General features: G+C 46.3%; 13 protein-coding genes across 19 annotated transcripts; 7 read left to right on the top strand and 6 right to left on the bottom strand.

Annotated features, from left to right (window-relative positions):
* The first annotated feature begins 1,962 nt into the window (after positions 1-1,962).
* Positions 1,963-3,527, top strand: ISCA2 (iron-sulfur cluster assembly 2). The gene is made up of 4 exons (XM_032187972.1): positions 1,963-2,021; positions 2,123-2,237; positions 2,354-2,469; positions 2,654-3,527. The coding sequence occupies exons 1-4, from the start codon at positions 1,963-1,965 to the stop codon at positions 2,826-2,828; spliced, it is 465 nt and encodes a 154-aa protein (XP_032043863.1). The 3' UTR covers positions 2,829-3,527.
* Positions 3,528-33,353: 29,826 nt separating this feature from the next.
* Positions 33,354-45,168, top strand: SYNDIG1L (synapse differentiation inducing 1 like). 5 transcript variants are annotated; one of them, XM_032189498.1, is made up of 4 exons: positions 33,354-33,399; positions 41,793-42,247; positions 43,314-43,451; positions 44,851-45,168. In XM_032189498.1, exons 2-4 carry the CDS (start codon positions 41,819-41,821, stop codon positions 45,007-45,009), a joined length of 726 nt encoding a protein of 241 aa, XP_032045389.1. In that variant the 5' UTR covers positions 33,354-33,399; positions 41,793-41,818; the 3' UTR covers positions 45,010-45,168. The 5 variants fall into 5 exon arrangements, with proteins under 5 accessions (XP_032045389.1, XP_032045388.1, XP_032045390.1 ...); XM_032189497.1 differs by having other exon boundaries at positions 33,360-33,399; positions 41,694-42,247; XM_032189499.1 differs by lacking the exon at positions 33,354-33,399 and adding an exon at positions 34,141-34,464.
* A 6,572-nt stretch (positions 45,169-51,740) lies between these two features.
* VRTN (vertebrae development associated) lies at positions 51,741-53,765 on the bottom strand. The gene has a single exon (XM_032189467.1). The coding sequence runs from the start codon at positions 53,763-53,765 to the stop codon at positions 51,741-51,743; it is 2,025 nt and encodes a 674-aa protein (XP_032045358.1).
* Positions 53,766-63,349: 9,584 nt separating this feature from the next.
* Positions 63,350-76,355, top strand: ABCD4 (ATP binding cassette subfamily D member 4). Of its 2 annotated transcripts, XM_032188578.1 has the most exons (18): positions 63,350-63,427; positions 63,545-63,672; positions 63,882-64,021; positions 67,139-67,255; positions 67,516-67,641; positions 68,269-68,319; positions 70,620-70,714; positions 71,030-71,151; positions 71,758-71,849; positions 72,012-72,101; positions 72,334-72,539; positions 72,820-72,911; positions 73,114-73,150; positions 73,903-73,952; positions 74,228-74,280; positions 74,614-74,690; positions 75,825-75,940; positions 76,106-76,355. In XM_032188578.1, exons 1-18 carry the CDS (start codon positions 63,394-63,396, stop codon positions 76,199-76,201), a joined length of 1,722 nt encoding a protein of 573 aa, XP_032044469.1. In that variant the 5' UTR covers positions 63,350-63,393; the 3' UTR covers positions 76,202-76,355. The 2 variants fall into 2 exon arrangements, with proteins under 2 accessions (XP_032044469.1, XP_032044470.1); XM_032188579.1 differs by lacking the exons at positions 63,350-63,427; positions 63,545-63,672 and having other exon boundaries at positions 63,984-64,107; positions 72,331-72,539.
* A 3,895-nt stretch (positions 76,356-80,250) lies between these two features.
* Positions 80,251-100,134, bottom strand: VSX2 (visual system homeobox 2). The gene is made up of 5 exons (XM_032187552.1): positions 99,693-100,134; positions 98,559-98,643; positions 95,718-95,841; positions 81,402-81,582; positions 80,251-80,567 (listed from the first exon to the last, which is right to left on the bottom strand). The coding sequence occupies exons 1-5, from the start codon at positions 100,132-100,134 to the stop codon at positions 80,251-80,253; spliced, it is 1,149 nt and encodes a 382-aa protein (XP_032043443.1).
* Positions 100,135-143,310: 43,176 nt separating this feature from the next.
* On the bottom strand, positions 143,311-183,729 carry LIN52 (lin-52 DREAM MuvB core complex component). The gene is made up of 6 exons (XM_032188245.1): positions 183,674-183,729; positions 183,526-183,600; positions 183,407-183,444; positions 182,993-183,059; positions 181,902-181,985; positions 143,311-143,414 (listed from the first exon to the last, which is right to left on the bottom strand). Exons 1-6 carry the CDS (start codon positions 183,690-183,692, stop codon positions 143,359-143,361), a joined length of 339 nt encoding a protein of 112 aa, XP_032044136.1. The 5' UTR covers positions 183,693-183,729; the 3' UTR covers positions 143,311-143,358.
* Positions 183,730-183,920: 191 nt separating this feature from the next.
* On the top strand, positions 183,921-193,827 carry ALDH6A1 (aldehyde dehydrogenase 6 family member A1). The gene is made up of 12 exons (XM_032187971.1): positions 183,921-183,986; positions 184,126-184,188; positions 185,173-185,247; positions 186,596-186,757; positions 187,345-187,423; positions 187,969-188,271; positions 188,911-189,032; positions 189,277-189,466; positions 190,178-190,359; positions 191,633-191,812; positions 191,943-192,041; positions 192,304-193,827. The coding sequence occupies exons 1-12, from the start codon at positions 183,921-183,923 to the stop codon at positions 192,406-192,408; spliced, it is 1,626 nt and encodes a 541-aa protein (XP_032043862.1). The 3' UTR covers positions 192,409-193,827.
* A 1,100-nt stretch (positions 193,828-194,927) lies between these two features.
* Positions 194,928-202,715, bottom strand: BBOF1 (basal body orientation factor 1). The gene is made up of 10 exons (XM_032187970.1): positions 202,686-202,715; positions 202,372-202,569; positions 201,448-201,513; positions 200,546-200,689; positions 199,533-199,613; positions 199,079-199,149; positions 198,534-198,678; positions 197,605-198,104; positions 196,710-196,814; positions 194,928-195,075 (listed from the first exon to the last, which is right to left on the bottom strand). Exons 1-10 carry the CDS (start codon positions 202,713-202,715, stop codon positions 195,009-195,011), a joined length of 1,407 nt encoding a protein of 468 aa, XP_032043861.1. The 3' UTR covers positions 194,928-195,008.
* Positions 202,716-202,748: 33 nt separating this feature from the next.
* On the top strand, positions 202,749-224,134 carry ENTPD5 (ectonucleoside triphosphate diphosphohydrolase 5 (inactive)). 2 transcript variants are annotated; one of them, XM_032188202.1, is made up of 14 exons: positions 202,749-202,785; positions 206,369-206,646; positions 207,717-207,796; positions 209,766-209,909; positions 210,290-210,365; positions 211,920-211,955; positions 212,860-212,948; positions 215,586-215,665; positions 217,217-217,278; positions 218,711-218,812; positions 219,398-219,538; positions 219,886-219,942; positions 221,000-221,115; positions 221,300-224,134. In XM_032188202.1, the coding sequence occupies exons 2-14, from the start codon at positions 206,385-206,387 to the stop codon at positions 221,384-221,386; spliced, it is 1,332 nt and encodes a 443-aa protein (XP_032044093.1). In that variant the 5' UTR covers positions 202,749-202,785; positions 206,369-206,384; the 3' UTR covers positions 221,387-224,134. The 2 variants fall into 2 exon arrangements, with proteins under 2 accessions (XP_032044093.1, XP_032044094.1); XM_032188203.1 differs by lacking the exon at positions 202,749-202,785 and adding an exon at positions 203,381-203,492.
* Positions 224,135-224,642: 508 nt separating this feature from the next.
* COQ6 (coenzyme Q6, monooxygenase) lies at positions 224,643-232,675 on the bottom strand. The gene is made up of 12 exons (XM_032188201.1): positions 232,481-232,675; positions 231,070-231,204; positions 230,254-230,312; positions 229,739-229,862; positions 229,160-229,290; positions 228,696-228,803; positions 228,532-228,594; positions 228,225-228,332; positions 227,598-227,800; positions 226,492-226,607; positions 225,943-226,109; positions 224,643-224,806 (listed from the first exon to the last, which is right to left on the bottom strand). The coding sequence occupies exons 1-12, from the start codon at positions 232,671-232,673 to the stop codon at positions 224,777-224,779; spliced, it is 1,437 nt and encodes a 478-aa protein (XP_032044092.1). The 5' UTR covers positions 232,674-232,675; the 3' UTR covers positions 224,643-224,776.
* Positions 232,676-233,052: 377 nt separating this feature from the next.
* FAM161B (FAM161 centrosomal protein B) lies at positions 233,053-239,798 on the top strand. The gene is made up of 8 exons (XM_032187969.1): positions 233,053-233,096; positions 233,626-234,188; positions 235,015-235,352; positions 235,746-235,873; positions 236,166-236,333; positions 236,827-236,926; positions 238,356-238,486; positions 238,734-239,798. Exons 1-8 carry the CDS (start codon positions 233,053-233,055, stop codon positions 238,822-238,824), a joined length of 1,563 nt encoding a protein of 520 aa, XP_032043860.1. The 3' UTR covers positions 238,825-239,798.
* A 2,102-nt stretch (positions 239,799-241,900) lies between these two features.
* ZNF410 (zinc finger protein 410) lies at positions 241,901-259,373 on the bottom strand. Its single transcript, XM_032189009.1, has 10 exons — positions 259,305-259,373; positions 258,438-258,634; positions 250,195-250,330; positions 249,666-249,899; positions 249,169-249,360; positions 248,178-248,337; positions 247,137-247,318; positions 244,321-244,410; positions 243,060-243,185; positions 241,901-242,525 (listed from the first exon to the last, which is right to left on the bottom strand). Exons 2-10 carry the CDS (start codon positions 258,468-258,470, stop codon positions 242,341-242,343), a joined length of 1,338 nt encoding a protein of 445 aa, XP_032044900.1. The 5' UTR covers positions 258,471-258,634; positions 259,305-259,373; the 3' UTR covers positions 241,901-242,340.
* A 1,601-nt stretch (positions 259,374-260,974) lies between these two features.
* FBXO33 (F-box protein 33) lies at positions 260,975-278,346 on the top strand. Its single transcript, XM_032189021.1, has 4 exons — positions 260,975-261,579; positions 266,759-266,869; positions 271,947-272,632; positions 276,361-278,346. The coding sequence occupies exons 1-4, from the start codon at positions 260,975-260,977 to the stop codon at positions 276,630-276,632; spliced, it is 1,674 nt and encodes a 557-aa protein (XP_032044912.1). The 3' UTR covers positions 276,633-278,346.
* Positions 278,347-281,849: the final 3,503 nt, after the last annotated feature.

The raw sequence follows: 281,849 nt of genomic DNA, 5'->3' as shown, positions 1-281,849 counted from the left end.
ATTCACTCCTCCACAGGTCATCTGCTTTTGGGACACCACATTGATAATAACTCAGGAAACACCCCCAATGTTTTTAAAAGCATCAAGTGTTCCACTATGCCTGATCTGAGGATTCATCAACTCTTTGCAGATAACTGGATTGATACCAGCTCCTCTGGGCCCCTGCCTGTGATGCTTTCATGGTTTTATGAGAGCATCATTAACCTCAGACTGAGAAAAAGTAAACAGTCCAAACCAGTCTTTATTTACATGTTCAGGGTGGTATAAATAAGCAAAAGCACGTGGTTACTTGAAAGCACGGGCCCCTCTCAGCCTGGCAGACACATTCACCACTAAACTGTGGGAGTGAGGCTTTTAGGATTTATATACATGAGACTTAACTACATGTTTACTACTGCAGTCACTTTACCACGCACTTGATTTCTATGCATGTGCCAAAGAAAATAATTCTACTTCCAGGAGACTGCAAGTCTCTGCGTGGAACTGCCAACTCCACGCTTAATGGACAATAACTTTGTCAAGCAGATCTCATTTTGGATTTAAGCACTTCCTTTGCCGCTGCTGGGCTGCGGGGAGGTCAGGCTGTTCTAGACGTTGCCTTTTTCCGAGCGAGATGTGTGAGAGAGCTAACAGTCACCAAGTCCCGAGGTGCACTGACTTGAAGGGATCCTGCTGGGATGACTGGTTTTCCTCTCATGCCACTGCATGACTCCCTACAAACACCACCAGGGTGGGGGAACGAGATTGCGGGCTGGAATTCCTCCAGCAGAAGCATGTGAGGAAGAACGAGATAAGACTCCTTTAACTACAAGCACATCTTTGAGGAACAGGCCAGACTACTGTCACATGTCAAATGGTTGGGCTTGAGAGAGAAATTAAGTAGGGCTGCTCAGCTTAGGGCTGCCAGGCAAGTTCAGGACTTAGTCAGGTGAGACAAGATGATTCGCAATGTTCTTGGTAGAAGATTTTTAAGAGGAAAAGTGTCTTTAACAAAATTAATGTAGCCTCTTATTAAGCCCGAGTTCCTTGCTCTGACTGCGAAGAGTTAATTGAAGAGCCATTAAACACCTACACAAGTTAAAATAAGAGGCAGCAGATATGAGCAGAGGGGGCCTGGGAGATGAGAAGTGCTGGTACTAACGCAGGCTCCGTGCTCCAAGGAGGAGGTGAAACCATGGAGATTGCATCTGGGAACTGTGCCTTCGACACCAAGACCGAGATGAATGCTCGGATGTGCACAATGCTGCTGGATCCTGCTCTCACAGGAGAGCCGCGAGGAGCAGGAGGGGAGGACGAGGTGGAACTGCAGAGGCACGCAGAAACCTGAGCACGCAGATCTCTGTGTTTGCCCTGCCAGTCATAAGTGCTGATCCAAAGGAAAACAGACGTCTACAGGGACTGCTGAGCTTACTTAGATATTCTCACCTGATAAAGGAAAGCAAAACAGAAAAGGCAATATCAGGAAAAATCCTAAAAAATCCTTGAGCCCAGGCCCTGAGTTTATTCTTGTGTTTGCACAATTCCCCCTACAATGGCATCTGGATCCCTATCAGGGTCTCCGGGTACTACTCAGTGTAAATAACCCTCACAGCTAATCCCACCGCAAACACACTCTGTGGAGAAGCGCTGCATTATTTGCCAACTTATTTTTCTTTCGCGAGCTCTGCCGCTTTCGAAAGCAAAACGCCTTCACTTCAAGGACGGGCACAAGAGGCTCAGCCTCTTCCCAACCCCGAGACCGTGCTGACACAGCCACATCAAAACGTCCCCTACAGGGGAGTTCCCCCTCGCCTGGGGCAGGAGAGCCGTGGCGAAGGGCAAGCGGGGGCTGACAGGGGCAGGGCAGTCCCTCACGGCCGCCATTTCCCCCCCCCCTTCCCTTTTCCGCCCCGCTGGGCGCCATGGCGGCCCGGCGGCGGAAATGGCGGGCGGGGCGCGGGGCGGGCGGGAGGAGGAGGCAAGATGGCGGCGCCGGGGGCGCTGAGGCGCTGCTGGAGGCTGGCGCTGGGCTGCCGGGCCAGGTACCGGCCCCGCGGTGGTGGTGGTGGGGTGTTGGGCTCGGAGCGTCGCCGCCCGGTGCTGGGAGCCGGCGCTGAGGCTTGCCCTTTTCTCCCCGAGGCAGCTGGCGTCCCGCACCGCCGCTCCGAGGACGGGCGCTGCGCTGGGCATCGTCCTCCTCGCAGCCGGGCCCGACGGAGGGCGAGGGGCAGGTGTACCTCAGCCAGAGCTGCGTGAAGGTAGGGCCCCGGCAGGGCTTGCCAAAGCGCCCCGCCTGCTCTAGGCACGGTTGGAGCGCTCATCTGTGTGTTTGGATCCTCCGTCGTGGTTGTGTGCCTGTGTTTGCCTGTTGCAGAGGCTGCTGGAGATCGCGGAGGGCTCCGAGTTCCTCAGGCTGCAGGTGGAAGGAGGCGGCTGCTCCGGGTTCCAGTACAAGTTCTCCCTGGACACAGTTGTCAATCCCGATGACAGGCAAGGACAAACGGGGGTGGTGGGGGTCAGCACCCCTGTGCTTTGCAGGGGTGACAAGAAAGGTGTGTGCGATGTGGTACCCTGACCTGAAGGAAAAACGCCTGTGAATTCAGGAAGGTGCTCAGACTGCTTCTCTGTCAGCTCTGCGGCACAATTAATGCTTGATTACGTTGCTTTTCTGCAGGGTGTTTGAACAAGGTGGCGCCCGTGTGGTTGTGGATGTGGACAGCCTGGCCTTTGTGAAAGGCTCCATGGTGGACTTCAGCCAGGAGCTGATTCGCAGCTCCTTCCAGGTGGTGAGCAACCCCCAGGCAGAGAAGGGGTGCTCCTGTGGGACCTCCTTCTCTGTCAAATTCTGACGGGACTTCTTGTGGATGAACACTGTCTGCAGGCATTTTCTGGCAGTCTCCAGAGGGTTTTTGCTCACTCTTTTCCCAGCTGTTCCTTCTCATCTCCCTTACTCTGTAATACAGCAGTTACAGATGGCTCCAGCTGTGTGTGTGTGTGTCTGAACTGAGCCTGTCTCCAAGACTTGTTGGCCTCCCCTTTAGAAACATGAAGTAGCCGTGAGCACGCACAAAGGAGCATCTTCAGGAGCATCTTCAGCACCTTGTGAACCACCTGCCAGGTGGTGCTGACTCACCTGCCTTGTCCTGAATGTGGAACCACTCGTCTCTGCCAAGAGAAGGCTGTATGCATGTGTGCTTATTGAAAGTTCTTACAAAAAAAAAAAAAATCATTTGAGTTTTTTTGGTATTACTTGTGTATTTCTAGTGGGTAGAATCTGGATTCATTCCAGCATCTGCTGCTTATTCATTGTTTTTCAGCTGAATTGGGCTGTCACCTACCACTGTTGCTGGCTGTCCGCCCTCCAACATTCAGTGGGCTTTTGCAGACCCTTTGCTTTCCTTTTGCCCAGCAGACCTGTCTCAGTCCCAGGAATCTACAGTGGTGCTGTCAGTCCCTAGGACTGAAGTTTTGCCTTGTTCAGAGTAAGTGACACTAAAAGATTGAGGTGGCAAGAATTAATAGCTTATTTCTTTTATTAAAAAAGTAAAGAAAAAAGGTGGTGTGTGTGTGTGTATATAAATGAAATACTTAGCTCTCCATGCCTCAGTGCTATTGTAGGCTGTTCCTACACCTGACTTGGAATTTTAGGTCATAACAAAGTGTCAGGTGTCATAGTATGTTCATTGCCTTCTCAGCAGGAAGGGCAGTCTAGGTGACGCAGGTAGAGGAGGTTCTAAAGTATTGTTTAAGGGTCCTCAAGTCAGTTTGACTAAGTTGTCAGAGAAAAACTTGCTTCACCATTTAATCTGCCTGTCTGCCTGGTCTTACGAAAAGAATGAAATATCTCCTTTCCTTTATGAAACTCCAATAAAAATGGGAAATCTAGAGGTTTCCAGAATAACGTCCTTTTGATTACTTGTTTTCTGTAGCTTTTTATCTGCCACTAGATGTCTTTTAAATCACAGTGATTCATCTGCTTCTGTGTGAAAGGAGAGATAGAGAAACTATTTTTGTTCCCTCTCTTATGTTTTATCTGATCAGAACCAAATTGTCGAAGGCTTGATTCTTTCACGTGAGTCAGGGAGCGCTGCGTGACTTTGGTTTCAAGGAAGCTGTTTGTGGCAAACCATGAACTTTTTGAGGCTCTGTGCCGCAGGTATTTTTGTGGTTGTTGTTGAACTTAACAGATTCCTTCCTAAGCTAGTCAGCAGTGCGTACATATGCTACACGTCTGCCTACTGATTTCTAGTGCTCAGTTTATAGCCAGACAGTGTTAGCTTCGTCTGTAAATGTTACTGGAGTTCATTTGTGATCTGCTGCAGCTTTGTCATTTGAATGCGGTTGGGCTTTGGAGCAGCAGTTCCTTTGGTTTAGCCTTTTCGACTTCTGTTTCTTGAAATCAACAAGACTATGTTCTATGTAGTTGTGTCCCCAGCAGAGAGAGATGGATGTAGCACTGTCCCGGTTTGTAACAGGGAGTAAAAAGATGTGGTTAAAAGATTTGTCTAAACCTCAGCAGGATGTCCGGGCCCTACCCTTAAGCTCCCAAATCTTGAGTGGGATGTTTGCCCGAAATGCCTTTGAAAGGAACTATAAGACCTAAAGGCTTCTGTAGGAAGAATACGTTAAATAAACTTAATTTCTTTGAGGTGGGGTAACCGAGCAATGAAAGATGGCAGGAGGCATTGCTTTCTGAACTAGAGAGTACGTTATCTAGTTCTTGATATGTTTCATACAATTTGACCTTGGTCAAGTATCTTTTGGCATTTTTGTTGTGGGAAATGTAAGTGCAGTAGTACTGAAGGGAAGGAAGCAAACCAGGAACTAGCGAGGCTTTTTTTTTTTTTTTTTTCCTAAATGAAAACCTGTCTTTAGCTCCTGTGTCTTGGGTTACTGTTCTTACAAAATGTGACTGTGCTGTCTCTGCTGAACCTAACCAAGTGCCACTTGCCTTTACTCACTCCCACTGCTGAAGTAAATCAAATAAGTGCTGTCCACATGGAGTGCCACCACTTTAAGGTAACTTGCCACCTCCCCCCTCCTGGGGACTGTACAGAGGATGAGGGTTTTTTTCCCACACCAGTGTCAACCAGCAGCTTGTCACTGGGCTCACTGGAAGCTTGTCTGCCTGCGGTTCTGGCAGTACTGCTCGAACTGCACTAGGTGGACCCCTTACTCCTTGGGATTCACTATACTGGGCATGTACAGATATTTAGACTTGCATCTGGAGTGAGGTGAGGTGTGCTCCTTGCAGGACTGAGGCAAGAGCATAAGCTTCTTTGCCTGGAGGCAGTCTGGAGCTGAGTTCTAGCTCTGCAGCGGTGTCGTCTTTAGATCAGAGAAACTGCTAGGAGCTGGAAAGGTTCCAGCTCTACAGTACGCTGCTCCTTGGCCTCCAGCTTCCTGTAAGTAGCTATAACCTACTGGCCAAAACTACTAGTCTTCCAGTTCCCAATAGGGAATGGATGCAAAGGGCTGTCTGTTGTCTCCAGAACCCCACTGGCTCTAAAAAAAGCATGTCAGTACATCCGAAATTGGAAACTTTGAAACTTCTGTCTACGTGAAGAAAGTCAGCAAAGGGGGGGTGGATGTGCCACTGTTGAATTTTGGCTGTGTAGGCAGAAAAGACTGGATTTTCCCCTGAAAGGGGGAAACAAACTGTTGAGGTTTATACACTGAATAATAGCCTTAGAGGGCAAAGTTGTCACCACACTATAGGCTGTGGGTAAAGACCAGTGACCTTTTTTAAAGAAAAAGATGGAAGCAGAGGTTTATAAGAGGAATTCATTTCTGACTGGGCAGTGACTTGCACTGAAACCCTGAGAACGGGGCAGGAGTGTGGAGCTGGAGATTCTGCCTTTGCTTCACTGCAAATGAGAAACCGCAGTGGAAAATCTTTCTCTGCTCCCACATGAAGGATTCTCTCAGTTCACCCACCTGACAAGGAATGAATGATCAAGAAAGATATTTATGGAAACCTGTGTTAAGATAAAACTTCGAGGGAAAGGGCACAATCATCAGTGTCACTGACAGGTGGGAAGGGGAAAGTGGAATAGAAATACTCGCTTTGGTCAGGGCGTGTTGGAGCTCTGTAGGGACTTGTTGGTAGATGACCAGCACATCCTCAGCCTGTTTAAGAGCAGCATTCCAGCTCTGTTCTTAAAACTAGGTAGCTACTGCCACTTATAAACCATGGGTAACCTGCCCCTCTTCCAGGAAGCAGTACAGAAATAGCTGACCTTTGTCATGCTCCTTTTCTTGTGGGTTAGGGTTATGTGTGAGAAGGCCATGTTCACCTTGGGTGGACTTCTCTGTGGTACTACTTGCTATAAAGAGCATTTGGGGTGGGTGGCTCTGCAGCCCATACCCTACCAATGACACCTGGTTGGGCTTCTGCCTCCCCCACGCAGTAGTATAATTTCCTGCTTTCTTAGGGCTTGCCTGAATCCAGTACCTGGGGGAGGAATCACTAAATGGTGGAGGAGGCAATAATAGGAAAGCAAAAGTGCATGAAAGAAGGCTTCTCTTGTCCGTGTCCCACACTGTGAAGACAACTGCTTTTGCATCACAACTCCCTTCAGCCTTGCAAGCGTTTTGAACATCTGCTAGCAGCGGGAAGTAAAAACCAAAGTGGTAGAAACCCCACTATTAAATCCTACCCTTAGCTGGGGCTGGCCAGAGGAGCTCACCTAATTCAGAGCACGCAATTTGTACTTTTAGGACGAGCTGCTACAACACACGCTCGAGGCCTGACCTGCGTGCGGTTTCCTCCCACAAATGCAGCAGTTGGGTTCGTTAGCAGTGTGGGAGAGGATCTGCACCATTTTGATGCTTCATCCTCTTTGCCTGCTCTTTCATGCATGCCAACGTGAGCTCTCGCCCAGCGTGCACCATCCTCCTCTGGAACAGGCCGTGGCTGCCGGCGAGATTGGCAGCAGAGGAAGGGATAACTTTGCATAATGGTTTGTTTGATACGACTGTCAGCCAGCGTGGAGAGAGAACCATGATTCAAGGAGACAGAGCTTTGGCAAGAATAAAGTGCAGCCACCTGTATCGCATCAAAGTCTTCCATTTGGGTAATCTTTTTTATTGCTTTTTTTTTTTTTTTTTTTCCCTTTTGAAGAGGACGAATCCTCGAATCAAGCACTATTAGGGGCTAGGCACAGGATTAATGGTGCAGTTTAGATCTTGGTAGGTTCTCAGAGGTGAGTTTGCTCTACGTAGCCTCCAGGGTTAGAGTGCAAGTGGCTTTTTTTTTTTTTTTTAATACCCCAAAAGGAAACAACTCATGGGTCGTGGACCTGGGGTGGGCCGTGGACGGACGAGCCGTGATGAGGCAGCTGAAGCTGGGCACGGCGGCGATTCCTGGCTCTGCGGGGAGCAGTTTGTGCGCAGGGCTTCCTGCCGCTGGCCTTCCCAGCGCTCGCGCGGCTCTTAATATTTCCTGCTTGAGCAATAAGAGTTTATGGCCCTAGTCTTTGTGGTTGATTAGAGCCCAAGTTTGTGCCCCTGTTTTAATCAGTGCTCATTTACCTTTGGCATCCTTCGGAGGCACAGAATGGTATGTCTTTCGGTCGCCATGGAAACAGCGAGACTAAATGCACATTTCCATGGCAACCTGCCATTATCTCCAGCTCTATCTGTGGGTCTCATTTTCTGACCATGGGGGTGGGGTGGTGAAAGTGGAGCTTCATCTCTTTTAAAAAAAAAAAAAAAACAATTAAAAATTAAAAACTGTGCAACCACCCCAGGCCCCTCTCCCCCTCTGTCCCGGGCCTGGGGCCTGAGGCACTCGGCTGTGGGGAGAGGCCCGTGGTGGCTGCCGCCATGCCGTGCGCTGGGGCTCCAAGGTGCTGGCTTCAGCTCCCTTCTCCCCTTCACCCTTCTAAAAATAGGGACGTTTAGAAGGATTTGATGACAGCACTCCCGCACTTCTCAGGGCTCTTTGTTTCCTCAGTGAGCGCTCCCAGAACAGGCCCTTGAAGTTAATTGAACTTTCCAGCGGGCTCCAAAGGTCGGCGTGTTCCAGCTCCTCCTGGTCCGAAGGGCTGAGGGTTAATGACAAAGACTTCTCCTCAGAGTCTCAGACCTTATCTTCTCGAACTGGAGGCGCCAGGGAACACGACCTTGACCTCAGGAGCAAGCGACCTTCTTGCAAGGAGGCAGCATGGCCTGCTCCAGGAGGCTGTGACCATCAGAGAGCTGGGCATCAAAGGCAAGGCTGATTGCCTTTGTGTGCGACTCGGAGGGTGCAAGGCAGAGAAAACAGGTGTCTGCTGTCTGATGGGACTTGCCAGCCCCCTGCCAGACAAGCTCTTGGCCCCTGCTAACATCTATGCCCCCCCCCCAAGCTACTGAGTCAAAAAAAAAGAAGAGAATTTGCTGTACTTTGAGAAATTGCACACAGCTGTTCCTTAAGCCTGTGTTCATTATTCTTGTTCTAGCTGGCTTGACCTTTAGCTAATTCCTCTTATTCATGGTCTAATCTTGGTTACTGAGGGAAAAAGCTCGTGTCTTGCCCTGTTCTAGCCTGATGCAATTGAGTCATCCATGGACGGGATGTGTAGAGCTCTCCTTCCGTGTCTGCCCCACTGGTCCTTCACAGATGCTGAAGCAGAGGATAACAGAGTTCTGTCTGCCCAGGAGTTAGCACGGTGGTCCACAGGGCAGGTGAGGCGAGGGCTCCTCAAGCACAGTCCTTTTCCTTGCTACAGTCTGCCAAAGTGCTGTTCTCGTGTGTCAGAGCTCTCACGGTCAGCCAGGTTTGTGGTGGCTCATCAAGGGGAGAGCAGACAGCATTGCTGAACGTGCAGGATTTCACCCCAGAAGAATTACTACCCAACACGCTCCCAGGGTTTGGATGGGAGCTCTTTCTTGGGAGACATGGACAACGGTCCCTGAGCCATGGGCATCTCCCTGAAGCAAGGAGCTGAGGGCAGCGTTCCTGCACTCCAGAGGCTTTTGCAGCTTGCACTGGGAAAGCCTGCATGGTTCACAGGAGGATGTGCTCCCGCTGCCAGGCAGTGCAGGCTGGGCTCTGCGAGGTGCTGCAGTGGAGGGTATGGAGGAAGGCTTTTGCTGCACAAACTCAGAGTTTGTGCACAGCAAGCTCATGAGCAAGGATGGCCATGCCCTGGCCAGCTCTTCCCAGCAGCCCATGTTGCAAGCTTCCCCTGGCTCTCTGCATACCCACGCATGCCTGCTGGAAACTTCAGACCTGGTAGATTCATGTTAAATATAGAAACTTTTCACTCAGGGGCAGGGAAGAGCTAATAGCATGTGGTAAAGGGAATGACTTTGGTGACAGGGGTGGAAATAACGGAAAGATGCTATTGTTAGCAGAGCTTTATCTGCTAGCACTTGCACAAGCTTTGTGGGGAGCAGTGGAACTGTGTGGCAGATCCCTCGGCCCGTTCATAAAGCGCTTCCCCTGCTGCTGCCTCCCTATGTTCCCAGATAACAGGCACAGGCCAGAAATAGGACGGCTGTGGTGAAAGAAGTTACTTAATCCTCTTCGAGCCAAGCAAAAATGTGTCACTGAAAAGCCAATTCACAGGGCAGAGCTGAATTACATGGGAGAAAATTGTGTCTGCAAATCAAAGCGAACTCCAGCACAGTGAGAGAGCGAAGAGAAAATGGACCTGGTATGGGAGAAGGGTGAATAGCCCAGAGAAGAGCAGGGCTGAAAAGATCCAGCCTTGGAGCGGAGCAACAGGGTCAGGAGATCAAGCGGATGAGGGCTGCGAGAAACCATTGGCTTTCTGAAGCAGCAAGGAGGTGGAACAGTGGGGAGGGAAATGGGAAAGGACACAGCTTGGCAGGCATGTGTCCTGTTCTTCTTTCCCCAAAGCAGACAGCCCCATGGGCAGGAGATGATCACTGAGCCTCCCCTAGCTCCAGTGCAGGAGAACAAATTTGTGAACAGTAGTGGCTGTCAGAAGGTGCAAGGCACTTAAAGCTGCCCAAGACCTCTGCTACCAGAGGTCTCCACCTTCTACAGCTCTCCAGGCACTGCAGGACCAGCTGCCCGTGACCCTACAAGCTTCTCTGGCCTGGAGGAAGGTGACAGTATCCTCCCAGGGATGATGATTTGTGTTGCTTCCTTTGGAGTCTGCACTCCCTCTGCTCCCTCCCCTCCCACTCCCACTTCACAGATGCACTTGATTTTTACATCCTTGTTCTTTTCCTCACAGGAATGAGTTTTGGTGTGTATCGGTTGCGTGAGAGCAAATTGATGGAGCCGGCTGCAGAGCGAAGCAGCTGGAATCTTTCTTAGGAGAGCCGCAGTCGTTAATTACAGGAGCCTAACTAAGCCCCGTCTCGAGCAAGGAGCATTTTCTAGGTCTCCCTCCATCCTTCTGTAATTCCCTGTGTGAGTTGTCACAGCCCAGGACTCTGGGAGGACTCAAAGCGACACCCACCTGTTTTATGCCACCACCTGAACAAAACCACTGTCCTGAGTCCTGGTGAGCAGCTCCCTCTCTGCATCCCTCACCTCCTGAGCTGGTAAATGGCACCGCAGCCAGGGCTGCAGGCAGCACACGTCCATCTCCTGGGCTCCTGCACCTTCCCTGCCCCAGCTGGACAGAGCTGATGGCTCTGGAAAAGATTTGTTCTTTATGAATTTACCCCAGAGGAAACAGAGTTGGGGAGAAGCAGGAGGAAGCATTCAGACATCCTTAAAAGCCCAACGCTCCCTATTGTATGCCTCTCTGATGTGTTCCTGGCTGACAACCCCGGTATTTGCCGTGCTGTTGCCCCGTTTCAGAGCGTGCCCACACAGAGAGCCTCGTTTTAGTATCTCCTGCTTGCTCTCAGCCTTCGCTCGCGCCACTTCATGACCTGCAGTAGGGAGATAAGAGCACGTCCTGTGGCAGGAGCCTTCCTCCCTTCACAAGGGAGAGAGACCGCAAGGAGAGAGGGCTGCGGACACAGCTTGGGCAGACAAAACTGATCTGGTCTCTGCAGAAGAAAAGTTGCACGTGTTTTCCTCAAATGTCTGTGGAGCTGCCAGGAGGTGTGCGAGCCTAGCCAAGGGAGGCAGCAGCAGCAGCAGCTGGTTTCAGTGCCCCAGAGGGACGCTCCTGGACTTTTGCTGGGGTTGGATAGGAGGAGGAGGGATGGGGGCACCGGGTCTCTAATTAGGGGACTTTCTCCCTCTGGCTGCCTTTCAATTTGCAGTGCTTGTGGGGGGAAAGCAGAGCCTGTGCCTGGTGAGAGCGGTTCACCTGTGCTGGGACCCCTCTCAAAAGCTGCTAAACATTAAAAAAAAAAAAAAATCTGTGAGCGCTTTGATAGTCCTCACAAGAAAGTGAAACAGAAGAGCCTTTGAGCTGCACGTAGGAAGAAAAAACCTCTGTGCATTGCTGGGGGAAGAAAGGCTGGAGGAGCCGAAATCTGGCAACAGTCCCCAGCTGGTGAGGGAAGTGCTTTTCTGCCTGGAGCTCTTGTCACAGCTGATGCAGAGAGAGAGGAAAAGCACAGGATGGACGGGAGGCAGCAACCAGCACCTCCGAACCACCCGGGATGGGGAGGGTGAGCCAGGAGCCAGCGCTCACCCTCCGCCTCCTCACAGCGGCTCGGCTCTGGGCTCAGCCCCGCAGAGGCACCCCTGTCACCACATCCCTTCCCGCTGCCGGGGAGCAGTGGGTGCCCCTTCCCCGCATCCCCCAGGTTTCCATAGCAATCGGTGTCAGCCGTGCGGGGAAGCCGATGGAGGGAAACGAGGGTTTCTCCCCATCCTGCGCTGCTGTGGGGTGGGAGAAGGGGTGGGAGGATGCTGCAGCTCAGCCTCAGCCAGGCCAGGGCACGAGGGGGGATTTGTATCCCACGTGGAAGGTTTTGGGGACCCACATGCGAGCTGTGCCCTGCTTGGGGCAGAGCTGGTGCTGGCCCTGGTTGTCCTCTCCTGCAGCTCTTTCCCCCGCGGTCTGCTTCATTTTTCCTTCCTTGGTGCTTTTCCAACCAGTGAAGTCAGAAACTAATCTCTGCTTTTAATGGAAAACAAGGTGTGGGGGCAGGAGGAGTGCACGCAGCCTCGAAGGCAGCGTTTGTATTCCCCGGGTGGCGGGCTGGGGCACTGGAGCAAGCTCTCAGGGAGGGAGAGGGCTCAGGCAACCCACAGAAACGTGGGCATCTGAGCCAGTGCCCCAGCACGAAGTGAGGGGGAGGCTTGGGGGGGTTCAGCACTACGGGGAGGCTCAGCACTATGGGGAGAGTGGGTTTCATCGTTTGCTCACCGGCCCTAGCCCTCCACCACAGGGGGAAGGTGCAGAGCTTCTCATTCAAACCAAATGGAAAAGCGATGGAGGTTTTCACGAAATAAAGTAAAGGGGTCAGTGCATACCATAAAACATTCCACATGATTTTGCAGTTAAAAAAAAAAAAAAAAAAAAAAAAGAAGAAGAAGAAAAAAAAAAAAACTTTAGAAACTTAAAAACCAGGTCAGCTTTGAGATGGATCTGTCGTCTTGAAACAAAGCCAGGATGGTTCATTTAGCAAATGTCTAAACAAAATGTTTTGACATTTCTCAGGGACAAATTATCCGGTACATTTTCAGACAAAACTTGTTAGCAAACGTGACTGAGAAGTTTGGAGCCCTAAAAAACCCCGTGTGCTGGGGCAGGTATGCCATTTGCTAAGCATTTCGCACGCTGCTGGGCAGAAGCCAGGTGCCAGGGGCATGAGGGTGCCTGGAGAGGTGCCTGGGGGTGCCCGGGGATGTGGGCTGGGCTCCAGCCTCAGCTCTGCTGCAGGGGAAAGCTGAGCCCCTGATAATTTTCAGCGTACAATGGTAGGGAAAGGAACTATAAATAAGACAGAGCAGCCCTTAAATAGGTTGTGAAAGAGAAACGCGGAGGTTTTTGACACGATCAAGGCCCTGAAAGGGGAGAGAAATGGGAAGGCACGGGCACGGGAAGCTGCCTCCCTGCCTGCCCTGCTGAGAGGTGGATGTGCCTCCAGCAGGGCGATGGATGGCACGGGGAAATTGCCACTGACAGGGGCATCACACCGCAGCCCCCTGCTCTCCTCTGGCAGCTCTGCCTTGGGTGCCAGCTGCAGCACAGTGCCCACCACTCCTACCCGCTCCCAAATCCCCACTTGGGGCATGTTAGAAAGGCTTGGGGAGGTTTCCTAACCCCCGTGCCACTCAGGGCCAGGCTGTCTGGGGTTATTTCAAGTGTGGTAACACAGATTTTCACAAGGTGTGCCCCTCTATCATTTCCTTGCATAAATAGCCTAACGCTTGCCCACCTCAGGGACCTGCACACCTGGGGACCTTACCGTCTCTGCCCACACCCACCGGAGTTCCTTGGCTCTGACCTATTTCCATGCATTCACCATCTTCCCATCTCTGCCACTTTTGCTCCCGCAGCCTGGAGGAGGGGCCTGGCAAAGGGAATGTGAGAAAAACGATGTGGCTGCGAGGTAGGGGATACCAAAGCAGGCAGCAGATGTGATTTGAACCCCCTGCAAATCCCCGAGGGTCCTCCTGAGCACCCCCCAGCACCGCTTGCTGCAGGCGGGACCCCTTCTGGGGGGGACACCTCACACCAGGCAGGTGCCAGGGGCATCTACACAGAGCAGTGAGAGGGAGAGAGCTTTGCCCTGGGCACAGCACTTCTCTCTGCAGCTATTGCAGCTTTAATAGAAATCAGGCAAGAAATAGAGCTCGCTGCTGAGGCCAGGGCTGGGGCGCGATGCTGCTGCCGGGGCAGCTGCCTGACCCGCTGCGGGGCCGAGCAGCTGCCGGCGTGGCCTCCTGCAAAGCCTTTCAGAAGGAAATGCTGTTTGTTCTGACATTTAGAACAGATTAAAAATCGTTACAGGCTCTTCTGGAACATTTTAGAAGGTGAGGCTATTGATCTAAAAACTCAACATCACTTTTGTAGCAGAGGGGAAATCTGCCTGGCTTCACGCGCAGGATGCCCGGCACCATGCCCCCTTCCATCCCCGGCTCATCCCAGCCCCGTGCCTCCTGTGGGGCAGTGTGAGGGGACACAAAGCCCCAGGGGCTCCCAGCATATGGGGCTTCTCCTCCGTTCCATGGCTCTGCTGGTTACAGGGGCGTTTTCAGGCATGCCCTGGCTGCTGTGCAACACTTGTCAGCACGCCTCTCTTCTCCACCTCTCACCAGCCATGCTGAAGTCACTCCCCAATCCCAAAGACCCACCTCATTAGCCAAACCGATACCACTTAATTAATAAGGATTGCCCGCCATGCAGATGAGTATCCCATGGAGCAGGATGCGGCACTGCCCGTGCCCCCATCACGCACCCCAGCTCAGGCTCCTCCAGGCTGGCAGTTATTTGTTACCAACCCTTTATCTGCAGCTCACAGAGACCTGCCTGGGGATGTGGGGCCCCAAGGAGGGCTGCCAAATGCCACCAGCTCAGGGACGAAGCTGTGAGGGCTGAGGACACTCTGCTGCTGAAAATTAGCAGCTTCACTGGCCTCTGCGTGAGCACAGGCACCAGTCCTTCCTGCCTCCCCCCCCGCCTGCTCGCCTGCCCCAGCTGTGCGTGCTGAATGGGAGCCAGCTGAGCTGCTGGTGGATTAAACAGCCCTGCGGACCTTCATAACTTTGGCTCCACACCGATTTTGTGTGCTGCTCTGGGTGTTTCGCACATGTGATGAGGGAGCAGAGGTGCAAGAGCACAGGCAGGACCCCCGGGGCAGGAGGGGGTTATTAACACAGCAATCAGCAGCAGCAGCGCTCGGCCCCCCAGACTTCTTCCTGTGTCAGCAGAAGTGAAATGAAATTGCCTCCATGGCCAGCTCTGGAGAGAGCTCATATCTCTCGGCCCCGAATCAGAGCAGATATGAAATTTATTATCTGTGAAGTAAAAGGGTGCTGCACTTCAAACCATCCAATTATTTCTTGGATGAGTGTAGGTGAAGGCACTGCGAGGGGCCGGTCACAGGCACATCACAGAACTCAGCGGCATGTTAGGGCACGGGCTTGGCCAAAAATATGCTAAAGCACACATGCTGCTGGCCAAAGCCACCCACAGGCTGCCAAGTGGGAAAGGACTCAGGTGGGAACTGATGGGTTCAGGCTGTGAAGCCTGGCAGAAAGGACCTCTGCAGACTGCACAAAGACCACGTCCAGAAGTCCCCCCACCTAACCACAGAGCTGCCCCCATGCTCAGTTTGTGAATTTGCAAGCTTCAGCTTCACCAGGATCCCAGCACTGGGAGCCAGCCCCCAGCACAGAGACCCCAGCTTAATGCCCATCTCCCTTGGAAAGGCAGCGTTGTTCCTGGAATGAGCACAGCTGGGCAAATGCAGACTTTTTGTTCTGAGGTAATGTTGATCCCCACCATTTTCCAAATCATTTTCTCTGTGTAAATGTTAGATGCTTTAGCATCCTCCGACCGAGCAGCCAGGAAATTAATACAATAAAAATGCAGCTATGTAGAGCAATTCTCCAGTGAACTCTCAGCCTTCCTCTGATGGTAGGCTTTGAGTCTGAATGGGATTAATTGGGCTTCCTTCCTCGTTAGGGAGGCAGACTTCTGCTCACCCCCAGCCCACCCACAGCAGAGCTGGGCCTGCGCCGTGCCCTGCACACCGCCACCTGGATGGGAACCACAGGCTGCCAAAAATCTGATTTTTGAGATGAGGAAGGCTTCTGAATTTCGGTGATGAAATTCCAGCCAGGGGGCTTGTTCAGAGCAAGGGTCGTCCATCATCTTTTAGTACCCGTGGGCACTGCAGTGAAGTGTCTCACGAGGATGAAGGATCTTCTGGGAGGAGGGAGCAAGGTACTAAAAGCCACCTTTAATATCTGGCTGTGGCTATTTGTGTCACAAGATGGTCTCAGGCAGTCTTTTCCTCTTTTTTCATTAGTTTGTGACACATTATTAGAGGGAAAATGCCTGTGGAGGAAATGGAGCAATAAAGCCCCCTGGAAATTTAGGAAAGGACTTGAAATGCTGAGGGACGTAATGCCCTGGGCTCAGGCTTTGTGTCCGATGGAAACCCCACAGCCGTTATCAGAAATAACCAAGCAGCTGTGACCTGGCTGGGCCTCCAGAGAACAGACACCGAGCGAGGCAGGCTGCCCACGAACCAGACCAGCCCCCAGAAAGAGATAAAACACGCCAATGTTTCCCAAACATATATTTTTGCACTCAGAACTTCCTGGCAGAGGTGCTCCCGATGTGACATTTAAACAATCGCGTTTTAGGCAGGCTGGCTCGGGGGCACACGGTAAGGGTTGGCCTGGACTCAGCTGTGGATAATGCACGTGGGCTGCTGCTCAGCGCCGCTGTAGTGGCACCGGGGCTTCTGACGGCCTCATCCGAAGTGATAGCGGCCACCCCGCCAAGAAAAGCAGCGTGCTGAGAGTGGCGGTGTTAAATTTTAACAAGGAGGCTTAGTACGGAAGAAGAGGAAAGTGGTTAAGGAGTGGCTTGAGACATCAGGGCAAATGTTAAAATCTGTGAACATCGCATGAGGGTTTCCCATTCCCTCATCGCTGGGGCAAAAGCCTGGGCTGAGCCTTTTGGAGAGCAGATGAGGCGAGCTGTGCTGGAATACTACAGAATAATAAACCAGGACCAGGTCCTGTCCTGGGCAGGGGGACCACATTTCCCCGCAGCCGCTGGAGGGCTGCTTTCCTGAGCAGGAGCTGCTCTTTCGCTGCTGTTTGCAGACAAACAGGGGTTCGGGGAAATGCTCGCCGCCAGCTCGTTGCTTTGACAGCAGTGTTTTCGTGATGGCCTGTCAACCACTGATAACGGGAATGTCCTCACGCTCAGGAGCACAAGTCCCAGCATAATAAATCCTACGCTGTTGTCTCGGGTTGAGTGGCAGAGAGAGATGAAATTGGGTCGAGGCTGTTGCAGATTTGACGGCAAAGTTGGGGAAGCGTTCAGCAGAAAACTGGTGGCTTGTGAAGCCTCTAATCCCAGTGCTTTGACGGGCCTCACAAACATATCATGGCATTGATGAGCTCTCGGGCTTGGGCAGCGAGGTGTGCAAATCTCTGATGGAAAGCAGCAAAGAGGAAACAACAAACGTAAATGCCCTCTAATGGGAGCAACTGGTCAGATACATTGCTACAGCAGCAGGGGCTTCCCAAGGATTCGGAGTGATCCTGTTGGAAAGGGAATGGGTTTCAGCAGAAATGGCTCTCAGAGTATGTTGTATCCTCACTGATGAACCCCTCTGCTTATGAAGACAGCCTCACCAGTGTACAGGGAAAGCAGAGAGTGAGATGATACCCACAGACAGAACTAGATGGCTTCATTTTCTGCCTGGGGATCTGTTTTCAGGGCCAAGATACAATTAGAGCAGCCATCTCTGGAGCTGATCCTCAAGTCACCCACTGCTGCTGCAGAATCCAGATCTCAAAATCTCCGTACCACTCTGCCCCGCTTCTACCTGGCCACAGCTTCAGACCTCTCTCTTTCTACTACACCGGTCCACAACAAACTAGCAAGGGTTAAATAAATCTGTTTCTATGACAGACAGGTCTTTTTCTACTTGCCAAGGCAAGATTCAGAAGAAATGCAGTCTCTGATGGTCTATATGGACTTTGAATCTTACGGACTCTGATCTATAATAAGGGCTCTGAATCGGAGAGCTCTTCCCGCTGTGTATGTGGGCTATTTCTGCTCCTTATAATTGTCTTCTCTGCCCCATGAAGCCCATCACTGAGTTCATATCTGAATTTGTTGTGATAGTCAGAAGACAGCCAGTAATAAACACGGCATGCCAGGAGGAGAAGTGGGTCTGAATAACTGGGGCTTTAGGTGTGCCACCCTTGAAGGAGAAGGATGGATTAGGTTACAGCTTCATACAGTGCATGAACCGTACCCACTGTGCGTGCTTATACAAAAAAAAAAAATATATATATATATATATATAAATGCGATGGTGTCAGAGCTGTAGAGATTTTGGAGAGGCTGTAAATCCAGGGGAATAACCTCTTTCTCATACCTTGGCTCTCCCTGCTTCTCTGCAAGAGGCTGGGATTTCAGCAGCCCAGAGCAGTGGGCTGTGCTGAGCTGGCGTCACCCTTGGTACACAGAGCTGAGAGCAAGAGGCTGGACCAGTGTAAAGTGCTAATTGACTGCTGGAGCCTGCCAGACATAAAATGAGGGTCCTGAGGGTCTGGGTGCAGCCAGGCCCCACATGAAGAGCTGTGTTTTTTGGATGCACAAGTATCAACTTATCAACATTTATAGAGTGTTTGGGCCATTATGGATGAAGCTGCTGAGTCTCCAAACTGCAGTGTCTGCTCTCACTCCAGAAATGCACGCCATTTCGTAATGCAGTGTTCTTACACAGGGATTCCTGCAATACAAAAAAAAATATATTATATATATATAAATACACATATCAGGCCAAGGCTCACCAAAACATGGTAGAGCCCGCACCGAGCTGTCTTTATGACTTCACCATCTGGAGAGGACACTGTGGAGGTGACCCACCACACGTATTTCACACCACATCCCTGCAGAGAGCTGCACTTGCAGTGCTGTACGGGGTACGTACGTGAGGGGTATGCCATCCTGACGGCCTCCTTCAGGTGGATGAAGAAATTGCTGATAACATCGTGATGGAGGTGCTGGGCTTGGTGGGTTCGTGTCTGTGACAATGCCCTGAGAACCCAGAGCAGGATTTCTGTAGGTCCTGGATTTCTGTAGGTCCTGCTTTTCCTCTGGGAACACAAACAAAACTGTCACACACCGCTCTGCTTAGACCAGCCACTCACGTGGGGATCTTTAGTCCTGACTTAATGCTTTATAACACTCCAGAAAATTAATCAGGGAAAGAAAACAGGGGAACCTATGTGCTCCTCAGAGCCAACCTGACAGCAGCCATCAGTTTTGGGGCCTCGCACATGGTGGCTGGATGCCCAGCAGTGCTGCAGGAGGAGTCATTGGGAGGCATCGAAACAAGGAGCCCCACGTTTCCTTCTCACCCCCGAGTGCACTTTTGGCTCAGCTGCCACTTCTGCCAAAGCAGCCCGCCGGCAGCGGCTGACCTCAGCCCGTCGTGCCCAACGTGGAGGCTTGTATGAAGATGAATGGCACGCGTCGCATCAAATCAGTGCCTTAGCAGAAAGATTTGTTCAAACAATGAAGCGAGCCCCGTGTTTTTCAGGAGGAAGAGCATCTGTTCACGAATGCTTGACTAATTTCTCATTATCTTACTGAAACAGCTTATGCCACTGGAAAAGCATCCCCAGCACGGCTAGTGTCAGTCAACAGTTGGCTACCTGTTCTGATTTACTGAGATCACCAAGAATGACATAAGCGATGTAGGAACAGGCATAGGTATTTCAAGAGAAGGGACAAGTAAAAGCCACTCGTTTCAAGTGAGGACAAGCAGAACAAGCAGGAGCTGAGCTGGTGGCTCTGTGGATACCTGTAGCTCAGGTCAAGGTGTGATGCTGGGCTGGGTCTGCCCAGGGGCTGCAGGGATCAACTTCCAGTCAAAGTACATGCTCATGCCTGTCTCCCATGGACTTGTCCATGAAATATTCACACCCATCACCGTGCTGGTCTGCAGGTGTGTGCAGCCGCACTCAGTCAGCGGGCACACTGCAGCAGAGGTCCAGCTCTCTGCAAATTGTCACTGCAAGTCTGTCCCCTGCCACCTGAAGAACAGGCTGGAAGCAGAGGAACATCAAACTTTGGTCTGAATTGTGCATTGCGGACTCCAGATTTGAGGTAGAAAGCTTTGTTACTGTTCCCACCAGGAGACTCAATCACATGTAATGGTTGGTCCTTGGGGCTAGTCCCCTTCGGTGATGTTTTCCTTCAAAGCATTAAGAGTGGGTACACTCTGCTAGTATCCCTCCCGCTCATCAGCGCGGTGATTTGTTTCAGCTCCTCCGTCTGTGTCACAGAGATAAAGTGATTTGCCTATCGCTGCAGAGCACTCAGAGAGGGCTGGGTGAGAAGTACTCCAAGAGCCAGCCCTCACCTTGCTCCGTCTGTAACAAGATGGGTCCCTGAAGGAGATTAGCCGGGGGAGCTGGCCCTCTCTGCCATCCTTCATCACTTCTGCATCTGCTGGCACCATGCTGATGCTCCCCGGGCATGCTGGAGCTCCGGTGCTGTGGCTGCAGGAAAGCAAGAGAAATGAAATATGCCTTGTGTGTACGGGGAGGAGGGAAGGGGCAGGGAGGGAAATGATGCCTGCTATTTCCATGTCTCAGGTATTTCATCATCATTACAGTTGTAAATGACAGCATACAATTTGCCGAGAGATAGGAGTAATGAGGAGGCAGAGGGGAGAGGCTGGAAGAAGAGAGGAGAGGTAGAGAGAAAGAAGTTAGAGAAATGTGGGCACAGTTTAGGGAAATAAAACAACACAGGGAAAAGAAGAAACAGTGATGGACTTTGGGAGCAACAGAGGAAAAAGGGGAGGGATAGAGAGAAATAGGATCTTAGAGGGCATCAGGGGAGAAAGGAGAGAGGTTCTCAGGGAATTGGCTGGCAGAGGCAGGAACTGGCTGCTTCCCTCAAGTTCAGAGTACTGATGGGTTATTGATCTGGGGAACCCAGTGTATTTCATACAGCAATATTTTCTAGTTGGGGAAGGCAGCTGATGTTTGAGAGGAGAGGAAAGCAGGGCTGCTGGCAGCCTGCCTTCTGACTGTGGGCAGCAGCAACTCTCCCAGGGCTAAACCAGAGTTGCGGAATGCCAAATGCACAAAATGGGGACAGGGATTTAGGGGTCACTCAGCCCTGCAGGATGACTTTTGGAAATAAAAAATAAAAATAAAGAAATTAACAGGTGCAGAGGAACACAAGGGACAGACAAAAATAATTCATCTAGCACATGTGGCAGAGCAGGGCTTCTTGCAGGGGTCAAGCCACCACCTAAGGCTGCAGCCCTTGAAAAATGCACTAATACTCATTTAATGAAGAAATATTTGGGTATATTTATAAGCCTTGTGAAACTGCATATAAAATCACAGCACCTGCAAATACAGGCATAGAAACGAACATGCTAGCACTGAAACTAGAGCGACCTACAACACAGTCCCAAGACACCTCGACTCAAATCTGGGGGGGTCACAAAACTCTGCAGCATCCAGGCTGCAGCTCCCTGCTGGAGGTGAGTTGCTGGCATTTTGTCCAAGTGTCTCCAATCTCACCTTGGTCCCAGACTCAGCCCCTGCAGAAGCACCCAGCTCTCCGGTGTGCTCTTTTGCAGGCTCCACCTGGAGATCCTTCCATTTCATTTCTCTCTCCTCCAGCCTCCGAGCCATTTTCTCTCCTCAGCAATCTGCAGCGCTTTTATCCCGACTGCGAACGTCAGAGCTGCGAGCCAGCTGGCTGCATGTTGACAGGAGTGTCTCAAGGCAGGTACCTACAGACCTCTAGGCAACTTTTCAGGGTATTCACTCAATGGCTCACTGAGCACGGCCTCCAGATGGATTTTGAAGCCCACAAGACCTCTGTCATACGCAGCAGTAAGCCACCAGCAGCCTACAGGGCTTTGCACAGGTGTGCAGTGAATGCAAACAGTGGTGGGGATGGAGGCTTTGGTTCAGGTGGAGCACGAGCCCAAGTTGTTTTTCTTCAGGTTTATGTGGGCACCTGGGCAGCTTGGGGCAAGATGCCACATTTGGGTGCTCTCTTGCAGCATGAGCAGAGGCCAAAGTGCCACAAAAGGGAAGGAGCCACCAACCTTTTCTATGCCCAGCCTCCCTTTTCCATGGGGTAAATAGAGGGGTACTAAAAACCATCCCACGCTTCATCGGCGAGCTGCAGGTGCTGGTCCTTCCCCAGGTGAAGGCATGCTCTCTCTCGCCATGCTCTGCTCCCCCCAGGAGCCACTTTTCCTGCCTGTGGTCCTTTGCAGTGGCTTTTTATAAAACTCTTAATGAATTTCAGGGTTTGCCCCTTGCAGAGCCTGGATTAAACAGAATTTTAATGAATATTAAGAGTAATACCTTTAATTGAAAGATAGGCTCCATCTGAGGTGAAATCTTGGCTCCACAGGAGTCAGCAAGCAGCTTGCCAATAACTCACTTGAGCCAGGACTGTACCCATTAGTGTGAGGGCAATTTCAGGCATCTAGCTCTTTCACAGGTTTCAACAGAAAATGCCACAATTTGTTTTAATAACCCGGCTCCCTTTAATGAGCAAATTAAAAGAAGTTGGTACAGAGCAGGAGGGAAAAATGGGATGGTGAGGAGAATACTAAAAATCTGCTGTACTGGTGGGGTGACATTTTTCCAGTGATGTCCTTCTCCCCAAGACCCAAGCTTGATGCCAGTGTGGGCACCTTCATCCAGGCTCCATCTCTTGCTCTGCACATTGAGCCCACGTCCAGGGCTGGCCAATCTCTTGTGCCTGCCTCCGCTGGGGTCTGGCCTTCCCCACTGGATGAAGAGCCCTTGCTCTAACCCTGCTGCTGGTGGGATGCACGTGCAGCCAGCCCCTGCCTTGTAGACACCACCATGGTCCTTACCTCTCCATCTCCTTCAGCCCATTCATGATGGCAGCTGCTGAGGACACCTGCTTGCATCGCCACAACATCACTGAGGGCTTTGTCTCTGTTGGCTTCTTCTTGTATCAGGCCTAAACTTCTTATCCTGAATTCCCTAACTTTGCCTTTCCTTTCTCATCTGCTCAGCTTCTGATTACCCTCCCTGGTCCCCTGATCACCTTAACTCTGAGCTCTCCTTAGGGCATTCCTTCTGTGACTGGCTTTATGCCATTATGTGTGGCTTCTGGGATACGCACCCACCTTTCCCTCTTCCACGTCCATGCAGCACCTGCTGCCAGTGTATGGCCTGTCCCTGGTGTCACCATGAGCTGGAAAACAGTATTTATGGAAGCCCACGTTGCAGCCAGCAGATAGACAAAAATTACACCAACTGTGCACCATCTTTATCTTTCCTTTTTAAGGAAAGGCCCAGACCTCTTACTGTTTTGTGGCACCGCTGCAGGATCAGGCTAGGCTACGGCAAGGAAAGAGATTTGTCAAGACTTGACAGGCAATTCCTGTGCATATAAAGAAGGGAGAACAGGACTTTAAAGCATCCATGAAAACATTGGCAAAGGCTTTAAGGACCGGTGAGGCCAAGTTAGTCAATCCGCTGCTTTAAAGCAGCAGAAGTGACGATAATATGATCGATGCAGCTCAAGCCAGCAAGAAGCATGCTGCTGCTTTCAGAACAACCTGCAAGGCATGGAGGAGAAGCCCTGTAGAGAGGGAATTACAATAATTGAACCAAATGGCCGTGTGGGTGTTTGCTGCTCTTGCAAGGTCATCACGGGATGCAGTCAATAAGGGTGTAAAGCCTCTACAAATTGCACAACCGGGGAAAAAGACAGGATATACATCGGTAGCCCACCCGCTTGGCCTGAAGGGCTGGCAGGACTGCTGCAGGACCCCTCGTGCCTTCAAAGCCCACCCATGGTGGGTACGGGGCCGGGGGCGATACCCAGCTGTGATGAGCCCAGCCAAGGCAATCGTGCAAAGTTGGCAAACGTGGCTGGAGCGGTGGGTTGTTCTTAAAAATACAGGAGCGTCAGGCTGCTGAGAGAGGCTGTGGATGGGAAAGGATTTCTGGCCATGCAGGCCAAGGCTAGGACGTGCTGCTGTGAGGTGACCCTGAGTGGGACAGCGCAACCCAGGAGCTACACAGTCGTGGTGCTCCTTGGGCCTTACCCACTTGGGCCCAAAGCAGTGTTTCTGTGGTCTCCCAGGGATGCTGACAGCATGCTTGGTGACCGTGTGGCTTCAGTGGGCACAGGGCAGGCTGAGCTTCACCACCTACACCCCAAAGGTGGGGTTGCCCAGGCTTCACCAGCAGCCAGGCACCATGCCAGGAGGAGAAACAAGAGGCTTGCCCAGGCCCAGCACTCTCTTCTGGGAGCTGCCCCACGCCAGGGGGTGCCAGGGGGACCTCCCCGACCCCTCTCTTAGCCCAGGCTGCAAACACCATCTGTCTGGGGCTTATATTTTCACCTTTTAGAAATGTACCTATTAGTTTGCATCTTTAAACGTCTCACATATAACAATATCTTGAGCCAACGGATTATGGTGAGGCTGCTGCAAAGTGTTACCATTCATGCCGCAGCCCGGCTTTCTGGAAACCAAAAAAACTTCCCTCTTTATAAATGATCCCTAGTCTGAGGTTGAGCCCATTATTGCTACAGTTAAATCTATAACCCCAAGAACAGACCCAAATGAAAAACAAGCAGCTGCATGGACTTCAAGCACAGTTGGCTGCTATAGCTGAGTCTCCACAAGAAAACAAATATACTGCCTACTTCTTCTTAGATTAAACCTCCCTGCCACTGCCTGCCTGCTTCTGAGAGCACCTGGAGCTCGTCTAAGCCAGCGTGGCTCCAGAATGGCTGCAGATGCCGAGCTTGTCACAGGTGCAGCTCTGGGGGTGTCCTGGGCTTAAGGAGAGAAGACTGAACGGGCAATTAACATGACCACTGCTTCCCCCTGAACCCCACTGCTCTTGTATTTTTGTCTCTGTCTCCAGGCAATCTTGCTTCCCAAGGTCTGTAAAACTTTTCCTCCTGTTAACCTAGCCCCTGTGGGGTATTTCAGCATCTGACATGAATGACTGTTGGCCCACAATGGATTTCAGATGGTGCTTCAGTGCCCTCCGCATTGCTTGGTCTTCAGCAGGGAGAGCACTGCGCTGGTCCTGCTGCAATGACTGGAGAGAGAGCTTCAATTATAAGCACTTATTTTTGGTAGTTCATCATTCAGTACAAATACTACCCTTTGAGATACATTTTTGCTTGCTTCTTTCAGCCCACAGGTGGCATATTTTGTAAAGTTTGACAAAAATCCGCTTGGCTGGTTTATTTTATTCAGATAGGAGGGGGGTAAAGTGATTTTAGCACCATGGGTATCTTCCAGATTTTGTTTTTTTCTCTTCCTGCAGTTTGATGCATTAACTTCAGCACATTCCTTGGCTACTCTGCTCTCACTCAGGGCCAATGCTGTCATTATGCTGGAGGACGATTTGGTTATGAGAAGCAGATTTAACATGATGGCGCGCGCTTGAGCAGGGTCCTGAGCCTGAAGGAGCCATTGCCCTTAGAACGTGAGACTCCAAGGATGCCCAAAGCGAGTTACCCTTGCCACAAGCACATGGTCTGCTGCTCCACACTGAGGGTTTCCCACCCGTCCCATGGACCATGCTCTCCAGAGCCCTGTCTCGAGGCAGGTGTTAGCAGGAGGGCTGTTCCCCAGCCTCGCAGAGGTGCTTGCACAGCCCCCTGCAGCGCAGCTGGCACACAGCCTGTCTCCTTCCTCAGGTCTGCAGCAAGGCAGCCCACCCACCCACCCACCCACATTAACACGTGCTTGTTGCCCTCCCCAGGAGAATCTCCAGCCTCTCTGCTTGCCCTAATACATTGTTAGGGCTACCAGCACCGAAAAAAAGGCAACCACTGCCCACAAGTGATTTCAAAGCCCCCAGAGGTCCTCTGGGAAGGAGCCAAATGCCACAAAACACAGCTGTGGCATTTGAGCCTCCCCTGATGGGACACGCTGCCAGCTCTCAGCCTGAAACCGTGTCCCCATTAGCTCAGCACATCCTTGGCTCCTATCCCAGAGCTGAGTCTCACCCGTTTTTCCCCTTGTTCAGGCTGTTCCTGGGGGTCTCCTCACCTTCACCTCCCATTTCCCAGCAATTTCTCCCTGCCTCTCATCAGTTCTTTATATAATCCAAGCATTTTGTCAGCGGTGCAGAGTCGAAGGTCTGTGAGCACTGCAGTGGGCCGGCTGGCCCACCAGCAGGCTGATAGTGACCCCAAAAACAGCCTGGCCAAGCGGGGCAGGTGCGAGGCTCAGCACCCCGCTGCCCTGGGATGAGGCACAGCTGGGTGAGGCCTAACGCCATGGCTCGAGCCCATGAGTGCTGCAGCTGCTGCCCCCATAAACTGAGGTCATCCCAGCACCATGCCAATAACGTATCCAGCTCCTCCTGCACCTCTCTGTCCTCCGATTTTGGCCCTGCATCTCCCCTCTCCCCTCCGCCTCTTTCACCCCTGCCTCCTCCAGCCCCCAGCCCTCCATTTTGTGAGCTGAAGGCTCGATGCCAGTGCCAGTCCCCTTCATGTCCCGCTGCCCAGGCGTAGATGGGCAAGTGCAGGCAAACCAAGAGTCTTGGTGGGACACGGTGCTTGGGGTGAGGTTCACCGAGAGGCTCGGGCTGCAGGAGCTGGCATCCAGGGCTTGCCAGCAGGGGGTTGCACCATCAGGAAATCTGCTGAGAGAATGCTGAGGGGGGCGGGAGGTTACTGAGAAGGAATCCAAGGTCTTTCTGTGGAGAAACAAAAATGGAAATTTTGACCTTGTCTGAAGATCAGAAAAGGGCTGCAGAGCCAGGGGTTGACATTAATGAGCTGAGAGCAGAAGAAGGGCCTCTCTGGAGGTGCCTGCCCTCAATTTATCCATTTTCTCCCTATTAAAATCACACCACTCCCTGGGGAAGGCAGCTCCAAAGCCCATCTCATTTTGTCATTCGAATGAAGTGTTTGATCTGAGAATTATTATTATTTAATATCTGATGGCCGATAATGCTTCTGGCGCTGACCCAGAACATATGGGAGAGCCGGTCCCTGGCCCCAGGCTTTAGGACCATGGTTCCAGCTCCCAGTTAGTCACAGGACACCAGGATCCTGCTCTTAATGAAAAACGATGTGACGCATATGTGGTATGAGTCATTATAATGTTAACTACTGTTACTTCAAGCCCAGACATTGCCAGGATCGCTTTCCTCCCTGAAGATGATTCATGTGCCTCATGCATGACAGTTCAGCCATTTTTTTTTGCTTATTCAAGTGAATTTCAATATTTTTAAAGTGTTTGGGGGACAAGGCCCTTCTGTTCCTGCTTGCTGAGCTGATTTTCCCTAAAATTTCCACAGCCGGCTTCCTGGAGGCTTGACACCAGGAAGGAGACGATTCACTGCAGAGAGGAAAAAACCCCGGGAGCTGCAGGTCAGGGTGCACAGCGGGAACCTCACCCTGCAAAAGGCTCGCTCTCCACCCAGGGATGTGAGGTGGAAAAGGTCCCTGTGTGCCCAGAAGCTGTACACAAGGCTCGGGGACAGGGCAGTGGGATGCTGGGGGCTCTGCAGGAGGCTCCCAGGCCGTGCAGGCAGGGGTGCGTCCCCTGCCACCCCTCCTCTGTGCCGACAAGGGAGCGAGCAGAAATGGGGAAGGCCCCCGCAGTGCTCACAGGGCTGCCACTTGATGTCTTATTCCTAACCCTGCTGCCTCCCTTTCATCTCGGGCTTCGGCAGCGCTGTAAAGCTTCATTTCCAGAGACTGTGCCTCCTGCCAGTAGCTGAGCTAGGAGCTCCCTGGGGCTCCGTCTGTCAGCCCGTAACGATGCTTTATTCAGCAGTCGGGCAGCGGGGGACCTGCTTTCCAGCAGGTGACCTCCAGCACAGGTGGGCTCTGTCTTTGCAGGGGATGGGGGTAACCCTCTGTGCCCACATCACAACATGGGAGCCACTGCAGAAGGGGGAGCTCTCAGCTGCTGTAGCTCCTGCCCACATCCACCTGTGCTCAGGCTGGGACACGTCCACACTCTTTGGATAGAGGTGTGCAACTCCCAGAAACGAGGGGAGAACAGAAAAAAACAGAAGACAACAAACAGTTGAGGAAGTGAAGCTGCACAGATCAGGCCCCTGTGGGATTTAAAGACTGAACCCCGTTGGTTCAAAGCCAGCTCTGGAATGTGGGATGTTTCCTCGCCGTCATCTCCTCTCCATCCACCGCCCTATCCTGCTCCTTCCCTCTCGCCCTGCCAGCCCCGGGGACCGGGTGCTGCAGGCAGTGCCAGCAGCGCGGCTGTCCCTGGTGCGGGGAGGCTGAATCACGGCCGCCAGCCATTGACCTCACTTCCATCCTCATCGGAGCTGGCACAGCTTTCCAGGCAGGCACGTGTCACTGACTTCTGTTCTGGGGAGGAATTACGGCAAGCCTGCTGTTTGTGCCCTAAATGCAACATAACAGGATGCAGATGTGTACAGACAGCTCTCAAGCACCCGCACCTCTGCCCTGGCCCAAACACATCTAATTTTTTCTGTATGAAGCTCATGGATTTTTTGGTATGGGCTGCACAGCATAGAGGCTTGGGGCTGACTTGAGGGTCAGTGGCTTTTTCCCCTTGATTTTCTAAATGCAGTTCCATCTTCAGCAGAAGTCCCAACTCTGCTACTTGGTGGCCCCATTCAAGCACTATGTGACCACAGAGTCACAGCCCATAAGGCTGGGGAGGATCTTGCCAAAGTCATTGCATCCATCTCTCTCCCCCAGGGTGGGATCAGTTCTGCCCAGAACATTCTGGACAGATATTTCTCTAACCTGGTTTAAATCCTCCAGGAGTGGAGCCTCTGCAGCCTCTGCAGATAACCTGTTCCACTGCTGAGACATCCTGACCATTGGAAAGTTTCCACATGTAACCTCAGCCATAAATAACGCGTGCAGGTGTCAGGGCAGGCTGGAATAACAGATTTCTGGAGGTGCAGCCTTTTCTTTTCATTTTCTCTCAGGAAAACACTGTGGTCTTGAGTGCTGGCTACAGGCATTCATCTGGACACCAAAGGAGAGCCCCAGAGAGTCCCTTCCCAGATGATCTCCCTGTGTGGCAACTACCAGACAGGTAGTCCCAGCCCAGCTTCATTTTTCTGAGAGAAAGTTACCTTTTATGGCCAGATTTACCATAAGGATCTGGCTGCCAGCAAAAGCAGCCAAAGCATATGGACCCTTATTCTGGGTTTAAAGCTGCTTTGCTTTGCCAAAGTGATGCAAAGCAGTGAGCCTGCACACTGGGGTCACTCCCCTATTCCTCTCATCCTCCAGATGTCCTCCTGAGCACATCCCTCTTCCTCCTTGCCCCCATCAAGTCTTTGTATATAGGGCGCTGTCACCCCACTCTTCCAGCCTCCCCCTCAGCTGGCTCCAGGCCAGAAGGACGAGCTTAAGAGGGCATTTGGGATTCACAGAGGTCTCCCACCCTCATAAGAACCTGCTTTTTTCTGCAATGACCTCCTCGCCCTCTTGTCCCAAGCAGGATGGGCATCCACGTGGCTGTCCTGGAGGAAGGGAGTTGCCTGTGCTGAGAGGAGCTGGAGCTGCTGCCACACACTTCAGGCATCTAGAAAGGCTTCCTAGCTGAACCAGGGGAAAGGAAGGTACCACTGAATGGCTATTCATGGTATGTAAATTGAGAGCTTAATTACCGCAAGATTCAGGTGCTCTGAATAGCTTTCTAAAGGCACCCGCCTTCCTCCATCAATCATCTGCCGAAGGAAAGCACCTGGCAGCAGGCAGCAGGAGCACCGCTCCCGCACCGCAGCAGGATGAGCCCCGATTTCCCGAGACCCCTCAAGGTGCTGGTGGGGACCAGGGGGTGTGAAGGGACATCCCTGCGGGCTCCTCTGTGCTCCAGTGCTTTTGGTTTGGCAGCAGCCGACGTTTCTTCTTACCAGGGGGGAGGAAAACGACGCTAATCCCAAAAGGAAGATATTCAAATATATTGCAGATGCAGGCTTTTACTCAGCTTTTTTTTTTTTTTTTTTAAGTTTGAGGCATCCGCATTATCAGGTGCTAATGGTATTAGAGGCATGACAAAATCTGATGCTGGGTGCCACATTTCTTAAGGGACCTGTAGCTTGCGTCTGTCTTACTGCATCCTGCGAAATGGCCAGATCTCCCCGTGCATGCTGAGAAACTTCATTCTACACCCCAAGGTGCTTCGCTTCTACACAAAACTCTTCTTCTTCTTCTTTTTTTTTTTTTTCTTTTTACTGTATTTTTCATCATAAATAATCTGAATTTGTCTTCTAATTGAAAAACTGAACTCGTCCATAACAGCTGAGTCACTATCAACACAGTACTGTAATATTTTTATTATTTTCTGTATCCCCTTATGAAAGCAATCTGACAGCGCGTTTGGTTTTTTTTTCCTCACCACTGTACATTAACCAGATGGTTTTCACTCTATTGTCCACAGATCCACCCACATCTTTCTTCCCTTACTGCTTCCAGTTAATTTAGAAATCACTAGCGATTATGAAAAGCCGAGGTTGTTCCTTCCAATATGCTTCACCCTCTACTTGTCCACACTTAATTTCTTCTCCCATCACGCTGCCCAATTAATTAGGTTTGGCTGATCCCTCCAAAGCTCCTCTCTCGGTTCTAGCTTTCACTAATCTGATCATTTTTAATAGCTGCAAATAGAAGCTAATCTGTTCAGTGCTCCCCCAGTCCCCGCGGACGCATGTGCAGAGCCCCGCCGCTTGCCTTGCTCCCTCAGACCGCGGGCCCTGCCTGACGCCTCCTGGTTGAGCAGGGCTTGCTTTTCACCTCCTCTTCGCTCTCTCCTTCTGCTTTTCTGCAGCTGAGTCCTCACCTTGGCGCAGCCCTCCCAATGATTTGGGGTTTTAGTGGTTTCGGTCCCTGTCTGGCGGTAAATCTTCCGTCTCGCCTCGCCACTCGTGACTGGTTGGCAGGAGTTCAGGCTCTCCGCATAAAGTGATCTGGTTTTTGGCCGTCAATAAAGTAGTGTTACCAAATCTGTCGTGGCGTATTTATCTGTTGCTATGTCTGTATCTAGATGAAGCCTGCGAAGCTCAGGACATATTGGCAGTGAGTTTTGAATGTTTGATAGAACATAATCAAAAACAAAAACCCACCTTCCTGTGCAAGGCAGCTCTGAAACACAAGCACAGCCTTTTACTCGCGTATTCTATGTCTACGGCAATGTTTTCTTAATTATTTTTTGAAGAGAGGCATCATTTAGCTGGTATAACAAGCCCAATGTGATAACACGTCGGCTAATATTTAATGTAATGAGATCTCATTTCCTTCTGCTGGATGGGTTCTTGCCAGAGGTCTCCCTTGCTGCCTGCAGCTGAGAGAGGGGGGCCATTTGTACATCCATTTTGCTTTCATTCACCCCAGTGGATGCATAAATCTAGCTACAACTTTCAGCCGAGCAGGAGACTCCGGGTGTGATTGTCGCCTCTGCCTTGAATTCTGGCCCTTTTATCTCTCCGGGTAGGGAGGTTTCCCTTGGGTGGTTTTTTCCTCGCTGCCCTGGAGGCGGCTCATTCCTGAAGGATTCCTCTGGGTCACACATTCCTTTCAGCCAAGAAGGCACAAGGAGAGCTCGTGTCGCATCCCAGGGATGCTGCCCAGCTCTGACACGGACCGGGTGGCTGCTGTTAAAACAACGACCCCAAAACCCCACTGCCTAAGCTGTTTTTCACCATACCTTCCTAAGCACAAGCAAGTCCTCTGATACAAGCGCATGCATGCATTTCTCCCGGAGCCGCCTGAGGTCGGCGAGGCTTTGATTGGGGATGCTAATGTCACCTTATCGTCACTAAAGCAGGAGAAGCAGAGCTGCAGCTCCGCCGCTAAGTGCTGCCTGTAAAGTTGGAGAGGGCTAATCCCCCGCCCAGCCAGCTAATCGCTGCGCCTGCATTTTAATCCAGCGATTGTGCGCGGCCCGTGTGAAGGACGGAGCTGCCGAAAGCTGCTTGCGGGGGCAGAGCTGCCTGCACACCGGCGGTGACAGCACTGCCACCCATCAGCCATCCTCCCCGCTCTCCTGCTCATCCTCCTGCTGGGCATCTCGGCACCTCGGCATCGCGTGGAGCCACGGCAGCTCCCAGGGCCTTGGCAAGCCGTGGATCAAGACACTTCATCCAGCTACTGAGTTTTTCTCTCAGGCTCCCCCACAGCATGGAGAGACAGGGTTTCAAGCTCACGACTCGCTTCCCACCACCCCGAGCCCCTCAGGCCTCGCCGAAGGGCTGTCCATGCGTGATGAGGCTTTTTCTTCCTGGCCTTCTTTGTCAGCCTTTAATTAGCAGGTGCTGGCTGACCGTGGCTGCGTGGGGGCCAATAACCAAGGCACACCGCAGGGCTGCCTGCGGCAGGCTGGGCTCCAGCGGGGCGCATGCCCGCTGGTACCAGCAGCTCCCGGAGGCACAAGGGGGACCCTGGCTGGGGCTGTCACCCTGGGAAGGTCGCTGCCACCAAACTGTCCCAGCAAACACCAAGTCCCACTGTCTAACTGGCAGTGGCAGACCTCTGATGATGGAGATGCCATAGGGCTGCTTTTTAGCAGCCCACCCCAACCTCTTTGTGGCATCCTGAGCCCTTTCCCATTTGTCCCACTCCCTAGGAACACCTGGATGGACTATGTCCTTCTCGGGGTTTGCAGGCTGTGCAGGAGACCCCCCTGAAGCTATGCCAGCTGGGTCTGGCCAACAGGAGCACTTTTCCCTGGGGATCCCTGTATTAATAATAGCAACTCCGTGCTCCCGCTCTCACCCTGGAAGACAGTCCCCTGGCTGCAGCCACCAGCCTGTGGCTGGCGTTCTGGGCTCGCATCCTTCCCGGAGCTGCTTGGGGATGCAGACAGTGGGACTTGGTTTGCCCCCAGGGAGCTGAAAGCTGCCTGGCGTGGGGCTGTGCCACTTGTTGCTGGTTCTCACTGTGAGGACACAAAGCCCAGGTGCTGTGCTTAGCCTGCACCACCCAGCCAGTCCCTTTGGTTTTGGAAAAGGCTCTCTGCAGCTCCTGGACCCCTCTGGGGGGAGTCCAGGTGCCCCAGCCAGGCCACCCTTCAGCCTCTCACACTTCTGCTGGCAGCCGTCACGCTGCTGGGTACCCCTGAGCCGGGGAGGAGCCGGGATTTGGGGAGTTTGGGAGCAACGGGGGAGACAGCAGGGGGGCTCAGGGAGCTGCCGGAGCGGCGGGGAGCAGCAGAGCTCCCGGGGCACCGCGGGGATGGAGGGGGGCTGCGGGAGGGACGGGCTGCCAGGGCCCGGGTGCCAACTCGCGCTGCGCTGATGCGAATCCGGATTAACTCCGCCAAGCGGGGCGACCCCCGGGCGGGCGGGCGGCAGCTCCCCGCGGGGCAGGGCAGGAAAACCCCGGGCTGAGCCGCAGCAGCAGAGCCCCCCCCGGAGCTCTACCTGCCCGCCGCGCCTCTCCGCCTTGCCGGGGGCTCCCCCCGGGCGCTGGGGTTGGTGGGGGGGGGGGGGAGCGGCGAGCGCTGCGCCCTGGCGAAGGCAGCGAGCAGGAGGCAGCGGAGCCACTTCCAGCCTCGCCGTCTGAACGGGCGGCAGGGGACGGAGCCGCGCCGGGAGGAGGCTCCTGGCACAGGGAACCGGCAACCGGGGAACGGAACCGGCCGCGCTCCGCCGCCGGGCGCACCGGGGCGCGGAGCCGCCGCCGCCACCGGAGGGCTCCGCCGCCTCCCGGCCGGCTCCGTGCCCGCCTCGGCGCCCCCCGGCCGTGCCCGAGGGCCCTGCCCGGGGCCCCCCCGAGCCGCTCCCCGCAGCCCTCGCCCCGCCGCAGCGCGGCCCCCCCCGCCGCGGCCATGCCCGCCGCCGCCCCGCCGCCGCCGCTCCAACTTCGCGGCTGAGCCCCGCAGGTAAGGGAGCGGGCTCCGAGCCGGGGGAGCTGGCGGTGCTTGGGGGGGGGAAGGATGAGGATGGAGAGGGGACGGGGGTCCCGGAGGGAATAGATGAGAAATAGATGGTGGGGGGGGGGGTGTCGGGCCGAGCCGGGGGGCTGCGAGGTGGAGAAAGCGGGCAGCGGGCAGCCGGGGAGGGAGCGCCTGCTGAGGGGGCCGGGGGGCGGGTGGGGGGGGCGAAATGGAAGGATTTCGGGAAAAGTTTTGCAGGCCAGCTATGGCACGGGAGCTGCAATGGCACCTTGCGCTGCTGCGGGCACGGGAGGCAGCCTGCGGGGCTCCCGGCCAGGCGGCTCGGCCGCCCGCCGGGCTTGGGGGCTGCCTGCCCTCCTGCACAGCCGAGGGAGCCCCCCGAGACCCTCCCCCGGCTCCCCCCGGGCACCCCCGGGCAGCGGCAGGGGAAGGGACGGGGCTCGCTCCTGCAGCCGTGGGCAGCGGGGAGCCGTGGCCGCACCGTGCCCCGCCGGAGCTGCACCTCCTCCCGGTGTCCCTGTGCCTGCCCGTGCCCGGGGGCAGAGCCGAGAGCCCAGGAGTTGGGAAGGGAAGAGCTTTCAGTGCCTGAGCAGCGCCTGTTTATGATTCCTTCTCCAAAGCTGCTGCGGGTTTCGCGAAACCTAGGCTCTTCGCCACCAAGCCACTTTGCCGGGTTGCTTGCTTTTTGCCTCTGAAAAACAAATCGCCTTTCCGCCAGCTCAGGATCTGTCACCGGTAGAAACCTTTTTTTTTTTTTTTCCCCCAGGAGGACCCCGAGTGGAAGGTAGCACTACGTAAATGACAGGGCTAACCAGAGGAGCGGGGTCTGAGGCTGCCTGCAACAACACATGGCAAAAAAAGCCCCGGTCCCCTGGGGATAATAGCTGGTTACTTTGTAGGCTGTCAGGAGAAGGAATTACCCAATCAAAGATGTAGTGGCTGCATTTCTCCGGCAAAAGTTTCTCGTTTCATGAAAATGGCTGGCAGACTGAAAGCTTCGGGGAGCTGAATCGGCTTCACTTCAACTCCCTGAACCACCATCAGAGGCAGGTAATAAACACGATTATTAAAGAATGAGTAATTTGCTGCAGCTCCGGCGCGGTGAATTTGTACAGCAAATCCCGGCTTTTGCCTGGTACCAAACCCCTCCCTGCCCTCTGAGGTGGAGGAGGACGAGGTGAAGCCCACAGCTCTGCCCATCCTGCCCCCAACCCCGTTGGCATCAGACCCTCTGGACACTGAAGCACCGTGCCCCTTCCCCAGGTCTCTCACCTCTCCTTGACCACTGCCCTCTCTCCCGTTTAACAGCCATACCCGGAGTTGTTTTCTAGCTCTCTTGCAGGCATTTTCTCTGAATCAGGCTGATTTTTTGCTCTTTTCTGCCTGTTTTCTAAAGCTGGGCCTGATTCTGGCAGGCAGTGCTCGTGGTACAAGTTCGAGGGGGTTATTTTAGGCCAGATCTTGAGCCAGCTTTTCTCTATCTGTAGAATTAGTGATGGGCAAATGATTGACTTTTCCGGCTGAAGAGCCAAGCCACAGCATTGAGACAGGGAGAAAAAAAAAGTCCATTATAGATTTCCTCCAAATAGTCTTACTGCTGCTGCTTCTTAGTGAAGCGCAAAAGGCAGCAAAGCAGTCTGAATGCCTTGGTCAGCCTGGAGGGGAAAGCTGCGCTCGTCTCCAGCGTTTTTCAGGTGCCTCGCTTCCAACAGCTTCCCTTTGGAGCGAAACGTTTCATCTCTCTCTTGAAAAACAAAAGCAAGCACAGGGTTTGTCCCCAGGCGCTGTTTCTGGAGAACCAAATGATTGCGTGACAATTTCCACCCAGCCCCATGGGGCCAGGTCGAGCCTCCCCAGTTGTGGTGGAGCTCCGGGGCTGGGCTCTCCCCGAATGCCCCACAGACCCCACAGACCCTAAGATACCATACAGGGTGAGATGGACGGGGCTGTGGCTTGTCCCCATGTAGCAGGGACATGCCAGGAGCATGCTGACAGCAGCTTTAGGGGTGCAGCCTGAGCACAGTGCCAGGAAGGGCTGGTCTAAATCCAGCCTGGGGAAGAGCAATGAGCCAGAAAGAGAGGGAAAGCATGGATACAGCAAAGGCAAGGGCAAGCTCAGGGGACCGCTCAGCAAGCCGTGGTCAGGACTTGACAGAGACATTAAAAAGAGCACATGACATCGGTTTTCATCAGCTCTTTCCAGCCCCATGGCAGGTAACCTAGCAGTCATGTCCTGCGTGTCTTTGCCCTTGCAGATGCTCCTGGCTGCCCCAGGGGGCTGCAGGGCCAGCAAGAGCTGCACCTGGGTGACAGCCTAACCTTTGAGGTTTGTTTGGAGCAGGAACGGAGGGATCTCTTCCTCTGCTGGAGACCAGCTGGCTGCACCCACGATAAGCACAGGCCGTGTTTGGAAACTTAGGGGTTGGAAAAACAAGCTAGAGATGTGCCGTGCCCAGAGTGTAAGTTCATTTTTTAAAGGGAGAGCAGCTCATTGGCAAATGAATTCAACATCTGAAGTGTGCAGGGGCACAGGGACGCCCCAGGAGAACAGGACCACAGCAAGCACAGTGGAAATAGCCCTGAGCTGAATGAAGGCAGATAAAATAAACAGGACGGTGGGGAAAGGAGGTGATGGCATGCGCCAGCGTTCAGGGTGGTTATGAATCATTTGTACGTATATGTTTTAAACAGAGACAAATGAGCAGCCCCTAACAACTGCTTTACATTGCCAGCCTCGGCTGACAGAGGGGGGACTCGGAGGGAGATCCAGGATGAAGCTGGGGTTCAGGTCTCTCTCCTGGAGGAAAGCAGAGTGATGTTTGCCAGGTCACTCCTGCTCTGGGTGGCAGGCTGTGGCCAGGGGAGCACCTCAGGGTGCCATGGCCTGGGGGACGTGAAGGAAAAGAGCCTTGAAGTGGAGATGGTGGGACTGGAGCACAGGGTGACATGGAAGAAGCCATGAGAGGAGCTTGGAGCCACCTGGGATACCCACCATGTTCAGTTCAGCTCTAGGTATAAATAGTGATGAGGAAAATGTGATGGGAAACCGAAGACTGTAACCACTAGCGTAGGAAAACCAGCCATGAGTAAAATTACAATCCACAGGCACGAGCTTCTGTGTGCCTCCCAGCAGCAGCAAGAACACCCTGGCCATCGGAGAGCCTTGGGGGAGCTGCTCCTGGCAGCGTGGGCTTGGTGTCCATGCGGGCACCCCATGCAGGGAGCCTGGTCTGGGCAAGGAACGGGTCTGCCTCCAGGCTGCGAGCTTCTGCAAGGCACAAGGCCCTGTAATTTTGGTTCTCAGCAGCCCTACACACACGGGTGTTTCCAGGCAGGCTGTTGCACTGAGGGCTGGGAGCCAGTACCCATCTCTCCAGGCAGCTTCGCATGCAGCAGCCACAATATTTCCTGAGGGTGGTCCTAAGCTGGGCAAGGGGAGCTTGCAGCCTGCCCCCAGCCTGGGCTGCTGTTCCTCCATGCCGGTGATTTGGGTGTTGCAGCAGGATGGGAATTTGCTTTCCCCTGGAAATTCTGGGCTGGAATTGTGTGGCCGAGCTCTCCTGGCGGGCTGGTGCCTCCAAGGGCTGGCGATGCTGAGCGACAGCCCCGGCAGCCTCCCCGCGCTGGAGTCATCGTGCTGACCCGTGCTTTCCCCCAGCAATCCCTCTTGGCCATCAAACCAACGTGTGGCAAGGCACAGAGGCCTCCGGTGGGAGCTATCAATCGGTCTTGATGGGCACCGAGTGCTCCTGCTGCTCACCAGGGCTGGCTGCTGAGCGCTCTGCGGGGCCGCAGGTTGGGTGGGCGCAAGTGCACAAGTCCCCAGGGCTGAGCTGATGGTCCCAGCGCGGCTGTCGGCACCTCCAGGGCTCACCCAGCCCCGATCCTGTCCTGGCCACGTCCCCAGCCCAACGCTGCCGGCCAGGTCACCCCTTGGGCAGCCTCCCCACAGCCTGCAGCGCCAGGGCAGCCCCTGCATCGCACCCCGCACCCCGAGCCAGGCTGCGGGAACTCCTGCCAGCAGCTTTGTTTACTTGTTGGTGTCTCTTCAGCTGAAAAAAAAGGACACGGAGAGACTCCGGACGTGCTAATTTTACACCTAGCCGCCCACACAGCCGCGTGTCTCACCACCACCCCTCTCCTCCAGCCCTCCTCCATCCCCACCGCCCTCCAGCTCAGTCAGCCCCCTCCTCGCAGCCGGGGCACGCACTTGGGGACCCCCCCGGTGCCTTTCCACGCCGTGCCTTCCCCCGGCCCCCGCGCTGCGTGGAGCACCTGGGACATCTAGCGGCCACCTCTCCAAACGCCGGGCCCGAGGGGACGCGGTGGCAGCGGCCCCCCGGGGGCAGGACAGCCGGGGCGGGGGGCAGCCCCCCTCTCCTAGCTCGGAGCTCACGGCCGGAGTTGATTTCCAGAGGTTTAGGGGCTGGGGTCGCTGCTGCCGAAGCGCCCCGGGGGCTGGATGTGCTGTTGCTCCCCGTTAGGAGCGGCGCAGGAGCTCTGAGCGCAGCGGGGTGGAAGCGCTGCTGCAGAGAAACGTTTTAACCAGGGAGAGCAAAGGCTCGGCTTCCACCTGGAAATTGCCCAATTTGACTCGCCAGCCTCGAGAAGCAGCCCACCGCGTCCCAGTTCTCGCAGCAATTTAGTCTCTGCTGGAGCCGGGAGCCCGCTGCCGAGGCCCTGGCTCTGTACCCGTTAGGAGATCAGACGAGTGAGAGATCAGCTCACCCCTTCCAGCTCCATCAAACCGGCTGCACTGAAGTTGTGAATCTGCTGCTTCCCATCACGAGCACGCTCAGCTGTCCTCCCTCTAACCCGTGCCTGTTGGCTCCGTGTCAATCCTCTCCCACCGCTGCCCCCACCGTGCCCCTTTGCTCCTCTGGGTGCCCCGGCTGCCACCACGTGTCCTCATTCCTCATTCCTCCTCCGCCAGCCGGAGCACGGCTGCTTTCTGCAGCGATGCCTGCTGGCCTGATAAAAGGGTTTTTCTTCTCCCCTCGAGCTGCACCTGACCCCAAGGCTCACAGCTGGGATGGGAAGGGTGCTGGCCACGTCTCCTCCATGTTCCTGCTCCATCAGGAGTGGGACCGTTGCTGTCCTGGGGCCACAGCAGCTGTACCTCTCCACGATGCTGCTTCCCAGCAGTTTTTGCTGTCCCCTGCCCCCAGACCCATCAGGGACACGGCAGCACAGCGGGCATCACTCCCCGAGCACGCCAGCCTGCGGGGTGCTGGTCCCAAGGGACAGCCTCTGGCCAGGCAGAGCTGACCTTCTCATTCGGGAGCCAGGGGACGTGCAAAGAAATCCCAACCTCCTAATGAGCCCGGGAAGCCAGGCAGAGTGTTTGCTTAACAGGGCAATTAGACGATGATTGATTCCTGGAACAGCTACTTAATTCACCATTAACTGGGCTTATCGCGGCCAGCATCTGCGCTGAGGGTCCCAGCGAGGGCTGCGCCGCCAACCTGTGCCAGCCACGGGGCCGGGGTGCAGGGCTGGGCTGCACGATGAGCAGAGCTGGGGTTGGCACCTTGCTTTGTCAGGCCTTATTTTGGCTCCTTCCATCCAGCATTGGGCTGGAGAACGCTGCAGCTGCCCAGGGGAGCCTGGGGGAGCCCAGTCTCATGGTTTGTGGTGCCAGGGGGATGAAGCAGTTTTCAGGGAGCCAGCATTTGCTCCTGTCCTCTGCAGGGCACAGCCTGCCCGCAGTGATGGCTGAGGCACGGGGCTCTGCCCCCCAGGGGTGTCCTGGCCGGACACGAGGCCAGAGGATGTCTGCTGCTCACCACGTTGGGCTTTTACAGCTTCCGTGCTTTCATCTGCCTGCTCCATTCCTCTTCCCCCAAGCCTGGTTATTACCAAGCTTACTTTATTCAGTCCTAGTGTGGCCGAATTCTCCGTGGGATCCAGATAAAACGAATGGGGTTTGGGGAAGACCGCAGGGTTGCATTGGTTCTTCCCAGCCCTGCACTCTTCCCTCCAATATTATCTCTGGTGTTTTTATGGCCCAGTGCATGGTACAATCCTGCCCTGCAGATGCGTGCCGTCAGCCCAGTGCCAGGACTGGGTGCTACAGCTGCACTTCGTGGTCCCGTTGCATCTGTAGGAGAACGGCAGTGAGATCTTCATTCCTCATTTCCTCCTGGTCCCATCAACCCCGTTATCACCTCGTGCTTCTCCCAGAGAGAGGAGTTGCTCTTCTGGGCTCCCCATGTGGCCACAAGGACCCCTCCTGCAGCCCCTGCTGGAGGTGGCAGCCCCACTTCATCCAGGTCGTGCGCTTCAGAGCACACACCCTGAGCACCCCCTGCCTTCTCCCACGCCACTTTTGGGGTTCCTAATGCCTCTCGGCCCTTCTTTCCTCAGCCCATGTGCTGAGTGCCAGCCAGCTGTGAGCCAGCAGCTTTGTCACACACCTCTCTCCCTCCTCAAAATCGGTGCCGACGACCTGGTGCATGACAGGCAGCAGCCTCCACGCCTGCAGCATCCTCTTGCCGGCAGCCTGCCCACAGCCCGGCTGCGGCTGCTTCCCAGCACATTTGGGCTCAGATCCCAGCAGGCTGCCATCCCTCCCCATCGTGGTTCAGAGCCAGAAACACTTCTGGAGAGGAGGTGTTGGTGCCTCACCACAACCACCAGCTTTCTCTTGCTGGACCTTGGTGTCCTGCTGCATGGTGTCCCTGCTCCGAGTTGGGCTCCTACATTCGAGGGATGCTCAGGGTCTGGTCAGCCCTTATTGTTTCATTAAAAAAGAAACATATTTCATCGGAAATCTAATCTGCATGTTGAGGGAAGCAAAGAAGATGTTCGTGCTTTCCTCACCTGGAAGCAGGGAGGAGGCTTTGTGCTCCGAGCACATTTATCTGGCTCTGTGCAGGAAATAAAATGCTCTGTGGTACCAATAGGCATCGCCTTTAAATATTGGGAAAATACTTCGCAGCCATCTGCCACAGGAGCCACTGAGTGCTTTATTAGCAAGGTGGGAGGGTGAGGAGAGCAGACAATGATTTGGGGGAGGGAGGCGTGGAGGGCACTCGCCAAAATGCACAGTGCTTTAGCGATGCAGGAGTGCTTTTGAATGGCTTCATTTTCCTGAACAGCTTTCCAAAATGCGACGACCGCTGCCAAAACAAAACCCATCAACGAGGACATTTACAACAGGCTACAGCACTCAAACCCGTGCACTGTGGCAGAATTCATCCGAGGGGAACAGGACCGCTTGGGAGGCAATTGGGCTGTTCACTCCCCGGAGCGTTCGGCTCCAACTCCTTCATTTCTGTTTTCCTCCCGAGGGTTGGTTTGAAGCCAAGGTGATGCACCTCCCGTCAGAAAGGCTGGTGCGCCACTGGGAGCCCTGTAGCAGGTGGCAGCGTGCCTCTGCCACGCAGCATCCTGCAGAGGAAGCAGCTGCAGAGGTCTCTGGGGAGGAGAAGCAACCTTTGGGCTTGCAAGGCGAGAGGGTGGCATGCTCCAGGAGCTGGGAACGTGCCGGAGAGCGGCTGTAAAACACAGCGCTCGGGTGCTGAGGAGCACAGAGCGATCGTTTCTCTCTCTCCTGGGGGATTTGGGTATCTCACTACGCAGTGTCTTTGTGCCAAGGTGGGTTGGAGAGCCAAAATAGCAAACGCTCCTCGGAAGAAACTGGGTTGAAACATTTCATCTCAGAAATTTTCATGCCAAAAAGAAAAAAAAAAAAAAAGAGAAGAAGCAGGGTGGTGTTTCAGCGCTCTGAAATGGAGGAACGGAGCAGGGAGGGGAATTTTCCTGAGGCAGGAATTGGTGTTGACATCTGTAGCTGAGGGATCCTGGCTTTCCTTGACTGCTGCCTCCTTGTGTCCCAGCCCTAGCCCAGCTGTGAAACAGCCCCAAAAATCAGCCGGTGCCCGTGAAGGCCATTAGCTGAGCACGTAATGCCCACAGGGCTGTAATTCCCCATGCCAGCCTCCACTTTGGGAATTCAGGAGGGCCCCTCACGTGGATGTCAGCCTCTTAGCTACTTCAGTGCTGTTACGCCTTGCAGCAGCACAAATTAGGAGCCAGCACAAAAGATGCAGAAGGTCCTTTCCTGCCAGGCTGTGCGTGGCCATCTCAAGATGCATTATAGATACAGCAAATCCTCGTCTTAATCCAGCCTGAATCAGAGCTTCTTGTCGCACGGCTGCATCCTTATCTTGCTGGGGAGGAGATGCTCAGTTTGCCAAGATAGCATTCAAGCTGGGGAAAAGGGGGGGAGGGCCCTTGTTTTCCCCAGCCTCGCCAAATCCTTCTGTTCCCGCTAGCCTCGCCGTGACATCGGCTCCGCATGGGCGACAGGCGTTTGGGCTGCCGTGCCTCGCTGAAGTGCCAGCTCTTCCCTCCCACTCTCTCTGCTCCCGCAGGATCGCTCTCCCCTTCCACTGGCAGCATGGAGAGCGTGCGCGAGCTCCAGGACCCGCTGCTGGCCAAGGCCCACGGGCACCTCCGCGGCACCTACTCCTACCACCAGCATCACAGCCAGGACTACCCCAGCCACCGCTGCCAAGGGAAACTCTACTCCTACATCTTCCAGAACACGGGCGGTGCCAGGACTCACCAGCTGCTGGACGCCAGCTCCCTGCAGCTGGCTGTCGAAGCCTTGTACGGCCCCAACTTCATCCTGGTGAAGGATGAGACCGCTCTCAAGGCCAAGGACAGCAAGGCGGAGAGCTGCGAGACCACTTTCACGGAAAGCAAAGAGGCCCCGTCTGAAGGGCCCGACGGGCACGAGGCGCAAGGGTCACGCCTGGTAGAAAGCGACATCCGCATCCAAACGGTGTCCTACGAGGTGGAGGAGGAGGAGCTGCAGGAGTACGAGGTGAGCCCTGCGCGGTGGGACGGCACCAAACGCCTCCTCTGCTACCTCTAGGCCAACTTCTCGGTTGTATATTTCCTCTTCTTTCCCTTTAGCTTCTCTCCCAGACCCCACCACCTCCTGTCTCAGCCCTCACTCTCTGTGCACCAAGGATTTCTTCCTCCTCCTCATAATTTCCAGCCCCTTTCCCTCACAGCAGACCTCAGGAGGAGGCCACCAGCTTCTCAGGTCCCTGAGGCCGGTGGTGCGGGCTGCCCAGCCCATAGCACGGCTCTACCACAGCCCCGTGCCTCTCCCACAGCCGTGTATCACTCAGAGGACAGGCTGCCGGGAAAGCCCTGGCCGAATGCAGGCGGGCTCATGGCAGCCGATCTGAGAAATGGGATTGCTAAGAGGACAGGACACATCGCCGCTCCGCTTCAGCCGCTTTCCCTCAATTTCTAAATTAGTTTAGCGGGGTATCGATCTGCCGGTCCCTAATGGGGATAAGGCACTTTGTTTAAGTTTGTTTGAGCTGACAAACAGCCAGTTCCACCAAAGCTCAGGATATTTCAGTGTGAGAATATCTCCCAGGGAAATCCCAGACCCCCAGCAAGCGAGCTCAGCGTTTGCTCTGGCAGGGAGCCGAGGAGCGGCTCCGCTCCTGAATGTGCTGAGCTACGGGTTTTCTCGTCAAACCAGGCTGAGACGCTGAGATATTTCTGAAACTCACCCTTGAACCTGCAGGTAGGAAACATGTGAGACTATGTGGTGGGGCCGGGGTGGAGCAGGAGGTGGGGGAAAGGGCTGAGATGTAGCCTCGGGGCGCAGCATGGCGAGGAGCCTGGTGGCACGAGGAGATGGGTGCCTGCAGCCCCTGCTCCCCTGCCCTGCCAGGGTGGGGAGAAAACTTCTGGGGGACTTGGGGTGCTGTCAGACACTTCCTCCATCCCTGCGTGCTGCTCTGGCAGGGCTCTGATTCATGCAGGTTCATTAGGAGTGGATGGCAGGGCGTGGGGCAGCTCATGGACGTGCTGCTGGAGCTTCCCACCAACCTTCCTACCAGCCCTGACTTCATCCCTTTTTGCAGAGCGACTCCTCCAGTGACAGCGAAAGCGAGGACCATTTCCTGATGCTTCCTCCCCGGGACCACCTGGGCTTGGCCCTGTTCTCCATGCTGTGCTGCTTCTGGCCCTTGGGGATTGCTGCCTTCTACTTCTCCCAAGGGGTAAGAGATGTCCCGGCCCCCTCTGCTTTCCTGCATGTGCTCAGCCCTGGTGCCAGGGTCCTGCAGGGACCTTTCTGCTCATCTCTGTGTTGTGCCCAGGCCCCCAAGGGTTGGGGCAGAGGGAGCTCTGGATGGCTCCACAACTGCCATGGGGCTGCAAACCCTCCAGCTCCTATGTGGGCTTTTGGGGGCAGGCTTTTCCTCTGGGCCTTCAGGTGCTGTTTAGCAAACCGGGGCTTCTGCAGCGCTTTGCCCAGGGCCTGCTCACAGTCACGTTACTGTCAGCCCAGAATAATTCGTGTCGAGCCAGGAGATTCGCTCCGTGTTTGCACGGATGCTGTTGTACCGAGAATAGAAGGGGGACAGGTGTTAAGAAGTTAAATCAAGAAGATAGAAACAGAAATGGAAAAGTATATAACAGGAGCACCTGGCACAGAGCCGGTGAGAGAAGGGGGAAGCTCCAACTGCCTGGGACCTGAGAAGCGGCTGATTTCACATTTTTGTGTGAGGTACGGGGTAGCACAGTGCCTTCGCCATGTGATGATGTGCTTTGTACAGCTCACACTTGGCTCCCTGTGCTGTAGTTACCCTTTGGGTTCACTGTCTTGGCAAGGAGCATCCCTTCAGGCTGTGTCTGTGTCTGTTTGAGCCCCAGTAGCAAGAGATATTAGGAATAGCTCTGGATGCACCCCGTGCACTCGGGGAAGCTGGAAGTCTCCAGCCCTGAGAGCTAACACCCACGTTTGCCTCCGTCACGGGCTCCATAAGCCCTTCTGTGTCAATAGGTTTCAACCGAAGACTCAAACCTGACAAAATCCATTAAATATCGTTAAATGGCTTCCCGTTCCTTCATTTTGGTGCTCTCCCAGCCTTCCTAGGATAAAGTGGCTGGGGCTGGGCAGCTGATTCATCTGTGCACTGAACACGCACAGAAGCCACAGCTCCAGGATAGTGACAATATTCTTCCCGAGATCTTTTTAAACACAGACTGATCAGCAAAAAATGCAGAGCTTCGGCAGGCTTCCCGCTTAGCCCACTCAAAGCACCAAAATCTGTTTGCAGAGCGCGGCGATGTAACCGATCCACTTCCAAGATAAATTTAGGTATCAGAAAATGCAGCACTTAGCCTGGGGCCCTCCCCAGCTCCACACAGAGAGGACACCTGCAGAGGGGACATCAGGCCTGAGACTCCTCGCTGTGGATAGGAGATCTGGCCCTCTGGGTTTGCCTGTGTTTTTGGTGAGAGGGGCCATTCGGATGCCTGCACACCCCACACGTAGCTTGACTGGGGCACGTTCCAGCTCATCCCTGTGCACATCCATCCCCCTGTGCGCGCTGCATGAACCCATATCGCAGGGAGACGAGAAGGTACAGCTGTGTGTGCTTCTTCTTCCTCCAGACCAGCAAGGCTGTCTCCAAAGGAGATTTCCACCTGGCCAGCTCAGCCTCCCGCCGAGCTCTCTTCCTCGCGGCGCTCTCCATCACCATCGGCACAGGCGTGTACGTCGGGGTGGTGGTGGCACTCATCGCTTACCTCTCCAAAGGGGGCCACGTGTAGCTGCCGCCTGCACACCAGCGCTGTCCCCAGCCGCCAGCCCTCCTGGGATCGAGCTTTCCTGCAGGAAAAGGGCTACTCGCACGGCAGGACCCAGCCCTGGATGCCCTGTGCAGGCTCTTTCCCTTTTCAGACTAACAGCAGATCCTTGGAGATATTCAAAACCACCTGGATATGGTCCTGGGCAACCTGCTCTAGGTGGCACTGGTTGGGCAGGGGTTGGACCAGGTGGCCTTCCGAGGTCCCAGCCATCCTCAGCCATCCTGTGAGCCAGTGACACCCGTTCTGCCTGGTGCTGTGGGGTGACACCATCCCACAGCAGGGAACTGAGCAGCGGGCTGCCTGCAGGGACCAGGAGGAGCACCATGGAAGGAGTACAAGAGCGATGCCGCATCCTGCTGCCAGCTTGGTGCCCCCATCCCTGCTGCAGGGCCGTGGCATCCCTGCAGCCGCCGGGCAATGACCGCTCTTTCTTCTGGGCATCTGGGGGTGGTGTCAGGACGCCCACGATGGGGACAACGCTCTCACGTTGGTGCCATGGGTGGCACCTGGCCCTTCAGCTGCAGCGAAGGAGGAGGGCACAGCATGGACACAACCAAAAGGTCCTGGGGTGCTCTCTGCATCTCCCTCCGGACACATCCATGGTCACCAGCCCATCCCAGACAAAAACAAAGGAGAAATGCAAGCTGCAGACACTGCTCATCAAAGGTGTCTGGCAGAGCCAGCAAGGTTTTCCAGCATTCATAACGACTGCCACGCTAATTGCAAGTCGTGGCCCCAGGAAGGCTGGCATCCCTCGCTGCTTGGCCCTGGGGAGACTTGCAGGGGGAATTTCTGCCCAAGAAGTGACCGGGGGGGGAGGAACCAGGGGGAAAGATCTCAGCTCTCGGCACTAGGTCGGGGGCTTGAGCACCAAGGGGGTGGAGAGGAAGGGCTGGCACAGCTTGCAGAGCCTGGGGTGGGGTGCTGGGAACGAGGGCACAGGGTCCTGAGGGGGGAGTCTTGGAGGCAGCACGAGATGGGGGCATCTCCATCATCCAAAGGCAAGGAAAAACTGCCCATCCAGTTTGATATGAAGGCAATGACTGCCCCAAAGGGCTCCCCCTCCCCAGTATCCTCTTTGCCCCTCTCTGCCCATGGCTCTGCAAGAGGTGCAGCGTGCCCCTCCGGCTGCGTGTCATTCAAATGTACATTTCACCCTAAAGAAGCATGTTAATGTCTGCGATTTCTGTTGTACTCGAGCCATAAAGGAGAGAAGCACATCAGAGACCTGTTCAGAAGCAGTTCTGAGAGTTCCCATTATCTTTTATAATGTGGAAGAGCTAATAAAGGAGCAGGCGAAAAGGATGCTGTTTGTAACAACGCGGAGCTGGAGCGGGAAGAGGTGAGCTCTGCAGGCTGCTGCGGGAGTGCTGAGCTGGCTGGGAGCTGGAGGTGTTTCTGCAGCTCCCTGCGGAGTTTATCATCCAGCTGGTGTCTGGGCAGCTCGGGGGGAGTCGTACTGCGATGTAGATCCCAGCCAGCAGCCCGCACTGGGAGCAGGGTGGTAATGGGGGCTTCTAGCCATGCGGGGATGGATGAGAATTAGGTAGAGGATGGAAGGTTTCTGATCAGGCTGCCTAGAGGAGAAGCTGAAAATAAAACAAGCTCAGAGAGGGGCAGGAAAATGTGAATATTAGGAGTGACTAGCCAGGTCTGGCTTCTGATGGTGGAGAGAAGTGATGGGGTGCCCGGGAGAGGTGAGGGGCATCCCTGCCCGAGGAGCTGGATGCATGCGATGGGCACGGGGACCAGCCTCCCCCTGCCCCCATGGTCCCACTTCTCATCCCCATGGGAGTGCCCCCAAGCCTTGCCAGGGCTCGTTCCCCAAATCTGCTCATCCCTGCACGCCCCTTTGTCTCCTTTAATTGGAGGCACACGAGGCAGGACTGGGCTAATTCTGAAGGACCAACAGAATTAAAGAGAGTTTTCCACTAATAGCCTGGATCTCTGATGATCTTGTAAAAGGGGGGGGAAGAGGCTGAGCAAGCGCATCCCTAAGGGGGGCATTATGCAAATGGAGAAATTAGTTGGAAACAGCCTGAAGGGAAACATGTGGAAATTGAAATCCAAGGACCAGCGTGGAGAATGCTGCTGAATAACTTATCGCAGACTCGCAGCGTCTGCTGCAGCTGCCGGAGCAGAAGGGAAGGAAGCAAAAAGCCTGGAAGCCACGGCAGTCGGGGGACATGCGAGCTCCAGAAATGTGACTGAGCTGAGAAAATTAAAAAAAAAAAAAAAAAAAAAAAAAGGAAAAAAGAAAAAAAGAAGCCCAGCCAGGGCTGTGGAGATGTGATTCCTCACCCTCTCCCTCCCATTCTCCCAGGTGGAAGGGACCCCCCCCAGAACCTGCAGCCCCACAGCAGAGCTTCAGGTGTCCTGGCCCCACAGCGGGTTCTCAGAAATTTTGGGCAAAGGGGGATGAATTCTGGTCTGGCAGCATTTCTAACCCAGAAAATAGGAGACTGGGATGGGCAACCAGAGGTGCCCACCCCAGGGCAGTGATGCATGGCAATGGGTCTCCGGGACTTGGGGTTCCCTGAGCTGGGGATGGGGGCTTGGTTAACTGGTGATGCCCTACAAGGATGTACACAGACACCTGCTCCCCGAGCCAGTGCTGTCAGGGCAAAACCACCTCCACTGCCCCACCAAGACTCCTCTGGGGCTGGTGAGAGAAGAGCCGCAGGGAATGACGACGAGCAGGGTTCGTCCTCCTCGTTTAATGGCACCACCAGTGCTTTCCCTCCACAACAATCTGGTGAGGAAATAGCTAATTAGCTGAGACAGGGCACATCATCTATTCCCGTAAAAAGAAGAAAAAAAAAAAAAAAAAAAAGAAAAGGCAAGCAAGAGCATGTATCGGTGCGTGCCTTGGGCAGCCTCTCCTCTCCTCTCCCCGCTGCTCCCCACAAACAGCCTGCAGCAGGGTGTGCAGGGAGGCACAGCCCATGGCCATGCCCCCCCTGCGGGGGCTGGGGGGAGGATTTTTGGGAGAGAAGCCAAGTAAGGGCCATCACTGCAGCACCAGGCAGGAAACCTGGGTGCTCATTACCTCTCCTCTCCCTCTGCCATCTCAGGCAGCCCCACATGCAAGAGAGCACCATGGGGTTGAGCTGTCTCACCCTGCACGCCCCCCTCCTCTGCGTCCCCCTGATCCCAAGGCATGGGGATGCTTGGGAATGGTTGGGGATCATCCTGCATCACCCCACAGCACCGGGATTTTTCCACCTCCTTCTGTCAGCAAACAAACACCTGCATGCTTCAGCACCGGGCATCATTCCCTCCTCTCCCCAGCACCACCAGCACATCACTGCATCTCCTGAGCAAGGTCCTCTGGTCCCCAAGGTTCCCCAGTGAAGGAGGGCTGGGGACAGGGATGGGGAAGAAGCCAGGGAAGGAGACCTGACATGCAAAGAAATGTAATCTCTGCCAAAATGCCATCCCCAAAGTCATAAATCAAAGTCTGGGCACAGACAGAGAACTCTTGACAGCATTGGACAAGAAAGATGGATTTTTTTTTCCTTCTCAGAGTGTGTTTATATTTGAGTGTTTTCTCCAAAGCTTGTGTGTTTTCCAGATGTTGATTATGCTAAATCAACAGGGCACATTAGCTCACTTGTTTTCTAGAAAAGGGCAGGGAATGCAGCATCTGGATGTCAGCCAAACAGCTGGCATGGCACCGTGTGGACAGCTGTCAGGCAGGGCTGGTCCAGGCCAGCTGAGATGGGTGTAAACGGGGTATTCATATTTTAGAAGAAGTTCTGTTGGGCTGGAGGGTAAAATCCTTGAAGATCAGGATGAGGATTGATGTTTTCCCGTATTCTCATTAGCAAGTCGGCAGAGGAAGGAAGGGTGCGTTGGTGACATTTGCTAATGAGACAAAATCAGGAGGATTTGGAAATACCGAGTACGAATAAAGAAACTGGGCAACCCTGAAGACCAGAGCAGCAGCACTGGGATGGGGCAGTGGGAGATGCAAGGATGTTGCACGGAGGGGCTTACCCAGGAGGTCCCTTTTTTTCCTCACCTTTCTTCCGCCCTTCCCCACATAGATATTCTGGATGATTAATTGTGTTTATGCTTGCTGCTCACGTTTGAATGGTGATGCTGGCTTTTCTGTCCTCCTGCTGTGGATCTATCTCCACCCTGGTGGGCCTTGCAAGGCTCAGAGCTGCTCGTGCCCCTGTGAGCTGTGGGGAGGTAATGGGGACCATGAGGGCTCCCAGGTCCTTTTGTTAAGACATCACTTCCACCACAAAGACTGTATCTGGCAAACCTCTTGTTTGAATGGCCCAGATGCCAAACACATGCTGAATTTCAGGACTGCAGCTTGTTGGTCCCACAGGAAGGACAGCCTCTGGACAGAGACCGCTGCCCACCGTAGGTGCTCCTGCACCACACCGAGGAGCAGCATCCAGACCGGCCCTTCCCGCAGGCCATTATCTCTCATTAAGCCATTTGCAGTCACCTGGTTTATTAGGCAGGCTTATTGCCCTGCTAGTCCCCACGTTTAACATCCCCATTGAAGAGGAACGAGCCATCCCCCACGTAACCACCTGGTTTTATTGCAGGGATGACATTCTGCCTCCACCTTTGCTCTGTGCTGCCACCGGGTGGGACGCTGCTCTTGGCCCACCCGAGGACAGGAGGGACACAGCAGGGTGGCACCACTGTCCCTGTCCCCAGAGCACCCCTGCCACGTTCATGTCCTGCCCCACCACCCCGACCCAGCCAGCACAGCGCGATGGACCTGGATGGATGTGATGGGTGTGTTAGCAGATGAGCAGAGCCCTAAATCACAGGCAGGTGGGGAGCTACTCTGCAGAGCTTTACAGCATTTTAATCTCCTTTTACTGTTTTCATTTCCGTCTTGGTTTGGGGTCAGTGCTTTTGAGCACCCGCCTGTGAGGGATCTGAGTGACGCCTCAACTAAATCTCGCTCCGTGCCTGCAAAGGGAGAGATTCATCAGCAGCACGGGGCAGAGCTGCTGGGACTGCCTCAAATTCTTCTCCTGCCATACAAGCACGGCACAACGGGTGTGAATTGAGCTCCGTGGATTTCCCCCAGACAGGCATTGCCCACCACCCACCACATCAGCAGCACCCCACCCATGCCTGATGGACACCCTGCCCCTGTCCCCAGCCCACCCCAGGCTCAGGGTCCCCTGGGAGGACCTGTGCTAGCAGCAGCAGTCAGACAACCCACAGCTCCTGCTGCCACAGCTCAGCAGAGGGAGGGCCCAGCCCCAGCCCGGAGGTCTCTCTCCTGCCTGCCTTCACAGCCGCTGCTGCCATGGAAAGTGGCTATCTCCAGCCCCCGGCAGTTTGGAGACACGAGTAATCACTCTGGAGTAATTACCAGCTTGCTCCCTTGGAGGAGTTCACTGGTGAGAAGTCACCGGCAGCTAATTACTCCAATTACTTCCTGACACACAGAGCCCAGGCACTCAGAGCTCTGCAGCAGCACCCAGCGCTGCTCCCACTGCAGGCCCCATCCCCTCCCCTCCCCAAGGCACCCCCAGCCCCAGATCCCCTCCCTTGGGACCACACACAGCAACCTGGCATCCCCTCACCCCACAGAGCATTTTCTAGGGGTGGATCAATGGTGACAAGGTCCCACTAGCACCACTGCCAAGGAGCTAACGGGTCACCACCCCCTTCTGAAAAGCAAAGGGAGAGGGAAAAGCCTTGCCCAGAAATCCCTCATGTAGGAGTGAGGAACCACAAAGGACTGGGAGCAGAAGTCTTTATTGCTTTCAATTCTTACAAGTCAGGCCTACACAGCTATGCTTGCTGCGAGGAGGCAGCCACCCTGCCTTGAGTGGCTCAGGGAGAGACTTTGGGCCCACGGGGTTTGGTCCCTGCCTGCGGTGGGGCAGACACCTTCATGCAGGCACCAGGGAAGAGACACAGAAGGCAGCTGCCAGCTCTGAGTGAAGGACTGCGTGAAAGAGGCTATTGCTAAAAGACCAGGAAGGTCAGGGATGGCTTCTCTAGAGCCTAAACAAAAAGAAAAAAAAAAAAAAAAAAAGGACAGCAGCTCCTGGCTTGGCAAGGGAACCTAACACATTCCCAGCACAGGCTACAACAGGGACACAACCCAAAGCTATCCTCTACCAGCCTCTGGTTCCTCCAGGGAAGATCAGGGCAGCTAGGGACAGCTATTAAAAGCTCAAAAGCTAAAGTGGCATCAGTGCTGGCCTGAGATTAAGCCTTCATCCTCCTTAACCGGGAGGAGCACAGATCAGAGATGTACACATATCCCCCCAAAAAACACTCAGCACGCCCCAAAACCCCCCTCACCCACAGCTGAGGGGATGCCGGGCACCTCCATGCTCAGTTCTGCACATCCCCACTCCTTCACACTTGTGCCCAGGGCAGACAGCCCTTCCAGTCCTCCACCCCGAGCACACACAGGGGGGCTACCATGCCCTGTGACCCCTGCGAATCCCCTGAGCACAACTGAGGACAAAACCCCTCTGCCCCTCTCCTTTGGGGCAGCCAGAGCCTGCCTCCCACTCCTCCCATCTCTGGGAGTGGGCACCGTGCAGGCACTTGATACCTGATTGAAACTCCCCAAAACAACAAAAAAATAAAAATCAGAGAATAGGAACAAAACAAAACCAGAACAAAAAGTTAGGCCTGAGCCCCGGCCTGGACACCCCGCCGGAGAGCCGCAGGGCACAGAGCAGCCCTCAGGCATCCACGAGGGTCAGCCCGTCGTGCAGGGCACGCTTCCACATGTAGTAGGTGGAGCGGGCCGTGAGGGGGAAGCGGGCGCTGAACTCCTTGTAGGTGGGGAAGGTCTTCGACTCGAAGCGCTGCTGCAGGAACAGCTTGGCTTGCGCCTTGAACTGGGCGGTGGCAATCACATCCATCACAAACATCCGGCTGTTGGCCCGCTCCGACACGGCGTAGCCCGAGATAGTGGCGTTGTACGGGGTGGCTGGTGCTGGCTTCTCTAGCTGCTTGCTCGCTACCTCCGCGGGGAACTGGGGTTTGACAGCCAGCTCGGCCCTCTGCGGCCCCAGGGCAGCAACCCGCTTCAACAGCTGCCTGGAGCTGGCCCAGTGCAGGCGCTGCCGCCTGAGAGCCCGGCCGATGCCCTTCCAAAACCAGTAGGTCGTGGAGGAGAGCGCTGGGTAGCGCAGGCGAAACTTGCTGAAGGGCAGCTGCCACTGCTGGACCTGCCTCCGGGCCACGTCTCGCAGCTGCTTCCTCCAGCAGAGAGAGGGCTTGAGCTGCAGGAGACTCCTGGGCGCTGGCCGGACTCCGTTCAGCCTCTTCCTAACAGGCAAGCTGCCTGGCTTCAGCTGGAGGAGTGGTTTTCCTATGGCTAGAGGTTTGGGGTTATCCGAGGGAGACTGAGGGGGCTTGAAGTTGGGGTTCTCCTTGATGGCTTTTCTTCGCCAGTTGTAGTACGTGGACCTGGAGATGCCGGGGAAGCTGCGCTTGAAGCACCTGTAAGGCACCAGAGTGTTCATGGAAATGCATTTCTCCAGGTAGGATTTGGCTCCTCGCATGAAGATTCCTGCTTGGACCGGGTCCAGGGAAGGACTTGGGGGCCTAAAGCTCGCCTCTGAATTTGCCGGCTCATCCACAGCCTTTTTTGGGACATCCCTGTGCAGCTCCTGCAACCCATGGGCCTCAGCCAGAGCAGAGGCATCTCCATTGACCACACTCTGCATCTCGTGCTTCCAGGCATAGTACGTGGACCGGGAAATTTCTGGAAACATCTGTCGGAAGTGCTGGAGGGGGACTACGTTGCCCTCTTGGAAGCAGGACTGAAGGAAGTGTTTGGCTGCAAACCTGGCAGCTGCTTTCTGCCGGTGCTCGCGAGACTGGCGCTTCCAGCGGTAGAAGGTGCTCTTGGTGATGCTGTACCTGTCACGGAGGTTGGAGTACGTCAGCTGCGGGTCGCTGTTCAGCAGCTCGAGGGTCTTCATGGGCTGGACGGGAGGCTCTGGCGAGGGCATGGTGGGTTCCAGCTCCTCCAGACCCACCACAGCCACGAAGTACTGCGCTTTGAAGACCTGCCGGGAAAGCTGCTGCCCCGACCACATGATGTGGAGCGTGGAGGTCCGCGGGCCGCACTTTCTGGGCCGGATGAGGCGGTTGAAATACGGCCGGATCTTCAAGTTGCTCATGGGGTAGATGGAGTAGATGTTACACTGCAGCACGGAGGCCAGAGCGTAGACGTGCCACATGTTGGCGAAGGTGCCAGGGAAACAGGTAGCTTTGATATCGGCATCAAAGATCGCCTCCAGGATAGCCATGGGGAGGCTGGTCATCTCCGGGGTCTCCTCGGTGCAGAGGGAGTAGCGGGCAGCCTGCAGCATCACCTTGGAGTCTATCATGCCATTCAAGTAGTACTGCTTGTGCAGCAGCATCTCCACCACCGTCCGCACCTGCAGCTCCAGGCTGAGGCTGGGGTTGCCCCAGAGCAGCACGCTGGCGGCCTCGAAGAGGCGGTTCCCCTCCCCTTTGCAAACCAGGGGCAGCATGTTACTTGGGGCATCCTCGGGGTAGAGGCTCCTGGCTACTCGGTCAACTTCCAGCTCCTCTTGGAATTGCCTCCCATGATAGCCGGGCAGGGAGAAGGACGACAGGGTCCTCTCTGCCTCCAGCGCAGCGCTGGTGAGGCCCTCCAGACCGAAGCATTCAGTGGCCTCCTGCAGCTCCTGCAGCACAGACTGCACCAGCTGGTGCCGCTGGATCATCCTGAAGGGGGGCAAAAAGAAAGGAGTCGCATGAGATCAAGACAGTGCATGCTCCAGGCTGATGGGGGCCTGTTACCTCCTGCTCTTCCCCAAGCGTTAGGAAGGGGGAAGAGGGTGGAGGAAAGGCCTCTCCTTTCCCCCCCACCCGCACAAACACATCCCAAGGACAAAGGAGGAAGCCTGGGACCCCACAGGCAGACTTGGGACAGGGACATGGGCTCAGCTTGCTCTGCAGTGACCTCCTGTGGGCAGCACGCATGGCACACAGCCTCCAGAGATGTCTGGGATGGATGGGTCAAACTAAGGAGCAACTGCATCCATCGGGGTGGGAGACGAGGCCACCCTCAGCCCCTGCACACCGAGCTTTGTGCCCAGCCTCACCCCTACCCCCAGCTCCCCCACAGCGCATTTAATCTCCCCTCTACCAGCACATATAAGGAGCCTCAGGGGTGAAATGTTCATCATCTCAGCAGGAACAGCCAGGTGACACAGCACTGTGCAGGAGCACGGAGGGGCCAGCCTGCAAGGCATCCAGGCCAACAGCAGAAGGGACAGGGAGCTGCTCCCTCCCTCAGAGCAGGGCACCTCAAAACCTGAGACAGGAGGAACAGCCGGAGCCAAGCCACAGTTACGGGTGCCTGAGCTGACACTAGGTGTCACTTGCTGCTCAGCAGAGAAGCAAGGCCAGCCGGGGAGAAGGGGCAAAAAGAATGCAGCCCCCAGAAGCCCTGCCAGGCAGGAGGCAACCCCAAAGCACAGACGCAGAGAGAATGGGGTGGAGTGGTTCAGAGGCTGCATGGAGCCCTTCTTCCCCAAATCAGCCCGTGCCAATCCCCTGCATGCCAGCTCCCACTCAGAGGGCCCAAGGGGCCAAACTCGCATCCCCTCCTTTGCCAGCGTTGGTCCCGACACCCACATGGCTCTGCCCCAACCTCTCCAGGAGCACCCCCGTGATCCAGCTCCACCACCACATCCCCCTCCAGCACAGTTTCACCAGCAGCCAGCTCAGATCCCGCACCCCACGAGCCCCATCCTTCCCTCTCAAACCAATTTGCACACTGGGAGCACAGCATTTCACCCAGAGCAGCCCAATCTGGTCAGTTTTCTCCTTACACAGAGCCCTGCTCGTTCAGTGCCACCCCCTGCATACTGGACATCACTTTGTCGTCTCCTTCATTCCTATCCCAGCTGGAGACCCACCTTCTCACAACACTTTGGAGGTATCATTACACACTCAGCTCTGCAGGGAGATGCCACAGAGAGAGGCGGCAGCCCTGAAGCAAAGCAGCCGTCCTGCCTGACCCTTCCTGACTCTCCATCCCGTGCCCTGCTGCAGATAACATTACTGTTGCTGCAGTACCTACAGCCCCTGGCCGTGACCAAACAGCAAACGGGACAAGGTGCCACATATCACACCGCTGCATCACCACGGGGAGCCCCGCGCTGCTGCCGCTGCCCCTTGCCTTTAATCAGGTCACCAGATCAGCTCCCCTCCCTGAGCTGAGCCCCTCCATGGTCTCCCACATGTTGGAGGCCAGGGCCTTCTCCTACAGCTGCAGGGCATCAGCACTCAGAGACAACACAAGAGAAGGCCACAGCTGCAAAGAAAAGGGATAGATTTGTCCTCAGCCCTTTTGACCAAGCAAGCACAGGGTTGTGTGCTGGGTCTGGCTGGGACGGAGTTAATTCTGTTCACAGCAGCCCCTGCGGGGGTGCATTTTACATTTGTGACCAGAACAATGCTGATAACACACTGATGTTTCACCTAGTGCTAAACAGCACATGCACAGCATCCAGGCCTTCTGTTTCTCACTCTTCCCCCCCCCCCCCCCCAGTGAATAAACTCAGGATGCACAAGAGGCTGGGAAGGGGCACAACCAGGCAGATGACCAAATTAACCAGAGCTATTCCATGCCATATAAGCAATAAACAGGTTGAGGAGGGGGTTTAAGGAGACCTTTAGCCATCTTTTGCTGGAAAACCAGCTGGGCATCAACATAGCCATGGGAGGTGGTAAGTGATTGCTTTGCATCATTTAGTTTTGTTCTTTCTTCTTCCACCTCTCCTTTGCTCACTAAATGATTTTTTATCTCAAACCACAAGTTCCCTCGCTTTTATCCCACCCCTATCAGAGTTAACCCACAACAGATTGTCACTTTGGGTCAGGTCTGTACTTCTGCTGCCCTGAAGGCTCACGGAAGTTTATCCTGCAGAGCAGCATTTTCACAAAGCCAATGGTGAACAGCGCATGGTGAGGAGCTGAAGCAGAGCTGCCCCTCTGTACATCCGGGCAGGGAGAGCCCCAGCACAGCCCAAGCCCTCACTCTCCACGGCCACATCCCCTGCAGCCGCTGGGAGAGCAGGGCAAAGAAGAGGTGAAAAGCTTTTCCCCTGGAGGGGGAGAGGAGCTGGGACAGGCTAGGGAGCACTGGGACCACGCTAGGTCTTTATGGCCTGGTGGGCATTTCCCACCCCCTTATGGCTTGGAGGGGGGAACGGAGAGAGCTGGAGGCACAGATTTAAATCCTCTTCGTAAGGAATAACCCGCAGCCTCAATGTCACTGCCAGCTCCTGCAGCCCAGAGCTGGAGCAACAGGACCCCGCAGGCAAGCCTGAGGCAAAAGCCAGGGCTCCGGCATCACAGATAAACTCCTGGGAGACTGCATGGAGGGGGGCCGGGCAAGCCAGAAGCAAAGGGCATCAGCCCCTGCTGAGCTGCAGGCTTGTGCTCATCAGCAGAGCAAGCCCAGCAGCTCCTGACACATAGGAGTTGCTGCAAAGTGAGGCTTTTTTCCCCCTTGCTCCCCCAGCACAGCCAGCTAAACGCAATGGACAAACGCTCCCCAACCCAACACAGCCCCGAGAAGCAACCGAGGGAGCTTTGCAGCACTGATAACGGAGGTTTTTGCTAACCCGGCCGCTTTTGCATTGTAACAGATAAGCGAGCACTCACAGATCACATTCTCTCACCTAAACTGATGGGCTGGTGGCATCCAGTAGTGCAAGTTCCCCGAGCCTGTCCCAAAAACGCTCCCAGCAGCAGGAATCCGGGAGCCCTCAGCCCCTGAACCTCACAGGGCTGCTGGGTGGGACAGCTCAGCTGGCTCTTGAACCCAGCTGCGGGCACTGAGGGCTTTCAGCTGAACCACGGCAGGGGCACAAGAGCAGCACAAAAACCTCAAGGGGCCGTCTAGGTGAGAAATATCACCCCCTGGGGCTGCCGCAAGCAAAAGAAGCCCGCTCCCACCCGCCAGCACCCCCCCACACACCCCTCCTACCCGGCTTTATTTTAGAGGGGGAAAAAAATAAATCCCCGACGTGCACTAACCCAGCGACACCTGGCTGCGGCTCCCCGGGGATGGGGAACTTACCTGCGGAGCGCAAGCGGCACCTGACTGCGGCCCCGCTCCCCGAGAGGGACCTCCCCGAGCCGAGGAGGAGGAAGAGGAGGAGAGCCCCGAGCCCACGGGGACCGCGCTGTCGCCCGGGGGACAAAGGGCCGGGCGGGGGAAGGAGGGGACGGGGGAAGGAGGGGGAGCAGCAGCCGCCGTCGGGGCGCGCTCACCTGGCCCCGTGGCTGCGCACCTTTAAGGGCGGCGGCAGGAAGCGGCGCGGAGCCGCCGCCGCCGCCGGCCCCGGTGCCAGCCCCGAGGGGACCCTCGGCAGCGTGCGGGGCCGAGCCGGGTCGGGGGTCGGGTCGGGGATCGGGTCGGGCCGCCCCTCCCTCGTTCCCCCTTCCCCTCCCCCGGCAGGAAGCGGGCCATCCCCGCCGCCCCGGCCCAGATGAAAGCGGAGCGGGCCGGGGGTCACTTCCAAAGCTGAAGTGCTAATGGCCATTGTCCCGCCGACAGCGAGCTTAAAGGGCCCGCCGCGCCCGGCCCCACAGCCCCACGGCCCCTGTAGGGCCGCGGATGCCCCCACATCCCGCAGCACGGCGGCCCCGGGACCGAGGGGTCAGCCCGGCCCTTTGCGCCCCGTGGGATGGGGATGGCCCCGTGCTGCTGTCTGGGTGCCGGGGCTGCAGCGGGCATCGCTGTGGTTGTGGGGCTGGCACTGCCGCTGCGTGTGTCTGACCCGGTGCTCCTTGCACCGGGATGAAGGCTTCCAGACCTTCTCATCTGGGCACAAACAGCCGCCTTCTCCCTGCCCTTGCCCTCCAGCCACGCTTGTGCCACCCGCAGGCCCGTGCCCGCTGTCCCTGCCCCGCTGCCTAATCTCGGCCCCATTTCCCCCTCCTTCGCTCCCGCACACACACAATGGGTTCAGCGGGGCTCACGTGAGGCTGTGCAAACAGCACGCGCGCCAGGCACGTCGCTCCGCCACCGCTAAGCCACCAAAACCAGCTCCACCCTGCGTCCTCCTCACAAGCCCAGAGCTTCCTCCGGGCCCTTCCTCTTCCCAAGCTCTCCCCACCCAACCCCATCCCTGTCCCAAAGCCCCTGCTGACCCCAGAGCCTCCTGCCACCCACTAAACCCCACACTCCTGCACCTCTGGATCTCCTGCACAGCTTCTCCTGGCCACCACCTGGGGCTGGCTAGCGGGGGATGATCCTCAGAAAGACTCAGCCGCTGGCTGTAGCCACCAGGGGTTTCCAGTCCCAGCTGGGTGGGTTGGCCATTGGCCTTAAGTTTCGCCACCTATCCAGCCTTAGCACTGCTCCTCTCACCTCCCAGGAGCACAGTTTGATAGGAGTGAGCTCCCTGGAAGCTGCGGACTGGCCCCACTCCCACCCCTCATGAGTCCGGCCTGCCCCAGCTAAGATCCATCACCCAAGCTGACCGAAACCTGGGCCCCAGTGCTCCCTGTCTCATACTACACACAGACAAGTCGCACTGCAAGAAAGAGAGACCTAAACCATCCCCCTGCAAGCTTTTCCCCCCGGCTCAGGCAATCTTTGTATCTCCACCACCAGCTCCACTCTTGCTATCAACCTGGCCAGCCCTGGACGTGCTCCCCGGGCGGCTGGTGCTCGCAGCCACAGCTGCTCCCTCCCCTTCTCATCCTTCATCCTTTTAACTTCTTTGGTTGCAAATGCAAAGCAGTGCTCACAGGGCAGTGAGACACTGGTAAATGCCAGAGTCAGCAGGGTCAGTGATTAACATAGGAGCTGGAAAACACACAAAGAGACAGCCTGGGCAGTTCTGTTATGCAGATCACTGCACACACGGGCTTCCAGCATATAAACAAGTAGTTAGCATTTTTCTGTTCCTTGGAGGAGTTCAGTGGGGGACCAGTGCGCTTCCTGCTTTGGTGCTGGATGCTTCAGCACGGCAGCGGGTTGTGGAGACCTTTGCAGTTCAGCTCAGCTTGCCAGAAGCTTCTCTGCCTGTTGTGCTTTCACCTGCTTGCTGCAGCCCATCCTTTCACAGCAAAGATGCACAGATATCCAGCCACACGTGGGCCTTGGTGCCGGGGGGCATGGACATCCAGCAGCACTGGAAGGCAGGTTTTGCTGCTCCGAGTTTGGGCACAGGCCAAGAGCAACCTCCGTGTTCAGTAGGTACAATTCTCATCGGTTTGAACCCCATGAGGAGGGTGTCCCAAGGACGTGGTGCTGGGTTCCTGCGCAATAGTGCCACACATGGGGATGATATTCGAACACTCAGTTATCCTCCCTGCAAGGAAAGCCCCCCAAACCCACCTCCAATCCCAGTGGATGGAGTCAGAGCTCCCTACCCGCAGTCCATGGCTGGACCAGAGGAGACCATCCAGGTAGGATGGGAGATGTCTGAAATAATGCCACTGGGAGCAGGTCAGACTGTGGACTCATTGCCAAAACCAGCTCTGGAATTGGAACAGATTGACCTAAACAGGCTAGATTGACATGTCCATCCTTCAAAAACATTGCTGGTATTCTGGCTTCTGGTTTTCCCCTCTTTCTCCCCCCAGAGCACTGCAGAGTCAAAATCTGAGTGCTGTCATCCCTCTGGGAAGTCAAGGGAACTGGAACTGATGAGGCACTAACTGGAACTGACAAGGCACTGGCAGGACTGAGAGCATGGAGGGCTCCAAGGAGGGTCCCAAGTGTCTGCTGTTTTGGCTGGGTTTCTCCCCTAGCATTGCTCCATGAAGAAACACCAGTGAGCAGAGTTTGCAGCCTGAGATGGCAACAGACATAGGGCCACTGCAGCTGCAGTCTGCTCACGCATCTTAGGTGGAAGGAACATCAAGTTGCATGAAATACTTCTCTGTGGTCCTGCCGTGACTGTGGCCAGGAGGGCTGGAAAGCATGGTTACTCTCCAGAGTAACTTGTTCAAACTGAATTTCAAAAGTCCTGGTTTTGTGCTCATTTTGTCAGGTACATCTCATTCCCAGCCCTGAAACCAACTATGAGCACACTGCCTCACACTGCTGCTGGAGCTCATAACGGGATGTGCGGGTAGACAGACCGGTGGGCCCAGCGGAGAGGACCTGTGAGGCTCTTTCATTTCTGTGCCTGCCTCCAGGCAATGCCGGTGCCAGCAGAGAGACGGTTGTGTTCAGTTCTGCTAACACTGCACAGAGAGGGAGAGCTGCAAATTACAGGGAGTTTACAGACAGGAGCAAGAGAGCTGCTGTGATTGAATTATAGGAGATGATGTGAGGAACAAGATCTGTTTAGTGGTGCTGAAGTGAGAACTGGTGGGCAGGGACAGCCCAGTGTGTAAATCACAGAGGGTGAGAGGAATTAATGAGGATGACCTCAGCTGTGTGACTGAGGACAGAGGAATGGCACGGAGGACAGAAGAACTTGGCCTGAACATTAGGACAGATTGGTGGCAAGGCCCAGCCAGGAGTTTCCTCTCCCTGAGGGCAGCAGGGAGTTGGCCTGGGCATTAGATCCCATCTTGAACAAGAGACTGGAGGCCCCTAAGGCTCCTCCGCATCCTGCTGCCCGCTGCCTCTGCAGTGACTCAGAGCTCAGTGTCGTTCCCCATCACTCACATCTGCCTCAGTGCCACTTCTTTCCCATCCCATGCAAAGTGCCTGGGTCCCCATTGCTGTTTTCCCACCTCTGCCTTAAGATTCCCCCTTCATTCTCGTGTGGGACCTTAGTGCTGTCCCCTGAGAGGGACACCGAGCACCCTATTAGTGTGGCTGCCTCCCCTTTCACCTTCTGGGTGATGTTCAGGATGTACGAGTCCAATGCCCAGGGGCAGCTTTGAAAGCAGGTCCCATCTCTAATTACCCTCTGCTTCTCTCAGGGCTCTTTTCCCTTTTCCAGCTGGGTTCCCTCTTCCTTCCCAGAGGGGAAGTTTGAACTTGGTGCCGGTGCCATGCCCTTGCCTCCAGAGGCATCGTGCTCCCGCTTGGGCAGGAGGGCAGTCCCTGTGAAACAGCGAGCGCTGCACCTCAGCAGCAGCGACGAGCAGGAGCCGTGGCCGTATCCTGGGGTCCCTGGGAGGGGTGGGGGTGAGCCAGGAACTGCTGAGGATTCAAAGTCAAGATCAAAGCGTTTCCCTCTGAAGCCCTAACACTCTCCTTCCCTCCCACTTGCACATAAAAGCACTCTGCCCTCAGCAGGCTCCCTAGGCGGGAGGGTGGTGGGAGGAGGGGGCTGGCTTCCCCCTTGCTTTTCCTGTGTTACTAATAGCTCTTCCCAGAGGTGAAATGGTGAAAATCCTTCCACCCCTCCTCCCCCATCCCCGCTCCTCTCCCAGAGGGCCTGAAGTCTTTTCAATGACTGTGATTTCATGGCAGACCTGGCCTTTGCTGGGGCGTTGCCGGCCAATGCCAGCCAGGACAGATGCAGTGAGCAAAGCCTTTGAAGTGTACAGTAGAAAGATGCTGTTAGAGGCGAAGCACGGGGAAGAAGGATTTAAAAGAAAGCAGAGCAGTTGGGCCCACAGGAGGGGGAAAGGCTAATTAAGGCACAGAGCATGGAGGGGGAAAAGACAGGATCATTAAGATAGCACAGCGGGAGCCGATGGTGCGGCTCCAGGGTGGCTTCAGCCAGGATGAGCCTGGTGCCATCAGTTCTCCATTCCCACCCTCTGCTTTGTGGTGGCATGGGAGCGTTGGTGACTGCTGATGAGTTCAGGTGGCCAGTCCTGCTGAAAAACAATTGTTTTAGTTCATGCACTGATACAGAGAGAGATAAAGCTCAGAATGCATTATACCTGGCCAAATGCCCTTTACTTACTATTGAATAGAGACAGGGCTAAAGACTGCAAGTGATAGCAAACTGAAGAAGCTGCAAGCTCGTATAGACATGTACAAAGAAGCTGGAGACTGGGAATGGGCAGGAAACGGTGGATTGAATTTTGGAAAAACCAGGAAGATGACATTCTTCTGGCAGTGCCTCATTACAAACTATTGCGCAAAACCAGCAGTGTGAGGAAAGACTTGGGATGGGAAAACTGAGGGGATGAAAGCTGGCAAGTCAAGACTGCCGTTCTGTGTCTGTTCTGGTGGTCATGGCAGCTCCTGCTTGCTTCAGAGCTCAGGAGGCCTCAGGGACATGGGCAGATATGGAGAGCCAGCAATGCAGGGAGGGCAGGCACTGAGAAGGCCACACTGGTTTTGGGGAGGAAAGGTGGAAGGCAGAGGGGAATGCTGTAAAAGATGTAAATGCCTGGGTCCTGCTCCGAGCATGGGGGTGGAGAGGTGTGGGGAGGCACCGCTCCTTTGTGCTCAATCAGGGCTGCCACAGAGAGGGTCCCAGAGCTGACAGGGATGGGCAAAGGGCAGGGAGGAGGAGGAAGAGTTTGGGACAGACCACCCTGGCCATCACATCTCTGTGTCGGATCCCCTGGATGACTTGGTGCTGGGAAACCATTTAATGGGCAGGGGAGGAAGGGGAGCAGTGCCCCCTGCCATGAGGCAAAGCACGGGGGTCATTGTCCCGGTAATGCCCGGCACGGTGACACACCGCATCCAGAGCCACCGTATCACACCGCGATAGGATATGGCTTCCGTCAGCAACCATCACCCAGGGCTGGCGCAACACCTGAGAGAAAAGTGTCCTTTTGAGCATAAAACTGAGTCACCAGGGAGGTCGGCAGGGCTGATAGCACCCTGAGCTGCAGCAGCGAGGGGAGGCAGGGAGGGAGGGACGCTGCTTTGGGACAGCGCTGCTCGCTAGGGCTCCGGCTTGGTTGTGTTTGGAAGCACCTGGAGCAGGGACAGGGGAGATGGGGCTGAGGGGTGGAAGGCAGTGGGGGCGAGAGGGTGAAGTAAAAGGGGGACAGCCCTGAAGGGAAGGGCGGGCAGCAGCCATCCCCTTCCCTTCAGAGCTGTCCCCCCCGCCTCGCAAGGTGGCGCTCCCGGCCGCCATGGAGGCCGGAGCTAGTCGGTAGCGAGCTCCTGCACAGCGAGGAGGGCTCCTGCATATCCGCCGCTTTATTCGCGAGCTTTATGAATATTTAGGCAGGGACAGCCCGGGGGCGGGCCGCGCCATCATGGCGGGAGGCAGCGCCGGCGGTCGGGGCGCCGGGTCCGGCGGCCGGTGAGGCAGAGCGGGTCGGGTGGTTTGGGGGGTTTTGGGTTTTTTTTGGGGTGCCGCCGGGCTCGCAGAGCTCGCGTCCACCCCCGGTGCGGCTCTTCCTCTCGCCAGGCCCCGGCCCCAGCTCGATGTGGTGTTCCTGCGGCGCTTCCTGAGGATCCAGGCTGTCTTGTTTCCCCAGTGGCCCTCCCGCAACGCGCTGATGTTCCTCACGCTGCTCTGCGTCGCCTTGCTGGGTAAGCCGGGGAGCAGGGCAGGTTGGACCGAGAGCTCCTCAATCCCCCCAAAACCCCTTTTTTTTTCACCACACCACCGTCCTTCCTTCCCATCCCGTGCTTCCCTCTTTCCTCCAGAGCAGCTCGTTATTTATCAGGTCGGCGTGATCCCCAGCCAGTACTACGAGGTGCTGGGGAACAAGGACTTCTCCGGATTCAAAGCGCTGACTGCCATCGCCCTCACCCTGATCGTGGTGAACTCCACGGTAAGACAGGGCAGAGGCTCCCTCGTCTTGGGAAGGGAGGGGACAGCTGCCCGTGGCTCTTGGCATGATCCCGTTGAAGGATCTGGGTCTGCCCTAGCCCTGTTGGGTAGCTATGTGACCTCTGATGCCAACTGCTAATTGTTTCATTTTGGGAAATGCTTGTTCTGCTGGCTTATCCCTTCCCATCTGTCTTCTTGCCTCCGTTCCAGCTAAAAAGCTTCGACCAGTTTATCTGCAACCTGATGTACGTGAGCTGGAGGAAATCCCTCACCGAATACCTCCACCGCTGCTACTTCCATGGCCAGGTTTACTACAGCCTGCATGTTCTGCACGAGGACATCGATAACCCGTAGGCTGCCTGCGGCTTCTTTCATCCTCTTGCTTGGCTTCTCCTGAGCTGCTCCTCGCCTTTTCCTGACCTCTCTGTATCTCTGGGTAGGGGTTTAAGCCATAGGAGCTTTTTTCTACCTAGACACAGATACACCCATCTAACCTGGGTGGGTGGTGGTACCTGGTGATGGGAACTGCCGTGACCACTGGCCTTGAAGGTTTTGTAGGCAGGATGTTTCTGTTGCAAGGAAAATGGAGAGCCATCAGAATAGGGATCTAGCACTGCTATCAGCCAATCAGTCTGCAATCTCAGCTCTTGGCACGTGGTGTGATGTTGCAAAGGGCCTGTCTGGAGGCAGAGAGCACTGCCTCTCCCTGTCTTCACGCAGCCAGTGCGCTCAGGACAGTCCCTGGCATTCAGTTTGAACTTCAACCACCAGTCTCCAGCTGAACACGGTTTTGCTTAGTAGGGTTTTTAGTGGTTTTGATAGCCCGTGGAAGCCACATTCAGGAAAGGCTTTGTTTTGTTCTCTGAGGGCTGCATTTCCTCTTCCCTGTTCCTAGGAAGGAAATGTCAGGGTTGTCTTGAAATTTGAGAGAAGGAGGAGCATTCAGTCCCTCCTGGCATGCCAGCCTACACTCAGATCATCTTCTAGTCCGTATGTAGCAGCCGCTGACACAGCTGCAGAGAGGGAGAAGTTCTGCCTCTTGCACTGTCCTGGTTACTGCAGAACTGCTTTTCTCAGCAGAAAAGATCAAACACCTCCCTTCCTCGCAGTGTCACATTGACCCCGGCCTTTCAGACTGTACTCTGCACACAGGGTACTGCTGACACAGTTATGCAGTTTGAAGAGTTAAAGATCCTACATTAGACAGCACTTCAGAGGAGAGATTTTTGTTTTGTTTTGTTTTGTTTTTCCTCTCTGGAATTTAAAGAACTTGTTATTAAACACTTGCTGAAAAACTAGAAACCTGGAGAAAACTTTTTCCAAATTTTGTGGCTTTATACAGTTGTGTCAAGACCACAATCTCTCTTCCCCTGAAGGGGGCACCTGTGGTCTAGTCCCTTTCACTGCTCTGGTGCCGCTTAGCACGGTGATGGCACATGAGGTGACCAAGTGTGGGGTCCACGTGAGAAGTGACTGTCTTGCAGACTCCCAGCTGTTGCTGACAGTTCAAGGGACTGAAGCAGCCTCTGTGCTTCTGCTCCCCAGTGCTCCTGGTGGGCTGTCCTTACTCTTTCATTGCACAGCATGAGAAATGGTACAGGATATGTCATACATTTTGCCTTTTCCTATATAATTTTTCAGCCAGACCTGCTCCCTGGCTGCTTCTGCTAGCCCAGTGCTGAGTGACAGCATGAGTAAGAACAAACAGCTGTGCCTGGGGCAGCAGAAAACAAGGAAAGGGTCAAGCAGCCCTATTGCCAAACAATAAATTACAGCTTCATGATGTGCTTCCCAGCAGCTGGTGAAATTACTCTCATCTTCATTGAAATGGAATTGCAAGGACAGGTTAAGGCTTGTGGTGCCTCCCAGGCTGTGTAGCACATTGGCCGTGGCTGGAAGGTCCCCTACACACCCATCTTTTCCTTGGGCTGGGGGAAGGGGAGCACAGGGGCCCCTCACCACATGACTGTCCTTAAGGTTTATTTTTAACCAGGGAATGTGTTCACATTGTGCAGTGAAATGCATGAGATAACTGGGTCTATCTGCTCCACAGTGATAGAGCCAGCTCTCCTGACCTTAGCACACCCAAAGTGTGGGATTGCTGCTGAGTATTTTTCATCACCCCCTTGCTTCTGCTCAAACATCCAATCTTATTGTTCAGAGCCTTTTTGATGCCACTACAAGAATTCTCTTTATCTTGCAGCTCTGATGAGAATTTTTTTCCATGTAGGAGATATTTAGAGAATGAATTAGGGCAGTGAATTCGCTTACATGCAGTGCAAACCAAGCTAAGTGTTAGATGCGCTGTGTGATCCTTCTTTCCCTTCTAGAGAGAATGAAGAGTGGGCTTAGAGTATCATACAAATACCGTGGCTCCTAGCAGGGCATTTGAGTTGATGTCTGTGTGTTATCAGTACATGTTGCTTAATAGCTCATAAAAAGCAATATCCTGCCATGAGTTTACAGCATGAGTTAAATGATAACATCACGGGAACAATTACAGTCTAAGAAAAGGAAAAATAATGACTGTAATGTCGGTCAGGGTGGGAGCTGCCCCCAGATTGAATCCATTGCTGCTCCAGGACTGCACAAGAGCTGAGAGACAAATGTCCTTGTGGTCATATCTGCATGAATGGCTAAGCAGGACTCCAGCCTTGCTCTTTGTTGCATCCACACTCATTACCTTTCTGCCTGAGCTCAGAGCATCAGAGGCTGACACCCTTACCCATGTGCTCTGGACAGATCAGGCACTGAGGGATTATGTACACTAAAATCCTTTCAAGTTACCCCAAGCTCATCTTTTGCCCAGCAGTGGGGCACGTGGGACCTCGGGGTCTGTCACCCACCTGCCTGCTGCTGCTGAGACAAGGAGGCTTGGTGCGATGCTGGCTGCTGTTGTGGGATGTGGGAGGGTGAGCACACTTTGCTCCTTGCAGCAAAGGGACCTGCTGCTGACTGGAAGGGTGACTTTGCTGGAGGACTTGCCTAATACCTTGCAGCTGGTTAGGGCTTGCCCTGTGCTCTAACCAGCCCCGGTATCTCTGGTGTCTGGGGTTGCAGCACCAATACCAAAGGTCTGGGAGAAAGCCAGTGTTTTTTTAATACAAGGGAGGGACCAGGGAGTAATGAACAAGGATGCAGAGACCTTCAGCACAGAGCAGACAGCGTTGCAGAAGAGGGAACAAGGAGTTAACACAAGGAATGGGGTGACAGTCACAACAGGAGCTGTCCTTCCTGGGTGCCAGGAAAGCCCTTGGGCCATGCTGAGCCATGGCAATTGTCTCCTAGTGGGGCAGCAGGAGGCAGGCTGCAGGTCCCTCCCGTATGGAGTTGTTCCCATTCCCCCTGTCCTAAGTTCAGGCAGTGAAACAGCCCGGCTTGTGCCCTGTTAGGGAGTTACTGCGCCCTGCACCATCTGGTTCTCACTCTGGGCTTTAACAGCATCGATGCCTCTTTGTGTTGGGCAGGGACCAGCGCATCAGCCAGGACGTGGAGAGGTTTTGCAAGCAGCTCAGCTCCATGGCCAGCAAGCTCGTCATCTCTCCCTTCACGCTGGCCTACTACACGTACCAGTGCTTCCACAGGTAAGGGCCCACCCTGACCCCTGAGCACACCTCTTTCCTCTGCTCTGTTTTGGAGCCTGGCACCCACGTTACAACTGCTGCTGTAACTGCAGGGGCACTGTACGTGTGGGTGAGGGGGCTCTGCTCTACCAAGGGACTTCTGCCTTGTGCAGTGCTGATCCCCAAAGTCCTGTGAAGGTGAAGAGAGGTGACAGCTGAGGGCTCTGACAGCCCAGGGGTGTCCTGTCTGGCTTCTTAGCCAACCTCTTTCTTCTCTGCAGCACAGGCTGGCTAGGCCCCGTGAGCATCTTTGGGTATTTCGTCATCGGGACAATCGTTAACAAGGTATTGATGAGCCCAATTGTGTCTAAACTTGTGCAGCAGGAAAAGCTGGAGGGGGATTTCAGGTGAGTCACAGTGGAGCAGCATTTTCACTGCCTATTTTGGCAGCTCCTGCAAGAGCTGCACTTTAGTCCCTGTTCAGTGCTATGTTTGCAGCTACATCTCTTGTCCGTGACATGCAGTCAGCTGCTTCCCAGCTCGGAGAGACCCAACAGCTCAGTGCTGCCCCAAACTCAGTCTGCTGAGCCCCAAGTGCTCCTTTTGGTGCCCTGCATCATGTCAGGTAGTGCCACTGGTTCAGTTCAGGGAAGCTTTGCGGTTTTCCCTGTGCCTCGGGGCACCCAGGGACAGCAGAAGCTGCTGTGGTACAGCCCAGATGTGGGCTGTGATGATTCTGTATGGTGGAGGTTCTGGGGTAGTAAATGCCCAAGGGAAATAGATCCCCTAGGGCTAAGACTCGCAGTGAGCACAATACCAAACAAATGCACCACTGAGCTGTCCCAGAATTATGTCACCTTGCGCTAAGGTTTGGGTTTCAGTGCCTTTATGAGGCTGTTGAATATTTCTGTCGAGAGATGCCTCAGATTGCTGCTCTGACAGATGCAAGATGAGTTACCTTTAGCAAGGGTGCTGGTTGTATAATTCACTAGGCATTTATATATGATCCTGATGATGTTTTTTGGGTTGTTCAGGTTCAAGCACATGCAGATTCGGGTCAATGCAGAACCAGCTGCTTTCTACAGGTAGGTAGAAAAGGGATCCTGCCAGCTCGGAGCATCCTCAGTGTATTCCTGTAACCCAGAGGAGTCCAAGCGCTGTTGCTGCAGCCTGAGCTTTCTGTCCCCTCCACCCTGCTGCAGGTGCAGCATCACAGAGCGTCTGCTCCTTGCCACGGTGTTTGCATTCCATGCACTGCCTGCAGGAATGCTTCACAGCAGCTGGAGACAGCTGGTTGCTCTCTGCCTGCCTTCTAGCATGTCCAGAGGCTTGATACAGATTTGGTGCTGGCTTAGAGACCCTTCCTTTGCCATGGTCCTTACCTGGAAGATTGCTCAAGGTCCCATTGCATCTTGTCAGGATGTTCCCTTGGGGCACTTTTTGCAGGTTGCTTCTGGCCCCATCCTGCTGCTGCAAATCTGTGTGTCTTCTGGGGCTGTGCCAAGCTTTTGCCTTGCTTCGTTATCTCTGCGTGCTCTTCTGGGTCAGCCTGTGCCGTCACCTTCTTAGCGCTGCACTGCAGTTCTCTGGATTTGCTTGAGGCCATTTCTATCTGGCTATTAGCAAGGCTCCCAGAGCTGAGCATAAAGCTGGGAGCCCAGCAGCACCTTCACGCTTAGTGATGCCCTGAGGTCTGCTGAGTTGTTGCTTAGAGCCTTTAAGGTGTTCTACAGAAATAGCTAGCGCCCAACAAAAGGCCCACAGTTTTACTGGGGTGCCTGGTCAGTGGAAGAAGGTCATTGCTCAACTCTTGTCACGTGTCTGCCTTTGTTCTGTGTGTTGTGCAATCACACTTCTTCCAGGAGCTTAAGAAAGCAGGGGCTGCACTATCTCTGGACTTCCCTGACTGTGATCTCTATTTGCCCATTCTCACCATAGTGACAGAGCATTTCAAGTGTTGCAGCGTTATCCCCAAGGTGGCTGGATTCAGAATTGCCAGTTTGGTAAAGATTAATATTGGCAGGCATGAAACCTTGGTATAAGTAATTGAAATCAATCTTGTTTTGCATTGGCAAGTCTAAATTATTTCTTTGTGGACTGGTTGATTCTTATTGGTTTATGCTAATTTTTCTTAATCGAGAAGATACTTTATTACATCCCCTTAGTTAAGTTGCAGTTTTTAAGTTTTTTATATTCTATTACTAAAAATAAATTATCAAACTAGAAAATGGACTGTCTTATTCCAGTACAGTTCATAGGCAGAGAAAGTTAATCTGGCAGGAAACTAGAACGTAATTGAATTGTGTTAAAACTGACGTTTTTGTGGTATGAGTTAACTAAAAGCAAAGGCAATTTTTAAGAGTTACATTCCTAGAATCCTGCAAAAGGAAAAGTGTGTGGTGAGTGGCCCGTTTTGATTGCCAGACTTCCCAGGCTTGTAGAAGCTGTTAAATCTGTCCTCTTGTACCTGCTGAACCATTGATTGTTTTGATAACGGAAAACCAAAACTGGCATTGTCAGCATTTTGTTTATTTGTTTGCTTAACCTTTGGCAAACTTGCTTTGAAAGTAAATGGGAAGAAAACCTGAAACCAATCCAACAACCTCTCCACATCTGCGAAGTAATAGTAGCTACCAACACTGTGCACTTCAGCCAAAACTTCTGCTCCCTGATGCCTGGCCATTATCTCCCTGTGTCCTTGCTGAATATTCAGCTGCCACGGGAATTCATTGTCTGGAGCAAACCATGGAGCTCTGTCTGCATTTTGCCACCTGAGGGCAGCCCAGCCCTTGTGAACGAGCAGAAGGAGCTGCCACACTTTGCTCAGGTGGTGATTTGGAGCAGGATGTGCCTCCCTGCTGCCTGCTCTGGGAACAGCTGGCAGTGCAGACAGCACAGCCCTCAGGTGCTGGGGGACATGCTGATGCTTTTGGGAAGCTCCGAGAAAGGGAGGGCTTTGGGGCTGGGGTCACCTCACCCATTTGCTTGCTGTCACCTCCTTTGCCTCTGTCCTCTCCTTTCTGGCTCCAGATGTGTGGCAGCACTGTCCCTCTCTTCCAAAAAAGGCTTTGTTCAGAAACTGTGTGTTGTAATCTTGGGTGTGTTTTGCTCAAGGCTTGAGCCTCGCTGATAGTGTGTGGCCCCATCTCGCCTCCTGTATGGGACAGAAACACCCATGTGCTCTGAAAGTCGCAGGGCTGTTCATTGCAGCCGGAGTTTCTTGGTGTTTCAAGAAGGATCTCATGGGTGTTCAGTTCCAGCTCAACAAAGAGCTTGGAGGCTGAAGTAAGAGGCCCTCTCTAGGTCTCAGTCCTAAAGCCTAGGCTTTTACCCCGTTGTGTGCTCCCGGGAAGTCTGGGAGTCATGTTGCTATCATATTTTACAGGGCCGGGCGAGTGGAGCACATGCGCACGAACCGCAGGCTGCAGAGTTTGCTGCAGACCCAGAGGGAGCTGATTGGCAAGGAGCTGTGGCTCTACAGTGAGTGGGGAGCTTGGGGGGTGAGCACGGGCATGGAGTAGCTCTGTCCTAGTGGCCCACGGGCTTGGAAGCCTGACTGCTAGAGCAGCAGTGCTGTTTTTTCTTTCTCTGGGGCCTGTTCCAAGGAGCTCTTTGCTTGGCAAACGGGATTTCACCCCAGTGCTTCTGCTGGGCTGTGAGATAGGGTTTTCTGCTCGAGTGCATCATGAGAGGCTGAGACAGGATCTGGGTCTTCCTTTTGAGTGGGCTTGGTACTGGCTGGGAGAGAGGTTCCCACCCCAACTTACTGCTTTGTCTCCATGTGCTTCCGCCCAGTTGGGATCAACACCTTTGACTACCTGGGCAGCATCCTGAGCTATGTGGTCATTGCCATTCCTATCTTTTCTGGGGTCTACGGTGACCTGAGTCCGACAGAGCTCAGCGCCCTGGTCAGCAAGGTGAGCTAAGGGTTGTGACCCACACCGGGCTGGGGGCAAAATGTGCTCTGTGAGCTTGTGTCAACTGCATGAGCCAGCCCGAAGACTTAGGGCTGTAAATTCACATGGCTGGGCCCTGTTGTGGAGCACTGAGGTTGGAGGTTTGGGCTTTGGGCTGGTGGCAGGGGGGCTGAATAACCCTCAGTGAGTGACATTCGGGATACACTGACCCTGCCCGTGGGGACATGGAAATGGGAGCTGTGAGCCAGCCTGGTGTAAGATTAACTTGGGGGTGAAAGCTGCCAAGGACACAACTGCCAAAGTGTTTCCGAGCTCAGACCCCTGTCTGTAAAAACTGGGAGGTCAGAAGGCTCTGGCTTTTAGTGCTGGCCCACGCAGTGCTGTGGGTGTGGGTTCTGCCCGTGGCTGCTGCCCATGGCTGGTTGTGAGGCTGTGCTCGCCTGTGGTTGCCACCAGGCTGCTGGAGAGGAGCCTTCCCAGCCCAAGTTGTTTCCAGGTGCTCAAAGCTGGCTTGTGATGGAGAATACAGAAGTAAAAATAGTAAAAAGTGGGTGCTGCAGGCTGACACCCTGCTCTGAGGTGCTTTGGGATGTGATTTCTCCCCAGAATGCCTTCGTTTCCATCTACCTCATCAGCTGCTTCAGCCAGCTCATCGATCTCTCCAGCACTGTGACCGATGTAGCTGGCTACACACACAGGTGAGCTTCTGTGGGGGCAGGGCTCTGCAGGAGAGGTCATGGGACATGGCTGTGCCCAAGTCTGTGCTAAATACATAAGAAACCATTGTTTGTGAGTGAGTATGGACAAGGTTAGAAGTGAGGAGCTGCCCCTGGCATTTTTGCACCCTTTTATTTGCCCAGGATTGGTGAACTGCAGGAGACTTTGCTGAGTCTTGGCAGAAGAAAAAATGAAAACTACTCAGAAGCCAAAGCCGGCTGGGACCTGGACAGGTGAGTCTCTGAGTCTCTCCTCAGCAGCACATTGGCTTGCAGCTTTCCTGCCAGTGTGCAGGGCTGTCACTGGGTGGAGGTGGCCCCTGGTGTCACAGCCTGCTGCATGCAGTTGGTTGGACCAAGCAATGCAGTGCTCGCTGTAACCTGGGGTGTGTGGGGCTGGATTCATGTCACGGAAGCACAGGAGGTCTAAGGTCTCTTCTCCTTTGTCTCGGTGGTGGCCCAGCAGCTTTTCTGAGGAGGACGCAGTGCCAAAGGACACGGCTTTCCTTCTGGAGCGAGTGACACTCTCAGTGCCATCCTCTGGCAAGCTGCTCATTAAAGACCTGAGCCTCAGGATCTCACAAGGAGACAGCGTGATGATCGTGGGGAACACTGGCACAGGGAAAACATCTCTCCTGAGGGTCCTTGGGGGACTCTGGGAAAGCACACGGGGTAAGGACTGCAGGTCTCCGTATCCTTCTCTTCAATGAGGGCTATCCTAGCTGAGTTTAGAAGGTAGCAACAAGAATTTGCAAGACGAGTGCCATTTGTGATGTTAAACGTGTCACCATTTGAACTGTCCCTTCTCTGGATCACAAACTTCTCTGTGGCTCTCATGGCTTTGCTCCGTGCTGCCCATCTGCCTTTTCTGGGATGTGAAGGCGAATCCATGGCGGCAGCGAGGAGTTCCTAGCAGGCGCTGCAGGCTTGGCATGCGTGTGTCTCTGTGCAGGGAGTATCCAGATGCTGACCTGCTTTGGCCCCCACGGAGTGCTGTTCCTGCCGCAGCGGCCGTTCTTCACCGATGGCAGCCTGCGCGAGCAGGTGAGCCCTGGGCCAGCTGGCCCCAGCCCTGCAGGGCTCTTACCGTGCCTCTGCAAACCCGCGTGCAGCAGGAAGGCCTGCAGGAGGGAGGATGCGTGCGGCTGCTCCTTCCCTTTTGGCTGACTTTGTGCCGCCACCGCTGTGTTTCGGATGGGCCGTGTGCAGCTCCCTCTGACATGGCTTCTGTTGGTCTGTTCGACAGGTGATCTACCCCCTGAAGGAGATCTACCCAGTGTCAGGTACGTGGAAATTCATCGCAGCAATTAGCCAACCCTGTGGTTTCAGCTCTCTGTTCTGTACCCAGTGCAGCTTCTCCTCTCCCATGCCCCATCAGGAATGCTGTTTCACTTCTGTTGCACTCTGCTTTTCCCTGCAAGGTTTGCCTTTCTGTAGCTTTGGATCAGCTCAGCATTCCCTTGCCTTCAGGAAGAATGCTTTCTCCTGATACAGTGAGGACAGGCTGGCTGTGCTCTGCATGTTGTACTATGATCCGTGCTGAGACACCCTGCTGCTTTCTAAATATGTTGGGATTCATCTGATCCATCTGGTGCAACCTGCGTATGGGAAGCCTTGTTTGCCTTTATCTCAGTTTCCACATACCTCCATCTTTCACCGTCCCTCTTTTTCAAACGATGTCCTGGGTCCTTGCATGCTGTTGAGGTCAGTGTGCATTCTTACTCTCCCCTGCCCTCCTCATGAGCCAGATCACACATCTAAGTATAAGCTGCTGCATCATGCAGATGTCCAAGTTTAAGTTTCTGTCTGAGTGAAGCCTGGATCCTTGTGTTCAGGCTGTGTCCATCTGTGCCCTTGGACTAAGCCAAGCCTCAGGTGTGTCTGTGACACACCAGGACCCAGTATAGATAAGTGGTTGAGTCAGCTTCAGCGGACCTCAGGAGCTTCTCCAAATCTTCCCTCCTGCCCCACGGACTCCCCCTTGCAGTTGTGGTCTCAGCAGACACGTCCTGTACTTAAATACTTTCTCCCCCAGGGCCTGCAGATGATGAGAGGATCGTGCGATTCCTGGAGCTGGCTGGGCTGGTGAGTCCCTGGTGGCGCTGCTGCTGGAGAGGGACGAATTGATGAGGTGCTGTGGCAGCACGGCACAACCACGGGCTGGACACACGCAGGGGACTGGGCTGTAGCTGGGACAGGACTGTCCATGGGAACAGGCAGAGGAGGAGGGGTATGGAGCAGCTTTGGACCAAGCAGGAGAGATCTGGGTAGCAGGGAGGGGATGGTTGTACTCAGGGCTGTGTCCCTGGGGGGCTGGCAGGGCTGGGGTGGTGTTCACACATCTGCTCTGCTCTCTGCAGGCTGATCTGCTGGCAAGGGCTGGAGGATTGGATGAGCAGGTGGACTGGAACTGGTAAGGCAGCTCACTGGGGGAATTTGGATGATTCCTCTGGTTGGGGAACACTTCTAAGCAGCTGCACATTGCTGCTGGACTGAGGAGCATCTGTGTCCACCTGTGTCTTGTGGGAGGTGGGCTGTGCAGGGCTGAAAGGTTCCTGCCCCAAGCATCAATACAACATCAGCAGCCATGCTGCTCTGTGGGAAACTGATTGCACAGTGGAGGGGGAGCACTGGGTGCACACAAGGACAGTCGTTTGCTGGGGTCTCTGGTATCAGCAACCACAAGCTCTTTGGCAAACAAGCTCTCTTTGTTAAGGGAGATTTTTGAATCTCGACCCTGCTGCAGGTATGACATCCTGTCCCCAGGGGAGATGCAGAGGCTCTCATTTGCACGTCTCTTCTACCTCCAGCCAAGATACGCAGGTGAGTGAGCAACTACAGAAGAAGAAAGGCAGTGCCTTCGGCACAAACAGAAGCTGGTACAGAGGCAGCTCAGGAGCATGCTCGGTCTTAGTGATAATTTTAGGCAGCACATGCAGGATTCAGAGGTGAAAATATTTCACTATCTTTGTGGCAGGGGGTAAATGAAGAGGTTTTGTGTAAAACCTCGTGTTCTTAGGGAAATATTAATGAGTGTTCTTGGTCCAGGTGTAATTACACCTGAGAGAGCACCCTCTCAGCCTGCTCAACAGCTGCCGTGTAAAGAAGCGGGTGTGCTACTGAGCACAAGCACAGTGTCAGCTGCCGTGAGTGTGGCTCACCAGCCTCCGTGGGGCTGTGGAAATGATGTGCCCTTGGGAACAGCTATAACATGGCAAAAAAGGACAAGGAGTGGTGGAAGAAACACTGCTGAGAGATCACAGAGGCAGCTCACATTTGCAGTTTGGTCTAATTGCTTTGCACATTTAGATGGCTGGGGGGCTACTGGAGGAGTTATCAGAGGGGCCAGGGTAGATGTGTGTGCACAGAGCCAGTGTCAGTAGCAGGGAGCCACATTTAAGTACCTCTCATCTCCTGAAGCCTGCAGCACTGCTCTGTGCTATCTGGTCAGAAGGAACCTGAGGATTGTCAACTAAGAGCTGTAGAGATGATGTAAAACAAATCGCATTCATTTGCTCCAGGCCAGTAGTATTTGCTTTTAGCTGTCAGGAAGCCACGCCAGGCCGTCCTGGCTGCTGCACCTGGGCTCTTGGCCAGGGAGGTGGCGAGGCTGCTGTTCAGCCAGGCGCTCTGGCACGCAGCCCGTCTTGGGAAGGTCACGGCTTAGATTTCACACTGGTGAGAACAGGGCAGTGGCTGGCAGCTTTTGAGGGAAAGGAATGAGGTGAACAGGGCTGTTTGAGTGGATTTAAGGGCTTGTGGGGAAGGGCAGCCTTCCCACTTGGCTGGCAGCACCTGTGCCAGAGAAAAGTCAAGGTCCTTAGGCTTCTCCTCACTTGCTCTTGGTGAGCAACACTTGATGTGTGAAATATCCAGAGCAGTCACTGCTCTTTTGCCCAGGGGGAGGGGACAAGTTGGGAGAGGAGGGATGTGTGGGGTTTACGGCTTGTCTCTCAGTGCTAGATGAAGCCACCAGCGCCCTGACAGAAGAGGTGGAGCATGAGCTGTACCGTGTGTGCCTTCAGCTGGGCATGACGCTGGTCAGCGTGGGACACAGGCCCAGCCTGGAGAAGGTGAGGAGGGGAGGTGGCGTTATATGACTCTCCGCTGGTGGCAAGGGGGGAGGCTGGGAGGGTGCCTGGTGAGCAGAGGGGAATGGCTGAGGCTGCAGAGCCCCGCTGTGGGAGAACACACCCTCAACAGGGACATCCCTCAGTTGTTGTGTCGTTGAATTGCAGTTCCACAGCTGGATTTTGAAGCTTCATGGTGAGGGAAGATGGGAACTCATGCGATGTGAGAGGATGAAGCGGCTCCCATCTGAGGAAGGGTGCTGATAAACATGCCTGAGTCTGCACAGCTGCACACCCCTGGGAGAGCTCTGAAGAGCAGACTGGGAGTGCAGAGCCAGCAGCTGCCAACAAGGGATTCGTTTGGTGCAAAACCAGTTACAGATTTTGCTGATGGATGCCCAGAAAAGTCTGAACTTACGCCAGGACTGGACATGTCTACCCTATCCCTCTCAGTCCCACTCTTTGTCCTCCCTACCACTCATGGGGGAAGGGGCTGAGCTGCTGGGCTGCTGCAAAAGACAACACTGCCTCGTGGGGTTCGTATAAGCCATGGGCAGAGGAACCTCCCCTCATCCAGGATGCAGCAGTGCAAGGATGGGATGCAACCTGACGTTGTGCTGTCTGTGCCTCGCTGGGACCTCTGCATCTGGTGCACAGCTCTGCAGAACGGGCTTCTGTAGCTCTGGTTTCTAACAAAAGGGATTCTGAGCTGCTGGCTCCCCAAGCAGTTAAGGGATGCATGGTAATGGGAGGAGGAGGCTGGCACAGAAAAGGACATGGCTCTCCTCTCCTTAAGATACAGGGTTAAGGCTCAAATAAACATTTTTGTATTAAATCTAGGGTCTGTTATCCATGTTTCTGGAGAAGAATCAGTTTGTGTTATCCAGGCTTCTGCCTCTTCTGCTTTTTTGCTTTCTGCTTTAGGAGAGAGAACTGTGTGTTGGCAGTGCTCTTGGACTAGACCAGTGGTGAAGAGCAGAGCAGGGGTAGGAGTAATACAGCTATCTTGGCTGGTCACTTCCTTTCTCCACAGCTCCTGCAAGGCACAAGGAACCTCAAGGATAGCTTTTGGCCTTCTGCTTTTAAGGGAGCAAACAGAGCTCCTCCTTACAGTTCTCTGTGATGCATCCTGTTCTTTCCCTTGCCTCCTATCTGTGTGCAGAGGCAGAGCTTTTGAGGATCTCAGAGTTCCCTCAGACTACCCTGCAGGTACGGTCTGAGCACTTACTGGGCACAGTAAGTTGCTCAGTGATGTTTCTGGCCCTGGTCCCAGTGCTGCAGCAAAGGAGGTGGCTGCTGGGAGGGCCATGCTAGCAGCTCTTCTGCCCTTCCACAAGGTGCTTGTGTCCCTCTGTGATCTGCTACACAGCTTCATGGTCACCTAGGGTGGTTGGGTCCCTGAGCTCACAGGCTTTGTCCTCAACAATCTTCCTCAGCACCTGACACATAATCTTCCCTAATGTGTGATGTGGGACGGGGAGGAGCAGAGCTGATGGCCAAGAGAAAGTGGATGGCTACATGCAGATGCACTCTGCTGGGGTGATGGCCTTCAGCAGCTCCCAGAGCCTTTGTTCTGGCTAACGAGGAGCTCTTGCTGCAACAAGGCAGTGCATCTATCCCCTGCACTGCCTACAGCTAGCTCATGAGAGCCGTGTGTCAGGGACTCGTTACCTTGTGTGTGAGAGCAGCAAACAGCAAGCAACCAGCCTGGGGATGGACCAGACCCTTCAGCTTGCCGTGTAGAGAAGGGACAACATGTCTTTGCTGTCCATGGTGGCAGGCTCACAGTACACATCCTCCTCCTTCCCCTGCCTCTGCACCTCCTCTCCCCTCACTCCCGAGTCCCAACTCCCTCACTTTGCTGAGCTGGCAACTGCTCTCCTCTGTCAGAGCAGGCCCGCTGAGTAAGAGGTGGCTATTTCTACACAGCCACTTTTCTGACCAGCACAGGAGCCTTCCAGGAAGCCTTCCAAGCATGAATTGCTTTCAGATCTGGTCAGCAAAGGCTGTGCGCTGCCTGGAGGAGCCACCAGTTACTGACCAGCAGATGCTCCTGGGTTTGTCTGCAGCTCCAGCCACTGCTGCTGCAGGACAACGTCCCCTCATCATGCACCATCCCTGCACTCAACAGGTTTGGGAAATGTCCCATGCCTCCCCGTGGTGCATGGTCTGGCATTCAGCACCTGGAAGCTTCATGGGGAGTTGTCTTTGATCAGAGTACTACTGCCTCCCCTACGGAGCTATGGAGGCCCCATAGCCGCAGGATGGACCAACAGCACTAAGAGGTCTCATGTTCTCTTTGCTCTTTGTGGCGTGATACCCCTTGTGGTCTACAGATCCGATACATCTGGTGAATAAGCTGGACACCAACATGGTACAAAATCATTATTTGACAGCAGGTCCTTTCATCCCAAACATACCTGATTTTGTATCAAAGCTGCCCCCAGAGCTAGATGAGGACCTATGAAGCCACTGTCTCTTGGAGACATCCAGCCTCGTAGGTTACAGCACCTCTGCAGGGCAAAGTCCACTCACCCTCATCACTGCATAATCACGATCTTTTATTTCCTACTCACACCTGCTCCAACTCAGCCTTTTTTCCCTGTAAGACATCCGTGTTTTCCACAGGAGCATCCCCAGACACCCTTAGCAGAGCATACATATCTCAGCTCTTTCTCTCACAATTCAGTGCCGGTTCCCACTGCTCTCCAGCCAGAGCTCCCCTGGCTGGAATTCCCCATGTATGCCCTGCCCTCTAACTGATCAGGGAGAGCAGCACCTGAGCCTCATCTTCTCCATATCTGGGTGGGCAGGAAGATGTTGGTCTCTCTGTGCTGCTTTGGAGCTCACTGAAATGCTTTCTGGCTAAGGTCTGACACCCAACCCCTTCTTCTCTTTGGCTGAATACATCTTCCTTGAAGAAGTGACCAGGCTCATACACAATATTCCAGTTTAGTTTTATTCTCGTTCATATCTTTACAGAAAATGGCACATAAATCACAGGTTCTGAATGACTAGAAGTTGTTACAGCTCCATATCTCAAACACCTCAATACTGAATTCTTTTCTCACTGTATATACATTATTTACACACCGCGGGCTATAATCTAACACGTTGAACTTTGAACAAACTGGGGACAAAGACAGATGGGGGCTGTATGAAGGGGGTCAATTTTGACAGAATAAAAACAGTAGCTCTGGGGAGAGGGTGCTGGCAGCTGAAAGCGGGGCAGAGAGGGCTGTGTGGAAGTGACTGTCCTACATCCTCCTTGGGGAACACAGCCTGACCGGGATGGAGGGGTGATGTTAACATGGGGCACTGCAAAAAACAGTGGGTTTGGCTGCATGGGTCTGTGTGCGCACGTGTGGGGTCAGCGAGGAGACATATGTACACATTACAGCATGTGTCAGGGGCGTATCTGCATGGCTGTCGTTCCCTTTAGCGCTCAGAGGGCAAGCGGGGCAAATTCAATTCCATAAATAAGTTTGGCAAATGTTGTTGCATCTCCTGGAATAATTTAAGCGGTAAATGTTTTCCCTGGCATTCGACCTCTCTGCAGTGGAGGCTCTGGCCTTTGGGACACAGACACATTTAGCCGTCTCTGCCAGCCTTGCGGGAGCAGCCTGTCCCTAGCATGTTTTACAGCCAGGGCTGCAGGCATTGCTGTGCAGCGAGGTAGAAGCTGCAGGGATGGTGCCTGGCCCTGCAGCCCGAGGGATGCTGAGCTAAATAGCGTGGCACCGGCCTCCAGCGCCCACCACCGTGATGGCTTCAGCCCCTGAGTGTGTGTGGAGGAGACGATGGTGTGGGCCGGGGTGACCTGGAGGTGCAAGGTGTGAACGGGACATCAGGTCTGTGGGCAAAGCCTGTGTCTCCCCTCATAAAGGAGGCAAAAATGAACCGCAACAAACCCACAGCCCCTGGTGCTGGGGGCCGCAGGCTCGTCCTGCCACAGGCAGGGCTGGGGCAGCGGGTGATGGCCGGGGCATGGGGCACAGCAGCAACACGGGGCAGGAGGAGGAGCTGAACCAGGCTGAGCCAGCCTGGAGGAGGCTGGATGGGGCCTGGGGCCGGAGCCACGGTCCCCCCTGGGGTGGCGATGGAGATGAGGAAGGGGCAGGGGTGAGGGAGGCCCTGGGGGCAGAGGAGTGAGGGGCAGGGCTGCGCTCCAGGGGAGTGCCCCTTGGGGCTGCCCCATGCACAGAGGCCGGGCCCCATGCCCCAAAGGGGGGCGGCAGGGGGGGGCCTGGCCAGCTTCAGCCCCTGGAGGACACAGTGTCTGTCAGGGCTGTCTCCTGCCGCCTCTGCCCCCCCTAGATCAGCTTCTCCTCCTTCTGCGACACGCTGGACTTCTCCGTCTGCCTCTCGTCCTCCACCGCCTCCTCCCCTTTCTCTGGCTTCCTGGGGGTGTCCCCAGCGATGGTCCCCAGGACTTTGGTGCTGTGCTCCTGAGCTTTGGCCCTGAGGGCGGCAATGCTGTTTTCTCTCAGTTCCTCCTGGGAAATGGCGGTTTTGGGATCTGGGCCCCTCTCTTCCTTGTCACCCTTGTCAAGCTTGGGCAGGGCCTGGCGCTCCACCTCCGTCTTCCTCCCCGCCTCAGCCGCTGCTTCCAGAGACTTTTTGTGCATCCCTAAAAAGAATTGTTGGTATTCGGGTTTAGAAAAGCGCCTGGGCATGGGAAAGCCATCTTGAACTGAAAACAGCAAAGATAAAGAGAGGCCAGAATTAAGGAAAAGCAGAAACCCTTGCTTCAAACAGCAGTCATGGCGAGCCGGGCGCTTTGGCCCCGTGCAAGGGCAACCCCGATTCTGTGGGGACGAGGGTCTCAAACACAGCAGGTGCCTGCACCCCAGGGCCATTCGCTTACTGGGACCAGTAAGGGGAGGTCTCCCGTTGCCTTTCCCTATCAGTTTGTTCCTCCCACAACCCGCTTCCTGCCTCCCCCAGCTTCACGCAGACAGGAGGACAGGACAGCCCATCATTAGGACACCAGAATTCAGTTTTGGGGCAGAATCAGCCTGAAAGGTCAGAAAGCAGGAAGCAAAGAGCAAGAGCATGGCAGGGCAGCCCCACTACATCCACCACCCCTTCTCCACAGAAAACAAAGCAAAAGCAGGCAGTGGTGCAGCTCTCCTGAGTGCCGAGAGCATGAGGAGGGACTGTGGGGGCACTCAGGGGACGGGGAGTGGGGCAAGGGTGAGGACAGGGGCTCCTGGCACCCCACAGAGCCTCACAGGGACCCCAAGCAAGACAGGGCATTCATCCCCTTGCTTGTCCCAGGAGCTCACCCTCTCCCCGCAGGCCAGGCTCCAAGCACCAGCAGGCAATTGGGGCTAGCTGGTGAGCGGTGTCACAGGGAAAATCCCCCCCGTGCTTGATGCTTTCTGCATCAGGTTTCCTCCTCATGGCCCCCCTTCACCTCGACCCCCTCGCCACGCACCCGTGAGGGCAGCGGCTCTCTTACCCAGGAGCCAGGGTGCGCAGGACTCCATGATGCCATCCTTGGCCGACTTGAGGATGGACTCGGGCAGCGGGATGGAGTGGCGCACCATGGCGCCGTAGAGCCCGTACTCGGCCATCACGCTGCTCCGGCCCCAGCACTTCTCCCGCTTCCTCCACTTGGCTCGACGGTTCTGGAACCAAACCTGGGGTGGGCGACATGCAGGGACGTGGGTGATGGGAGCAGGGGGGTGGGACGGTCCCATTCCTGCACACACACACGTGCCTGTGCACGGGGATGAAGAAGGGTGCACGTACATCCTCCTGAGAGCACTGTGGCTTTTCCCCCGTGCAGCAGCTGCCAGGTATTTCTCTCCTCACCCTCCCTTGCAGAAGCGACGAGGGCCAAGCCTGCGAGCAGGTCCCACCTCTCCCTGCAGGATGTAATTAATTTGCCATTGCGGTGTCTTTTTCCAATGGCTTTTGGCTCTCGTGCCTGGGATTTTCTTTCATTATTTACCGGGCGCCTGAGCCGCAGCGAGGGGCTGTGCGCCACGGTGCCTGCAGGGAGGGCTGGGCTGGGGGGCATGCTCTGGGGAGGAGGGAGAAGGGGGAGCTGATCCGCACGGCTCGCCCTGAATTCCCAGTTTGAAAAGCCCCTCATCTTCTCAGAAAATTGGCAGAATAATCTCCGAGCTGTGACCTGGGGGGCAGCGAGCGGAGACGCAGGCGGTGGTGGTGGGGTGCTCGCAGAAATCTATTAGCGCTCGCTCTCCGATTTCCATCCCTCTTGTCTTGCCTGCCCTCCTCCCTCCCCGCATCCCCTCCCTTCCTGCAGAGCAGAGGCATCAGCTTTAGATGAAAAATTGCTCGAGGTCTATTCAGAAGGAGGCAAAGGAAGAGTCAGCCCCAGGGGCAGCCCAGGCCTGATTGAAAAATAAGTTAATTTCAGTTTGAATCGATGGGCCTCAGGCACTGAAATATCACGGGAAATTAAAGCAGCTGGTCCCCGGGGAACCACGCCATTGACCTGCGCTAATTAATGCCATGGAGTTACCAGTCCCCTCTCCGAGAGGCAGCCCCTCCCTCCCCGCGGACACCCCAAACACCTCCTCATTTAACTAATTAGACTCACAGAAAATTGGGTGTTAATTTGTTTAGGATTTTTTTTTTCTCCTATTTTTTCCCTCCCTTTCCCGGAAAGTACACGGCAGAATGGAAATGAATGGTGGGGTCTCGCTGGCAGATGGATGCTCGGGGTCACTCCGCAATCTTCTCCGACTTGATTGCTTGATTAGGTCGTTAGCACATTAAAAAAAAAAATTGCTTGCCGTCTGGCGCTGGCCTGATGAGTGGGATGAGGCGGGAATCGCCTGGGTAATTTATCTTTTTATACTGCAAAGAATTTGATTTCAATCTGCAGATATATGGAGGTGCCTTTGACACCTGTTTAACATTACGGAGCTGACAGCTTAACCCTCTCTTGCCTCCACCACCCAGAGCTGGGGGGGAGCACAGGCTGCAGGGGGGAGCACCAGGGGGCTTAGGTAGGGCCTGAGACCCCCAGCTCTGCCGTGGGGACCACAAGATCAGTGCCTCACTGCAACCTCACCACGGAGCCAGGCCCCTTTGGTGTAGAGCAAGCTCTCCTCTTCTGCCTGCCACCCCAGCACTGGTGTGATGGGGACAATCTGTCTCCCCAGGGGAGTGGGGACGTGGGTCCTGGGGCTGTGATCCCACCTCTCCTGGCAGAAGACACGCTGTGCACAGCAGAGGGGATGTTACAGCCAGGCTGCTTCCTGAAACATGACATGCTGGCACCTCCTCTGCATGAAAAGCAAACTCACTTACTCCTTCCTTCTGCCAATAGGCAACCCCCTGGACCACTGATGGCTGCAAGTGCAGAAAGACCAGAGCAAGGACCCTCAGGTGGGCTCAGTGTCCCCTCTCCCACCATTTCTGTGGCCAGACCCAGCGCAGGGTGCCTGCACAATGCACGGGTTTGTGGCACGGTCTCTTGCTCCAGGCTGTGCACTCCTCCTGATCTCAGTCTCAGTGCCAGGCTGGCAGAGCTGGAGGGGACTGGGTGACTCCGTCTCCATCCTGGGTGTCCTCTTGCCACCACACCTGGATTTTCAGCCAGGCAAAGCTTTTTCCATCAGTTACCAACTGGGCCACTTTTGAAACAAACCTCAGTCATTTTACCCAGGTGCCTCCTCACTGATATTTTCATCACCTCTCCCTTCTCCCTTCCTCCTGTCTTGACACCCCAAACATCTTACCCCATGTCCTATGCCCCCTGTCCTCCTCCCCAGATGGGTTTCAGCCATGTCACAGCAGTAGTTTCTCCCACTACTGCCTCTAAACCTGCTATCCCAGAGCATCCCTTTTCCCACAGCGTGGACAAACAAATGAAGCCAGCAGCCCAATTTTGACCAGAACTTGTGGGGGGAAAAAAATATGTCAAAAAATGCTGATACAATCACATGGAAAAGCTGAGCCTGGCCAGAGGAAGCATAATCAAAATTATCTATAGCTTTCTTCTCAATGTTGTATTTAAATCTCATCCACATAACATGTAAAATCTATGCTATAAAGCCAAATGAGTAAATCAAAATATATCAACACCTCAGGAAGATCATTCTGAGATTTCCCAAATCGATTTTTGAGATTTGAGGGGAATTTACTCATGGTTTTGACTGGAAAAAAAAAAAAAACATAAATAAATAAATAAATAAAAACACTTTGAAATAGCAGAATTTCAAGCATAACAGGAATGAGGAGGGCTGCCCACCTTGTTTTGACACCAGTGCCCATATCTCAACCTCAGGCATGAACTGGAGTGAAACTGGTGGTGCTCAATATTGAATATTAATGGGGTCAGGACCAAAACCAGCATCTCTACCACCACCCCATTCCAAGCACCCGCAGCCCCCACACTATTTTGTATGGGCAATATTATTCTCTGGGGCCCATTCTTGGGATTTTGCCCTCATTAAAATGGTTCCATCAGTGGCAATTCCTTCTGAGAAATCTTATTTTTTTCTTTGGATTTCTTGACATGTTACCAACATTTTCCTGTGCCTTGATTCTGGGAATAATTATGCAACAGTGTTAGTAGCTCTGAGGTATTTTCAGCAGTGTTGGTGCATCAGTAACAACTTCTGAAAATGCAGTTATTGATTATTGACATCTCACGTTTCCTTCCTGTATTGGAGATGGTTTCACTTCCATTTACTTGCAGTTTCAGGACTGTGTCTTCTTTGGCTGCAGTTGTCTTTGTTTTCAAATATTTGTTCTTCTGCAACTTCATGATGTAAAATTTGGTCTGCCTCAAGCAATATTTGGATTTGTCCATGTTTGGACTTGCTCCTTCCCCCCACATGGGTCAGCTCAGCTTTGTGAAACACCTTATTTACCACACAACTTTCTTCTCACTTGCTTTCCTCTGTTTCTCCATGGTACATCACAGGCTATGGTGAAAGGATTGAGTTTGCACTTCCACACTTCACGAGCAGTAGCTGAAACCCATTACTAATTTCAGACTGCATTTACTGAAGCACATCTGATGTTTTTGCAAAGCTATCACAGTTTGATGAGCAAAGGTGTCTTTTGGACCAACATTCTACAGCTTAAGGTGATTTACATCTTTTTATTACCACAAAAGCACCTCTGTGAAAGACGGGAAGCTTGTTCTGAAACCCTATCCTCAGAAACAGAACAGTAAAGAGGGCAAATCTGTCTTGGTGATGCAAGGCAGTGACCAGAAAACCCAAGAACCAGCCCCTTTAAATACATCAGTTTTAAACATGGAGCTGAATGAGAAGAAGCAGCATTTCTGTGGCATAAGGAAGAAAAAATGATTAAAAAGCACTTGAATTAGAGAAGGATGTGCAAAGAGGCACTGCAGGATTTTGTAGGGTAAGGATGAACGCTAGAGGGAGCGAAGGGGCAGAGATAGCAATGGGTGGAGATGAGCAAGGCATGGAAGGAAAGAGAAGCTGGCCAGGCTCCAGAGGAAGCTAATGCAGCATCTTGAGCAGGAGCGTAAACTGATCAGTGCTTCCCTTTAGATCCTCTCCATCTACACAGAGTGCTCAGGGGAGCTTCCTCGCCCCAACTGAAGCCCTCAGGCTCAGCACTCATTTCCTTTCCTGGTCTGGACATCCAGCTGTGTTTAGCTGGTCAGTACTGGAGACTGCAAGACTCCTCCTTCCTTGCTCTGTTTGCAGTCAGTTTAACTCCTCTGTCTTATCTCTTGTCTTTCCTGTTCTCTTTAGAAAAGGACCTGGTCCTGCTTCCTGTCTGTCCCTCATTAGGCCGGGAAGGGGTGTAATTCACTGATGTAGGACTGGTATTTTCCATGTTCAGTGCTCATAAAACTTTTATCTCTGCCAATTGCTACCATCAGTACAATCATTCCCATCCCATTACGGTGACACCACCCCAAGGAGACATTTTCTTCGCCACAGGACACATTAGTATCAGGGTTTGGCCCGTGTGGGCACACTTGCTGTAGCAAATACCAGCACCTTCAGCATCATCTCCTGGATGCTTGTTCCATGTGCCTGTCCTTCTCTGACCCCTTACCAAAACCAGCAGTACTGGAAAGTCTGGGAATGTTTCCAATCCTAATCCTCATCTAATTCTCATCCCCAGTATCCACTGCCCAAGACAATCTCATCTCAGGCACTATGCACTGCACGGCAGGGTTACAGCACCTTGGAGTAAAGACTAGGAAGGTTATCCTTGCCAGGCTCCTCCTCTGAATCCCAAATGATGACTGATATTCCTTCGTATTATTGATGGTGCAGAGGAGCAAATTGTGGTAGGAGGAATCTCTCATTTTGCAAAGGGACGTGAGGCTCGGTGTGTCCTTGTTGTCCGCATTCATCATATTAGTTAGTTTACCTAATCAGCTCCTGAAACACTGTCTGCTAAAGAATGAAATCTGCCTGAGGCTAGCCACGAACCAGGAATCTCAATCAGCAAAGGGATATTTTAAGGTATCTAGTGTGTGTCTCTGTACTGCTTCTGTGCCCAAGCACAACCTAAATTTTTTATTGGTTACACTCATTTTCTCTCATTTTCTTGGCTTCTGCTTTCCAAGCTGGGGAACACAGCCAGGGGAGCTGGAAATGGCTATGGCTGTTTTGTCTTTCTATCAACAACGACAAAGAAGTTAATATTCCTTCATTCCTCATCCTTTAAAGGACAATACCAGGCTACATAATGGTGAATTTTTGCTTCACCAAATCTCACATGCTACCTTTGATGTCATATTCCAGCAGGGCTCTCTCAATTAACCAGCCTGGCTGATGGAGCACAAGATGGTCCCAGACCAAGGCAGTGCATGCTGCAATGTCCACTAGATGGCCACAAGCAAATGCACACACAGACACACGGACACACCAGCATGTTCCTTTGCCTGGACGAGGGTTGCTCTCTCCCTTTCCAATCCAAGCCTTTAAACTGAGAGTAGTCAAAGCAAAAACCTCCACTGAACAAAACAGTGATGTCCTCACCCTTGTACCAGACAGGGCCAGGGTCCAATTTGAGGATGTGGGAGTGCAAGGAATGACTTTATATCTTCCCCTGGGCATCTCCCCATCCACACTTACATGTCCTGGGGCTTTATAAAGAATTGCCATGACAGTGTAAGGTCTGACAGGGTCCTGGGGTGTTCCTGAATCCCTGCTCTGCAGCGACTGTCCCAGGAAAGCTTCCTGTCCCCAAGCTGCTGGTGGAGACTGCACTACTTGTGCACGCCTGGCAACAGTTTATTGATGTCTTTTCAAATGTAATGTCAAAATTATTGGCTCTGTTTATGGTGACATCACTTTCTATGGCTGGTGTAAAACAGATATGAAGTTAAATGAGAGTAGTAAAGGTTGCACATGGCCTGCATGGCTGATCACGGGCTCATCACCCCTCCACTTACTGACGCTACGAAAGAGCTTTCTGAGCTCACGTTAGAAAGAGCAATTCCCACACACGTCATGACAAGAGCTCTTCCTGGTGATAGCTGAGATGAGCTGTGAGACAGTACTCACCCCTCCTGAGCAAAGACACAGTGGTGACTTTTTGTCAAAGTGGTTCATCCAAGCTTGAGAATCCTCTAAGCTAGGCTAGCACAAGGCTCAATATGACAACCACCAACAGTGTGTCTGGCAACACCATGCTGCAGCTCTTGCAAGCCATGCATGCCTCTGAATACCACTTCAAACAGCCCAAAGTGGGCCTGATATGGCTATTTGTTGCACTCTGAGTAATGCAGCCAGAGCTGTAAATATCTCACCTCACTCCAGGCCTCAGTGCATTCTCCCATTGCTGTGACTTTATTCTCCCATCCCTTGCACAGAGTCAACGATAAAAATCCAAAGACAAATAAGGAGGTGTAAGGAGGCAAAAATCCCTCTTGACCAGGGAACATGTCTTAATTGTGTCCCCTGAAGAACTTGAGGTTTTCACCTGGCCTTCCAGTTCACGCAGTAGCATGTTTTCTCACACTTGTTGGAAAGGAAAGGAAAAACATCAGGGGTGTGGATGCAAAACAGACACAGGAAAGCTGGCAAGGGTGCACCCATCATCCCAGTCCACACCCACCCAGGGAGATATTTGCCATTGGTACAAAGGATGATGCTGAACAAAACATCTGTCCTACAGGTGCTCACAATGCTGACAGTAAGCTTGGCCTCCATTAAGCAGGCTGGCTGGTGTCCTTCCATGGTGTAACTCCATTTTGCCTCATTTTCCCATGCTAAAGCTGCTCCACACCTCCTCTGGCACAGAGGAAACCTTACTGTGGGTCTTCATTAACATCCATAAGCAATACACTCTGTGAACATGCAGAGACACATCGTGTTGTCACCTTCAGCTTGGAAAAAGGTGAGTCAAAGCATGCAGAGGAGAAATGGCACATTCCCCTTCATGAAGCCTTTCAAGGGACGCTAAATTCAGAGCCTGGGACATCAGCCTTCCTTGGACACCAGGATATTTTACATGACACCTCACGGCTCCAGAAGGCTCGTGCTCTGGGCACTCACTGCAGTTGCGTCACTGAAGCCTGTAGCTGATGCTGTCACCTTGGGCTAGTGCACAGCACAACTATGGTGCAACCCACAGGGCTGGCAAAACACACCCTGCTCCTGGACACTGCTCCCAGCAGGGCAGCACATCCGAGCTCAGCAGGGCATTCCCAGGCATGCCCCATGCTTAGGGCACCCAGGGTAATGTCTCCGAGGCAGGCACCCTCCCTCTGTTGCACACACAGCCTCTGAAGCCTTGCTCTCGGTCATGGGGTTGTTTCTCCACCAACAACACTGCACACGTATTTACTCACAGCTCAGCCTTTGCTCAGACAGCTGGGAGCCTAAAAGAAACCCACAGAAAGAGAAAGTGGGGAGCAAACTGCTCTCACACTAGGCAGACCCTGAACTGAAGACCTCTTGCAGCTTTTGGGGTAATGCCACCCCCAGCAGGCAGAGGAGCACCTAATGCTTTCCCATGGCCTCTGATGAAGGTGGGCTCTGGAAGCTGCCTTGCTATAGGATATTGTGTCAAGTTTGTTCTCCATCTCAGGTCCTCTTTTCTCCTGCCATCTCCACACATGCACAGATAAAAGTCATCTGCATGTCTGTTGGGCAGCTTGGTGCTCTGAGGAACTTCTGGGGTGCTCTGAGCAGCTTGGTGCATGAGGAAGATAGGAGTATTTTTTACATGTGTTCACAGGCCCGTGCAAATCCAGGCTCACCGAATGTCCACAAAGAACAACAGTGAAAAAGGCAGAGGGGGGTTGTGCTGCCAGAAGAATCAGAACTTGTTGAGATCTATCAGGATAAACGATAAACGCTATACAGAAAAATAGATCCATTAGGAAATAAAGGGAAGAGTAAATTAACTGTGTCTCTAAAGTGCCTCTGTTATTGAACTGTTAAAAAAATCTGTATTCAAAGTCAGGAAAGGAGGAAAACTTTATAATAAAGGGTCATTAAAGGAAAACCTGAACACACAGCCATCAGTTGGTCCCTCTGCCAGCCATCCAAAGGCTGGAGGGGAATTAACTATTGACCTTGCTGGGCTGCCCAATTTTTTTTTTTTTTTAAATAAGTTTTGAAAAATTGCAGAGGTGTCAGAGGAGAGAAAAGAAAGTTCGTCATTTAAAGGATGAGTGAATGCAAGTATTTCTAGCAAAGAGGTTGAGGATAGAGTTTCCAGAAAAGCTCAAGCAACCAAGGTACCACAGTGCCTAATCTAACTCAGAGAAGTGTTACTACTGTTAAGAAAAAAAATGATGAATGTGGGGAAGAGAGCCTGAGTAGTCTCAGCCTGGCATTAACCCTGCAGAGCCATTCCTTATTCTCCCACCCATGATGGAGAAAATCCTTACAAAGGTACTTCACAGCAATGGGCTATGGTATACATGCATTTTGTTGGGTACCTGTCTTTCCTCCCAGTGGTTTTTATGTTGTGATAGCCATAATCAGCTTGCAAGGAACACAGCAGAAGGTAGCAGACTAGGACATACAAGGTTGTTTTAGTTTGATTTTTCTGCCCCATTTAGAAATTTGGTCTGTAGCTGGTGGAACTCAGGGACTGGACATGGAGGGAAAAAGTGGTACCTGGGTATACAAAGTGTACATACCTCCACACCTGCAAGTCTGCACAAAAAAAAAAAAAAAAAAAAAAAAAAAAAAGTCTTTTAAATTGCACCTCCAGCTCCTGTTCTACCAGGGAAAATCCCACAAGCTGGGCAGGTACCTGCATGGTCTAGCAACAGGCAGGAAAGTCCCCATTTCACAGTAAGCTGAGGAGATGTCTCAGGCCATCCATTTTCTTTCCCACCTCGTTTTTCCCTCTCTCTGCCCAAATTCATGCCGTGTCAAACTTTTCAGTTGGTAATTCCTCTGGGAAGGCTTGCACAGAGCCCTGCACTTGCACACCACCCAGCTTCTCTGTTTATGGCTCTGGTAATTAACTCATAAACGAAGTTCTAGCACATGGGCTGAAAACAGGCCACAGTTAAAGGGTAATGAAAACACTCCATTACAGAAAGGGCCAAATTAAACAACTCTTAATTGAAAAATGGAAATTAATATGAATTTAGATCAACTACACAAGCATGATATTGAAGAGGCAGCAAAGTAGATGAACTCTTCACATACCAATTAAAGACATGGAGGCAGAGATGCACCATACGCCATGAGAAACATTCATAATCATATTCTCACCAAGCCAGTAAGTTTGATTAGTTTTATTGCTCTCACTTGTACACTTCCTACATCTCTAAAAGCATAGGGGAAGTTAATGACATTTATCTGGTATCATACTGCCATGGCTTGCCCCAGTGCTCAGGAATTATTGAGAAAGGTAGCCAGCACTGGCTCCTCAGCTCTATTACATGATTAACTTCTTGCATGGCTCTTTAAATAAAATAAAATAAAATAAAAGTATTGAAATGGTTGTCTCACACAGGAGCAATGCTTTCAGCTTCTCCATCACCTTGGTAATCTACCTCCAACCGTCCTACTCACCCTGGTAATTTATCTCCAGCTACGTGACTGCCATGAATCTGCTTCAGATTCCCGCCTGTAGAGAAACGGGTGGGAACCCATTGGCCCTGTGCCCCGTTCTGGCACAAGTGTGAGAATAACCCAAAGTTCTAGCAAGAATAGCCAGGTCCTAGCCTACTGAGAGTGATGACTGGAACCTCAAAACCTTAGAAAAATCAACAAAACACCACTTTCTGCAGCACTAAGAAATGCCTTGGCAGCCATTCCAGGCAGAGACTCAGGAAAGGTCAGTGACCGCATGGAGCAATCATCCCCATTCCACACTTATTCTATGGGATTAGGACTAAAATTCATTCCTTTGCAAAAATAATACTTCTCTGATTGTACTGCAAGCCCTGGCAGCCAGGATCCTCTTTATTAGGGTCATGCATCCAGGAGCTGTGTTTTAAATACTACATCTGAGCAAGGGAGATTCTGGGGCATCTCAGGAGGGTTCCTGTACCCACAGAGAGCTGGAAAGGGATGGGAGCAGAAACAGCCCACAGCAGGCATGGGCAGCAGGGCAGGATGAAGTGACCAGACCCCAGTGCTCCAGCAGCACCTGCAGCAATGCTTTTCAGCATGCTGGGAAAACGAGAAGCCAGGGCTGCTGAAGCTGCACAGAGCCAGCTCTTCCTTCTCACTTTGTATCGTGTTTCTTGAGGGGGCTCCATGGGTTCACTACCAAGCTCCTGCTCAGTGCAATACAGGTTCTTCACATCTTTCCAGATCACATTCATCCCTAAATACTGAACACGCTTGCACAACTGAAGCAGGATAAACCTCTTTTTTTCTGGAAAAATACTCTTGGTGTGAATGTTTCCCTCCAAATAACCACCCCTCCTGGTTCTTCCACCCCCATTCTGCTTCTAACAGGCTACACAGTGATACTGAAATGCGTTAATCTGACAGCAACCAAAACAATACATTTCCAATTACAGCTTTAGTTGGTTTTCTTTTGTTTTTAGCCAAAATTGCTGGAACCACAGATAATTCCCACTCCCCAAACATGGCACAAACACCTCAGTGGCTTTCTTTTTGCTTGCTTGTGCAATTTAATTGTTCCAAAACACTTCATTATCATAAGTACCATATATTTATTTAGCGATAAAAAATGTCCTTTTTTACTATTTTCATTCTATTTTTTTATTATTATTTTCCTTCAAAGGTGAATCTAGTGTCCCCACAATGGCAGTCAGGATTTTATGCTTTGGAAATTAAATTAAATGGTTAAATGATGCATTTGATCAGTAAGAGACATCCTGGAGTGACAAACATACACTGTTATTTCAATAATCCCAAATCAAACTGTTACTGACCTTTAATATTTTATATAGTGGCATTTAAAATTTGGAAGTGTCACATATTAATAAATTCAATAGGGATAACTTATCTAAAATTCACACGTTACATTTAAGAGAATCTGTTTTGAGAAAGACACTGATTTAAGTCAGGTGTTAGAATACTTGTCAGCTTGAGGCCATTTTAAACACTTCAAGTTGTCCATTAAGGATGTACTTCCCCACAGAAATCTATTTATCCCACCTGCATTTTACAGAATGGCCTGGGTTTATTTTAATAGCAGCACTTCAACTCTTCTGAATATTCTTTTAAATACATTGATTAATGTAGTCTTTTTCAAGTACTTTGCAAAATGGCCACGGTGACATTTGGTCTGACTGGTGTCTCACTAGGAAAATTAAATCCTTTTCCCATGTTGCCCAGTGGGAGGATGCTCACGTTCCTTCTAGGAGCAGCCAGCTCAATACAGGGGGAAGATGCATGCAATGCAAAAGAATGCTGTCTTGAAAAAAAAATACATGCTCATCTTCTCTTTAAATGGAAGATTTGAATATTTTTCCTGAATTCAATGTTCTCTCAAACCAATAACTTTCCTGGCCTCTGATGGCTATTTGTAGTGTTCTGCTGAAGGTTTTACACGCAAGCAGTTCCTATATATCATTCTCTCAATTGCACTCTCTGAATTTCACTTTCATATTGAATTTCATAGGTGATTTACTTTCTCTTTGACTACTACCTCCTGAGAAATAATCCCATGAATGAAAATAAGGGGGAGATATCACTCTTAGGTGTGGATCCTGTGGGAACCCACATGAAATGCTGTGAGAGCCCACAGCATGTGATGTTCACAACAATCTTAGAAAACACTTTCATTAAGGACCAACAAGAGGGAGAGAACAATGCTGAAAGATGGAAGTACAAGCTACAAAGAAAATGCAAAAATATAGAGCTCCCTTGAGCAGTTATAAACACATGCAAAGAAAAAAAGATAAGATGACGTGAAATTATAAATATTATGAAGAAAGGAGTAAAGATTAATTGTCAGCTGTCTCTTCCAAGGGCAGAAGTATGTGACATTAAATGATGTTAATAGATTCAAAGCTTGATTTACTTCACCCATGCAGTCCAGAGCATCTTAACCTGTGTGTACAGTCCCAGGACATTGTTAAAGTACTTGGTAAGTATCACTAGACACTAGCCTTGCTCTCATACTCTTCTCTAACATCCACTTCTCATTGCTGTCTAAGCTGGCTGAGCCATTACTGTCCTTGCAAAATGCCATTTGGAACCCAGAATACTGGAAGGAAAAGCCTGAGGAGAAAAAGCTTCCTAAAAAAAAGCTTGAAGTGTCAAATCCCTTAAGACCAGGACAGGCAGACAGGATGGTTTTCAAAGGAGAACGTCCACATGTTTCAGAGACTAATGTGTTATTTATGAAGAATGGTTTAAGAAAAGATCTTCACAGGTTGCTTAGGCAATGAAGAAAGTTAAAAGTGATAGATGGGAGAAGAAAACAGGTGAACAGTTCAGATTTAAAGAGTGCAAGTGCTATAACAAGGGGAAAAACAAGCTCATACAAAGGGAGCTAAGTCACGAGGAAGACAAGGTGAAACATCAAGAAACATGACCAAAGCTGGGAATCATCTTGTCATGGCTTGTGACACAAAATTAAAGGTATGGACAAGAAGATGTCAGAGTATGTGGTAAGACAGCCTGGTACTGACCTACCGGGAAGATCAGTGGGAACTGACCCTTCTCCCCCATCAGCAGTCCCTGGGACTCTTGCATGGCCCTGACACTCACCCTGGCATGATGCTCTGGCACTCACACAGTAGATGCCACAGAAATCCTGCTGTTTCTCTTGATTTCCCCTTTCATAATGAGTGAAAGTGTCACTTGGAAATGCTTTCTCCTGTAATACTTGTAACATCAGCAGTACCTGATGTTCAGGACAGCCATATCACAGGGGGTTTCTGCTGTCCAAGTCTGGCCTGATCTCTGGGGCTGTCACATTACATAGCAATCCTAGGTTTAAGAACCCTACAGTAGAGGATGAGTTGCATTTGCTCATCAGCATAATGACAGGCAGCACATCAGAGAGAGCTGAAATGAGTTTGCCACTACTTCCTTCCTAAGTCAGATAAAATATAAAATACTGGCTCTGCACTATGATGCCCCAGATGCTGAAGCAGTACCTGCAGCGTGCAGCTCTGCCCTGTCTGCCATAACATCTCCCTCAGCCTTACCACAGCGAGAGCCAGATGAAGCTCTTCCTTGAAAAGGCCCTTTACAGGAAACCAAAGGACCTTCTTCCCAGCCCAGCATCAGACGGTGGATGCAGGCAACACTCAGCTTCTCTTTTTTGAGGTCTCTTTTCCCTCAACTCATCTGGGCCCACTAGTGGAGAAGTGACCCTCCATCCAGCCCCCTCCCTCTAGAGGCAAACCATGGGGCCAGTTGCTCAGAGCAAAATCCTAATGTATCAGCTAGGATTTGGGATGAAGGGCCATTATTTCTGAACTCTGGTGGAAGTCCTCTCAGCCTGCAGCATATCTATAAGTCCTGCTAGCACAAGGGGATAAGAAGCACAACTTGCTTTTGTTAAATCAGCCATTACATTCCTGTGCCTTTTGCAGCAGCCTGGTGGGAGCGGGACATGGGGAGGCAGCAAAAGCTGCTGGGGTTCACCCTTGTGAGCTTCGTGTTGGGCCTGTCAAAGCACATTCTGCCTCCCACACTACACAGCCAGTGCAAACCTTCTCCAGCTCTTTGGGCTGTCCTGACTGCTTGCACGCAGGCTGCCACATGCTAAAGGCTGGCACAGCCTCGCTGCTCCTTGCCACTGGAGGGTTCAGCACACAGCAGTGATATTCCACACAGCCTTGTTCTGCCTCCTCAGTGGCACAACAAGCACACGATTAATGCCCAAACATTCAAAATAATTAAAATGAAAGATCCCCAGAAACGTTCAGGGAAACTTTGAAGGGGCAAATGCAGTGGACAAGACGGTGCAAACACCCACCTGGGACTCACTCCCCTGCAGTGCCACCCCCGATGGTGCCAGCTGCCTGCCACATCCCCACGCACCCTCCTGTGCCCAAGGAGGCACTGACAAGCTCTTTGTCACCCACGCTGTCCATCCAGACCCAGTCTCCAGGAGGCTCTTGTTGCCTTCACTACTAATACCTCAAAACCTCAGTCTTCCCTCGCATACCAGTCCCCTTCAGTGATTTGGGATTCCCTCTGCTGCACACACCCCAAATCACCATTATAACATGCCACATGTAACACACGTTGGCAGACAAACACCAAATACGAAGCAGCAAAGAACAGCTGGGCTGGCTGCCGCATGTTTAAAGCAGGGAGGGGACAGCCCATGGAGATTTATGCAGATAAATGTGATCCATCCCACGGCACTGCCTTTTCTTCAGGGAGGGATGAGTGTGGCCGGGAGGGGCAGGACAAGGAGGGGCAAGAAGCATGGTTACCTGTATCCTGTCTTCTGGCAACTCTGTTTTCATGGCCAACATCTCTCTAGCATACACGTCAGGGTAATGGGCCTCATTGAAGGCCTTTTCCAGCTCCTCCAGTTGGTAGGATGTGAAGATTGTCCTGAAGGGAGTAAAACTCTTTGATCAAAAAACATAAGAAGCAAAGGAGATGGAGAGTCAGAGAAATGGACACAGATGCTGCAGAAACCTGAGCAACCTGATAATGCATAGCCTTTCCCCCCACCACCTCCTGTGTTTCTGAGCACAAAAGGTCAGGTGCCAGGGTGAAAGGAGAACCAGAAAATGCCAGAAGACAGCGCTTTGGGCAGTTACAAATCACCTTCCCCTTCGGGAACCTCCTGCTGGAAGCATCCCCCCCAGCAGTGAGCACCCGCGCTGGCAGCTGTCCTTCCACCCCAGCCCTGCTGCCACCTTTGGGACCCTGGGGGTGTCCCCATCCCTTGCCCTGACACCAGGACCACAACCAGCCCTGGCCTGGCCAACAGCCGCCCCCTGCTCCTGCATCCAGAGGCTTCTGAACTTAACCCTTTGGTTGTGCTGAGATAAATCGGTGTCAGCTCTGCACCCTGTCTCAGAGGGGCTGAGCCCTTCCCCAGCTGCTTCCCTTAGCCTCTTCCTTAGTCAAAACCACCTTTCCCTGGAGCCTGGTCCTCGCCTGAATCCTCCAAAGCTTTTTGTCCTCCACTCTGCTCCCTCCTGCTTTAATCCAGCCCTTCCCCAAGACGGTGCCTCTCCAAGAAGCGGTGCAAACTCCCTTCCTCTGCCTTTACACTGGTTGCACCCACACCGACATCCCATTAGCTGCTCTCTGCCAGTTTGCATTACCCCATTATCCTCTGGAAATCCTCCTGGACCGCCCTGGGCGGGCAGCAGCCCAGCCTGCCTCAGCACAGCCAGTTCTCAGCTCGGGACAGCCAGATTGAAAAATCAGCAGCTGGAAAGCCGAGACGGATGAAAGCCCTTCTCCAGGGGGATGGATGAGAGATCTCACACCGTTTCCACTCCCCCAAGGGTTAAAATTGTTAAAATTCCCACCCTCCAACTGTACTGTATGCAAAGTGCAATTTTCAATAACAACTATCAACAATCCAATGGAAAAAAAAAATGCTAACCACCATCACCAAAAAAAAAACACACAACAAAACCAACACAGAAATCAACAATAACAAAACCCTGCAGCCTTTGTTCAAAGTAAATGTATAAATATATTACCAAACTAAGAAACGTCTAAGTCCCAGAAGGGAGAAGGAAAGAGGGAGGGAAAGAGTCATTTTAAAAAAATAAGAATTTCAGAAAAGCCATAAAATTCGAGAGAGCATAAACAGAAAGCCTCAGCAATATCCTCTGCTACTCAGAATCGAAACGATTCTGTCAGATCAATAACATTACCAACAAAAGCAGCATGCAAATGCGAGGGACCTGCCTGCAATCAGATCCTTGTTTAAATTCACTCCTAAACCCATTCTCTTTTCAAATAGTTTTCCTTCGGCTCCGACAAATCTGTGAGCTCTCGGGACAGCAGAGGCACACCAGCTCCTGCATTTTCTCTCCCTGGGACCAGAGGAAAGACGATTCCAATTTTGATCCAGTTTAGATTTGAAGCATCTCCCTGCACCCTCCTGCGAGAAGGGCACCGAAGCCGAGCGAGGCGCACCAGCAGGAGGGTTTTGCCTGACACCCACCTTAAGTTCCCCCTTCTCAGCCCCTGTCCCCGTTGCAATGCACAACGCGTGCTGCCTTTTGCTGTTTACATCCTGCAGCTATTTGCAGACTATCGGCCTGTCATCTGCCTCTGCTCCTCCGTACAACTGGAGCTTTTAACCATTTCTTACAGAATACACAACTACAGATAAATATTACGGATTTGATGCTGTCTACAGCTGAAAATTAAACCAATCTGAAATTCATTTCCTCTCGTCCATCCCAACCATGACCTGTACACCCGTTCCTGCTGTGCTGTCCCCCAGCCCGGTCCAGTCTGGAAAGGAAACTAATCCAAATTGACACCAAAGCATACAAACTTGCGGCATTTCCTCAGGAGGAACCCCTGATTTGGGATGAGCCCCCCCAGACCAAGCCTCCTGTTGCACGAAGAGCAGGACCCTCCTGGGACAGCCGGCCTCCTTCCACCCCGCATCCCGCTAAGCTTTCACTGGGGCACCTTTTAATCCACCCTTCCTGCATCGTGGCAGGATTGATTTAATTATTCCTAAATCGCCCACGGTGACAGTGTCTGGCCTTCCTTTGTCCTGACTCTCCGGCCACGGCAATGCCAGGACCCAGCAAGGGATTTTTCGTTTCCGTTTGTAAAGCGCAGGTAATTCAATCCCATTTTAACTGGGGGAGAAGTCAGGCAAAGTGCGTTACCCAGACCACTCCGGAGGGGAAAGCAAATCCCCTAACTACCTCCCAGAGTGGATTTTCGTTTCCTTAAGCAATTCAGCAGCCTTCTTCAGCTTCGGGAAGCAGGCAGCCTGCATCCCGACTATTTAATCTATTGGCAAAACATTTATTTATAAGTAATAAAATGCTTAAACCTTGATAGAAATTGACAGCCCACGGTAAGGTTGCTAGAGGCGGAGCAGGGGCCAGTTTGGGCTATTTAACCGCAGCCAGGGAAACGAAATCTAAACGGCACCTGCGGCCGGTTCCCAGCTCCTTACGGCCACGTCCCAGGTCCGATTTATTGCGGAGAAGGAAGAAAAAGGAAGGAGAGCCGGGGGGGAGCCCTGGGCTGCCGGGGCCGGGCAGCTTCGCCCGGCTGCAGCATCCCGCGGCGGTGCCCGGTGCTGCCGGTGCCGGCGGCCCCTCGCTTACCTGTGCCGCCTCTTCTTCCGTTTCTTGCTCTGGCTGAGGGAGGATTTGGACATTTTTCGGTCGCTGGAGGAGACATCTTCGGAATCTGCGGAGAGAAGGGCAGCGGCCGTGGGCTGGGGCTCCCTCCCAACCGGGGCCCCGCCGGCCGGCCCGGGCCCGGCGGCTCCGCTCGTTCCTGCGGCCCCGACCGAGGATTTCGTTGCGATCGCACCGCGGACGGGGCCCCGCAGCCGGGCGCTGCCTCCAGCCCGGCCCCGCCGCTGGTCCCGGGCCGGGGGCTCCGGGAGCTCGTTCCCTGCCGGGGGATGGCTCCGGGCCGGCACCAGGCTCCCGCTGTCCCCTCTCTGCCCCGGAGTCGTTTGCCGGGGCTGCCGCTGCCGTGCGGCTCGAAGGCGAAGCCGCCGCGGTCTCAACAGAAACCGAAGGAAAAAGAAGGAGCCGAGGCCCCCTCCCCGCCCCGGGGCACCTGCTGCCCCCCGCCCCGCTGCGGGGACCCCGCAGAAACACCGGGGACGGGAGAAAAGAGCAGGGCTGAGGCAGGTACCGGGGAAAAATAATAATAATAATAATAAAATAATAAAAATGATCCCGGGCAGAGCTGACAGCCGGCCGCCGCCGCCCCGCGTCCCCTGGGGTGCCCAGGCCGGGGGGTGCGGGGGGCAAGGCGGCGCCGGCTCGGGCCCAAAGGAGCAGCCGGGGGTCGGAACCGGACCCTCCGTTTCGATGCGAGAAGCTGTGCCCCGCTTGCCGGGACCCCCGGGGATGGGGTCGGGGCCGGGCACCGCCGCCCGGTGCACCGGAGGGACCCGAGGCGGCCTGGGAGCAGTAGGGCCAGCGGGCAGGGCTGCGGGAGGCTGCCGCCGTCTAAGAAGGGGATGCCGGGCGGCCCCTAATTCCCCGAAAACGAAATGGGGCCGCCGGGACCGCGGGGGGGGCCGCTCGGCCAGGGCTCGGCGCCCCCGGCCCCTCCACCGCAGCGCGGCCGCGGCCCCGGGCGGGGGTGGGTGCGGTGCCCACCTCCCCCGTTCTCCCCGTCTTCTTCCTCCTCCTCCTCGGGGCCGAAACGAAATCGGCGGCCCTGGGCCCGGGGCAGGGAGGTGGCGGGGGGTCCCCGGGGACCGGGGCCGTGCCTACCTGAGCTGGCCGTCTGGCTGCTGTCCAGCTGCCCGGGGGCCCGGGCCAGCGGCTGCAGGTGGACGCTCTGGGGGTCGGAGAGCACCTCCAGGAAGGTGGGCTGCGTGTAGAAGCCGGGGATGCCGCCGGCCCCCAGCAGCCCCATGCCCACGCCGCCCACCCCGGCGGGGCTGAGGACGGAGCGGGCCGCCAGCAGGTGCCCGGCGGGCAGCGAGTCCAGGGCGGCCCGCGGGTGCGACGGCGGCTCCTTGTTCAAGCCCAGGATCTCCTGGATGCCGAACCCGGTGCAGCGGGGAGGGGTGGGCCCGGAGCTGGGCTTGGCCCCCGCCGCGGGGGGCGGCGGAGGCGGTGGCGGCGGCGGGGCGGCGGCGGCGGCCGCGCCGTCGGGCTTGGGCTTGCCGGGCAGGCTGGGGGCCAGCGCCGCGCCCGCTTTGCCCGTCATCCTGCGGCCGTCGGTCCCTGGTGCCCGCTCCGGGAATGCCTGGGAGCCCCCGGCTCAGGCCCCTTTTATCCGCCCAGCCGGGAGCCCGAGCGGGGTCAGAGCGGCGCAGCCAATCACAGGGGCCAGCCGCGATTAGGGATGCCAAAAAGCCGGCACCGGCGGCGGAGGGGCCGCTGCCCGCTGGGGTAAGGCCCGGACCCCGTTTGGCCCCCGGGAGGCCGCGGGGAGGTGGGCTCGGGGGGCACGGGCACGGCCCCCCGGGGAGGGGTGCGCAGCAGGGCCCTGCAGGAGAACGGCGGCTCCCCCGGCTTCCCTGCTCCGACAGGGCTCCCAGGGAAATGCGTGGTCGGGAGGAAATGGGGGAGCGTGGAGGGGGCTCAGGGTTGGCGCTGAGCTGCGTCCTTGAAGCAGGGTAGGGCTGGGAGTTGTATGTTGGAGAGACACCTGGTTATGGCACTGAAACACCTGGTTATGGCACTGAAACACCTGCTTATAGCATCAGAGGTGCTGAAACGTCTGCTCGGACCCGTACCCGTGCCCAGTTCCTCGGTAGCTAGAGGACCTCTCACCACTCATGGGAAGAAACCACACACCTCGTCCTTGCCTGCCTGACCCCAGCCAAAGGCATTAAACTAAGAGAGAGCCTAAGTCTCACAAAGCTGGGACAGCAACTCTTCTGCATCGTGTTCATTAAAAAAGGCAAACAGACCACAGCACGGCTCCCAGGTCCACTCATGCCAACCCAAGGCTGGGACTGCAGCCCCAGATCACCACAAAAAGCCCAGAGCAGAGGGGAAGCAGCTCCCTGTCCCTCCTCTCCTCAGCCTTGTAGGCCTCCAAGGTCAGGCCTGAAGGCTCCTGCCTTCCCGCAGAGTGGGAGCTCTCCTCGTCTCTGGAGGAGGATCTGCAGGGCCTTTTTGGTGCACAGGGGCTGCGTCTCAGCTTGAGGCCATGTTCTCATCACTCTTTGTCCACCACCCTTTCTCCCTTGCTTCTTTCATACCTAGCTTTGCATCCCTGCCCAAGGACAGGTACAGGGCTGTGGGTTATGTGAGCATGCTTGTATGGACTGGAGTTTCTTGGTGTTTTCCTTGCTTTTCTCCAAGTACTTCATCACCTGCCCACTAGGGTGTTTTGTAAGGACAGCTCTGTCCCCCTCTGCCAATTTCTTTGTGACTTTGGTCACTGAGCTACAAAACTCCATGGTTGGCTGTCTGCTTTTTGATATGCCTTCACTCACACTTTGCCACTCTGCAAGCTACCAGAGCTTTGAAACAGAAATTGTATTTCAGTAAGTCCAGTGGACTTAAGTCACTAGACACTTACTTATACCCCTCTCAAAACCCCTGTGATTAATCTCTGGCAACCTTTTTCAGCCTGTCATGGCCAGAGTAAATATTGGCTTTATGTGAGCTTTCCTCACCCAAATGACTCAGATGTTCTCCTGAGGAGAGGCATCTCAGTAGCTTCAATCCTTCTCACATTTTCATGATCCAACTCATCCTTTGCCCTCTTCCATCATTCTGCTGCATTATCCTTAATGGTGAACTTTTCCTCTTCTCCCACCTGTTTGCAAACATCCATCATCCTGAGCATGCACATTGGGCTGCCTTGGTTCTTCACCCAGTCATGACTTTCTGCCAGCCTTTTTCCATGTTTTCATGTTTTGTTTTTCATGTTTTCCATGATTTCCATGATTTCAGGACAACCTGAATCCCAGCAAGAAGTGTTATCACCGCCCCCTCAGCCTGCAGAGAGATGTCACTTCCCCTCCATTTCTGTCACATCTTGTGCATCATTTCACCCAGCACCTGGTTCAAAGCCACCTTGTCCTTTGTCTAGAGAGGCTTTGGTACATTCACGCTGGTCAGGTCACACCTGTGCTTTCCATTCCTTCACAATGGCTTTTCTGTCCTGCCAGTGTAGCCTCACTCATCCTGGTCTCCTCTGTGTGTCCTCCCAGTGGAAGTGGCCACACAGCTCCTGCCTCTCTCTTTTCAAATCCCCTATGGGGACGAATGCTTGGTATAAAATTGTCTCCCAGCACATTTTTATTTTAGCTGTTCTTTAACTTTAGGAAGCACTTGTGATCTACTGGAGTCATAGACACTGGGTATTTTCATTATCCTTCTGCCATATGTTGCACTGTAGATGGATATAGGACATGATAATGCTAATATGACAAGAAAACTTGCTGTATTAATAAAAACTGCTGAGGCACAAGGAGTGACGAGAGCTACCTACCCACAGATGTTGTAGATTCTCTCTGTCACATAAAGTCTTCAAATCAAGGCTGAAAGTCTTTTCAAGAGATGATCTATAACTCATCCAGAAGCTATTGGCTTGATGCAGAAATTATCTGGTGAAGTTTTGTAGCCTTTTTTTACGTTGAAGTTCAGGCTAGAAGATGGTGATGCTCCCTTCAGGCCTTAAAATCTTTGACTCCATGGAGCTCATGTTGTTAGTTGGATATGCTTCTTTTTCAAACAAACAAACAAAACACAATCTTCACACATAAGAAGCTCCTGATGTCTATTCTAGTGTCCCGTTAAGCATATTTTTTTTCTTTACATGCCAGTATATTGATTTCTAAATAATCACTGGAGCTACAAAGTACAAGATGACAAGGCGATTATGGCACTTGTCATGGCCATCAGTAAATGCTCTCAGCTGGCAGCTGCTGGCTGAGTTACTGCAGCCCTGAGCAGGACTCTCCATTTCTGTCTGCCCTGAATTATCCCAGTAGTTTCGAGTTGCACCTCTTAACCCCTGGGTAAAATCCTCACCCCACTGAAGTCACAGGGACTTTGGTCAGTGGCACCGAATAGAGCCAGGATTTCACTTTGCACAACACTTCTTGTGATGTTTTGCTTTTTTCATTGCACCTCATCTCTCCTGACAGACACATCTGTATTTCCCCCACGGTTTGTCTCTGTGTCTGAGCCCCTCTGTTCATGCTATGTGGAGCATCCAGCTGCTGGGACCCCACCACACTGTGCCAGAAACCATTCCCCTGTCCTGCAGTTTTTCTGTGGCAAGGCACATTTCCCCCAGCATCTTTCAGCTGGAGACATTGAGCAACTCTGCCCTGCTCAGGACAAGGGGTTAGACAGCAGCCCCATCACATCTGATCCCACGTCCCCTTGCTGACAGCAGGCAGTGCTAGATGGGCAATGGGGCAACACCAGAAGTTTCTTGTCACTCTTTCCCATCCCCTAAAATAAAAGAGAATAATATGAAGCAAAGAAATGTTTCCATTTATTTTTCAAACAAGCTTACTATGTAGGTATGCTCTTAACTGTTCTGGAGCAACCAAGCTTATTTTTACTCAGCCAGTTTCAGTTGCTTCTATTGACTGATCAGAGAAAAATAAAAAATTAAAAAAAAAATATATATATATATATATATATATAAAAGTGACCAGACAGGAACTATCCCAGGATACAAAAAAGTTTACTAAAATCCATTCAGTAGAGGTAACATTTAAAGCCAACTAAAACATAGCAAAGGGAAGTAATGGGACTTGACCTGGACAAACTAAATCAAGTTTCCATGAGCCTTCATAAAGTCTTGCTTGATCCATTTTGCTTGTTGGCCACCTCAGTAGCCTGTTTATTCTAGTACTAATTTTGGGGGCAAGGATGTGCTGCTCAGTTCTATATAATGTTCTGGCATATAAATACCACAGGACTTGTGCTAAGTATTTTCTCTGATGCATTGTCCTTTAACTGCATTAAGTGGTCCCCTTTCTTAGTTTGTGAGGAAGAGGAAATTTGGGAATCCATTTAATGGATTTCTCATCCATTTAATGGATTAATCCTTTCCATTGCCATGTAACAAATTTTTTTGCCTTGTTTAGGGGAAAGCCTGAGTCTGGGTTTGTGGGGGAAATACAGGGAGATCCAGTTTTATTCCAGGGCATGGAGCCTTTCAGGAAAATAAAGATACAGGAAAACATTATCAGACCCAGCTTCTGTCCACAAGTGAATGTCTATACAGGGAACAGTATACAATAAAAAGGGAAGTATCTAAAGCAACTTTCTAGCCAGTTGCTGGCTTGGATTGCATCCTACTGTATCCATCCTTGGTTCCAAACTTCAAGATTGATCTGAGCTAATTGGTGAGGAACCAGAGAAAAATAATGAGATGTCTAGAAAGCCTGGATTTCTTTGTTCTGGAGAGATAACTGAGGTGAGATACCATCAAGTCTTCAAACACATTTTAAAAATGCAGCAGTGATGAGCTGCCAAATTTGTCCATTTTATTTATTGAGAGTCAGGTGAAATGGCTTAGTCTGTAACAAGACAGTAGGAGAAACTCTCTAACAATGTGAGAGTGTTAGGAAAGTGTTAGGACTGGATGCCTACCTCATGGGATAGGCATTAGTATGGGAGGACATTCAGAAGACAAAAGCCTTCTACTATGGTTGAAATCTAAAGATCAGAACTGGAAAGACAAGTGTTTCATTTTGGTTTTCCTAAAGGAAGCATCCTTGTTTGCCAGGCCCTAAGCATTGACTAAAGAAAAAATTATCTTGCCTATAAAATTTCATCAATATTCTTAAAGTTATAACACGATCATTAAATTATGCTGGGAAACCTAAGCAGCCTGAAGCTCCAGCTCTACAGAGACCTGCCCTTTTTCAAGTCCTATGTTGATAATTGTGACAGGTCAAATTTCTCTGCCATTCACTTTCTCACCACGGAAACAAGTTTGTGTTTCGTACTGGAAGAAGAAATCTAAGCAGGTAAAGGTCTATTCTTATGGATTTACCAGGTATCTTTCACGAAGCTGGTTGTGAGAGAACTCAGTGCCTTCCGAGCTCTGGCAAATGTGCTTGGCTGTAACCCATCGCAAACAGTACCTGGCCTGGGAGTGCGCCGTGGGCTGGGTTTAACTTACAGAAGTACTCCTGGTGGGATTTTCCCTCCGTTGCACCCACAAATTGGTTGGGGTTTCCGAGCTGTGGCACACAAAAACTCTCAAAATGATCTAACAGCATGGGCTCAGGGTGACACCAGGGGCTGCCACCGTGTGTTACGAGCACGGGTGGAAAGAGACATCCCGGCAAGACGGCACCTGCTGGGGCAGAGCTGCTGGGGGCAGAGGCAGCTATTAGGAAGATGTGGGCTGGTATCACCTCTGATGTGTGGGTCTGGAGCTGCAGCACACATCCATGGTAGGACGGGGCTAAAAACTGGTTGTGGGATGTGGGATCACAAGAAAAACTTCTTCCCTGCAGCTGCTCAGCACCGCATCCTGCCTTCCCCTGCATCCAGAGAGCCCACCTCAGCCCCTGTGCTCCAAGAAGGACCAAGACCATCCAGTGGCCTCCTTACTCAGAACCCCTTCAGGAGGGATTTTTAATTCGTGTAAATGAGTGTTTTTAATTTGTTATACTGGCCTTTATCTCTATTACCATCTCATTTGCTTTTAAACCTAGTTTTGCCATCCTGACTGAATTCCATTTGATGCATTAGGAGTAATTCTCTTCCCAAAGGGTTAGACATTTTCTCTCCACATAAAAGTCGCTTATTTTGGATAAAGAGACGATTAGATTTATCTTTAATATTTTAATGGCAGCCAGGATTATTGGGTGGGCAGCCCCGGTTTCGGTTGTTGTTGGGGGATTAGACTCTAATAAACTCTTCAGATTGGGATTTTTTTTCTGTTTTGCACAAAGTACTTGTATTTATTTAAAAAAAAAAAAAATTCACTTCTTTTTGAGTCATAAATTCCATTTGCTGTTTCCTATTAGTATTAAATCAAGTTGATTAAATTCGTAGTGACTATTTGCACATATATCTTTTTAATTTTAACATCCACTACATAAAATCTTTAATGGTGCAATTTGAAATACCTGCAACATACATTGCTATTGCTGTTTAAGCAGATGGAAATGAGGATCCCGAGACGGGGGGGAGGAAGGAGAGGAAGGGATTGAGAGATGGACAGACAGACAGATGTTTAAAAAGGGGTAAACTGGCTCCTCCTATCGCTTGTTATGGGGAAGATTTGATGGGTTATAAAGAGTTGGAGTTTGGAAGGAGCTCCTTTCCTCCGACAGAAGTCACCAGCATCTCCGGTGAGCAAACGGAGCTCGCAGGGCCACAAGCCCAGCTCGCCTCCAGCCCTCCCAGCACCAGTGTCCCCAGAAGGAGGCATTTGCTCACAGCTGATGCCTGGAGGACTGGGCTGGTGCCAGCCCAAAGAGTGGGCTCCCCTTTGCCCCCCAGCCCCTGCACCCTGCTTTGGCTGTCATGGATCCCAGTGTAAGGCTAATCGGAAACTTGGTAATAGAATAAAATGTCAGCAAAGTAGAAATCAATAAGTGTTAATGCTCCAGGACTTTCACTGCTAGGCTCCCCTCTCTCGCTCCCCCCTCCCGTGCCATCCTGTCCCTTTGATTTCAGTCCCCTCTCTAATCCCCACCTCATCAGCTCCGGGAAGGGCTGATCTGCAGCAGAAAATCCCTCATTCGGGGCAAAATCAGCTTAATTTGCAGCAATTTGTAGCAGGTCTTTGCTGGGATTTGAGTCTCAAATTATCCCGCGGGTGGGGGCTGCAGCCCTGTGCAATATGGGCAGAGATTTCCCCGCTCCTCCGTCGGCGGAGATTTGTCTGGGGAGTAATTACAGCCCAGAGCGGCCCCCCAGCCGCTGCTGCGCCCCTCGGCCCGTGGGGCCTGGCACTGGGCGAGCGGCCGAACACGCAGCCGCCTGGATTAGCAGCATTAGCGGCGGGCGCAGAGCCGCAATTAATCATTTGCTGGTAAATACAAGCGGGAGCCTCCTGCGGCTGCCGGGGCTGGTGGGAGGGGGCCGCTCGGCGTGCAATGGAGCAGTGAGGAAAGGGAAGGAGCGCACCCGGGGACCTTGTGGCCTCGGGACAGGAGATCAGAGCAGGCAACTTTCCTTCCGCTAATGCCGCTAATTACCGGCCGCAGCTCCGGCGTCGAGTGAGGAGGGAACTCACGTGCAGGGACCCCTGTTTGCCCTGGGGCCTGCTACCACCAGTGGGTCTCCCATGGAGGTGGACACCAGCAGCTTCACCCAGGCCCCTGGCCAGCAGTCGTGGAAATCTGCAGCTCTAGAGAAAAAGAGCGGGGACTAAGGGAAGCCCTAACCATGACGGCACGTGTTAGACCAGGTGCTCCCTGACCAATAATGTTGATAGGAAGGTAGAAAGATGAGGATTTCCTCACCACACATGGGACCATGCGGTGGTGCTGGGCACAGGGGTCAGCTGCAGGGAGAGGGCAGGGTCTGGCCATCAGGCTGGGTTCACAGAAAACATCTCTTGCCATGCAGGCTCCGTGTCATTTCCAACAAGATGACAAAGCCAGTGGGTGGAGGTGGCTTTGGTCGTCACTACACACTTTGCTGTCATTTTAGCACGTCCCTTGGCAGTATGTGACCTTCTCGTTTTAAACAATAAAATTAGCTTGATGTAAAATCTGAAATATACCCATTAAATGAATTACAAACCAACTAATTAGTGGTTCTGAAAATTAAATAGGGAATCACCCACCAGTGGAGAAGCTTTGGAGACGGGTTGCCAAGAGATCATTTCTCGGTCCATACTGCTGCGTGACGTCTTTGTAGCGACTCGGAAGAAAATATGAAATCAATGCTGGTAACGATTCCTACTTGACATAAAAATTGGTGGTGTGATAAATAACGATGGGAGCAGGTCAGTTATACCAAGCAATCTGGATCACTTGGCAGGCTTTGCTCATTTGAACAATATGTGATTTTAATATAGCCAAATGCAAGATCATATATCTCCGAACAGAAAATGAAGGTCACAGGATGGGGATGCTGTCATGGGAAGCAGTAGCTGGGAGGAGGATGTAGGAGATGTGACAGATAATAAAGACTAAACATGGATTTTTGGTGTAATCCGCTGCATCATAACTATGCACTTCCTGGATGTATAGGCAAAAAAAAATATTAAATACCAGGATGAGGATAGTATTGGCCTCCCAAGACCACAGCAAATTATTAGTGTCCATTCCTAGTGTCTGTACTTCCAAAAATAACACCAAAGAACTGGAAACTATTCAGACAGAACCTTCAGGAGCAATCTATGGGCTGGAAAACCAGCCGTAGTGAGAATGAAGAAGCTCAATCTATTCAGCTTGTTAGGAAGAAAATTAGGAGGTGGCTTGGTCAACCTCTGTAAGTCGTTAGGAGAGACGCTTTCTGAGGGTGGAAGGTTCTTTAATTTATTAGATAAAGGCATAACAGGATTCAGCACTGGAAGGTCAAGCTAACTAATTCATAATTAAATTAATTAATTTAATTAAATATACAAATTAATATAAGGCCTGGATTTTTAACAGTGAAGATAATTAATAGAGTAGGCCAGACAGTTTTTAAAGAGCTTCTTGTTGGAAAAAGCTGATGGAAATGTTTGGGGGTTTGACAGAAAAATAGATAGTTTCTTATAGAAATTCCTACAGCAATATATTTTGAAACAGTTTGTTTTAGAAAATTGTTCTGAAATGTATTTTCTCATGTTAATTTATGCATTCTCATTTTATATCATTGTACTATTATCACACTGTATCATGACAAATCGTTGAAATCTATTTTCATTTTAATTTTCAAACCGCTAAGCGCGTTCACTACATAGTACTGAGTGAATACCAAATTGATGTAAAATTCCATCATTATAACAGAGCAGAGGATCTTCGTGCTGCCAAAATTGTGAATTATTTGATAGGGAATGAAGTTTCTGATGACTTTAATGATTCTAAAATATAAACTAGGAGTGAACTATTTCAGTTGTCCATCGTGGTTTGCTGCCAGCAATAGGTGTGTGTGTACTGCAGGCAGTGCCTCTCATCTGCTGACCTGTCAGCACAAAGTGCAAGGCCAGTACAAAATATGACACAAACGAAGTTATAAGACAGCACTTTAAAGTTACAAAGTTAATTCTTGATGGAGTGAAAATATCTTAAAATGTTAAAATTTCCCACAGTATCAGGAAATCTGATTTACAGCTGCCTCTAGTATACAAGCACTGAAACTCTTTACCTAAGCAATGTTCTTTCGGTTTTAAGCTTTCTAAGATGCATGCTTCAGCATGGACAAAATTTACAGGTTTGGCACAAGCTGGACTGGGCAATTGAAGAGTCTATCTAGATTCAACATTTTGGATCTAGAGTGCATTCTGGATTCAAGGATGCCAATGGTCTGCATTGCTATGCTTTGCGTTGGGCAGGGGTCTCAGGGGATGGACACTTGTGTCCTTTTGGATGAAGCTGGATGGGAAGGTGATGGAGCCCTCCCCAGCACACTACAGCTGCAAAGGGGTGTTCAGTCCATGGGGACAGAGAAGAGCTAATCCAAAGAAATCACCCCAAAATACCTGCCGTGGGATGCCAGGTGTCCAAAACCAACTGTTTCAGATCTCCTCTTCTTTCACTGTGCTAGGGCTGGTATAGCTAGGGCTGCTTTCGATGCTTCCTGGCTTCCTCTAATGAATTAATAATCTGTGGAGCAGGCAGAGACTCAAAATGCTGTACTGAAGCCACCAAACCAACAGGGAGTGCATTCATGGGAATTCAGGGTGCAGGGACAAAGCCAAAAGATCCCTCAGCCAGGTGACCCCACGATGGTGTAACCAGGTGATACCATGAAAGCCCACCTTTTGGTCAGCATGGATTTCTGAAAACACCACAGTCTCACTGTCCAGGCTCTTTACAACCCTCCCTAGAAGAATTAACAGACAGTCTGGGAGGGGGCAAGCCTCTCTCAGTGCTGCTGCTGTGATGGCACATGTGACTGTGGTGGCTGCTTCTCCAAAGCCACCAAGGGAAGTTGCTCAGACACCACAGGGACAGGTACAGCTCTGCACTGAGATGTGTACTATCCACATCTCCTGAATGGTGGGAGGGAGCTCCCCATGAAGCTGGCAATGACCAAATGACCCAGTTAAGAAAAGGCTTTTGGTCTGCCAGGCAGAGGTGGAGCTGAAGGAACGAGCTGGGACATTGGCATGGTTTTTAGTTAAGGATGGGCTGAAGAAACACCTTCAAAGTACAAAGTACTCTCCTTGTGCTATGGCACTGCCCTTGGTCTTCAGACTCCCAGCAAAAACCTACATGGAAAAACAAAGCTGAACGTCACTCAGGGCTTTACAACACACTCTTAGATTTGCTGTAAATGAACATCCTTTCCCTGAAAACCTCTTTAACAACCATCAGCACAAACAGCTTCAAACTGAAGTTCCTCCAGAGGTTAATAACCATTAGAAAAACACATACCAGAACCCTGATGGAAACAGTGAAAAAATGGGGGAATAAACAGGTACAGTGTGTTAAGGGGTTGATTTTGCTTCCAGTTCACACATCGCCTGACATAAATCTAAACCTGGGAAAATTAACATTAGAGAAATATTTCAGTAATCTCTTTAACTTTGAATCTCTGCAACAGAAATACGAAGGTGCATAGCACTTTCATGTGGGCTTCAGAGATGGAGTTATAAAACAAATCAAGACACTTTTTTCAAAATATAAAGCATTAATATACCTTCACTAACTATGGCTTGTCTTGCATTAACCTGAGGGGCAGATTTGCTACCTCTCCTCATATTATCATATTGAACAATACTCAGAGAAGCCAACGGAACTACTTGTGAGTAAAATATTACTCAAAAAGTAAGACTATCAAAGCCAAATCATATGTAAATAATATCCTTCAAAGCCTACTGAACACATCTCCTAGCTACAGAGCGCTAACATTTTAATTATCAAAATACAAAAATGCTCACTGCAAAACCCCAAGAGTCCAAAGTTTTTGAATTAAGTCCATAAAAAATAAATATATTAGGTTGAAAATTATGGAAGGTTTTAAATAATGTATTAAGCTTCTTTTTTAAGCACCAGAATGCCTCCAGTTTGTGTTATCAAACCCTCTTCTGCAGCATTGTTGGTAGAAACACTTTCTATTAAAAGCTGAAATTCTCTTGTAATCCCTTGATTCAGAGAGCTGGCTCATCATGAAAAACCACAAATACAGTGAGATGCAAGACAACATTGTATAGTTTGGCAAGAACATAGAAATTGTAATTAAAGAATCATTTTGCTTGCAGAGACCTGTTAAAGAGATATGTTACCTTAACAAGACCATGATCAGCTTCCTTTGGAGGTGGCAATCCACCCTGAACTAAAAAAATATGGGCCCTGTAATTCCAGCACTCACACAGCCTAGCTCATCCTATTTGCAAATATGTTTGAGGGTCAGGGTAGATTTTGCAAAGGAAAAAAAAAAGAAGGTAATTGAGCCAGACTGCATGTTACTGAAACAACAAAGTAAATCTTCGCATTTACATTTGTGTTAACAAATGGATACAAATGGCAGGGCAATATAAACTGTACACATATCATAGAAAATTGTTTCTGTTACTTTTAAAATGGCTCTTTTCTGTTTTTTGTTTTTGATGTTAACTTTGTGAAATGTTTGCTGGCTGTTGGTGCAGCTGCAGCTTTAACTAAGTGCTAACAGCAAAGTCCTTTCTGTCTAGAAATGTATTCCTTCGCTAAAGAAATAAAAGATACCTTAAAGGGTAAAACAACCTCCAACAGCCACTACAGTGCTAGAGAGACCTCAGCAAAATGATCTGCAGCCCATCATATGTTGTTTTCTGTCCAGGTTTTGGACCTTTTTTCTCTCCAGCCTCTGCTCCTCCTCAGTAGGGGCAGCTGGGGTTACCCTCTCCATCTGCACAAAGCCACTCCAGGTACCTGCAAATTCAGCAGTTCCTGTAACACTGGCAGCACAGTCTTTACCTAAGCTACGGAAGTCTGTAATAATTAAAAAGACGGAGAATGGATCAACATAACACTAAAAGAAACACCTTCTTAAAGTTTTCTTTGACTACATGGTATAGGAGGTAACAAAAACACAAGCACACAAAGTGTTATTTATATCAATTGATTTGTACTGAATTACATTCATAGGATGCTCAGATGCCATGGTAATGAACACAGCATAACTATGTGCAAACACTTCCATGTACAACACTGCTCCATCTAAAAATTTTGGAGCCTCTGCTGTTCTTGGGCCTTCTTCCTTCCCTGTTAGCTCATACCTCTCTGCAGCACAGCCAACGTCTCAGTCTCCAACTCGTGTGCAAGTGCTGCTGAGCCTGCTCTCGATCGCACCAGTTTCTATGATTCTGGCCAGATCATAGTACAGACATGGCTTGGGAGTGTGGGTGTAAAATGATGGTGGAGGAGCACAGGAGCTGGCTGAGGTGACTTTCCAAATACTGCAGCAGTCCTTGAGAAGGGACCCATTTGTGGGCTGCTTTTGCGGAAAGAAGCACTTACTGCAGATGGCCTAGTGATGAGAAGAGGGAAAAGGTGGACCTACAGGTATGAGCAGTGCTCTTACGGGCAATGTTTGAAGGGGCAGCAGAGCTTTTAGCTCAGAAACAGGGCAGCAGGAAAGAGAGATTCATTCATACAGTGAGCCAAGACTGAAAGATCAAATATCTAGTACCTCAGAATGGGTAGATGAGTCCATGATAGTGAGTATGTTTGGCTTTTCAGCTTCTTTTTTCTTGTAAAAGAATGCTTCTCAAAGCCATATCTGTAATTATCATTGCCCACATACACCAGCATCTGTGCTGAACTAGGTGGTAATTTGACTTAAGTTGTTAACTGATAATTTCAAAATCATATCAGGAAATTACTTGAAAGAAACAGTCTGCTCCTGCTCAACAATGAACATCAACAAATGACTTTTTTTTTTTTCCTTGTTCTAGTTTACAGGAGGAGTTTTTTGTTATTCATCGTAATGCCACCGCAAGTCAATAGCAAGTGCTGGGGGCTCTCTCTGGGAGCCACAGATGATGTAGGTGGGTCACAGCTGGGATGGAGCTCCAGTACACATGGCATGGGATAGCGGAGGAGACCCACAGAGTATTTGGGTAGCATGGTATTGTATTTTTTGTATTTTGTATTTTTTGAGAGGAAAGAATATCACTGAAAAATAAACCCATGAGTTTCCTGGAAGTCTGGGCATGCCTCTCCAGGGATGCTGTGCTGACACCACTGGTGGCTTGGGGGCTTGCTGCTGGTTCTTCCTGGTGCAAGAGGAGGAGATGGAGGCAATTTGCTTCTTATAGTTTTATTAAATGCAGCACACTGTAGAAATCACTCTGCACAATACCAGAAGACATAGGGAGGGAAGCCCAAAAAGAGTCTGGATTTGGAACCACCAGAAAAAGGCAGAGGTTCCAAAATTATTTAAGAGAAAAGTGAGAGTATAAAGGCACATCATTAACATGGCTTGAAAGACAGGACCTTAATGCAGATGAAAGCTTTTGTTGGTCGGCCCCTAGCAGAACATCCCCAGCTAGGCGGGTGTATCAGCGGCCGGGGGGGCTTTAACTCGGTTGACGTAGGCTTGTATAATCGGGAAGAGAAAGTGGAGAGAAGGCACAGGAGGGATGGAGACAAAGCAAGAAAAAGAAAGAAGAGAGAGGAGAAAGAGGAAAGAAAGGACAGAGAAAAGGGAAAAGGAGAAAGAGAGGAAATTGAGGGGGGGAAGAAGAGAAATGGGGAAGGAGAGCAAGCGAGACTATTTCTATAATTACTGTGGATTGGCTCGGATTAAGGGCAACTAGCTGTCTCTTGGTTTTTCCTTTTTATATAACAACTAATCTCCTTCTAATCAGTTATTATTAAATTATATTCCATTTTTAATTCATTCACAGATCATTGGTGGCACAATTCGGACATCTGGACAGATAATTGAATAGAGATAATTTATGTAAATGAGGAACAGTTGTGTACAGAGGTGGGGGAGGGGATATTTGGGCTCCTGAGGCCGGCGACCTAATGAGGAGCCTCCAAGAGCTGTCCACGCTCCCTGGGAGGACCCAGGTGCAGGGGGAGATGCTGTGGATATTTGGATATTGTATGCTGGATATTAACACATGTACAAGAGGGCATTGTGCCCGAATGCTCTCACTTGACCCAAGGGACCAACCTGTATCAAACATCGCTTCTCCCGAGGGTCAAGACACTGGCCAAATCGCCAGCCAGCTGCCAAACCTAGAACATCATGCAGAACTCATCCTAACCCTGGGGACTATTTCACAGAATCATAGAATGGCCTGGGTTGAAAAGGACCTTAAAGATCGTCTAGTTTCAACCCCCCTGCTCTGGGCAGGGTTGCCAACCATTAGAGCAGGCTGCCCAGAGCCGTGAGTGTTTCTTACTCCCCAGATTGCCTCTGTGCTCTTTGACAGAGATGGTCAAATCCTTCATTGCCTGTCCTGAAACCTGAATTCATGTCACAAGGGAAAAACTTGTCATGTAGCCTTCAAAGAGAGCCATCACGATCAAAGTAAGAGTTGAGCACCTCAGAGGATCTGGACTAAAACACTATGTCAGCAGCAGTAGGAAAAACATCCCACAAACTTCTATGTATTGTCATCCATATGGGAACTCTAAGAATTAGTGAATCTGAAGCCAAATCTCCTGAGAGACAATAATGTGGCAATGGCATTTATCAGCCCCAGCATGAATGTCTGCAGTGCAGGGAGCCCACATTGAGCAATTTCCCATTCTCGTCAGAGGGGATCTAGTCAACAGGCTCAATGAGCCTAGGGCAAAACTCATCTTACCTGGAAATAACTGCCCATGCTGAATTAGAGGAATTACATCTCCATTGCCTTTATTGACAAGATCGGTATTAACCATAAAGGTAGTCCATGAGATTATTATTGACTACGAAGGTAATCCATGCCTAGTTCTGGTGTAGGCATCTGAAGTTAGGTGAGATGGATCCCACCCTAAGGGAGAAGAGATATTGTTCTGCTTTTGCAGTAATGGAACAGCACAAATGCATATTCCTGTGCTCCAGAATGATGGTGAAGATTAAAAACAAGTTCTTACTTGGGGCTGCAGTTGTATTATTTTTCTGCTATCTTTGCATACCACAGAGCTAGGTGCTGAAGAAAAAAGCATGATAGATAAATTTATCTTCCAAAGGGGGAAAAGAATGCTGGACTCAATTGCTATGGCAAGAATCTAATTTCCGTCACTCTGTCACAACAGGAAGAATTTTGCTGTGCATACTGAATTGTCTTAGCATTATGGAACTGTTAGGGAGCACCACGGATGCATTCAACTTGTGGGAAAACTACTCACAAGATTTGTTTGACAAAATAAATTCAGGTTGAATTGCCAAGGACACAATCCAAATGAAATTAAACTGGTTCAAGTGACCTTCTTGCCCACTGTCTGAAATACACTGGGCTTTGTTCAGCTCTGTGGTTCATTTTGTTCTTTTACTGTTGGTTCTTTTACTATCTTTAGTAAATTCACTTTTCAGGTCTGTTCTTGAACTTCTAATTAGCAAAACATGAAATTGCCCCTGGGAAAATTATTGTGAATTTTCAGATAGAAGTTATCAATGAGAATGAGAATGCGGCCAGATGACTGTAAATAATAGGCTCTGAGCATAACTGCCAGGCAGGGACAGAAGCTCTCCAGCTAGAGGAATTTAAGTCTGCCCTTCTTAAGGTCTTAATAAATGATCAAGAAAGCAGCCCGAGCTGCATATTAATGCCACTTGCAGATACTACAGAGTTAGAAAAATTTGTGTCATTGGGGGACAGAACCAGAATGCTGTGGCAAAGAGAACACAGATGACATGACATAGATGACTCAGCAAACTGTCATAGGGGAAAAATTCCAGATCCAAAATTATTTCTGAGAGACAGATGAGTGTACAGTGAGAATGGCTGAAAATAGTAAGAGTTTGGCGTGTTGACAATGTACATTTGCAATATTAGAAAGCTCTAAATAAGATCAAGACAGGTACTTGTTCAGAAACATGACAATGAAGAGCAGCCCATTAATGCTATATTGCTGTAAGGATAAGATTCAAATTTTCTGTACAGATTTACGCATTTGTTTTTTTAAAGAAATACCAACAAACTGCACAGAGTCTAGAGAAGAGGCAAGAAAATGAATGGGAATTTGTGGTTTTGGTCTGCAAGCATAGATGTGCCTGGCTTCCTTAAGTGATAACTAAGGGGAGGGGAGTAGCAATCCCTCTGATGCATCCTGGAGAAGGCATCTGCACTGTGGCAACTCATATACCACATACCATGTCCTGTCCCCACACTCCTCACCTACCTGCCAACCTCTTTGACATTTTCCTGCAGTCTTCTGTGTCTTTCCTGATACTGCTCTTCCTTAAGCATACTTGGTGGTGCTGTGGGGCCTCAGAACATTTCTCCTTGTGACCATTAAGCCATTTTGGCTGCTGCTAATTCCAAGTTCCCTGTAGTCTGTTAGGAAAGGACTATCACATTTTTTGTTTGTTTTTAATTGTATTTCAAAATATTCATCCCTCTTTTCTGCTGTAGTAGAAAAGCTTCTTGAGAAAGGAAGCCTTGTTATGCTTCCTAAGTGTATCCACTTTGGAGTAGTGCTTTTCCTCTGCAAACTTATTCAGTAGCCAAACCTTCTTGACATTTATCTCTATTTCATCTCCAGTTTCACTCACTTCATCATGGACTTAGTCAACTGCATTTTCCCACAGGAGCAGGTGGGCCGTGATGAAAATGCAGACTTGGACATAATTGACTCTGAGAGAGCTTTGAAGACCAAAGCTAATATCCTGGCTTGGCAGGCAACGAAATGTGAGACTCATCACAGATGCCGGAACAAAATGGTGAGCTGCTCACAGTGGTCCGAAGAAAGATGGAACCTGGGAATGTGTCCACCTTTCAGCCCAGATTAAGGTGGAAATGTGTCCAAATTAAGTTTCAACACCTATCTGGCCTCTTCCTGATCCTGCTCGTGGTCCATCACTCATCCCAAAAGAAAGTACAAAATGCTCCTCAGATGGGTAAGGCTGTATAGAGCAGAAACGCACAGAGCCAAGGAAAGAAGGTGACAAAGGACAAACATATAGATTGAAAGAATACGGGAACAGAGGGAAGTGAGCAAGGAAAATCCATTGCTTGAGGTGGGCACTCATTCCAGCAAGATAGATTTTTACCCTCAAAAGATTTCCCAAAGAAAAAGTTTGTTCATCTCAAGGGTTCAGTTGTCTCTCAGGTCTCCATCCTGTTATCCTTCCTAGTTAGTAAATATACGTTTGTGTGTTAGTGAGGAGAGCAGTGATGTGGTCATCAACCCAGACAATGCCAAAACTGTGCCGAAAACACCAACCAGAGTCTCACCAGTGCTGATTAGAATGAAAGACAATTTCCAGAGGTCTTGACAGCTGTAGTCTTGTTTATTCCTCACAGTATGAGGTATGCTTTTTGCATCAGCATAATATTTTTGACTCTTTTTTGGAAGAATTGCAGCATAACAAGTTCTTTTCCAACTCCTGTTTATACATTTATTTATTTTTTTTCTGCATCACTGATATTCTTTGCATGGTTTCTTACTATGTTTTTTTCAATCACTTTCCCCATTTGCCAACATAATTTTGAATGCTACGCCTGTCCTCCAGTGTATTTAGAGCACCTTCCAGCTCTGTGTCTTCCTGATGTGCCCACTGTCTTTTGTCAGCCATGTTGTTAATTAAATCACTGTATGGAACCAGATCCAGAATAGATCTTTGTGGAGCATTTCTCAGTACATCCTTTACCACTGAAGACTATTTGCTAAGCATAGTTTTCTAACTAATTTTGTACCTATCTAACTAGTTTTTGGTAATTTATATTCCTCTAGTTTACTTATAAAGATTTTCTTTTTAAAGGAGACTAAACAGCTTACTGAAGTCAAGATACAAAACGCCTTGTGCTCCATCTTTATCTACAAGACCTGTTGCCTTTCCACAGGAGAAAATGAGAGTAACTAACTGGAAGGGACTGATCCTTGACAACTCCATGCTGAATGCAACTGACTGTCCAACTTTTTATTTGAAATAACTTTCAAAATAACTTGGATATTTATTTCAGAATTTTTCATGGGAATGGTAATTAAGCTGGTCAGTCCAAAATTACCCAGCACCTTTCTCTTTGCCTTTTAAAGAGTAATGTCTGTTTTGTCCTTTTGTAGTTTTCCTGTACAACCACATCTTTACAAGTTCTGGAAGACAGCCACTAGTGATTCTGAGGCTGCTGTAGCCAAATCTCTAAGTACCTACAGTGAAGCTCTTTACACCCAATAAATCTGAATACATCTAACTCAATAGTATGACCTTTACTATATTCTTCCCTTATTTTAAGCCAAGATCTTACCTCTTTATCACTATTATTAGTTTCACTAATATTATCCTCTGTCAATACTTTTCACTCCCTGTTGAGCAGTGATCCAATATTTTGCTTAGTCTTCTTCTTGCTACTAATGAATTTACAGAATGACTTCTTGTTCCTCTGAATGATCCTGCTGCTTGCAAACTTTTTTTTATGCTTGGTCTCTTAGATTATGTTCTTGCATGCTCCTGGTGTTCTTTTGTACTCATCATTTTTGCTCTAACCTACTCATCTTCTGCATCCTTCCTTCACCGGTGTGAGGTCATGGGGAAATCATGACTTAACCAGGCTCTTTTAAATTATTTTTTTTCTATTTTACCAGGAAACAACCTCCTCTGGAGCAGAAGAGGACAGGTGGCTCAGACAAATAAGGCTGGTTCTGCATGACCTTGTTGTTTCAGTGAACGGAGGTTAAAGAGTAGGTTGCAGGTTGGCATTTGGATGAGGAGACGGCAGAGGTACGGAAATGCAGCAGAGCTGGTTTTTCCACAGTCGTGTTGGTTATCTAAGCAACTATTTAGAATGCTATTAAAGATCATGACTGTAACTTCAGTGACATTCATGTGAAGGCAGTGTATGCTGGATCCTTACTCTCGGCAGCCTGAGATGTTACCCTGCTACTCCAGTCTGGGTGAAGCTGGTTGGTCTAAACCTTCCTCAGTCCACCAACAGTGCCAGGGCAGTGTGAGGGATACGAGACTGTGCTTCTGTGCTGCAAGCAGTCCCTGCTCTGCAAGGCACCCAGGGACATCGCTGGGACCCTGTCACCTCTTGCTATGCCACCACCAAACCCTCCTGTATGCCTGTTCCTCCTGCACCCAACCTCAGCAGAGCAGAGGGCTGAACACGCAGGCAGAGGGCTGTCCCCAAAGCTGCCCCGTGCCTGTGCCTTCTCCAGCATCCCAGCCCTGCTCCCCTTGCCCCTTTATAGCCCACCTTTTGTCCTGACAACAGGTCCTCCTCCTCCTTGCATCATGGGGGCCTACGCAGACAGCTCCCCTCCCCACGCTCCTCATTAACACCCCTCCAAACAGACAGGCACAGACACCACCAGCAGCTCCTTTCCCCTCCAATCCCCTCCCCTTCCCTTCCATAATCTATCTACATATTAAAATGAGTTTGTCCCTGATTTACATGCGTAAGAAGGGATGTAATAATGAGGACGTAGATTAGAAGATTTAGCACAATCGTTTGTGTAGATTGTGTCCCATCAAAGGGCAGCTCTGACGAGCCGAGATTAAGGAGCAAACAGCTGCCGCTGGAATTCAGTCCATTTGTTTGTTTGCTGTTTTCTCTCTTGACTCCAGCAAACAGTCTCATTAACATGCAAGTGATTTGCCCCTTAAGCCTTTTCCTGTTTATTATTGGGGGAGTTGCTGACGAGGGCTTTGTAGAGTCCCTGGCCCAGTTCTGAGAGATCGACGTGCAAATCAAGATTAAAATGGGAAGTAATTAAAAACAAAGAAGGGGGCACGACACCTTGGTTCCCTCTTCCCTTTGAGGGGTCTTAAAGTTAGGGCACCGGGAGAAGACACACAGAGTGACAGCAAAAGGAGCACTGCCCATCAGGCCTGTGCATGTCCTTCTCAGCCACAGCACCAGGTTCTCTCTTTCTCCTGCTCTCCTCTGCTCCCCCCTCTGCCTCCCCCCTCCCCAAAATGTCTGGCTGTCTGCTAAACTCATTTGCAGCATTTGCTTCAATGGTCTTGTTTGGCGTCACCTTCCATATGGCCCCTGCTTGCTCCCCGCAATGGTCTCAGGCCGCTGGGCCCGTCTCCAAGACCGTGGGTGGAAGGAGCTCCTGTGTTCCCACCCCACATGGACTAGCACCTGCATGTGCATGTACCCTGGCCTGAGACCTCCACATTTTCTGCTCTGTTAGAGGTGTTGTCTCCAACAAGCGTCGTGTCCCCACCGCTAGCCTCTGCGGTAGGTGAGGGACTCAGACACGCAGGGACCATGCAATGGCTGTGCTCATGGGCATGGCTGGTGAGGTGCCTCCTCCCCAGCAGCCTTCCAGGAGTCCCTGGAGCAACTGGGAACAAAATGGCATGGCATCTGTCCTTCAAGGCACACAAACTCAGCTGGGTAGATAGGGCCCAGAGCTGGTGCTGGTATCCTCAGCACCTTTGAGGTGGTACTCTGAGCATCGCCTCAAAGAGCACTTGACACAGAGCACCTAGGCTGCTCTGTCCCTTTCAGTTTAGGGTTTTAGCTGCCAGGCTCCAGCTGGACCCTATCTGAAGGTGGCTTTCCTTTGAAGGGAAAGCAGTGGTTGCACTTCCATGCTGCCCACCAGCAGAGTCCAGCACACTCTATCTACAGCCAGCCAGGGATACTAACCATGAAGAACAGCACAAAAGGCATCCTGGTCTGAGAAACTGCCACATAAATCCCCTGAAAATCAAGCAGCCCTTTCTCTTCATTTATCAGAATGCCTGCTGTGTCTTCAGTAAGACAAGTAAAAATGTAATGAAGCCTAGAAACTTGCTCTGGGAAGCAGTAATGGTTATTGAGTGCACATCTACACAGACAAGCGTGGACAGATGTGGGTTTGCTCTGCCTGCCCTGCCAGCTGTGGCGTGGAGCTGTGCTGGAGCACCTCCACACCCAGCCCCAGGTCTTGGTCCTCCTCCATGTGGAGGCTGCTCATCAGGTGCAGCCATATGACACTGAACGGCTGTGAGACTTGTGACCCTCTTTCATCGTCCGTTGACTGCTTTTTTAAGGGCCTGATGTTGACAAGTTACTGCACACCTTTCATGGTGCCCAGGGCCATCAGGAGCTGGGGACAGCCAGCCCACTCTAAGCTAGCACGCAGTCCTGTTGTCCCTGGCAGGGGGGCTGGCTGCTGTTTCCAGCGAGGTTACCCAGTTATCGCTGAAGTTATTTTCACGCATGAACGAGGAGAGACTGCAGCACTGCAGATACACGATTGCAGATTGCATTGTAATGAACAGGCATAAGAGAATCAAGATGCGCATTAAAAGTGCTTTTCAGCCCAAGTGCTTTATTTTTATAATCTTGGGGTAGAGCCGCACAATTAGTCAGGAAAAGCTCACACTCCACGCTGCTCCAATTAACTATCGAGGCCAGAGAAGCCCACGACTTCCCTAGGACTGACCATTTAGTGCAGCACTTCCACTAAAATCCTTTCTGCTACCAGTCAGGGCAGAACAGCAAGAAATGCCCCAAAAAAATCACTGCCAGCCACAATATTAGTGTGGTACAGAGCGAGCCAAGGCTTCTGTGGGGCTGTGAAGTAAGCATGGTGTGTGTCACAATTCTTACAAACACCCAGTATTTCATACAGTCACAATGACTTGTAGGGAATTCCCTACTGCTGTTCCTAACTCACTGGTCAAAATTAATGAAATAGTTACAATTTTACTTTGAAACTAAGAAAAGGGAATGGCCTTGTTGATCACCCAGCTTTATTCATGTTAGTCTGGAGAGTGCCAAGGGGAAGAGTGTTCTTCCTGCTGTGGCACTACCTGCAGGACAGCAGGGTCTGATACAGCCAGACTGGGCAGTGCATTTCAATGTCAGGGCTATGACAGAAATACCTTTTCTTTTTTTCTGTCTGTCAGAACAGCCACTGGATTCCTCTGATCTTCTCTGGTGCAATCCTTCCTGCTCCTCTCCAGGTGGCACCTCCCAGCCAGCCACTGAGCTCTAGGTGTGCTCCCCCAGGAGGTGGCTACATGCAGCCCCAGCCAGGTCCTTGGCTTCCTGAGCAAGGAAGGTTCCTTGCACACTCGCCTGCCCCGGACCACCATCCTCAGTGAGGTCTCAAGACAGCAGCAGCGCACCACCAGCAATAAAGCTGCCTCTCAAAGCACAATTTTTCCACCTGTAACAACTCAGCCCTGTCACAATTGATTTTCAGTGGATCATTGAAAGCTGCTCCATCAGTCTAGACCTAACGCATCCCTACTGCCTGCTTCACTGTTTTTGTTTGTTTGTTTTATTTCTAGAAAGATAGAGTTTGGATTTATAATGGGATAAGGGATCTGTTGCTAGTGCACTTATCCTCATAAACATCTGAGCCATTTTTTCATCAAACACAGCAAAATCAAAGCAGCCAGAGTTTCCTTGGGTGAAGATTAGATCTGGAGAACTTCACACTTCCAGACTGAAAGACTTATGAGTGATTAAGAAGGGAGCTGATAATAGAAATGCTTAGTCAACCTTGATGTAAGTCACTTGAGTGCTCCAGCTCTAAATGCGAATGAGCCACTGAAATCGATGTGTGTCTGCAGCATGCCTGTAAATAAACACAGAGCTGTAAGAGAGCACTGCTCGCTGCAGTTCATGTCACCATCCAAGATGCAAGCACACAGCAGACCTCTCCCAGAAACACATTGATGGGCCCCAAAGAGCAGGACCAGTGATTCGGGAAAAGGAAGACACTAGTTTTCCTTGGAGAATACAGAGGGAGAGGTCCACAAGAAAAACACTCATAAATTGAGAGAAGTGACAGTACTGTGGTGGTCCATGACTCCCCAAAAAAGAGCTGTCCCACCAGAAGGGCGGTGGAGAGATCTGTCCTGAGGTGGCAGGTGCAGGAGAAGCTCTAGAAAGCAGTGCCTATGCCTATGGCACAGGAGGGATGCTGAGTCCCCAAGCATCTCATGGGCTGCAGCATTGCGTGCGTAGAGGGTGTCCTTGCCCAAACCTCCTGCTGTGGTAATTAGCACTCAACTGAGAACAGGACAGGCAGAAAAAAAAACATAGAAAAAAAATAATAGAGGGGCCTCATGGGCCTGGGTTAGCTTGTGCCACCACGTGAGCCAGGAAGGTGGGGGCATCTCTAATCCCCCAGGGCCGGGCCAGGTGCCAGGACCCAGCTCCTTTCTCAGCGTGGCAGCCCTACAGCCCCTCGCCCCATCCCCTCTCATCACACAATGGCACCCTTGACAGGGTGGGGACTCCCACAGCCCCGCATCTCTGGGCTTGTGCTGCAAATGGCTGCAGGCACAAAAATGCCAAGTTCAACGTGCACCTTCTCTTTAGAGGTCCAGGGGGCTTTGGGGACCTGCACAGACACCTAGCAAAGCCAAAGGGGCAGCTTGCATCTCCTAACTTGACCCTATACTCACTGGTTGCTACTCACACCCACTTTTCTAGACATGTGCCAAGCTGTTGCTTTTCCTTTCTGTCAGGAATAAAACATAAAATAATCTTTCTGGACACAAGAGAGTGATTTTTAATCAAAGACACTCAAAGCAGGCAGCTCCTGTCTTCAGAGCCAAGAGATCTGACTCACCCTCCGCCACAGCCTTCTTCTGCCGAATATGATTATTGCTGTATTACTATTGCTATTATGTCATAAATTGACGTCTTGTGTTCCTGTTTGTTATCTGGGGATTCTGCTCTAATCTTGACCATCACTAATGCAGTGTAAATCCAGCACGCTGGGTGATAATCTGGCTACATAAAAAAAAAAAAAAAAAAAAAAAAGGACTTTCTAGGCATAATCAAAACCTTTCACTTTAATATTGCACACAATACTTTTACTGTGAAATTGCATTTCCCTCAGCCCTTCTTGTCTGTGGCTCAGAAAGATCCTGAGGTCTGCTTGCAGTTAAATTAAGCTGGTGTTGGGTGTGTAAATGCCCGGATTTAGCAGGCAGGGTGCAGGATCCTGCCTGGTGCAGCAGAGAACAGTTTGCGTCTGCATTCTGGTAACATCTGAAAGTTGGCAGGAGACCTGCTCCCTCCCCAGCCCCGGCAGGGAACTTCTCCTTTCCGCCAAACAGAGCTCTGGAGGATTTTTTGTTGTGTTAATTCCACATGAAAATTAATGCAATATGACTCATTTTTATTGGTAGTAATTAATACCCGTTGAAACACCATATTCCATCTACATATATCTCCACACCATAAGAAGATGTGCTCGGAAACAAGGTAGGCCTGGCTCAACGAGCATTTTATTCCCCATTCTCGGAGAAAAATGAAAAACAGGAGTGTAGAAAGCAAACAGAGCAGCAACTACAGAGGGAAAACAGGGAGGGTGAGATGATTTGGGCTGCCCCTGCTTCCCCATGAGCATCTCCTGTCCCAGTGAAAAACTAAACGCAACCCTTTTGCATTGCTTGGTTCAACCCTTCCTCCTGCCCATGAACACGCACCAACAGGTCTGCAGCGTGGCCCTGCTGCAGCGGTTTCTTCAGCAACTGCACTTGCTTTTCCTCCTCCCTCTTGTGCCTCGATCCTTTCCGTGCACCTCTCGGGGGTTTCTCTTCTGTCCAGCCCTTTACCAGTCTCTAACCATCCGTGGTTCCTCCACGCTGTCCACACGCATTAGGGACACGAACATTAAGCAAGAAAAGAAAAACACGAGGCAAATAAATAACACAAAACCGCGCCATGGCTCGTAGCAGGCAGTGCCCCGTGCTGCTGGGTGCAGACGAACACCCTTCACGGCTGCCCCCATGGGCCCCCCTCCGTCCCCGGAGCCCCGCACAGGCACGCAGGGGCCGGGGCGCCCGGGTGTCGGTGGCGCGGCGTCCGGGGATGCACCGCTGATGCTAACCAAGTTTGCCAGCCATGCTTTTCTCATGGCTCCCGCACAATGGCCCGTTTTCTGCCCACCTGCCGATTATGCTTAATTAGGCGAGGAGTTGATTAATTTGAGGTAATTGACAGCTAATTACGGGCCTGAGGGCTCATTAACTTGACGTCCTGTCTCCGTGAATTGGCTGGAGGGGGTCAGGTGATGTGCAGCCCCCCAGGGCTCCCCTCGCCCTCACGCCACGTGGGCTGGGGCCGTGCACTCACCTGGCAGCCCCGGCTGAGCCCAGGGCAGGGCACAAGCATGGGCACCCGTGGAGGACAAACACCCACAGAGGACAAACACCCACAGAAAGGACAGGAAGCTCCCCATGAAAATAAAACAGGCTCCAGGTGGACAGGGGGGTTGGAGATCAGTAATGGGGTGGCGAGGGGGTGGAGAAGAAGGCCAAAGAGGCTGGTAGGAGCTGGAGGGGACATGGTGTCCCTGTGGGGCAAGGTGAGTGGCCAGTGTCAGCAGAGGGGGTGCCACCAGTCCTCACCCACCCAGGAGCTCAGAGCAGACTGGAAATATGTGCTTACTCTACAGCAGGGCCCACTGCCAGACAGGGTTGTTTCATGTACTTGGTGGTTGTAACAAGATATGCTGAGGAGAAGAGCAGAGGAGGATTTCTTAAACTATATACCTGGATGCTGTGTATTTATGTTGGGCGGGATGTAGCTGAGGAAATATACTTGAAGGATCACAAAGGGATGGTGGCCAAGGTTCGTGATGGCTTCTTGTTACTCTGGGGGTGCTCACCACCCTTAAACGCTATCTCGTCTTTTGGAAGTCTTGCTCCAAACCCAAACAACTGATTATTAAGCTTGGTTCAGGATTCATTTGTAAGCCAGTAGAGAAAGCGGTAGAGAGGCTGAACTAGTAATAGTAATAGTAAGCCATTCCAATGAGCCGAGTGACCGTGGCACACCATGGCAGCTGACCTGTCCTGGCAGCCACAGGCTTCATACCAAAGTACTTTGCACTGCTAATTGGCTAGCAGACAGATGATGCAGGCATAGATTACTGAAGTTGAAGGAATGGGATGCACTTTCATTCTTGGTGAAAGTGCAGGCAGCTCTTTGTCAGTGCCCATAAGGAAGTCTGATGAAAAATTAAAAAAAAATCACTTTCAAATACAGTCTGACCCAGCCTGCTGGGGCTCTTTGTCCAAAGGAAGCTGCATCACAACTGCAACCCTCTCACACACTCCCCTTTGCTCACTAGCATCACCCTTCTGCCTTACCTGGGCTCTACAGCTGTGTATGTTTCCTATGAATGTGCTGTGCAATCCTCACATTATTGGTGTGATCCAAAGGGATGAAAAATTGTTAGAGGTGTCTTTTCTGCATATCGCTGAGAGTGGATTTGAGAGACTTGACTAAACAACTTCCTTCAAGTTCATGCTATTCCATTTACACCTAGCTTATACACTTCCCTTTATCTCTTAGAAATGTACTGGGTTTTAATTTTCTAAGCTCTCTTGTTTAAATTTCATGGAGATGGGTAAATCTGCCTGGTCTCTATGGCAATCATTATTTAATGCCCTCCTCTTATTTGTTGCTGCTTCTTTCTACCCTATATACACACACACTCAGAGATGATTCATGGCACAAAGGCCAAATGGCCCTACGTGACGAATAAATTTTGCTCACCTGCTCAGAACCTCTCCTGTGTCTGTCTCTTTCAGGAGAAGGTGTACATAATTTAAGTTGTATTTGAGAGGAGAACACCCCAACAACTTTTATTATGGCATTTATCACATAGAACCTGGGAGAGGAGTTATATGGAGTAGCCCAGACAGGTAGTTGCCTCCTTTTCTCTCTAGATCCATTGTTGAAATTGGCTAAAGCTTGGCCATTTCTCATCTTGACTACTACAAGGCTGTTGCCTTCCAGTGTAAATACAAAGACTGTGTGTGGGTACAACACTATTAGGCATTAGGTAGTGAATTTCTTCCTCTTTTCTGTATTGACACAGATTCCATCAATAGCACATCAAAGTCTCATAAACAGTGATACATTTAATTGCATGCATTGTCTGTGAGATCACTTATTGTTATCAACAATTTACAGATGGAGCACCAAGATCTGGGTAGATTAAGTGGTTACCCATGTTCAACGGGATGCTTAAGGTAGAACCGGACAGGAAATGCACATGCTCCAAGTTTTAACTCACTAAACCTTTAGACCTCTCTCTTTCTGTAGGAAGTCTGATCCACCAAGCACCACCCTGTAATGCTGAGTGCCTTCCCGAAGAAGGAATGTATTGTGGGAACCAGAACTCTTCCAAAAACTAAGCTTTGGGACAACTTCCTTGCTATGGGGTTGTGTAGTGACACATGTATCTTTGAGGGAATGGTTAAGCAGCTTATTTATATAAGTAACTTTTTTTTTTTTTTGATTTTTAATTTATATAAGTAGCTACTTAGTTATGTAAGAGCCAGGTTTGTACATATGTATGTTGGCACATACTATGCAGTGTCTAAAATGATGACTCTCCCAGATGAATGAGGTCTGCTATTGGCATTGCTGAATTTTAGGTCAAGACTCTTGTAAACAGCTTCAAAAACTGCCACAAATATCCTTGTCCCATTAAGTTACACCAGTCAGGTCAACTTCCCAGTTCTGAAGTCCAAGGAAAGATATTTTTCAAACGCTACTTCCATATGTGACATGCCTATGTTACAGAGCTCCCAGTCACCAGCAAACCAGCCCTTATTTTAAGCTTAAATTGGAAGGATTGAATTTTTATACTTCCAACCCAAACACAGTACATGATGCACAAATTACTGATAGATGTGCTTAACTTAATGTGCCTGAGAAGCCTGCTAGTTAGCAGGAGAGTGTACACAGGTGCACAGACTTTTTATAGAATTCCAAACATATTTCATCTTGAAGAGCTTTTAAGTAACTATTCTCTATCAATATCTGGGTTTCAGAAGAGAAGCTGCCTGATCGATTGCCTTGCTCAGGAGGAAGAGGGTTACTGTAATTATCTTGTTTGCAAGAAAAATAAGAACATTTATCTCATTTTAGGTTAGCAGGAGAAATAGCAATTGTGAAATTTATCATTACCTCAATTTTTTTTTATTTATTTTGCTGATGAATGAATGTCGAATGACCAGCCTTTGTGCTAGTATTCTTCCCATTACTTCTATAGGGATTTTATATGATTTTTTCCATAAAACGCTGGATTTTTTCACAACATTTGACCCAAATAAGAACAAACCATTGATATGTGATCTGCATTTTAACATTGTGAGTGAGAGGAGAACAAAAAGGTATTAGTTTCGATGCTGTAGAAAATAAGGAACATTTGAACAGTTAGCTTACACAAGATTGTTTAAGTCCATGTGCGGTGGTACTGACTTGTTGCAAACTTGTTTGAATTTAACTGAGGAGTTCTAAGGGAGATCTCATATCTGATTTGTTTCAAGGTGTAGCAAGACAGTAAGTATGAAACACAAGGATCAAATACAAAGAAACCTTTATTTTTAGATCAGAATGTGACAAAGATTACTAGTCTCCTGGAGTCCCCAAATGTGGCTGGTTACCTTGGAAAGAGTAAGCCACCAAGCAAGTTTCTCCTCTCAAGGACCCATGTCTCTGTGCATCCAAGCAAAAACCACAAGTCCAGAACAAAGGGGGCTTTTTGGTAAGCATGGGACTGGTATCAGGATGCCAAATGATCTCCTAACCAACAGAAGTCAGGTGCAAGCAGGCTTGCCTCTGCATGGACTCTTGACCAATGCGGTGACCGTACCTCCTGCAACTCCAGAGAAGTGAGCCTGAAGAAGGAGCAAGGGGACAGATGATTCACAGTATCTAATCACACCTTCTCCCACATAAAGGCATTTTGAAGTTGCATGTGTATTAGACATTAATAGGCATCAGATACTCACTCCTTCAAAGTACAGATTCTGTTCGCTTCGGTAAAACTCTAAGTTGGGATTTTAACCTATTTAGGTCTTAGAATTTATAGGGGTTGTTTATTCTGGCATTAATTTGAAGACTGATCTCCTATCCAATACTGAGACTAAATACATTTACTGATCGGATAAGATAGCAGTCTTTTTGTTAGCTTCCCTCAATAATATGTATAGCTTATATATATATATATGTATGTAGCTTATTTGAATTATATTTTTATTTAATTTTAAAGACATTTATGAACATTATAATGAAAATCACGTAAAAATACCCTCCTGATACTTCTTCAGGAGGCAATAACAATTGTCCAGAATGGATATTAGCAGGCAAAAAGCCTGACTGGATTCACTTAAGAAGTTAATGATTTCCACACATTTGTTTCACTGACAGCACTCTTGGCTAATCAAATATATAGCACTTTGCCTATGCAGTCAAGTGTTCAGGATTGGGATTTCTGATGTCTATTTACTCCCTATAAGGAAAATGACAAACACACTTTTTTACCATGGATTTGATAAATTAAAAAAACTAGGAGGTTGTCTGGAGCTTAGAGAAGAGGATCTGTGGCTCTGTTCATTAAAGAAGGAAAAAGGCAAATTTAGAGTTGTCAGGAACATCTATTGCCAGTAAAATAATAGAGTAAAAAAATGAGAAAAAAAAAATCAGTAGCCACCTAAGGATAAGGATAAGAAAACTATTATTAGCAACAGGGATTGATAAAGAAAAAATTGTGCTGGAGAAACCTGATTGCTTTTTTTTTTTTTTTTTTTTTTTTAATAGAATTATAAAATTAGTGGATGAAGGGAACACGATGGATTTGATATGTTTGGATTTTAGTAAAGATTTGATACATAAATCCTGCTCAAAATTAATTCAAATTGGCTTGGCTACACCACCACATGGAATGAAATATTGGCTGGAGATCCACAAATAAAGGATAATAATGCATAAAAAGGTATTGTGTTGGAGGGAGAGGTCTTAACAGTGACAGAGATTAGCGTTCAGTTCTGTCCTGTTTAACACCTCTTGACACCTTCTGCCTGGAAATAAGGAAATTTTGTTAAGAGAATGAAATGTGGAGAGACATATGAGATAGACCAGCAGAAAATAAAATGAGATTCTTGTAAAAGCTCAAGTATTATCCAAACCACAGTATCCAGTTGTGGGGAGGTCCCTAGAAAACACCAGATAAGAAACACCCCAACTATCCAGCAGACCACAATGTCTTTGCAGTATCTGTGTCACACAGATGTGGTCAGTGAGGTCCCAGGCAGGTTTTGGTGGTGTATTCCACTCCAGTGATGGTAGAAACAATGCAGGCTCTAGGGAAAAGACACCAGGTTTTCAATTTACTGACATACTGAATTACTCCAGCAGAGCTCAAGTAGCTGGTAGGGGAGCACCTGTTTGCACACTAGAGACATAAAACTGCAGTAAAAGATTTTCTTTGTAGAAATGACTGGTGCAGATACTCACAGTGAAGTTACCCTGGTTTGGGAGGAGGGCTTTCAATGGATCTTAGTTAATTCTTCTTCCTTTTTTTTTTTTTTTTTTTTTTTTTAATGTAGAACTAGGAAAGAAAAAAGTCGTAAAATAAATTAAACGCATTAATAACAGATATAAATCCCTATTTTCCTAATTCTTTAGCCTTCCCTATCTCTCACTCAATCCATTTGCAATTTCAGCTATTCACCATTTTATCTTACTACCCATTGATGTGTGGATTTTCAAATAACTGTGGATCTTGCCAGCCAATTGTAGATAATTTTGTGGAGGGTAGATAATATACTTGTATAAATTTTGTCATTTTAAGGAGCTGACAAAAGAAAGAAACCTAATGGCTGCCCTTGCCAAATTATGAGCTCATCCTGTCAGACATCAGAGAATCCACGCATGACATACTCTTGAGAGAAACATCCATAAGCAAAGCCACACTTCACCGGCTGGTTCCACTGATTATGAAACTTCTGCTCTTCTATCACCTCGTTTTTGCTGAAACACAGTATTCCTATTAGTTCCTCCTCTTTTTTGCTCGTTTTTCACATTTTTTCTTGTTAAACTACATTTCTAAGAGTATGCCTTCTTCATTCTTTTGCATTCTCCCCAGTGCCCACCCATGCCTTGCTATCTTCCAGGCTGTCTCCTCTCCCTTGTTTTTACATCTTTTTTTTTTTTTTCTTCTCCCCTTCCTGTCTCTTCTATTTAGACTTCCATATCACCCAATTTCCACACTCCTCTCCCTCCAAAATAGCTTACTAATGATACTTTGATACTTGTCTTGTTAGTGAAACTCTTGTAAACCTTAAATAGTTGCATTACACTAATGAGAAAGGTTAATATTCATTGTAGAAAGTTCTTTCCTTTCTGAATCTATTGAAGTAAATGAGGGAAGCAATCTCTTGTGCTAGGGAAAATAGTTTTAGCTCCTTGGAAAGCTGAAAAGAAAGCTTCAGTAACTGGTCATTTTAATAATGTTCTCTGTTATGGCAGGATCAGTCTCCCAGAGCATCAGAGCAAGAATTTCAACATGGCAGAATTAGGAAAATTACATTTTCAGAAGAGCTTTATCTTCCCTTTCCTGGTCTGTCAGCAAAAATTTGGACTAAACAAGTGCAGAATGATATAAAATCTGGAAAGCAGTACTTACACCCTATCTGCATGAGTCTAAAAGGCTCTGGAAGGTCAGAATGAGCTCTCCTACACCAGTGAAGATGTTATAATTATTATTAGAATCTCTGTAATATTCACAGCTCTCCTAAATGCATGTGTACAATGTGCAGTTAATAGCACTGTGAAAAATCTTCCTTTTTAGTATTCTGTTTTTAAATTCTTAGTCTTTAACACTAAATTTAAGTGACTTTTCAAAAAAAAAAATCTCTGAATAGTTCTTTCAGGTGTTTTTTTTTTTTTTTAAAAAAAAAGATTAACATGACTAGTATTGCATTGCAATTTATTATTATTTAAATTACTAATGCCTGTGCATTGCTTAGGTGCCTACATTTTTTATTTATTTATTTTTGAAAAAGCACATCTATTTAATGATACAAAAAAGCTGATGGCAAGCAGTGGAAGGGCCACTTGACTGGGGCTAAGACATCACAGTGTTTGCTGGATGACCTCCAACAAGTCTGTTTCCATCGTGGTGTCACCTTTTCTCTTCTCAGTCTTTTACTGCCTCCTCTGCTCTTGAGGACAGAGACCTTCACCTGTTAGTGTTTCTAGAATTCACAGCACAATCATGTTTGGATACTGAGGTCACTGTGCCTTAAATGATTACTACTATGCAGTTGATAACTCAGACTACAAAAGAGATGTCCTCCAAACACTACTCCAGCCCCCAGACCAGCTACTGTACTATTAGTAAATGGTATGTTCCTGCTGGAAAGTCTTAATGAAGAACATAAGAAGCCATTGCACCATTTTCCTCCATGTGCATTCTGCATATTTATCACCTGTCTTCACAATATTCTCGAGTGTTGCTTATCTGTATGATGCTCTTCACCAGGACATCTTACTTGGGAGAACACAAAAGCAACGATTTTTGTACATGGTTGATTCTTATCTGCATTTGGAAGTCAGAAACGTAGCATGAAATTATTTATACAGCATCATGACAGCAACGTGTTCCTCGAGTCTTTTCTCCTGCTGTCTGCCAGTGAGACACAGTCTCTCAAGGGAGCCCTGACATGGGAAATGCCATCAGCCCTAATTCAAGGAGGTCTCTCCATCCCTGAGCTTCCAGAGCACAAAAATGAAGCTGATGGTGATGGTCTTTAGTTATCTGCCATTGATGTGGAATGCCTCTTTAGACAAAGACTGAAGTATTTGGAAAGCAAGGAAGTGATCTGCTGCACTTGGGAGCCATCTGCATGGTTCAAAGTAACAGTAACTTTTCCTCTTCAAATGCTTATCTGCCTCTTTCTATTTGTAAGGCAGCATTAAAGCTTGATGCTGCAGCAAGGCAGGAGCCATAAAGGTTTTCCTCTTTGCTCTCTGGGCCTTAGTAAGAGGATTACATATCTCCTCCTTCTAGAATAAACCTCTTTGCAGGGAAGATACTTCTCAAGCCCTCTTTGGAGATCTATCTGGGCAAGACTCCTAAGATGCAAGACATCACAGCAGCCGGTAGGAAATGAACCCCGGTTAAAAGGGAAAGGCTTCTACAGCTCTGCAGGCTTGCAGGGCTAGGACGCAGGGTATATACTGCTGCAGGAAAAGGCTCCTTGCTGGGATCACAGCTGTTGGAGACAGAAAAATAAGGAGGCACAAGCAGACAGCAGAGTTCAAGCTTCATCTCACATGACAGCATACTGTTGCTGGAGCCTTGAAAAGACGCAGCTGACCTCACTAGAATGGTTACAACACCAGGGGCAAATAACCCAGGAAAAAAAATCATAGACACTTTGTACCTTTAAAACTTGACAAAATGTGGGATGGAGGAAGGGGCAACATTGTAAGGGCAGCGTCAAAGACAGACCCTTGCTTGGAGTATATCACTTCTCTGAAGTCTGAGGAACTGAAAGGCAACTGGGAGAATTGTCTAAAGAGGGAAGGGCAATTATCTCCAAAGACTGCTTTTGGGAAGCAGTTCCAAGCACACATTCCAAATGATTTATTTTTATCTTTTTTGGAATGTGAAGAACCATCCAGGCTCCTCCTGCAGGAAAAAATGCTGATGCCCCCTTCTCTTCCTTACTGGAATAGCTGTATGGTTAAAGAGAGCTATGGGAGATTCAGAACACCTTGAATACCTTCCACTTTTACATAACCTCATCTTTAATAATCCCTTTTTGCACTTTTTCCCACGGCTGATTTCGCTCCATGCTGCTCCGTCCTCCTAGCCCCAGGTTGAACATGATTCAGTAAGAGTTCAGAACAGGGTCATGTAACTTCTTTTTGAAGCCTCAGCAGAAGCACAGGTATTGATATACTTTCCAATTGCTCTCAAAACAGTAAGAGGATACAGAACGAGTACAGAAAGCCATAAAATGAGCTTATTGAACATGAAGGACCATTTTCCAGTGAGAGGAGTCGCATTACCCCTTCTCCACCATAAGGAGATGAAACTTCTTAAAACTCCCTAAAGAAATGCATACTGGCCACCACAAAAATCTGCAGGCCTGCTGGCAAGGACTTGACTACATGAGACAGAAGGGCAGGGTTCAGCATCTGCTGTGATCATTAAAAAAAGAGAGAGAGAGAGAGAGAGAAAGAAATGGTTCTCCCACATACTTTCTGTACTTTCTGTCCAGGGAATTAAGAGTCTTCATAGAATAAAAATGGTTGAAAGAGGACAAGAACTTTGTTTAAACAGAGAAAGAAAATGTAAAGTTTTAGGACAATACCATATCTGTTTTACTATATCTAGCCCAAAGACACTGATTAATTAGGGACCTTTAGAAGGACCATAACATCCAACTCAGGCTTAATCACCAATACAGTCCTATCACTTTTGAAACCTCAACCAGCTACGACTTGTGCAAGTTACTACACTCCTTTACAAAACCACTTATGTATTAAAAAAAAATAAAATGTGTGACAAGTAAATGAAACTACTCACTGCCACCTGCCCTCATGCTCATTATTTTTCCCTTCTGCTGAGGGATCTCAACTGCAATGACACTACAGACTTGCCCTGGATATTGTTTTGTCTTCTATTTCTCCCTACTTTCACTCTGGCAGGGTTAAGCTAATGGCATGAAAAGTGCATGTGTTTTTAATAGCGTTTCCTATGACTCCTCCAGTCATCATCTTCACCTGCCTTAACCTGTGAGAATCATTTTGATTTTGCTTAGCAGAAGGTCTCACAATCTGGGACAACAGAAATAACCTGATACGTACACACATCTTGCTCCTCACTTCTGGCAATGTGTCCCCCTATCAGCATGCAGAAGGACAGTCTGATTCACCTCCATGTCACCTCTCATCTTTCCAGTCTTCCCTTTCCTGTTTACACGAGGCCTGTGATGATCACAACAGGGAATAAATTTCTTGAGGACACCTGAAGGCCCTTGCAAGTCCTCAGGTCTCTCCCTGCTGCCCACTTCTCACCTCTGCAGGGTAGAAAACACCTTGCACTCTACATGAATACGTGTTGGGGAGGAGAGATTGCTGGAGTTTGACTTACTACTGCTGCAGCTCTTTGCCCTTTCCCATTCTTTGCTGACCCCCATAATGGTCCTTTGGCCCTTTTGGATGGCTGCTGGATGTCATAAGCAAAGCTCCTTCCCCTCACACACAGCATTTGCCTTGCTTGCCCAGGGAGATGGTTGGGTTTTGGAAGCACCAGGTGCAGCTGCTGGGACTGCTGGTTGGAGAAACATTTGCCTCCTGAGCCCGTTAATTAGCACAGTAACGGTAACTGTGCTCCATTAGCCAACCCATGTGGGCAGGTCCCCTCCCCGTCCACCAACCTTGCCCTTAATGAGAGCTGGAAGGGGGACACTCACAAAACACTGCCTCAGAATAATATTCGGCTTTGTCCACGCCGGTAACAAGAGCTGACAGGATCACTACGTCCATTTCTCTTCTAATTAGCACACTTCCAGCTCGGCCTGAGCCAGCAGCCAGAGAAAAGCGATCGGACAACCGTACCGAATCACAAACACAAAGAGGCCCATTCCCCATAATTAGGTGAGACAATCCCTCAGTCTTTTCTCGGCTGGAGCTTGCCGGTAAGACTCTCGCTGTTTTGGTAAGTCCCAGCAACACAAGTTACACGTCTCCCCAGGACACTAATAAGCCCCTAATTGTCTTCCGCTTCACACGGCTCGTACCATAGGTCTGACTTGGGGGAATGCTTCTAACGAGCGGCAGCCATCGCTCCCCGCGCCACAGACTGCATCGGGAGCCGCCTCTCGGGCACCGAGTTGAGAAGGGGGACGTGGAGAAATGGCGAGGAAAGCAGCCCCGGCGCTGGGGCCCAGCCTCACAGCATGGGGCCGGTGGCTTGGCAGCAGCCACTCGTTGCAGGGGCCAAAGGCCTTCTCCACCCGCTCTCTAGTTCTCCGTCACCACCGCCCACCTGAGCACCCCTTATCCTCCTTCTACCTACCAACACCTTCCCCATGTCTAGCCAGGGCCTGCCTCGACAGAAGTGCAGCACCTGGCACATGCTTCTCTCCAGTGACACCATGCCTTGGTCTCCCCCAGAGCTCAGACTCAGGAGGAGCACATACATAAATGAGATCCTCTGAGATCCACTGGAGAGGAACACGTGCAGAGTCTCATGGGACGGGTTTCTGAAGATGGCCCCCAGACGATCTAGAACATGCAAACTTCCACAAGTTGGGAGGTGGGTGGGAGACTGCAGCTCAAACTCCCTGAACAAGGTAAAGGGAGGACACACACTCCCTCTGACTTCCAGCCCAACCCCTTCTTGAGAAACTGTCATCAACCAAATATATTTCAGCAAAGCATTTTGTCCAGAATCCAATGATAGTTTTTGACGACAAGCCCACTTTGAGTCTAACAGTCCAACCAGTTCTAGTAAAGATATTCAGAGCCTGGAGATCCCTTTGCCTTCAGCGCTGCTGGTTACAAACTGATCACTCCTGCAAATCAAGCCAACAAGGCCTGAACTGAGGGACAGAAGGACAGATCCCTCAGTTTTATATTGTGCTATTTGGCTTAGGTGGACTATGCCGGGAAGAAAAACCCTCCCTGGTGGGTGGAAAGGCAGGGGGAAAACTAATACATGCAGAGTCGAAGAGGAAGGCACAGGTGACTACCTTAGAAGGCAATTTAGGATAATCAATATACATATGTTTAAATAAATCAGTGAAAATTAGCAATAACTAATAAAAGTTTAAGAAAGAGTGAGGAAAACAATACAAGGGCCACAGAATCAGGCAGCTGAGCATTGATGCCCACTTGTGTCACTCTGCTGATCTCCTGTACCTCATTCTTATTTATCTTACAAGCCTTCCTACTGACTTTCTGTACATAACCTGCTGCATTTGGGGTTATTAAGGTAAGTGGAAGATGTCAAATGGCAAATTTCTGATGCTTCAGAACTGGCTTTACAATTCTGTGATTACAAGGAAAGTTGTTAGATGCGCAGGTATCTTTTTGGAGGGGAATCCTCCCTGGCATCCACATGCCTGGAAGCACAAAATTTAATTACCCCATATTATTACACCTACTCATCAGCTATTGGTCATAGAGAGAGCCTTTCAAGTGATACAGAATCAAGTCAAGTACTTTGTCCCTCCCAAGATCTGGTCAATAAATAAGGGGCAAGGTCATTCTTATTACCCATTTTTTCTACTAGCAATTAAGTAAGCGCTTTCAAGCTCACCCCTCTTCCTCTTTTCTGTTCCACACTGAGGTGTCTGTAACAGAGACAGGCAGGGAGCGTTCTGGCTTCACTGGTCACTGATCTGTATTATAGGAATCAGCAGGCAGGCCAGAGGTCAACCACACAAACCCAACAAGACAACGCCTATTCTGTGCACGCATCAGCTGCCAGGAGTCAGTCATCCTGCTCAAAGGGACATGGTGGAAAAGGTCAAGTCTAAAAACCAGCAGTTTCAGCAGACGATGGGAGTCAAAACATGAAGAGATTCCTCCATGCTGAAAATCTAGCACAATCTAAACATGGCAAAATTGCCCATATTCTATGTAGAACGTGGACTACGCTTGGATCAGGCCATACTTCTCTGTCTACTTAAGCTTTTATATATCTTCTTCATGTGGACTTCAAATGACTGGCCACATTTCACTTCATGATTTTGCATTTCATGTTTTCCTAAAAGAAACTAAAAGCAACTAAAACATGCATCTTTTGCAGCATCAATTTGAAACACTGAAGCATTCAAAAAGCATGAAAACTCACTTCCAGTTGTGTGAGACGCCACAAGAGTCAGTGAGGCCAGCAGATGGATGCTGAAGAGCTCTGGGTATAAAATTGCTGAAATACTAAATGTGATACATAACCTTAAGAACCATAAAATGTAATACCTCTACTTTAAATTGAGCATCAGGGGAATGGCAGGTGACAAAACTGGCAAAAACCCTTACAAAGGGCTCCTGCTCAAACTACAGACCACTAACCCTTAGCATCAGACCGTGCAAACTGGTAGGAGCTGTGGATGTCTAAGTAGAATAGATGTAAGGATACACGGTATATAAGGGGGAAAAGTAAACATATAGTAGAGGATATTTTTTCACACATCTGTTGTGTATCTTACAAGACATTAACAAGCAAATGGATAAAGCATATAAACTTCATGATATTATTTTGGATTTCACTAAAGCTGCTTTCTGGTTCTTGAAGAAACTAAGCTGTCATGAAATAACAGCCAATGTCCTCCTGTAGACCAATAAGAGATTAAAAATAGGAAATGAGCAGCAAGAATAAATGGTCTATTTTCATAAAATAGGGAGGTTGGCAGCTTGTCCCACAAGGACTGTTATGGGGCCTGCACTAGTCAGCATCTTTGTCAATGATCCAGAAAAACAGAGTGAGTAATGAGATGATAAAATGTGTAAAAATACAGATGTACAGAAGCACTGGGCTCCGTGTGAGCTGTTCTCTTGCAGGAAAGAGACCTTCCTTACAGGCAGTTCTCTGAAAGACCAGGCAAAAATAAGGAAGACAAACTTAATTTATTATTATTTTTTAATTAGCTGTAGCCACAATAGTCCTAGGGAAAATCAAGAAAGACTTTTAGTAAAATTTGAGAAAACTCATATAATCTCACACATTTTATTTTTATTTCCAAGTATGTTTCCTCAGATAGATAACACTTGGCATCATACATACAGTATCTTCGGAAGTATTTGGCACACTGGCTGATGTATAGGCTGGGATGTGCACGTAGGAACCACTCATTTCGGTATTTTTGCTGTGGGATGTTTTTACTGCATTGACTATAGAAATATATTTACAGAATTTGCATTTGTTATTCTAATGCCATCCATTCCGTTCATTTTTTTTGGGCCATGGGAAGTTTCTGTCCAACAGCAATTTGGAAGATGCAGACAGGACATTCTGAGAATTTTTTTTTCAATGAATTATCTTTTTCCAGTATAGACTGATTATTGAATGACTTTTTAAAAAGTGTCAATACCGAATAGTGAATGAAATGGGTACACAACACTAAGGAATAAGGAGAGTGAGGATTATTTTTTCATATTATATAATTTGTGTGCCATAAGCAGATAGCTCACACAGAGACTAGATGTATTTCTCTTTTTGGATTCTCTGTGGTGCCAGGGGCTCATCTTTAAGAGGAACCATTAGTTGGTGTATTTCCTGTAGCTACAATCTGCAAGTTGCCTTTTCTTTTGATCATGGATGTCTAGAAGTTAATATTAGTTTAGAAGTATTATAAAAATACTTACGCAATGCCACTGAATTTGTGATAGGCTAAGAGACCAGGCTTTTAGACCATACATAGATATAATTTATTTGTTACATATCACAGAGGTTGATGATGGAATTACCTAGTATCACTTCCTTAACACAAAACGTTTGGCACAACTGTCATCATGATTGGAAAAAAAAGTGTTGTTTACCTAAGACAAGTTACTGTGGGTGAAGATGAAGTAGATGAGATCAGCTGCACGCACAGACTGCAAATCTCAGTGATGATCCTGTTCTTAGAGATACACAAAACAGGATTTAGCTCATGATGATGTGGGAGAAAAGAGTGGAGGAACAAAATACAAGCTGTAATTACGACTTATACCCCTCCACAGTATGCCCCCACTGAACACGCTGCAGTTTTTATTAAGGCATCTCAGAACAGTTGTAACAGAAGACAGACAATTGGAGGATGACTAAAATAACCACAGAACAAAAGCATAACAGATGAAAAACCATGAATAGTGCACAGACAGGAGAAAAACAAAAACAAAAACAAACAACACACCTGCTTCTGACAATAGAAGAAATGAAAGGTTCAAAATGGGGTTAGCAAATAAGCAGGTTTAAAACTAACAATAACATTAAAACAATTGACTTGTATAACTGAATTATGGAATTCACTCTCAGGGCATTTTAGAGGCCAGAAGTACAAACAAATTAGGACTAAGACAAATGGATGAGGGTAGGGCCTACTGCATACCAGATTCAACTACTAGCTCAGCAAGTCTCTAAAACAGGTTGCTGGAGAAGCTAACCTAAAGCAAAATCTGTGTGTAAGCCCTTTGTTTATATCCTTCCCGATGTGTCTACAACCATTTATAATCAGATGGAACATTACAAGTAAGACAGGCTTGTGATTTGCCTTGTAATAGCATGTTACTTTTTTATATAACAAAAATAAGACAAAAGAGAATAACGTTCAAATGTTATCTCTGCATTGGATTAGTCAGTTTTTAAGAATCTGTTATTTTTAGGTGACTTGATCAGGGAAACATGAAGTAAAACCGAGAAACTGGGTTGTAGGATTGTTCCAGAACTGTTAATTTTGCAATGGCAAAGCACTAAGTTGAATGGAGTATCGCCCTCTTCCATTGCCAGTGCAATTAGACTTTTATTCTGATAATGATTAATAGGACGAGAATTTATTCTCAGTTGGATTAAAAAACAAAGCATTTGGTACTCCAAAACTGAACAGCCTTTACAACTAAGCATTTAATACAAAACTGACATTTAATAGGAACTAAAAACATTGGGTTTATTTCCAAGAGCCTGACAACAACATTTAACATACCAATACACAAAAACACTTTATAAAGCAATGCATGAGCTCAAATATTATTACCAAATTTTGATCTTATTATACTCTTCATTCACATCATTTATCAAAACCTTTTGTTGTCATTTCAAAATATTTAAAGTTTATCAGCACTAGAAAGTCACCCAGATTTTTTTGTACAGAGACTACAGTGATGTTGGGAAGGACATCACTGAAGAAAAAAATGGAAGAGGTCAATATGCATGAAAATCTTTAGTGCCATTTGGATATTGCCATCTATTCATTTACTGATGGGGATGAAACATTCACAGGCTGAAAACTGAGGTGGTGATAAGCAATGTTTTCCTTATTATACGTCTTAACAGTGAAGAAGAGCCTATAGAAGAGTATTGCCTAGGTGACTAAGCAACAGATTCTGCATCTCAGGGGGCTCTTCTGGAAACCCAGACTACTCTTTGAGCTTTGCATTTGTTTACTATCAGACCACAGAGCAGTAACAGACAGATTACAATTCTCCAGCTAACACACAAAAATACATATAAATATTACCAATAAAAAAATACAGCACTGACTCTTCTTAACAGATGACAAGTACCAAGCCAATAAATACCAATTCTAAAGCATATATTGTTTGCTGCCCTATAGAGGATAACTACTGCATGGTAAAGGCTTTTCTGTTTGTTTCCTTTTAAAATATGTATACGTTACCAAAAACTAAAAGTTTGAAGTTCTTTGCTGAACATATTAGAAAATATACATATACTTCCATGCCAAGCTTTGTTATCTTCTCTCATATTCCTCCTCCTTTCAGATCTCAATTTCTTAATGTGTTGGATCATCAAACCTCTATAAAATGAACTCGTATTAGTGATACAGACCAAGTATCCTATTATTTTATATGTGTGTGTATATATATTATATATAGTATACAAGCTTAAAATTGCATTCAAAATGCGTAATTTAATACTTAAAGCTACATCAACATTGGTTTGCATCAACAGTTTTCCTCTGTCTCTGAATTAGCACTTTTAGGTTCTCTTCACATTCAACTTATCTCTCATGTTCTCAAGGGATGGAGGTCCTGTTAAGCTGAGCCCTGCATAAATAGAAGTATAGAAATAAATCCAATAAGTTTAAAATCACACTCCTGACACACCTAAATATTCAGTATTTCTGTACGGTCTTCTGGGATTTGGAATTTAACTGCTTAAAAATAGTTAACAGGAGCTGTCCAAAAATGAGTCTCTCTCTCGCTGATAATCACCAAGGCCACAGACTGCAAAGCAAATGGCCACAATCATCTCAGTAAAAATTCAGAGTAGTCTATTTGATTAAAAATCTCCCCCTCTTTATTGCACATGCACCTGAAAACAGTCTCCTCTCTCTGCAAAGACAGAAATTTGCAATGCTCTAAGGACATTCTGTTAATGATGAGGCACAAGTACTATTTCCAAGTCATTTCTCCTCTCACATGTGACTACTGTCTGGGAAATGTCAGATTTTGAAAAGCCTGTGTGCTAAAAATAACATTTCTAAATGGGGAAAAAACTGCTCTTTATCCAACGTTTCAATATTATGTCTTACCCTAGAAAGAGGAACATATTTTTTAATGCTTAAAATGCAGTTTCCTAGGAAAAGGAAACAGTTTGAAATGAAAAAAGTTATTCTCTTAAATAAAATAAAATCTCAGCATGCTCTTTACCACTTCTCACGAATGAACATGCAGAAGTGCATTAACAGAAGGAAAATACATTAAACTATAGGACAAATAAAGTCCAAGATAACGTGCTGAAAGAGACCGGGTCACAGAAAATTCTCTTTAAAATATTATTTTTGCAGGTGAAGCAAGTTTTGAGATTGCTGTTTTCTAAGTAATGAAAATACCAAGAAAGATTACTTTCAGAAGTGTGAAGACTCCATTTGAGCAGAATATCCTTGCAATGGGGTTAACACGCCTGTTGTCCCTTCCTGGAGTACCAAAAACATTACTGCCTTTCAACTTCTTAACTTCCCTCAGTTTCTGGCTTTCTAAGAAACACACTGAGAATTGCAGGGGTACTGACAAAGCTGCTTCTTCCTGTATAGGCTCAAGTTTCTTGAGGGACATTTTCCTTCATGGTACAGTAACACTTCTTACTCTCTGCAGTCTGTCAGTCTAGATTTCACTAGAAAATCATTTAGCACCGAGATGCAGCTCCTGGTACACACGACACTTGATACAAGCCACGTGAAACGCATGGACCAATGTACTAAAGATCCTTCCTAAGAGTACCAGGCATGTTTCTCTGAAGGCAGTGAGCAACTGGAATCTAATGCACAGACTACACTGGCCTACATAACTAAAAGCATCTGATCCTGCAGAACCAATGCTATCAATCTACACCCCAAACTCTGCTCAAGTCATTCAGCACAGAAATTGCACGTAGGAAAGCAATGCACATAAGACAAGAGACACAAGAAGGCCAATGCACCACGATGCACACTGGCCTGTGTCAAAGAGCTGTTGGGTACTTCAAAGAGGTGCTGCCACTGAGAACAATGGAATAAGGACACCACGGCTGTTCACTTTGCCATCGCACGCCAGGGTCGAATCCTCCTGTTGGGTATCTTGAGGTTGGATGAAGTCTGAATTCCAGTGCAATCAATCGCAGTCCTTGTGACCTGTGCGTCTCCCCCGCAGAGAGATGAGCTGTGGAATCAAGAGGTGTTAGCTTCTGAAGGTCTGGAGCAAGAGCTTTGTACTTCTCTTTAGAAGTTCTGGGGTCCATCTGGATCCGCAGTATGTAGAAGGATCCAGTTGGGGTATTTTTTTTTTTTTTTGTCCCAACTCCAGATGCTGCAGCTACTTTTTGGGCTTCTCTAGGATGTTCAGGAATTTTCCTCGAGTCATTTCTCTAGCTGAAATCACAAGGGAGGAAAAAAAAAGATTAATATTGAAAAGCAGTCAAGAAATCCAAACAGAATTGTATAATTTGCAGTATTTAACCAGAGGGTAAGAAATTCATTTAATTTGTATTTATACAAATAGTAATGACTTTTTATTTAATAAATAAATCTGCATTCCAGCTTGAATTCCTGACAATCTAGAAATGCCGACAAGACCTAGAATCTTCTAAACCCAGCAATAATTCCCGTGTTTCATTACATACAATCTCTTCTTTCTATTCCTACTGCATTATGCTCTTGCAGCATCCCTTTTCTGTCTCTGTACTATCCTTCTCTGAATGGTATAATCCAGATCTCCATCACTCCGTCTCAGAGCAATTGTTCCTGGATGTTATAATCCGTCAGAGATTATGGAACTCTCTCTTTCTCCATTTCAGGATTATTGGTCCCTGGGTGCTATGATCTTCAACAGAAATTAGACAGCATTTTCTCTCAGCACTGTCAGTCCCTGGATACTGTAATATAATGGGGTTTATATTCCTTCAACGCAGTTCATCTATGGATGGTGTAATAAAGTAAAGTTTATAGAGCTTTGGTCTTCTCGCTCTCTCTGCATTGTCATTCCTTCGATGTTTAATACAGCAAGGCAAGGTTTATATGTCTCTCTCTCTCTTGGCACCATCAATCTCTGGTAGCTGTATTACAGCAGGGTTTACACAGCCACTTTTCTGCATGAGACATTTCTGACTTGTGAGCCCATAAGCTCACAAGCTGGCAGAGCAGCCCAAACACTATCTTTGTCTCACAATACAACACAATGCATTAAAGACAGCACGATTAGTGACCGAATCCTTGAGAGAGACAATTTTCCCACTGGAGCTTCCCTTCATTTCTTTTACATAAAGGTGTGAGCTTTGTGCAGGACCGACAGCCATCAAAACCTGGAGGTTTTTATTCACAGGATTGATGAAAGCATGCATGTTTCCCACACCTAGCCTAGAGACTCTGAAAGGCGGAGACAGGAATTAATTTTCTGTTTTATTCATTCAATTCCTGACCTCTCTACTGAGAGGAACAACAGCAATGACAATTAGCATAAAAAACTAGAGGTGGGTTTGTTGCTGATGTTAGGTTTTCTTTTGACATTACTCGCTATCTGTCTGAATGGAAATAAATGTAATAATAAGTGTTTAGCTTAAGATACTCTAATACCATCAGGTAAAGGCATTTTGTTATTCTACATATAAAGGTTAGAAATTGTGCCTTGAAGCCTGGTCTGTTATTACATTCTAACTTGACCACCCAAAATTGTAGCATGAGGTGTGGTCATCACGGACAATAACGCTGTAAAACAATTAGTGTTAGGAAGTGCCCAGCACACATCGATATTCACAGGCTGCAAAGCCCACAGCCCTGCTGGGAACGTGCCCCACAGGCAGCTACTGCTTCAGGCTGCCTGCAGATTCAAGCAGATCACCTCATTATTCCCTTGGTTCATGCCTCCAGCTGTGAGTTATGTCATCTGGGATCCATTCCCAACTCTGCTTCTGATTCAGGGTGAGCTGCCACAAACATCATTTACTCATTTGTTCCTCTACTTCCCCATCTGCAAGACAGCTTCCAGTTCTCAGTCCTGCTAACACGACACATTGGTAGAAGGTGTTGCGGAAGGGCAGGGAGTGGACTGCTATTTTATCAAGAACTAAATTTTAATGCACGAATAAAATGATTAAATAAAAATCCGGGTTTCTCAACATTTCAGCTAGGAACAGGTTTTCGCCACCGGTTCCTTGACACCTCCCTGCCTTGCACCGGTGACAGCGCAGGGTTTTAAAACGCTGTTACGGAAAAATCACCAAACCCACCTACAGCTGATAGAGTGGAAAGTTTTTCTGAGCGCAAGTCCCATATAGGAGATATACGAATGCATGACAATTCCGTTCCCCCAAAGAGGCTGCACCCTATAAATCAGACAGAGAGCATAGACTCCTTCTGTGCGCTGAGCGAAATTACTGTGGGTTGGGGGTTGCTCCAAGAGCACGTGCCCTCCTGTTCACTTGTCATCGGAGATGTTAACATTTCTGATTAATTCACAGACCTCTCATTTTATTCTTCATTCCTTTATCCTTGCTATCCTGTTCTGCCGCAGCTTAAAGATTCTTACCGACCTGCTACAATAATCACCGCCCGCTTCCCCCCCCAACCTGGTGAAATTGTTTAGTGATGCCAACCGCGCTTTTAATTTGCAAGACATCAGACACAGAGGTAATTTATACCAACATCTGTTCATTTCTGACTTCTAAAACAAACTCGCACATGCTGCTACAAAATCCCATTAGGAGCAGGAGACAGCCTTCTGCTATTCTGTATTCCTCTTCTCCTCACATACTCAGGCTCGCAACAGGGCTTTATTTTTAAAGATATGATGCCAAGCTGAAAGAAAGGACCTTACGTCTTTGTATATGTATGAAAATGGCCGGGAAATAACATCCTCGTACCACAAACAAATCCCAGCCAAACTAAGGGCAAGTTTCCACAAACATTAACAATCTTGTTTTCCCTGCTTCAGCTGCTTCTCTTGTCTGCCCAGGAACCCCAGCTCAATGTATTCCTGGTAAACACAGGCCAAATACATATTACACGGTGCTGCGTTCAAACGTCTTGGCTACTCCTTCCCCTTTGTTCCTCTCTGATCTGCACTGGGGTATGCCTTCAGCTTGGGTTTTGCACTGAAAAGCCTCCAATACTAAACTGACTCCTCTACTCAGCGTCGCTTCTGAGAAATTAATCTTCAAAAATGGCAATATCATTTCCAACTGGGCCTTTTGGAGCTTGCTGGAGTGAAGGAAGAGCTTGTGAAGGAATAAACCATTGCCCCCGTTCTAAATACGATCACAATCCAAGAGAGACAGCAAGACCTGTGTTAAACAACTACCCCAAGGGACCTGCAGAAGCCCATTGTATGGTAGACAGAGGTGGATTTTTTTTTAATTAAAAGGTTGGACAAAACTGTAGAGACAACCTTGGGGATTTTTCCTTAAAATGGTTGCTTAAACTACAGACTTGTAGCGAAGAGAGGGCTTCAGCACAGGTTTCCTTGTCCCAGCGAACAGACACTACAGAGGCTGTGCAGCACGGCACAGAAACATGAATCTCCATGGCAGGGGACGATTTACAGCCTTGCCTTGGCTGTGCATCTACAACAATAGGAAATCAACAATGGATACGATCACAATAGCTTGGATACAAATTAATCAGACGTGTTATGGGGGAAGAAGAGGGTACCAAAGACCATAAGAAAAAAAAAAAACACCTTAAGACGTTATCAGCACTGGTTCCAATGGAAGTTGAGTGCTGGACAGACTCTCTGAAAGAGAATTATACTGGAAAATGGTATCGGGCTGTTATCATTAACAGAAAATGTTGCAGTATGAAGTCAGTTTGCTGCCTGGGAGATCTCAAGAACAGGTACCGGACAGGGAGGACTGAGGCTGAAAGGAGAAGGAGAGATTTTTACTTGATAGGGGAGCAGAATAAGGTTTAATATAATCTCCTCTTTAGAACTTCAATCCCTCAATCCTGCATTTAGTCTTGTTGCCTGGGGCTCCTTTTCTACTACAACTGTCCCCAAGCTGCTTCTTTGCAGTAAATTTTGTGGTTGCTGGTTGAAAGATTCAGTAGTACAGATTGATTTCCTACAAGTGAGGAGATGAGGGATTACCAAAAGCAGTCCTGGTTAACAAGATTGGGTGCAGATCTCCTGCGAGAGCAGCCCACTCTGCCAGTGCTTTGCATCCTTTCACTATGACATATGGGTTTCATTACACGAAGATTTTCCTGATTTTAACTTGGAGGCGATTACATTGGAAACTCAGAGTTATCTTTACATCTGTAGCAATTTAAAGGTTAAGTAACTTTTAATCAAATGACAAGGACTCAATGTTTTTTTTTCCTTGATAGAAAATGAAAACTGCTGTTCCAGATACTCCTTCCAGTGACAATTTAATTAGAAAAAACACTGTCCTGGAGATTGGGGTCCAGGCTGATTGCTCCCCATAAAAAGCCTTCTCATACATATGACAGCACAAGACAAACTGTGTCATAAGGTCCAGATAGCCAAGAAATAATGGAAGGATTTACTGCTATAAAGCCAGCAACAAAAATAGTGACTTTCACTTATATAAGCAACTTTTGATGAGGAGAATCCCTAAGCAACACAAACACACACGTACACATGTTCTTAACACGTTCAAATAAAAGTGTAGACCTGGTGACAAAGTCTACACAAAAGATGTGTTACAAACTGTATCTTACATTTATCATGATTGTGATCCCTTCCACTGCTTACTGTTTCTGGGCTTATCCTAAAAATCTCAAAACAAAGCCTGCGAGCATCTTCAAATCATGGATGCTTTAAAATGAAGTCACCCTGCCAAAGACACTTTTCTGGCTCTCCCCACAATTTACAACTTGAGCAAATTTGACTGTGCTCCTCCTCTGACCTGAAAATGTAGCCATGTTAGTATCTAAATGCCTTGCTACTGAAAATATGGAAATGCAATTAATACCCTACGAACAGAAAATAGTTTTAGCTGTAAAATGCTTTGTAGGATCACACTGAATGCTACATTCTTTGGGCAATGACATACTTTGTTAGCTTTTCAGTTGAAATATTCCTCCTGTTCAATCCCTACAATTGTGCTTAGGGTAACGAAATAACTTGTTTTTTCAACACAGAAGGATTCCCCTAAAGTGCCAATCATGCACTCAAACTGCTGTGTCTTAGCACTACAGAGCCAACAAAACTAGCAGGGCTTTATTTGTGAAGAGCTACCAGTGGAAATTACCAGTTCAGGGAAAAGAACATGAATTGCTCAGAGACAGCAAAATACTTCTCTGGTTTAGCCCTTCCATCACAAGTGAATAATGCTTCAGGCAATTACTTCTTTTGTCCTTTAACACAACATGAGGATAAGACAACAATTCTTTTTCTTAGTAGGTAGGATGTACAAAAAGCCATAGAGGATTCTGCCAGGAGTTTGTGGGAGGCTTGCTTGACAGGACTTGCGAAAGCCAACAGCAAAGCCAAATCTCTGGGCTGCTCTCGACTACCATTGCATTTGGAAGGGAAATAAAATCAATCACCGGGGGTGAAGGCAAGAAGGCAATCTAAAAACAGCAAAAACATGTTAAGATTGACATTAGTACTAAGCAACTGCCAAAAGAAAACGAGGTCTTTATTAGCCAAAATCAGGAAAATATTATTAGCAAGCCAACATAATCTCAACTTCTATCATCAGAGAGCTCAAGATGTTCACATCTCTGTCTCTGACTTGGTCTTGACTCCCAGGCTCAATGCATACTTATGGAAGAACAGACCCCAAAAATGCCTGTTGGCACTGTATTATGCCTCTTCCTTCACAAAAAGATCTCTAACTACTCTGCTAACTTCATACTCTTTTAATGTAATTGTCAAATGAAATACTGTTTGACAACTGTAGGCCTCAGTCAAACATGAATCAGTGAATCCTGCACCAGGCCCACTTCCACAGAGCTGGAACTGCCAGCCCAGGAGAGCAGTGGCTAGCAGAAGCAATGCCAATTGCCTTTAAAGAAGATAAAAGCAATGTATAGTCACTCAAACCTGTGCTTCAGAAACCGTGATGCTGTTTTTACTAAATACCAGCATAATCATCTAGAACGCCTGAAGCACAATTTTCAGGTAAGATGACAGAGACTCAGCATAAACCTCCAGGTGAAATAAGTTTGCGATACCATAGCATCTTTCAATAATCAGTATCAAAGCACTTGCAAAGTTTATGAAGCTTCATAATATTCTTGAGACATCTGGTGATTTAATTCCCATCTTACAGCTGGGGTCACAGCGTCAGTAAGAAATGATGCACGGATGTATGCTAAAGGAGTCAGCGACAGTGCTAGAATTTGGGCTCTGAAAGATGAGTTCTGTGAAGTCTTGCTGCAGTATTTTAAAATATTAATACCACCCTTGGTACAAAACATTACTGTCCTTCCCTGGGTAGATGAGACAGCAGAATTTACCCTTACTTCAGCTCCAGTACATAGTTTGGCATGACTTGTTTTGAAATGCCGAAGAAGGTGGGCTTGCACAAAAGCTACTGTGAACCAGAGCAGGTGAGGAGCATGGAGTTTTCCTCCCTGCGTGCAATGAAAGCGGTCATCTCTGACAGAGAAGTGGTAAACAGATGAGACTGATAAAGTTTTAAATCACTGAAATACTTCAGTGATTACTACCTGGAGCCTTAAGAACCTGGAGTCAAAGACCCAATGCTTTCTTGAATCATGAAATCCTAATGTGCCCTCATCTGGTCTCATTTCTCTCCATGCACAATAGTTGTGTTTTATTGTATACCTGATAAGACAACTCAAGAGCTCGTTCAGGATTATCCACAGTGGTGATAACAGATCTGTTTCATGTAGATTGAGATTTCCTCAAAAATGTTGTTGTTAGTATCAATGAACATTAAAATTGCATCTGCTCTAAAAAAAAAAAAAAAAAATTCCATCTCTGCAAAAACAATCACCTAATTCTCCTAATCAGACATCCCCACCTTGCAAGGCAGCACCAATCCCTTTGCACTCAGCTGCAAGCAATGATGTGCAGAGCTCTGAACACAGAAACCCCCACATAGCATTCATTCACGTACAGGTGGGCAAGGCCAGGCAGTGGGAATACCTGGAGCTAGGGGCAGTAACATCCCTGACGATGCCCATGGAGCTACTAAACTTGTGTTCCAGGTCACAAATACCAGGACATGCAGGTATTTTGTCCTGCGTGACCCCTGTTTTAAATGAAACTCCTACAGTACCTCCCACCTCCAGGAACTGCCTGCAGCCAACGTCCTGTGAGGCCAAAGACCTGATCCCTTTGACCCCCGAAGCAGGGAAAGAGTTACATCTTCTCTCTGTGAAGCCAATAAAAACCTCTCTTGATTATAATTTAGATAAGAGCCACTGGATTGAATAATAATGTCTGAAACTCCCCTGGCTGTTTCACCTTGAGACGTCCATCACTGGGTTAAACATGATGCTAATTGCATTTGGATTGATTAATTTCTCTCACTCCTGTCTATTCGAATAATGCTTAACAAAATAATCACAGCACCCAGAGCCAAATCTTCTCCGTCAAAGGAATGAAGCCATCAGAACCAGCAGAGATGAAAGAAATGAAGATGACCCGTAATTACTGCTACGGTGATATCATTACCATATTATAGAAAATGAGTGTACGTGGGGGGAGAGGGGGCTGCGATTATTATTTATTTTTTAATGGAACCGCACATCCCAAGAATACAGATCTGACACAGGGGAGCATACAGAAATACAGAACTAAAAAAAAATTGTGCGTTAAATTGCAAAATACAGTGAACGCTGGGGCTCTCGATGCATCGAGTGCCGTGTACTGTGAGCTATTTGTTCACTTCACTGTTTTTTCATTACAATAATGCTCTGCATATGACTAGCATAGAGATTCAAGATGCCTACCTTCCCCAAAAGGATCCTCAAGTATCTGCAGCAGAACTCACCCATAACCCTTCTCCTTTAGTATTACAAGTCATCTTTCTTTGCATGTTGGTGTTCAGATTTTTCAACCACAAGACCTAATTTGATGTTCAAAGAAAAGCTAGAGTGCAAGAAATTCTTATTCCTAAATGCAGGTTCCTATCTGAGAGCAGTTTTAAATTCCATCACCAGCTGCAGTAGATTACTTTCAACCATTCGTTATGCTGGTTCTGCAGAGATATCAAATGGATAAGTCTAGAAGAATTCAAGCTAGGATTCAAAAACGAAACAAACAAAAATCTAACATTGAAAAGGAAGGCCTTCTGCTCCTTTTATTCTCCAAAATATACTCCCAAAGCCCCTCTCATTTGAGAAACAAATAGCTTGGCAATTGTATAAGATCTTCAGACACCTGTGCACTGCAGTTCTAATTGTGGTTTATACAGTTCACTTCTCTCCGTGCTGGTTATGCCTGCCCCCTAGTCTCAGACCGAAGACAAAAAAAAAAACAACACACAACTAACAGCTTAAAATATTTATTCTGGAGTAAAGCTAAGGTCAAGTACACACAAAAAAACTTCACACGCCAAAAATGTCAAGACCTAAGACCAGGCGCTGACTCATGAAGCTAATTACACACAGAAAAATGATGTTCAAGTATTTTATAAAGCTTAAAGGAATAAATTCAAGTTAGGCTTCTAGTGTTAAGGGCAGTATGAAAGCCCATTTTACACCACAGTTAAAAATAGTGGCAAGTATACCTGAAGGGGACTTGACTAGGGTAAGTTATCACTAGAACAGATACAGCTTGGAAAAACTTTGACCACAAAGACCCACAGATGTTGGAAGCAAACAGCAGGATAGAAAGGGGAATGTTTTAACAAGAAGCACGCTAACGTTGTTTTTTTTTGTCTGCTCATACCAAAAAGTAAATAACTTCTTCATGCCCTCCCAACCCTAGCAGAAGCCCAAGAATTCTTGATCATTTAGGGTTTCCTACCCCTGTATCTCTAAAAGGAATCTTCTTTACCTTGTAACACGCAGAAATGAGATCAAAACTGCTTGCTTGAGAACTCTTGAGCATAAAACACATGAAAAAACTAGGTGGAGAGGCCTGCACTGAATACCTGCATACAGCTAGGCATGAAATGGTTTTAAAGGTGAGCAGGTCCTTCTCAGAAGGCATGCAGGCAGAAGCAACGTCTAAACCCCCATAAAACAGCGCCCTGTGATGTGGCCTCCCTTGCCTATGCAGGGAGCAGGCATTTAGTGGCTGGAAGCAAAGCAGGTGAATCTTCAAAGTCACCATTTTGTCAAGTCTTATCAGTGGCCAGGGCACACAGGCCATGGAAAAATCTCAGCCCGAGAGCCAATAGGAACAAAGGGATTAAGAGTTATTAGGAGTAGAGAGAATTACATATTTACAGTACAGTTACTGAAAAATAATCGTGTAGTGATTATGTAAGCCCCTCTACTCCTTTTGGCTAATAATGTTGGGATACAAGCTGTATGGTTATGCAAGTCAGGACAAACAAATCCACTCAGAACACAACAAGGCACACTCACAGGAGGCTTGCAGTCCTGTTTCCAGTATGGCTTCCTTGGCCTCCAAAGGAAGAAATGAGTCCCTGCCAGTAGGTTATTTAATGGCTTGAGCTGTGAAGCTCTGTCAACAAGCTTCATGATCAGAGGTACCTGGAGGAAAGAAGCTCATACTACCATAGTCTGTATTTATTTCGCCAGATATGTCTTTACTTTGGAAAAGAGATCACATTTTTCAAGTGTTTTATAATCCTCAGATTCCTTACTGAAACTTCCATGTAGATGTCTGAGGCCATTGAGACAACAACAAATTATCGACACTGATAGCCTCCACAAGAAGGTTTATGCTTTTTTATGACTGAACAATTTTACTTGATTTACATATGAAGTAAACTAAGACTCCTTTTGCCCTTAGTAAAATAATGTAACACAATGGAACTACATAGAGGATTTCTATAACTCCTAAAAATACAAGTCTGTATGAACAAATTCAAGTAAATTGTTGAAATCTCATTGTTCCAAGGCAAAAATCTCAACCTTAGTTCAAGTAGCATTATGGAAAGGCAGCAATACGCAGTTTGTGGGCTCTGGCTGTAGAAGAAAACCTCTACAATCACCTCCATCGCTTAATTCTTCTCTCCACATGAATCAAAGACATTTTCTTCATTGTGTTCTTTTATCCCTATCCTCTTCCTCCCCAGCATACACACTGTTTGCCTCAGTCCAGCTGTTTTTCAGTTATTCTACTGACTCATTTCAAGCTCTCAAGCCTCTTCTCCTGGCAACAATACCCTGAGCTTAGAATATTTGAAAGTTCAGAAGAGGATTCAGGGAATTCAAAACCATCTTTACCAACTCCCAGTTGGTCACAGAACATCTCAGGAAATGCACTGATTTAGAACTGCTATGGTGTTCACAGCATTCAAATGCCACTAGAGTCAAATCTAAATAAATACAGGGAAAAAAACACACATTTGGAAGAGTTAAAAATCACAGAAAGAGTGGTGTTATTCAGAGAAAATAACACTAAGTTTAATCCGACTGACTTGATAAAAAATTGCAATACCACTCAGGGCTGCTTGGAATAGATATTAACAGATAAACATGCAGACTCTGCTAAATTAAAACATTTTAGCTGGTAATGAGCTCAAACAAAACGAGGCAAGGCCCAGATATAAAAAATAGAGCCAAAACCAAACCCTCCCAAGACCTGTGAACAAATACAAGAACATTCTGCATAAACACCCTTGCACTTCTGGTCCCCATGAGATTTAAGAAAACCTTGAAGCCATGACTCAAAAGAAATACAGAGGTATCGGTCTGCTGATACCTCCTGAGTACAGCAGAAAGAAGAAACCTCAGTTTCTGGAAGCTTAGAAATAAAGCATCCTAGTCAACTGTCATCCCTAAGGGGGGATAAAAAGCCAAAACAAACAAACCATTCATTCTTTTTCTCTCCAGAAGACCTACTGAGAGCAGCCCAGTTAGCCTTATCACTCTTTGTACTCTTTGGCTTCCAAAAATCTCTTCATGTTTATTCACAATCCATGCATAGCACTGTTCTGAGAGCATGTCTACCATTACTCTCTTCTTGTAAAAGCTGAATTAACAGTGCCATCGCAGACTAGTTAGTGTTCCTCATCCACTACTGGAAACCAAAAATTAGGGTATTGCAGCAAAGTGAAAAGGAAACCATCTAGAAGACAGCTCAGAAATGCAAAGCAGAAGAAAGATGGTGATGGCTATGAAGCGTCCCCATAATTTACTGTCTGGTGCGATTGCTCTGATGGGTGAAAGGTACTAAAGAAACCTTCCACTGAACTCATTCCACCTCACCAATGTCTCTCTCATGCCAGGGCGTGGAGGACACCACTGGATGTGGTATTACAGGTGCACCTCTACTCAACGACTGCTGAGTAGAGGTGGACAGTCACTGCTGGCTACGGTCCTATCAGCAGATGCACATGCAATCTTACATTTCTTCATTTCTTTCCAAAGCATTACCTACCTGCTACACATTCAACACCATTTCCTAACCATCAGTCCTTCACCCAGCCACTGCTTTGGTTATTGTTGGAGGAAGCCTGAGAACCAGAGACAGGAGTCTCTGAGAGGGAAGCAGCTGCTTTGTCCTCTGAGTTTTGTATATACACACATTAGCAGGCAGAAATTGTAAGCTTTTTTTTTTTTTTAATTTAATATGCTCTCTCTTTTCAAGTAAGCCAGGTACTAGGGATGAAAATCTTGAGGCAACCCTCAGAACTATCTGTTGAAAAGCATACGACAGCTTGGCCTGCTACCCAGAAACATCCATCACCCAGCCCTTTTCTGTTGGGATTTGTGTTGAATGACGTCTTCTGCAGGTTAAGAATTAGTTTTTAGCATAAGAGCCCTGTGTCATCGTCGTCATCTCCCCAGGAGAGAAAAACAGGCTGAATGATTTTTAGATTATATGCTCTGATAAGAAGCAGGCTCCTGGATCCCTGTGTGCTCGTGCCACGCAGGCCACCTGCTCTATGGAGCTGCCACTGGGGACACCCTCAAATGGGTTTAGTAATAATGTTCTCTCCAGAGATGCACCTCAAAGCATGCTTTGAATGTACATCCTATATCACTGACTGAAAACCTGTATATAAAATCCCATCAACAGACAGGATCTAAGACCAGTCTCTAGAAAATACAGAATACAGAGGACATTTATTTCCTCCTAAACACAAATGTGTCACATCTGTGGGCAAACAAAAATGCAAATGAACACAGGAATTGATACAACAGGAACAATTAGTGATCTATCTGGTCAGGTGTCCTGTCTGCCTGCACCCAGTATCAGAAACATCACAGGAAGAAAAAACAACAACCCCATGATGAAGACAAATGGAATAATTGGTTCTGAAGCAGTTGATATTTCATACTTCATTTTATATTTTACCTTGATACACCTAGAAATTTTCTTAGCCATTTAATTGCCTGATTCTTTTTCAATAGCTGCTAAGTAGTCGCTCTAAAAAGAATCCCAGTGTGGCAAAAAGTTCTACGTGAAATTATTCATTGCATAAAAAGCATTCCTCTTCGTTTTTCTAATATGACTGGCTTCCATTACTTTTTTCCTGAATTCCACCCCCCTCATGCTTTTCAGGGCTGGGAGTCAATACAAATTTTCAATTTATCTTCTCAATTGCAGAGATGTAAAATAACAACTGTGTCACCTTTCAAAAATCAGAGGTCCCTTTTTCCCCCCCTCACATTCTTATGAAGAAACCTCTTGATTCACAAGCAGCTCTCTAGAAACGAATGGTGTATTTCACACCATCTTGAAATTATTCCTGCCAAAGGAGTACCTGAAGCTGCAAGAGAGAGAAGTCAAGCAGAGGAGGAGGTGGGAAACAGCACAGTGATCTGTAGCATGAAGACAGCAAATTACAACTACTTTACAACTTCTTGGATCAAAAGATTTTGCAAGTTACATACAAGACAAAGCGTTTGGCAGCATTATGGCCCTCCAAGCAGCCTGCAGTTCATACAGAAAGTGAAGGTCTAGAGAGCAAACGTTACTACACCGTCTCTCTTCCTTTACAATATAATAAGCAAGGCTGTGACTAATTGTTGCCATGTTTGAACTTCAAATACTTCCTTTTCTGCTTCTGATCGTAATTCTGAACAATATTATTTTGGTGTCAAAAAGCATTACCTCAAATACAAAAGAGTCGTGCTACTTAGAGGTAAAGTTTTGCTTGATGGATGCAATTATTGGGCTAAAATGGCAGCAAGCTCCAGGAGACAGGACGTTAGCCTGTAAGAGGAAACCTAGTTTGTATTCCTGACACACTCACTCCTGCTACATGCCTTCTCCATCCCTTAGGCTCCCCCAGCAGTAACTGGTACACACCTTTCTCTGTCAAGTTCCCAGACTAAGGGAATAGGATTTCCTTGTTTCATAATAATCCCATTTTAGTTCCATGAATAGTGAGTGGTTCAGGTCTAAGGCTTAGATCCATGCCAACTAAATTAAGGTTCCTGACTAAGGTGCCTAAAAATCTCATAAAGATCCACAGAAAGAAACAACGGCCTCCAGAACAGGCGTTCAGCTTAAGACATGGCTTCTTGTACAGCTCAGAGTGACTGCATTTCTAATTTGGAGAGTCCAGGTAGATGCTAAAAGGTAACAGCTGCTGAAACTGGTCCCAGACATCAGGTGCACCTTTTTGTGGTATTTTCTAGAGCTGCTTCTTAAGCAATCCATCAAAAGAGCCTTGGATGCTCCTGCAGAAAACCATTTTTATGTTGTCAAAGCCCTTCAAGGAATACTCCACTCGAGTTTGTTCCATACTTACCTGCTGCTAGAACTTGGAATGCCAAAGCACAGCAGAAGCCAAAACGTTCAACCAAATGCCAACATCAAAAGAAGAAAACTGCCGGGATGTTAGCTTGACAGGTAAATTAAAATACCACGATGTACATCTTGAATTATTATTATGGTGCTGCAGGGTGTACAAACACACAGCAAGGGATTTCTGTCCTAAGGCACTCAGAAGAGACACTACACAAATACAGACAGACAACACAGAACAGTGTCTCAAACCCAACACATCATTAACAACCGGTCATCAAGACTTCTACAGATACCGTACAACAAGTGGAAGACAAATGAGATTGCTCCCTGGGTGTTTATATGGTATGCTTCCCACGTGTGTGGAAGATTTAGATTATAGCTTGGATGCCAACTTACCGGAGTGTCAACCATTATACCTGGCTCACAGGGGTAAGTTAGGGACGGAAGAGCAGTAGTGTTCAGAGTCACCACGAAAGAGGGATTGCAGATAATTTGTTGGAGACAACTACAGCTTAGAAGTAACAAAGCACCTTGCCTTGCATATTCGTACAAATAACAGTTGTACAGAAGTTATATGAAACTGCATATTTACTAAAAAGAAATAAAGATAAAAGAACACAGAAATACAGGAAACAAAGTCCAGCAGAACCAAAGTTTTCTTCTTGCACAGGAAAGATTACTCACTTCTCAGCTTTGCTGCCATAGCCAGTTACCATCTGAATCATTACACTCCATCTACACCCCACTGTCCTTATGATTTAACTAGAAGCAGTGACACCCACTCTAAATATCATCAGCATCCACAGTCTCTCCTCCCCCCATATGCAAAGGCCCTACAAATCCCTATTGTCACAGCCTCGGAGTTTTCCCCTCTCCAGGACAGATGCTGTTGCTGCTGCCTTGAAGAAATTGCATCCTGCCTGGCAAACCAGCAGCAGGTCCAAGCTGGCGAGTACTGCGGGACTACGCAAAAGGATGAGTGCTTAACGCTGCCTTTCGTGCCGAGCTTATTGAAAGATCACTGCTTATTTGCCCATATGACACAAATACCAAGATAACTGGCAGACAAGCAGATGGACAGACAAACAATGTAAGCCAGGAAAGAGAAGACTACTAAAAAGGCTCGCCCAAGTGCTGAACATTTAAAGAATACTTTGAAATCCTGAAAACAGATTTTGTTGCAGGGTACAGCATGCCAGCATTAAATTCCTTTCTCGTTAATCCATGGATGCGTTGGCTTTTGTTTTACCCACTAGGCAGGGGGCACTCAAAATCCTCATTAGGAAGTGATCTGCAGCTATGCACCAGAGAACAGGGAAGAGTACAGTCTGCAGGATTTAAGATTTTTAGTTAAGGCACTGCTCAGCAAGAAGAGAGAGCAGCAGGTACATTTTCATTGCCATCTGCTGGATACAATGGACCACTCTAATGAAGGTTAGAAAGCGCTGTTTTCCATTTATCATCATCAACACATACCAACAGTTCCCTCCTCTTCATACACTGCCTAAACGCAGATCAAAATTGAAGTTGCCTTAATAAGCACTTATTATTCCCCAGACTCTCAAGTTATCCAAGAAAGCAAGTGAGCCAACAGTTAAGATGTTTGGATGAGTAAAAATGCCCACCTGTTACTACTGTTGAGAACTGAGAAGGTTCTGACAGTGGACATTATCTTAAATTACACTTGATGAGAAGAACTTGATGTCTAAGGTACAAAACATATTTCTGCACCAGGCCCATGATATTTTCTATCCCAGAACGGTGAATATTTCTTTTTGCAGGAAGCAGTACACTGAAAAAGTCATAATACAAGAAGTTCTTTCCTTTGCCCCAAAGAATATTCTTCCTTTTAGAAAGTCCAACACATAGCTAAAGTGGTAGAAAAACTGATTTGTCACAATGAAATGGAACAGAACACTACTCTGAAGAGACAAGGAACTTCTATTCCTGAGGAAGGCCAACACAGCAAATATCCTAGAATTTGAGGCCAGGTATTTATTAATACAGAGGGAATAAAAAGTCAGCTGACCTCTAACATGAGCAACAACTTTGTGACTTTTGTGAATAACAACATGTTGTGGTTGATCAAATTGCAAAGCTTCATCAAATGTCTTAACAGTTTCCAGAAACCTCCAATGCTAAGGATACCAATAATTTCTTATAAAGGACATCTGGGCCTTTCCTCTTGTGGTAACGAAATCAAAGAATTTCTGGACACTGGTGGGATGACTCCCATCATCTATCCTGCCTTTTAGACAGTCTATTGAATCACCTGGATTAATAAATAAATAAAAGAGGTAGACATGAAATAGGGTCTGGCATGAGGTCCATATAATTGGTATAATAGGTACAGCAACAGACTGTATTCCCAGGCCCTCAAATAAAAAAAATGTACTTGCTGACATGAAAAACCAGCAATTGTTAATAAACAGATATTCTGCTCTTCAACACTCCATATGGCAATCTGATGGATTAAACACCAGCAGTGTGATCACTCTAAAAGCTCATCGTGAGATGATCTGGGAAAATCTATCTACAATTTACGAATTCTGGTTAATTTAATTAAAATGCTGCATCACTAAGTGCCTTAATATGTAGAAAGCCATAAGCTTGTGAGGCTCCTGGCACATGCCTGTTTTCAGAAGATGCTGCAGAACAAACCAGCGAGAATCTCTCCTCTTTAACTAGGGATACACAAAGGAAGACTCCTGAACTAGAAAATCGGTCTAATTTAGATGCAGGAAGAAAAGAGCAGGAAAAAAATCCAAAAGAGGCAAGCAGAAGGACAAGTGGTAGAGTAAGACCAAGGATGACAGTAGAATGAGAGGAACAAGCTGTCAAGGCACTGGGGGCTTCTCTGAAAGGTGCCAGCCAAGGTAAAGGAAAGTAGATGGGTTATAAAGTTAGTCTGCATGTTGATAGGGAGAGAGATTCAGGAGAGGAACTGCAAAGTCCTTAGATGTTCTCATGTTGTACTGAACGCTGCAGAAAGGTGAGAGCACAAAGACTGGCAGAGGCACATACAGATCAGGGCTTTTTTGACCTACATCTGTCTTTAATTGGCAACTGTACCAATTAAAATATGACTGGATTCAAAACCATTTATAAAGTCACCATGGTCCGTGCTTTTGAGAAGAGCTTTAATGCAAACTGCCCTTGAGTTTGGAGATTGAGAAAGGATGGGCTTCAATGACTCAAGGATCCAAGACTGTAAATACATGAGGGGACGAAGGCCAGGAAGTCCCCAAAGAGAAACAGCCCACGATCAACACACTTGGCCAGAGGTAAGCCCAATGCTGTAATCTACCTTTATGAAGGGAGGTTTGAGATCTGGCTTCTTCAACTGAGACAAGCAACAGTGCATACACAATTAATTATTGCAATTTAGCTAAAGGGTGGTACCTGTTCATTTTCAATTTGGTGCCAACACTATCAAAGAGAATCCATGAGGCTGAGCCAAGCGTAGACACTTTCTTCTTTGCTAGAAGCATGGTTGGGTGAAAGAACACCCATATTCCCATGCAAAATCTCTTACAAAAAAAAAAAAAAAAAAAAGGTGGTCAAGCTGCTGGAATCTGGAAGCAGATGATAGTCTGGGGAACTGAGATGGAAAACCTCTTCCATGTCTGCAGCAGCTCAGGGTTAATGGAAGACAAGGCACTACCAGTGCTATCATTACTATCTCTGAAATGGACTTGTATACATTAATACTTCTCTTCCATTTAATATCTACTTTTGTTCTTTATTAGCTAAAGAGAACTTAGCAGCAGAAGCTGAGAATGCTTCAGGGTTTCCCAGGCATGATTCCTAACATGTAAGAGGAGTCTGGAAAGTAGTGTTACCAAGGAGCTGTCATGGAAGAACAGACAGGAGATTTCCTGCTACTAGTGTCTCAGTCCACACTAATTCAGCAAAACATTTTTTTTTTTATTTTTTTTTATTTTTTACTTCTCCTGCTTGCAGTCTCAAAACACTCTAAAATCAATAGAAAAATTTTTAGAAGGAAGCAACATCAAGTTTCCTCAGAGCCACACTCAGCTGAGGCTCATCTCTTATTAAAAAACGTTAAATAATTTTGGATTTTGTTCTGCAGATGGATTATCTGGTATTATCCTGTTTATTTGGAGAAACAGGAGCAGTCCCTCCAGAATGGCAATTTGTCCCCCACTTACACTGGCAGATGAGGTTTTGCCTGCAAAAGAGGATCTGCTGACTTCCTGCAACAGAGAATAGGGCATGCGAAGTCGTGAAGAAGGCCTGATCATGTTCTAAGTCTAGCACAGTATCATAAAGAAGGACTGTCACCTGTTAAAGCGCACTTCAGCTATATTTCTACAATGCATTGCATAACGAGAAATAACATTGATATTTTACAATGATCATCCTTGTATTAACCTTTCCCACATTAGCAGAACTCAGAAAATTTGACATGGAGTAAATAATAAAGCCACATGCTTAGTGAATAAAATCCTGATTTGAAAAAAGCCCAATCACATTTTTCTTTCAATATCCAATATCATCTCCATGCTTCCTCTAGACTATTTCCAGCTGCTTTTTAGGAGAGGCATCTGAGCATGCTGGAGCCAAAGGTAATTATTTCCCTATTCAAATAGAAGAACACTGAACTTCTACACTATCAAAAGCATAAGGACCTAAAAAAAAAAAGAGCCCAAGACTGAAAGCAAGATGGGGAAAAAAAAAAAATTCCTCCCCCCAAGCCTCCTCTGCTTCAGAGAGACCGAGTAGGCTGGTTTCAAAACAAGAGCAAGTGATATAACCAAACAAAAGCAGATCTGAAAGGTGAGCAAACCCCACAAGCCACACAGTCATTATTACTGTGTCGACAGCACACTTGTTAAAAATGTATATTTTAATTTTCTGTATTGCTAAAGGTCCCAATTTGCCCAGGGATCTAGCTAAGCTGCCATTTTCTACCACGACAGAGTCTAATCTTTATTTAATGGATTTAGCATCTATCTTCACTAGAGTGGTCTCTAAGGGAAAGGGGAGGGGAGTATGAAGGGGCATGAAGAGATGATCAGAGCCCCCCTCTCCTTCATCCATCCGGCGCTCATGTTTGTGTTCAAAATTCAATTACCTCCTTATTGATACTTCACAGAGATATTTAAGCTGCAAACATGAAGCCCTGATTTCCCAGGGGGCCATGCCCCTCTCTATTTCACTGCTTTGCTTCCCCCAGGGTGAATTCCTGAGGCGTCCATATTAATAGGTAATCAGTCACAATTCATTTATTAAACAGCTAGCAAGGTTTATCAGCCTGCCCTGATTAGCCAGAAGAAGCCACTGAATTCCTAATTTATTTATGGAAATGTAAGTGTCTTTTTGAATTCCATTCATGAAAGAGCGGGGTGCTGTGGGCCTGGCACACTGAATTCTAACAGGAAAGCAGCAGAAAACCCAGGGACTGGGGACTCTGCAACTTCAGCCTGGGAAATACACCACAGTGACACTACCTTGATCAATAGATTTAGGGCCAGAACCTCACAGAAGCATTCAGAAAACAGCTCTTCAGAGAGCAGGCATTGCCACCCGCTGCAGCCAGAGAAAAGTCCTTAAGTGGAGCAAGTTACATGGTTAAGCAACACTAAGAAACTGGGTAGAAATAATGAAGAAATAGAAGTATTAAGGAAAAGTTTCAATAAAACATTCAGAACAGTGCTGAAGACAACTGCCACGTAACACAAATATACACATTTACACAAAAAGTTCAGCTTTTTGAACATTTCAAAAGTTATTTTTGCTATCATCAATCCAATCAAAGCCGTTTTTAAAATGCAACAAATGTTGCCACTCTGTTTTCCAACTAAGACACAGCAGCTCAACGATGCTGCTGGATTACCAGAAAGGGAAAACGGGTAATAAGAAAAAAAAAATCATTCTTCTCTATTGTTTAAATGAAAAATGGAGAAATTGATAAAATAAAGCAAAAAGACTTATGCACATATGTACCACATCTTAAGGCACCTAGGACACATTTGCCAATAACATAAAGCTTATATATAGGCTGCCTCTAAAGGTTCAAGGCCACCAGGGCTAAAAAAAACACCTTTTTATTCCTTTCAAATCTGCAGTCATCTCTGAAACTTAGATTTATCTGAATTTTACCAACCATAGCTACTCAAATATAAACCGATTAGGAAGGGAAGACTACAGAAAATGTTTATTTCGATTTTCTTCCCCTACAAAACTGCCAAGTTTCACTGTTTCCTGCTCTGCATTTAGCAACTTTCCTGAACAGTTCAACTGGCAGGTAAAAATTGGGATTGTGTTCCTAACCCTGCACACGAGCAGGATGTCCCTCAGATGGGTGCAACAGCCAAAAGGTTGGGTTTAATTCATTTTTTCCTTAGTGTTTCAGATTTCAAGACTGACAAGATTTAATGATCTACAGTGTTATGTGCACTACAGACAGAAACATGTTTTAAAAGGCTGTATTTTTGTAATATTAATTCTGAGACGCTTATCAGACATTTTGTTCAGTTGTTTCAGTACTCTAATCTGGTTATTAACTGGCTAGCAAAGCACTTAAAGCTAACAACCCAGAGCATAAATAATGGAGGGTGCAGATGCCACCAAACAATATTGCATTACACACAAAAATTACCACCGTTCAATAACGATTATTTGAAAAATTATTTAAAATAGCAATACAAAATCCTACATGGCTTAAAACTGGCTACGCCTATGTCTACCCTCTGAATTTACAAGCAAAAGCTAAATTGGTACACACAAGGTTTTAATTTGCTTAAAAACTCATTATGCAGAAATTTTACTAGAGTGCTAAAATCTATATAAAAATCCCGCTTCACCTAAACTAGTGCAACCCACACGCTGAAATAAAAAGATGATTTCCTCTCAAGCTACAGTGGTCAGACATGGAAAGATGTAGTGCATGCAATAAATACATCCAAGCACTGGGAGGAACGAGTATCTGAATTCTCCAGAAGCTGAATGCTGCAGGTGTTTAAAGTCAGGGGTGGCATGGGGAAACGAATCCTGGAAGAGGCATCTTTCACCACCTGAAAAAGTAATCAATCGCCTAATTGTTATCAGCCCGTGTTTTATGCAGACAAGGGTAATTCAATGTAGATTTCCTACTATGAAGAGCAGCTTCTAGAGGAAGGGAAAAAACAGGATTTGTAGTGGCAGACATCACACGATTGTGCAACAGGCCCAGACATCTCATCAGGATGTGGCTCTCAACAGCCAGTTTCTCCAAGCCTCATTGCTTGGGAACTGCCAATGCTACCTGTGAAAATAAAACAACCTGTTCCCCTCCTGCATCTAGCCATACTTCAACCTTTTCCCTCTTCAGCAGTAAATTCACAGTAACGATTTCAAGCTATGACTTTGTGGAATAAATAAGAGCAAACACACCACTGAGCAGGTTAAACAGGGCACTTGTGCATGTTCTCATTGTGAAGCTCACTGAACTTCCAACCCCATGTTATTTTCACTGCCTCAATACATAAGTTCCTTACACAGAAAAGAGCAGCACCATTCAGGACAGACGTCCACCCCATGCTGCCCAAACATTTTGGAGACGATGAGCTATAGTTACTTTGCAATTATTTCTAGTCTTCACAAATAGGAAGAAAGCTTTCAAAACACAATCAAGTTAATGCAATGCAGCAGTCTTCCTAAAACTGAACTTAATTGCTCCAGAAGATGCAAACTGGTGTCGTTTATATCAGCAAATGCTTCTTCCTTGGTTATGCTGAAAGCATCAGCACTAGCACTGGAATTATTACACAATGCTGCTTATGTTAGCACATGCACACAGGCAGTGGGCTTACCTGCCAGCTAATTTAGCATTACAACAGAGGACACAGCATTATAATCTTAAACTGCTCAACTCGTTTTCAAATTGGTCATTAGAAGTCCATACTAATGAACCAAAATCTCATACAAGAAGCCCAGGAGAACCCAATATGATCCTGCACATCCAGCGAGCTCAATGCAGAGCTACAATTTTTGTCCTTGCATAAAACCCAGAGGAAGGGTCTGGAAATAAAAGAACCCAAAATAATACATAGGTATTAAGTCTTTTCTAAATGCCACTGGACACAAACTGATGGTGAACACCTATTACTCTCCTGCAAATTACTGTTCACACTTTTGTCCTGCCTCATCCAGTCATCCATCTTAGCCATTCATTTCCAGCTCTCCCACAAAGCCCATATACTTCTAAGGTTACTACAGTAATGAACTGCAGGGTTATAATCAAGGAAAGGATAATTATTTCCCGTCTTTCTTGCACACATGGTCAGTGCTGATAACAACATACTTCTAGTGACTTACACAAGGAACTCTGCAAACAGCATCTAGAAAAATTATTTCCTACACTCCTTAAATACTGTAGCTTATGTGGCAGCAGTTCACACGCACAGCAGAACATAGTTTAGGATAAAAATGAGAATCTCTAATTGGCACTGCAGAGAAAATTAGATTGTAATTGCATATGCTGTATTTTGCTGATGACAATGAGGTTAGCGTTTGCAAAAAAAAAAAAAAAGTGTTATGAGATCTTTAATGACAACAGGTTATTAAGAGCTTTATCATATACCTCATCGGAAATGTACCATTTCCAACAGCAGAGAGCCCCCTAGAGCTACTGCAGGAAAACGGTTCAGGAACCCAAGGCTGCTTACTGCAACATCTGGGCTCTCTGGCACTCTCCTCCAACTACTGACCAAACCAGATTCTACCTGCTTTAGCAGAACAGAGATTAAAATCTGGAGGGAGAAAACAGAAATCATATTTTAACTGGAAGAAAATATGGAGTAGTTATTTGTTGAATTGCCACTGGACATAGGAGGTTTTAAAATATAACAAGAGGTTTCAGAAATATCATGCATGTACATACAGAGAGGTTGAAATCATACAGGTGTTGGTGGAACACCCCCAAATATCCAGAAATCCGGATTTTAGAGTAAAGTGTACTGGCACCCAATTAATTGGCACTTCATTGTAGATGTATGTGCCCTGCAGCACAGAAAGCTCTCCATGTGGAAGCACACAATCAGTGTAAGATAATTTCTACACAGAAGACTAAAATATGTTCTGCTGAAATTTGCTGTAATAAGCTTCACTAGCTTTCAGTAAAACAGTGCTCAACAACAACACATGAGTGAAATTTAGCCAATCAGTATTAGGCCCCCATCCATTATCTACATTCTTGTGTTTGTGCTGTAGCAGCTAATAAATAAATATATCTCCTCAAAATTAAATTAATAATGGAAAATCTCCGCTTACACAGTATGGAGTTCCTTATTCCCATCTCTCCAATTACAGTAAAAAGCCATCAGATAAATCATAGGAAAGTAACTGAACCATCTCGTTTAGCTTTACTGTCAAGACTTACAACTCTGAAGAGCAGTAAATGCATCTTTATTCTCTCCTCATTGTGAGCAAAGATTTCTGTAACAATAACATTTCTGAAAGAATAAAGCCACCCATTTTTTTTCAGAACCAACCAACAATACGCAGCATTTGGGGACAGATATCTGAAGCAGAGCATACCAACCACAAGTCTGTTGCCATATCCTAAGAGCCTGAGTTCACACAGAAAGTTAGGCTCATAAATTTCAGTGTTTTAATTCAGACTTACCATGATAAGAGTTTGCAGTGTGCTCAGGGAACAAGCTCTTGAACACTTTCAAAAAAAAATCCACAAACAGCCTTCAAACATGCTTTCATGGGGATGTATAAAGTAATGTTTTATTACTAAAATAAATTTCTAAGAGCAAGCACTTCACTGGAAGGGGGAGGTGAAGAACAAACTTGCAATGAATATGATGAGAAGAGGTAGTATGTTTACTCCGCTGGCAATGGCATTAAGCACCCTTTTTTGATCTCCAGTTAGAGCTCAAAAAGACACAACAAAACCTTCCTGTACAGATGGAGACAATTCAAAATGTCTTAGCACCCAGATAAATTTACATTTGAATTGGGTTGTATTTTTAATAGGGAAGCAGGCGATAGGTAGCAGTTTATAAAAGAGGCATGTAGTGAATTCTCCAACACTATTAATTCATTTTAGGAAGACAGGATTTTTTTTTCCCCTAAAAAACGGTTTTAAAACAAGAGAATTCAGACAAGAAATTAATTCAAAGCCCCCTAGCCACATGATCAAAATGGTTTCATTTGACCTTCTAAACTGTACTTCTTTCCCACATTTCAGGTTGGGTTTCACTTTCAGGCTGCATTTCCTAGAATGCCATTTTTAGGATGTTCTAAAACCCAAACAGAAATGCTGTCTTGAAATCAGTCTTTTCAGAAGACTGCCCACAAACCTGAAACCAGAGGTTGCTACACCTAAAGAATAACAGGCAAGCAAGAGTAATAACGTCACCGTCACCACTTAAAATTCATTACGTGGATGGAAAGAATTAGTACGACCTATTATAACTTGTCCTGAATTTACCAAAGTTCTTCACACTGACATGGGCCGAGTTGGGTCTTCTAAAAACAGATCTTAAACCAAAAAAAGAGTTGGCACCAAGAAGTTCAGTTCATTCCCTTCCCCTCCCAGCACATTCCTGCCTTATTTTCTGACCTTAAACATCTGCTCCACTGTCGCATGATGATCCTGTCAAAAAAAAAAAATCTACCTTCAGCTATTTTATCCTTTGGAGGAACTGCTGTAAGCATCTTTAATTTCTCTTCATACCTTGCAGGCATGACCATAATCTGCCACTTCATTCCCTAATATGACTCTTCTTAAAAGTCCGTTATCTCTAACCTAATCCATGTAAACTCAGGAAAAAGAGAAAGAGACAGGAATCCCCTCACCACTCTAACGAGGTTTTAGAGTCTTTATCAGATTGCCCAAAAGTAATATTCCAGCTTCACTTTCATGGTAAAAAATGGGAATATAATCTGCTGGATTCATATTTGATAGAGAACTAGCCCAGCAACCAGGAGTATACACAAAAGATAGTCTACTGCAAACAGCCCAGCTGTCAGGTGGAACTTGAGAAGGATCTCCCAGTATTGTGTGATTGCTATGTGTCTGGTATATACACACTTCTGAGCACCCTCAACAACCCTAACAGGGAAAGTGTTTTCCATTTCCTATTTCATTCCTAAAGAGAACATGCAAAAGAACTGTCGAGGTCTCACTGTTCTTTATCTCCTCTCCTTGGTCATTCAGCTCTGTGAATAAATCCATTCGTTCATCACAGCTTCCTCAAGGCACAGACGTTCTTCCTCTGTCCCAGCCAGCACCAAAACACAGGAGACCTGTTATTTTCACTCTACAGGCTCTTAGAAAAGACCAGCCTTGAAAGGATCAAAGCCACAAGAGTTCTCAGTCCAGTGCAACAGTATCACGCTAGATACAATGAAATCACAGAGGAGAAGTTTGGTATTTTTTCTTATAACCAGTGAAGTTAAATCTCTTTAATGAGAATAAATTGTATAGGAATTAATACCAAAAAAAAAAGAGGAAAAATAATGAAGTTAGTCTAAAAAAACTCGTAAGATGAAATAAAAGCAAATCAAGTTTTACAAGGAGATTATGTCTTACATTATTAGACTAATGGATATAGCTGCAAAAAAATCAGTAAGCTTTCAAGCAATTATTAGCTCTTTAATTAAAAATCATATTGCATTATCCTGTTACATTTAACAAGATCCTGAAAAAGGACTACCTAATAATGTCAGAACAGATATATTTGCTAACAGATGAAGCTCTAGAAGCTTCACATTTCAGGGAGTGCACCAACCACTGTTGGCAGGGTTGGGAAGAAACCTCTCTGTGCTCCTCTGCGGCTGTGCAGAACAACGAGCAGGTCTTCACATGGCTGCCGCCTGTGGTCAGGGGACAGAATACTGCAAGGGCACTGGTCTGATGGTGGCAATCCTTATGTTCCTCTTAGAACTTGTTTCCTGAACTGATGTCATGTTGTGATCTGTTACTTCTGGCAGAGAACATTCCTCTGACCCAATGGGCTTCATCTGCCTACCTCAACACAGTGCAAAAAAAAAAAAAAGGCTGAAAAAACAGAAGCTGCTATCCTGGCAGTGAGGGACACAGTTCCCCCCTCCAGCTATTTCTATCTCGAGCCCACTGAGATATATATATATATTTATTACTATATTTTACTACATTACTATATTTTGTCTCAAACCTATCTTCAATAATGAATTTCTAGAGGAGAAAATTATCAGAAATTTTTCACTGGTTTATGTAGGTTGGTCTGCTCTCTGTCCTAAACCCCAAAAGCTCATGGCCATAAAATCAAGACATACAGATACACCAGGTTATTACAAGATTGTTTTTCTATCTTACTCCTTTGTTTTGATGCCTAACAAACTACAAATAGCCAGCATTATTTCCACACTATTAACACCAGTGATCCTTTTAGTTTTTTGAAATAAAATTGTATCCTTTTTTAACCAAGTACAACCTCCATGAGTGAAGATCAGTGTAAGAGAGGATGGGACCGAGACATGAAAGAAAAGGTATGTTCAGGTGAAATCAGTTGTACACACCTGTGCAGAGCTATAGGCTCACACTGCAACTGGAGAGGAACAAGAACACGCAGCCATCCTCATCCGCAAGGCATCAGGGCAATAAACTCGATGTGTAACGTGAGAGTCTGAGCAGAGTCCTCCGTTTCTTTTCCCTCCCCCCATAAAATGTGTATTTCTGCAGGAGATATATGGGAACTAGTTATGAAAGTCAAGCAATTAAAAGGCATTTCGGGGGTATTCACGGGACTGCACCAGCCACAAGTGCCTGACAGCTCGACGCGTGTGCGAGTCCCTGGAGAGCCATCACACTTCAATTACTATCACTAACATTAGTCATTATCAGGCTGGCTTGGGTCCCCGGGGAAGGCAGCTTGTGATGACAATATCCAGCCTCTCCTTGTAAAACAATTCATTAGGCAAAGCGGAACAGCTGGGGCAGCCACGTGGAGGTCTGCGGAGCGGCTGCCCCACTGGGACCTGCAGCCCCCCTTCCCCTTTCGGAGAGGGGCAGCCACCACCCCCACGACAGCTGTAAAAGCCCCCCGGGACACTTCAGGTTTAATCAGCGCTCCTTATACTCCAGGGAAGCGTTTGATTGCAAACTTAAACTAATGGCACTCAGAAGGTTACGACAATCATCAGATAAGAGGCTTTAGGGCATTTTTATCTTGTTCTAATGCTCACAAGCTAATGAGGCAATAAGAGACAGACACTATCAGACATGGTCTAGCAACACTACACGCAGGGGATGTTCACAGCGTTTGCTGGTGATGCAAGAGGGAAGTCCCCGAAAGATCCTGCAGAAGAAGGCTTCAAGCTCAGAACAACTGAAACCCTCACTAAAACAATAAAATGCTAGGAGGATTTTCACATAGCCTCGTACATATTATCACCTGATCCAAACCAGAGGAAACTGGACAGGAACGGAGCAATACCCCACCAACATCCCAGCCTATTCCACAAGTACAGCATATTTTCTTTCTCATTGCACAAACGCTGGCAGAACTAAACAGCAGGACTGATCCTTACATACTGAGCAACTCCACTGCCTCCGAGGTAGGTCAATGTACCACAAACAGGTAAATAATGCCTGGTATTAGTACAGACTAACTGTTATGCTAACCATTTTTAACCTTTATGCAGCTTGCAAATAGAAATATTTTTATATATGATGTCTGCAAACGGCTAGAAATAGGGTTGTTTTTCTTAGGTACCTTACTTAGGCTCCAGGCCAAAGCATACTTGATAGTAGGCTCTGTTTCATTATCACATTCTCACTGTACTTCTAGTAAAGACACAATATGCTAATCATGCCTTCCTGTGGCATTTAATAGGAGCAAGCAGGGGATGATAGAGAACAGCATACAGAATAGAATATGTAATGACACAGGCTTCATATGCTGTTTTTTTTGTTTTGTTTTTTTTTTAATTCTGTTTCCACTGTCTTGCAAAAGAAAGTTACCTTACCATGAACTCCACCGTACAGTTGTAGAAATAGGGGCATGTGAGAAGGCAAATAAAAAGGCCAAGCAGAACAGCGGCCATTCCAGAAACTAAACAAAGATCCCCAAAGTCACGTCCTGGTGAGATTTTCACTAGGATCAGCTGCAACCATGCAGCAAATAGGCCCAACTACCATAGTGTGGAAGAAAATTGCCCAGTATGGAAGGAAGTAGCTTTCACTCCTGCCAGAAGTCAAAATTTACAGGAAAATATTTCAGAAGCAATACAGGGATAATAATTCAATTATCTGTTAATACAGAGGAAATGTTCTATTAACATGGAAGCAGTAGAAAAACATAATTGGATTAAGGAAGAAAAGGCAAAAGAAATTTAAATAATAGATACAGAGCAGTTGCAAAGGTTTTAAAGTCCCTGCCAGAGCATCTCCCAAGATTTGTATGGCATTTTTGTGTTTCTTAAACCATAATGGAAAAATGCACATAACCTTATGCTTGATCAAACTTTTCCCCATCTTCAATTCCTCCACTGACAGTAGTCTACAAGTTATCCTGTCAGAATGAGAGTAGCAAAAAATAGGCTTCTGACAGTATAATGTAAGAACATTTTGTTTGTAGTCATGTTTCTTTCTGTGCCAAGCATGTGGCAGGTAGAAATGCTTTAATGTGACAGCCCATTCCCTTACTTTTGTGGCTAAAAGCTCTTCAGTCAAGCCCCATTGACCCCCCTGCTTGTCTACACGAGTGATATTGGTTACGCTGTTCATTTGAGCTGAGACACACAAGAACCTTTGTGTATATGGAGGATCATTCTCTTCCTCTGCTTAAAGAGCGATACTGAATGCACTGTACCTCCACCTAAAGAGAAATAGGTTCCCCAGCCTCAGTTGCCCAGACATAATCCACTCTGTGGATGGAAGTATTTGAAAGACCATTTCTCATCCCCCAAAAGTCTGAAAGCCACCACTTCCTTAAAAAAATCCTTAGGTTTCTTGCTCCTAAGCAGGCTGCTCATGTGGAGGCACACCAGAAGAGTCCCACCTGAGATCTCCTGCTCGAAGCTGCTGAGCTGAACCAACTGCCTGGTGCTGTGTTCAGGTGATGTTGGGGAATGCAGGCTTTGAGTTAACTTACTCCTAGAAAAGATCTTACATCGGAGAATCATCAGATCACTGGATGATTTTGGATACAAGGGCTCAGGAGGTCTCCTACTCAAAGCAGAGCCAATGATGGGGTCAGACTGCATCACTCAAGGCTTTATTCAGTGAAGCCTGGAAGATCTCCAAGAATGGAGGCTGCACAGTCACCCTGGTAGCTGAACATCATCCTCAACTGCTTGGCTGACCAACACTAATACTCCAGATGTCCTCACAAAGCACAAATTACTACTGTGATAAACATACTAAGAATCATTCTGAAAACTAATGGTGACAGATCTGGTGAATGTGCACAAAGTTTTCAAAGAAGTATGTTTGTTCAGCTGGTCTCCAGATTAATCAGATCTCTTCCTCCCCACTAACACTGCAAAGGCTCCTTTCTCCTAACTGGTGGAAGTATGTGTATCAACCTTCACTCCATCAATGTAAAATTAAGGATCCATCCATCAAATAATTAAAATTAAGGCAAGTAGTATGAAGTAGTGGATAAAGTACCTTTGTTTTACAAAAATCAATCACCTACACAAACAGCGACTGGGAACATAAACAAGGAGAGGGAAAGGAAAGAAACATCCCAGACATTTCAATAAAGATCAGGTAAAAAGCAGAGCAGAGTAACTCAGCTTTTATTTTTTTTTTTGTACTGAGCACCACCCATTAAGATCAAGAGGAGTTTTAACAGCAGTTATCTGCCAGATATTTGGCCACTTAGCACATGGTCCTTACACGTAACTTTGGCAACCCAGTTACTAGACCTAAGTGGACATTGTCAAACACTCAAAAAGCTTCACTTTGTATTTCCAACATTAGGCTTCAGGATTAACAGCCATGCAAAGGCAGATATTATCTTAACATTTCTAATGCTCCTACGTCTATGAGACAGCAAATAGTCAAAAACTATTTGCACAATCACAGATACTGTTTATTATGATCTCCCTTCTGAAAATCATGTCCAGATGACTTAGTAAAGTATCAGTGAGCTGCACATACCTGACATAATGAAAGTTGGGTTTTCATAGCCACTTTCAATTTTTAAAATTAATTCTAAGAGAAAATTGCATATTTAATGTTAACAGAAGTTAGTAAATCATGGACAAAGAATCCAATCCAAACCACATAATTAACAAAAGAAGATTCTACATACAGCATGTAAATACATACTGATACAAGTATCAGCAAGAGACATCAAACAGAAAGTAACTGCAGAGAGAAACTGCAGAAATTTTAACTTTGACATATTTAAGAGAGTTTTCTGAATTTCCTCCTCTTCAAGCTCCACCAGCATATACCTCCTCCTGCAGCGAGCTGGCATCTCCATCAATGCCTGGAGATTCAGGTGCTATATTAGTACCCTCCATCGAAGTCCACAATAGCACTTTCCCCAATAAGGCAGGGAGAAGAAAGCTAAGACGCAGAAATTTCTTGAAGCTTAGAGAAATATTTGTTCTACTTCACAAGCAGACAGAAAACATCCTAAAGATCCCTGAAATGTTGCTTTTTTTTCTCCATTTTTTAAATGATATGACAGTTACCTAGATAGTGCATTTGTTTTATGGTAAGAATGCACAATTTATGCATATGGTTAATATCATATTTTATATCATCAGTAGACTGAATCTCCCTGGTTCTGTATTTAGGAACAGTCTGGACCTGCTGTGTTTTTTTCTGCACATAGAGGGCAACCGCACACCCACTTATTTAAAAAAAACAATAGCAGCCAAGGTCCAGACTCAATTTCCATCCTCACCATTGCAACCTAATCTCCTGGCAAGTTAATGCAAATCAAAGCGAACACTTCTCTGACACTGGTAGCAAAGCGTGTTCCTCTCCCAAGAGAGACCTGTAAAACAGGACAGTCACTGACAGCAGTACAATTACTGACACAGATACAGACTTTATGGACATGTTTATCTCTGCTGTAAATCCACACTCTCTCTCCACTCCGATTCATGAGTCATAAAGAAATTGCAGATAATGAAAAAGTTGGAGAAATTTACAGCGTGTCGGAAACCTCAGACAGCCAGAAGAAATTAAAGAGCTGACTGAGGATAAATCACACAGGTACAATTAAAACTTCCTATACCTTCCTCACTTCCAAACTGGGGCACAAGCCAATGGAGATGATGAAAAGTTGAGGTCATGACTCCTCTGACTGTAATTATTTCTTAACTACCTACATGTCAAAATTAGCCAATTCACAGATCATGTATGAGTGCCAATCTCAGGCTGGCAGTCTCATGTCTCACTCTTCCACCACGAAGAATCCTGCCAGTAAATAAACCACCCAGCAAGCAGTATAAGGAAAGGTGATTTCCTCGTCCCCCTGCAGATGCAGAGTACCTCTTACCATATCACTGTGCATTAAAATGAAGCAGATCTACGGTGTGGGAGGAGGAAATAAAGAGAATCAGGAGAAAGGCCAAGGTTTCACATGGAAATCATGGCAGCTTGGACATTACAGTGACAGGGTTGTATAAATACCCTAAGCAATACCAAGTGGTCTTTTCACCTTTCTGAAACAGCCAAGTGATGACTGAGAATTACTATGAATGTAAATCGAAAACAGCCTGTATTAACTCTGTATTTTTCCAGAAAGCACACACCTGGTAAGGAAAACAAAACCAAGCATTAGCATTTCCATCGATTGTATAGTTCCAGAAATACCCTCTGATCATTTCCCAACCCACAGACAAACCATCCATAATGTGAGACATTTTCTGGGAGAAGTCTACTAATTCAACTAAGTAAATCTTTATGCTAACTGCATATTACAGAAATCCAGTGTCCAAAGAACATAATTTTATTGTCCAGCTATAAAAATCTGCCTTCAAGCTTTAAAGCACGACATATATACTATTTCACAAAGTCCTTGCAAACACAGTACTAAATAACAAAATAAGAGAGAAATATGCTTTCAGGCAAAGCTGAAATGCAATGAAAATTCATTCAGCAAGGCAGCAAAATGTAAGGGAACTGACCAAGAAAAACTGTTGCTACAAAGAAAATTCTTCACAGAGCAGAAATATTACATGGGGGCATATCGAACCATATGCATCTCAAACCGTTTCCCTCCTAAGCAGGATAGCCCACATCACAACAACAAATAAACTGTGTATTTTAACCTTAGGGACATAATGAGCACTAGACCTGGCATAAAATACCTCTTCCGAGTCTGACGTACTTGGAAACAGTATAGATGATTCCAGAGCACGTTCTCTTCCTCCTCATTTTAGATGAACACAAACACACTAGCTCAAGAAGCACTATGCTTCTGGAAATGCCGGCTTTTAACAAGAAGAAAGCGAGCATCCTCCTTACTCTTGTCAGCAGTCAAGATACTGAGAACATTGCTGCATCTTCCTAACCACGGGCACCAAGACTCTTGCTGTCTTGGATCCACATCACGCGATCCTCCTTCACTTCCTCCTTCATTCTGCAAGTTGGGTTTCCTTCCCTAGCTCCACCATTTCTTATTTCTCCAAGGAAACAGTCATGTTCAGCAAAGAGCCTCCTCTTCTGGATAGATTCCAAATCCTCATTTTGGTGAATAAGAAACAGTGAGGAACCAGTTCCCTTTCTGTGCAACTTCCCAGACCGCAGAAAGGGAGCAAAAGCTGGCAACATACAGCTTTTACCAAAATGGGTTGACATGAGAGATTCCAGAATATATCATGAGACCTTATTGCTCCCTACAGCTACCTATAAAGAAGGTGTGGGGAGCTGGGGGTCAGCCTCTTCTCACAGGTAACTAGTGATAGGACAAGAGGGAATGGCCTCAAGTTGTGCCAGGGGAAGTTCAGGTTGGCAATGAGGAGACATTTCTTCTCAGAAAGAGCAGCCAGGCATTGGGACGGGTTGCCCAGGGAGGTGGTGGAGTCACCGTCCCTGGGGGTGTTTAAGGAAAGGCTGGACATGGTGCTTAGGGACATGGTTTAGCAGGTGACATTGGTGTTGGGCCAGATGAACTTGGAGGTCTTTTCCAACCTTAGTGATTGTATGAGACTCCCCACTGACACCTCAATATTAAAATCCTCTTTATTTACACATGCCTGTTAATCTGTTGGTTTCCTGAAAATGTAAGAATCTGAAATGTTCTGTTACAAACAAGTGTGCACACAGTCCAGAAAAGGCACTAGCCAACTAGAAAAGACACTAGTAACTGTACTGCACTAGGTGGGGGCACATTTGCAAATGTAAAGTAGGGCTTCTGAGATTAAAAAGCCTCCGTGTTAATTGACTCAGGACTAAACAAAGAGCAGTAATGGTCAGTACATATTTTTAATTTGATCAATTACATCATTAACATCAAGTCTTCTGGAGTACACTGCCACTAGTTTTGCATGGAGCCTAGAGGCAATGTGTGTATCCATACAATGCGCACACAGATCACAGAATCATTTTGATTGGAAAAAACCTCCAAGATCATCTGGTCCAACCCTGATGCAATGTGTGTTGGTACTACATGTAGACACTCCTTGAAAAGATGATCCATTACAGAAAATGAAAGATGTTTTAGTAAGGTGATAAATGGTCCTCCCTCCTTTCCTTACTTCCATTCTAATCCAACAGCTTACACGAAGTCCAAGTTTAATGATAAATGAGGTGTTGTCCTGTTTTTTAAAGCTTAAAAATAACACAAGCTCAATCTACCAAAGACAGTCTTCAAGTCCCTGACTTACACCTATCCTGTGATCAACATCAAGGGGAAAAAAAAAAAGCATCAATGAGTGAATTCACATTCAGTCATGTTGGGAAGAGCTGTAATAGCTTTGAAATTATCTGTGTCAACAGCAGGCTGCAAGGATCACAGTCAGAACTAAGTGTTTCAAAACATGCCACAGTTAAATTCTGCTCAAGGAAAGAGGAAAAAGATGGAACTGCTCTACTTCTCCAAACCTCCAACAAAGCTGAACTTGCAGGCAAGAGATCACGTATGACAGCATTTATCTGAGAGAAATGAAAAAGTGAAGACTACCAATCTAAGAAAGAATGGCAATCTGTAACTAGCCTGGAGTTCAGAGGGACTCCCTGTATGATTTTCCAGAAATTTCAGAGGTTTGTGAGGCTGCAGAGGGCTACAATTCACAGCCCAGGACAGCTTAACTTGGGAGCAGGGTGGCTGTTCCTCATTCCTATCTCCATCAGTCTCTGGAAAGTTCTCTCCATTATACGGACACCTCAGTGATTTCTGGTAGCAGATGCTAAACTACCACGCATTACAGTCCAGCCTATTACTAAACTTATAAAAAAGGAAAAAAAAAATCTGTCATTCCACCCCACCATCTCATCTCTAAAAGGCCAATGGCAAATATCTACAGAAGAGCATAAGACCAGGGTGAGCACCTAGCCCAACCTGCCTCGTAATCTCTCCCAGCTTTTTACATCTCCCAGATTTCTATCTAAGCCACTGGTGACCTCTCTGTGGTCAGACACTCCTGATGGATTTATCATCCAATAATCTGTCTCACTTATTGAATAAGATAACTCTGGGCACACAACCTTCAGAGGCAATGAGCTCTTGACTACACCAGACAGTGATTTTATCCTGACATTTTGTTCTCTCTGGCTCCCATACTTTGAGAAAAAGTGAGGAGTTGTTCCCCATTCCCACTTCTTCTGCATTCATCAGTTTCACACACCTTTTTCACATACTGCACCAGTTGTCCACCTCCATGCTAAAAACCCCCAGGCTGCTTATCACTAATCCTGACTGACATCCCCCACAGCAGCCAGGTGTAATTCCTGGACCCCTGACAGCCAGCATCAAGCAGCTCTTCCACTGTACACAAGCTACCCAATTTGCTTACACATGCTGAACATGTATGGAAAATAAACAGGCATTGCACAAAAGAAAATAGAAGCAAAGTTGATAGAGCTCAGTGAAAACCATGGCACACAAACCTATGGGGGACACTTGGCTGAATATTTATATTTATTTATACATATATATGTCTCGCTGCTCTTGAAGTGTGAGGATTTGACATTGAAAAATATAGTCTCTTACATTCCTTATCTTACAGGAAGAAGAGCACGAACAGCTTCAATTCCAAATAAAAACATAATCTAATATAGAAGAGTAGACTAACACTGCTGGTAAGGAAATTGTAAGAGGCATTCATGTTTGTGCTGTTAGTTATGCCAGATTTTCTAATGTTTAAGACAGATGCTGCATACAAGCACCATTATTTCCCCTTCCCAAATACATCAGGCCTTTAAAAGACCAGGCTTTTCAGGAAGTCTTATACTAATGAACTTCATTGCTGAAGCTATACTATGACAGCACAGCAGCCTGATAAATGTTCTAGCATCAGTGAGATTTTATAAACAGGAAGCATGGTTGTGATACTGGGCATATATACACACTACAGAACTTCTGAACTAGTCTAGCAAGTGGTACCCAAAGACATTGGAAATTCATACCAGGGCTTTCCAGAAGTCTGTGGACAGCCACATTCCTTCAGAGATGCACTGCTTTCTCTGATTCTCCATCCTACCTACTTTATCCTTTCACAAATTGGTTTGTTCCAAAGTTTGGCAAAACAGCAACAACAAAAAAAAAATTAAGAAAACTATGGTTCTGTGGTTCTGTATTATTCTGTGGTGCAAATAAGCGCTGAGTTATGGAAGATCAGTCCGTCTTTAATAGGTAGTTTAATGGCCTGTATCTTAGTAAAAGGGAAATCAATGTTTGGGAGATCATTCAGTCAGAAACTGACAAAACACATGCTCACTCATCATTTATTTGTTTAAAACAAACTTAGGATAGTTACAAGGTATCTGCCAAACATAAACCTTTTAAGCTATGAAGAAAAAAGCCAAGTCAGCAATTGATTTTGCACAAGTATGAACTCAATCTATTAGGTACTACTGAAGCTGGAGGAATTGGATAAACAGCTGGAAGGATCAAGAGCTGCCTTATTCAGAGAGAAGTCACTGTTCCCTCAGAGGAGGGGGAGGGAACCGGCATTACCAAATACTGCATAACCATTTCAGGTGGCAAACATCTCTCTCAAATTGTGACATTATCATCCCTAACTCTGATACTGTTGTGTTATCAAATAAAGCTAGTGTAGTCCAGATGCATGCCACACTGCACAGAATCTTAACAGAGGGCAAGATGCTCAGCTGCTGAAATGCCCATAAAAAATACTGCAGGAAGCTCTGTTAGCATTATCCCAGTTCAAATGACATTCGCTGCATCCAAAGACCTCTGACATTAAAAGGTCACCTCTGAAGTTTCTAGTTGCTGTTTGATGAACTTAGTGTTACAATCAAAGCATGGCAAGTCTATTCAGTTTCACCCAATTGAGAAACCAAGTCATGTTAACAATTTAATTCAATTCACAGAAACCATGGGGCATTCAACAAAATAGCCAGGGTTATAGAAAGTAAAGGTAAGCCTATAGGAAAAAGAGGAGGAAAGTTAGTTACAAAGAGCATACATTTGTGAGATGCACAGGAAAGCAAAAGAGACACAGAAATTCATGGCCAAAAAGCTAGGGACAAATGGTACTACATATAAGAATGTGGAATCCATGTAGTATTCAGCCATTCCTAGACAAATGCAGTAGAGATGGACAAAGCATGCAATATAGTTGTTTTTTTTCCTGTATTTATCTAGAAATATAGCTTATAGAGTTATGTCACAAATGAAAACATTCTTGACAGCGCAGGTAGACATTATAACATTCTTCTGAGTTAACTCTATGTCATCAGATCCTGATAACTTGCATCCTGTATTTTTAAAATATCTTGCCAAATAGTTCTGTGGACAGTAATGTTCACTGCCAGTAACTGCTGCACCACTCAAGATGCTCCCAAAGACTGAAAAGCCTGTGCTAGTATTTTTAAAGAATGTGTAGAATAACCCAAATGATTAGGAGTATATCAGCCTTCCACTGATCCCCGGCAAAATACTAAGGCAGTTCATCAGAATTTAAGAAAAAAGGCATATAATTATTAATTTAAAACTGTATCTTGTTAAATTCACTGCTCAGATCTCAATTTTAACATCAGAATACTGCCTTGATAAAGAAAGCTTTTGAAGAGGTACCCAGTCCCACATGTCACTTTGCCTCATGAACTACAATACAAATTTACAAGAAGGGTGCTGTGAACTGATTCAGTAACAGACTTCATGACATAACTACAACAGGAAATGTGTCACAGAAACATGTCTTGGGAAAAAGAAGCTTCAAATCATGACTGAAACTGTACATTTTAAAAAGTATCAAGAATTCTATGAGAAGCTTCATGCTGCCATCTAGAGGAGATGGGTCAGCATGTTTTTTTAATCCTGTTTTCGATAAGCAGTTTCAATGATCAGCCACATAAAACGTGGAGTAATGCATTTAAATGTACAAAGGTATAATCAAATCATGTACCTCTGGACCAAAACCACAAGTCTCTTAACTTTAATAAATGAACCTTTTGTACATTTCTTCTTGTTTTCTCACTTACCTAAATCTGCAAGAGAAAACTTAAAGACAGTATTGGAAAAAATGGTCCTGAGAGGCCCTGTTCAAACTCAGTACTTCATTTTCTGTGAAAATTTTCCTAAGATGAACGTATGTTATGACTTACAAAGCATTATGTATATTACAGGTTAAAGGAAAGTAGACTTCATTGACAACTAACTATGTTACAAACACAAAAAGAGCGTTCATAAGCCTTAAAAATTCAGGAATTCAGTTACCATAGACTAACAGTTTTAAATCTCAGATCTCAAACGTTTTTTCCTCACTTGGTCTTTTCGTATTTATTTGTTCTCAGTAAAAATAAATGCAACATAAAAATTTCTAAGCTTTGTGCACTTAATGTAACTTATACTCTGCTTAAACTCCATTTAGTATAGCAAAGCTCTTTGATGTGTAAGCCTACAGCTTAACTAGGAGAGCCAATCACCCAGTCTTTGTATTTGACTAAGATTTCCATCATTAAAGTATAACTTCTACGCCCCTAAATGCTTCTTACAATCTCAGAAGATATTAGCACTGAAAGTAAAATAAACTTTTAAGTGCATGGAGTGTGTTCAGTCTTAATGACCTGTTGATAAGAAAGCATCAAAGCATTCTAGGCTTACAGTTGGTAAGCTTTCAAAGCTCTGTGCATAGAACAAGAGTAACTGCAGCTAAAGTCTATGAAAGGCCAAAATTAAGCAAAGAAAGTTAAATGTGTCAATATGCACAGGTAGTGCTTAAAGGAAGCACAATCCCCTTGAAATCTTCAAAGCTGGATCAACCTGTTAACATCAGTTCTAAATGTGATTATGAAAGCAGCAGCTTCAAAAAAATTGATAAAAAATGGTTGTTGGTTAAGTGGGATGAAAGTCAATTTTAGAATGCAGCGACAGCACCTCCTGCTACAGCCGACTATAAAAAAAATACAGCAAGTACAGAAACAGGAAGCATGAGCACTAATTGCTAGCAAAATCCTACACACCATTTTCAAGGTGTAGGCATTACACAAAGATTCACAAAAGTAATGCTACAAATATTCAGAGAAATACCTTCAGCACCTGTACAGGAACTGAAGGAAAGTTACCTGATTTATTTAAGTCAAATGTAAGTCAAAGTGATATCTGGTAATTCCTGCTAAGATATTTTCCCCCACACAGGTAGACTGTAAGCTGGAGCAGTAGGCATTCTGTTGTGCAGGTGCCCCCTCCCTGTTTCTGAAGGTCACAAATTACTGTGTTATCTTATCACATTACTAGACCTTAACATTCAAACTAGAAGTCAAAACCCAAAGATAAGAAATTCTAAATGCACCCCATTAGGCTTCACTGCACCCAGGGTAGACTTGTTCAGGGTAGCACACTTTCCCATCAGATCTCCTACTGTACCTCCACAACTGTGAGATATTTGCCAAATCTGTCAACCCTTTTCCAACTAGAGGTGCACCACAAACAGATGTTTTAATGGGAAGATTTGCAACAGAGTCGGTCACATCCATGCATAGAACTTACATTCATCCAACCCCAGCTGGTAAGCCAAGTTCTGCAGGCCACGAACCTTCTCCATCAGGTTAGCTGTAGTGAGGCTCCCCAACTCTAAAAAGAGAGAAAACCACAATTTTTAACACTGTCTATAGACCTCTGGCTTGTTTACAGACCTCTAGTTTGGCAGTTTATATGTTCACTATTTCACAGAGCATTCAAATAATACTTTCTACAATTTGTTTGAACCGCACAGACTGTGTTCTTTAATCCTTACAACTCAGACATGAGAACCAGCAAAAAGTTATAGCCATATAAAAAGCAATTTGTCCTACTTCTATCACAGAACAATTCAGCTGGAATTCATATGAGAAAGAAGAGCAAGCTCAAGGAAGATTACTACAAATGCCTGTAATACACTGGAAATCCATATGCTAGCTAGCCTTTCTGTAGCTTTTCATACAGCCTTACGAACAACCATTCTACTGGAGATCTCAGGTACAACAGTGAAAACACACTCACATATCATCAATTCAACAAGCCACTCAACAAATCTCAGCTGCTCACCAAGCTTAATCATTTGAGGTCTACCAAAAAAAAACACCCTCATGCCTCTTCTCAACAACAGGAGACACCTACTGTATTTCTATAGTAAATTATTAGTAAGAGAAGTAGCTGAAACATAACATATAATGTTACACAGGTTTAACTATTTCTTTCTTGCTTGTTTTGAAGAAAACAGACAGCCTTTGATGCAAGGATATTTTCCTGGAGATGACAGAAGTAACAAAAAATTGAGGTAACTGACAAGATAGCATCTTCAGCTGGAGATTCTGCAAATATAAGGGCTAGAGATCAGAGGCCACAGGGCTCACTGATAGGAGTTTCTTGCTTTCAGAAGTGAAGTAAATTAATGGGATAATGAAATTAAAACTAAAAATAATAAAAGCACGAACTGTTAGGCATCCAGGACAAAAACTCTGAAAGAAAAGTTGAGCAGCACAGAAGGATCCCTACACCTCCGGAAGGGTTCAGAAGCAAGCCCTTCAACCCTTCTTTTTGGTAAGGACCGAATTCCCACCTGCTTTGACAACCCTACTCCCCCCAGCACCCATACTCACCCTTTAACATATCTATATCGTCGTTTTCCAGCTCAGCCATCCATTTGGGAGGAGAACTCGTAATAGGCTGGTTTGGAAGAGAAAAAGAAGAAGCAGAAAACAGACCGTGCTCAGACCAGGGCATCTTTGGGAACATACAAGAAAGTCTGACCTAGAAGTTAAGGCCAGTTTAACTGACAGGAAAGATGAGGGTTCCAGGAGCTCTGTGGGGATAGTTTAACGCTTAACCTTGTTTTCTACCTTCCCCTGGACGTTTTAGGGGTTAAAGCAGGGCAGTAACACCCACAAACCAAGGAGAGGACCCAGAGGAGACTTCCCTAAGGCTTAAAGCCCTTCCTTCCAAACCAGGCTCCAGAGGGGAGGCTCGGCCAGGAGGCGGGCAGCAGCAGAGGAGACCCGGAGCGGGCGGCTTACACTTTTGAAGGAGGCGGCGAACTCGGCGACTCCCGGCACTGCAAGACAGAGAGCGGCCGTCAGCGGGGCGGGCAGGGCTCCCCACAACCCCAAATCCTCCACAGCCCCCCAAAACTCACGCTGCTCGGGCCACAGGTCCGGGGAGGCCCGGTCCAGCTTCTCGAAGCTCAGCAGCGAGGCCTCCAGGTCGGCGCCTGCAAGAGACGGCGGTGAGGGGGGAGCGCTGAGGGGGAGCCCGCGCCCGCCACCCCCCGCCCCGCGCCTTACCGTCCGCGGCAGCCGCCATCTTGCCGCGTCACGTGAGCACAGCCAAGAGGGGAGTGAGGGGAGGGGAGGGGGGATAAAAATCCCGCCTTCGCCCCCGCGGCCAATCAGCGGCCCGGAGCGGGGGGCGGTGGAGGAGGAGGGGCGGGGAGAGGGCGTGGCCTCTGCCCGGCGGGCCAATGGGAGGGCAGGGGGCGGGGCCAGGGGGCGCCGCGGAGGGGTGGGGGGCGAGCAGGGACCCTCGGCCGGCATGGCGGCGGCGGCGGCGGCAGCAGCGCGGGGGGCTTGGGGCGGGCGGCGGCGCCTGGCGCTGGGGGTGAGGGGCCGGGACCGGGACCGGGACTGGGACCGCGGGGGCGGCTCCGGGAGCCTGAGGGGGCCTCGGGGTTGTGGGGGGGGAGCTGGGGAGGGGGTGCGGAGCTGGCCGTGACCGCGCCGTGTCTGTGTGTTGGCAGCTGCCGCGGAGAGCCGGGGCGCCGTGGGTCGCCTCAGCCGCCGCCTCCTCCTCGTCCGCTGTGGTGAGTGCCCGGGGGGGTGTGGGGCGTGGGGGGGGCTCCTGCTCCTTCCCAATAACCGAAATTGCAGGAATTGCGCTGCGAGGAGGTGTTGGGCTCGGGGCCTCGCCTGGCAGCCGGGTGCTGGGGTGCCCGAGCTCCCCTGCGGGGTTTGTGCTCTGCTCAGCGCAGCCCTGCCCGGCTCCTCCAGGCGCAGCCACCCCCGTAACCACCTGCAGTGGGATTTTCTTCCCACCCGCTGCCCTGCTGTTACCGCCCTGCTTATCCCTTACCAGCCTCGCTACAGCTCTCACCTCAGTCCCACTTTGTCAGCTTCTCGCAGCCCTTTTGCTTCCCGCTCATCCCCTTTCACTGCCAGCACTTGTCCAAGCCAGCCCCATTTACCTTCCGAATTCTTCCCCTGATCTCCCTTCATTACACCACGAATAGCATCCCAACCCTCTCATTCCCCCTCCCTTACCCCAAACCTTCCTTTTCCTCTCCCCTGCATGTGAGTTGGGAAGTCGTGCCCTCCCTCCGTGCTGCCTGCCAGGACGATCGCTGTGAACTCAGCACCCACAGGTTCCTTGCCCACAGCTGCAGAACCACAGGGGGGCAGGGAAAGGCCAACTTAGTGCCTGCAGCTATGAGGTTGAAAGATGAACCCGCTTAGTGGTTTGATGGGAAAGGAACGTAGTACAGTGTGTACCGGGTGGGTGGAATCCTCACAAAGTGAATTATTAACTGTTTTTTTTCTAAACATTTATGAATTGCAGTTTTTTAATTTTCTTAGTAACATAGTGTTTAAATAGATCGAAACAGCTCTGAACATAAGTAGCAATGTACTTTTTCTGTACTGGTTTTTGAAAGAACTTTAGCCATTTTGCTTGAAAGTGGGGGAAAAATGAGGCTTAATGGTAAGTGAAGACCTACATGTAAGGAGACACATTGGCACGTGGGCACCTTGAGACAAAGATCACTCACTGGCCTGCGTTTTGTCCTCCACAGCCAACAACCAAACTGTTCATCGATGGGAAGTTTGTTGAATCCAAAACTACAGAATGGATCGATATCCACAACCCAGTGAGTGAAGCAGCCGCTGCTTATATACTAACGATCGCTGTGCAGCAAGGGTCTGTGCTTCCATTGAATCGTCTGGCGAAAGGGGAAAGTATATGTCTGTCTTGAGAAAGCTTAGTCTTGGAGCTTAAGATGGATTTAGCACCGTGTAATTGCTTCTCAGTTTCCTCTTCGCATGAAATGTCAGTCTTAGGAAAGTGATGACCTTCTTTATCTCCCCTGTGTAGTAAAACCCTGATCTCTGAAGAGGAAGCTTAAACCCTGCTTACTGTATTTTGCTCATGGAAAGGCTCTGTGATTAGTATGTCAGAACTTCAGGCGGCTTCCTTTCACCCCGTATGTGTGCAACCTGATACGGTTTGATGCCAGCTGCATGTAAAGTCCTGATAGAGATCGATTTCACTCTCAGTCCTAGGTAAAAATCTTGGCAGCTGAAGCTTCTCTCCTTTGAGAAAATTTCCACCTCTGTGCCGTGATATTCACTGTGGATTTAGAGGCTGGATGCTGTGCAGTGCAAAATGAGCTTAGATGAGTAGCACTTGCACTTGCCTGAGTCCTGCACCAAAGGGCCCAGAATCCTGACCCTTGCAGTAAGCATTTGGACAGCAGTTTTTAAAACTTCTCCATAAAGACCTATTTTGATGTGCTTTGTGGAAGTGTTACGGGCAGCAAGCTGTGTTCCTGAAGCTCATTTGGTCACTGGGGCAACCAGTGTTCTTTTTTCCTAAGTAGTTTCTCTCTTAGTGACCTACCTGATGGTTTTGTCATGTCAAAGCAGACTTAATTTTTAAGTGTGCATGAGAAGGAGGTCAAACCAACAAAGACAAGCCTTAAAAGCTAAAATACTATAGCACTAAGGTTACTCATAAAGATCTTTTTTTCAGCCTAGTGACCTAGGTAAACTAAGATCAGTGTCAATTGCACAATCACGTGCTGCTCTTTGCAAAGCAACCTTGCTTTGTTTAATGCGCAAGAGCAAATGAGCCAAGACGATACAGAGGGAAAAGACTGTAGGCCACAGAAACCTATCCTATGCTCTCTAAAAGCTGAAAAATATATCAGACAAGTCAATTCAACTCCAACTTGGAAGCCAGCACTGCATTTACAGCTTTCTGCATGTCTATTCTGAGATGTGAGAGGGCAGGTTTTCAGAATGAGGAGATACATAGAATTCCTGTTGTAGCCCAGGCCTTTTGCCTGTTCCAGGGAAGGAATCTTTCTCCTTCCCCCTGAGAAGTATATCTCCTTTTAGAATAAGGATATTAAGCATGTGGTGTAAGGTACTGTTGAATGGTTGTCAGGCACAGCTGGAAAAAGTGGAGTTTTGATGCAATTTGTTCTTTTCCATCAGGCCACCAACGAGGTGGTTGCTCGCGTACCGAAAGCTACACCCAGTGAGATGGAGGCAGCTGTGGCTTCTTGCAAAAAGGCTTTTTGGAACTGGTCAGAAACATCTGTCTTGAGTCGCCAGCAAATCTTCCTGCGTTACCAACAGCTCATCAAAGACAATCTGGTGAGATACTACATCTGTGTGTGATGACTTGCTGAATGCCTTGTAGCTGACTTGGTGAATGAAACTGAGAGACTCAGGCTTTAACTGAATTCTTGATGAGGTCTTGCTACCATAATTGAGCTGACAGAGTCACCCTCATTTAGAGGTGAGGCAAAGCACTTTCCAGGCAGATGTGGGCACAGAAGCAGTGCTTCTTCAGGAGTATTATTCTGCATTTGTTCCTTTTACCAAAAAAACACAGGAGGGACTTTCAGCCTGGATGGAGAATGTGCCAGTTGACAAAGACAAGTGGGAAAAGGATGTTCAAATGTTTTTGGATTCCACAGATTTTTGTGTCCTTGTTGTAACATGTGAAAGCAATAGAGTATAAGTCAACCTACAGTTGTTTTTTGTTCTTGTTGTTTTTAACTATCGCCTGTGCAACTTAATGGCTTATTGTCCACAAAGAGCAAATCAGCCCATGCAGGCTTTCCCAGGGTCTACTCAGACTGTTCAGCTGATGTTCAGCACTCTGTAAACTTAACCCTGCACTCTATGTCATGTCAGGCTCTCCAGTAACACTCGTAAACTTTTTTTTCCATTTTCAGAAAGAAATTTCAAAACTCATCACCTTTGAGCAAGGGAAGACCCTGGCTGATGCTGAGGGAGATGTGTTCCGAGGCCTCCGTAAGCTGCTGGCTCCTCCTGTTACAAAAGGGGCTTTCAGATCCCTTAGGAAGGGAGGAGGTCTCCTGAGCAACTGTTTGCTCCAGGTGTCTGTACATGTAGCGCCCTTCATAGCCTCCTTCTGAAAGAAAAAGGGCAACTGTAACTCTTAACCTGAAATGTTCCCTTAGATGGAACTTCCTTAAATCACTTCCAATTTTTAGATCCTTCCTTTTCCTGGGAGTGAATACAAATTGCTGTAAAGGGATTGTTCTCAAATGGCTACAACTGAATCACAGTGGGTACACTAAAACCACATCTGTATTTTGACTGGGGCTGTTGTGTCTGTGCTCCTATCACAGTGGCATATAATGTACTCAGGAGAGAATCCATTCACAATGAGCTCACAGTACTTGGCAGAGCAAAGGGATTTTCTGGAGCACAATGAGTTTTAAGTTGTGGGAAAAGGCTGGAAGGAAGACTTGGGTCAAGGCAGTGGTGAGAAGGGAGTTTGGGGACTGACCATTAACAGATCACCCTGTGGCATATTGCCCTTTCTGCTGCAGAGGTGGTGGAACATGCTTGCAGTGTGACATCCCTCATACTGGGAGAGACAATGCCCTCCATCACTAAAGACATGGACACTTACACCTACCGTCTGCCTCTGGGTGTGTGCGCTGGCATTGCACCGTTCAATTTCCCAGCCATGATTCCTCTGTGGATGTTCCCCATGGCTATGGTTTGTGGGAACACGTTCTTGATGAAACCATCGGAGCGTGTACCAGGAGCACTCATGTTCCTTGCCAAGCTGTTTCAGGATGCCGGCGCCCCAGACGGGACCCTGAATATCATCCATGGACAGCATGAAGGTAATAATAGCCTGCCTGGGAGATGGCTGGAGTATGCAAGTGTTGTGGTGTATGTTTAGTGGAGGTACTAAAACAAGTTGGAGTGTCTGATCCTACTGCTGATAGATAGGTTTGTAAAGATGCCTCAAAACTCTTGATGGAAGGGAAATGGGGTGACAGGGAGATCCTCTAGCATGTTGCGTCAAATATTTTGGGAGATACGGTAGCAAGAATTTTGGGAGCTAGTGTCTGAATTTTCAAGGTATGCAAGTGTTCAAATTCTCTTTAGCTACCTAAGCGTCAACTGAAATAAGCCGATAAATCATCTTGGTGTTTACCAAGGAAGACTAAACAAAAATTAAATGCCTCGCTGACTATGCAGTGGCCACCAGTATTTTAGTTCCTAAACAGATTATCTTTTATCAATTTTTTTTTATCAATTAAATTCACAACCCAAGGATACAAATAACCAATGGTAACTCTGTTTCAACATCACTTGGGCACCTTGGGAAAGGCCACCATGAGCACTGAAATGTGACTCAAATGTAGGAAACAGAGGCAAGAATTCTGGTAAGATGCATAGACTTAGCAATGTGGGGATGGGGACAGAGGGAAATGTTTGTGCACCACGATATGTAATATATTATTTTCTATTTAAAGCTGTGAATTTCATTTGTGACCATCCGGATATCAGAGCAATCAGCTTTGTGGGATCTAATCAGGCTGGCGAGTACATCTATGAGAGAGGATCCCGGAATGGCAAGAGAGTCCAGGCTAACATGGTAATGCCACCGAACGGAGCATACGGCAGCACACAGACTGCCTCTGTCTATGCGTGTTGAAACAGCACACACCTGTCAGCAGCAGAAGCTGACTTTGTTGCTGATAGTTAAGTGTGGAGGCTGCACTTCTCGCCAGCCTGCTGGTAGCCATCAGAGCTACTATATCAAGATACTGCCAGAGAGCTAGAAAAGAAGTGGGCAGGGGTGGTTAATGATGGGAGACCTTATGTGTGTTATATTTCAGGGGGCAAAGAACCATGGTGTGGTGATGCCTGATGCCAATAAAGAGAACACCTTGAACCAGCTGGTTGGAGCTGCTTTTGGAGCAGCTGGCCAACGCTGCATGGCCCTGTCTACAGCAATTCTAGTGGGAGAAGCACAGAAATGGCTGCCAGAGCTGGTGGAAAGAGCCAAAAATCTACGCGTAAATGCAGGTACAGGCTCAGATAATGTCTTATTAGGTACTTCACTTCTGTACAGCTGTGGCTTTTTAGGTTGGTGTATCTGCCATGCTGTGGTGTATCTATCCCTTGAAGCTGCTAGCTCCATCAGTTTGATCTGTAGTTATGGGAGCTAGCACATTATCTGGAGTGGGACAAAGCCCTAGACTTGGAGTTAGGAATCTGTAGGAAAGCTTGACAATATAACTGTGATGCACAGTTTATAGGATTGGCTTTGTTTTAACTGGAACTTTGAGCTTATGTCGTATGTAGAACACAAACCTACCATTTATATGACAGTCTTAGAGATCCTTCCAATTTGTAGTAAGCATGCAATAAGAGCTAAAAATGGAAACAAGCACTTTAGAAAAACTAGTTGTTAATTCTAGAATAATTATCCTGACTTTCATTTATTTTCAATAAAGCCATGCAAAGAGGAAAACTTTCCTTTCTAAGAAGGATCTGTTTTTGAATTTTAGCATTCTGGTGATCTAAAAGTATGCTTATACCTTCTCTTCTTTCTTGATTATGATTACAAGTTGCAGACTACTACCTCAGTTCATTAACACCTCAAATCTTTGTTCTGTTTCTCAGAAACATCAGATATCTCTTTTTTTTTTTCTGCCAGTGGAGTTACCTCCATCATACCTATAAAGAGGAAGCTGTAAGAATTAATTTATTTTTTTTGTCTCTGCCTCTTTACAGGAGACCAGCCTGGAGCAGATCTAGGGCCTCTAATCAGTCCCCAGGCTAAGGAACGTGTTTGCCATCTGATTGAGAAAGGAGTAAAAGAAGGTGCAAGCCTTCTTCTGGATGGACGTAATATCAAAGTGAAGGGCTATGAAAATGGCAATTTTGTTGGACCAACAATCCTTGCCAATGTCAAGGTAATATAACCAACACTTGATGCTGTATACTGCAGGGTCACTTGACAAATGGGTTAGCCAAAATCAATCAAGAATCACCAAGCAGAAGTCTCATAAATAGCTCAGCCTTCCTTTGCACAGTCCCAGTGAAGTGCTGATTGTAATGCTGTTGTGGAGGTGATGAAAGAATCCAGGGGAGCAGAACAAACTGAATAGAGTTGATAATCTTAACTTTATGGGAATGCAGCCAATTAAAAGAATATATGGGCAGTTCGTACTCTGTCAAACTAAATATCCATCGAGCACAGTGTACTTTCTGTAGTAATGGCCAGCAGCAGATGTCTAAAAAGAGCGTGACTAACAGCCAAACATAATTTTCCTTTTTCCATTACACATTCCTGCAATTTGCAATGTAGGGACTTGTAGAAACAGAAGTTAAATATTTGTGGAAGTCTTTGCAAGAGTAATTATGGGACAAGGTACAAAAGCTCTTTGAATAATTGAATATATTCACAGTTTTACTGAAACAGCCTCTCAATATAGTGCATGGTGTGCAACAGATGGATGCTACTGGGGGGAATATTAATTTTGGTCCTTTTGGTGAGTGATTACATGATAATGCCCTGATCTTGATAGTTCTTCTGTTGTACTTTTTATTAGGTTTTTATGGATTAAGTGCTATCATATATTTCAGGCTCTTAATCTATCTCCTAATTTAATTTAATTGTTTTCATTAAGCATCTTAAAATAATTCACTTTCCTTTGATGCATTGTAAATATTTAGGTATTCAATAGTAAAAGTTTCACTGAGATTTTTTGATTTGTACTTTTTTATACACTAATAAGGTTATCAGTAGCCACAGAAAACTCATCAGATGAATGTTTTGTAGTTTGTTGTGTTAGTTATTAATGATTAAAGTACTCTAACTGGTGCTTTTGTATTTGTCAAATACTGCTAATTATGAGACACAAATCCTGGGCACTGACTTATAGAGGAGTAAACTATCCTGAATTAATCCTGGCTTTAATCAGCCTTGATCAAAGGCCTAACTTAGATCAGGCAGGCAGTAGAAGCAGAAAGCATTTTGGCAATTACAAATGGTGCCCTCTATAGTGGACTACATAGATAGCAGGGCAGGGGAAATGGTGGAATGGCAGGCAGGACTGAAGGATGGATGTCCTGCAGCAATGCAGTGTGATGGGTGTTCCTAGGAGTATCCTGAGGATGAGCAGCATGTGTGTTTACTATATGCTGTTTCCTACAGTCTGCTTTTTCTGCTGTTTGTCTTGGCAGCCAAACATGACTTGCTACAAGGAGGAAATCTTTGGGCCTGTCTTGGTGGTTCTGGAAGCAGACACTTTGGATGATGCAATTAAGATGGTGAACAATAACCCCTATGGAAACGGAACTGCAATCTTCACCACCAATGGAGCCACAGCTCGGAAATATTCTCACTTAGTAGATGTGGGGCAGGTATGTTCAAGCTAGATTTGTTCCTACAGTTGTTGTTTACACCATCAGCCATCCAGCTGTAGTGACTAATCACCGACTCTCTGCTACTTCTTTATCGTGTGATTAATATGGCTGTTTTCCTTTGCTTTAGGTGGGAGTCAATGTTCCAATCCCAGTACCTCTGCCCATGTTCTCTTTCACTGGTTCTCGTGCTTCTTTCAGAGGAGACACTAATTTCTATGGCAAACAGGTAACTTGCGGATTCAGAGTACTCTCTTGATTTGTGATAAATCAGGTTAGAAATGGCAGTGGGGAGATGGTCAATCAAGTTTTCTCACAGGACCAGAGTCTTTAAGGAGCTGTTGAAAGGAACAGACTGACAGGAATTGTTCCTACAGAGGAAAACTCAAACCTTTGCAGACAGAGCAAAAACTGCTTGATAGATCTGTGGTGCAGATCTGAAGAATTCCTAAGGCCAAACATCTGACCCATGTGTCTCTCCTTTCTCCCAGGGAGTGCAGTTCTACACACAGCTGAAAACAATCATTTCTCAATGGAAAGAGGAAGATGCCACTGTTACCAAGCCTGCTGTGGTTATGCCAACTATGGGGAACTAAATCAGCCTTCACAGATGCTGACCTTGGTTCCCTTCTCCTTCCATGTTGCACTTTCCAGTTTTGTTCTGACTGTCATCATTTCCTTGGGAAACAGAAAGCTCCATTTTTTATGGGCCTTTTTTTTCTGTCTAGATCAGGCAGGCTCATGTAATGCACAGTCTGAGTTTTCTGTTGCTGTCAGTGTTTTTTGGCTAGCTGAACACAACTTTTTTTTTTTTTTTTTCAATAACCTGTCAGAGGAAAAAAATCTAATTGAAAGGGAAGACAGATGGGCCTTAACTTGTGTTTCTTTCCAGACCCTCTGAACTTGAACACTACTCTGCTTTCCACTGCAACGTCTTTAGCCTTAGTGACTCAATACTGGCTACATCTTGTAGCAGTTTTCTTTACCACTTTCTTACATGTTAAGATTTTAAGCTAACCTTACTCAGATGAGTACTCAGTTTGAGTGACATAACTGGGACATCTTGGATGTCTCATAGAAATGACTTCTACGTACAACGAAGACAGCAAGTTTGGGAGTTGAAAACGTCAGTCTTTCATCTGTCGAGCAGTTCCCAAAACACTTCAGAAATGGCTTGCTAAGCATTTTTCAGAAAAGCATCTTTGCTTGCTTGTCTGAGGATGAAAGAAATTCTTGTATGGTACAGTGACCTTCACTGTGCCTCTGACAGCTTGAAAACTTCTGTTCCTGTTGTGCGTGCAGACTGTATTCTCCAGCTTGCTGTCAATTTCATTATACCTAGAAGTTGGTTGGTGCCTTTTTACTGTGCTAACAGAAATGTGCCTACAGGTCCTGTAAGATAATGAAACTGTGGAAGCAGAAACGTGTTTGTATGTCTTGCATCACAGGATCATGTGAGTCTGGGTGGTAAGAAAAGTAGACAGGTCAGTAGGAAGGGAGAACATGTTTTAATCACAAAACAGCCAGGCCTGTTTTGTTTCTTTTCCTGACTATCGCTATATTTCTTGTGGTGATTGACTGACACCTTGCGACATTTGCTCAAACACACTAATGTTCCCTAGGGACTGCAGGTCCCATGACAAGAGAAGGGTACATCTTGGGATACCCTGTTCTTAAGAATATGTGCATTTAGAGCTGGAGAGCCTCTACTTTTATTCTTGCATCCTGGAAGATGATGCAGCCATGAGGGATCTGCAGGGAACTCATTCAAGTACTCATGAAAAAATAGTATTATTCTAATGATTGTAATCATTACTTGTTCTAATTAAACAACCTGAATGTGAAGACTTTGTATCCTGCCTTCTGACAAAGATTCCTTGTAAGTGACGGTTATGTATTTAGTGGATCCACAGCAGTTACTCTTATGTTTGTATCTTACTTTTTCTTCTGCTATACTCTAGAGGGAAATTCTCACCTTGCAATTTGATTGTGAATTAAAAAAATTTGCTAATACATTTCTGGAGAAAATGACTGTTCCTTGGTAAGATATTCTGTAGGTGTTACATTGACTTTGTTCCCCTTCACAGAGGCTGGTCTGTGTTTCCTGTAATCAGTGTACACATCTTCCTTTTTACTGTATCTCAAGGACTTCTGCACCAGTATCTTCATACAGCATTTCAAGGAATGCCTTGTTTCTATTTCCCACATACTTGATCACAAAAGCTCTCAAACTTCATATACACAACTCTAATCCTAACTGAAGAAGTATCTCAATCAAATTACAGCAACACCTACACAGAGTTCTAACCACTTCAGTGCTGTATATAGGGTCATCCTAGCACCTGGCTTCGGAAAGAATAAGATCTTTATTTTAAGGAGGAGGAAAATCGGTGTATTTCAGATGAATTTTAAGTTTGTAGTCAAAGCAGCAGCTTTAACAGATGGAGGATTCAGAATTGCAGCTTTGTTCACAAGGTAACTTCCAAAATGAATAGTGCAGATGAGTCAGTAATTGCTGTGGATATTGTTCACGTGAAGTGTACGGCTGCCTTACTCTGTTAACATCTGAATACGTGGAAGGATTGCTGTAGATGACTCTGATAATTCAGCTTGCTGTGTAACAAATACTAGATTGGAAGAAACATTTTCTGTGCTGCAAAGGTAAAATATTTAAGGTAAATCACCATTAACACACGGGCATCCTTTCATACACCAGGGAAAGGAATATTAAATAATAGCCTCTAATATTGTCTATAGCCATTCACTTTCAAATCACCTTCATTCTTCTTCCTAATCAGCATTGCTATTCTGACTTTTCTGTTGCCTTACTAAAATACACTATCTCCTTTAAAAATTCTAAAATCCTTCTAAACTTCTATGACAACCTCAAGCTTACCTGCTGCCTGAAGAATTGGAGGAGTATCCCTGCACTTTCCCCACACCTGTGTTCTAGAAATTTGTAGGGGCCTTTCACTTGTGTGCAAATATCTTTTCTGATTATCTGCATTTCCAACAGCATTTTTAAATCAGATTATTTTAAATGTACTAGAAATATAACTTGTATCTGCCTTTCAGTTAATGAAAGGCCTTTTTAGATCAAGCTGCAGATGCTCACTGATGATGTACCTGCTTCATCTCACTGCTGGTACAGCTTTCTACTGACAAGTTGTTAAAGAGTACAGCATAATTTAGCATCTTACCCAACTTCGCTTTCTTCTTTAGCATCAGCTGGAGCTGAAGTAGCCAGAACTCTGCTGTACTTCCTGTAAGGAAGAAACGAATAAAGTTATCCTCATCTAAAGGTGGTATGCTCAGCCAGGTTTCTAATCCCACATCAAACTCCTGATGTTTCTTACAATAAACAGCAAGCAAGAAGTGCCAGAACACTCGAGCTATTGCAGTACACTCTCTGAAATCAGCACTACGAATTGAATGCGAGTTCAGTTCACTACTGAATTTTGTATTTATGGAAAAATCATTACAACTAAAAGTAAACAAGGAGCACTCAAGCAGAAATTGCATAGGCAGAGGTCAGTGCTGCTGTGTGCTGTTTCTGCCCTTTAGTTCACCGCTACCTTTACAAATACAGGGGTGAGTATTGCTTCATTTTAAGCAGAGGTCTAAATAATCCTTTCTACCACTGTGAAGACTATCAAAGACTGACCAAAATATTAGGCCGTTTCCTTCCTGATTCCCAGTGGCCTGATTTATTCTTCTAATAGATATATCAGAACTGTGTGTAATTATTTTTTAGGGTAAGAAAGGCTGTCAGCACATGTAGACAAATTATTGGTAAATAAATAGCATTTTATGTTTCCATACAACAGGAAGTAACGTGGAAGAAAACTTCTAGCCTCCTATCCTAGAATATTACTCAATAATATCTCACTTAGAATGCACACACAAAATAGATTTTATAATAGAAATCTTTGAAATTAACAACAAAACAATAATTTTTATCACAAATCAAAATTAAGTATTTGTATCCCATTCCTTAAGCGTATCTACCATACAGCTTTATGTGTATTTTTGTATGTTGGCAAATACTGATAAGAGGAGTTAAATTGGGACCATAAAAGCTAACAGATTAATCATTTAATTATGCATTTCTTATTCTTGCTGTAATAACTTTAACCAAATTTGTTACACTCTATTAACATAATAAAGTTTAAATTCAATTTAAACAAAAGATTTTTAAAAATAACAGAGAAGATGATATTCCACCCCGTTTAGCTCCCAAACTACATAAAAAACTGTAGCAGTTTAGACTTCTCTGTGGGCACTCATGCATTCCATCAAAAATTCTGTTAACAGTGTATAATGTATTTAATGCAGTTTGACTTCTGAATTTCCAGTGTAAACCCTATTTTAGACATCTTTCATATCATGCTCCCAGGTTTCTTATGCTGACTGCAACCAGCATATGGTAAGTACCCTTTCAATAACCTGGCTGTGGATATTTGTATTTTGTAATACTGGCTAGATTGCTTTATGGTTTTCTTATTAAAACAAAATATATAGAGGGAGTGGTACTGTCACAACATGCATTATCTACTTGTCTGATAAAAATGGATAGGATTTCATTAATAACTGAACAAAATTAATCCCACTGCACTGAGCAAAAATAATTCTGTCTTCCTCGGTACTATCAAAAGTTTATTTCCACTTCCTTTTCTTTTGATACTACACACAAAGAACTAGCAATATAGTCTGGTGCCTGTTGAAATTTGTATATATCACCTTTTTTGTAAGGCTACAGTATCTCACACCAAGCCACACAGCTAGACTCTTATGCTAGACGCAGAGTCTCCGGGAATCCCCTACTCTGGAGTTTGTCAGCCAAGCTTTAGTAACAGGGAAAGCTCTGCATTCCCCTACTGAAGAAACAGAGTATTACCATGGATTTCTGCCATTCATTTTGGCAAAAAGTAATCTCAGAACATGTTCTTTTTGTTCCCATGTCAACTCACTGATATCCACTTTTTCAAACTGTACTTTTTCCCTGAAAAACACAGAAAAGATCAATGCATTAGGAGAAAAGGCATCTCTCTCTTGGATTCTCTATGTGTAAAAAGGGCTTTAAACTCTTATTTCTGCATTGCTCTTGTTCAGCTATTCATAGCATGTAAATTCAGAAAATAAATCAGTACTGTCTTTCCAACTTCTAAACATATGGGTCTCTAAACTAGACATAAACATATTCATTTCAAGCACATTTCCCTTTCCTTGCTTCTTTCACTGTTCAAACATAAGAAGCTAAATATATATCAAACTAATTTTTATTCTCATAATTTTTTATTCTGGCATATGGAAGAACAGTTGAACAAAGACTATTTGCCATCCACTGGTTGCTTCTGTTAAAATGATCAGCAGCATAGTAAAGAGCTCCTAAAATGTTAATTGTAATTTTTAGACTCCAATGTTTTTAGGTCATGGGAGTGAATGAAAAGCAAAAGAGCAATGCCAGAAGAACAATGCCTACACAACCTCCAAAAAACAGAGATGCTACAATAATTATAAAAAAAGAAACTGCAGAAATGCATCTATACTGGAAATTCTGCAAGTAATTCCATAGCACATGGCAGAATATGAGAAGTACTCATATAAATAATGATCAAAGAGTGAGATTAGGTGCCCACAGAGTCCTTACTAATTGACCTCATACAGTTATTCTCACTACAGCAGTCTCCACAAACACTCCAAATCTAGACAATATCATCACACAGGTCTCTTTTTTTTTTAAGGTGTGCTGGGATGATAGAGATTGTTGGTTTTTTTTTGTGTTAAAATACCCATAGCATTTCTCTGCTTCCTCTAGGTCTCTATACACACAGTTTGTGCTGTTTATGTTGCCTTTGAATGTCTTGATTTTGGGAAATTCTTCAGTCCCTGCACATGCCTCCATCATTTTCCTGTAATAGGCAGCCCGTGCCTTTTCATAATATTGCTTTCTACTCGCTCTGATCTCCTGCTTCACGTGTTCCAGAGCATCTAGAAAGAACCTTTCCACCTCAGTCCTCTCATTTAAAATATTCCGGGCTAGTTTCTTCACTCGATTCATCTCCTGGTCCTTCATTTCTAGTAATTGCTGCAGTTTCTTGATCTCCACCATGCTTGCCTGGTTTTCTATCAGTGCTTGATGCTGTGTTTTTTGAGTCTTTGTCTCAAATTCTCTGGTCATGTGAGATACGGCCATCTCCAGTTTTTCCACTTTACACTGCAGATCTCTAATCTGTGCTTTCTGGTGGTTGATCTGTAGGATCTTTTTTCGAATCAAACCCTCGCTGGTTTCCTAAAAGGGTAAGATGAAATTTTTTGGGCTTTTGTTTCACTCACACCAAATCTGGAGGTTTCCTTTTTCCCCAGCACTGACGATGTAGTAAAACATGCTGGCACCATCACACCAAAGAGAGAATACTTCTCTGGGGTCAGTTGTTTGTTTTTTTTTTTTTTACAGGAGAAGCCAGATAAAGAAGGCTTGGCATGTAGTATATACTACATAGAGACCTATTCTCAGTGGGCTATCATAGGAAATCCTTCCTTATTTCTCCTCCATAATTAAGAGAGAATAAGAGCTTTCTTCAGACAACTCTGAAACTCAATAGCTGCAGAGAGATCTGACTAGGGAAAAATTAGTCTCACTACACTTACATCTATTCCCAGAACTTCAGGGACCCCTTCCTGGGGGGAAATGAAACAGAATTAAAACCAGAGCAGAAACCTTCTCCAGTAACAGAAGAGTTTTGTCCTCCTCTAACTTCAGTTTTGTTTTCTGCAATTCCATCTTCTCTTTCAGATTATCTGAGAAAGCACCTTGAAGACGAATATTCTCCTTAAACACCTCTCTCCCCATGCTGTTCAGCTGCCTGGACAAAGGGAAATAAAATCCAAGAGCTTTAATCACAACCTTTAGTGTTTTTTACATGAAAATCAATATTTCAGTGCCCTAATTTCAGAGTTAAGCTGTAAAATTCTCATGGGTCTGTACAAAGTTTTCCTAGCTTTATCTTTAGTCCTACATTTGGACTGTGAGAATGAGAAAAAAGCAGTGTGATTGTGATTATTACCTCCAGATCTCCCCTAGAACCAGCAAGAGTTCTACAGTTTAAGTGCTGCCATCATCTTGACATTTAAAATAGGGCAAACAGTTTAGATTGTAACTGATTTTGCCTTTCAAAGGTCACAGAGTAAGATGGGCAACTAGTTCTTTAAAACACACCACTAAAATGGATTAGTAAAATAGAAAACATGAAAAGTGTTTCTTACAAAACAGCCTCACGCTGGGCAGTCTCTGTCATCATCACTAGCTTCTTCTCAGTATCTTCTTCCAGTCTTTTCTGAAAGGGAGAAAAGCCTGTTTAAATTTTGTACGAGAACTGTGGTACTGAAGTTAAAACCTGATACAGTGTAAATTCTAAAATCATCTCCAGTTTCCAGCTCATGCTACTTCTTGCTAAGAAAAGAATAAATTGAATGAACTCCCAAGGGTACTGATGTTCCTGACAGAAGTGGAGAATAAGGCCTGTCTGGGATCCTGACATCCCATGTCCTTCCTTAAAAAGCTTCACCTATCCTCCAACCAGTCATCATACTTTTGTTGACGTAGGAATCTGTAAAATGCTGAGTAAAGAACTGTTAGAACTATAGAAGACAGAGTAGTCAGTGGGAGAAACCATTTTTTTTTCTAATAAAAGTTTAATTGCCTGTTGTCAGCCTTTACCTTCTCTTCAAGGAACCTCTTCTCCAGTCTCACAATTGCTTCCTGATGTCTCCTGTCTGAGATCTTCATACTCTTTTTTAACTGTGATAAAAAATTAAGTCTCTGTAATAATGGAAATTAATTTAAGCCTTACAACTTAGTGTGGATGCAATTCTTCAAGAAGGTACTTGGTAGTCTTTCCTGGCACTACTCAATCTTCATCAAATCTTCACACAATCTCTAAAATTCACTTAATCTAACTTTTATTGCTGTTTTGCTTCCTCTTCAAAGCTCACCTTTGCCTGTATTTTCACATCACTGACAGTCATTCACACACGCTCCATCGCTCTGTTTAATGCTCAGTTTTAGAAATCTACTTTACTTTGTCTATTCATTCAGTCATTAAGCTCATTCAAAATCCAACACCTCAAGCATTATTTGAAAAATGCATGACTAAGTGTAGTTAGTGTCTTAGCTTAAAAGCAGATATATATTAATAATCTAAATGCTATTGAGCAAGCATTTGTTTTATTTTCAAGACACTTATTGTAGTTGAAAAAAAAATAAATCAGGCAAGCTGAATCAGTGAGACACTTAAGTTGCTTGAGGCACCTTTTTCATGCCATCAGCCAGCTGAGATGCTTGTTATCACAGCTGAAACATTTTACAGTTAATACCACTACTTAAAAAGCATATTATAGATCCAAAGTGTATACTAAATCCTCTAGTCCATCCATGTTGGTATGATTCTATGTAAATTTTGTTTAAAATAAATAAAAATGTAAAAACAAACCTGTAGCATTCACCCATTATAGAAGCGAGTTCTGGCTATGGACATTGCATTTTATAAACCTTGTGCTGTTGCTCAGTCTATGTAAACTGTGCTTAAAGGAAAAAACAAAACAAAACAAACAAAAAAACACAATAGGTCAACCATGTCTTTTCTCATCCACTCCCAAACTCTGTGTTGCCATGCAGACAGAAAGGTTGCTTTTTTATTAAGTATTGCAAACCTGCATTTATGACAAACTTACATCTTCCAGTTCTTTCTCCATAGCTGCTTTCTCCCTGCGAAATTCCTTTATTAATTTCAGTTCTGATTGAATTTGGCCAATTTCTCCAACTTTTTCATGAAATTTCTCTTCCAGTTCTTTTATTTGTTGGGCATAATAGTCTGTCTGCAAATCAGAAATAATCAATAAGAAATAAGCAAAATGAGGGAAGTCAATCACTAAATATTATCACATAAAACACAGCACACAGGACTGAATGTCTGAAATTACACTGAGCTGCAGTTTTAAAAACCACAAGGAATTCAGCATTAGAAGAAATGCTGCTAACTCAACAAAAGCTACCCTCCTGTGAAATAAAAAGCCTAGAAATGAATGGTTACTTTAAAGCAACATCAATAACATTGTTTATATCCTTTTTTGCTCTTTATAATCTATGGATGGGAAGCAGTTCCTTGTGGAGCCTTCTTCATGGGGCATACTGGCTTAAAGTGGATATAAGCACAGTTCTGTTACTTATTTAAACCAGATTAACAAATAATAATTTTCTTTGTTCTTTTTAAGATTTGTTTTGGTTCAATAGCAATGAATGAAGGATAACTATAAAAGAATTCAAATTAGTTATTGGTTAGCTGAGTAAAAATTAAGCGTTTTTGCTGTGTCTCTGGCCTCACCATTACCCAGCTGGTTCCTATTACTATTTCAGATGCTATAAAATATTCCTCCTATTATCTGAAATAATACTAGAGAGTCATGGGATAACTGCCACGTCAGCACTGTTTTTTCAAGTTCTTTTTTCATGCAAGATTCTTGTACCAAAACCTGTAACAGTTTGTTGCCCTAGCTTGTTCCTCACACTAAAATCAAAACTACCATTCAGCCTGCCCAGAGGATCCCACTGTTCTGAGGACAAAAAGCTCATTCACCAGTTTCTTGTTCTCTTCTTGTGCTTGTTGTTTCAAATGAACCAGCTCCTTCTTCAGTTTCTCGATCTGCGAAAACAGAAATTAAGAAACAATAAGTGGGGGAATGGCGGGGGAGAGAGAATAGCAACCTAGTTGTATTCTTCTCTTTAAACTTAAATTATGAGAAGATGCCAGAAAGACAAGAACTGCAGAGAAGGGCCACTCACTTGCAGTGTTTGGGCCAATTAAACCACCTTTAAAACTGGGGAGTGAAACAACCACTTGTGATTTGTGTTAAGCATGGGAGATAATGCAAGCCTAAACTGTAAAAACACCTGAAGGGATCCGCAAGTCTAATAAAGAATTAAAACTATCCGGACAGAGGGTTTTCTTCCTTATCATTTTGGATGGCGGTGCAGTATTAAGAGAAGCTGTTTGGAAAAGGGGAAAAAAGATATACAGATAGTATCAAGCAACTGGAAAAGGGATTGAATAAGGGCTTCCATGATGGATGCAGGAAGAATGAAAACCACGGACTGTGAGCAAGAATATTGTCTCCTGTCATTGAATATCACCAGTGTCCTGGGGATCAGAGATTTGTGTCTTCTTATTCAATAAACAGGGCATTTATTTCAGTTTGTTATTTTAACTGGAGGTTTGTTTGTTTGTTTGTTTTTGCTTGGTACTTGGCTTTATCAGACACAGGATTCAAGCGCAACAGCCTGCAATAGAGGCCACCGGTGTAGGGCTTATTTTTTCATTGCATTCCGAGCAGATTTGGGGTTTATTTCCTCTAAGCCCTTTCATTTTATTAAACGTTTTTGGGGCTTATTTCTTCTGAGCCCTCCTCCAGGAGGCTGAGGACGGCAGGATCCCGATCCCCTCAAGCCGCAGGAGGGCTGCAGCCTCTCCTCCCGGCCCGCCGAGGGGCTCGCCCTCCCGCACCTCCTGCGCCTTCTCCCGGCCCTGCCTGGCCAGGCCGCCCTGCACGGCCATCGCCTCCTTCTCCAGGCGCCGCTGCCGCCACAGCAGCTCCGCGTTGCTCCTGGCCAGCAGGCGGGACGCCGCGCGGTACTCAGCCCGGGACGCCTCAGCCGCCGCCAGCCGAACCTCCCACGGCAACGCCTCAGCGGCCGCCGCCACCTTCCCCTCCCGCCCCCCGGCCGCCACAGCAGCAGCAGCCGGGGAGCAGGAGGAGCCACCGCGGCGCTGCGGCGCCTGCCGCCCGGCCGCCATCTTAGCTCCTGCCCCGCGGGCACGTTGCCGCGGCAACCGTCCCGTGACGCCATATTCGCGTGACGGCGTGACGCGCGCGCCGCCGCCGGCGGGATGTGGCGCCGCCGGCGCCCCGAGCGAGCGGTGAGCCCCGAGCGGGGCGGGCGGGCGGGCTGAGGGGAGCGGGGGACAGCGCCGCGTCGCCACGGCAACCGCGCCCGCTCCTAACGGGCAGGTAACGGCGGGCGGCTGCTGACGGGGGCCGGGGGGAGCCCCCGGTGCTGCCCTGCCCTGCCCTGAGGGGGCTCGTCCCCCGTCTCGTTACGGGGTGCGGTGCGGTGCTGAGGTGTTTTGTTGCTGTTTGGTACCGTGACGGCGCCGGTGTCGCTTCTCCTGTTTCAGGAGCTCGCGTTTAGGCGCCCTGCCTCCTGTCGGTGCTGTCGCTGTGCAGCGTGTGAGCACCTGGGGGGCTGCGCGCCTCGCACCGCTACACGGGCAGCGCTTTCGCTGCTCCGGCTCTGAAGCCGCTGCCGACGGGCGTTATCGCCCCGTATAACCCGTAACGCCTTCACCTTCCCCCCCGCGGGCCGTGTAGCCTCGTTACCGCCCTGGTTTAACTTCCAGCTTGGCGCTGCCCCGTGCCCCCCGCAGGCTGGGGTGGGCGCACGGCGGCTTTCCCTCAGCCCCGCGTGTCCCCGCGCCTCCCCCGCGGCCCGGTAACGCCGCCCGCTCCTCCCAGCGGACAGCCGGGGCGAAGAGCAGAGGGACGGGCGCGGAGCCCGCAGCCCCGCAGCGCTTCCCCTGGGGATCTCTGCGCCGCAGGAGCCGCTGCTGCCTTCGCCCAGCTGCAGGTGCGTGCCTCAGGTGTTTGCTGCTGGCGGGGAGCGGCGCTGCGTCTCGGGGTGGGCGGCAATCACAGCCTGCTGGGGATAGTCCGAGTGCTTTACCCGCGGAGCTGCTTGCTGGTGTTAACGAACCGGTGCTCGTATCGCTGTTAGCCGGTTTCCTCCTCTCCGTGCGTTCCTCGTTTCATCCTTCCTGTTGTATTCTGATAGCAGCGAGGACTTTATGTTTTCTGAGAGCAACTTCCTTGGAAATAGTATTCCTCTTCCTCATTAACTAATCTTTACCTCTTGTCTACCTCCACCCTAAAATTTGCCCTCTGTTCTTTCTTCTGACCTTCTCTTTTCACATTTTCCATTGCCGTTTCTGTTACACTCAGCCCATTTCCCTCTGCCCTCTCTGACTTCTTACTCCCCTTTCCTACACTTACACCTCTCGTGGACACCGGTTTGCTGATGCTCTTTAGTAAACAGCCTGAACCACTCATCGAAGAGGCTCAGTGTACTTTTTTCATTCTTAACGAGAGAGGGGATCCTGAGGTTTGTTGGTTTTGTTGTTGTTGTTTGGGTGGATAAAGGTGGAAAGAAAGACAAGAATTCAGGGGAGAAGTAGAGAATGGGAAGTGTGAAATGGTGCTGGATGGCTGAGAAGGGATACAGAAGATAATTTTAGTGAATTTAGAGTTTAGGGAGACCAAGACTCATCTATTAGGGTATCTGGCAAGAAAAGCTGGTGTTAATGATGGCAGTTGGTTGGATATTTTCGGATCAACCGAGATTGTGAGGCTTATGTAAGTGTCACATGCACTGTCTGTAACAAGACTCTGGAGTTTGTTCTTAAGGCAGGTGCTCAGGTTTTATTTGTGATTGTTCAGTAAACAAAATACTTAAATTGTGTAACAACACCTCTCCTGACCAGCTAAAGTAGTGTTCATTTGTGTGGCTTCATATTTGGTTAAATGATGCAGCTTGGATTTTCAGCAGACCTCCTTACTGTGATGAAGCAAATGTGGGTAATTCCAGCTGCATGGTACTCAAATCCCTAGCTATGAAGCTGCCAAACAGCTCAGCACTTTCCATGAACTCTGTTCAGGACAGCAGTTCAAGTTTTTACAGGTTGGAACTAACTTCTCAGTTATTACTGCATAAAATGCAAATGCTTTAGAAACCATGACCGGTTGCAGTTGATGGCCAGGGCTGCTGCATGTTTGTGGAACAATAAAATCGCTTCTCACAATGTGTTTGTAAGGCAGAGTGGATCGAGAGTCAGTGCTCCTGCACATGCCTCTGTGCCTCCTCCTAGGAAAGGGAGGACTCAACTAAAGGTCGCAGAAGATAAGCAAGGTTACCCTTCTGCAATGGGCTGGGCGTTTTCTGTGCTGCGGAGATAGCTGAACACTTGACTGAGTTAGAAAGGCACTCACAGAATGGCCCAGTGTGGCGTGTTTAGTGAGAATGGGTAAAAGTTAATCTCATTTTGCTGTAGTTAGGGACAAAGGTGAAGGGCTGAAATAATGGAAGTTGTATAAGGGTTGCCTCTGGGAGGGAAGGGTGAGTTCTCTGGGCATGGGTGAAAGGTGTGTGGAAACAGAGGTTACATAAAATTCACATAGAAGGGAAAGGAGAGAGGTTAGGATTAGGAATGGATAATTATAGGATGGAGGTTGGAAATAAAGATGTTGAGAGAATGAACGTAGTGGGGCCGAACAGATCACTAGAAGATAACTGACTGTTAGGAATAGAAGCAGGTGAGGGGCTGGGGCAGAGCAGAGGAACAGGTGTATGAGGTAAAACATTCAGCACCGTGGGCACGTGGAGGGGTAAACCCGTGTCTGATGGGCCGATGAACCCTCTGTGTCGAGTGCTCCAGGTGGATGTCAGGGCAGGTGATACGGCACAAGGTGGGGCATCTGACCACATGCTCATTTCTGCTGCTAATATGCAAACAACCTTCCTGTTTAACTGAGTGAATGATGAGCCCTATCGTTTTTGTGCCCACGTCTTTCCTTTGTTAGCATTTCTTAGTAAAAGTCTATGCAAAGAGTTGCATGTTAACAGAGAGGAGGAATAGTTGTTGTATCTGGATATCCAGTACTGCATCACGCACCTTGCTAGAAGCTGATGTTATCTAAGCAACCTGAATGTTCAGGGTGACTGGTCCAGGCATCAGTGTGTGTCAGGTTGTTGTTTTCTAATTCTGAGAATGAAAACTGTGTCAGAAGAAAACAGTGAATAAACAAAATGAAGACAGAAATGAGAAGTGTGAGAAATACCGAGATGCAGAGCCCTGGTGCACATCACAGATCAGTCCCTCTTGTGCAGCACGGGCTTTTCCCGGGGACCAGGATGCTGCTGGAAGGATATGCCCTCGCTCCATGCGCTGACCTCTCCCAGCAGCTGTTCATAGCCTGAGATGAAATTCTCTTTGTTTGTCTGAATAACACTTGTGTTCTGCCACAGCATCTCACGCGTGTAAATATTAGGGCAAAGGGGTTCTGCCCTGAGCTCTTCTTTGATGATACTTCTGTTCGGATAACATTTGGGCTTTTTGGAGTTTCTGGAGGCTGTAAATCTTGAGAACCTTTAAGCCAAGTTAAAAAAATTCACTAAGTAAAGTGAGAACTAGAAATATGAGATGAGGAGATTACTTTGACTCTTCTGCATTTGGGAAGCGGAGAAACGTTTACTCTGAAAGAACAGATCACTTACATGCAGCTGTAGCACCAAAATACAGTAAATAACATCTTTTGGATGAGGTGCTGAAAAGCATTTTTCTTTGCAAAGGGCAAAATATATGTGTACAGACAGAACTTTTTCTATAGACTTTGTTAGGAGAGGGCTCTTGGTAATTTTTGTTCCTTTTTTTTTTTTTTTTTTCTTTACAGGAACTACTCCAGCTCTATGACTGCTCATCCATGCTTGACTTCCTCAAGTGGATCTGGCAGGATGGCATCTTCCAGACTCCCCATCCTTCTAGCACTGGTGTTTTCTTCTTTTTCCTTTGTTCATTCCCATTCAAACAGAGTCATGTGGTTCCAGGATCTCTTTCCACCTAATGTGTGCCCTATAAATGCAAAGGCCAACACTTTTTATGGCATAATGTTCGATGCAGGAAGCACTGGAACACGGATTCATATTTACACCTTTGTGCAGAAGAGCCCAGGTAAGACCCTGTGTCAGTCTGCACCTTGAATTATATCAAGGAATACTTAAATTTTACATATCTGTATATGTCATATTTTATAACAAATTAAAATCATTAAATTAAAGAGCTGTAACCACCAAGGAAGGTACTCGAGCTGGCTGCACGTGTAGCAGCCCTCAACAGGGTGAATTAGCTTGGGGACAGTGACTCAGCAAATTTTGCACTGGTTAAAGGCTGGTGGTAAAACTCTGCCAACAAGCCCTTCAGGGCCACACGTAGTACCTGTGTGGCTTCACATGAGTTCAGTGTTAGTTGGGAAGGGCCGGTACAATGTCCAGCTCTCAGGAACTCACCCTGACTTGTCATACACAATACTCAGGGACAGCTTTTAGACCCAAGCCACTCTGGGAGCAACGGTCACGTTTGTTTGGCTTTGCAGTCAAATGCCTGAAGCCAACCAGCTCTGTTCAGCTGTGTGTTTGTGAGCTAGATGAATCACTTAAGGATAGTCAGGAGCTGACTGTATGTGCCTTAATAAGAATTAAAGTTTCACAATTAGCTTGGAGACAGAAAGAGAAAGAAATTTCATTAGGATTAGGCAATGGTCGTATTACATTGCTATAATTTGTGGTTCACAAATGCAAAATGAACGTACTTATAGAATTATAAGATGGTTTAGAAGGGACCTTAGAAGATCATCTAGTTCCAAGGCCCCTGCCATGGGCAGGACACCTTCCACTAGACCAGGTTACTCAAAGCCCCATCCAACCTGGCCTTGAACACTTCCAGGGATGGGGCATTCGCAATTTCTCTGGGCAACATTCTAATTAGAAAAATGTGTTAACATAGAATTATAACCTCTAATTATAACAATGTGTTCATAATAAATTGTTCATGAATATGGAAGATATAAGGGTAGTGTTCTGTTGAATATGTTTGTGAAATGAAGGAGCAGTGTTTGTTTTGGGAAGGAAATAGCATTTGCAAAGGGAAATCAAGGACAGTCACTTTACCAGTGTTGAAGGCAACCAAGCTAATGAAAAAGATTTGAGTTGTTGACTGCTTTGTGTAATGTTTCATTTCTGCAGAAAGCCTTCCAGAGCTGGAAGGAGAAATCTTTGAGTCTGTGAAGCCAGGCCTTTCTGCCTATGCCGATCAGCCTGAAAAGGTAAGGCTCTCCCTCCTTCCCTCTGAGCTGATCTTGCTTCTACTGACATCAGCTGGACTCGATCAAGCAGTTCAAATATTGCTAAGTGTAATTGCTGGGAGTCAAGAAAAAGGGTAAAGGTTCTGCTACTGTCCCTCTAAATCTATTGCTCTACTTTTGTGAATTAATTCTTACACGGTGAAATGGGAGCTGTTGCTTTACATATTTCGTCAGTGGAATGATGGCTTGCTTAATTGCTTCAATGCTAGATCTAACTAGGCTGTATGCCTTTGAGAATTTCAAAGACAAAGTGATTTTGGGTTCTAGCAGCATCCGTATTCAATATTTATTTCCCCTATAGCTACCACAAATGTACATAAGCATATGTTCCTGGCTCATATACTAATAATTTTCTCAGTTTTTACTTTTGGTTGAAATTTTCAGTGCTGGTCACTTTTCAGAATGTGCATATTTTCTTTTGATTTCTATGAGAGGTTAGGGCTGTTGGGTTTTTCATTTTTAGTCATGCTACACTGACTAGCAAATAGGATTTTCTCTGACTGCTGAAAATGTTTAACTTTTTGTGTATATAGTCCTATTTACAGAAGTTATTTTTTGTTAATCAGTTAGAGAGAAGGGGAAGAGTTAGAATGCAATTAGCTGGTTAAGTCAGGCCTTAATATTTTTCAAAGTGTATTCTCTGTCCCTGTCACCAGACTTTCAGTAATTTGTTTGCTTTGATTCTTAGCTGTTATCTTGGAAGCCATTGCACAGTGATATATGTAGGACACAATTCATTCGTGAGCAGTTCAGGTATTTGATCACCATGTTAGCTGAATTCTGCTATGGGCAGTTACTGTTCTGCTGACTCAGGACTTTGATTTTCTTGTTTCAAAACACAGCTGGACAGTTCCACCTTCCACAATCAGATGTATTAATTAGTATACTAATTTACAACTGTAATAAGAAATTCAAGTGCAGCCCTCTTTATTTTCAAATGTGAATGGTTGTGAATGCAATACACTTGTTCCAGGCCACTCCATTGAATCAGGAGTTAGAAATGACCAGCAAGGCAAAAAGAGCTAAAAGAATCCTGTTGTGATACCCAGGGCCAGTCCTGAACTAAGTTGCCATTTCCCAGATTCCCTGTGCTGACAGCAAGCTCTTTCACAAGCTAAAGGAGGTGTCGGGGAAGTGATAGATTAGATCCTGTCCCTTGTGTGCTTTAGTAATCTCAGCGCTTAGGGAGAGCACCAGGTTTCTCGGTTTTCTTAGCTGCATTCAGTGCTGCAGGAATTTGAGTGCAAAATGTTAGAAAAGAGTGCATGGCTTTGAGATTCTTTTTTTTTTTTTTTTAATTTTGATGAGATCTCCCATGATTTCACTAAATTGTCTTGTTTATTGGGTAGGAGAGGAGAAATATCTTCCCCAAAAGACATTTCTAGAAATTTCACAGGACAGTGTTTATTGCTAATGCCAAACTGTAATTATTAGAGCAGTGTAACTAATCAGGAGCCCAGCAGTGATGCCTGTGCCTCATGTGGTAACCTCTCTACGGCTGTCATTATAATTAAACCACTTTTTGTGGGCTCACTTGGAATTCTTATATTACACTTACTGAAATCTGCAGACATTCCCCCTGACTTTTGCGTCTTCAGTCAGTAATTGCACCATTTAGTTTCACTGTACTGCAAGATGTCTAGGTTTGTCGGATACTCAGTTCCCTTGCCTCCCTCCATCCTCTCAAGAAATACTTTCCACAAACAATGAAATTCAGTTCCATCTCTGAATATATATGACCTTGAAATGCAGATATTCTTCTCCTCGTATGAGATGCCTAGCACAGTTTTTATGCTTCTTTTGGTTGTGGGTGAGATATTTTCTGCTGTTGAATACTGGTTTTACTGGTTTTGAGGGGGAATTGGGAAGGTCATTTCCTGATGGCCTGTAGGAGGTAACTGTAAGTAAAACAACTTCTTTTTCCTTCTAGGGTGCTGAAACTGTCAAAAAATTGCTGGACATGGCCATAGATGCTGTGCCTCCTCATCTCTGGAAGAAGACCCCGGTAGTGTTAAAAGCCACAGCTGGACTGCGTTTACTGTCAGAGGAGAAGGCTCAGGCTCTACTTTTAGAGGTAATACTAAGGTCTCTTGGTGCAACAGTATTGCTCTCCCTATTTCATTTTTCATGCCTGAGTCCTCCAGTCTGTTTACCATCAGCAAATTTCAGCTATGAAAAGTGACTGTAATCCTGTGACAGTCTGTGAAGTCTGTAAGTTTCATGCTTTTTTATATAGTACTGAAATCCTCTTGCTTTGCTGTGGATAGGAGGCATAGGGAGACAGACCTAGGATTCTTTTTTCTTTCTTTACTGGCCCTTGGAAGAGGAAGCATTTTGTCTACCACACAGTCCTGTCTTATTTTCTACCACTGCAAAAAAGAAAACTTTCTGTCGCTGTCAGAGCAGAGCAAGACTCTTTGGACCAAGGCACTGAATCATTATTTCTTTCTTCAGGTGAAAGAAGTCTTTGAGGAATCACCGTTTCTTGTTCCAGAAGACAGTGTTAGCATCATGGATGGGTCTTATGAAGGTATGTTTTAGGAGGAGGAAAAAGCAAAAGCAAAGAGGGGGAGAGAGTAAGCAAGAGAAAGGTCTTATGAATGTGAGAGGGAGAGATAAATGGTCACCTAAATTGGAAGAAAGAAGAAAAGGTTTCTAGCCCCACACAGAGAGTTCTATGAGTTAGCTAGGCGAAGGTTCCTCCAAAACCTTCTGAGGTTCCCAATCAGAACCTCATCTCCAAGTATGCAGGCTAACCAGTGGAAGCCTGTTTGTGGTCACTAGTGGAAATAAATAAATACGGTGTCCACTTCTGAAAGGTTCCACGATGGATGTAAGCAAGCTAGGAAGCTTATGGAAGCGCCTAGTAAATTTTGCAATGTCAGCATTAAAAATAATCCGTTACAATTATCTCATCAATTTTGAGGTAAGGTTGGAAGCATTGTGACTATTAGAGAAGAATGAAGGACAATTGCCAAGCATTAAAATAATAGAAATCTAAATAGGTGATAGAATAATAATAATAAAAATAAATCAGATTGTAAAAATGCAACTAATAAAGTAACAGAAAATAATCTAAAATACAAAAAAAACGTTTTAGGCTTGGAGTGAGTGATAATTAGTAAATGAATTTGCAGTGCAGAACAGACCAATGTTGCATTTTGGCTTCATATCCAGTTTTATTACCTTGGAGAACAGTCAGGTAATAATTCTGTATGGATGTCTGATAAGAGCCATCTGTGATATTACATTCAGTTATGAACACTTTGTTATGGCAGGTATATTGCCAGTTGGAGGGCGTTCAGGGAAAGCAGAAAGAATTATCATGAAGCTTAAACAACCAATACATGGAGACAGATTAAAGAGCAAAATCTGTCCATATGGGCCAAGAGAAAAAGAGAAAGAACATAAAAGTCTGCAAGTATTGGATGAAGCATGGTGTAATGCACAATATGCCACTAGGATGAACAGATGAAGTGTGTGTCAGGGAGAAGTGGGGCATTAACAGGGAGCAGGACCAAGGAGGCATAATAGCGCACAGTGTAGCTTGCCAAGGTTTATTTAAAAATCCCACCTCTTGTGCTGTCACATGTTTGCCAGTGTTTGGGTGATAATCACCCCAACATTAAGAAAGCTGCTGGAGTCCAAGAGGAGTTGTTTGTGTTCTACTGGCTGCTACTGTTTTTAGTGTAATCACACAAACCACAACATACAAACACAGAGCAGTGTCCATGCAACTTTCAGATTAGAAATTGAAATGCTGACAAAAAAGTGCCCAAGGAAACTTGTACATTGTGTCTGCTCATTGCTTCTTTGTGTGTTGTTTGGATATTAGAAGTGATTTTTGTGCATAGATACTAGGAATGTTCTACCTATCCCACCTTATGAGGTTTTAATACATCAGTAATGCATCATATCATTTATTTGTAAGTTTGAATTAGTGTCTGAAATCTTGGGGTGCTTATATTACATTACCTGGAAATCATTACTAAATAAATAACGTGGAGTGGTGATAAGAGTTGAGCAGGAGATCATGAGAGTATTCAGTAGTGATTTTTTTTTTTTCCCTTTTCGCTCTTTGCAGGAATTTTAGCCTGGATCACTGTGAACTTTTTGACAGGTAGCTAATTCTGTGTAACTTCACTTTAAACATGAACTTGAGTCTTTTCTGCAATGGTGATCACCCTAAGTTCCTCTGCCTTGGCTGCTATACCTTCCTTTTCCTTCACACTGTGGCACAACGCAAAAGCAGTGGATTGTCTTGGGCAAACTGTGTTTTGGAGGCTGAGCCACAACTGTGGCAAGATGAAGGCATCTTGATCCAGAAGGTGCCAGGAATTACTCAGGACTGGGAGGCACTGGCAAGCTGTAATGTATGTAGGGGGTTGGTACTGCAATCTGCCAGGGGGTGGGAAACAGGGTTTTACGATGTTCTTCATTCAACATTGTTGCATGAATTACGCAACAAACATGGCCTAACAGGGAACACCATGGTGCTTTAACCCTGTTGGCTCTAGGAAGGTCTGAGAGTGCAATCTAGTGAAGAGAAAAAAAAAAAAATCAATACTGCAGTATCCACATGAGCAAGCAAAAAAAAAAAAAAAAAAAAGCTGTTTTGGATGAAGACAAATGATAACTGGTCTGCTGTTATTGTACCCTTATTCTCCTACTGCTCTTCACCAGCTGTATGGTAGTTACAGAATTTATGTACTCTCCAGCAGTCTTCTACAGGAGATGTTTTCTCTTGCTTTTCAGCCTTTGCTGCATACCAAAAGATCTATCTGCTTTTGTCTCTTTGTAGGTGAAATGGGAATCAAGGGGAAAAAAATCCTATGAATCTTTTCTTAATATCGTCTTTTTTGCCAACCTTTTCTTTGTGATGGCTTTTGTCTTTGAAGGCCAGCTCAGCCTTCCTGTATTGCTGTGCTAACGTGATAACATTTCGGTTGCCTGAACATATATGCGGTATCCACGTTTTAGCATTTTGCCACTTTGGGGTGTTCTGAGCATGTTGTTGTTTGCAGGGCAGCTGTCTGGCCAGAACCAGCACACTGTTGGGACCCTGGACTTGGGAGGAGCCTCAACACAAATCACATTTCTGCCACGATTCGAGGTGAGTGGGTTGGGACCTCAAGGCCAGTGGGGAGATGTGGGCACTGCTGTGCTCTGTGCTTTCATTTTGTCAGCACTGGCACAAGCAGAGCATCTGTGATGTACTGTGATCTGTATGCTTTGACATCAGCAGTTGGCTGATAGGCTTTTGCAGACAGAGGAGCATGGATAAGGACGAAGGAAAAAGAAAGCAAGCAAATAGGTAAAGCCAAAGAGAAACAGTTTTTATTTTCTAGACCCAGGCTGGGAAAGCCCGTTGAATGCAGATAATTACTTTTCATTCGATAAATGTAGGGTGTTTCCAGGGAGTATTCTTGCTTTTTACAAGAAATTTAGGTTCTCTTCTGAGTTTTTTTCTTTTTTTTTTTTTTTTTTTCCTCCCAGTCTGGTAGCAGATCCTCCCTAAATAGCGTTATGGGGAGGTTGCAATCTCATGGAGTGAATGTTCTTATTTATAATAGCACAGCCAACCTCTCTTTTTCTTATTTATTCTAATTTCCTGTGAGAATCCCCATCTTGGTCCCAAGTGCATCTCTGCTGGATTTGTCAGAAATTCTGTATCTCTTCAGAAACAATTTGAACTGGGATCCAAGTCCAACGTTTGCTTGAAAAGATAACATGGATGTTAAGCAGTGGAAGGGCAATATAGCATTCTGTACCTCAGTGTTGTCAAGTTGTCTTTGTTACTCTTGGTATTTCTGAAGTAGTTTAACATATTTTGTTTACATGAATCAAAATTCTCAAACAGGTGTTTGGGGACCACAAAACACATGGTTTTCATATCAGGATATTTTAGTTCTGCTGTGGTGGGTCATGTTGAAACCTGATGTGCAACCTTATCGTGTTCAGCAGAGCCTCTAGGATGCTGGGCTTGTCCTCTGTTTTGTGTTGATAACACCTGCTGAAGTGGGCACTGGACCAACAGGAAAGAGTGTTGCTTATCAGGGGTTTAGAGACTAAATGGAGCTGTGAAGTATGCTGGGTTGCAGCTCAGGATTCAAACTTATTGCAGCCTTGCAGGAAAAGGCCTTGAGGGTTTGCTGCTGCAGGACCAATGGTGTGAATGAGTAGAGCACATGTCTGCTGCTAGCCTCTATTGTCAAGTTCACACCAAAAAGCATAAACAAAGCTCAGGATGTCTCTGAAGAGCTTTGCCCATCTGACAGAATTTTGTCCTTAGATTTGCAGAGGCTTTTTTCCCTTCTATAATCTGAGGCATTTGCATGTTTGCTCTTGTATTATTTTAGACAAAACACTGTAATACCAGGAGATTTGTTAATGCAATACAGGTTTACAGGTAAACAGAGGACATATAATGGTAACTGTAAGGACCTGGTTTTAAAATCATGTTACGCTTTTTATGGTTTGGCTATTGCCAAAGTTAGAAACACTTAAAAAACCTCCATAATCATCTGTCTGATTGCCTGCCTCATTTGGGGAGTGTGTGAAGATTTTTACATTTTCTTGGAAGCAAGGGTTGGAAGACAGTTGTTTATCCAAACGATTTTTTTTTTCACTGCTCTCCTTTTTTAAAAAGTTTTTGTGATGTAAGGTTTAGGAACAGAACTCAAAATTTGGCAAGATCTCGATGTGTTGGGTCCAGGATGTCACTGATGCTCCTATGCACCCTATCTACCCAAAGACCAAAATAAGCCTCAGTTCATATTTATACAGGAGAGATTTAAGCTAAATACTGCCAAATCTCTTTCAGGTTTGGGCAGGCTTCTGTCTAGGACTCTGATTGCAGATCTGGCTTTTGCTGTATCTGCTTCCTTGAATGGCAGCAGCAGGAACTCTGAAGGTTCAGTCCTCTCAGGTTCTGCTGCTTGGCCCAGAATAGCAGAATGACTGATAGGAATCCACAGTGCCAAGAAGGGATGGGAAGATGAGGGCCCCAGCAAAGAAAAAAAGACACAAACTGGGACTGAGGCCTCAGGAACTGGAAAGAGAAAGGAACAGTAAAAGAGTCTGAAACTGGCTCAGATTTACCAAATATGAGAGTCAGTCTGGCAAGGAAATAGGGACCAGTGGGGCAGAGGTGCACGCAGAGGGAACACTGAAAGGAAGGCTGGAGGTGGTGAAATAAGAGCTTAGTTTAGAGGGAAGCACTTAAACCAAGAGGTAAGGCAGCACTAAGACTGGGAGTGAGTAGGCACAGTGTTTCTTTAAGCATCAGCAAGTTGTTTAACTTGGGGAAAATCTGGCATATACTTTACTTAGCTTTTTTATTTTTATTTTTTTTATTCCTAGTTCCTGAATTGAGATCGCTAGTCTGACTTGCAAAAGTTCACGGTGCTAGTGCAGCTGATTTCAGTGGGGTCTGTGTGTGTGTGTATATATAGACAAACACAGAAGTACTCTGAAAAAATCAGGTATCCTGAATTAGAAAATATTTTCATCCTGATCTGTTTCACTTCCCTATTATACGTTGCAGTAACACGAAGATGCATATAAATAAACTCAGTGTTAAATATTGCAAATATTACAGCAGTGGGCACCATTGGAAAACTGTTTTTTGTTTTCAAAGCAGATCAGCTGAGCATGCAGTAAACCCTATGGGTATATCTGTGATATTTCATCATTTATCTTTTGTTGCCTAATAAAAACTAAAAGATTTCTTCTTCTACTTAATTTTTAGGAAACTTTGAAGGAAAGCCCTGGGGATTTTCTTACCTCATTTGAAATGTTTAATAGCACCTACAAGCTCTATACCCACAGGTGAGGAGCAAAAAGGCTGCTGTCTCCAGTGGGAGAATCAATCTCTCTACAGCCCCTGAGCGAACCAGAAATGTCTGTGTTATTCTATGACCAGCTACTGGGACCGTGACTTTTTTTTTTTTTTTTTTTTACTACATTTCTTATCTGCTTGATATTTTAGTTGAACTGGAACAAGATATTAGTAGACTGGAAATGTTCCAGGATTATGGTTAATATCACCGTAAGGGAATATTAGTCCATCAGATCAAGAGGACGCATTATGAGTCACTATATTTAAGGAGAATTCTTATTACTGGATTCAAACCAAATATTTTGGACCAAGCAGAAAGGCAGATACCATGCCAGCAGTGAGAATTAAACCTGGTTATATTTGGAAAGAGAACCCACCTGAGGCTTTCTTATGTTTAGTTCTTAGTTCTAAATAGCCTATCTCATCAGTAACTGGACAAAAAATTAAAACCTAGACTGATAGAAACCAACAAGACAACCACAGGCAGCTAATACACACCATGGAGCACAACAGATTCTTGAACCATCTGAGGGGAGTCTTGGCCTGAAAGAATTTACTTGCGCTTACTGAGTTAAGCTAACAAGTTTCTGAGATGTCTGCAGTGATATCCAGAGAGTTTACCTGCATGACTTATAGTCCAGTGAGAACTCAACTATGTATAGTAGGGATTTGGTCTCAGCCCATGACTAGTGGGGTGCAGAATGTCAACTCAGTTAATTGCAGAATATGTTTACTTGACAACAATGCTGGTTTAATAGTCCTCCTCTCCTACTGCTTGTATTTACCAATGTAACTGATTGCTGTATTTGCCAATGCAATAAATTATATCACTTGAAATAATTGACATTAAAAATTATCTCCTTAAAATGAGGGAGATAAAGGTTAATTTAACCTTGATTATTCTGTAAACGCTTGTATTGATGTGACTAAAGGGATTGACAGCCAAACACAGAGGAGGAAATGAAAGGCCAACAGGTTTTTTTTTTTATCTAACTGCGTTGTTAAAGCCAGCAACATGTAATGACTTTCTCATAAAAGTTGTTCTCAGTCCTAGCTTGCAGTGAGTACAGTGGTATTCTGCGGAGTCAGAGATGAAGGCACATCTTCCTCTTAGTGGGACGTTCTGCAATTCAGTTAGTTCTGCCCTAAGTGCACATAGTCTTACGTGACATACGAAAGGCCATACTATTCCCCATGCACTCCTCACATACCTTTCTTTCTCCCTTGTTTTTATGACTAATTGAATGAATGTTTTCATTTGAATGCTTTTCAATGAATGTCTCATAGAAACATCACACCATCTCTAATCACATTCTACTGTTTTAGATTTACCCCTTTTACAGCTCTATGTGTCTAGGCATTTGTACATCTGGTACTTGGAATTGTTCTTGCATATGCAACTACTTTAGAGAGGGTAGAGTAGTGGGAAGCAAAGAAAGGAAATTTGTTTTGGGTGTTCCATGATTTAGGAAGAGGAGGGTATTGCTGAAGCATACCAAATGTGCAAGAATTTAAACTGTAATGTCTTACTTTGTTTGCAGCTATTTGGGTTTTGGACTAAAAGCTGCCAGACTAGCAACTCTCGGAGCTTTGAATATGGAAGGTACGTTCAGATGACAGAACATCTAAGATTTCTGAAGAGATGGGTAGGTTTAGTCTTGTGTCAGCAGCCCATTTCCTGTGTCTTCACTTCTGTATTTCATACATCTTTTCCTGCTATAGATCTGTCCAAAAACAGCCTACCACTTTTTAAAAAGAGTGTCTTGTGAGGGAGATGCTTTTCCATATTTCCATTTTCAGCTAACGTGCAAATTCCAGAACTGCACATGTGGACACACAAATATCCTAAAGACGCAGCCAGCCACAAATGCACAGCTTTACCAGCATGCACATAAATGCAAACAGCATGAATAGGTTCTTTTCCCAAGGACTGCTTAGGCCAAGCCAATTCACAGGTCTTTCTGGTGTCCGCTGCCTCCTCAGGCTCCCCCAGACCTCCTTTCCTATTTACTGACTAGCTGGAAGTCCACAGGCATATCACACACACCCTCACTGACTAAACCAAACACATAGATTCATGAGTCTTTCCAGTCTCTGACCCAGACCTTAAGTCATTCTAATACCCATGCCAAGACCTCGGGACTTTTGTCTGGTTTCTGGCCAGAACCTGGGATTTTCCCACCTGGCTTCTTACTTGCTGGATAGACAAGCTTGTGTTAATTACTGGAACAAGCGTCAGAAAAAACAAAAACAGTTGGGAATAGGGCTTAAGAAGATAGGACGGACTACACTGACTGGTCACAGGCCTCAGTCAGAAAAAAGTGCTGAACAGGGGCTTATGATTGCCCCCCTTTTATCCTCCTCTCCATTTTCCAATATTTTCTGTTCCCTGAACCATTTTGATCCCCTTTCCCTGCCTTTGATCCTTCCTCTAAACATCCTGTAGTAAGTTTTGCACATTCGTTCAGTCACCCTCAAATGTTCCACAGAAGTCTGCTTTTTCCTATGAGACCTGTGCTGGCCACAACAAACATGTTTTCTTGTCAGTTACAGTATTTCTGGTTAAACCTCTTCGAGGCTATACTTAGCAGTTCCTGTAGTGGCCACTGATCAGTGTCTTACAAGTTTCTGACTTCCTTGCTCGGTTGTTTTGCTTGTGTCAGTTACGTGCTGTTTGTTATGGTTTGTGTATGTGTGTTTAATTAATTACTTCTCATGATTGTTTGTCTTCTATGCTGATAAGCCATTATCCAGATATCCTTCTACCATTTATCTCTCGTTAACAAATGACAAGCCTAACTGCTCTGTAGCTTGCAGGGCAAAATGAGTACAACTTTTCCAGACTGAGACAACACCTTAATTCATAACGGTAGTTTAATTCAATTCATCGTTTCTGGCGATATATCAATTCAGATTTCCTTACTTTTGCTTGACGACCTTAATGAAGATCTTTCAGTCTTTTCTATCTCTATACATTGATCGACAGCTGTGTTAAATTTTATCCTTTCTGACTCTCCCCTCTGGTTTTGTTCCAGCTGTGGATGGACAAATGTTCCGCAGTTCTTGTTTGCCAAAGCAATTGGAAGCAGAGTGGCACTTTGGGGGAGTGAAGTACCGGTATGGTGGCAACAAAGAAGGTAAAATAAGGCAAATTATGGCTTCTTGTAAAACAAATCTTTTTTTCTTAAAGATACTATCCCTAATGCTGCAAATAGCACGTGAAGCTGCTCCCATCAGTGGCTAGAACAGACCCATTTAGTGACTGACATTGCTTTGCCTTACAGTGGGGTGGAACACAATTGCTGAGCTGCAGATTTGGTGTGTGTGGAGTGGATTGGTAAATTACAACATGATGGGGAAGGAAAGTAAAGTTTTATCTAGCAAGCGGTAGCAAATGTAAATGAGATTCTGCTGACCGCAGAACATAACAATGGGAGCTTTGCCTGAAGCAGAGAAAGCTTTTAATGCACCTACTCTAGTATGCTCAACGCACCTTTCATACATTGCTGTGAGCTATTCTAACTAGTTCCACTTGATGATGGTGATCTGGAGTCCTTGCTGCATGCAGGTGTCACACTGGATTATGGAGAGGATACCTAAACTCTTCTGACCTCTTCTGATTCTTTAATCCCTGCTTCTTCCCTTTTAGTGCTATTGCCAGTGGTTCTTCCATCTGCTGGATGTGCCTCTTTGGCTCACCCTGACTCTGTTTGTCCTGACAGGAGAAACAGGATTCAAGCCTTGCTACTTGGAAGTACTTAAGGTTGTCAAAGGGAAACTGCACCAACCAGATGAGATTCGTGGAAGTTCCTTCTACGCTTTCTCCTACTACTATGATCGAGCAGTTGACACCAACCTAATTGGTAAATTGGTTTGGGGTAATCTATTAAATGCAAGCACGTCAACCAGAAGGTAGAACCATGGAGACGAGCTGTGGGGAGCAGGGAAAAGGCAAGGTATTCAGAAAGAAGAAATGTACCAAGTGCATTCAGGGAATAAACACGTATCCCTCAGTGTAGCTTTGATGTTCAGAATTTGGCAGATGAGACTTGTGCTCTGAGCTCCAGTTAGACTTGCAGCTTTGTTCCCTGTTACCAACAGATTTCATTCCTAGTACAGCATCACTGAGTTGTACTCTAGAGTCAACTTAAATTTAGAACTCAAACGTCTTCAGGTCTATGATGATGTTTTCTCACCTCTTCTTTTTCAGATTATGAACAGGGAGGTGTTCTGGAAGTGAGAGATTTTGAAAGAAAAGCCAAAGAAGGTAATTGACGTGAGACTTGGGATACTGGTGGGGAGGAGAGATCACTGAAAATACCTATGTCCATAAGGCAGTACTTAATGTGTTCGGCTTCAGAAAAAGACTGTTTAGCCTTTATTCTACTTACATGCCCATGTCTTGTTACTTGCCTTTTGTTAGCCAACACTTCTAACTACTGCAAAAGAAGGTATTGAAGAACAGTGACAAGAGACAGTGTGCTAGCAACTTTGCAGTTCTGTTCAGGAAATAACAGAAGGGAGGTAGCTGATAGACGTCAGTGCAAAGAGGCATAAGTTTCCTATAATTGCTGTATGAAGGTCATCTGTAAAACTGCAACTCTGAGTTTAGTAGAATGCTGACTTGTTAGTCTGTCACCTTAAGTCCTTTTTAATCTCTAACAATATAGAGAAAGAGAATAGAGATTGTTTAAGTTAAGACAGCCTCCTCTGCATCTCCTTACCTCCCCAACCTTATTTCTGAATGCGTGCTCTAGTTTATACCTCCTCCTTAAAAAAAAAAAAAAACACCAAAAAAACTCTCCATGCTACTTATGGCTAAACCTTTAGGCTACAGGGTAAGATAGTACCTCTCAATTATGATCATCCTTATGATAATAGTAGACCATCTTTGTCATCAGATTTGCTTAGTTATGTAGCTTAGGACAGATTTTTTTCTAAAATAGCACCTCAGTTCAATGATATTTCAGATAATTTCCCTAGAAACTCAGATGATTTTGGATAGGTGTTCTTGAACGTTAGTGTGGAATCAGCTCCAGTGACTGACAGGTTGTTTGGGCAACAGCCTCTTCCCTCTCATGCTAGTAGCATGGGAGGGCAAATTAAGAAAAACAAAAAAAAACAAAAAAACACAACTGCCAGCCTAGAAGGTAAAGTCTACCTTTAGAGAAGAGCTGCGTAGTATGTATCTTGCATTATATGTACCCATTAATAGAAGTGGGTGGCTTGATTTAGTAGGTTTTAGGTTGAGGGCAGTTCAAGTGTATAATGTAGAGAAAAGCTCTTTTATTTTGCTAATTTTTTTTTTTTATTTCCTTCTTTAGTATGTGATAACATGGAGAGGTACAACTCAGCAAGTCCTTTCCTCTGCATGGATCTCACGTACATCACTGCTTTATTAAAGGAAGGTTTTGGATTTAGGGACAACACACTCTTACAGGTAAGAAAAAGATTTAAATCCTAAAACCGTCTTTCCTCTTTCTTTAACAATCAACATACGCTAGTTCCTTTCTCTGGCTAACTATTTACCACATCTTTCCAGTGTTGTTATGTCGTAGTTGCTATTATCTGTGCAACCTACAACTCTAGAAAACTGTTGAGAACTACTTTTTCTTCCTTCATAGTTAACAAAGAAAGTGAACAACATAGAGACAAGCTGGACTTTGGGTGCTACCTTTCACTTACTGCAGTCTCTGGGGATAACGTATTGAGCTGAGACATTCCTGTGGACTTCAGCATTCCTCAAAGTTTGAGAAAGCAAATTGATATCTCCAGGTATGTTGTTCAGCTGGAATCAGTCACAGAGCATGGACCAAAGCTATGCAACAGATCTTCACCTGGGAGTGGCATCACACATAATGAAATTATAAGTATAATCTATAATTGTGATTGTCGTAAATGATCCAGAAGCTGCCTTTTGAAAGTCAAAAAGCCTAAACTCCAGCAGAGTATCTGCAAGGGGCTCAAAGCCAGCTTTCACCAGCACATTTGTATAGCATCCCATTGCTAAAAGCACAGTATACCTGGCACATGGTGGTAAACTACATACACATGATTTCTCCTCCCTTTTATTTTAAGGCATACAGAATTGATGCTTGCTTGGGAGACATTAAATACAGGAATTAAAGATGGCACCAGCAGTCATTCAGAGGAAATTGAACAACTCTGGATGCTTCCAGCCTCAGTGTTCCAAATATCCAGCTGTTAGGTTAGCTAATACTTTGCAGGAAGATTCCAGTCTTTCAAGGGGCCTGCTATAAGCACTCCTTGGGTATGATTTTCAGAAAGGCATTGGCTGAAACATAGGTTGTACCATACCACATATTTCTTTAGGCAGCAGGAGTTTCTTAAACAACAAGTGTGACCTACTGTTGTGTTCCTACCTTTGTGCTGCCGTTTATAAGTCTGGAGCCATACAGTATGTCTGGCAACCAGACCTGATAACTTGGTTCGTTTACCATCTAGTCATAACACACAGTTGTGCTGGCACAGAACTAGTCACCACCGCCAGATACTTAAACTCCACTGCCAAAAGAAATGCTTGTCGCATTATACCTACAAGGAAATTAAGGATGCATTCAGATGAAATGTCTGATCTAGTAACAGCTCACTTTGCTATGACCATCTTCTATTCAACACAGAACATGTAACTTAAAGATGAATTTACCCAAGTTTTAGGAAGAGAGAGGTATTACCCTGTGACTAAGCGAAGCTTTTACTCACCCATGTCTTGTGATGAACACTTTGTTCCTGTCAGGCATCTGCACCTACCCATATGCTATCACACACCTTTTCCAGTTCTGTAAAACACAAGACTGCCCTCACAGTACCTTCTCTGCAAACTGGATTTGAAAATAACTGGTAATGCCTAGCCAGGGGAGGAACTAGTGCACTCACATCCTAACGCGCCAAGGATGTTAATCTTGCCAAGCAGTGGAGACTTAGAACTTTGCCTTACTGTGAACATTAGTCCTCTTCCTTGTTAGCAGTGCAAATTTGACTATGGCTGATTAAGTTACCCTATTTTTGTACCTCAGGTTTTATGGCACTAGGATACAAGGCCTGCTTTTGAGTGAACAAGTTTAGTCAGCAATAGGGGTCCGGGGGTGGGGATGGAGCTGCCTGTACCTGTCCCACCTGACAGCTTGCTGTAAATTCAGACTGTTTCTTTGAAACATGAAGTGAACATCCTACCTATGCTCCTTACCAGAATCTGTTAAGAGATCCATGTTGGGAAATTCCTCAGTGCCAGACCAAGCTTCTGTTCCATCTTCACTAGGAGCTTCTGTTTTAACACGAGGAAAGTTAACTGTGGAGTCCAGCCGCAATGCTGGCCTCTTCTCAAACACAAACCTTTCTTCTTCCCCACTTTAATATTTGACAAAACTTAGTATACAGTTAGGTCTCAACAACAAGGTGACTGAAAACATGTTCATTTTCTTCTGAGCGAACATTTTTCTTCACCTTTGCATTCTTGGAAAATACAAAGAAGGTTGCAGTGGTTAATTGGCAGGTGCGTTACTCCTGAAAGTTAACTCATGTAATAATCTAAAAGCCTTCCAGTCTGAGCCAGTGCTACGACAAACCCTCTTACTAGATCTTGGGGCCAAGAGCCATATGCAGCGAGGCTAGATCTTAACAGTATGGCACAGTGGGACATCACATGTAAAGCACAAGCAGCAGCGTATCTGCCAACTGAATATACACAAGCCCTGAGGAGTACTTAGAGGTGTGGTTTTGTCTGCAGGGAGGATGCCCAGAACAAGATAGGTACCATGTAGAATAAGCTTCTTCTCTGTGTTCTTTGCCTCAAACTCCGGTACTACAAATCTTAGGTGGGAGCATCTGCTAGCCCGTACCAAAGTTGCATTAAATCTGAATGCTCAGGGCCTTCATTTGTCAGTGGCACAATTCATTAACTGAAGCTTAACTGCTGCTCTCTGTCAGGGGCTTGATGCTGTAGTCATAAGAGAAACAAGAACTCAGCTCAAAGTTCCTTTTGCAAGAAACTGCAGAATTGGGCCCCTGCTGTTTACATCTTACTTACTAAAGGTGGGTTGAGGATATAGAGAAGCCAGTCACATCCTCATACTTACCCTAGTGCAATGAGATTATTTATTTGTTTAAAGACTAAGCAGCCTTTTAAGGGAAGAGTTTTGCTTGCATCACTGATTTTTATCTCCTTCTTCGTAATGTCTTTTATCCTCACTAACAGGAACTGACTAGTATGTGTGACTGAAGAAGCACAAATAATGATTTTCAGTCAAAAACTTATGTTGAATTCTTTGTGGTGTTAATTCCTGATACTGGTTAACTGTACATGTAAATTGTGCCCAGTAGCAGTACTCACTCAACATTGTGAGTCTCAGATGTCTAACACAGGAGGCTGGTGTTTGGAACCTAAGACAGAATATCTTGAATTTCTATTTTAGTAATTAAAGCATTTTTAACAATATTCATAACTTTGTGGTGATGTCTTCTTTCCTAGAAGTTCTCTCGCATCTCTTTTTATTGGAGAGCCCTTAAGACTAAACAGTTCCACAAGAAACACCATTATTAAATAAAGCACCAAGGGAGTGGCAGGGGGAAAAATGAAGGAGACAGATTAGAACTTTAAAACATAGGTATCTACCATCAGGAGGTGGCTCTCTGCTGCTGAAAGTTACCCCTCCTTTTTGAGTCCAGGAAGTGGTAAGAACCCAGAAACAAAATAACACTTCCAGAAGTCACATCAGGGAAAACTGAAAGTAATTAAGCAGCAAAATTTGTAACTAGTATAATTTAGCACTGCATATGCCAGGAGATAACCCAGAATGCTGTTTCCAGCTCAGTCTTGTATTCAGAAGGCACAAATTAAAAGCACATTGCATAGACAGTTCGGTGGCTTAAGACACCACGTACTATAGGAAGAGACCCTAAATCTTCTTGAGGAGAGCAGATGAGACAAGTGCTGCATAAACCAGTGGATGGTGTAAAACACAGCTCAATCCCTCATTTTTATTGATAAATTAAAATAACACGATTCAAAGATTCACAACAGTCACGGTCTTTGTAAGGGTAATTCACTCACTGTCAACCTGCTGTTCCAAACTGAAAACAGATCACTTGCTGGCAAAAGCCATGATTTGCTCCTAAAATGGGGGAGAAAAAAGAAAAGTAATTTGTAAACTGGTACAGATGTGTACATTCTAGAAAGCAGCTATAGTCTCCTTCCCATCTCCACAGGGACAACAGTTCCTTGTCAGCCTTTTTTTGTCAAGTGCAGAGCACCTACCCATATATGCAACAAAATTAAAGAAATTGCAGCATCCTGTTCCTTCTCAAATAGCACAAAGCAGAGATGCAACCGATAGATTCTGAGCTTAGAAAAAGAGGCCTTCATCTGTTTTTCTGCTTTAAACAAACTGTAAAAATGCTGAGCCCTGAAGCAGCAGGGTGTCATTCTTTTTAGTACAACTAATAGAGACACCTTGCCAGTGGCAACTATTCCATCTCAGGAAGTAACTGCTCTTCATTTCAGCCTAGTGTCTCACTGTGACATGACATAGGAAACTTGGCCACCTGTACTTAATAGGAAAGAAGCTGACTTGATTTGTGCCGTAACAGTCAAATCCAGAAATAAAGAATCTAACTTGAGAGTGTTTGGGAGCTCTGAGAATTCGTGAATGAACATCACGACAGTCCAACAACTAACTTAAGACTGAGCAAAATTCAAGGAGGTGGGCTGCAAATAGAGGTTCTGCGTTTAAGACTGAACCTGCTTGCCAACACCTTCCTCAGGTAACCTCCATTAAAGACTTGCACTTCAGCCAGGAGAGGACAAGTTAACAAGGCAGACCAGCACGGAAACAGATACCTGTCTGAGCTGCACACTGTATCTGTCAAGTCACCCGATGTCTTGCTCTTTAGTAAAGATTTGTTTTTTTGTAGGGCTGTTTTTTCATGGTGCCTTTCTGGAATGCAGTTCAAAGTTCCATGTTTGCATTCCGTAGCAAAATAAAGCCAGAGACTCCTCGTGACTTTTAACCCATAATTACCGAGGTACAGCAGACACCCCTATCCTGCATCTTCCCCTGCGCTGCAGGAGAAACTTAAAACCACTGAGCCACAAATTATTTAGGAAATCCTCAGGCTCATTACAACATAAAACCTCAGTTTGAAGAAGTTGTTTTCCAACCAAAAAGTGTTTTTCTTTACTTCAACAGCTTGTGTACACTTGAGCAATTCTGGAATCTTTGTACAGCCCTCACTAAAGTAAGAATCTTACTTTGATAGGAGGCAGGGCATTTGTTGCTTGCAATCCCCATGTCCTCAGCAACACCAAGGGAGCCAGGCTCGTGGAGTAAAGCCTCTTCAATATATCAATAGCAGCTATCAAGGAGACATTGTGCCTCTGCCGTTCTGTCTCAAACTTTAAGAGATGCTTTAAGGATCCTGGAAGAGATAATTGAATATTCATATTAAAACCGACTTGCCAGAAAAAGTTGTGCATCTTGTCTATATATCAGTCTCCACAGACAACTGAAAACCACAGAAACACCAGAGAAATGGTCTATCTTAATAAAGACCTCATTCCATCAGCCAGTGGTCTTCATCTCACCACCTCTTTAACTACCATCCTTCTGTGTGTTTAAAGCATCTTTGAGGTTTTTAAGGATGGAAAATGCATCCAACAGTTTTGCTTCAAAAATGCTTGTGCCTTTTAAACACAAAATAGCAGCATACTTAGCCTGCAAACAGAGACAATGTTTGTCCTGATATTACCAACAAAGGCTTGTAAGAGTAAACATCTCACTGACACCTCATGGATCCTTACCCAGATCTTGCCCGTTGAAGGCTGCTGCACTGAGGTGATGAGTTAAGCACGCAATATCACCAAAGCCCAGGTTTACGCCTTGTCCTGCAAGTGGGTGGACTCTGTGTGCTGCATCCCTAGAGCAAGAAAAGACAGAAATTTAGACCCTTTCTTGAAGAAAGCCAAAAGGCTGTCAAACTCTTTGCAATGCAATTGATCCTAGAGCAGCATATACAACTTTATCCAGTACCTCTCCTTGTATGCTATGCTGAACTGCCTGACTACCTCTCCAGTTCAAAGGTGCAAGAAAAAGGGGTGAACTATTGTCTCACAATAGTTCGATCAGGTGTGAGGTGATGTGTCACATTTCACAACACAAAGTAGACAGCCATCGTGAACACAAGATAGTGGTTTATCTATGAAAGTAAGTCTACTTATAATAAAATCAAAATTGGGTTATCTGTAAAGAACAAAATCAAACACGTTTCCTAAAGAAATTAAATAAAATTTGATTATGAAATGTAAGACACACTTAAAACATTAATGAGATACAAAGTACAGTGTGCTCGTAAGCACAGAGTGACTCAGAAGTTAGAAAGAAGGAAAGTATCTAAAAGGCAATGTGGCATCCAAGAATTACTATAAACTAGCAAGGTACTGCAGCTGTGGGAGAGAAGAGTACATTCAGCCTTAGAATGTAAACACTGTGGTATTTTCCTCTTTCTATAAATCACCGTACAAAAGCCTATGACATTCTATCCAGAATTATCTGTAAGTCTGGTCATTTGTGTTCAAGAAAAGTGAGCTAAAACTCAAACTGGTACACAGAATGACTGCTACAACGTTGGGGAAGTACAGCTTCATCATGAGATACTGCATCATTTTGCTGAACTACGCAAACCAGGAAAGAAAAATAATTATCACCCAATTTACATAGGAAGCGCACAAAAAGCTCCTCACACCGAAGGGTTTTGTTGACACAAGAGCAAATGATATAAACGGGGTGTGGATAAAGTCAAACTGCAAGTATAACTGTATTTCTAAGCACCCTCAGTTGTTAACTGGGAGTCACTATGCTCACATCATTTCTAACCACATGCCACCCACTCATCCAGCGGGGACCTTACCCAATGAGAGCCACGCGGTGCTGGACATACTCTGTTGCATGCCCCATTCCAAGGGGGAACATGGCTCGGCTCTCTGGGTCTACTTTAGCGACGCTTGGGGGCAGCTGACGGACTGCAGTCCCCGAGGGTTTCAGGAACGAAATAGCAGACCGAAACATGGCCCCAGCAGTGTCGATGAAATCAGTGTGGTTTACGTTGCTCCACTGAAACATGCAAGCAAATGAAGAGAGATCTTTAGATGTTAACCCAAATGAGACATAAAAAAGAACCCAGTAGAAAAAAAATGAACTAGCTCCAAATATTGAATTTTAACCCCCTGGACAAAAATATGCAGCATAAGAAACAACCTTCATCACTTCAGGACATGTAAGCTTCCAACTAGGATAAGTCTACTCTTCCCATCTTTCAGAAATTCAGTTCAACTTCCAGTGCCTTTCAGAACTAACATAGAAGAATGGCCAAAGGGTCATCCTTCCTTTGCTAACTGTTCTTTTAATATCATCCTCACCAGAGGAAGAAACTTGAGAATCCACCTTTCCTATTGCTATCCTTTAAGCTGTAGGATTTCATTGTACTTTTCATGATTACAACAGTCACCCCCATACCTGCTGCAAGGCTGATACTCACAAAGGCAGAGTTGATGCTATCCACAAAACTTTCCTCATCCATAGTGAGAAGTTCTGATGCATGTTCATGAGATGTAGACCAAACCAGAGAGCTGGCAGTGTCAGACAGCTGGTTTAAGAGAATTTCAAGGGTAAGTATCAACAGGAAAAATAAACAAATAAAAAAAGCAACCACTGCAAGGATAACTTTAATAAATTAAAAGTAAAAGGCAGAAGAATAGAGTGAAGGTAGCAAGGCAAGGCAGAAGAAAAGTTACTATAAGAATAGACTAAAAGGTAAAAAAGGTAGAGACCACGAGGCATCTTACCGGAAGAAGCGCAATCGGCCCTGTGGGAAGGAACCTCTGCCACGCTACGTTATTTTCTGTGGCCTACAGCAGAAAGGAGCAAGTGGACAGTTAAAAACTAGTGCCCTGGCATCATCTGCTTAAGCCGTTCTACTGCTTATGGAAGAGAGTCTGCAGAATTTCACCTCAGACAAATGAAGAGTTGCCACCACCGCTGACTGGTCATACCGATGCTCGATGTTCTGAATTTCAGCCTCCTTCCGGACTACAGAGTTATGGCCATCTGCACCAATCTGCGAAAGACAGATGCAAAACAACCTCCTGAGCATCTCCTAAGAAAGCCAATATTCCAAGACTATAATTCTCTTTTGCTTATATTTTTTGTTTCTATATAAGAATATATATCCATATTCACCCAAAACAGAAGAAGTAATCCCCTTCTGCTCTTGCCCAGTTCATAACCTTCTTGCATCAGGTACAGAAAAGGCTACGCACTGTGTCCCTTAGCAGCTCTGACAGAGTTAGCCACTCACCTCACTCAAGCCCTCCACGTGGGTGGAGCGGCACACACGGAATCAGAACCAAATCCAGTGGAAAGGACTTGGGCAAGAGATGATGCCTGATCAACAGAAATAAAAAGTTTAGTTACCAGCAATTTGGTCTGAAGTCTGCGTCCATCAGCTAACTCAATTTGGACCCAAGGGCTTGTGTCACAGCTGTGAGAGGGAAGGGGCCAGGTATACCCGACTGCTCTGCTCCCGTAGAAAACCTCCACCCGGTCTGGTGGGAACACAAAGTACCAGGGTCACAGCATGATACAGACATGAAAAAATGAAACATCGCTACAGTAGCAAAGGGCCACACGTGTCTTAATGGCACCCTAAGAATTGATCCTACAATTTTCTAGGCACTCAGAAAGAACAGATCTGGCCAACTGTTTGTCACTGCTAAGTCTGCTCTGGACAGAAAGCTACAGACCTTTTCATTAAGTCTCATTTTGAAGAGACTATGTTCTGGAGAAGTACATATGCAATTGTCTTCACGCTTTGTAGCCTATGGAAGACAGATTTTTTCCTTCCCTCCACCCCATGACAAGAAGCTGCCCATGTTCCAGAGTTATTTGTTAGACAAATTCTCTTTCTCCTCTCATAAATTAGCATACACAACAGAAGACAAGTAACTGAAAGCTCTCTGCAGGCAATAAAATATTAAAGAAGTCGTCCACTACCTGCTACTGCATCTAACTGTTTTGTGAGAGCAGACATAATGACGTCATTCTCCACTATGTAACCCATGTCATCTAAGTCATCTTTCTCAAAAACAATGATGGCCTCTGAACAAGCATCCCATACCTGCAAAGAAAAAATACATGATATGAAGCTATGTGATAAATAAGTGCAGTTCCTTTTATGGAGCACGAATATGTCTATCTTAACAGCCAAAGGGTACGTCAATTTAGAAATACATGACTAGAGGAAATGTCCAGGACTACTGTTACATAATTAACATATAATGCTACCCTACCACCTTTACCTTTATTTCTGGCTTTCCTGACTAGTACCCATGTCTCCATATCTACAGCTTCCATTAGGAATCAAGTTTTCATCCTGTGACATCAAGACTCTGATAGGTATCTCCTCACAGAAAAGCACGGCCCGCCCTTTGCCAAATAAACAAACTTTGGATGTTTGAGAATTCAAAGCAGACAAACACACAGGACATTCCCATCCCTGAGTATGGCACCTGCATTCTCCGGAACGGTTTGAATCTCAGGCTGCAGACATGATCCCAGGCACCAAAACCTGAAAGAGAAAGACACAAATGCATGGGGACACAGGGTTACAAGTGACACCGAGACCCAAACAAAGCTGAAGCTCACTCCATGCTCTCCTCCTCTCTCCCTATGAGCTACTAACCCCTTTCCAGCTTGCCCAGACTTTCACCATCCCTAAACAGGGGCAGTTCTGCCTCAGTACTTTTACAGCACAAGCATCACATTACTTATTTTGCTATTAACACAAGCCACTAGAAAAGACATGAGTTTTCTTTGAGTGCTGTGACTTATATGGTCAACTGTCACTGGGTAACAAAACAGAAACAGACATTCATAACCACTGTTTATAATACTTCTTTCTCCATAAGGAATCAAGGCTCTAATCTGCCTTTGAAACGAACATTGATCAGGAGAAGTGTTGTGATCAGGAGTTACCAGACTACAGAGCACTAAATATACGGGAAACGTGCTTATTTTGTGAACAGAGCATTCCAGATGCTGTAGAGAGCACCTTACAACCTTTTGCTAGCCTAACAACACAAACATTTGCATTATATATATTTATATAAGCAATCAGACCAAGATACCAGAACATGAATCCCCGTTATGATAAAAACTCTGATTTAACCATGGCAATTCAGTACTTAGAATACTAAGAGACAAAGCCAAGCAACCCCATCCTGTTTAGGATGAAGGCAATGCATCCTCAGAGTGGTTTTGTTTAAACAAAATAAAAACAGTTCAAACATGCTGCTAGAAACACGAAGAATAGAAATTACACTTACTGCTTAGGAGGGTCGCTGACCCTGGGGAGATGGAACTGACCCTGTTACTGAACTTCTCTGGCAACTGACCATATTCTTTCCTAGGACTGGCCTCCAGCAAAGCGATTTTCTTGTCATGGAAGTGTATATCATGCCCTAAAGGAAGCAAATATATGCTTTGTTAGAATGCTCCTGCCAAAAGACCTTTTTCTCATTTCTACATCAATAATGCCTATGAATTTTTTGTAAGAAGACAGAATTCAAACTAAACCCCATGAAGAAACACATTTACAGGGCAGGTTTTGAATACACAGGTGTATGTTAGTATTTTGAAGCTTTATAGCTACAACCCTGTAACTCTGACTGACAACCCTTCTGCAGTTAAAGCAAGGATTTAACCTTTACTTTTTGTACAAATTTTTCATTTTTGCACAAATTTGTGCAATTTTGTTATGAAAGTCCATTACTAATGAATTAATTCTACAAGTACAGAACATGTTTTCAGAGCTTAAGTATAAATTCACTAACTAGAACAGAAACTAGAACAAAAATTTAAACTCCCATGGTATTTAGCAAGTGCATTGGTGTTGGTTATGTTCGTATATTTTTACAGTGGAATAGCACAGGCAGTTTAGAATTCCCACATACTTAAAGAAAACTGGAAAAAAAAAAATGAAGAAATTACTCAAGTACTGAGTAAATCACCCCAAACTGACAGCGCTCCTTGCATCTGACTGCTCTGGTGGCACAACCTACAGAGACCAGGAACAATGTCCTTACATCATGACAGGTTTACTGCCACAGCAGCCCCAACAACAGCCACATCCTGAACATGTTTTCTAGATTCCCTGTAACAAGCTCATGGCTGGAAGGGCCCCAGCTCTGCTCCTCAGCCTTAAGGACTGCCCGAGGGGCTCCTGGTGCTAACTGTCTCAAGTGTCATGGTTGTGGCGTTTAACAACACATACAGAACAATGGTAAATTTGTGAAGTGAATCTTTAATACTTGCAAAGAACCACATTTCTTAGCATCTTTGCTCTTGTGTTGTTTAAAATCTCTTCTGTTCAGGCTTCTGTCCATATCATGCCCTCCTGAATCAATGCTGCAAATACAGGAGCTGCCACTACTCCCAGGATCTCCAGTTATCCAAACTAACTGCAGATGTATTGTAACTTAGCATTCTAATCTTTAAAATACAGACTCAGAGAATAAAACTTCGGGTCCGAGCAGCATGTAGGCATTAAGCTTAAAAAATAACTTCCCAGATAAACAAAGCTGCGGCTGAAATTATTCATCAGCGATCCGAGGGCGAATATTTGACACAAATACAAGTATTCTAGACGACGTAAAGCACGAGTTCCGTAAAAAAATAAATGAACCGGAGCTACGCCGAGGCCCGCCACAGCCGCCCACAGGAAGGTCACGGCCTTACCCAGCGCGGCGGCCATGGCGCTGCCCACCATGCCCCCGCCCGACACCACCACGTCGTAGAGCGGCGCGGCGGGGCCGTGAGGAGGAGGAGGAGGAGGGTGAGGAGGAGGAGGAGGAGGAGCGGTGAAGGAGCGGAGCGGGGCCCGCCGCCGGCCGAGCGGAGCCAGCAGGGCCCTGCCGCAGGCCGCCGCCATGGCTGTGGAAATGGCGGCCGCGGCCCCGCCCGCTACGGCCATGGCGGCCATGGCAACCATGGCAACGGCGCCGCTCCCCGAGGGAACACCTCTCCCTCAGCACCAATGAGCGCGCGGTGCGGGCGGCCCGTCTTGAAGCCTGATTGGCTGTTGAGGCAGCGAGGCGGGGTTAGGGCGCCGCAACGCCTCACTGATTGGCGGGAGCCGCGCCGGGAGCTGAAGCAGCGGCGGCGGCCCGCAGGTGAGGGCAGGGCAGGGCAGGGCAGGGCAGGGCAGGGCAGGGCAGGGCAGGGCCGGGCTGAGGGGCGCGCTGCGGGGCCGCAGCCCGCTGAGGGCGGTTCTGTGTTGCAGGTGGCGGCGGGACCCGAGGCGCCGAGCGATGGCGGGGCCGCAGGGCGCGGGCCGGGCGGCGGCGGCGGGCAGGTAGGGCCCCCTCGGGAGGCTCCGCCTGGCGGGCAGCAGCCTGCGCACAGCCGGCCCCTGTCCCCATCTCCCCCTTCTCCTGCGCTTGGTGTTCACCGCCCCACCGCACCCCTCGCTTGCCCTGTGTCTGATCCCTCCCTCAGCGTCTCACCCGGTCCCCTGGCAGCCCCAAACAGCCCAGGAGGGCTGGTGAGGTGCGCCTGGGTGCTCAATTTATTGCCTCTCGTGATTCTGTGATGTTGAACGGCCGCTTCCCGAGTATCCTTGAAGCTATAATGTCCTGTTCAACCCGCAGCCTCACCAGCCATAGAGTACCAGCACAAAGAGTCGCGTTAGAGATCCAGGCAGTCCAGTTGCCATTCCCTGTGTAGAAAACAGAGTACGAGCAAAGCTGTGCTCATGAACTTAAGTAGCAAAGGAAAATACGAAGCCTGAGAATGATAAGGCCTAGGTCTGTCTTCCTCCCATCTTTTAATTCTAATTTGTAATAATTTCCCCTGTTTTCCCCTTCATAATGTCTTTGTCTTAGTCATGCATCTGGTAACAAAAGACAGTCCAGGTCTTTGATTGACCTCACCTCGGACAGTGCCTGGGATCAGCAAAAACCTCCCTTGTTTCCTAAATCCTGCCTGAGGCCAAAAAGCGCTTCATCTCCCTGGATTCCCTCCATCACCATCCCTCAGCCCTTCAAAATGACGCTGCGGGAAGCTCGCAAAAAGTCCCAGCTGATGAAGTCGTACCTGTTTCTTGAACTAGACAAACCAAGAGACAAAAGGCAAAGCCAGGATGAAGCTGAATGTCAGAAACAATTCCGGGCACAGCCTGTACCTGCCCACGTGTTTCTACCCCTTTATCAGGAAATAATGGAACAGAATGAGATTCGCAGGCAAATAGCAACGCAGAAAAGAAAGGAGCTGCTGCTTTCCACTCAGCGGCCCTTCAGTTTCCTGGAGAAGGAGGAGAAAAAGAAAGAAGCTATCAGACAGAAGTTCCTGGCTGCAGCAACCTCAAGTGAGAGCTCCAAACCGAAGCAAGCCAGTCGAAAAGTTCCTAAATCCACTTATGACCCAGTTCTTGGAGATAAACTCAAAGGTAAAGTGCCAGGGCTCCTCCTGGAAAAACAGCTCCTTGACTGTCCCTTACTGTCTGGGAGTGTAAAGCCAATATCGTTACTTCCTCTGGTATTGTCTGGTCTCCTGTGTAGCACCACTCATTACATTTCATCTAGAGACCCTTAAAATAGAATGCCCTAAATTTAGCAGTCTTGTGGTAGTGTCAGCTGTGGCAGTTCTGCACTACTCCCAAACACACGTGGGTACACTGAGCTCTTCAGACAGGTTTCTGTGCTGTTTTTGCTGCATATTGTGGTAGTTTGAGAATCCTTCCCTGAACTGAATTCCATGCTTTTAGTTAGACTAAAGGCACTTGCATGATGTGTGTGTGTGTGTTCAAGCATGAAAACAGATGTAGTGCCAGAAGTATCCAAGGTCCATGCAGTATCTTGGAACTGGTAATTTTACTCCTACCCAAGGATCACATATCAGTTTAAGGACATGGAGTCCCATATGAAAAAAAAAACACATCTCCAAGACAAGGGCACAATTACCTGCTACTCCTCAGAAAAGGAATAGGAGGAGAAGGCAGTTCAGTAACTTACTCTGTGAGAAGGGAAAGAGATAGCTAGAGATTAATGCCTAAGAATGAGACACGACCATGGTTCTTCATGCTCCTTCAAATTTCTTTCCTGGGAGGCAGAGGAAAGAGGAGATAGAAAGTGTGGAAAGAGGACACCAGATGCCTGTTCTCTCTTCTGTGAGTGGCTGCCATCATAAAGAAAAGTTTAGAGTTGTCCAGTGACAATTTGGCAGTCTTTTATGTCACTCGTATTCTTCTCATTGTTTTGTTCTTGATTCATTAGAAGCTGAACTCTACAGAGAAATCCGCATTCAGATGAGAGCCAAGGATTTGCTTGAGAGCTCTGTAGCTCCTATAGATACCAGCAACTGTCGGAGGAAGCCTCAGTCCCGAACTGCCACTAAAACTAAGCAGGAAAAACTTGGCTTCTTGCAGGACAAAAGCTTCAGCTTCACACCAAGGATTAATCCAACAATACCAGATTTTGAAGAACTTTACTGGGCATTTCAGAGGGAAGCAGTAAGAAGGCAAGAAGTCAAAGAGGCAACTCGTAATAAGCCGTTCAAGCTACGAACCTCCAATCTCCGTAGCAGGCAGAGGCAGGCTAATGAAAGGATAAAGGTGAGATGACCAGATATTCCTGTGGTACTTTTCTCTGTGATCAAGTTGGAGAGTTCTTAAATGTATAGCATTTATTTATGCATATTTCACATGCTTTAGTGAGACCTCTGCCCTTGCCTTAGGAGTACTGCAGAATTCTAGGACAAATCAGAGAACAAAGTTCTACACAAAGAGATGAGTTCTGGCAGCTAAGCTCAGCCACCCTTCCATACTCCTAACCAAGTCTCCTTCCCTCTCACCCCTCAGCCTCTCCCCATGTAAATCCCTACTGGTGGAAGAGAGAAGAATGAGTGCACTGCCCACATACCTCCGACTGTTCTCTCTAGTAGACAAAGAACAGAGGACATTCTGTGCTGTGAACAAACACACTGAATAAAGTTCCATTTCTTTCAGGATTCTCATCAACTTTCCAAAGTTTCAATGCAAAAAAGTCGTTCTTTGACTGCACTTTCCTCTCTCTCTTCCAACACCCTTCCAGTGCATATTACAGATGCAACAAGAAAAAGGGAATCTGCTATTAGGTAAGTAGAAAAGTTTGTCTGCAAGACCACACACCAACTAATGGCTGAAATGGGGAAAAAAAAAGTTAATGCTTTCCCTCATCACATCAACAATACTTTTCCTAAACGTTTCTCTGTAGCCAGTCTTCTTTCCTTGCTAGTTCTTATCCTGCCTCCCAGTTGATTTGAGAGCTACATACATCTATGTCTGGAATTTTGCTTTTCTCCTTAGAGGATTACAAAACTGGAACTGCCAGCTAGCATGCAGTCTGGCACTGTTAAGCGAGCTCATTGCTTACTTTCTTCTATACAGATGCTCCCAAGAAAGCAAAACGGAAGGAGACAAAGAAGGAATTTATTGGCTGGAAGAACAGAAAAAGAAATGTCAGGCTATCCGTAAGTCAGTGAACAGCCGAGCAAAAGCCCTGGATCCGCATAGAAGTCTGGATGAAACACTCAAGGAGAAGTTGAAACAGAACTGGTCAGTATCCTCTTCTGCACAGAGATAACTGTTTGCTTTGGTAACTGGGAATTATCAGATGATTTTTTAAGAGGAGTTGGGTCTAAGAGCCTTCATTCCTAACCTGACTTTTTTGGCTGCCACACCTATTCCACATTCATTTGGGTTTCTTCACAGTCCCACGCTACTCTTTGCAAACAGAATAGTTTCCTTTAGATTAACATCGGTAGAGACGATTTTGTACAAACAAGCCAACTGAAATGTCTCCTTTGGTAAAGCACATAAAACATGTAAGGCAAGATTTTGTCAAAACTTGAACACTGGTTCTCTTCTTACACTCCAGTAGTAAAGCTTGCTGAGGGTGCACAGCTTGCTAGCAACAGCAGTGTTTTGCCCAGTATTTCGAGTAAGGACAATTCCGAGAACTATTTAAAGGACAAAATGGTTATTAAGAGTTCCTGAGCAGCTACAGTCAGAGGGAACCTGTATTAGACAGGGAAATTTTCCATTTCAGGCAAAATATGAGAGAGAGAACAAAGGAATACAGAAAGGAGCTGGAAGAAATGCAGCTGCGAGTCAAGAACAGACCATACCTCTTTGAACAGGTCACCAAGGTAACTGGTCAAAGTTCCAGAGTGTTTCTGGGTGACAGGATTCATTGTCTTTCATTTAAGACAGGCATTAAGAAGTTTAGTCTCAAATTATTCATTAATGAGAGGGTGCAAATGCTCATATAGTCTCTGGACTGTGTTTAAAATAATACATGGGACAGCCACCCAAGTGTTACTTAAACTCCATCCCATGACTTGAAAAACACTTATATTTACTTACTGGTTGTAGAGCTTTCCAATCCTTAATGTCTATTGCAATCCACATATATGGTCTGATCAAAATTAAGGCCTTATCACACCAGAAACTATATGAAAGCCTATTCTGCACCTGAATACTATAGCCTACAGTCTAGAAGTTTTAAACTTTTTTTCTTAAAACCCTCTCCAGTTGAGCACTTTTACCGTGTAACTCCCATGCTACTGGAAAAACATGAATGATTGTTAAGTCACTTTTATCACCTGCAAGCTCAGCTGCCTGTGGTTGCATTCAGCACATCTCACCGTCACACAGTACCTACCACCTGCAAATCTATAGTGCACTTAAGCATAGATACAAATTTTACTTTATATAAAGTATATTTCCCTCGGTTTTCTCTCTCAGTTCTGTCTCCTTGCAGAGTTGATAGATACCTGGTTAGAGACATACTGACAATATATAGCTATGTGCTGATTTCAGATATCTCAATAGCAATATCCTCTTTGCTTAAACTTTCTGTTCAGGTGAGTAGTTAACGGAAGCAGAGAACACATTTGTCTGATAAATGTTAGTAACATGTCTGTTCGTCACGTTGGTAAAGATTAACCAGTACTGATAGCATGAATTTAGCTGGAGACAAGATTTCTGTCCTCCATCCAGAATGCCTTAATCTTCAGAAATCAGCCACTCCCTCTGGAAAACCTCATTTGAAACTACATTAATTCGCAAGGTTTATGCGGAGGCAGTGAGGATATAGGATAAAGGATGCTTGGTTTTCAGCTTCTTGAATATGAGCTGATATGAAGCTACTTCACAAGCTCTGTTTGTTGAACTCCACTGTGGTTAGTGCTTACAAATTACAAACGAACGGGCTTCCAGAATTTTTCACAACCCTTTTTTGCACATATTCTCAATCTGAGTGTCAGAGTCATGATTCAGACACAAGTGTGCTACTGCATTAAGACTGGAATACTGTAGAAGCAGGAGAACAGAAGAACAAAGTGAAAAAGAACAGAAGCAGGAAAAGGTGAGCTCCAGCTTTGAAAGATGTGGGGGACATTCTCCTAGTATTCAGTTTTGATATTGTACCCTACGAAGAACAAAAATTCTGGACAGGGGCTTTGCTGTTCTCTTGTTCTCATTAGGAGTATCAGCCATAAACTTTAAAAGAACTTGACTTGGCTTACAGGAAAGCCCCAGTTCTATATTCTTACTGTTTAAGTTTCAATTTCATAGCATGATGCCCGTCAAGGAGCAGAGCGTCGCTACAGACACACCCTCCAGCATGTTGGGCTAAGTGAAGAATTTGTAAGGAAAAAAGGAGAAGATGCTACTGACTTGCTGGAAGAAGAATCTGACATTCACAGGTAATAATAACAATGCAATTGAACTCTTTTGCCTTTGATCAGAAATCTTTTCCTTTTTCACAGAAGCATTCCTACATGTAGTGGAGTAAAAATTACATTAATGTTACTCCTATTTAATTAAGCATCATGGTTTCTCTGTCTTGACTTCCATGACTGCTAGGTGGGCCCTTTATTTCTTATGCATGGGGCAAGCAGCAAGTAAGCCCTGCAAACCATTTCCAATATTAGACAACCACTATTTCTGCAGAGTGCCTCAGCCTCAGAGTGAAAAGAACGACTGCACTGTACAGGAAGGAGAACCTCATGAAGAACAGAGAGGAGAGAAAAAGGCAACGTAAGATCTAACAGAAGAATCCATGGATCATCTCTTGATTCTTTGAATTCAAGATTCTCTGGGTTAATCCTCAGGATCTTTCTGGTTTTGGCTGACAATAATTGCTCTGGGGTAAGTGAGATGGGAGAACTTCATAAAGGAAAAAAAGACTGACTGTCATTTAGAGCACATTTTGTCCAACCCAGCAAACCTTGCAGCCTCCCTTAGTCTTCACAAGTGTTCCTCATGTGAGCCATTTCCCCTTCTTTAAAAGGACTGCATGAAACAAACCAAGTTAAAAAGGTTGAAGCACTATCTCTGGATAAAAGTAGACATGAAACATTGAAGTGGTGCATTCTCTAATGTCAGCTGCTTGTGTTCATGCCACAGAAGTGCAAAGAAAGGGAAGCATCCTTCTCAATGTGCTAAGCCTTGGTTTACACATAACTGGGGCAGAATGAATTTAAACAAGGTATTTCTACAAAAATAGCAGGAGTTGACCTACCTTGGGAGAAGACTTGTGGGGAATTTCTTCTCGAGCCTGTTAACTCTTCATTCACTCCTGACCATATCTGCTTCTTCCTCCCATTAGGAAAAAGCAATAGTCTTTCTATATTAAAATATCTCACGTAAGCCACAATTTGAAGCTTTGCTTTAACTTCTTACCAATTTAGGTAATTAATTTGGCCTGAAAAAAAACAACAACCAAAAGTATGGAGAAGGTTATAATTAAACCATGCATCACTTGGGATTGCTATTGTCCTAATTCTACTATTACTGTGACATCAAAGATGGACTTCGGTGTAAGCGAGATAATGTATTGCTTGTCAATGTGCCACTCAAATGCCTGGGTATAATATCTTAAATGGTATGGTTCACATATTAATCATCTTCCTGTACCTGATAATAATGAGTGTCAAAAATACAAACCGCTCCCACCCATTTTCTGAGAATCATGGTGTCAAAGCACTTTGAGATTAAAAGTTTTTTAAATGGTTATCAGTTTTTCTGCATTGTCCAATTTCTTTACCAATCTTTTCCTCACTTAAATGGAAGTTGTGTCTTCTTGTGTTTTTCATCTTCAGTAGCTCTATTTCTCCTTACATCATAACAACACCACTTCATCATCACATCAGAAACACGGTAGCAGTAACAGCTAGCATATTAAAGATATGAAACTGAGATCATGGCATTTCAAATCACAACACAGCAGTAGATCTGGGAATTTTGGGTCCCTGGTTTTCAGGCTGCTATGTTAGACTTCCACAGAGATCAGTTCATGCTGGTACATAGCTGACTGTATTATGTTGCAGCAATCCTTACTGACCCAAACAAGCTCTGACAAATCTAACCGTAGGCTTGTGTTTTTCCTTTTTTTCCTCTCTTTTTCTAGTTGAGCTTTCTACGCAACACATCTGCAGAGTGCTGTATCCCAGATTCAAATACTGTCCTTCACTAGAGAAATTACCAAGTGTTTGAGAGCCACTTCCTTTCCTGTAGAGACTTAACAACCTGGGAAGGTTCAAGGAAGGATGTTACCAGTACTCCAGTTTCTACATAGGTTTAGTTATGTAGGGCACCCAAAGGCTGTTCTTTCCCCTGCATCCCATGGAAAAAAGCAGAGATATAATCATATTGTCACTGTGCCCTGTCAAGTTGAAAGAAGAAGGAAGGAAAGATTTCTCCCATGCTACTAGTCTCCGGTCTACAGTCCACTTGGGTTTCTGTGAAAAAATGTGGTGCAGTGGGAGGAAATTAGCATACATTTTGATCTGTGTTTACTAGTACCTGCATCACAGGAAAGTACTAATTCAGGAAAAAAAAAAAAGCAAGTTTAACATTAAAAAATCCCAGGAAGAGACTAAATTGTACTTGGTTGAGTAGTAATTAGTATCTTCCAAGTACTGGAGTCTGTATAATCCCAGCCTCCTACCACCAGAAACCTTCTAATGACAAACCTAGGCAGCCTCGTGCTGTTTTCACACCTCCTGAATTTAGCTTCCTGGTGACTGAAATGTGGTCACATTCTGCATTTTTTTAGATCATTTTGGCATTACAGTTGAATTTTGGTCCGGGACAATATGAGAATTAATAGGCCTGCTCAGAATGTGCTTAGCATTCAAAACTTACATATCCTTCCAGAGGTCTTGCACATAGAATTCTTTTTTTGTTGTTTTGTTTTGTTTGCACTTTATGGCTTCCATATTCAGTTACTTTACCACTTTTTGAAAGTTTTCTTCCTTTTGAAACCACGAAGTCAACGCATCCAAGTGATGCTTGATTCTATATATAAAGATTATCCTATCCTCTGTATACTGCATTAACGTGTACAGTTTTCATCATCAGCAACTGACTTGCTAGCCAGCTTTATCAAGCTTATTCCAGTAAGACTAAAGTTAAAGCATATCGTACAAGCTCATAACTACCTTAACTATAAACACCTCAGCCAGCAGTTTCTGGAGTGTTCATCTTTCTGATGAAATCTACTTAGAAAGTAAAAGCATCAAACCAAGTAACTGAAACTCACGAGGCACCTTTCTTGCTAAACAAAGTGTTCTGAAAGTAGGATTATTACATCTCTGATAGTTAATCTCTTAATACACCTCGAAAATGGTATGGAAATAAAGAATTCCCACTTTTGTTCTGGAATTTGCATCATATGAAAATGTTTGTTGTTTTTAGTTAAAGAATTACAGGCTGTTCAACTGGGTAACTGAAAGAGGACATCTCACTAGAGGATCTTCCTGTTAAGGTGCTAATGAACTAATGGTAGCCAAACTACATCAGATCCTGAATCACAGACACGCAGTTCTTCTGCAAGAACCTCTAAATTACAATACCTTTACCAACAGCAGCACTACCTTTACATTCAGCTGGGGATCAATATAAACTCAAAGCATTACCTTCACATAGGAGCAATAACAGGTGCATAGTATCTTAACAAATTCCTGCATTCTTAGTAGTGCTAATTCTGAAGAAAGTCTTCTAAGTTAACAAAAAGTCAAAACATCTACATGGTAGACTCATTTATAGTGCTTCATATATCAATCAAGTTTTCAAGGAAAAAGCAACTGGAAAAGAACACAGCAAATGTAATTAAATGATATCAAGTAGTACATTTATTTCAGATATTAAGTCAGCTTCTGACAGTGAGATGTATTAGAATATAGTCTCTGAAGGTAAAGGATGGAAGGCCTGTTCCTCAAGATACTGGGTGTTTGCACAGTGTCTAGCACAATGAGGTCCCGGTCCTTAACTGGACTTCTAAGTGCTCCAGCAAAACAAACGCTTTAGGCTTTAGGAGAATGGACTGCATGAGCAGTTTTGAAATGGCGTTCCACAACATGGGCTAAATGACATCTAAGCAGCAGACTTCACCTTTTAAGCTCTGCAAGAGAGAAACTTGGTCCAGCAGGTCTTCTCCAACTCCAGTTTTAGGATTCATTCTCCATCTACCCACCTGCTCCGTGCACACTTAAAGCAATGCTCACTTGTCCCACTGCAACATGATGAGTCTCTAGGAGGAACGATCAATCCCACTTCAGTCACCACATATAAGAGGGCGGAAGAAAGAGCAGCTGGTCTCACCCTCCTCCACTCCAATAATAGACTCTGTGTCTGGCAGATGCAGGGACTCAACACCAAGGCTGGGCTGAGAGTTCATGGAGATGAGATTCTTACTATGCACTGTAGATTCTTCCAGCAAACTGCTGCCCATCAGTGACTCTATTGTGAAAAAAAAGGGTAAAACAAAATGATATAAGGACACTGGAACACATGGTACAATCATTGTCCCCCCTCCAAATCACATAGACTTTATTAGACATCTACTTTATCAATTCCTACTCTATGGGCATCTGAAGCTCCAACGGATGATAACTCCTATATGTACTGTTTCCAATGTTAGTATGACAGGATCTCATGCAGACTCAGCTTTCTCTTTAAATAATTCACACAGCAGTAAAAAACAGGCTACTTACAACAAGAATATATAACAAAGGGAAAAACATGTAAAAAGAAAGATATCAGATTCACGTTGATTTTGAAAATAATAAACCTATCTGCCCCTTGACTACAGTACAGAAATAGACCTTCGTCTTCTATCCTAGAAAGGGGAGAGTGAGCAATCCATCCCTACCTCCAAGAGGAACAGTCTTTTATTCTTTACTGTTTTCTGGTCTGTCTTCCCTTCTCTTTGACCATCCATCCACTACTTCCTTCCTGTACTTCCTTCCCACCATGAACGAACGCCCTCCTTACCTGGCTGTTCTCGCTCCCTGCTGCCAGCTGTTCCAATTCTGGAGTGGTGTTTCCTCATATGCACATTTCTGCTGCCACTCTGGGAAAATGTCTTTCCACAAATTTGGCACTGATGGGGCTTCACTCCTTGAAGAAGGGGGAAAAATATCCCAGGAATTACCAAATTGGGAATGAAAATCTCATCAACCAAAGAATCATGACCATGTTTTGATATGGCTGTTGATACCCTTCATGCTAATTATCCATGGAAAAACAAAAAAACAAAAAAAAAAAAAAAAAAAGAAAAAAAAGTGAGAAACACTCCTGTTTCGTAGGCTCCAGAACAGAAGAGTTTTAGATACCAATATTGCCAGATGTTGGAAACCTCAAGTCTGAAGAGTAACATAACATTTCAGATCTGATTTATAGGAGGGTTCAAATTATTTGGAATCTCTTACTCAGTGACATGGAAATATTTGATGTCTTATGCCTAGAACACAAACTGACAAGAAGCAAGGAACCAGAGATGAACCATAAATTGCAATATCTGGTTTATATTACTGAGCAGACACTGGATGATAACTTGTCACTGTGGAAGGATTCCCACAGAGGATAGGCAGAGTCTATCATTTCCCCCACCTATAACCAAGTATGAAATCCCTAAGTGTGAGCTTAGCAGCATGGAAGCCAAATAGATGAAGGGAAAAAAAGCATGGAGAACTCATGAAGTCCCCAAAAGTTACTCCCCTTCCTCAAAAAAGCCATATTTATCACATGCTGAAGATACTTAAGATTGATCAATCAAAACAGAAGGTAGAAGCTTTGAAACACTTGTGAAATGCCTATCTAATGCTCTTTGGCATTAGGTTACAAGTAAGTAGTACTTAAAAAAAACCACAACCCTACCCATGGCAGAAACTCTCTCACTCATGAGAGACTGAATGATTTTGATGATTGTAAAGAGCTGCTAGATTCTCTCTTTTAAATAAGAAAATGAAGATATGAAACAGATATCCAACTTTATGATACCTTAGAAACACTCTTAATTTTAAAAAATAAATTTAAAAATTGTAATCTGAAGTCAGAAACATAACATTTAGAACCACAAACAACAGAAAAATTGAAGTGTGCAGGCCACCGGTACCACAAAGGAAGCTATCAAACAGTATAGCCAGAAATTCTGTAGAAAACAGGGATTTTTTTCTTAAGAAAATCAAATCTAAGTCCTACAGTAAAGATATTTTCTCAGATAGGTTACAGAATGTCAGATGAAAACTCTTACCTGAGTGGACAACCGAATGTTTCCGAAGGCTGGAGTACTCAGCAAAGGAGCGACCACATCCCTGTGCCTCACACAGAAAGGGCTTTTCCCCTACAAAGGAAAAGTAAGTTCTTACATTTTGGGATCACAACTTGATCTGATTGTCCAAGCCCCTGAGAACAGCCTGAAGAACTCTACCCCATTCTCTCTTTTGGCCTTACATGCAACAAAGTTCAACAGAAACAATATACGTGCTTCCTGAGTCTTTTAAAGCATTCACTTCATCAGCTTTTAAGAGGAAACACTTAAATTCTTTGATTGTTAGATCATCATTACCTGAAAGGCAAGAAAAGATCCTCTGTTTCTAAATAGATTTTCCAAGTGCATAAATACCAAAAGAGTAATACAAAAGTGCCTGGAATATGATATATCATTTATATGCAGTTCTTAACAGCCATCTCTCTGCTTCAATAACTCCCAGGATCCTGTTCCCATTCTGCCTCTTGGTGCCAAAAATCCCATTAACTGTATGTATTATTAACTGAATCTTCATATCAGATTCTACACTTTATTTCAGATCAGCCTGACCTTGGCAAAAATCTGTGAGAGATGTGTCAGTCATTTATATTTATCTGTGAAGAAACAGCAATTCGAGGCACAATTTGTTCTCATAGCCTGAAATTTGTTACTTGTTTATATCTCCAGAGCTATGTTTGCATTTTTCTGCATGATGATAAATTGGAATATGACTACACTAATGCAATGTAATATACTTAACCTGTTCTAAATTCCTTTTTAATAAAGTCTTGAATGAAACTAGAGCTAACTGTTGCTTGCAACATCCCACTAAAGAATTTAATATACTATATTTAACAGTATGATTTCAAGCCTTTTTCTACACTACTGTATCAGAGTAACAACAAGTCCATAGCAGATTAAGCAAGCTACCTGAACTATTTCTGTTGTCTAACATATACATAGCTCTCATTTCAGAGCAAGCTTGTTTTTAAAGGTGTTTCTACTCTGATTTTGTCTTTAATAGTCCTCTCCCTAGAGTTTATTCTCAGCTTTAAATCTGCGGTAGCATTCAACAGATCGATTGGTGTTACAGAACTGAAACACACAGCAGATTTCCAAACGCTACTTGTACATTCTGGCTTGTTAGAAGCACTTAAAACTTCGAAAGAAGGAAGAAAAACTACCACTGACAAAAATAACAGCACACAGTTCCATCTATAAGAAACCCTAGATCTATTTACATCTGCAGTTTTTAACACCTTTGGTCTGACGAAACTCTTAATTGCACATGAACAGATTGCAGGTTAGAAAGTTATTTTTTATTCTTCCAGAAGCTACTGCTCTGTTGGTTGCAGAACACTCTGTCATGGAGGATCGTGTCAGCTGGGTCTATTTACTTCATCTGTGCTTTGGCTGGGAGCTTTAAGTGCAAAAGAAAACTGTACAAACTATGTTACTGTAATTACACTTTCAAAATTTTATTATTGGCATATATCACTTTTTACTACATCCCAACATCTGCCCCCAAACCATGTGTTCTAGTTAGACTGCAAATGCTTTAAAATAGCAACTTTTTTCCATGTGTGTCTACAAAGTACCTAGCATACGGTAGTGTTCAAGGCAGCAAGCATACACAGCTGTTGGCAGCCCACATAATTTTTCATTTTACTAGAGATGCCTTGTGCTCTCACAGTTGTCAAGGTTATTTTGAAATGTTAACCAGCTCTAACGCAACCTTCATAGGCCATCAGGGAATCTCTAACAATGTCCTGAGAGGCTTGAACTGAGCCATTTATTTCAGTGGTGTGTTAACCCCAAGGCTTAAAAACAAACAGGCAAAACCCCCAGAATATTCACTGTCAACCTTGCTAACTTAGACTAAAATTTCTGATCATTTCAGCAGGAACTTTTGCAGCTCTCTCAAACACCTTCCTAGGACAAAAGCACCTAAAGCACTCTATGCAGTTGTCAAGACTTTGGCTGGTACACCAACCTCTAAAAATACTGACATGGCAGAATCAAATTCTGCACAGGAGACAGCATGAGCAAACTGTATATAAATATAGCACTACAAAATTATGGTTCTTGTTTTATTTAATATAAAAAGCTGAGTATGAGTTAAGAGTACACAGGCTCCAATATATGGTGACATCCCAGATTAGCATTAGCACAAACACAACAGTTTGCATGCCAAAATGCTATCTTCTAACTATTGCCTTTTTCTATTAGACTTTGCTGCTATATTTTTAATACTCATTCCACAGTACTCTTTACTCCCTAAATTTCCCAAATATTATCATTCTCCAAGCAGCATAGATAACATAAGGTAGTCAGATCCAGCCAGATGTCAGTACAGCTACAACTGCCTACCAGGACTTCACACTGAAGAAATATCTAAGTTATTGTGCTTCTCAGGAAATTAAAACAGCTTCTTTATAAAAGCAATTACAGCAGTGGTGTTCACTGGCTATTCCACTAGGAATGGTCTACTTTCTCCCAAACCAAAGAGAGATCTTCCCCACCCACAATCAAACAACTCAAAGGGGGAAGAGGGATCTTCAAAGCATGCGTCTGAGAGGAGCACAGCACCATCATACAATAGTTCCTGTATGAAATTATGCAGGATAGTAAAAAGGGGTAAACTGTTGATTAATCTGTCCTACAGATCAATGTGAATTGATAAAAAAGGAACATTAATGAACGACAGAAATGTACAAGCATATGATTCTCAAGAGCTGGAGGATGGAGAAGGGAGTGGTTTAATCCTCAGTAAAGACCCCACCACTGCAGACCACCAATAGGTGAAGTCTAAAACACACCGGTGTGAATTCGCAGGTGGTTCTTCAGATTTCCAGCTGTTGTGAATTGTTTCCCACAGCCCAGCTCCGTGCACACAAAGGGTTTTTCACCATTGTGAGTTCTCATGTGCACCTTCAGCCTCTGCAAGACATAAAAACTTTTTCCACAGCCTTCTGCTGGGCAGGTGAAGGAGCGGTCATTCCTGCAAAGCAACAAAATAGCTGTTTCATAATCACCTACTTCAGTGTATTTTTCACAAACACTCAACTTTTTTTTATCTTTGATGAAATAACAAGCAGAAATGTTTAATCCAAAATGAATTATTTCTGAAAATGAAGGAACTCAACCAAAGTGATTGACCTGTATTAGTCCTAAGGAACTACCATATAGCCAGAGTTTGGGTTTTCCACCAGAAGAAGTAATTCAGGTAATACCTTTGCATCATATTGCCTTGCCTAGAAAAGATGTACATTGACCTGGAAAGATGTAGCAAAGCAGTGCAACAGATTATACACAAAGGCCATAGATTTTCAGTCACTAGAGGTTCAAAAATGTGTACATATAACACATGCAATTACTGCTGGCCCTGCCTCAGGACAAGATGATGGACACATATCTGTTGGAGTCCTTCCCAGTTTTCAAGCTTCTCATCTACCTTACTGACAGATCATTTCTCAGCCAGAAAAGGTGATGGTCGTTTTGTTTTTTTTTTTAGAACAAGCAACTCTGTTCATGGATATATAAAATGTGACGGCATCCCACATGTTCTAATGCTCACTGTACCATAGGAGTAATGTATGCACATAGCTACTGTAAATTGTCTTTACTGAACACCTGTTAAAATACAAATATTATAAATCCAACACTAACAAGAGCCTGAGAAAATAATCTAAATCTGGCCAAAATGTTTCAACATAACCCACCTGAGGCAAGCAAAGGGCCTAGTATTTCTAAGAGTAATACCAGGTTTTCACAGCTTGCTGATGTCAAAAAATAATGCTGTCCCAAATAGAGCATGTTTTTATCAAAGTCAGAACAACATATAGCTTTATTCTGCTCACCGGTGTGTTTTCAGATGATATTTGAAGTGAGCTGGCCATACAAATGTCCGATTGCAGCCTTCAACTGTGCACTTCAGCTTCCTTTCCACACGAGATAAATGAGGAATGGGGCTAGAGTCTTTTGGTTGCCCATCTCCTGAGCAAAGATGAACATTTTCACCTGGAAGAAAAAGCCCACCAAAATCTGAAAAAGTTCCGTATTGCTAAGATGTGTCAAATTTAATAGATAAAAGCAGCATCATATGTGATACAGGACTATAAAGTAGATAAGTGCCTGGTTACTGATTGTTTACTATGTCCTACACACAGCTACCCAGCCCACAACAGGGATCAGGGATTTGTGAACCTTACCAGGCCCATAAACTATTGCCAGCAAGTTATCCATATCAGACCAGCCACTACCAGACGAGGCTTACCACAAAAAGAATAGAAAGCCAATGCATCAGAAAATGTAAAAATAGTCTCTGTGTCAATAGCAACCGTCCAAGTAGCAGCCAGGATAACTACTTTTAAAAACACCTTAGGTAAAAAAGAGATACTGCACTTGTTTGCAATTCTTTATTGAAATAGTTGTCACAAAGTATGTGACTAAGTCCAATTATGTATTCTTCAGAAAGCTGATCTTGAAACCAAGTGGAGCTAAGAAGAAATCTTGAGTTACAGTATGCATTAAAAATACACTTGAAAGTGAAAATGAAAGTTGAAATACAAACAACTGCAGTCAGAAAGAAGATATGCTTTACATGTACCAGAGAACAAGGGGACTGCTGGCTCCACTGAAGCTCATTCCCTGAGAAAAACTGAGGAGCCTACGTATGTTACAGAAAAATTACGTGATTGTTCTGTATAACTCTCTGTCACTGACAGTTTGAGGACACATCAGAATAGCTTAAGAGCAAGAGAGAGTGAAAGACACAGGAAGAAACAAGATGAAACAAGAGGTCTTGTGTGGAACACTCAACTTTTGAGACAGAATCAGGAGATATCCTACCATTATTGCTTGCTTTGGCATTCTTAGCGAGCTGTGCCCGAGTGGCAGCAATTAAACTGTCATGGGCCAATTCTTGCACTCGTAGGAACCACGGTGTACTGCTGTCTGTGCTATCATGAGAGAGAAAGTCGTTCCCAGAATCTTCTGCTTCATCTTGAACAAATACCAAGTGCTCTGCTGGGGAGCCCAGCCCTAGAAAAAAAGACAAGCTCATGAAACAGAATTATAATGTAATAGTGGGAAGATGGAAAGTTCTTTTGCTTCCCAAAGGCTAGCATTCATGGCACAGATGTAATAGCTGCACTGAAAAAGTCTTCACTGACCTCTGCATTGGAGGAAGCTGTTGATGATTAAATGATGCTGAAATATCCAATAATGCCCAGCAAATTTCGTGATCTTTTCCCTTCATAAGCAGCAGGGACAGAGATGTACTTGTATCTCCTGCATTCTGTTGTCTGAGACATATCCAGCCAGGTGACAAACAGAAGGAGAATTACCTGCTCTTGTTAGGTTGAGAAGAATAAATGAAGTGCTGTCACTGGGCTGGAGGTCTTGCAATAAACTGGAAGTCTCTGATGATGACAGAAGTTCAGATGGTTTCTGTACATTCTGTGCCCTTGTTTCCTCTCCATCAGGACCCACATTTACCTGCAGGCTCCTCAAGACAGCAGATGAAGAAACATCTTTGGAAGAATTAGTGTGACTTGGAGAAGTGAGATCTCTTTCATCATCTAGTGAAGAAAGTCAAACCAAAGAAAATAAAATGTATGAAAATACTATGATGAATAGATACCTATGAATTATTTTCCTAGAAAACAAAACAAAACAAAACACTTTACTGATTTTGGGTGAAGAATGAAATTTCTAACTAATCAGACTTCACCGTTAATGAGAAAAGTTTCAGTCATCCTTCTGAACTTGTTGGAACGCATTATCAGCAAGAGGCAGGGATGACACACAACAGCACAGAAATAAAAACACCTTTATAAACAGCATCTTCACAGGCATCTGCTGCATAGGCTTTACCTGGCAACATGAGTCTGTTGCATTCTGAGGTCTCAGTAACAGGAAGGAGAGAAAGGCAGGTGATGTCTTTTGGCTCCGATTCCACCAGCCCTTGCCCCAGTGGAATAGAAGTATTCTGAACAAACTGAACCAGCAGCTGGAAAGAGATGTAGAAGATTAGGTGAAGAGTAGCATACATCATTAAGAAGGTACTAAACCTACTTCATTATCCCCTCCTTGTAGGAGTAGCCTCTACCCGTCTCTTGTAGGAGATGCAAAAGACAACTATTACCATCAAAGTAAGTGGAAGCTTTTCAGTTTACATTAACGACGAAGAATGTATTAATTTTATTTGTCATTTGAGAAATATAGATTAAAGTCTCATTTCTTTATCAAATAAACACATTCTAGATCATTGAAGACTATACTGAAGGCTACTTACGCTATCTCATATGTTCTTTTTTAATTCATCTTTTATCACTCAATACTTTACTGCACTCTCACCTTCCAGGTAAGTGTTTTCCATGCTCAGCCTTTGATATAGGTATTTTTTTAAAAGTACTGGCTTTAGACACTTAGCAAAGAAAGTTGGCCTTTTAAATAAAAAAGCAAGCAAGAGAAAAGTCACAAAGATATCTAGCTAATGACTATTCAAAACTGGCAGATAATGATCAGAGGAACAAGACTGGGATGACAAGAGGAGGGGGGGCAAACAGCATCATCTGTTCAAATCAGTCACGGCTAAAACCATCAAAGGTGAACAATTAAAGCCATTGTCCTTAGTGTGAAACCCAACCACTAAGGGGATTCACCAGAAGAAACTCCAGAATACTATACAAAGTAAAAGGGGCTGTTGAATAAAGGGGTACAGGACTTTGGGTTGCGCTTCCTGACAAGAAATTCGGGGACTTTTCATGAATTGTTTAAGGAAAAGGCCAAAGGCAGGAAAAGGAGGGGATCAAGGTGGATCAGGGCAGAACAAACGCAGGAATATGGAGAAAGGGGGATAAAAGAAGGCCATTACATGTAAGCAGGAAGCTGGTCAACTCACTGATCTGGCCAAACTCTGGGCCTAACCATCATGGTATGTTCTGTCTGCTCATGAAATTGTTCACAACCATCTCCTATGGGATCACGCTCCCCAGTGTGTATGTGTGTTTGTGTGTGATATAATAGTGAACGCCAAGCCAGGCTAATTGGCAAGTAGGATGAGAGGTGTGGGGCCAGGTATTGGAGCCACCCATGAAAGGTTTTCCCTGAGCAGCAACCCTTAGAAACAGGATCAGGCTACTTCTGCCGTCTGTGTTTATGTGGGAAGGTGCCAGCATCCTACCTGTGGTAATCTGTTTGTGTGTGTACCTATTGAAAACTGTGCTAAACCTCATTACTGGCTGGATCTGAGACCAGAAAGAGGGAGCAGCTCTCATCCTAATGGGCCCAGGAGGTGAGGAATGTGCAGGTCATTCAGTCCAGCAGATTCTGGTATTCTTAACATCACCAGCTCTGCCAGTGTCAAAATTAATTCTGGCTAACTCATGAAAACTTTGAGTTATAGAAAAGGAACCTGGAATTCAAAATGGAGCTAGAAGTCAGAGAAATTTAGAAGGAAACTGCACCAAATTAGGTATTCAAAAGCTACTACCCTCATTGTTGCACATTTTAACAGGTATTCATGCAGAGCCCAGATGGAATTGTCTGTGCAGGGAGATGGTTCAAAAGAAAGTAAATTAAAAAAAAGGCACGCTCTGTTCACTTAATCACAACGCTACTTCCTTAAAAAAAAAGAGTTGCTAGTCATTTGATCGTTATTTTGTACAAGCATGTTGTGATTGTCTTAGCATTTAACTTTCAGAAAAACTGGCACCCCATTCCAAATTATTTCTACATTAAATACCAGCTTTTTGAGCCTCTCCTACACCAGGATCAAGTGAGTTCCATCTAAGAAACTACAAAGAAAACAAGCTCCTTTGGGCTCTGATTTCTCTATGCTTATTTCCTCACATAAGAACACTGGAAATACTGAGGCTTCCTCAGCTTTACCTCTAAGAAATACTGCTGCCAGGGCCTTATTTGCCCTGAGTGGTCTCACCTGGAGCACTCCCCCCACCCTGGAGCACTCCCCCCATGGGCCTATTTAAGCCCAGCCTGGGGGTCCTACTTGCTTCTTGAGCCCTGTTGTAAGTTTTTGTGTCTCCAGCTGTGTCTCTAGCTTTTCCTTCTGGATGGACTCCCACCAATACTACAGCAGTCGCTTCAGCCCCATCCTTTGTTGCTTCAGGCCACGCTCCCTGGATGGCTGCTGGGTCAGGTTCACTGCTTTGCCCTACCTGGGCCTGTTGATGGGCCCTGCTACCAGCACCCAGCTCTGCCTGCTGTATTCAGGTGCTCAGGAACGTGCCCTGGTCAGTGAGGGGCTGAGTCAGCCCCTGCTCCCAGCTCACCTCCCTTAGCAGCAACCTGTCTTCAGCATCAACTGCAAAGGTAAATATTAAACCTTGAGGTCATCCAGATGGTGGTAAGCCACATGGAACCAGGTCATGAGCCAGACTGCACTTTGAAACATTAATGGTTTGTTTTTTTTCCTTCCATTAGATATACTATAAGATTATCCACAAGCCCCAGTCAGAAGAGGGAGCTACTCTTGTGTTGTCAAAAAATATGTAGGAGGTAAGAGCCTAACCCTGAAGAGCCTGCATTCCAGTTTAAGACAAAATACAGTGTGGAAAGAAAAAAGAGAAGGGAAATAAGAGTAGCAAAGTACAGCAACAAGAAGAAGCTAAACTAAAACCTATAAGCAGCAAAATGGTTCTAAATTATGGGGCTGTCTTTAATTTAAAAGCTATCCTTGATCCCAACGGTTATCTATTCTACCATGAAATACAAATTTTATGGACTTTTCTATTTTTATACAGATGGTCTTGGATAGAACTTTTCCTTTGCTTTAAAGCCTCCACTCCCACACATCAACATTAAGCCACTAAGGAGAAGCAAAAGGCAGCAGCCACAAAACAGATACCCAAAAGAAAAGGGATCCTTCTAATTTTCATCCCGAAGTAATAACAAGCCAGTATGGAGAATTACAGGGGCAAAAGAAGCAGAAGAAAATAAAAGCCCATGAATCATCCTCGTTATTAAAATACCCAATTAAAAAAAAAAACTCTCAAACTAAAACCAATCATTAAGTATACCCCTCCCAATTCTACATCAAATAATAAAGGGAAAATAAAAAAGTGACATTTGCATTTAAACAGCTAGGTACTTTCAGAAACCTCCCTCCCCAAAATCACCAAAAACTTTTGTGATAATTAGAGCAATTGAAATATGGAGGGGGGGGGGAGAGATCATTGCAAACACTATGTGCAGCTTTCTTAACTGTCTTTTAAGTTGTTTTTACAGATGAAAGTAAACAGGAAACTGCAAGAATATTTGGTAATTGGTTATTCAGCAAAAAGGACAAATAAGGAACAGGAAGGTAATTAAATATGTAGATGCACATCCTCTGACACTCTGCAGATAAGAGAGTAACAAAGAAAGAACACATGGGATGCTGATGGATGGGCTTGAGTGTGAACGACTTGTGTGACCTTGAAAAAACTCAACCAGAAACTTTTTAAGAGGTAGGAAAACAACATTACTAAGGGTTACCAGCACAGGTCTTACAGCAAACAGCAAGCTTCTTATGGGATAGGAGAGGAATTGTGAGACTGGGTAAAAGTTATCAGGATGCCTTAAGCAGGGGATGTGGGAATGTGGAAAAACTGAGATATTTAGGGGAAGGTTCAAAGGCGGGGAAAGGGAGGGATCAAGGTGGATAGGGGAGGAACAACCATGGGGAATGGGAAGGGATGGGGATAAAAGGGGCTGACTGCATGTTAACAGGCTACATACAGGTCAGGACACTGCTGTGCCTCATGACGGTAGCCCATCCCATCGTCTCCAACACTGCTTGCTCCTAAATAGTTTCCAAGTGAGTTTGTCCAATAAACTTCAAGTCAGACTAGCCCGTGAACTGGAGGAAATCACAATCCGGAAACTCAACATCCTGACCAGAGACTGGATTAAAAAAATATAATAAAATGGCTGGATATGGATACTGGAAGGACTCAAGGTCTGACAGACTGGACAGATCCATGAATGTGAGTATGTCAGCTGAAAGAGGGCATGATATGCTTGCAGATTTCAAGCCTGGTTACCTGATGAGCAGGAAGAGGATTAGGCTGTTTGTGATCTTCCTGCTCCACGTGAATGCTGTTCATGTTTGTGGATGTCTGTAAAGGTACTGTCCTTCCACTTGTATTAGTGTTTATAGCTGTACCTGTCTGTGTGCATGCATGGGAGCAGGTTCAGCCTTGCTTCTGACCAGACCTTGGAACAGTCTAGGGGTCTCTAATCTGAAGGGATCAGCAGGGGAGGAATTTCCTGGATGCAACAGTTCAGCAAATTTTCTAACTGTATCGTATCTGGCATCACTGACAAGATCCAGACAGGCTTTAAGTATTCCTGAGATGGTGGATATCGAATACCTATGAAAGGAGGGGACTGATTCTTCTGCAAATATGCCCAAAGCATTAGTTTGTAACCAAACCCACAGAATGTTTTGCGGTACCTGAGCAGGAATAGTAAGGGAAACTGAATGTAAAGAGTATTACCAAACCATGAAAGAAATCATTAGAGGTGTAAAGTGGCTTTACTCTACGGCTGAGATCTGCACAAAAGAAGTCCCTTAGAATTCAATGTGAATTTTGATAATAATTGCAAAAGGGCACCCACAGTGTAGATTCAAACTTATGGGACAGATGTGAGTTGTCCCTCCAAGGCTCATAGACTCTCTCAATACAGGATGAACAAAGTTCAGCTACATCTTCCTAGGAAGAATTTTTGTCTCTGCCATAACACCTGCTTGAATATATTCTCCTTCCCTTTTTCTGAAACACCACTTAACTCTGAAATGTCTTTAACACAGACAGTGTATGTACTAAATGTAAAATATTTATTGGCTCTTGTCACTTAATCGGCAGCCCTGTTACCTGTTATGTTACCAAGAAGGCTTGGATAATGTTGTTGACCTCAGAGAGGAGAGAAAAAAAATCTGTTTAAAGGAACTGGGAATCCCTCTTAGGGAGCCCTTAAAAAAAAAAACACAACACAGTAGAGAAACAAAAATATAGCTGTCTGGGACAGATGTTCTGCAACAGACTCCCTCCATCAGATGATTCATATGCTAAGAAGTGGCAGACAGCTGCTTTGTTTGTGGTGGGGGTGGCTGGAAGGGAAAGGGAAGGAAGGCTGGCCCAGTACTAAGGTCCAGATCTGGCCTCCCACAGAGGGCCAGGCTACACTCCCAGAACAGCAGGGATGATGTTCTTAATTGAAACTGCTTCTGCTCTAAATTTAGCCAGTAAACCACTACAAAATGGTCAAAATAACATTTACATTAAGTTCACTTGATTAACTATGGTAATGCTACGCAGGAAGCAGAAAGCTCGCTGCAGTTCTGCAGTTGACCAGTGCGGTGGAGGTGCCTGGAAATATTTGCAATTGTAATGAATCACCCTGAAGGCTTAAAACATGCAAAATGCAGACCTTATCGGCTTTCTGAGGAATGCAGGCAATGCAGCTTTGGGGGCAGGGAATTCAGAAGAAAAGGCAGATACATTTGCCCATATAAACTCTCTCCAAGCAGCTCTGTGATTGCTCATCAAAGGAAGATCCACCTCTGTGCAAGCATTAAACATTTGCTCATATGTTAGTGACTTCTTTAGGGATAAAAAGAGTACCAAAGAAGCTTATGCAATCCATCTGTAGTGCCTTGGTTAATATTATTCTAGATCCTACTTGTGTGTAAATACAATTGAATCTTAGTGAATACCTTTTTTGCATAGTAGACTATAAGAAAGGTATCTGTGGCTGCGAGAATTAGGGTGCCATGGTTCACCAGATGATAAAAAAAAAATTATGACAAACTTTCAGAGATGCTGGAACTGCTATTTGGGAAAGAGATAAATGGGGTGTCATTTCACCACTTTCACCTCAAATGAATGGAAAATGGCATTAACTTAGTAATCAACTTTCACAATCAGAACAAGGAAGAGGGTGTGTATAGGATTTGGTATTTCACAATAAAAATGAATCTCAGTTTATAGTATTGATCAAGCTTTGATGAAGATTGAGGCTCTTGATTGAACATAAATCAGAAGACAGCATCTACGGAAAGAAAAGCCTCTGCAACCACTGTAGTTCTCATGCATCATGTCGGTTCTTACTGGAAAATGACTTATTTGCATTTGCTGGGAAGAAAAATGCAACTCTATGTGAAAATAGGGCTATTAGGTAAACGCACCTAATAAATAAATACCTTAAGCTGGGAGAAGACATGCCTGCTCATATATTCCAAATATTCCATCCTCTTGTTTGTCAGAAATAATCTAAGGGAATCCACCCCCTCATAGACTGAGGTCATAAAGTTTTCCCACCTTATCATTTAGAAAATTCAACGACAGTTTCTGTGAATTCAACCACAAGGCAAGGGAAAAAACCTCCTTGTGGCCCACCAAACTGAGATTATGCAGTGCTACTGTGAGCTTGCAGCTACTCTTTCTGAATGGTGTAATTGGAAGGACTTTATTAAGAAGGAAATGCCTTACTACATTATTTAGGCTGTGATGAGTTACCAGCATATATAATATAATGATATAATCATCATTTTCTTTAAAATAGCGGTTTAAGATACATGCTACATTTCTTGTGGACTGAAGAATGAAAGAAGACTTGACAAAACCAGTTCTATTTCCACCTGCGAACTTCCCTAAAGCTGATTTCAAAGCAGTACTAAGTCATCTGCTCTAGGACCACAGCCTTCAGAAGAGGTAAAGCTGAGAAGTATAAAAGCAAGCAAAGAGAGTGATACAGTCCTCTGCACTTTTAAATCTGGGAGTATAAGGATAGCTGGTTAATGGCTATTCTGCCTAAAAGACAAAGGAGAGGAATGGGAGAAGCAAAAAATTTAAGACACCTTTGTGTTGAATGTAACAAACTGCAGACTTGTATCTAGCAAATTACAGAGAAAGAGTAACAAAGACTAGAAGTCAGATACTGATCAATGGGCCACTGCTCAAGTGAAATGTAAGAAACTTGTAAGAAAACAGCTTACTAGGTTATCTGAACAGGTCTCAGGGGAGAGACCAAATGGATAGGATGCCACAGGGAGAACAAGATGTGTAAAACAAGTTATTATGCAATGTTCAGAGGGAGGATCAAAGGAGGAATCAAGGTAGGTGTGTGGTGGAAGAACTGTGGGCAAGGAGAAGATAAGAGAATCCAATTCTATGTTAGCCTGCTGAATTTCCTCCTATCTACTTACTAAACACTCTTCCTGATATCTCCCATGCAAGAGAGTGTTCTGCTAGTGAACTTTCAGCCAACTAATGTGAATAGGAGGAAACAGCAGTCTAGAAAGACTCAAGATCCCAGACAGAAGCTGGCTAAAAAGCTGTGGGTCTGGCACAGTTACCAGAAGAACTTCAGGCCTGGCAGAGGCTGAAGACATCTGTGACTGTGAGTATGTGTGCAAGTTGACTGAGAGTACAGACATGTTCTGCTAACAAACTTTAAGCCTGATTAACCTACAAGAAAGACCTTTGGTGTTGTTTATGCTGTTAGTGTTTAGCTATTAAAGGTACCTCAGTTGTGTATGTATTTCTTTGTGGCCAGCGGTGTGTGCACTGTGCACATTCATGTGCACATATATTTGTTATTGCCATTCCTGCTCAGGCATGGTGCTGGCTGAACCTAGGGGACAGCAGCCTCACGCTGAGCAACCAGGATCCCCTGGGTGCAACCCTCCACTGCTTCTTGCCAGCTCCTCAGTGGAAACATGAGGACTTCAAAAAACAGAACTGGCTGATGTAAACAAAATAATGCAGACTCCCCAAAACTGAATAAAGTCAATTTGGTTTGAGGGAAAGAAATAGTCAGTACAGTAATTTATTTTATTCTTGTAACAGAAATAAAAACACATTGTAATACTGAAAAAAAAAATGTAACCTGAGAATAGGCAACAGTATTGGCTGAAATTGAGAGGAAGGAGGAAAGCCTGCAATAATCTTTAATTTTTTACCATTCAAATGGTGTTAGAAAATGTCACTGAATAAAAACAACACTGAGAATTACTATCCAGGCAGCAAACTGAGTAGTCTCACTAAACTTTTTCCTGGCTGTTGCCCATAAACTTCTCTGGGAACCAAACCCACTTGATAATTGCTCACCTCTGGTTTGGATTCTAACTCATCCGATAACATTGATTCAAGTGTCCGATTCCTGCAGCTGTCCTCAGCAAGGCACAGATTGTTTTTGTTTTTAATTCAGAGAGAACACTCCCTGCTTATTCTCATATTTTCCTAAGCGTACAACTGTATGGTGGTCTTCCTGCATGAAGCTGTGTTGTGCAAATACTCAGTTTAACCTAAAATGATAAAACAACAAACACGAATGTAGAGGTAAGAACCAAAAAAAAAAAAAAGTCAGCAGGTGTTGCACATAACTGCAGAATGTACCTTGAAGTACTGGGGAAACTCATTCGAGTTCCTGCATTTCTGTTGTTACTGAGTCAGCAAAATAACATCCTAACAGCGTGAAACTCATTGTCAGAGGCTATTTCCCACCTTTTCTTTGCAATATGTACTTTGCAGCGAGGAAAACGAAGCGTTTACCTGCAAACTTATGGAATCGACTGAAAAATCACACAGCGTGCGAGGCGGGGGCGGGGAGGCTGCGTCCCCAGCGGGGTTACCCAAATGGCTGCTGAGAGGTAACCGCAGGCACCGAGCCTGTCAGCGGGGAGCCTCTGCTTCCCCTGCCCTGCCGCTGAGGAGTTCCCTGGCGAACTTCTCCCAGCCCTTACCACAAAGGCAGCGAGCACCTTCCCGACATAACGGGCGACCCGGGCCGGGCCCCTGCAGCCCCCCCTCCCCGCGCGCCGGGCAGCGGGCGGCTCCCGGCATGGCGGCGCCGAGCCCCGGGGGCAGCCCTGTGGGGGGCAGCCGGGGCCTAGCGGGGCCGCCCCTCCGGTCCCCGTCCCGCCCCCGTGGCTCCCCCCCGGTCCCGGCGGAGCCCCCGGCCCCCCCCGGCCTTACCGGCATCTCCACCGCGCGGATGTGACGCGACCGCCGCCCGGAAGGGGCCGAGGAGCGGGGAGAAGGGGGCGGCCCCCGCCCGGCCCGGCCCCCGGCCCCGGGGCGGTGCTCGGGGGGGGGCCGGGGCCTGCGAGCCGCTGACAGGCGTCTTTTTTTAGGGTTTATCCGTCCCTCTCTGCCGCGGGCTGCTCCCCGCCCAGCCGAAGCACGGTGCTGCAGACCGAGGCTCGGGGAACTGCTGTAACGCCCCGAACCAGCAGCCAGGGAGCTGCTGCCTCATGGCCGTGCAGAATGACCGGTTCAGGGGCCTCACGCAGCCACTCGGGAGGCATTCATCACACCCAGCCTTCAGCTGTGACGAGCTGAAGCTTTAGCCCGTTTATTCACATAACCCTACAAAACTGAATCTGCAGCTCTGAGTGTTTAACGTGACCCCAATGGGCTGGAGCTGAGTGAACGGCCAAGGGAGCTGCCTGCATTGTGCCAGTCATCGTCCCGGCACGCGTGTGCTGACCCCGTGCAGCCCAACCAGCTTCACGGATCGGTTTCTCGCCGTGTCGCTTCAGCAAGCCCAGGGCAGCGAGCTGTAAAGCCTGACTCTGCTACATTAACACACTGGGTAGTCTCGAAAGTGCGCTGACTCGTCATGAGCTCAGTGACGGGGAGTTGTTGAGTAGGTATTAAAATAAGGAGACGTGTAGGAGCACAGGTTCCTTTCATTTGCATCCTTCCAGGCCAGCTGAGTTCAGCTGCTTCGGAGGTTTCATCTCCAGCATCTTGCCTGCCTGGGGAAACGTGGCCTAATCTGAGCAGGGGATCTGCACGAGGAGCTTGTGCGGGTCCAGATCATGCAGGCAGGTGCGAGGAGCAGCCCTGGCCCCGCTGGGAGTTATCCAGTGGGGAATTTCCTCTGGTTTCAGTCCCACAGTAACAGCTGCCCCGCTGGGATCCCTCCTTCTCGTCAGAGAAACCAGGCTCAGTCACGTTTCCCCGTGATGAGACGTGAGGAAATGGAAACGAAGCTGTTTTTTTTTTTTTTCTTTTTCTTTTTTCTTTTCTCTGTTTCACTTCTGCTGCGAGGCGGGGGAAGCGGCCAGCCCCGGAGGAACGAGCTGGAGCTACTGCAGGGTCGGTTGGGATAAATCTGTCCACAACGGGACCCTGCTGGGGCACAGACGGGAGCCGGGGCTCGGTGCGTGTCGGCGCGCCTTTATTTTCATTTCATTTTCATTTCACGCCTGCGTTTCCCTACAGCGCGCTGCTCTGCCAACCCCCGCGCCTTCCTCCACCCCCCGTGCATCTACTGGGCGATGAAAACCGCACAGTTTATGCGTTATGATCGCAATCAGCTCCCTCCCCCGACCGCTTCCAGCGCCCTGAGGGCAGCACCACGCGCCCCCCGCCCGCTGCCGGCGGGGCTGTGTGGCAGCCGGGCAGCGAGGGGTTAACCCCCCCCCCGCACCGCGCAGGCCGTTGGGCCGGCCCCGCCTGCCATTCGAACGGCGGCGCGTTCCATTCCGCGCCCGCGGGGGCCTCCCCGATCCCTCCCCGCAGCCACAAAGCGCGGCCGGGCCGGGCCCTCCCCCTCTTTCCCCCCTCCCCATCTCGGCGTGGTGCGTGCCGGCAGAGCCGCGTCCCGGCCGGCGCCCGCCCCCTGCGCCTTGTCATTGATGTTGTTGTTTTTGTCGCAGGAGCCCGAGGCCAGGCCGGGGCCGCCGCCGCCACCGCCGCCCGTGGCCGCCGCCGCCGCCGCAGCAGGGCCCGGGCCGGCTGCAGGCATGTCGGTGTGCGGGGAGGCGGTGGGCGCCGGCTCCCTGCCCAGCGAGCTGGTGGTGCACATCTTCTCCTTCCTGGCCGGCCCCGACCGGCTGCGGGCCTCGGCCGCCTGCTCGCACTGGCGGGAGTGCCTCTTCTACCCGGCCCTGTGGCCGCGCCTCCGCCTCAGCCTCCGCGTCTCGCCGGCCGAGCGCCCGCGCCTCGAGTTCCTCATGCGCAAGTGCGGCTGGTTCGTCCGCGAGCTCCGCGTCCAGTTCGCCGCCGACAACTACCCCAGCGCCTCCCCCTCCCCCGGGGCTGCCGTGACGGGGGCGGCGGCGGCGGCGGGGGCTGGGGGGGGTGGAGGCGGCGGTGAGGGCCCGGTGGTGGCGGCGGCCTCGGCGGCGGCGGCGGGGGGAGGCGGTGAGGCGCCGCCGCCGCTGTGCCCCCGCTGGCTGGACCTGCTGCGGACATACCTGGAGCTGGTGCTGTGCGTCCTGAGCAGCGTCCGCAACAACAGGTAGCGCCCAGGGGGGGGTTTCTCACAGAAAAGGGTTTATTTTTATTTTTATTTTTTATCCCCGAACCCCTGCGGCCGTAGGGTGAAGGGGCAGGGTGTGCTGGTACCCGCTGGGAAGCTGGGGGGGTGTGTGGGGGATGCTTGAGGGGCAGCCCCAGCTCCTCCAGGCCTGTGGAGGGGTTGTGGAGCGGGCCGTGGCCTCCCTGCCCTCTCCTCGGGCTTGCAGCGCACCCAGAGGGCTTTAAACGCGGTTCCTCGCCCGTTTGGGCCCGATGCAAACGGGCTGTGTGAGGTCTCGCTTTCAGTTCCTCTCCGGCGCTGTGCCCCGCAGGTACTTCCCCAGGGGCAGCTGCTGGGGCTGGCTTCCGAAAGCTGCTCCTAAGCCACAGCTCGCCTGGAGTCCCTGCCCTGTGAGTCCTCGGGGTGCGGGTCCCACCCGCCTCCGCCAGCCTTCTCCTGCCTTGCAGGGGGAGCTTTTGCCTAACAGTCGTATTTTTGGGAAGTCTGACTGACGTCCTGAATGAAAAAAGTGTTTAAGTGGTGCTGGCGACGATCAGATCATAGGCAAATTCTGCCAAATGGACTTGGAAGGTTGAAATCCCCAGGAGGTGTCCCCTAGGAGTTTCACAGGGGAAAATAATAATAAAAAAAGATTTTTTTTTTCCGCTACCTCACAAAAATGCGAGGCTGTCAAATGTGTTGTGCGAAGGCTCCTGGCATATTTTACTTTCTGCATTCTCTGCGGTCTTATCTGCAGCTTCTGCAAGGACACTGCTTTCTGGAGTTGTTTTTACAGATTTTGTACGTACAGCGTGGCTGAGAGTGCAGCAAAATACTAGCAGTAGTTGTTTCTCCACTACCTGTTCTCTGGAGATGAGTATAATTTCAGCGGTAAGATAGAGGTGGAAAGTCACCAACTTGGATAGGATTTTGCATTACTGTACTTTCCTGATGTCTTCAGATCGCTTGCACGCTGCTCTTTTGTTTTGAAATGAATAAGGTTTGACTGGGGAACACACAGTACCTCGTCATTACAGCGGGGTCTTTTTTTGGTGAGCAACTGAAAAACGCGTGGGGGATTTACATTAAGCACTTAGTCTACTCAGAATTGCATTTTGAATAACACTTTTTTTTTCTCTAAAGGTTTTAAGTTTGATACTTGTTTCCTTGCAAGGCAACTGGTTAGTTTGTGTGTAGAACGTTGTGCTTTAGCTTTTCAGGTAGGGTTTTAAGATTGAAACATGGTGGGAAGGAACGGTAAGGTGCCAAGTTGCTGCTTGGCTCTCACCTCTAAGCCAGAGCCATCGTCACCTGCCTTGATGCTTTTTCATTTTATCTGTGGAGTGACTGCAGGCCGCTCACATCATTTCTCTGCTCTGCATCACAAGGGTAATGATTAATTCCTTCATGTCTTCTCGTACATGGGATAGGGATTGTAATTTCCAAACTAAAGGAAACAGCAGCATTTTAACTTGGCCGGTGGCTGAATCACAGTAAATGCATTCCTTTCGGAATTAAGTTTAAAACAGGATGATTCTTTCATAACTCTTGTCAGCCTCTGTGATAGCTTTTTTTTTTTGGCAGAGAAATTCAAAGAACTTCCATCTTGCACTTCAAACTAGAGAGGAAAAAATCTGCTTTTGTGAAATGGTGTGCCGTTTCTTAACTGTGTAATCTTGTTGTAGGCTTTTAAATCTATTATTAAACAATACAGTAACAACCCCCTCCTTTCAGGAAAAATGTTCTTTAAATGACTGTAGAATTCCTTGAGGATTTGTAATACCACAGGACCTAAGAGAAGACTAAAGTAATGACTAGAAGTAATGCAATTTCTGGATGTCCTCTTGGGTACAGGGGAATGATGATGTGGTGGGTTTTTTTTTGCTAATAAAAGTACTTTCTGTAGAGTACAAAGCTGCTGATTTCTAATCAACTCTGCACATTAAGTCTCTAGAAAAATACTTTGGAGCAGTCTTTACTAATTCTGATGGAATGAAGGAAGTAAACTCAGCTGCAGGCACACAGTTCAAAACACCTGATAATACTATGATAGGTATTTCTGCTGGCACTCAGCATCCACAAAGGTACATTCAAGGTCCCTCATGCATTTGAGGTAGAGCTCAAATCAACACAAACTTTGTTCTGCAAGTGACAGAGTATTACTCCTAAATACTGCTTTAATAGCACTGAAACCAAGATGAGTTCTGTAATTCTGTAATTTCTTTAATTGAAGTGTACTAACGTGATGTTTATAGCCATCTCTAGCTTTTCTGCAAGCAGTTCTGTTGACAGCAAGCGAAGCAAAATAAAAATGTATTATTTAAGCACTTGATATTCTACTTCCTATTACAAAAAAAAAAAAAAAACAAAAACAAAAAAAACGTGGAGGTGCCTCGTTTCTGTAACAATATCAGGAGGGACAAGTTGTTTCTCTCTGGCTCTTAAGGGATCCTAATCATCTGTGCCTTCACAAGCTGGTCTTTCAAAACTAAGTTCAGGAAGGCGGGTGGGAGGGTGACAAACTTTCCGTGAGTCATTTCAGTGTGTACAGTAGCTAATAGGCAGGGACTGATCATCAGCTGTAGACTGCTCTTTTATGTAACTGTGAAGGCCTGAAGTAGAGATTCTCCTCTGGCTGCTTAAAGAGGAGGGCAGGAAGGTATTGATCCTCCCCCCTTTCATCTGCAGCGTGTTCGTTTGTGAGATTTGTTTGATCTGTGCTGTGGAAACAAAAATGCAGATTGTAGTAAACCAGGGAGTTTAAGTGAAGTACGGTATCTACCTTGGAGTTGCCAGAATTGTGTGAATCATTCAGAAGAGGAGACTGCATCTGTGTTTGGGGCTTTCTAATAACTCGCTTCTGTCATCCTAAGCAGGCAGCTGAAATTGGGGTAGGAATCTGATAACGCAATATGTGCCTTAGCACTTTGTTCCTGTTGAATCCAAGCAAGGCCCTTTTTGCTTCCTTTTGCATTGCAAGGTGGAGGATGGATGTTCATAAAGACCCACCAAACCTGAAGAAGGAGCATAGTAAGAGGCTTGGTACCTGTAGTATGCTTTTTGAGCTAGTGCAAAATGAATGGTTAATATTGAATAAAAATACTAAATACAAAAGAGAATGTTTCCCCAGCTGTGGTTATACACAGAATGTAGGATTAAGTTGCCACTATGACTTTCAGCAAAAGATGACAGTTAACGCCTAAATAAATTTGTTTAAGCAGCAATGGACTTCGCTAACCCCATGAAATAAGGATGAGAGGTGAGCCAAAAGCCATGGAGATTATAGGGTACTACAAATATTAACAAAAATCTAATACTGATTTGGACTGTGGTGGTAACAACTGTGCTGTGCATGGAACAATAATTGGATGTTTTAATTGGCCAAGTTTTGAGGTGGAAAACTTTATCTGGGTCTCTGTAGTGCACAAATAGCAGTCAGGTAGATGTAGGAAACCTGGAGGGTGTCAATAAATCGTGTTTTGTCTGTCCTGTAGCTCAGTAGCTCTAAAATTGACACTCATCTGCAGCAACATTCGCTGGGGTCTGGGTGGCACCAAACAAAACGTGTGTGGGATGTGAATATGCAGGTGAATCAGAATTGTTCTGAAGGTTGCATTTTGTCTGAGCTCTCAGATTTAAGTCCCTGAGATCAGAAGATAAAAGCCTAATTATAGTATTGGCTGTGAGCACTGCCTTGCACACCAGGTGGATGCTTCTGCTGCTTTCCCTGCCACACCAGACTTTCCTCAAAAGCTGTAGGCGACAGAAAAGCACAAAATACTCCCGGTGGTGTTGCCAGTGTCTTCAGATTTCCTTGCCAACCTTATTCTTCAGCTAGGATCAGGCATTGGCTGAGTCAGATTTATCAAATATTGTGCGTGTGGTCGGGGCTCAGTTATATTCCAGTATCACTACAGTAGTCCTGTATTTAAAACACTGAAGTGTTAGAGTTTCTGAAATGGCTGTAAATACTGGAGCAACTCCTAGATTTTGTCTGACTTGATAGGAAGCCTGTGGATCTTCATTCATCTGTAGAAGAAAAGTAGCAGGTGGGACAGCAGAGAGATTTCAGGGAACTAGTCTATGGTTATTTAATACTTCAAAACAGGTAAATGGTTATTTATGATTGATACCAATTATAGCCTGCAATTCATACTTAAACTGAAAGCTTGACTACTTGACGGCTTTCTTCTGTTGGTAGAACATCTGCTCGTACTAGGGGGGCAGCGAACTGGCACCAGAGCTTCCCTAGCTTTGAGATTTGTGATTGTTTTGCATCTTCCTAAAAGCCGGTCTGAAGTATTAGCATACAATGTGTAGTCAGTTTAAAAAAAAAAAAAAAAAAAAGCCACAAACAGCTCCTCTAAAACTGCTATCATTTTCATATCTGTTGTTTGATCTTTTTTTAGGGGATAGCAAAGATGCGAATCAGAAGCAAACTGTGCTGGGGAAAGGGAAACTGACTGTCTAGCACGCTGAGACAAGTCCAGGGTAAACTTAGAGGTTCTTCTTTCACTTTTTAGGTATTCCTTCTAGAAATTTAAATTGTCTCATGGTGGACCAGTTGTTCTCTTCTGTTGACTGATGATAGAAGCTGTTCTGATATTTCCTACTTCAGCGTGATAGAAATCAAACACTGTTCGGGGGGCGAGGAGCTTTTGCTCAGCTTCCACATGAAGTTTGTGTTACCTCAGTTGAGGAAGGTTTGGGCCCCCATTTATAACCCAGTTGCCATATATAAGTGCTCAGGCAGGGTTTCTAGCAGTTGAATTCTACTTGGGTGTTAAGCTTGGTGTTAAGTGTTAAAAAGAAGTAGGTATCTGATGTTTCCGTCTGTGAAATGTAACACACATGTTCTAAGAGTATGTGAAAGTGCTGCTAGAAAACTTCTTGATAGTGATGGCTTGCTGAAAATACTCCTCTGTGGTCACTAAAAACTGGCATTTGCTTTACAGCTGGATTCAGCACTTTGTATATCCCTCTTCCCCTTTATGCTTCAGCCTCAATTCCTGTAGTTCCATACGTGCCTGTACTCTAGGGCAGAAGGATGCTTCCCAGAAGACATTACATGTTCCATGCAATAATGTGTTCTTGCTGCCTGTGCTTGTTTTATCCAGAATGATTCCGTACACTGCTTTAACCTTGTATAAAGATTCCTTTTTGTTTCTTTGTTTCATAGGAACCTCCAGAAGTTAAGTCTCTTTGGGGATATAAGCATTTTGCAGCAGCACGGAAGTATATCAAATACATACCTCGGAAAGGTTGACCCTGATGGCAAAAAGATTAAGCAGTAAGTTATATTTATAAATTGTCAAGTATGTTAAAATAATGTTTTTTCCTGTCTGAAACACGTAACTGAGAAAGCTTTTTTAATAGGATTAGAATGTAATTCTTAAATTGAGTTGATTTTTTGTTTCTAGTATTTTCATGAAGTAGTCTGGTTTTGTGGCTTGTTTTTTCCCCTTCTCAGCAGGGTGAGGATCTCTTCTTTCTTCTTTTCATTGTATTCTAGAAACAATATTAACTTAATGAAAACAAAACAGGAGGAGGAACAGGGATTTGTTACCAGCACCTCTAGAATTGTTGTATGTGAAAAAACGAGAAAAGGAAGTAATCCGATGTCCTCAATTTTTGTGAAATATGTGTAGGAAGTAAACTTGAAAGAGGACATAAGCAGTGACAACTTATTTTAAGTTATGTCACAAAACTAGGTTAGGTATTTGTAGAATTCCTGAAAGATCTTAGCTCACGGCATGCTTGTTTAGTCTCAGAGTTGTATTTTAGCTTGCCATAATTACATTACAGTCTTTACTTTGAATAACTAGTTTGTGGTTTTTTTGGAAGTGGTGAAATACAGTTTAAAAAGCTACTGACTTCTGGAATAAGTTGCCCCTGAAGAGTGATGCTAACTAAGCGAACAAGTTTTAGTAATTCCAGAACTTGTCATATAGATCACTTTAATTTGTGCCAGCTTAAACATCTTCTTCCCAGTAGCTGCAGAGAGGCGTAAGTACAGCCACTCTAGACTGTTACTGTTTATTTTTAAGTGGTTTTGAGAACTAGCCTAGATATACTATCAGCTGTATGTACATATGTGAATGCAAATGTCAAACTAAATGTTTGCTCCTGACTTAAACTTGGACATCAATGTGAATGCAGACATGTGTCTTTGTTATCCCATTTTCTTTAAATTACTCTAACTTCTTCATTTTGAAATTAAGATTTGTATTATAGTGCTGCCTGCAGGTAATAGGCCAATTTGGTAAAAGCCCCATTTTCATATCCTTTGTGAAAACATAAATACATAATCAAATCATGGCCAAGGGGCTTAAAGAGAACCGTCTAAGCAGATGTTTACTCAGCTGAGCACACAAATATTTCTTCAAACAAATAACAAAAATTACTATGCATACTTCATAGCCATAAACTGTAAAAAAAAAATAACTATCTATCTAATGCAAGGTTAGTTTTTTACATGAATATTGACCTTTGCACATTCTGGAATGAGCAAATAAATGCTACCTTGCTTATGTTTGTTTTGCTAGAATAAAGCAGTGTCTTTTGGGACCCACTAGCTCTTTTCTAAATTAAAAGAAAATTGGCAGTGTTTTATTCAGCATTCTCAAGTTCGTCAGCATTAGCAGCATATACTTCAGGAAGTAAATCCCAAGTGCAGAAGGCAAGACTAAGAAGATGTAAGGTGTTTGCATCTCTGAAGTTGAAAAACGTGGGTGCTGACAGCTAACACTGCAAAATACTGGGCAACCTATGGAGGCAATGTTATTGGTGGTTGAAGATTTAGGAACCCAAATGATGGTAAACCTTAGTAGCTGTTTCAGGAACTTCCTACAGTCCAAACAGGGAAGAAAACACAGCACTTCCTCAAGTCCGAAGCATTGAGATGAGTGTCACAGGCCATGGGTGAAATCTTAGCCAGCACAGAGCCATTGGTCTTTGCCAGGGGGAACGTCCTAAGGGCTGTTCTCGGGGAGAGGAGGCCTTGGATTATGTTTCCAAAATCACCCTTTTGTAGTGATCAGCATGTACAATATATGGCTTTGTAATGCTTTTTCTCTTTCTGTATTGTGTATGTGTCCCTGGATGCTTCCTAAAATTCTCTTTAGACCTCAGTTCATTACTGTGTGGAAGTTCATCAGAAACAATGCATTTGTCTTGAGCTGAGCAAGGGGTATATGTGTAAAAGTTTTGTTTTCTGAAATGTTTCCATGATTGATCCACGTGGCTTAGATAGTTTGGTTTCCAAAAGAAGCAGGTTAGCTCCTCATATTAAACTAAACTTATTGATTGGTGGTCTTTAATTAAACAAATGGGCCTTACTAATAGGTTTGCTTCCTGTCTGGGGCCATCAAGGTACTTCAGTACCTGTCAGGACTTCTGGGGCTTAAACAGTTAGTCAGCCTTTGGTCTGTCCTCTGCCTGAAAGTGCCACCTCTGGCATTAATTGTAACAGTAATTTATTTTGAGGTTTTTATTGCTGAGGTAGTTTTCCCCAGTGTGGTAGGTTTCAGGCTGATGGGGAACATCCCATTAACTGTTCTTTACAAGGAGCAAAGGGGACTGATTAAGTACACTTTTGAGGTATCACTACACTAACTTGCTGTCTTGCACGTGCTGAGCTTTGCTCATATTTTGTGTTCTATGTACTAAACCCTGCTAAAATGTCAATTTTGTAAATGAGCTTTAAGGTAGTCCTGTGTGTGTTACAGTGAATATTGTACTATGAGCTAGGTAGTTCAAGTGAAAGTTAGAAGTTAACACCTATTTTATGATCATAGTAAGAATTCACTTAATGTGTTTTAGAAACTGACACAATTCAAGCTGTTCTTGCAGACTCCTGTTAGATGCAGTCTGCTTATGAAAAATAGGATTCGCATAAGAATTTGCAGGGGAGGGAAAACCCGTATTAGGTGCTTGAAAAATGTATTCAAAACTTGTTGAAATGAATAAATAGCTGGTGGGTTTTATCGTTCTTCCTGTCCAGCCTCACATAAAGCAGATATTTAAAGCAAACCAAAAACCAGTCATTGTTAAATATTCTACACAGACGTGTTGAGTCTCTTATCTATTTTTATTAAATTGGTAACGAGGTGGGGAAAGGAGTCTTAAAAATTTTCCTAGGATATATGGACAGGTAACCTACCAGCATAAGTCTAAATATGAGCATAAATACGTCAGTGCGAACTTAGCATTAAATTGGTATTATTTCTCATAGTTTAAGTTGTATTGAAAGAAGAGTGCTCAAACAGTACTTTTCTGAGCCTAATTATTTAAATCATAACAGAAGCACAATTAAAACAAAATTTTAGTGCAGTAAGGCATAGATGATAGATGTTCTACTGAGCATGTCAAAATTGAGTTGTCATCTATTAAAAAATTCCTATTATGATTGATTACTTGGGCTATTACAAAATAAAGGATTCCATTGCTGTAAATGTTACATCACCTTTCCAAGCTGCTGCAATGAGAGCAGGGAGAGAAGAGACTCTGTTTGTTGTGGGAGAAATTAGGGAGGTTCCTGTGGCAGAACCTTTTCCTTTGAGTGATCATCAGAGGATCTGTCTTAAATTTAAGCTTTGCCAGAAACAGACCCCAAACAAACATTGCCAGGATCAAATAGCTCTCATCTGAACTCCAAAAAAATTTAGGAGTAAAATAGCAAAAATGCGTTATTTGTAATTCTTGACCTGTTGTTTAAAACTGTTTAATTTTTGTTGCCAGTCCTCAATTAAAAACAAAAAATAAAAAAAAAAATAAAAAATACTTGGAGACAATCTAGAAGATCTGCAGTGTATATAAACCTGATGACTGTACTAGGCAAAATGTTGGAAACTTGAGATATATAACTGATAAATGACAATCACGCCAACTGTTCTGCGTACAAAGAAAAGGCAGGCCTTTTACAGTTGCAAAAGCTCCTCTTAAAGAGGTGACTAGGTAAATTCATGGAAGTGAGGTCCCTGAGGGTTACTAAAGACAGAAAGCCACCTCTGGCTTAGGAGCTCAAAGTTACAAGTGTTTGGAAATGTGAGGAAATCTCTGAGAATTACAACTCTCTTTCTATCCCTCTTAAGGTATTAGTTTCTCTGCTGTCAGTCAGGATACAGAGCCTTTAATTTTGTCTGGATGGTATCTTGATTAAAGATAGGTGGATAAGAATAACAATTTTGTAAAAATTTGAAGCACAAAGATTTCTGCTAGTTTTGTACTAGATTTTTTTTATTTTTTACCGTATTCCTTGAAGTTTTGTGAACCTGTTGTAGCCTGGCTCAATTGCCTCCTTTAAATGCTGGGTGTTCCTTCTGGCTGGCTGGGGTTTGAGATCAAATATGTCTGTATATGCATCCTAAAATGTACGTGCTCAAAGATTACTTGTCATTGGGGCAAGAGGATTCTTTGGAGCCTCAGTAGGTGAGGGATGAAGATTGAAAAAATACTGCTTTCCAGGAAGTAGGTAGGGTTTGGCCATGCTATTGTTGTTTATTCAAATTCTTACTTTAAAATACTTTTCATGCATTCTTGAATTAAATAGCTAAATTTAAGAACATTTGTGCATTAAAACAATAATTGGGCAGGAGAGGTGGGACGCATCACAGTGAGCATGGTATAATCATACAGTGCGATAAATCACATGAGGACTCCAACAGTCCCAAGTGATTCTGGCACTGGTAATCTGGGTTTGTTGTGTTCCCATGTCCAAGCTGTGTCGGTAAAACTTGAAGCTGTTGACAATGAGAATCCAGTCAGCTGTACATTCAGAGTTACTTCAAGAATCTTCTTAGGTGTTTGTTCCTTACCCTGTGAGGAAAATAAAGCAATTGGTTTCTATCATTCTAACATATGTTCAAAGGCAATCTTCTCCAACTTTTCAATGAAAATTATTTTTTCCATATTGAACTTGCCATACTAGGGAGGTCAGCAACTACGAAGAGCTGTTTTAAAAAAATTAAGAACTGTTTTTAATGCATTACAGGTCTTCTTACTTGCATGACCTTAACGTGTATGTGGGAGGGTGTTAGTGCGTGCTGGGATCTGTGCTGAGAAGTATGAAATGAAGGGTCGTAGTGCACCACTGTTTTGGAAAAAGCAAAGTACTTATTTTTTTTCAAGACGGTTTTCAGTTTTTAACCTTTTAAGTGCAGTGGTGATTAAAGCACAGTGGGAAGTTCGCAGTGTGTTGGGTTCTAACTGTGGTAGTTCACAAGAACTCCAACAGTAGCAGCTTCTGCAGAATAAGGCCATAAATGAAAGAAGACTAATTCTTGAACAAAAAAATAAAAAGAGTGGTAAGCAATTGGTAAGACTAAACCATGTCTAACAGCATCATTGTCTGTTTTGTTTCCTTGCAGAATACAACAGCTGTTTGAAGAGATATTAGGCAACAGCAGGCAATTGAAATGGCTGTCTTGTGGGTTCATGCTGCAAATAGTAACTCCCACATCACTGGCCTCCTTGTCAAACCCCATAGCCAACACCATGGAACACCTGAGCTTATTGGACAACCACATCCCTGGTAACACCACTCTTATCACTGCAGTCGAATTGGAGCGTTTTGTGAATCTGCGTTCACTCGCTTTGGATTTCTGTGATTTTACAGCTGAAATGGCAAGAGTCCTGGCTGATAGCAACCATGTGCCTTTGCATCGACTGTCTCTCCTGGTCCACAGTGTTTCCATAATGCACAAGTCATTGGACAGTATGCCAGAAGATGAGAATTGGAAGGCGCTGACGCGCAACAGCACCAATCTTCGGGTCTACATAATGGCTTTTGATGTCAAGAGTGATGATATGCTAAGGATTCTTAAGCCCAGTATCCCCCTAGAGAGGATTCACTTTGACAGCTACATCACTTGTGTTTCAGGAGCTGTTGTTGACCTCATATCCAGGCAGTATGACAAGTTCCTCACTCACTTTATACTAATGAATGATGTGATAGATATGTCTGGCTTCCCAGATCTTAGCGACAACCGGAATGAAGATCCACTTGTCTTACTAGCCTGGAGGTGCACAAGACTGTCTCTCCTAGCTGTTCATGGTAGGTAATACATTGCACAAGCTTAGTATGTGACTGATATCCTTAGAATGCTTCATCCTTTCTCGTGATGTGTTTTAGTAAGAATGCTGTTCAGAAGCCTGCTATGCAGTTCCTGTACAAGCTGTTGTACCTTCTACTGGTATTTTTGTTTGAAAATAGGAAGTTTTTTTTTCCTGTGTATGTGTTCTAAACATTCTTGTAGCTTGCTAACCTTTCATGAGAGGTCACTCAGGATTTTGTTAGGCTGCTCACAGAACAGGGGATAATGAAGAACTGGGCGTTCAAGGAGGCTTGTCCTGGAAGTGGCCTGCACTGTGCCGTTCCACCAGGTGGCCAAGCATGTGAACGTGAGCACTGTAGGTGCCTGCTGTGGGTACTGAGCTCATGGGCTGTTAAGATTAGATAATTGTGCTTCCTGTTTGTGTAAATAACGCCGGTTAAGTGCCCCAGGGCTGAAGGGAGGAAGTCTCTTACCAGTTTGGTAAGGCCTTGGCAGCAGATGAAGGTGGTGAACAAAATTTGAGACTTCTCTACTTGAAGAGTGGGGAAATAAAATAATGCAGAGGAGGTTGCCTTGCTGAGTGCATTGGTTTCACTAGTATACAGAGCTAGGATTATCCCACCTATTTGCTGTATAATTGCAAATCAAATAATGGCACATTTATATTCAGCTCTGTGAACTCTACAGTACTTGTTAGAAGATAGAATCATTTGGCACATGTGAGGCACCTGAAACTGAAATAATGCAGAGTAGTTATTTTTGTGCTGGAATTGGCTTACCGAGACCAAACTTGTTGCTACATGAAGGAGTTAAGTGATGACTCCGTGCTCTGCTGTGTGAGAGTGAGTGCCCATTTCCTCAGGCAGCTTGCAGGAGTGAATTCCCAGTTACTCAGCACAAACAGGAGAGATCAGCAGCAGCAGCAGAGATAGTACATTTGGATCTCGGTTGAAGGCAGAAGGTTCTGTTGTATCTGCTAGGAAAAGGTTTTTGCCGTCTTCTACTGAAAATCAGTGGAGAAAAAGAATCAATCCAGTGGTCTCCCCTTTATAGTTTCACTGACAGACTTTGCAGATTGACATATGACTGTGCCACTTTGTAAAGAGTAGATTTTAACAGTTTCTTTAACATTTGGATAAAAGTTTTAGGACCTTTTTAAAAGGAAAGAAAATAATCAAACACAACAAACACCCTAAAACTTAAGTTATCCTTCTACTATAGGAAGTTCTTCTAATCTGATCCAAATTTTAAAAGATGATAAAATACCTGATCATAAAGTGTAAGTATCTTCTAATATCAAAACACGTCTATTCAGTAGGATATATTACTCTGTGCAGAGCATTGGGAAAGCAAACATCTTCTGCAGTTCTATGTAATCAAATAATTCTTACTGCATCTTCCTTCTTTGGAGAGCTTCTTTGTATACCTGGAGGAGAGAACAGCCAGACATCACCCTTGCTCTGATTTTGAAATCCAGGTTCTTCCCATTTCCTTGTAGAAGGTAGCAAAGCTCCTTATAAACACCTCATCTTTAATTTGTGAATGTGACTTCTCAGGTGGTGTAGCACAAGCACCTTTCTTCTTGAGTAGTTATGGTGAGAAAAATGTGGCTAGGAGGAAAGATCTAGAATGCTGTGACTCTTCAGTACAGCATCTTATCCTCACGTCTGTATTTTCTGTGACTTACCAAGCAGTGGTCTCTGGTGCTACTTGTATTTTTGTGATACCATCAAGTGTTCTTCAGGAAAGCAAAACCAAATAGGTGTATTTGTTTGAGGAGCCATAACTTGCTCTATTTGTAAGGGCACAGGTTTCATCTATATTTAGACAAGAAATGGTTGTTCTTCAGTTTCCAATATTTTCCACAGGTTTTTGGTTTTCCCTCTTATGCTTTTAGTTTGCTCTGTAGAAGTCTTTAATTTGCAGATAGCTTTGGCTGCCACTTGGCAGTGACCAAAGAAGGAAGGAAGAAAATGTTCTAAGGATGCTCTCCTTGGATAGCTCACGATTCTTTCCTGTCTCCTGTGGGAAGTCGTATCATCGTTCCACCAAGGAACCCATCTTCAGGGGCAGAGTCAAGGGTATTCAATACTTGTTGCAGCATGAAGGAGCAGTGTGAGGAGTGTGTGGTCTTTTGGGATGAGAAGGGGACAATAGGATAGCCAGAGGCATCAGGAGTTATAAATCAGGAGCCACCCCATCCAGACATGCTGGAGCCCTTTTTCCTTTTTTCTTAAGAGAAGGACACTTTGTGTGGGGTTCCAAGATTGTTTGTATTGTAAACATGTTGTATTACCTATCCTCTGTTGTATTCTGTCCCTGAGCAAAACTAAAGCTGACATTTTTACCAGCAAGGAAAAAGTCAAGACAACTGTAAGGTGTTGTGAGCTCCTTCCAAGTCTGCTAGGAATGTAATTCATAGAGGTGCAGTTTTCCATTGCGTTTAATATCCTGCAACCTTGCAGGTTCATCTTCCGTGACTGTTGTGCTAGAGGTAAAGTATCAGCCAGTGAAAATCACAGGAGTTCATACCTTTTTAGTGGTTAATATCCTAGAAATGAGCCATTTAGGTGTTGCAGGGTTTCTTGTTTAAAAAAAAAAAAAAAAGTACCTTGAGCAGCATATTTACAGGAGACCTTAGCGACAAAAAAAAAAGTAGGAAAAAGTAGAATGAAAAATTCATTAATCTATTCCTTTAACTTCAGTTTTTCTCATTCTTTAATTAGCTGTCTTATTTTGATTCAGTAGCATGTAGAGCGTGGTACTTGCCTTGTTGATTCCTTCAGCAGTGAACTTTCCCAGTTCAGATTCTGTGCAGACTGCAGCTTGCCTTAGCCTCCGAGTGGGCACTCCACCAGGAGGCATGGTGCCTGTGACAATGACGACGAAGGCAGAAATGAGCCTTTTCTTTTTTTTTTCTTTTGCAAGGGAAGGGTTGGCTTGCAGAGCTCCCAAAATAGGGGAAATTCCCAAATAGTTTACGTTGTGCCTGGACAGGGAGGAGCTCAACATTTGCCTTAGCGAGGATACAGCAAACTGTTGGAAAAGAGCAGGTAGCTGCGAGTGTTTTGAAAAAGGGGTGCTAATATGCTAATGGGAAGAGAGGGAAGCCTTATAATTATGTTTAATTCCAGCTAGAATAACAAGATATATGTAGATTATTTTTTTTGGTGCTGGTATGACCTATTTCCTGGAGAGGCTTCTGTTTGTTTTTTCCTCTATTAAGTCCACCTCTAATGCAACAAAAGCTAACTTTTTATAGCTGAAACACAGTTTTAAAGTGGTTCTTTTATATATTAACTTGAGTAGTTGATACAACTTGATTATATAGTTGTATAATAACTAATAGTTGATTAGTCCCTTCTTTGACTTATAAATAAGTAGATCACAGAAGGCTTGAAGTTGTTTTTACAACTTACTTTGTAGCAAAGAAGTTGGTACAAATGGTGGAAAAAAATAGATGTGGAAAAGCTTTGTTAAAAAAAACTTTTTGATACTTCCTTATTTAAGATCTAAATGGAGGGTTTTTTTTTTTTTTTTTTTTTTTTTAATGCATCAACAACAAAAAAAATCATGAGGAGGATTCTGCCAGACAGAAGATGATTCTGCCAGACAGAAGATGCCGAAAGAAGTTGGGAAGGATGCTTTGATGTTCTGGCATTAAATACTTGTGTAAAAAATGCCTTGAGTGAAGTTACAGAGCAACTTTTTTTTTATTTCCCCATAGGTTACACAGTTTGGGCTCATAATCTTATTGCAATTGCTCGTCTTCGTGGCTCTGATCTGAAAGTTCTTGAAGTCACAGAAGAAAGCATTGATTTCGACCAAGGAGAACTGGCTGATCAGGACGTGGATCCGGTGCATAATCTCATTGAGCAAGTATCTCTCGGATTGGGTCGGCCTTGGCACGCAGTGATGGACATAGAACTGCTCAGTGTCTTCACTGAGCCAACTCGTCATTTTTACAGAGAGATGCAAAGCTTCAGTGAAGGCATTTAGCTCCTTATTTACAATTCCTGTGGTTACATATGCAAGTAGGGTCCTATTATGTTTTTTCAGTAGCGTGAATTAACCCCTTTTGTGCTGTGTTTAATCAGTATTAGCTATATAGAATTACATATGTGTATTCTACTTCTTGATCAAAGAACGTAGTCGGGTATTGGTTTAGAAGCTGAAAGTGGCAGTGTTTAGGGTTTTCACGGTTAATGGACTTGTCTACCAAACCTTACCGGGATACAGCCAAAGGCTGTCTGAGGTTGCCGGCTAACTTTACTTTTATCGAGTAACTGTGTTTTGAATGATTTTACTATTATATCGGAGTTCTGCGCTCAGGAGCCAACTGTTTTTAATATCCATATCCATAGCCCAGCAGATTTCTCTGCTGTCATTGCTTAATCTGGTAGTGTGCAACTTAATAGGCTTAAAAGGAAGAGAAGTCTATCCAGGGCTGTTCATTCTTAGACTCTCACCTTGCTTCATTTCCCATGCAGCTTACGAAGCATGACTTGCTGCCGATGTCCGTTTTTCTTAGCTCTGTTAAGCAGTGGTGCAAAACACTAGCTTTTTGGATACCTGCACTTCCAGATGCACTCCATAAGCTGTAGTATTTCAGATTCGTTGTAAACTCGTCCTAGTTTATTCTCATTTTCTGTTATCTTCCTTAAAAGTTAGCTTTGGGCCAAAGTGTAAGAGAAAAAAACCAAGAATGTGCGCTCCGATGAGGTAAAAGCGTAACAGTGAAGACTTCAATACAAAGGTATACACCTGCAAACAAACGTTAGTCGTGAAATCCCTAGCAACCAAGTCACTGGATTTTCTCTGTCAGCGCCTGTGTCAGCTGCCAAAGAATAGATTAAAAACGAAGAAGTGCCCACATGCTGGCAGGGGCAGGCCAACTTCTGGCCAGCCAGATACTGCTAGATTGTAATATATAAGGTCGAATTTCGACCTGTGGTACACAGCTGTGCTGTGGCTCAGTCAGCAACCTCAGAACTCTTAACAAACATGCACCTGTTTCACTGTGAATAGTGAATGTAAAGGAAGGAAAGGAAACAAATACAAAGCTTGTTCTATCACAGGTATGAGCTGCTATGATGCATGAAGAACATTCCATGAAGTATGTTTTAAAATCTTGTTATATCTGAGAGGCTTTAAAAGCCGATTTAACTGTTTCAGGGCAACCGCGGTACAGACGTGGTCTCTGTGAGACTTCCACCTGACCCCAGTCTTAAGTGGTACGAATGTTGTGCATTTAATGTTTAAAGGACAGTCTGCAATAATAAAGTAAGTGGCCAACGTGGGTGCCCAGCAGTGCTGAGACCTGGCTGCTATATTGTAAGCTTTGGAAAACACAATTTATGCAACAGATGTCCAGATATGATTCTATTTATGGAAAAAGTTTATATGTGTTTTACAAATGGTTTTACCATCTTATATTAAAATGACCTTTTGACAGGTGTGCGCTGTTTTGTCTCCAGTGAGCACATACCATGCGGATTTTATATGTACATCAGTAGAGTGAATCCACTGGCACAGTGTGTGTATATGCCAGATGTGGTGAGATTTTATCTTATAAATGTGATCAGATTAAAAAAATAAACTCCTGACAGAAAATGTAAGGAAACCAGCTGAATGTTTGAATTGATGACTGATGTTGTATGGTTTATGTTAAATGTATATTCTTTTAATCAATGAATAAAGCATTAAAAATTGATCACTGTATAAAATATTTTTGTTGTATCAGCATGAGAATTTCTAGACTTAAAATGCAGCAATCGTTCATAAGTTGTGTATAACTGGTAGCTCCCATTGTGTTTAGGTCAACGGAAGAGTCTAAAATGTCATACAGTAATTTCTTGGCTGAATTTTGTCAATTTATTTTTGGGTGGGGAGGGGTGGGGGGCGGAAGGATGCTTTGGTAATGATCAGACCACCAGACCCGATAGCACAAAGAGTATATCACGGTATGACTTACTAGACTGATACGGTAAAATGTGGATTGTAGAAGACTATTTTGAGAAATTCTTGCATCCGTTGCAATTGCTTAAATCAAAACCTAATGTGCGCTAGAAAAATGTGTAGTACTTCTTTTGGTGTCCCACTATTAAATAGATTATGAATACCCGCAACGCTTCAGTTTGACCTTTTCTCTGTACTCAGAGTACGTAGCTGTGTATTCTGAATGAAAACTGCAGATGGCTGATAAGCTGCCCAAGAGCTGCTGTGCCCTGCAGTGGCTGATTGTGCTGTGAGACTTGTCGGAGTGGCTGTTCGGTGTGCGCGTGCCAAGCACAGGTTTAACTCGAGCTTCTGAACTTCATTTTATGACAGCTCAAACCACCACCGAGCATGAGGATTGCGCTCCTTGTTGTTTAAGGAGTCTCCTAGAGCTTGTAGATCTGGCAAGCAACAACGCTTAATGACTTATTGAAGAGAGGACGAGTAGATTTTGCGGTGGGTAATAAAGATAAGGTATGTATGATTATAGCTCTTTATATTCCAGTAAAGTGAAATAACAGGACTGGATCATGGTGCCTTTTGGGGCTGGCTCAGCCTCCTGAGGGAGGTTTATGTAGCAGTTATATCTGACAGGGATTGTTCAGCATCATCTGGACCTTAAATGGGGTTGTAAAGTGACCACATCTCTGGCCATTTCCGTGCAACTTCCTAAAAATGTTGCATCCTCTGGTTTAAACAGTTGCAGGATGTTAATTCTACCTCTGCAGACTACGGTGTTTCTATGGATAGCTGCAGGATTTACCTCAGTTGGGAAGTACCTTGTTTACTTTTGTTACCTAAATGCATTTTTCTTTTTCATATAGCCTATTTTCTGCTGCGTTTTTAATTAACTTAATATTGAAAGGTAGGGTGGGGGCAGGAAAAACACCCCTCCTGGCTATGGTACGGGGTGTTCAGGCCTCTCACTCCGTTTAAAATAGGCCATCTCTGTGGGTGCCCAGGGTGAGTACTGGATGTCAGTACATTCACTTTGAAGCAAGTCTAAAGAATGGATAAGGTTTGTGTTCTAGGTACAGAGTCTTTATACTTAAAACATACAGATTACTGTAATAAACACTTGCTTCCCAAGTATGGGGAGTCCAGTAAGGTGTGAGTGAGTGAAACATATCTCGAGCAGGGTTAAATACCCGTCTAACTGTTCTGTTTCTTAGCAATAAGTAAAAGCTGTTGATGGTTGCATTTTTAACAGTAATTTGGATTAGTGATGTTGGGATGAAGGGATTTGAACTGAAGCAATTTGCAATCAAGTGTTAGGGAACTTAGGCAGTCCTAATGTGGAAAACACAATCGTATTTGGAGTGGGGTCTTACAAGCTGTGTGGAATTGCTTTGAGTTTGCATAATCCCAAATGGAACTTGTTTGTTTCCCTTTGTTGTTCCTGAGCAGACAGCAATGTCAAGTTAGTCTTGCTTCATTCTAGATTTAGCAGCAAGAACTTGAAACACAAGCCTTCAGTTGTTAAAGCTGGATTGCTTTTTCTCTGTGGGGGAGCAGGGGCTTTCCTGCATACACGCTTGCTTGATCCTGCTCAGTCAAGCTTCTGTAACCTATTTTATGGGCTACTTTGCCCTACTTCCTATTGCATACCTATGGTATCTATTGCTGGGCTGTCACTGGAAAAAGAGTATCTGAAATTATTTCAATCTGTCTGCAGGATGTGTCTTAGTTCTGGTAACTTTGTTTGCCTGCAGCTCCCAATATCATTCTGGGCTCAGAGTACAGTGTTTTGGTGGAGGAATTGTATTTTGGAGACAATTAACTTGATTATAAGCTAGAACAAATATTCAGCATATACAGAGAAAATATAGTACTTGTTCAGAAAATGTAGTTACGTTTGTAAGTAGCTTGCAACCCTTTAAAGTGTGGTGGTGTTATCAAACTAAGCACTTCTGTGCTATCAACCATGTCCTACAGACAGGGTCAAGCTGGTAGTTTGCTCTTCTGGTTCCTCTAGGGGCTGATGTAAGGGTAGGGGTAAAAACTCAATAGTTTCTAGTATGGTCCTGGTTAAGTCTGGCAGGCAAACTTGGAGACTCCAGAAGGCAAATCATTGGCTAAAAGTGATGCAACAGCTGAGCTAAGCTGAACAGCAGTTAAAAATTTCAACATATGTGAGCCTTTAAAGTAGCAGTTGCCAGAATTTGTTGGTGACTAGCTTCAGTACAAAGGCTTTTCTAAATACCTCTGACTAAACTAGGAAGAAAGAAAGGGCAATAAAGAGCTGTGGAAGAGTTCTGCAGCTGAAATAAGAACAGGGAAATAAGGTTAAGAGGAGGAGTATTGAGCTGCAAAAGTAAAAGCTCAGCTGGCAGACTTGATCTGAGTCAGCAATTACAAAAAAAAAAAAAGTGTTCTGGAGCTTTTTGGTAACTTCCAATTATGGGGTGTCGTGGCCTGTGAGAGTAGAACAAGTGTACACACTAAGTTTATATTTAAAAACTGTGTTTTGTGTGTGTAAAGGGGGGGATGGCAGTTGAACTGCTGCTACTGTAACTGGAGGCTTGTCTAAAAACAGTTTCCTTCTGTTTTTTTTAAAGGGTTCTGTACCAAATGACTGCATTGTGAGTAATTATGTGGTTTTTAAACTGAAGCATGCTGGTCTCAAACAAAACAAACTGACAAAACAGCCAGCAGCTTCCAACAGAAGTCTTTAGAGTGTATGGCAGGTAAAATTAGAGTGAGGCTCTGTCCAGATCTCACCCAAATGCCTGTGCCCTGGCTGCAGAGACTGGGCCTGCTTCAACAGCCATTATCACAGGGTAAGAAGCAAATAGGAATGAGGAGAACTGACATACCAAACTTCTAGACACAAGATTATCAATTTTGCAGTTTGCTTTCTTTGTTGTTTGATTCTTCGTCCTTTGTGAAGCCTAGCACACACTACAACTTATGTGTGGGCACTTGTCTAAAACCTTTTTCTAGCTTCTACGATGCTTCTGTATCTTTGGGCTTGTTTTAAATGCATGTTTGCTCTAACAGCATATTCTTGACTACTTTTATTGCTTTACTTTTGTTAAGTCTATGGGGTATGCTTGCTTTAGACAAGAAAGGAATTTTACTTTTTTCCTTGCTCTTTTAATTATCTGTAATGTGTTAGGATGAGCATGGTTACATAAGTCTCCCACTACACTATACAGCCATTTTGTTGATAAATACTGATGGTTCTCCAGAGTTGGAGAATTGGAAGAGTGAGGACTG

Source organism: Aythya fuligula, chromosome 5 (genome assembly GCF_009819795.1).
Source record: "Aythya fuligula isolate bAytFul2 chromosome 5, bAytFul2.pri, whole genome shotgun sequence".
In the NCBI taxonomy this organism is placed as follows: domain Eukaryota; kingdom Metazoa; phylum Chordata; class Aves; order Anseriformes; family Anatidae; genus Aythya; species Aythya fuligula.
The sequence above is the reverse complement of the archived record's forward strand: the minus strand, read 5'-3'. Positions and strand labels throughout refer to the sequence as shown.

Bases quoted from the DNA above. Each gene is read 5' to 3' on its own strand.
- ISCA2 (XM_032187972.1), top strand. From the start codon at position 1,963: ATGGCGGCGCCGGGGGCGCTGAGGCGCTGCTGGAGGCTGGCGCTGGGC. The intron at 2,238-2,353 runs GTAGGGCCCCGG...TGCCTGTTGCAG, and splicing joins TCAGCCAGAGCTGCGTGAAG to AGGCTGCTGGAGATCGCGGA. The intron at 2,470-2,653 runs GCAAGGACAAAC...GCTTTTCTGCAG, and splicing joins GTTGTCAATCCCGATGACAG to GGTGTTTGAACAAGGTGGCG.
- SYNDIG1L (XM_032189497.1), top strand. From the start codon at position 41,717: ATGGGCGACAGGCGTTTGGGCTGCCGTGCCTCGCTGAAGTGCCAGCTC. The intron at 42,248-43,313 runs GTGAGCCCTGCG...CCCTTTTTGCAG, and splicing joins AGGAGCTGCAGGAGTACGAG to AGCGACTCCTCCAGTGACAG. The intron at 43,452-44,850 runs GTAAGAGATGTC...TTCTTCCTCCAG, and splicing joins CCTTCTACTTCTCCCAAGGG to ACCAGCAAGGCTGTCTCCAA.
- VRTN (XM_032189467.1), bottom strand. From the start codon at position 53,765: ATGATCCAGCGGCACCAGCTGGTGCAGTCTGTGCTGCAGGAGCTGCAG.
- ABCD4 (XM_032188578.1), top strand. From the start codon at position 63,394: ATGTTCCTCACGCTGCTCTGCGTCGCCTTGCTGG. The intron at 67,642-68,268 runs GTGAGTCACAGT...TGGGTTGTTCAG, and splicing joins AAGCTGGAGGGGGATTTCAG to GTTCAAGCACATGCAGATTC. The intron at 73,953-74,227 runs GTGAGTCCCTGG...TGCTCTCTGCAG, and splicing joins TCCTGGAGCTGGCTGGGCTG to GCTGATCTGCTGGCAAGGGC.
- VSX2 (XM_032187552.1), bottom strand. From the start codon at position 100,134: ATGACGGGCAAAGCGGGCGCGGCGCTGGCCCCCAGCCTGCCCGGCAAG. The intron at 95,842-98,558 runs GTAAGCGAGGGG...TACTCCCTTCAG, and splicing joins CGGAAGAAGAGGCGGCACAG to GACAATCTTCACATCCTACC. The intron at 81,583-95,717 runs GTAACCATGCTT...CGCCCACCCCAG, and splicing joins TGCCAGAAGACAGGATACAG to GTTTGGTTCCAGAACCGTCG.
- LIN52 (XM_032188245.1), bottom strand. The intron at 183,060-183,406 runs GTAAGCCGCCCG...CTTCCAAACCAG, and splicing joins TCGCCGCCTCCTTCAAAAGT to CCTATTACGAGTTCTCCTCC. The intron at 181,986-182,992 runs GTGAGTATGGGT...CTCTCTTTTTAG, and splicing joins CGATATAGATATGTTAAAGG to AGTTGGGGAGCCTCACTACA.
- ALDH6A1 (XM_032187971.1), top strand. From the start codon at position 183,921: ATGGCGGCGGCGGCGGCGGCAGCAGCGCGGGGGGCTTGGGGCGGGCGG. The intron at 187,424-187,968 runs GTAAGCTGCTGG...TTTCTGCTGCAG, and splicing joins AGATGTGTTCCGAGGCCTCC to AGGTGGTGGAACATGCTTGC. The intron at 192,042-192,303 runs GTAACTTGCGGA...CCTTTCTCCCAG, and splicing joins CTAATTTCTATGGCAAACAG to GGAGTGCAGTTCTACACACA.
- BBOF1 (XM_032187970.1), bottom strand. From the start codon at position 202,715: ATGGCGTCACGGGACGGTTGCCGCGGCAAC. The intron at 199,614-200,545 runs GTAAGTTTGTCA...TTTTTATCACAG, and splicing joins TGGAGAAAGAACTGGAAGAT to TTAAAAAAGAGTATGAAGAT. The intron at 198,679-199,078 runs GTAAGAAACACT...CCCTTTGTCCAG, and splicing joins GCCCAGCGTGAGGCTGTTTT to GCAGCTGAACAGCATGGGGA.
- ENTPD5 (XM_032188202.1), top strand. From the start codon at position 206,385: ATGACTGCTCATCCATGCTTGACTTCCTCAAGTGGATCTGGCAGGATG. The intron at 210,366-211,919 runs GTATGTTTTAGG...CGCTCTTTGCAG, and splicing joins CATGGATGGGTCTTATGAAG to GAATTTTAGCCTGGATCACT. The intron at 217,279-218,710 runs GTACGTTCAGAT...GTTTTGTTCCAG, and splicing joins CGGAGCTTTGAATATGGAAG to CTGTGGATGGACAAATGTTC.
- COQ6 (XM_032188201.1), bottom strand. From the start codon at position 232,673: ATGGCGGCGGCCTGCGGCAGGGCCCTGCTGGCTCCGCTCGGCCGGCGG. The intron at 230,313-231,069 runs GTAAGTGTAATT...TTTCTCTTTCAG, and splicing joins GTCAGCGACCCTCCTAAGCA to GTTTTGGTGCCTGGGATCAT. The intron at 229,863-230,253 runs GTGCCATACTCA...TTTTCTTTGCAG, and splicing joins AACCGTTCCGGAGAATGCAG to GTATGGGATGCTTGTTCAGA.
- FAM161B (XM_032187969.1), top strand. From the start codon at position 233,053: ATGGCGGGGCCGCAGGGCGCGGGCCGGGCGGCGGCGGCGGGCAG. The intron at 233,097-233,625 runs GTAGGGCCCCCT...TCTTTGTCTTAG, and splicing joins CGGGCGGCGGCGGCGGGCAG to TCATGCATCTGGTAACAAAA. The intron at 235,353-235,745 runs GTGAGATGACCA...CATTTCTTTCAG, and splicing joins AGGCTAATGAAAGGATAAAG to GATTCTCATCAACTTTCCAA.
- ZNF410 (XM_032189009.1), bottom strand. From the start codon at position 258,470: ATGTTATCGGATGAGTTAGAATCCAAACCAGAG. The intron at 249,900-250,194 runs GTAAAGCCTATG...TTTCTTCACTAG, and splicing joins CAACAGACTCATGTTGCCAG to ATGATGAAAGAGATCTCACT. The intron at 249,361-249,665 runs GTAATTCTCCTT...CTTTTTTTCTAG, and splicing joins TCTCAACCTAACAAGAGCAG to GGCTGGGCTCCCCAGCAGAG.
- FBXO33 (XM_032189021.1), top strand. From the start codon at position 260,975: ATGTTGTTGTTTTTGTCGCAGGAGCCCGAGGCCAGGCCGGGGCCGCCG. The intron at 261,580-266,758 runs GTAGCGCCCAGG...TTTGTTTCATAG, and splicing joins AGCAGCGTCCGCAACAACAG to GAACCTCCAGAAGTTAAGTC. The intron at 272,633-276,360 runs GTAGGTAATACA...ATTTCCCCATAG, and splicing joins GTCTCTCCTAGCTGTTCATG to GTTACACAGTTTGGGCTCAT.